The 226,088-nt window shown below is 37.4% G+C and overlaps 10 protein-coding genes across 16 annotated transcripts; 3 read left to right on the top strand and 7 right to left on the bottom strand.

Moving 5' to 3' along the window:
* Positions 1 to 6,742: 6,742 nt before the first annotated feature.
* LOC127165728 (ADP/ATP translocase 3) lies at positions 6,743 to 11,125 on the top strand. Its single transcript, XM_051110608.1, has 4 exons — positions 6,743 to 6,982; positions 8,559 to 9,045; positions 10,436 to 10,576; positions 10,697 to 11,125. The coding sequence occupies exons 1-4, from the start codon at positions 6,872 to 6,874 to the stop codon at positions 10,852 to 10,854; spliced, it is 897 nt and encodes a 298-aa protein (XP_050966565.1). The 5' UTR covers positions 6,743 to 6,871; the 3' UTR covers positions 10,855 to 11,125.
* Positions 11,126 to 19,970: 8,845 nt separating this feature from the next.
* On the top strand, positions 19,971 to 24,926 carry LOC127165729 (ADP/ATP translocase 3-like). Of its 2 annotated transcripts, none has more exons than XM_051110609.1 (4): positions 19,971 to 20,228; positions 22,124 to 22,610; positions 23,276 to 23,413; positions 24,261 to 24,926. In XM_051110609.1, the coding sequence occupies exons 1-4, from the start codon at positions 20,118 to 20,120 to the stop codon at positions 24,416 to 24,418; spliced, it is 894 nt and encodes a 297-aa protein (XP_050966566.1). In that variant the 5' UTR covers positions 19,971 to 20,117; the 3' UTR covers positions 24,419 to 24,926. The 2 variants fall into 2 exon arrangements, with proteins under 2 accessions (XP_050966566.1, XP_050966567.1); XM_051110610.1 differs by lacking the exon at positions 24,261 to 24,926 and adding an exon at positions 24,017 to 24,042 and having other exon boundaries at positions 19,975 to 20,228.
* Positions 24,927 to 26,478: 1,552 nt separating this feature from the next.
* si:dkey-251i10.2 (uncharacterized protein LOC562682 homolog) lies at positions 26,479 to 28,521 on the bottom strand. Its single transcript, XM_051110611.1, has 5 exons — positions 28,212 to 28,521; positions 27,713 to 27,825; positions 27,220 to 27,329; positions 26,973 to 27,037; positions 26,479 to 26,701 (listed from the first exon to the last, which is right to left on the bottom strand). Exons 1-5 carry the CDS (start codon positions 28,402 to 28,404, stop codon positions 26,589 to 26,591), a joined length of 594 nt encoding a protein of 197 aa, XP_050966568.1. The 5' UTR covers positions 28,405 to 28,521; the 3' UTR covers positions 26,479 to 26,588.
* A 6,933-nt stretch (positions 28,522 to 35,454) lies between these two features.
* si:dkey-251i10.3 (uncharacterized protein LOC553498 homolog) lies at positions 35,455 to 50,756 on the bottom strand. Its single transcript, XM_051110862.1, has 15 exons — positions 50,482 to 50,756; positions 50,118 to 50,217; positions 48,178 to 48,248; positions 47,530 to 47,594; positions 47,299 to 47,447; positions 46,103 to 46,258; positions 44,914 to 45,033; positions 41,409 to 41,503; positions 41,205 to 41,328; positions 41,017 to 41,094; positions 40,591 to 40,933; positions 40,066 to 40,469; positions 37,435 to 37,619; positions 36,161 to 36,260; positions 35,455 to 35,890 (listed from the first exon to the last, which is right to left on the bottom strand). Exons 1-15 carry the CDS (start codon positions 50,514 to 50,516, stop codon positions 35,591 to 35,593), a joined length of 2,325 nt encoding a protein of 774 aa, XP_050966819.1. The 5' UTR covers positions 50,517 to 50,756; the 3' UTR covers positions 35,455 to 35,590.
* Positions 50,757 to 60,982: 10,226 nt separating this feature from the next.
* Positions 60,983 to 126,969, bottom strand: zbtb20 (zinc finger and BTB domain containing 20). 2 transcript variants are annotated; one of them, XM_051110697.1, is made up of 4 exons: positions 126,326 to 126,969; positions 86,438 to 86,627; positions 74,855 to 76,420; positions 60,983 to 73,006 (listed from the first exon to the last, which is right to left on the bottom strand). In XM_051110697.1, exons 3-4 carry the CDS (start codon positions 76,398 to 76,400, stop codon positions 72,471 to 72,473), a joined length of 2,082 nt encoding a protein of 693 aa, XP_050966654.1. In that variant the 5' UTR covers positions 76,401 to 76,420; positions 86,438 to 86,627; positions 126,326 to 126,969; the 3' UTR covers positions 60,983 to 72,470. The 2 variants fall into 2 exon arrangements, with proteins under 2 accessions (XP_050966654.1, XP_050966655.1); XM_051110698.1 differs by lacking the exon at positions 126,326 to 126,969 and adding an exon at positions 112,920 to 113,989.
* On the top strand, positions 126,490 to 129,643 carry tex55 (testis expressed 55). 4 transcript variants are annotated; one of them, XM_051110702.1, is made up of 4 exons: positions 126,490 to 126,608; positions 128,531 to 128,696; positions 129,025 to 129,087; positions 129,437 to 129,643. In XM_051110702.1, exons 2-4 carry the CDS (start codon positions 128,559 to 128,561, stop codon positions 129,491 to 129,493), a joined length of 258 nt encoding a protein of 85 aa, XP_050966659.1. In that variant the 5' UTR covers positions 126,490 to 126,608; positions 128,531 to 128,558; the 3' UTR covers positions 129,494 to 129,643. The 4 variants fall into 4 exon arrangements, with proteins under 4 accessions (XP_050966659.1, XP_050966658.1, XP_050966657.1 ...); XM_051110701.1 differs by lacking the exon at positions 126,490 to 126,608 and adding an exon at positions 127,949 to 128,416 and having other exon boundaries at positions 128,534 to 128,696; XM_051110699.1 differs by lacking the exon at positions 126,490 to 126,608 and adding an exon at positions 127,953 to 128,416.
* Positions 129,644 to 131,412: 1,769 nt separating this feature from the next.
* Positions 131,413 to 163,720, bottom strand: arhgap31 (Rho GTPase activating protein 31). Its single transcript, XM_051110695.1, has 12 exons — positions 163,100 to 163,720; positions 153,991 to 154,093; positions 153,684 to 153,828; positions 150,411 to 150,493; positions 148,992 to 149,099; positions 147,426 to 147,568; positions 141,990 to 142,203; positions 141,678 to 141,802; positions 140,854 to 140,913; positions 138,254 to 139,060; positions 137,622 to 137,758; positions 131,413 to 134,581 (listed from the first exon to the last, which is right to left on the bottom strand). Exons 1-12 carry the CDS (start codon positions 163,197 to 163,199, stop codon positions 132,374 to 132,376), a joined length of 4,233 nt encoding a protein of 1,410 aa, XP_050966652.1. The 5' UTR covers positions 163,200 to 163,720; the 3' UTR covers positions 131,413 to 132,373.
* A 9,186-nt stretch (positions 163,721 to 172,906) lies between these two features.
* Positions 172,907 to 191,544, bottom strand: b4galt4 (UDP-Gal:betaGlcNAc beta 1,4- galactosyltransferase, polypeptide 4). Its single transcript, XM_051110984.1, has 7 exons — positions 191,427 to 191,544; positions 189,701 to 190,173; positions 186,475 to 186,707; positions 182,940 to 183,127; positions 180,132 to 180,254; positions 179,776 to 179,880; positions 172,907 to 174,566 (listed from the first exon to the last, which is right to left on the bottom strand). Exons 2-7 carry the CDS (start codon positions 189,969 to 189,971, stop codon positions 174,425 to 174,427), a joined length of 1,062 nt encoding a protein of 353 aa, XP_050966941.1. The 5' UTR covers positions 189,972 to 190,173; positions 191,427 to 191,544; the 3' UTR covers positions 172,907 to 174,424.
* A 4,019-nt stretch (positions 191,545 to 195,563) lies between these two features.
* On the bottom strand, positions 195,564 to 209,635 carry casr (calcium-sensing receptor). 2 transcript variants are annotated; one of them, XM_051110980.1, is made up of 6 exons: positions 209,298 to 209,635; positions 208,556 to 208,862; positions 207,226 to 208,065; positions 203,500 to 203,730; positions 201,531 to 201,654; positions 195,564 to 197,094 (listed from the first exon to the last, which is right to left on the bottom strand). In XM_051110980.1, exons 1-6 carry the CDS (start codon positions 209,492 to 209,494, stop codon positions 195,950 to 195,952), a joined length of 2,844 nt encoding a protein of 947 aa, XP_050966937.1. In that variant the 5' UTR covers positions 209,495 to 209,635; the 3' UTR covers positions 195,564 to 195,949. The 2 variants fall into 2 exon arrangements, with proteins under 2 accessions (XP_050966937.1, XP_050966936.1); XM_051110979.1 differs by having other exon boundaries at positions 201,531 to 201,684.
* Positions 209,636 to 218,398: 8,763 nt separating this feature from the next.
* Positions 218,399 to 223,052, bottom strand: eif4e1b (eukaryotic translation initiation factor 4E family member 1B). The gene is made up of 7 exons (XM_051110987.1): positions 222,995 to 223,052; positions 222,710 to 222,801; positions 222,526 to 222,621; positions 220,520 to 220,583; positions 220,150 to 220,263; positions 219,608 to 219,747; positions 218,399 to 218,775 (listed from the first exon to the last, which is right to left on the bottom strand). The coding sequence occupies exons 1-7, from the start codon at positions 223,016 to 223,018 to the stop codon at positions 218,661 to 218,663; spliced, it is 645 nt and encodes a 214-aa protein (XP_050966944.1). The 5' UTR covers positions 223,019 to 223,052; the 3' UTR covers positions 218,399 to 218,660.
* Positions 223,053 to 226,088: the final 3,036 nt, after the last annotated feature.

Genomic DNA, 226,088 nt, shown 5'->3' on the forward strand with positions numbered 1-226,088 from the left:
GAGTACTCAAGACAAAATGGCTCATACAGGCCTGACCCCCAGCAGGGGCATAGTTTAGATAGGTGGACAAGATACGTGCCTGTAGGGCAGGGATGTCCAGGTTCTAGAACTTAACAAAGGTAGACAGTGAAGAATAGCTGGCTTCCGCACAGATATCACAGATAGAAACTACGGGGGCTTATAACCGAAAAGTTGCGGGTTCGAGTCCCAGGTCTGGCAGGGATTGAAGGTGGGGGGAGTGAATAACCAGCGCTCTCTCCACCTTCAATACCACGACTGAGGCGAGTCCCTTGAACAAGGCACAGAACCCCCAACTGCTCCCCTGGCACCGCAGCGCTAGCAATATGGCTGCCCACTGCTCCGGGTGTGTGTTCACGGTGTGTGTGTGATTGTTCACTACTGTGTGTGTGTACTTGGATGGGTTAAATGCAGATCACAAATTCCAAGTATGGGTCACCATACTTGGCCACACGTCACGTCCTTTCTTTTCCTTTCCTATGCTGAACTGAGCCAGGAAGAGGTCATACCTCTGGTAAAGCGGGCCCTCACTCCATTGTGGCACTGTAAGCCCACTGAGAATGAACCAACTCCAGAGTAAGGCTAAAATTTTAAGCCTAATTTTTGTGTAATCTATTAACCACAATCATCATGAACCCATCTTTTTAAGCACGTACCAGATATGGATGTCATGTAGGCTCATAAAATATTTTTTAATAGGAATACAATAAATTGTATTTAATGTGATCACAATTTAATTAGAACATTGTAAGTTTCTAATTATAACATTTTCATATCCAAGGTTATTCATTCAAGCAAGCAAAGAACATTATCACTCTTTGATCTACCGCAAGTTTAAGCACTCTCAAAAAAAAAGGTAGCAAAACAACAAAACTATTGTTACAATCAATGAAGCTGTTCACGCTGTGAAATTAATTTTTTACTGTCAGGGTTCTGTCACTTCAGTCTAGTTTTCTTGTAGTTTTGTGACAGAGCCCTGGCACTCCCATCATGTCTTGTTTTCATGTTGTCTGCGTCCCTTGTTTCTTGTTGTAGGGTGGTGTTCGGATCCCGGCACTCATGTCTTGTTGAGGTTTCGTGTCGGGGACACTCGCGCTCCATGTTTTGTCTTGTTGTTGGAGCATGCGGTCTCGAGTTTGCTCGGGCTGTATGCTCTTCTGTCCATGTGGATTGTGTTTTGTGTAGCACACGCGGTTCATGTTCAGCCACGTGCTTTACTGCTGACTTGTGTTCATGTCATGTTATGTCTTGGGCTGTGTAGCACGCAGCTTGTTTTTTTCAATGGCTGCGTGCTTTCATGTTGTCATGTCTTGTGTGAACATGCGGCTTGTGAGTATTCTTGTTTGGTTTCTTGTGCCATGTGCTCTCATGTCTATTGTCATGACCCCACCCATCTTGCTTTCTGATTATTGGTTCATTTGTCCCACCTGTGTTTCTCTTGTTTCCTGCCTCATTTGTTCCCTATTTATTCTCCTTGTTTTTGCAGTCCTGCGCCAGTTCGTTGTCGAATGTTGCATGTTCCTGTCCTGCCAAGCCTGCTATGTTGCCAGCAGTGTTTTTCCCCACGGGGTGGTTTTTGTTGTTTTTATTGTTCTAATAAAATCTCATTCTCCTGCATATTTGAGCACTCGCCTCTTTCCTATACCCCAACCCTAAAACTGACTTACATTATACGTAGACTATATCTGCATTTTGTTGTTTTATTATGAGAGATTTGAGAGAGTGCAGAATTCAGTCAACCAGAGTGCGCTAAACAAAACTCAGGAATGACTAATCTGAATGCCTCTGATTGGTCATTGCATTCATAAGCTTAACAGAATCATGTGTGATTGGTTTTAATGCGCATTGCTGTAAAAACATGTAAAATGTAATATGGTGAAACATGAGCAGATCTTAATTTAATGCTTCAATTAACACAATTCATTCTTTTTCACTTTGTTTGCAACAGACATAATAGATTTCATTTAATTGTTCAGGGGCATTGTTGTTTTCAATTTGGTGGCATTTTTGCCCCAAGTCCCCATGGCCAAGCCTTCCCCAGCCTTACACATGCACCGCCTATGGTGATGACCGCCATGTAAACCTTGAGTGCAGACGGGGTATGATCCAGCAGCTCCTGTAGGAAGGACAATATAGATTTAATGTCACAGAACATAAGGACTTCATTCTGGACATTCCTCATTATTTCCAGTGGATATGTTGCCATTGCCCCAGGCTGGACCAGAAAGGGGGAACAGAGACCCCTACTTTAAATGACATTTGGTCTTCAACAGCAATAGTTTGTTTGAGCATGTGCATAGTGGACTCAGCATCTGCAGTAAACACAAAAACTCCAACAATCAGAGCTAAATGGGGGATTGGAAGGCTAGGGCGAGACTTCCTGCAGGGAGGTCCAGATACAGCAGGACCTAGAACTCTCCTGATACATCAGGATGGCTTCTGCAGCTCAGGGTCCAAAGTCACCTTGGGGCTGGGGCCCTGGCGCTTGTTCTGAGGAGGTGACGGTGTAGGGTTTGTGGAATGTTGAGTCAGCAGGGCCCTTTGGAAACAGCCTTGAAACAGTTGCTGAGCTTCAGTGCTTGGGCAGGAATTGCCACATAGCTTGCGACGACTTTTGGGGGTGGGGGAGACTGGGGAGTATTGTAAGGCAGCTTTGTCTGCGTCCTTGATCTGGGCTGAACTTATCCATGGATTGGAGGAGTTTGTCCCCCCAGAGGACCAACATGGCATTGAGTGCACTGTCGCTGACAGTGCTCTGACAGGAACCATTCTTCAAGGTAGCTGCTGGTGGGCTCTTTTGGGGCCGACCACTCTAACAGCCTTTGTGAGGATGCAGATGAGCCACAATGGAATGGTGTCACTTGGTTCTCTGGGTGGAAGGGGCTGGAGTCCTACATGGAGCACGACCATTCCTCCGCATCAGAAGCTGCCACTGACATGTCATCAGCAAAATCCTCTTTGGATCTTCCTGACTCTGCTGTATCTTCTTCCTATTCTCCTGGGAGGAAAAAAAATGGGAGAGCACAAGGGATGGGGCAGCTTTTGTGAAAGAAAGCAATCCACAAGCATAGTGAGGTGAGACTCATGCTCTCACAGTGAAAGCAGTCCATCTCTGTGAGTGCTGCTTCAGCATTGGGCGCAGCCAAGGCAAACCACTATGGTCACCCAAGGGATGCAGGGGTACCCTGCATATGTCACACTTGTAGTGCAACATTTTTCAAAAAAAACCCTGCTTAGGAAATGCTCTAATAGAGTGGATATTGCTGTTAAGCTTCGCTGGATGCCCGCGGGAAAGAAGCACTGCTCGCTTGAAGTGTCTTTCCACTGCTGGGACTCTTCTACAGCGAGGTAGTAGGTGTCTTCATTCTTCTTTCTTCCCATTACAAGAACATTATCAATTCAGGCTTAGATATTTTTAGAAAAGCAGAGTTTCCCCATAGTGTTAAGATTAATGCAACACGAGTGAGACATCTAAAATGTGCAGTTCTGGGAATGCTCCAGGAGCTGGATGGCCATCTAAGACCACTCTCCATCCTGAAAGAGAAGTGTCCGTTGTAACTGTCTTATAATTCACCACAGCGGAAGCACACTATTGAAGTGGGTGAGTGTTGAACTGAATCCTGTAACCTCTTTATATAGTCCAAAGCATTGGTTCTCAATTCCAGTCCTCGCGACCCCCCTCTCTGCACATTTTGTATACATCTCTTAGCACTTTAGACGTTTCAGAAGTTTGTCACTTCACACTTCTCTAGTAAGTTTTGTCTATGTGTGAAGACGCTGCAGGCCACGGCATAGCACAAACCATGAGAATAAATGTTCCGAAGTGAAGTAAACTTTAACGGAATTCCCGTTAGGGAGTAGGGAGCAATGAACACTGTGTAGGGCCCCGTCAATCGGAACACAGTTCATGCATGGAGCTCTCTTCTAACAAGTTGATGATCTAAATCAGGTGTGTTAAACAAGAGAAACATGCAAAGAATGCAGAGCGGGGGGTCAGGGGACTCGAATTGAGAACTGCTGGTCCAAAGGATCTTGAGAGTGACTTGATTTTGTCTTGCAGGAAATTCTCTAAGGAAGAATTACATGCAATAGAAAAACGAGGGAAATACAATGCTAGAGATCAACAACTGAGACTGCCAGGAAAGTGCAGAGGAGTATATCCAGTCTTCTGCATTAACATCCACCATGACCAGACAATGTGTATATGTGTGTGTGCTTGAATACATGGTTTATGAGGTGTATAATGACGTGGGTATTACAACATAAACATGGTTTATGAGGACACTTCCTGTGTCCTCATAAACCAAATGGCCTAAAAACCTACTAAACTGTGTTTTTTGAAATTCAAATGATGAATATCAAGTGTGAGTGATTATCAGTCCTTGAGCTAGAGCGGAGGAAAGGACGGTGACTCTGCTTTACATTAAATGAATAGAATCTATGCTAATGTTAGTCTTTTTTGCCTTTCTTCTTACCCTTGGGATACTTATTCAGTCCATACTAAAGCCTGCCAGATCCATCCACAGCCCAGCTTGATGTCCAGTGTCTTCAAAATGCAACCAGTGCCTTTCAATGGATCGACATCTGCATCTCTACAGTGTTTATAATTGACCTCACAGTGGGGGAATTGCTGCTTCTTTCAGATAGGCACTACATATACAGTACATGCTCCTTCCCTTCAATTCTATACCTTAAAGACACTTAATCTCTCAATAAACCAATATACAGGTAGTTACTTTGTTGTTGTTGTATTATAACTGTAAAGTCAGAGAACAACTTTTCCCCCACCACTCTTATTCAACATCAATTGGAGATTTTTATTTATTTATTTATTTTTTTTGCCAAGCTACAAACACAGTGTACTATATACAAGGACAAAGGCATAGGCTGCATCTTAAAGCTGAAAAATGCTGGAATCATATAGAGTTAGGAAGGCAACAAGGCACATCCGAATCCAATGAACGTGTCACATATTTCAAAGCATCATAGATCCAACAATCCTGTGTGTTCTAATCCATGACAACTGAGCTAAATAAATAAATAAGTTAGCATTTAAAATCTGCAAATGATGGTAGGTTTGTGTGTAAATATATGTTTTAAACCAACTTTTGCCACATTCCATGTCATGTCTAGTGAGAAATTAGTATGCAAATATAGGTGACTTTAACTTACTCACCAGTTATCACTATCTGGGTGACAGTCAGAAAAAAAGGCTCCAAAACACTTCTGATATGAAAAATGACACAATGATTAATGTTCATTGTTCAGAGGTGAAAACATCAGAAAATATCAGTTTTGCATAAAAAAAAATATATATATATAATAACTTTTTTTTTTAGGAGTTACTGGTACATTACTTCTCTTTAGTCCTTTTACCGCCACTTTCAAATGAAAAAGTGATATACTGTATACATCTACGGTATACATTCACAGTATTTTATGATTCATATTACAGTAAATTAGAATATTCATATTACTGTTTAGATTTTTTTTTTTTTTTTAAATGGTTATAATGCAGAACACAACCCGGACACTTCAGAAATAAGACCAGAATTATAAACCTTGACATGCGTGATTTTAATCATGGCAATAATGCACATCACTTAATAGTTATTTGCGCTACACCAAAAATGTTATAAACTGAAACCAAACTTTAAATAATTCATCAATTTCAAAATCACTGCAAAACAAATAACAGTTCACTATTATATGTATACCCAACTTTACCTGCATGTATACAGTATACCGTATATTTGCAATGTTCACTATGTAGCTCATCTGGTTGCAATTCATTTTTTATTAACTAATAATAATAATAATTATAGTAATAATAAGAAGAAGAATTCCAATTCATTCATCACACTAGAACCATGACTCCGTGGTTTAACTTGGCAAATGCTGTCTTGTTCTTATTTTAAGATAGGTAATTTTGCATTTTCTTAAATGTACCTTTGAGCGAAACACTGTAACTATTGACAGTCCAATCAAAATTGCTAATTTACATTATTAAACAGTCAAGTGATAGTTAAAATGTTACTTTTAGTGCATTCATTACATGGAAATATAAGTACATTAGTGTTACACACAATTTGCATGCACAACATATGTTTGTGATCCTGGACCACAAAACCAGTTGTAAGTAGCACAGGTATATTTAGCCAACAATACATCATGGGTCAAAATTATCGCTTTTCTTTTATGCCAAAAATCATTAGGATATTAAGTAAAGATCAGTAATCAGTTTCCAGATTTTTAAACTGTTGTATCTCGCCAAAATAAAATTTTAAAAAGGTTGCCCACGTGAAAAAAATAAAATAAAATAATAAATAAATGAGTAAATAAATAAATCAAATTAAATACAAGTGAACATACTGTGAAATAAAGTTTTAAAAATGAACTTTTATAGGGGAAGCCTATTTCCAACTAACAGATCAAAGAGGTTCTAGGGAAGAAGACCATAAAGATAAGATGCTGTGTTTCAATCCCAATAACAGTAAATGACAAGCCTTTTTTAGTGTGTTCAACTGTTAAGGGCAGACTGACAAGGACAAAATGCATGTTGTGCAGGGACTACACGCTTCCTGCTTCTACAAAAATATTAAAGAATGCAAAATATTCGCCCCCTGTCTACGTACAAACACATGCTCCAATAACATTAGGAGGTGTGGCGTGTATTGTTAGACGTGAAGGTTTTCTCCTCCCTAAAGTACAGATGGACCAATAACAAAAGAACGGACTTCCCGTTGTATCTCGCGATCGAGGCCTTGGAAAAGTCACAGAGCATCTATAAATTCGGTCATTTCGACGGGTTTGGCGAACAGCTTTTCTGTGCAGCGAGCAACATCACGCAACAATGAGCGAGACCGCAATTTCATTCGCCAAGGACTTTTTGGCCGGTGGAATCGCCGCTGCGATCTCCAAGACTGCTGTTGCGCCCATCGAAAGAGTCAAGCTGCTCCTTCAGGTATGTCTGGAACTGCTCTGGCGAGTGTGACATTACAAGGCCGTTAAACCTTACTATGCCTGCAATGACAGCGAGTGGCATCACACAACAGAACTAATTTATAATCAATACGACCAGTTTTTGTCGAAGCGCCATCGTTTCCATAGTGTAAGGTCATTTGAATGAATGAGACACTGAGCGCACGTCCTCGAAGCACTTCAGCTTTCGGTTTAATGTGGAACGTGGACTTGATATTATGATATTTGCTTGAAGTTTGACCTAAAATCCAGAAGTAGGAGATTCTAAAGTGCGTTTTTGCGCCCTCGAAGGGCACTGCGGGGAGGGGACGACACACAAAGGTCGTTCCAATCGAAAATGTGCAACTTAACTCCTTCCTGAAGCACGAAGTGCCCTTTCTCGACGCCTTTAGCGAAGGAGAGGTTCAAAGGTTTCGTAAAGGAAGTCATTTTACCTGACTCAGGCTGGCGAGTCCTCCGGATTCATTTTAAAGAGAGCTGGAGTTGAGGTGTAAATAGAATAATTGAGGCCGTTTTGATTTTATATTACACACGTTTTGTCGTGCATTCAAAATTTTACTTTGTAGTTTAAATGAGTTTCATTATCTAACCTTAACCCTGACGTTAATCATAAAATATATGACTGTTTGCAGCAACAGTATCAACAACAATTAAGAGATTCCTGTCATTAAAAACAGCTCATGGGGTGATTGATGGTGCACTGCGTTTTCATGGTGACATTCTGGGTGAAGAGGAAATGACGTTGCATTGCATTGCTACTGTTGCCAAGCGTATTCCAATGGGCCACACTGAAACATGATTACCTTGCTCTTGAAGTCCCCACTTCAAGTGTTTGGAACGATTCAATTTGGACTTTAATTTGGAATGTTCACGCATTCATTCATGCACATGTATGTATGGAAACCCTCACTACTGCATCACTGTTAAGTCTGTTAATATTAGGGTTATCTGTAATTTAATGACCTGACTTTTGTCTACAATGTTCGTACAATGTTAGCTTGGCTGCTATAGCTAGACAGTGTGACACTGGAGTGGTGTACAGAAGTTAGCATCAGTGCAACAGATATAATACAGAATTTGTCTGTCAGTTGTCTCACAGTCGTCTGAAGCTACTTGAGTATTTCAAGTTTTCTGTGGACATACGAAAGTTTTGATTGCTTAAGTTAATTAACCATTGCGTTAGCAATCAAACAAAATGGCAATAGTTGTAACCAAGGTTGTGGCAAGGAGAATCTATTTACAGGACGAGACCTAGTAGCCTCATGGAGGGTCACAACTAAGGCCACCACTGCTACTGAAAATGTTGCGACCTTGTCAGTGTCTGTTGGCTTTGCTTCCATACTAATGATGACAAATGTTAAACCGTTACATGCATTTAAAATTTAGTCTGTCTTCTGGAGAAACGGACTAAAATAAGTTTAGAAGATGTATTGAAATACTTCATGTCCAACTCGTGACACAAAGGTCATTCAGAAAGTCTGAAATGGTTGCATTCAGTGATGTTTTTTTTTCTTTTTAAATACACTAATTGTTTGTAAAATTGTGCCGTTTTCTTACAGGTCCAGCATGCCAGCAAGCAAATCACAGCAGACAAACAATACAAAGGTATTATTGACTGTGTAGTGCGTATTCCCAAGGAGCAGGGCTTCCTGTCCTTCTGGAGAGGCAACTTGGCCAACGTCATTAGGTACTTCCCAACACAAGCTCTCAACTTCGCCTTCAAGGATAAGTATAAGAAGATTTTCCTGGATGGCGTTGACAAGCGCACCCAGTTTTGGAGGTACTTCGCTGGTAACCTCGCCTCCGGTGGTGCCGCCGGAGCCACGTCTCTGTGCTTCGTTTACCCCCTTGACTTTGCCAGAACCCGTCTGGCGGCTGATGTGGGAAAAGCCGGTGCGGAGAGAGAATTCACAGGCCTTGGAAACTGTTTAGTAAAGATCTTCAGGTCTGATGGTCTGAGGGGCTTGTATCAGGGCTTCAACGTGTCTGTGCAAGGCATCATCATCTACAGGGCGGCGTACTTTGGCATCTACGACACCGCAAAAGGTGAGAGTTATTAGACATGAGGCAGATTGCAACATCACAGGCCGAGCTAGAGCTGTGTGTTTAAAGGTTGTTTAACATGTTAAGACTAACTCTTGATTTGCTTTTTTTTTTTTTTTTTTCTTTCGTTTACATTATGCACAACACAGTTAATGTCCAAAATCAAATATATGCTGGTTTTATAACTACTGTCACAGGTCCCTTGTTATTGCAACACTGTTCATAATATACAATTTCTTTTCATAATGTGGCATATCCATTATTGAGAATTACACTTCTTGTAGAAATATTCTAAAAATATTTACAACCTGCAGTTCAAATTAAATCCACATTAAATCTAAAATAGCCAGCTCCCGTTGAGCAGATCTGATTACTTTTTTAACATTTTGATGAGAACCAGGATTTGAAATTAACATCCACCAACCCACCAAATATAGGTGAAAATGAATTGTGGTAGGTAACTCATAGACGGGTTTCAGAGCTCCCAATAGGAAATTGCTCGGCTCTCTTTGTTTCTGTTCAGAAACAATTCACATATCATCAATTTACACTTGGGTTTACTTTAGTAACACTAACTGTAACACTAACTGGTGTTTTGCCAATAATGTTCCAACTCAGACGCAACATCAGAGTATTTTAATATTCTGTAATATTAATATTCTGTACCCTCATCTACCAATGATATTTATCATAACTAGTAATATTCTTGAGAATCTCATAAGTAGTACTACTTAAAATAAATAAAGGTTACACTTTATTTTATGGTGTCCTTGTTACAGTGTAATTATACATTTAAGTACTGCGTAATAATAGTTAACTACGTGGACTTACTATATGGTTAGGGTTAGGGTAAGGTTTTTATATAGGGTTAGTTGCATGAAATTATGCATAACTTATTACTATAATTAAATATTTGGTAACTATGTTTAGGTAAGACTGTATTTTACCGTGTCCTTGTTACGTGTTACATTTACTTAAAATGTAACGTGTAACAAGGACACATGGTAAAATAAAGTGTTACCTAAATAAATAAATCTACCATGTAAAATTAAGTTCGTCTGTCTGTCTTTAGCCAAAAAAAATAAAATAAAAAATATAATAATAATAATAATATTTTATATATATATATATATATATATATATATATTTTATATATATATGTGTGTATATTGACTTATTATTATTATTATTATTTTTTTTTTATTTATTTATTTTTAATGTTTTTTTTAATGTTTTTAAAAATAACGTTTGCAAGCTAAAATGTTCCATATGGGTAACGGCCAGTCAGAACTGTTATAGCTTAACTTGATCATACCACATCCAAAATTGTTAACCTGTAGTGGGCAATAGTACTAATTTTTTTGCATTTACCTGAAATATCTTTGTTGTACAGGCATGCTGCCCGACCCAAAGAACACTCATATTGTGGTCAGCTGGATGATTGCTCAGACAGTCACTGCCGTCGCTGGTCTTGCATCGTATCCCTTTGACACTGTACGTCGTCGTATGATGATGCAGTCTGGGCGTAAAGGAGGTAATATCCAACACCTCTTTCCTCCCATGTTCTTTCCAAAGCTCATAAGCCATTTTGTGTTTGGATCATCTTCAGTCTTGAACATCATGATGTTAATTTTTTGATTCCTTTTTATTGTAGCTGACATAATGTACAGCGGCACCATTGACTGCTGGAGGAAGATTGCACGTGATGAGGGTGGCAAGGCCTTCTTCAAGGGTGCCTGGTCCAACGTGCTCAGAGGCATGGGTGGAGCCTTCGTCCTGGTTCTGTACGACGAGCTCAAGAAGGTCATTTAAACACCACAGAATTCACTATTTGAAGGAAAAAAAGTTCACACCTGTCTGTTATGTGAATGGACTCCTGCTTTACTCACGAGGCCTGACTAGTGTTGTACTACTAGTTATATGAAAGATATATGTGAATGTATCTTGTTTTTTGTTTTTTTTTAATGTTTCCACTCTTCCCTGACTTACCACTGGTCACTGTTGTCATTCAGTTTTCATAGCGGTTTTCCTGTTAGTCTGTTTTTAATTGAGACTTGAATAAAGTCAACCCATTGAACCTTTACCTGTCTGTTGTAGTCTCATAAAGTTTTTAATATGATCTCCCATAAAACAGAAGCTGTTTGGAATAGTGTGCTTATAGTAAGAATAGTACTGTTGCAACATGAAGTATGCTTATGCAAATTGTTTGTATGGGTGAAGAATATGTGACCCTACTACATGTAAAGTGTTTTCCAACCCTACTCCTGGAGAGCTGTCTTTCTAAAGACCAGTTCAAACCCTGCTTTAAGACACTTTCAATTATTTTCAGTAGCCCTGAAGACCTTAAAGGTCCAAAACAAAGATTCACATATAATGTACTCACCCCCTTGTCATCCAATATGTTCAAGTTTTTTTGAGGAAAACATTTCAGCATTTTTCTCCATATAATGGACTGATATGGTGCCCTGATTTTGAACTTCCAAAATGTAGTTTAAATGCGGCTTCAAATGATCACAAATGCGATTGTAAACGATCCCAGCTGAGGAAGAAGGGTCTTATGTAGCAAAATGATCGGTTATTTTCATAAAAATAATACAATTTATATACTGTTTAATGTCAAACGCTCGTCTTGTCTTTCTCTTCCCGACCTCTGTTTTTGTTCCGGTTCATGACAGTTAGGGTATGTAGAAAAACTCCCATCTCATGTTCTCCCTCAACTTCAAAATCATCCTATATCGCTGTTTTACCTTTTTTGTTAAGGGTGTTTGATGTTCAGTTTGCAAAGACTGGGTCGGTATTTCTGCAGCGATGTAGGATGATTTTGAAATGATTTTTGAAGTTGAGGGAGAAAATATGATCAGAGTTTTCCGACATACCCTAACTGTCTTGAGTCAGAATACACAGAGTTCAGGGAGAGAAAGACAAGACGAGCGTTTGTGATTAAAAAGTATTTAAATTGTATTTTTTTTTTTAAATGAAAATAACTGATCGTTTCGCTAGATAAGACCCTTCTTCCTCAGCTGGGATCGTTTGAAGCTGCATTTAAACTGCATTTTGGAAGTTCAAAATCGGGGCACCATATCAGTGCATTATATGGAGAAAAATGCTGAAATGTTTTCCTCAAAAAACATAATTTCTTTACAAGTGAAGAAAGAAAGACATGAACATCTTGGATGACAAGGGGGTGAGTACATTATATGTGAATCTTTGTTTTGGAAGTGGACTTCTCCTTTAAATAGCTTGTTGGAGCTGGAGTTGGAACTCTGCAGGACAGTAGCTCTCCAGGAGCAGGGCTTCTTAAAGAGCAACCCCTGTTTTAAGATGTGCATTTAAAAAAAAAAGGACACACTGCATGGAATACACTTCTATGGATTAGGAAAACAGAAACATTCTTCATCTTACATAATCTGAACAAACTACAACTTGTATATCATTAGTACAGTCATGTAGTATGAGTTTAACATTTGTTATTATTCAGTCTTTCATGAAAATGACACCAAATCTATGGCATTTAAATATTCTGTAGGTATACCAAATAACATATTACTGAATGGTTGGTTATGCCACCAAAATGAAAACTAGGAGCAAAGAAAAGCTTACAAAAAAGTTAAATATGTGCAGTCCCAGGCAAGAATTTGCCATGCGTCATAATTTCCATAATTACTCCAGTTAGTGCTAATGGTAGTAACTGTAATAACATCAGATATGATAAAAACATTCAGTACAACAGAAGTGTAAATATTGACTCTATACAGTTCAATATCTTACCTCTAAGAATGTTGTCTTATTTGAAGGTGTCTGCCACGTTTCTGTTGCCTTTGAGCTGGATCTAAGAAGGCTCTCCAACTGTGCGCCTGGAAAGCTACGTCCAGCAGATTTCAGCTCCAACCCCAATCAAACATACCTGAACCAGTTAATTCAAGGTGTTCAGGTTACCTTGATGGATTACAGGTGGATTGGAACTCTCCAGGTGCAGGGTTGGGGATCCCTGATGTGGACCTTTGATTACAACTGACAACAAATGAGCAAACATTTTCAATCAGTGATGCTATCACCGCTTTATCCCCATTTCAGGTATTTCATAATTAAGCAGTAGTAACCCCATCACTCTTGATTTATCCAAATGTTCCCCTAACTGTGATGGGTTTGCCAGTCTAAAAAGTTGTGCTGCTGATGGGTGGTGTATAGAGCGGGGTTTGCTTGGGGACCCCCATGCTTCTGCATTATATCCACACTGTCACGGACTCACAGGCAGTGTGAGTTTAAAGAAAGTCAGCAATGCATGTGAGTAAACATAAGGACAATGAAACCAAAGAATGCACTCATGGACTGTGTACACTGACCTGACATCCAGGAGCAGAGGAGAAGGTTGACCTTCAGTCACACCAGACTCTGAGGAGGAAGGAGACAGAGAGGGATGGTGAGGCTTGAGGAGTGAGACATGGAACGTGGGAGCAATACAGTAGTGTGATGGTAAATTTAAACTAGTATGTCATAGCATATAACTGTCTCTAAGGGTGTGTTCACACTTGTCATGTTTGGTTTGATTAAAACAAACTCTGGTGCGATTGCTCTGTTAGTGCGGTTCATTTGGGCAAATGTGAACGCTGCCATCTGAACCCTGGTGCTCACCAAACAAGCGGGCCAAGACGACTAAAAAAGATGGGTCTCGGTCCACTTCCAAACAAACTCCGGTGCAGTTCAAATGATATATGAACGCAACACAGACCAAACACATATAAACAAACCAAAAACAGGAAATAATGCAAGATGCGATGCTATGCGACATGATTTCACAAAGCGAACAAAAGGTGTATCCAAAACTAAATGAGCAGAGGGCAAACGTGGAGCAACGAGAAGATATAGTGCCGTTTATAAGCACTTTGTGAGTTCACAGGTGGTGAAAATAAAGTCATATACACGCAACAATAAGCGCGCTTAGTCCAGCAGACGGCATTAGGTGTATTTGACTTAAAGTTGAACGCACCTTTTCCTTTTGTTTGAAGTTTTTGTTGTTATGTTGTGAACGTATTACTATGCCTTAAGGTTCGGTATCTTTAGAAAAATAAAAAATGCCAGTGTGACGCTAAATGAACCAGGACCAACTGTATCATTTTACTTTTTGGCCCAAACCAAACGAACTGAACTACAAGTGTGAACGCACCCTAAATGGGGAATGACCAACGTAGCAGAGACTCAACTTGAGACAGGGCAGACAGAGTCAAATGTTCCTAGTGGAGAGCCCAGGATGGTGATTAGGTGTTTATGCTCTCCTGACATCAGCCTGGAATCTTACTGCCCTTTGCAGATGGACATGAGCTGAGTCCCAGACCCTCTTGGTCTCTTAGAACCAGTGGCCCATAGCTGGAAACTTAGACTGCTCTCCTGACCAGAGATAAAGGGCTGGTTGGAAGCTGAATATGCACTGGAAAGGAGGTTAAGAGGGTGGGAGTTCTGGGTGTACTTGGCCCATCAGAGGAATTGTTCCAGCTGTGCTGTTGCTGTCGACAGACCTTAGAGCATGGGTCACCAGATTCAGTCCCGGACGCCCGGTGTCCTGCAGAACACCAGCCCTCCAGGAGCAAGTTTGGTGATCACCGCCGTAGAGAAACAACCTTGAACTTGAAGAATGGACAGACAAAGGAGCTGGAAGGTGGTGGCAGAGATTTAGAGATTGGTTAGTTGGGATGTCAAAGGGTAAATCTGTTCTCTGGGTAATGGTAACCTTGCATTAGATCAATGGCACATTCCCATGGCCAGTGAAGAGAAAGTTGTGAGGCACACTTGAAGCTGAATACATCCTGCAATGGTTAGTATTCTGAGGGAATGCCAAGATGGTCTGGAAGATAGAGGCATTGTTGGAAGCAAGGTTTCCCCCATGCTAGCACCTCCCGGTGGTCCAGGAGAGGTGATCAGTGTTGAAGCCAAGGACACCCCAAGATGATGTCAGCAGCAGGGCATTCCAGAACCAGGAAAAACATGAGCGTGGTGGAGCTGGTGGCAGAGGTGTTTAAAGATGAAATTCCCTGCCAATCCAGACATAAGGATGGCATTTTAACTAAGACAGAGATGTGGGAACTGGTTACTGACATCGTGGTATGCAGAGAAGATTGATTTAGAGAATGAGCATGACTCACTGGCAGACCAGGTCTTACAGGAACATTCGTCAAGGATATGCCACCACCTCTGCAGTACAGACAGAGGTGGTTTTGGAGTCTTATTTTGTCATTTGGTGGAGATTTATCTGAACGAGTCTCCTTGCATGGGTTCAATAACTGATTCTGGAGGATGGACAGTGTGGCTTGGAGGGCAGGATGGTAGTGAAGGTAGGACATCATCCCATGGGATACCATGATGGAGAGCTGGATGAAACACTCAAGGCCTATGATGTCGTGAGGCTGAGAGATGCAGCTGAGGAGATGGTTCAAAGCCCCGTTGATAATCCATGATGGTTTGTGAGTGCTCAATAAAGTTGGTTTACCAATTCCTCAACCGGATCCGGAGCACTGCTGAATGATAATCCCACAGAATTCACTGTCTATCTGGTCTTCTGTCATGGGACTCGAAAGCGGAGACAGAAGATGAACTCAAATGTGGGGTTTATTGAATGGTTTGATGAATGAGGAATTCAGGTGAGTAATCAGAAGAACCAAGTGAAACCAAGGAATGCACTTGTCTCAGAGTAACAGTCCTTCTTTATAGATGCAAATAGAAACACATGGAAACCACACACCATGTGGCACTTTACACTTGGCATTAAAGGGGTCACCGGATGCCCATTTTCCACAAGCTGATATGATTCTTTAGGGTCTTAATGAAAAGTCTATAATATACTTTGGTTAAAAATTCTCAACGGTAGTGTAAAACAACACCCTTTTTACCTTGCCAAAATCAGCTCTGCAAAGATCATCTCATTCTGGTCAAGGCTGCTTTAAATGCAAATGAGCTCTGCTCGCCCCGCCCCTCTCTTCTCTCTGTGGAGTGACGAGCCTGTTTACTTTAGTATGGGATTATTTTTGTGCCAATAAGAATGAACGTAACTTTGTAAAACTGAACGTAACTTTCCAAGAAACGATCAAAAATATGCCACTGCAAAAGAAGAAAAACACAATGAAAATGAAAAAATGAACTCAGTCGCACGAATTTAACATGCTCTTCAAATATGCTTCATTCTTTGTTAATGATTTTCAAAGAATCGTTCTCGCGAATCATGGATTCTGAATGCGTTGCCACAGCTTTCGCTTACGCTTCGCAAATTTTCGTTTGCTTTTTTGGCACAAACCTCTCGTGGGGGCGGGCTTAACAGCGATCTACTCTGATTGGCTAATGAGCTTTTGATGGACAGTTGCTCTCTGACCTGGAATCACAGACGGTGACGTCAGTGGCGCGCATATTGGAAAGTTGTTGCGGTGTGCAATACGTCGTGCTTTGTTTATATTAAGTATTAATGTTATTAGTATTTCACCTACGGTCGTCTCTTAGTTTCTAAAGATGAGCTCCCAGGAGAGACACGGAGCGGCATCATCTTCCACCTCAGCTTGTCCCTCAGGGCAGCTTGAAGTAAGTTCGTGTTGCTAAAGTAACGTTAATCAATAACATCGATAAAAGTTTTATTCATGTACAGTGTGCAACAGTTCTGATAGTTTCTATAAACAAAGCACGACGTATTGCACACCGCAACAACTTTCCAATATGCGCGCCGCTGACGTCACCGTCTGTGCTTCCAGGTCAGAGAGCAACTGTCCATCAAAAGCTCATTAGCCAATCAGAGTAGATCGCTGTTAAGCCCGCCTCCACGAGAGGTTTGTGCCAAAACAGCAAACGAAAATTTGCGAAGCGTAAGCGAAAGCTGTGGCAACGCATTCAGAATCCATGATTCGCGAAAACGATTCTTTGAAAATCATTAACAAACAATGAAGCATATTTGAAGAGCATGTTAATTTCGTGCGACTGAGTTCATTTTTTCATTTTCATTGTGTTTTTCTTCTTTTGCAGTGGCATATTTTTGATCGTTTCTTGGAAAGTTACGTTCAGTTTTATAAAGTTACGTTCATTCTTATTGGCACAAAAATAATCCCATACTTTAGCCGCATTTAGCCGCTAAACTTGCTAATTAGCACATTATTAGTAAAGACGATCGCAAAGATTCATAAAAAAACCCCTTATACTCACTTCTGCTGTCTTTCCCGTGTAATATTTAAATAATTTTGCAAAGAATGGCCCTGCTGCAAAGTCTACCCGAAGTGGTGGGTTTTCTTTTGAAAATCATTTTCAGTTGCGGGCAATTTAACCAATTAAAATAACTGTATGACTCTCACTAGCACTCCACGGGCTCTCTTTTCTGACAGTTCGGGAGAGAGGCGTTTTGCGTTATGTCGACCGGCAAATGCAGACGCGATGACTGGATTGCATCTACATTACACTGAGATCCAATCACAATGCGTCCTCGACTACCTCTGGACCAGGACACGCTGATCGGATAACATTCCCATCAGAGGCACGTTCGCAGTTGTCTTGTCAGTGTGTATGTGGACAACATCCGGATACAGGTCGCATGTTAATGCCAAGTATAAACGCAGCCACAGAGAATTGACAATAGAGAAAACTGGCAATGGAGTTAATATATAAAAGATAATGGCAGAGAACACATGATGGAGTTCAACAATGTCAACAGTGGAGATAAAGCTGGAGAACATGTGATGGAAAACAACAAGGAGAATGTCCAGGCAAGTAAATCTGCAGGTAAGGTAAATGGGTGTCTGACAGTTTTGTGGGGTAACATCAATGAAACCAGACAAAATGTATGTGAGTGCAATCTCAAACGTATAAGTGCAATCTTTAATGATTAGATTCATGAGATCCAGGTGTGTGTAATTAAAATGCAAGGGAACGTGAGCAGAGTGTGTTTGGAGAGGTGGAGCCTGGTGAGATACACAAACTGAAGTTGGTGCTCCTGTTGGATAGGACAGAGTAGATGTCATAACTTGTAGTAGGACAATCCCAAAAAATACAGTATTCCTGATCAGGACAATGCAACAAAGACATCCTTTGTTTCTAACAGAAAGAGTGAGTTTAAAGACACAACATGGGGCAATGCCAACAATTCAAACTGGGCAAACATGGGCAGAAGTTCCACCGGGACTTTTGTTGCGAGCTGCAAGCAAAGACAAGACAGGTCCCTCCACATTTGGAGTCATCTATGTTTTGGGAAAAAGATTCAAACAACAATTGTCTGTCCAGATTCCATGAGACACGTAGGTCCCTATTAACTTGTTTCCTGCCCATTAAATAACAGGAGGTGTATTCTAGCTGTTTTAACAGATGTAATCAAGAGATTATTTTCAAACAATCCACTGAAGGATTGTTCAGACTAAAATTTGAGCAGGTGCAAATAACAGTGTTAGGCCTACAGCACATAGGGAATCCTGTGGTCTGCTGCGGTTGCAGTTATTATTATTTTGTGTATTGTTTCTTTTGCTATACTCAGTCATTCAAATTATGCTATTTTAAAGAGGTCCCATTATGCTCTTTTACAAAGTCTTGATTTTGTTTTGGGGGTGTACTAGAACATACTATCATGCTTGGTGGTTCGAAAAAAACACATTATTTTTCACATAATTTACGTTATTACAATACCTTTCTCCCCAGCCTGGCACAAACGGCTCGATTAGTTCCGAGTTTAAAGAAGGCCCGCTTTCCGAAAAACGAAATGTGTTGTGATTGGTTAGCTCCCCCACTGCGTTGCTATTGGTGAACAGCTTAGACGGTGTTTCAGTACTGCCACGCCCCTTGTCAAAGCAGCAAGTTCTAGCAGTGTACAACTGTTAGCGCAAGCTAGATTAGAGTGATTGTTACATTTTAAATATGGATATTTTACAAAAACGCATCGATTCGCTACAGGAAGCCCCCCCTCTGCCCCCAGCCTGCGAGATCGCCAATACATGATATTATCATGCTAATTTAATTATTTACATAATTAATTTCATTGCCCGAAACCAGCTCCAGCATACGACTTAATTTGTATTTAACATGACAATTGAATAAAAATATTATAAGTTACTAATTATAATGCTAACATTTCCTTAGTTATTCAAAAAGCAGCTAGAAAATGAGCAAAGAACATTGTCACTGATTAGCCTAGCCTAGTCTAGTGCATTTTATGCATTTTATGCAACACTCGCGTTATAAGTGAAACTATCTACACTGTATGATCGATAAATCTCTTACCACACACTGCACACAGATCGCGGGCACTCTAGGCAATGCTTGTGTTTATACCAGCTGCGCTGCGGCTCATTGAAGCATCCCAGAAGCGGCTCTCCGCGCTGCATCACTAAAGTTAGGCTAATCCCCACCTTGTCCCTACACACCCCCCAACCATACGAATTTCAGTAGGCGGGATTTATTTTAATGATATTAATGATGGCTGCATTGTGACATCATAACATCCGGAAAACAAACGCTGTAGTCCAAAGGAGCTGTTCGTTGTAGTTCTTGAAAAGGGATTTTTTTAAAACAAAACAAATATCTCCCTTTGGAGTGGACTTTGAGATTTGTAACTTTGTAGATCTTTTTTATGCCCAAACATACACGCCACACACTGACTAAAATCTTGTTATATTCATATATAAAGAAACATATTGTTGTTGCTGCCCACTTGAGTTTCCTTTATTCCTTTTGGGATGATTCTATTTGCATGTTTGCTTCAATAATGTTAGTTTTCATGCTAGTTTTTTTCAGAAAATATTATTAGAGAGGTCCCGCATCTCAAGTAATTTTTGAATGGTTAAAATTAACGGAGAATATCCCATGTTTTTCCGTGCTTGCTCGGCCATTCCCCTGGGTTCGATGATGTTGGTTGACTAGCTGGTATAACTGGTTTTTCCAGGAAGGCAGTGCAACCGAATATCTCAGACACCGACTAGTTCAGAACAGAGGTCGGGTTTCCTCCTCTTTAAAGCACAGATGGACTAGTAACAAAAGAACCGTCTTCCCATTGTGTCTCCTGACCGGGGCCTTGTAAAAGTCATTGAACATCTATAAATCCTGCCATTATCCGACAGCATCACACAGCAATGAGCGAGACCACTATTTCATTCGCCAAGGACTTTTTGGCCGGTGGAATCGCCGCTGCGATCTCCGAGACTGCTGTTGCACCCATCGAAAGAGCCAAGCTGCTCCTTCAGGTACACTTTACAACACACTTTTATAGATTACTCTTTGCTCGTGTAACATGCTTTACATTCTAAATTAGCTATGCGTCTTGAAACCTGAATCCTTTTCACACATTTGTCTATTTTGGTTAATTCATGAATATATTTATGATCATGTTCTTAATGTTGCTACATAATTTTATAATAAAAATTATTTGGACAAATGATGATTCTTTAAAAAGTGTCTGAAGCTGTAATTGTTGCTATAGAAACGAACGCATCTTTCATAAGCATCTGCTACACATAAAGCGCACGCTCTTCAGTGTTGTTGTTAATGCTGCTGATATTTCAGCAGTTAGCTTCATATATCCAGTTAAAGAGCATTAAGCTAAAGCAAACGTTATCACTGTGTATTTTATACACTTGAGTCAGCGGGGTAATACAGTTTATTATGGTAATGGTGCTGAAAAAACCCCATCAACTTTTAACCATTAAAATCATTAAAAAATGGTTTTCTGTAGTGTGTTTTGGGACATATTCCATTAGGATTCATTGGTTTTAAGCCACCGATAGAAGGTGACCAATTACCAGTAGAGACCAACAGGGTCCATTACAGTTTCCATTAAAACAAATACAACTCCCACTATAACCAGTAAAACCATTACAAATTTTGTGATGGTGTCTATTGTTTTTTTCAGCAAGGTTACCTCTCAGGGGCGGCCAAAATTACAATTTAATATTAGTCATATCAATAGAAATGCAGATTCATATAATAATATCAACAAATATATCTTAATAACACATGAGGCTGTTTCTACCCTCAAACCGCACCTTTGCATAATGACTGCATCATACAGCAAAAGATTTTTGTCGACTCGCATTTTCCACTGGTGTAAGGTTATTTGCAAGGTTAGGTTTAGATTTAACAAGGGCAGTGAATACATGATATTTACAGAACAATATTCAAGGCTAACGGTTATGAAAACAACCTAAAAAGTCATAATTTATATTTCTGTAATTGTATTGTTTTTCAAGATTTTTCATTGAAACTTTTAGTTTATTTATTCATTTTGTTGTTGTTGTTTTCAGATAAAATTTAGCACCAATTTTGAGCAGTGTTTTTGCAGCCTTGAAGGACACTGCAAGAATGGGACGCCACACAATGGGCTGTTCCAAATGTGCAACTTAATGGCCTTTTTATGGCTTAACCCCTTACTTATGCATGAAATGGCCTTTCACAAGACCGTTGTGAGATGGTTTTCTTCTAAGAAGAAATTCAACAGTCTATGATCATGTGACCCAGGGTGGCGAGTCCTTCATTTTAAAGCTAGAAGGAGGAAGAGTTGGAGTTGTTTTGTTGTAATGTATTACACACATTTTTGTAATGCATGAAAAATATTTGATGTAGTTTACATACGTTTCATGGGCAATAAATGTTTAATACTGCATGAGTTGTAGTATGTCTTACAGTTCAAAGGGATTATAGTTGTCTAAAGCTACTTGAACATTTGAATGTTTCTAGGAATGTATGAAAGTTGTGATTGCTTGTGTTAATTAACTAGTGAGTTTATTTTATTGTTCTGGTTAGTGATCAACTTTACACAACTGGCAGTAGTTGTAATTAAGGTTGTGGCAAGGAGAATCTAGTTGCAGGGCAGCACTAAAAGCCTTATGAGGGGTCACAACCAAAACCACCACTGCTACTGAAGACGTTGTGGCCTTTAGTCTATGTCTGTTGACTTAAATTCCATGTGTATACTAATGCTGACAAAGGTAGTAGATCTAAGCTTTTAAAATAAATCTTTCATGTTGGCTGTCAACTTGGTGTCTTGCAACAAAGGTCATGAAATAAATTTGAATTTGCTAAATGATGTACTGATGTCTTATACAGTAATTGGTTGTAAAATTGTGCCCTTCTGCTCTTACAGGTCCAGCATGCCAGCAAGCAAATTAAAGTAGACAAACAATACAAAGGTATTATTGACTGTGTAGTGCGTATTCCCAAGGAGCAGGGCTTCCTGTCCTTCTGGAGAGGCAACTTGACCAACGTCATTAGGTACTTCCTAACACAAGCTCTCAACTTCGCCTTTAAGGATAAGTATAAGAAGATTTTCCTGGATGGCGTTGACAAGCGCACCCAGTTTTGGAGGTACTTTGCTGGTAACCTCGCCTCCGGTGGTGCCGCCGGAGCCACGTCTCTGTGCGTCGTTTACCCCCTTGACTTTGCCAGAACCCGTCTGGCGGCTGATGTGGGAAAAGGCGTTGCAGAGAGAGAATTCACAGGCCTTGGAAACTGTTTAGTAAAGATCTTCAGGTCTGATGGTCTGAGGGGCTTGTATCAGGGCTTCAACGTGTCTGTGCAAGGCATCATCATCTACAGGGCGGCGTACTTTGGCATCTACGACACCGCAAAAGGTAGGAGTTAGACATGAGGCAGATTGCCCCTTTATTGTGACTGCCAGGGCCATGGCTAGAATCTGCTATCATCAGGAGCTGAACAAGGGTTGCATGATAATTGTTACACGGAAAATCACAATTATTTTGCTCAAATTATCATAAATATTTTCATTTGAGTAATATAACTTAAAGGGGTCATCGGATGCCCATTTTCCACAAGTTAAAATGATTCTTTAGGGTCTTAATAAAAAGTCTATAATATACTTTGGTTAAAAATTCTCAATGGTTGTGTAAAACAACACCCTTTTTACCTTGTCAAAATCAACTCTACAAAAATCATCTCATTCTGGTCGAGGCTGCTTTAAATGCAAATGAGCTCTGCTCGCCCCGCCCCCTCTCTTCTCTCTGTGGAGTGACGAGCCTGTTTACTTTAGCCGCATTTAGCTGCATAATTGAATAATTTTGATCACAAAAGGAAAACACTGTGTGACAATAACAATTGATCAGAACTGCTATAGTTTAACACTTCATCACACCACATGTGTTTGGGACACTTCACTTTCATAACACCTTGAGAATGTAGCTCTCAAAATAGTTTGTTAAGCTACTAATCATAAATCATTAACCCTTACTGTGCAGTTGCATTTACTTTGGTTTTTCATTGAAAAATCTTTGTTGTACAGGCATGCTGCCCGACCCAAAGAACACTCATATGGTCAGCTGGATGATTGCTCAGACAGTCACTGTCGTCGCTGGTTTCATATCGTATCCCTTCGACACTGTACGCCGTCGTATGATGATGCAGTCTGGATGTAAAAGAGGTAATATCCAACCCCTCTTTCCTCCCATGCTCCCTACAAAATTCATACGCCTTTGGATGTTTGGTTGTGTTTAGTCTTAATATGATGTTAAAGGAAAAATTTGGCCAAAAATGCAAATTTGCTAAAAATTAGATTTGTAGAAATGTGCCACCTCTGCAGTGAATGGGTGCCGTCAGAATAAGAGCCAATAGACCACAATAAGAGATAATAAGAGACAATAATCCACAATTAATCCACACCACTCCAGTCCATCAGTTAACATCTTGAGAAGACAAAAGTTGAAACAAATCCATCAAGACATTTTTAACTTCAAACCATCGCTTTTTGCTAAAATACGAGTCCTCGATCCATAATATTGTTTTTCCATCTTTTCATCTCGTCTGAATCAGTAGGGAAATCTGCACAGATCAAGCACCATTTACCAGTGAAAACAGTCCAAAATAGCTCCAAACAAATATGTGGTAGGATTTTGATGGACTTTTTATTGGAGGAATCGTTATTATGATTTATGGACTCATATTATGGCCAGAAGTGACATTTTAAAGTTAAAATGTCTTAATAATAGACCTTTTCTTACAAACATGCATCTTTTGTCTTTTCAAGATGTTAACTGATGGACTTGAGTGGTGTGGATTACTTGTGATGTTTTGATCAGCTGTTTGGACTCTCATTCTGACGGCACCCATTCACTGCAGAAGATCCACTGGTGAGCAAGTGACGGAATGCTATATTTCTCCAAATCTGATGAAGAAATAAAACTCATCTTCGTATTTTTTTGACAATTTTTCATTTTTGGATGACAGATTGCTTTAAGTGTTTATTTTTTTTGTTTGTTTGTTTGTTTTAGGCGACATAATGTACAGCGGCACCGTTGACTGCTGGAGGAAGATTACACGTGATGAGGGTGGCAAGGCCTTCTTCAAGGGTGCCTGGTCCAACGTGCTCAGAAGCATGGGTGGAGCCTTCGTCCTGGTTCTGTACGACGAGTTCCAGAAAATCACTTGAACACTTTATAGATTTCACTGTGTGAAGAAAAAACTGTGTAGTGTATGTGTGGCTTTACTTGTGTGGGTAGTGTTGCATATAAGTTATAATAAAGATAATATATGCACTTTTCCCCTTTTTCTTTTCTAAAATGTTTCGTCTCTTCCCTGACTTATCACTGGTACTGGATTACTGTAAACCTCAGTGTGATTGGCTGGATTTAGTCTTTATTATATTTAGAATACAAAAGGCTAAGATGCATTTATACTGTAATGTTTTTATCAGTTTTACTTCCAAACCTGAGCTAAACTTGAACTGAACCAAATTTTGCTTCATACACAAATCTTTGATTTCTGTCAATACATTTTTCCCATAATTGTATTGGGGTGATTTGTTCTATAAGAACAGTCCAATATATGATCATTATTATTATTATTACCACAATAACTGGAAACTGTTTTCCACAGTGTGTTACGTTTTATTACTGGTTGTCGCTGTCATTGCTGTGTACACTGAGCTGTTATTTGGACACACAAAAGTGTTCATACTGGTTATGTTCTATTTACAGTTCTGTTTATTATGTGATTGCTCTTTGTTTTTTGTTTTTTGTCGAAAGGAAGAAAATCCATAATTTAATTACAAATGTAACTGTAATCTGTTACAGCTGTAACTGTACATGTGTAATTAAATTACAGTTACTTATGAAAATGTTAATGATAACCAAGGGAGGTTACATCTAAATATTTTCACACACATACAGATTTGATTGATTTCTTTCCAAAATTGCACTGACTGCTCTAAAATATGAGACACCAATGTTTCAAGAGTTTAGGACACAGAATAGGACACATGCCTGTTCGGTTTGTGTGTATGCTTTATTTGTTAAGATGAACTGTTTTTATCCAAGGTGTAGTTAGATGCCAGTGTTTCCTGTCATTGCTTTGCAAAGATTGGATTTCAGAAACAGTATCATAGCTATGAAACCATATTGTGTTAGAACAATCTCAAAGTAAAAAGAGGTGCCTAAGTCTGTTTTTGTGGTGGCTGTGCTTTAAAATGAATTAGTCTTATTTTAAGTGATGAAGGATTTTGGTCAGTGTTGAGTACTGCTGTAGGGTTAACCCTGCCTGCTTTATATGTTTCAAAATGATCAACACTTTAAATAATATAGAAATTTACATTTAGAAAAGTAATCAAATGTAATCAGTTACATTAATAAAGTAACTTAAATAGTTACTCTGCTTACTACATTTTAAACAGTGTAACTTGTAATCTGTAACTTATCACATTTCCAAATTAACCTTCCCAACACTAGCTGTGGTTTATTCATCGACTGGATCATCTGTCTAAAAGTGTATGGTGGTATGAATGTACTTTTCTGTGTCTTGAATAAGAATTTCCCATACAGTAACTGATTTTCAAATGACAAATCACTGTCAAAAATCACACCCAAATCTTTAGGAGATGGCCTATTTAAACCACTGATATATGTTTGCATTAGCCTACACCGGAAACCAATGTCATGGTAATGTTATTATTATTTTGATATGTATTATTCTGGTAATATGTTATTTTAAGGACCAGTTCTCAGTAGCATGCATATTACTTATAAAGCACACATTAATGCCTTATTGTGCATGACCATATTATAGATCTCAACCGTACCTCATATCTAAACTTAACAACTACCTTACTAGCAAAATAGGAGTTATTGAGGCAAAAGTCATTAATAGTAAATAGTGATAATTGGACCTTAAAATAACCATTATGGAATATAGTAATAAAAGGAGGTTGCAAAAAAATATTGAATAAAAAGGTACCATTAATTGTGGCCAACTTGTATTTAAGGAAATTGTATTTAATTGTATTTGATTTTTGTAAACTTTTAAAATAAATGATCAAAAGGATTAACAATGTGGATTTGTTTTCACTGGTTTCTTTGTTCATATTTACCAAGGTAACCGATAATTCTGACCACAACTGTACATTAAACCACAAATGAACCCAAAGTTCAAAAGAACAGTATGGTGCATTATATTTATTCATTTTTATTTTATTTTATTTTTGTTTGAATACTCATGCAACTGTCTGCTAAACATTAGGCAAATAAAATTGTGTGCCTAAATGTTTAATGCTGATTAAATATTTTATACAAAGTAACTGAGCCAGTATCATTTAGTCTGGATCATTCTTAAGCAAGTAGATACTGAACATTTGCCAGCAGGACAACAAGGAGTATCAGGTCAGGTGTGACAATCCTGTCAGCACTGTTGTGCACTTCAAGTGATGTTTCTCCGCCATTACCTGATATTTAAGAGACAAAAGTCAAATTATTTAATAAATGGTGCACTGATTTTTCCTTTTCCGTGTACAAATGATATATAAATAGTAGTCAACATTTGAAGTGGATCAAAAAAGTTCATCAAAGTTGTCCTAAGACAAGAACGGCTATTGTTTTAGGTTTTAGGACAACTTTGATGAAAGGTTTTGATCCACTTCAGATGTTGACTACTATATATATAGAGAGAGAGAGAGAATAAACAAAAAGGGATTCCAGATTTTGGTCATTACTCACCTGAAGTCAGAGTCGACGACATCACATGTACCCAGAACACAGTGCGCTGCTGGGCTACAGTGGCCCTAATGATGACATGGACAAATATTAATGTTTAAATAATTTCTCTGGATTATTTGAGAGAAAAACTAATCTAAGATAATCTAAAATGAACAACGTTAGCATACAAATGACATCATTATGCACAAACTTGCATCTTTAGGACAGTCGTGTAATATCAGTTTGAGATGGTTTTGTTCACTCTTACATGAAGACGATGTTTTTTGCTGTAGCTGGTGGAATCCAGGTGTAGACGGTGGAGTTGTTTTTTATGTTGGTGTTGGCATGAGTGATGGCACCTTGCTGGTTTCCGGAACACTATGGGAACACAAGTGTAGGACCTTCAGGAACTATAATTACCAGATTTATGATGCCTGTGATTTACTTATAGGTGTACCAAAAAAAAAATACATTTTTCTGAACATTTGGTTATGCACCAAAAGTAAAATAATAATAATAATAAATAAAAAAATAAAATTAAATAAAAAAAGGGAATGGAAAAAAAAAAAGACTAAATGACTAGTGTAGTCCGTGAGGAGAATTCACTATGCATTGCCATTTTTCATAATCACTCTGCTTAGTGTTAACTGTAGTAACAAGGGGTGCAGACTAGCATTCCTAAGTTATAAAATATTAGATATGATATCAACATTGCAGTACAATAGAAGTGTAATCGTAATCTTTACAGTCCATAGCCTTACCGCTAAGAACTTTGTGTCACTTGGAGGCATCTGCCAGGTTCCTATTGCTTTTGAGTCGGATCCAGAGCGAGCCTCAAGGAGCACGCCTCTATAGTCTGGACCTTTGATCACAACTGACAAACAAATGAACAAACATTACAACCAGTCATACTTCTGATTTACATGCAGTTCAAATAGTCCCAGAATTTGGCCTGAATGTGACAAACAAAAAACCAAACAAAACAAATAATCTTGCATAATTTTAGTTTAACTTTGTTTCCTAATAGATTTTTGGAGAACCCTTTTTTCCCTTGATTGAGGGGATTTTTTCATATTGCAACTTTTCTTTGGTATGTAAGATCTCTGTAAACTTTAGATTCAGACATGCAGATCTTGGAAAATCTTCATGCATGTAGAATTTCAAAAATTAATCGAAAGATTAATATTTGAAATTAAGAATCAAAATGTTTCTTCTAAAACAGCAGTGCTGTTTGTTTGCTTTATCCAAACTGTCCCCTACCTTTGATGGGTGTTCCAGTCTGGAAAGTTGTGCTGTTTGGATGGATGGTGTATGGAGCAGGGTTTGGCTGGGGCTTTATCCCTGCGTGCCTCGGCATCATATCCACGCAAGCTGACGTTGGTGCCCCGTTTGGATAGGACAGAACAGATGTAAAAACTTGTAGAATGACAATCCCAAAAAACCCAGCATCCATGTTTTCTGAAAGTGGTGTGTTTAACAGCTTTTGCAGTCGTACAGCGCAACACAAACCAATTTATACACACATTCCCAGATCTTGCCGTGGACAATCGGCTTTTGCAAAGGCACTTTTGCTGAGTCACAACTGCATAAGAAATGGCTATTTCATGCCAGCACATCGTCCTGCCCCTCCTCTGCATAGTATTCACATGGTGTCAGGTGAGATGAAAAAAAAAAAAAAAAAACTCTTTGGTTTCAGGAATCTGTCATTGATCTGGACAAAGAAACAAAGACATCCTCTGTTGAGAAGGAAATGAGCATGGAAAATGTCAATTTTCCTTGCCCAAATTATGTTCTATCCTACTGTTATAATGTTTGGGCATATAAGATCGGGTGTCGGAAACAGCCTTTTTTGCTTTGTGTATTGTAATTTATAAAATATTATCAATATTATAAATGCTGAAACTTATGTTAAACGTCTTTTTAATAAGACTATATATATATATATATATATGCACATGTTAGGGTTAGGGTTCTCTGGAGACATAATGTTCAGACAAGCCTGCCTGATCAATTACCAAAGAAGAATGTCAAAAATTATTTAGCAAAATAAGGTTTTCTTATCAATGTGATAAAATGTTGTGTTGCAAAATTACTAAATAAAATTAATAATTTACTTATTTTACAGAAAATATTGCCATATATTTGTTGTTTTTATTAAGTACATGTCTAATACATTTAAATTTTGCCATCTTTTCATGAATTATATTAGTGATAATTAAGAAAATATATATTTTTTATATTTATTCAGAGTGGGTGTACTCATTTATGCTGTGTACTGTATATATATATATATATATATATATATACGGCTGCTGTGATAGTTTTTATTTGGAGGCACAAAATGTTAAAAAATGTCAAAGAAATCGCAAATGAAAAGTTTTTGAATATTCCTTTAATTTTTAAAGAAATTATCTCTGCAATGACTTTAAAGCAGTTGGAGTTTTTCATGTAGTTCATCACAATAACTATTAAATGTTACTGGAAAATGATGCAGTACTTGTTTTCTTCATGTTGATCAATTTATCTGTTACATCATCATTTAAACCCTAACAAATGTATTTTTTGAGACCTTTTTGCTCAAAATGTGAACTCATGTCATTGTGAAGTGGTTCTTTCTAAGATATTTTAACGAATGTTGCTATTGTTTTTGTAGGGAGTACATGTGTTGCTTTGGTTGCCTTGTGTTCTTCCTTTCTCTCTCTTTCACAGGACTGGATCCGATCCAGGTGATCTCCAACTGTGATTGGTGTGAGTGGAACCAAAGAGCAGAAAAGAGTTTGCAGTGCCTGAAAGGGGGAGCTCTGCCCATCTTGTGGCTTCCCGTTGACCGTCTCTGTCGGGCTGAGAGTGTTTGCTTCTGCATTGTTGTTATGCTGCTGGCTTGGCTGCCCATTGTGTGTGGTGTTAGGGGTCCTTTTGTGCTTTTTTACATTTTTTACTTCCTTATGTGTATTGTTGCTGCATAAGCATGAAAAAGATCTGCATATCAGTCTCCATATCACTGCTGTTTCTGAACATACACATCACAGTATCCCCCAATTAAAAATAAATAAAAAAATAAAAAGAGTGAGGTCTGGTTGAGGTGCATTAGTAATGTGTCGTCACCATGTTCACGAGGCCCTTTTTCAGAGATCTGATATACTGATACATGCAGCTGTTTACTTTCACAGACATAACCGAATCTGTGTATGTGAACTTGTGTGTATCTGAAGGATCATACTGCAAGGTCACATGAGCCTGAGTGCGACACAGATGATAATCAAAAAAAGAAAAAAAGAAGAAAAAAAAAGGATGTTTGGCTCCAGCCTCCTCTGGACAGAGGATTGGGGAGCAGATGACATTCGCATTTAATGACACAATCTAACACAGCAAAGTTTTGCTTCCACCCAAAAAGGGGGCATTTCCAATGTGGAAAAATAAATTTGAGCTGAGACTTACTGCATATTGTAAAAATGGGAAAAATAGAACCGCTTTAATTGTTCTGACCTTGCTGTTATTCTAAGAGTGTGTACAATTCACTTGTTAAACCTGATGCCAAGCGTCACCTCTTCTGTGACTTTCGGGTCCAAATGAGATGACGTGAAAAACCAACAAACGGTACTAATTATACACTCACAATGTGATATAATACTACCAAAAAATTATAATCGTTCCCTTTAACTCCATACCGAAATCCCAGATAGCCATACAATGAAAACATAAATATAAATAAATAAATATAAAAATTATTTGTGTTTGGGGCGCTGTGAGCACGGAGACTGTAGTGTACATTGTAAATTTGAAGACGTTTAGCTTAAATGCTTAATATGAATAAACAGTGCTCATAAACGGCTGCTGTGATAGTATTCTCAAGTGAAATGAGTTGGGGTTTGGACCCAGAAACAGCGTTCGTTGCTACGTTCAATGGACACATTACATCATCACTTAACAAGCCCATAGTGTTCTGTTGTTGCTAGCTTGATTTTGCAAACTCTTTGCTTTTTGTTTATTGTTCTAAATTTGTTTTTCCACCCGTAGATACATCATGTAGTTTGCTAACTCTCAACACCTATGCTCTAAACAGCAAGGCAGCAGTAGAGGAGCTACTTAAAGGGAAACCCGGGTAGTAAGACTTGTATGGCTCAATATAACATAAATGATGTCTCTTACTAAAATACAGTTGAAGTCAAAAGTTTACATATACCTTGCAGAATATGCAGAAAAATGTACACAGCTTCATTCTGTTCAAAAGTTTAATGCATTAATTAATGTTTTTTCCTTCTGGAGCATCAGTGAGCATTTGAACCTGTAATATTCAGTTCAAGTCAAGTTTATTTGGATAGCGCTTTTCACGATACAAATCATTGCAAAGCAGTTTTACAGTAAATTAAAGTTTCTACAATATATTTAGTAGTGACTTACTAGTGGTGACTATGTCAAGTTGGTGTACATGTGGCAGAGATATATGGTATAAATCAATCATTAATGTAATCAAACAGACAATGAACACTACTAACAGTAATGAATTATATGTTGCAATCAAACTTATAGCAAATTTCAGTAGCGCTGTATGTTGTTTCAGGGTTGGCATCATCTGAGCTCCTTTGAGGGTTTGACATCATCTCTTCTCAAGTGTTCTGGATCCAGAGTAAGGCTTGTGTAATTCCTAGTTACCACGGGATGTCAATCAGAAACAGAGAAACAAATAGGGACATCATTAACGTAGCTGCTGTTCCAACCAAGCTAAAGAATAATAATGAGCATGTGATCAGATATAACTGCAGTACAAGATTATGAGATGCACTATTTGAATGCGTGGCTAAAAAGATGTGTCTTTAATCTAGATTTAAACAGAGAGAGTGTGTCTGATCTCCAAACGTTATCAGGAAAGTTATTCCAGAGTTTGGGAGCCAAATGCAAAAAAGCTCTACCTCCTTCAGTGGACTTTGCTATCCTACAAACTACCAAAAGTCCAGAGTTTTGCGACCTTAGGGAGCGTGATGGATTGTAGCGTGGTAGAAGACTAGTTAGGTATGCAGGAGCTAAACCGTTAAGTGCCTTATAGGTAAGAAGCACTATTTTATAGCTGATGTGGAACCTAATAGGTAACCAGTGCAGAGACTGTAAAATTGTAAAATATGATCATATTTTCTTGACCTGGTAAGGACTCTAGCAGCTGCATTTTGGACTATATACTAACTGACTGCACCATCTAGAGTTTTTTAACAGAATTCTGGATTAGAGGGAATCTTTACTGCCCTACATAAGTCTGTTCACCTTGCTCAACCCTGACTAGAGGAGGCAAGTGATGAGAGCTACACATGCAATCACTCAACAGCACCTCGTCAAATGCATAGACATGGCAACATTGTAACACTTTAACTCCCTTTAACCTACTCAATCCCTGTGACTCCAGTAAGGAATCTGAGTTAAAGTGAGCTTGATAAAAGGTGAAAACGAGAGGTTCATCAGACTGCCAGGCTCGCTTTCTTCAGTCTCAGAGTCAGATGTAAGTGGTTAACAAACTTTTTTTGTCCCCACAACTAGATTGAAGCAGTATATAGTAGTCAACATTTGAAGTGGATCAAAAAAGTTAATCAAAGTTGTCCTAAGACAAGAACAGGTATTGGTAGTCATTTTAAGACAACCTTGATGAAAGGTTTTAATCCACTTCAAATGTTGACTGCTGTATACCTCCTGAATGCTGTTAACTGTGTTCTCACTTCTTCCTCATCATGATCATCTCAATGGAAGTGCCAAAGCCTCTAGAAGGCATCAAGAAGGAAATTTTCTCGTTCCCCCCTAATGTCTGCCAGGTTCAGCCACAGCTGTCCCTCCATTATCACCATTGCTTGGTTTGGTGGTGTGAAGGGCCGAGTCCGCGGGGTGGTGCAGTTCAGCAACTGCTCCGATCCCTGGCTCTAATCCAAACTCTTGAGAAGCTTGTCTTGCTGTGTGTGCAAAACAGCTATCATGTGTAAGATACCCCCAGCCTGACTGCAAGGTGGTCTCTCACGTCTGGATGGCAATACTGGAGCCTTTAATGAGCGAGTGCTAAACTTATGTGCTCCACTCCCAAACAAACAATGCACATATTGTAGGTGTCCTCAGATATCAAATAATAAGGACATGGAGAATGGACACTTTCTGAAACACTTGCTGCTTAAAGGGGTCATCAGAAGCAAAGTTCAGTTTTACATATTATTTGAACATAAATGTGTGTTGGCAGTGTGTATATATACTGTTATACACACACTGTATACTGCCTATAATGTTAAAAATCCATCCAGTGGTTTTTAATTAATCTGTCAAAATAATTTCCCCTTTTTCAAATCAAGCCATTCTCAGCTTCTTGTCTATGTGACACCGTCACAATGACAGAGGCCACTCCCATGTCAATGTTGATTGACATGGCCGTCTTACCTTAGACCTGCCCTGAATGAGCAGTAAGAGTCAGATCACCATTGTTTCGATGCTGGAACAGGATCGTAGACAAGAATGGCTCTTAAGTAATTAAGGTGTTCTGTTATTGGATGTAATAATGAACATAGTGGTCGTCATTTACACCCGACATCTGAAGATAACATTGAAGATGCAGTGGATTACGTTTGTTTGTGAAGGGAATGCGCCTCCCAATCTACATATATCCGTCTATGTTCACGCAAATCATTCATGAAGCAGCTTCACTTACAGCAGAAGTGAGTATAAGGGTTTTTTATGAATCTTTGCGATCGCCTTTCCTAATAATGTGCTAGTTAGCAAGTTTAGCGTCACTCCACAGAGAGAAGTGAGGGGCGGGGCAAGCAGAGCTCATTAACATTTAAAGCAACATCGACCAGAATAGGTTGATTTTTGCAGAGCTGATTTTGGCAAGGTAAAACAGTTAAGTTTTTTACACTACCTTTGAAAAATTTGAACCAAAGCATGTTATAGACTTTTAACTAAAGGGGTCATCGGATGCCTATTTTCCACAAGTTGATAGGATTCTTTAGGGTCTTAATGAAAAGTGTATAACATGCTTTGGTTAAAAATTCTCAATGGTAGTGTTACATTCACAACACCTCAATCACTCAATCTGAGATATTCTTGTCTAATTTACATCCCTGCTCCGGCATCAAAACAATGGAGGTCGGACTGTTACTGATTTTGGGGCGGGACTGAGGTTAAGATGCTATCAATCAACTCAGTGAACTAACGTGGGAGCAGCGTCACACCGACAGACATCTGAGAATGGCTGGATTTGAAAAAGGGGATATTATTTTTACAGATTAATTAAAAACCACTGCATGGATTTTTATCATTATAGGGTAGATTTGTACATACACTGACAACACACATTAATGTTCAAACAACATGAAAAAGTGAACTTAGCATCCAATGACCCCTTTAAGATCCTAAAGAATCATGTCAATTTGTGGAAAATGGACATCCCTTTAAATTCGCCATCATTGATAACACGTGACGTTCCCCATAGCGTCAACCCCATGATGCAGCATTGAAGTTCCACTTCCAAAGGGAACCAAAAATTTTATTTTAAGATTGTTGGGACAGTCTTCAGCACTTTCTAAATATAAAGCCCACCTCTTTTAATGCAAAAAACATAAACTAAATAAAAGATTAACACTGTCCTTGCCTAAATTCTAATTAGGTAGGCCCAGCAGTAAATTATAAAAACAGATTATGGCACAAACTTTGCTGATATTAGATATATTATGCAACAATTGTATTACAGTATTACTTTACCCTGAGTGTGGGGTAACAGGCCCACATCTTCACCTCTTTGTAAACAAACCATCCTACTTTTGTGACTTCTCTTCCCACAAAAAGTACACTCTGGGAGAAATAAAAATCAAATTTCACTTGAGCCGTGCCTTCAGCTCCGTTGCGCTATTGCATTTTGTTGTCACGTGAAGGGTTTTGTCCTCTGTGTGCATCACAATGTGCACCATCTATATTTGAGTATTTATTATGGTTTATTGACAGTCCACTTCAAGAAGTGAACAAGCCAGTCAGGGTTGCCAGGTTTTCACAACAAAACCCACCCAATTGCTACTCAAAACTAGCCCAATTGTGCTTAGAGGGGGATCCCAGGTAAATGCGCATTTTGGGGCTAAATATGATGTTATTGTGGTCACTAGATCCCGCGGACATCAAAATCTACCTGCAGCAACAGTGTAAAAATAGCCCAATTCCAAGGGAAAACCGCAGACTTGGCAACACTGAGCTACCCCATAAAAGCCAAAACATGGTCGCTGTATTATTTTTGTAATGGCTATTTTCTGGCAACCACAGCTGACATTTTTTACTGGAAATTTAACAGAATATTTTTACAGTGCAACAAGCATGTAATAGCCTATAAACTCAGCTAAGCACAACACATTTCAGCGCAGCTTAGTCTGTGCAGATCAGACTCAACATGATCATTTTTGAACAACTCAACAAGTATTAAAACTATTTAATCAAGTTGGAACATTTAAAAGATATTCAAGCAGGAGACACTCACAAAAAACTACTCATTAGGATTTGTACCAAATTTATTTTCCACTCATCACTCATAATAGGTATTCTGTTAAATACAAACTGATTTCTGAGGACATGAAAAGAATTACAGTGAGATTTTCTTCTTATAACACTTTACCTCACAAATCAAATCTAGTATTTTAGTTTTTCTTCTTCTTTGATTTTGTTCTTCTTCGAGACTTTTCTGACCCTTCTGAGTCCCCTTTTGCTGTTTTGTTTCCTTCCAACACGATTGCTGGTTCTTTACCCGCTGGTGTCGTGCTCTTATTATTTTTCATGTCCTTGGCCATAGGCTCAATGATCGCACCCAATGTAGTGAGAACTTTGGGTTTTGTCATCTTCTTCACAACGCTTTGTGTGTTCCACGTCGACCCAATAGGTGTACGGATGGAAGACTCAAACTGTGCAGTGTTTTGAAAGGGGAATGGTATGTGGCTGACCTATGAAAAAAAACAACAGTAATAGTCAGAGACACGCAGTGTTGGGCTTCCTTTCCATTTACGAGATGGCATTTGAACAGGATTTCAATCCTGTCACGTTTTTCTATTCCAAATTTAATTGGTTCAACAAAATGGGCAAGGATATATAACGTCTTAAGTCTCAAAATCAGGAATTCAATGAATTCATGAGGGAATGAGATTCTTTTACTCAAACTCATATCAATTTTACAGAACTCCGCTACTTTTGAGTGTTGCCAGACGATCGTTTACCTGATGGGAAGCAACTGATGCACTTTCCTTTTCTGATATGATGACATCCGGCAGTTTCCTGTCTTGCCGTGGAGGTGGCGGGGCCATTTTTGTAGTAAATCTACAGAGACAAATGAACCATTAGAGCTATGACTTTAAACTGAGGATAGGTCGATATGATTTGAGAGGTTTCCCTGTATAATTGACAGTGTTAAGGCCTTTCCAAATGGAGCGCGAAAAAGCAAGACGAATGACGCGCTGGAACAAAACAACAGATTCCTATGGATGCTTCCACATAGACCAAGAACATTTGAGCACCGAAAAAGCAAACGATTGTTTCACAACCAGTTTGACGAATCTTTCTGAGCATTAATTACATCACGTGGCCACAGCAACTGCTGTTGATCAAAAAGGATAGAGTGGTAAAATAAACTAGCAAATAAAACAGTTAAAACGTTAAATAAAAAATAAAACAGATTTCATAGGGCCCTATTTATTGCAAGTGTGTCTTTATTGTAGTTGTACTTTAGTTTTTTACTTGCATCTAGGTCCTAAAAAGACAAAATATGACTATATCATGATATAAATTGTTATTGTGAAATAAGATTTGGCTTTATCCTCTTAGCTAACTTACCAATATAACAAAGATTATTACATTATTATTATTATTTTTTTTTTAAGGGGGATGAAATGCTTTGCTTTAATAGATTAAAAAAATAACTATGATCTCCATTTGGATCATCTATTATTCAGTTACTTTTCCCATTGTTTTATATTTTGTCAGTTAGTATAGGTTCAGTAGTATATTTGTGATATTTTAGTCAGGTATCGTATCAAACATTTTGACATGACAACACTAGCCCTAACTATGTGTAAGAAAAATTACAAGACTACATGATACATTTGCTCCACCTAAAGAAAATATTCACATTGCATGATTTAAATACTCTCCTCCCATAGATTTTACATCTCAAACAGAAACTCTTACAAATGCAAAAGCAATCGCTGATTTTTCACAGTGTGTTTTTAATAAATCCTAACAGCATTTTTAAAGGGTTTGCAGCGGTGCAAGCTGTTATACCGAGTCTTGCAAAACAGTCTTCATGTCAAGTTAGTACCACTTAAAAAAAAAATGTCATTTTCTTTATAACATTTTAATTAAAATGACCAAGTAGAACTTAGTATAGTAGAAATAAAAATGAAATGATTTTAAATAAAATGTAATTTTATTAAACAGCTGAAAGCTGGAAGACTTGTTTTGAAAGTTGAGGACAAAAACGATTTAACACTACTACCTTTTGCGTTTCCTTTGGGAGGGTTGGAGACCAACACCGCCCCACTCTCCCCAGCCTGGCAGCGTCAGGTCCACCACTTTGGGCATCCCATCAGCTTCCTGCTTCTTTTTGTCCTTTATGAAATCAGAAATGACATCATCCCCAGCAAACGCCTCCTTGATGAGGGAGATCTGCTCACCTTGCTCCTAACAAAAAAAGGGAAAGCATTTTAAATACAGGAAACTGCAGCATACACAACTCAAAAACGACATGTCAGTTAATGGCAGTGAAGCAACACTGACAATAACACCATACTAAAATGACACTCATACTACATAAAACACTTTTTTTTTATAGTTGTAAAGCAATTACTAATATAAAAAAACAACTACCTAAGACAGGGGTGTCCAAAGGGCCCGCAGCTTGTCTAATAAAATGTATTATGTGTGGCCCGCCGAACATAATTTACAAAATATGCAGTTCATAATGTCAACACAAGGTGACAGCACTAGATTTTTGACCAGATGTAGCAGTAAAACATAGTAACTGTGGCAGAACTGTAGGATATTCATACCAAATTTTATTATATTAATGTGGACATGTATACTAATAGCCAAAAATTTTAAACAGTACGATTTTTAATGTTTCTTAAAGTCTCTTCTGCTCACCAAGCCTGCATTTATTTGATCCAAAATACAGTAAAAGCAGTAAAATTGTGAAATGTGTTTACTATTTAAAATAACTGCTTAAACTGTAATTTATTCCTGTGAACAAAGCTTAATTTTTAGCATCATTACTCCAGTCCCATGATCCTTCACAAATCATTTTAACATGCTGATTTGCTGCTCAAGAAACATGATTTGTATTATTATTATTATCATCAATATTTAAAACAGTTGAGTACATTTTTCAGGATTTTTTTAAAGTAACATATTATACATTACACCATTCAAAAGCTTGGCGTCATGATCATTTTTTTTATTTTATTATTTAAATTACTTTAATTACATAAATTAATACTTCCATACTTTCATTTAGCAAAGATGCTTTAAATTGATCAAAAGTGATGATAAAGACATTAATAATGTTACAAAAGATTTCTATTTCAGATAAATGCTGTTTTTCTGAACTTTCTATTCATCAAAGAAACCTGAAAAAATTCTACTGTTTTCAGCATAATAATAATAATAAATGTTTCTTGAGCAGCAAATCAGCATATCAGAATGATTTTTGAAGGATCATGTGACACTGAAGACTGGAGTAATGATGCTGAAAATTCAGATTTCATCACAGCAATAAATTATATTTTAATACATATTCCAACAGAAAACTGTTATTTTAAATAGTAAAAATATTTCAGATTGTTACTGTTTTTTGTTGTACTTGGATAAAATAAATGCAGGCTTGGTGAGCATTAGAGACTTATTCATTAAAAATCTTACTGTTTAAAATCTTTTGACTGGCAGTGTACAGGCCATTTAAATGTAGTGTAAGGGAGTAATGAAATATAGGCCAAAGATATTTTTGTTATTCATTTTTGTGCATTTCTATTTATACAATAAATGTGTTAAAGGAGAAGTCCACTTCCAGAACAAAAATGTACAGATAATGTACTCATGTCTTTCTTTCTTCAGACGTAAAGAAATTATGCTTTTTGAGGAAAACATATCAGCATTTTTCTCCATATAATGGACTGATACGGTGCCCGATTTTGAACTTCCAAAATACAGTTTAAATGCGGCTTCAAATGATCCCAAATGCAGTTGTAAATGATCTCAGCCGAGGAAGAAGGGTCTTATCTAGCGAAACGATCTGTTATTTACATAAAAATAACACCATTTATATACTTTTTAATGTCAAACGCTCGTCTTGTCTTTCTCTGCCTGAACTGTTTTTTTCAGTTCATGTCAGTTAGTGTATGTGGAAAAACTCCCATCTCATGTTCTCCCTCAACTTCACAATCGCCCTATATCGCTGTTTTACCTTTTTTGTTAAGGGTGTTTGATGATCTTTGCATGTTCACTTTGCAAATACTAGGTCGGTACTTCTGCAGCGATGTAGGATGATTCTGAAATGATTTTTGAAGTTGAGGGAGAAAATACGAATGGAGTTTTTCAACATACACTAACTGTCTTGAGTCAGAATACACAGAGTTCAGGCAAAGTAAGACAAGACGAGCGTTTGAGATAAAAAAGTATTTAAATTGTATTATTTTTATGAAAATAACCGATCGTTTCGCTAGATAAGACCCTTCTTTCTTGGCTGGGATCATTTACAACCACATTTGTGATTGTTTGAAGCTGCATTTAAACTGCATTTTGGAAGTTCAAACTCGGGGCACCAGATCAGTCCATTATATGGAGACAAATCCTCAAAAAAACAATTTCTTTACGACTGAAGAAAGAAAGACATGAACATCTTGGATGACAAGGGGGTGAGTACATTATATGTGAATCTTTGTTTTGGAAGTGGACTTCTCCTTTAACAGGCTAAATAACACAAAGCTATTATAACTATAAAAATTCTACCCTTTAAAAACAAGGTTGTTAAAATATTTACAGATTATTACATCAACATAACTGAAGCCTCTGCTACTGTCAACTCAATATATATAGAGTTAAGAGTATATTGGCTACACATTATTTAACTCACTTCATCTTCAATTACTGTTGGCAAAAAGGGAACTCTGACGGCTTTGGCCTCTTTGGTGAGCACTTCTTGGAGGTCGATTTCCCGTTTCTTTTTATTAAGTGGCTCAGAAGTGTCCTCCTCAGCAGCTGTCTGTGGCAGAGACGCCTCCGCTGTGGGTTGGGGCTCGACATCCTCGCCTAAAAGCTCCAGGTCCTCCATATTCCTGACTTGAATCTCTCCTTCATTCAAAAGTTCCTCTTCAACTTCTTGCCCGGGCGTGTGTTTTGGACCCTCAACTGTCTTCTCACTCCTCATGAGCCTGAAAAGAGTGTTGAACTCAGAAACGTCCTCCTCCTCTTCTTCAGCTTCCTCCTCTGTGTCAGAAACCTCAACCACATCGTCTTCAACCACCTCGCTTGCAGGTTCTGTTGAAAGAATATCAGAAAATAGTTTGGATGAGAATCACCACATGCACTTAATCATGAAGAAACTGTTCCAGCTTAGTTCTTAAAAGCAGTAACAGAATTCTAAGAACTGTCTTTGTACCTTCTTTCTTACTCTCTTCCTCTGTGGTCATCAAGTCCTCTTCGTCAGCTTGCCGCAGCTTCCTCTTCCTCTCAAATTCTCCAAGGAGTTCCTCTTCCTCGTTCACCTCTTCTGCCGTTTGCGCTTCCTCAGTTGTGACACGGCTGACCTCGGGCTCTTCGCGTGTGAGTTGGCCTCTCATCCAGGGATTGACAGGGTCAAGGACCGGCTCGGGGTCGTTCGCAAAATCAGGGACCGTCTCCGACGCTTCCTCGTTAGATTCGTGTTCGTCATCAGAAGGGACGACAACCTTCTGGGTGAGATCTTTATTCATCTGTAACTGCTCCTGCATCGCTTTGCGTGCCTGAGGAGCATGAGAGACACCCAAATGTCACGATCGTGTTACGGTAACGATAACAAAGAAATGAATAAATCACTCGTTCTCACCGAATCATCATATTTTGCCATTATGGCCTTTGATTTTGCCCACTTGCCACTGTTCTGATGCTTCAGAGACATCCTCTCCTGTCATGAAAACAAGGAAATACACGTTTAAGCCCCAATAATTCACTTATTCGGAATCTTTCTTTCCACACGGTCTCTCTCAGTGTTTGCTCCCTCAGTTCACCACGCACCTTCATCCTGGCCAGTTCCATCTTTTTTAGCTCATCCAGAGCTTCTTCAGGATTCGTCTTTACCATTTCGTCAAACTGCTTCACAAACTTCTTAAGTTTGCCCTTCTTCTTAACCTTGTGGTACCTGAGAAAGACAGATTTTGCACTTAGAATAAAAGAAAGACTAACAAAAAGCTGATAGAAACATTCAGATGTAGAACCCACTTTTTACTCTTGATTTGCTTTTCTCTTCTGGCTTTGGCCTCAAAGTACGACTGGAGCGCTCTCGCCTTTTGAAGCTCAGCGCGGCGAATCTTAGCCTGCCGTGCAAAACAAATGTTACAAAGTGGAAGGTAAAGAAAATGACGTGTCATAGCAAAGACAGAATAATTACGTGCTGCTTGGTGACCAATCATAAACGTTCCTGTGGAATTATATACATACATGGGCCATTCTACAGAATTGGTGCAAACTGCTGTGCCACAAGCCAAAAAGCATTTAAGTATTCTAAAATCCTTCTATTATCCACTGAAACCCACAATCATTTTTAAAATATTAGTAAGCTTAATATATATATCTATAAAATAATCATTTATTGGATACTTTCAACTGGGAGGTGGCTGCCCAAACCCTCAACCCTAAATTTCAACTTATGAAAATGATTTTTTTATATTTTTGTTGTTGTTGTTGTTGTTTTTAAAAGTATCTTTTCGATTCTTTTAAAAAGTGAAGTTCAAAATCAGGGTTTCTGAAATTTAAGATTTTTAAAACCTATTTAATACCACCTTACATGAAAATTAAGACCTAAACCTGTAATGGAAATACACATTATGTTGCATACTTATATGTAATATTTAATGTGTTTAATGTAAAAAGAAAACTACATTTCATTGCTGTCATAAACTATATTTATTACTACGATACACAGTAAACTCTTCATAGCAGCAGATAAAATTTCACACAAAATATCCCCATAAAAGTACCACGTCACTGAGATTTTTGGTGGTGTAAACAATTTATTCTGAAGAAATATTTTCTTCAGTGTTCTATCAGCTTTTACATACTTTATATTTTTATTTACCTTTATAAAAGCCTATTTTTTTTTTTTTTTTTTTACTTTTGAAATGTATGCATCACCTTTCATGCCAAATTATTACAATTTATCAATAAATTCTCTAGGGCTGTCACCAGACAGATTAAATGTATTACACTGCAACATTACAACTGCAATGAATAATGTTATGAGATTAATGTTTTAAATACATTTATGAATATACAAATAAGAAATGTTGGGGGGGAAATGCACACATTTAAACATACTAAACTACCAGTAGGTGGCGGTAAAGTCACTTAATGAGTGAGTAAACTGATTCGTTCGAAACGCTGAATCGTTCAGTAGCAAAACACCAGTGTGTTTGTTTGTAGAATGTGCCATACTTCTGCTGTGATCCTTGTTTGGAAATATTTTCATTGGTGAAATAGAACAAAACAGCTAATATTGCATCTAAAATGTAAGTAACTACTTGACAACAGTCATTAGGTCCAGCAGACTGAAGATATGGTGGTGACAAAAGGGAAAACATAATCCTCATATTTGGGGAAAATAAACAAAATTTTAGTACAGTTCAGCCATTTTTTTGTCTTTTAGTTTGCTTTAGTAGTGTTTTAGTGTGCAAGTTAAAATTCAGCAATGTGATGTGGTCGCTATCAAAGCATTACTGTCACTACCGAAACATGGGATGTTTTGTCAAAAATAAAGTACACTGAATTATCAACTAAAATGTTAGGACAGTTTTTGGTTCAAAGTATGTTCAAACTAATGAATCCTTTGAAATTAGTATGATCAACTTTTTGCCTTTTACAAAGAAAAATTGGATTTAAAATACAACAAATCTCATACATTACACTTGAAATATTGCTGAAAATTTAACTGTTATGGATTTACCTCTGAAAAGTGTTTTAACCACAAAAGCAGTGTTAAGTAGCACGGCTATGTTTGAATCAATAGCCAAAAATACACTGAACGGGTCAAGATTTTTCATTGATGCCAAAAATCGTGAGGATATTAAGAAAAGATTGTGTTCCATTAAGATATTTGTAAATTTCCTACCTTACACAGATCAAAACTTACTTGTTAATTAGTAATATTACGATTGCTAAAATAGTTCTTGCTAAAAACTTCTTTTGGACAATTTTAAAGGTGATTTTCTCAATATTTTGATTTGTTTGCACTCTCAGATACCAGATTTTCAAATAGTTGTATCTCGGCCAAATATTGTCCCATCCTAACAAACCATACATCAATGGAAATCTTATTCATTCAGGTATCAGATGGTGTATAAACCTCAATTTCAAAAAAATTGACCCTTATGACTGGGTTTGTGGTCCAGGGTTACAAATAGCAAAACAAATGTATATATATATATATATATATATATAAAAATCTAAATGCAAGCAAAATCTTAATAGGTTAAATATAACCCTTATGATTAAATTATTATTACTGTGTTTCGGTAGTGACAAATTTGGGGAGAGGACAAACACAATATGAGAAAATACAATGAGAATTAACTGCACATTTACTAGAAATTTCTAAATTTCTAAATCTGACTTTGAACCAATTCTGTGGAACGGCCCATATATACAGACTGCAACAGTAGAATTGTGTCAACTGCTAGATTTTGACGATTAAAAACCTAAGGTATCCTGTCCTAAAATGATTCTACTTAGAATAACAGCATCATCCCAAAGGGCTTTATTATAGAACTGGACACCAATCAAAATACACTTCATTGCCACACCATGTGGGTGATCTCACTATGAGTAACATTCATTGATTATAGCGTGAGAATGGCAGTGGGCCACCGGGAACCGGCTTTGTGAAATCCCTGCCAGCACAAGAACATGCTGCCATTAAAGCAAACGCGAAACATACCACATACTAGGCACGTTACATTTGAACAAACTTGTCAGTCATATTATGCTGATAACGTTTCTAACGCTTCACAGTACAGTGGTGTTTGTCTTTGTGTTTTGTGCTCTTTTTATTTTTGTTATTCTCCATTAAAAACAGTACACAAATTCATATAATGAACATTCTTAGATTCATCCTGAACAGTTCTTAAAACGCAGTGCCTATTCGCAGTCTGTGTATGGAAGCTGTGGATTATTGTGTTTTTCAATTTATTTTTCCACATTTGTCTGCTAAAAAGCATACGCACAGACCCACGCCATCAGTCCTGACTATGCTGCTGATTCACACTCTATTATTATGATGCGTCTACAGCAGGGGTGGACAACCCCACTCCTGGAGGACTACCGTGATGCAGAATTCACTTCCAACATGCTCCAACACACTTGCTATTTTCAAGTAATCCTTAACACCTCGATTAGCTGATTCAGGTGTGTTTGATTAAGGCTGGAGCCTATAGGACCAGGGTTGGCCAGTAAGCATATTTATGCATTCTTTGATGTTCTGAAGCCTGACTGAAAATGTTATATAAAGCATTTGTTAGTAGTAGTAGTGCACCGAACTTTACACTGAATATCCACAACAAATCACAGCTACGCTCCTATCCTAATCAATGTGTACAATGAGTTTGAAGAGTAATCCATAGTATTTCACTTGCTGTTTTCTACACTGCTCAAACACTACAGCTACTAGAAGGGGTAATAATCTGATTTGAACGGCTATAAACCTTAATGAATAGATGCTTTATGAAAGTCATACCTCCTCTAAGCTCATGGCTTTAAGCGATGCCTCCTCTACAGGAGTCAAGACAGGGTCATTGGATGGCTGACTGTTTTTGTGCAAGAGCCCGAAAATCTCTTGTTCAAGAGGAGTTTGAACCTGTCAGAGAAGACACACACGGAGTTAGTTCAAGGAACATTTGCAAGTCAAGATCTGAAACAGTACTCCTCTGTTCGTTCTGATTTGAGGAAATAATTATACATAATTCCAGTAAACAGTAATTCTATGCATCGCAGAGTCTTCGTACAGTTAGAAACAATGAAGTGGACAAAAATATGAGTACATCTGATGCAACATGAGCGTTTGCAATTGGACTGCTTGATGGCCAAGTTAAATTCAACAAAAGGCCAGGGAATATTTTAGACATCTTTAGGCACTTTTCAATGTTTGCCATACAATTCAAAGTTTCAGAGCAGAACAATGTAGTATAAACACACCAACGAATAAGCAAAGGTGACAACACATTATGTTGTCATAAACCTGATATAAAACTAAAACGGTAATACATTATTTGTGGAATCATAGTTATAGTGGTAAAATCTGTCATTACAAACACTTCAAAGGAGTTTAAAGTCATACAAATGCACTGAAGATGGCTACAGATTCTTTTAAATGGGTATCTACAATGGTAATGATGTTTATTAAGGATAAAACGTATATTGAAGATGGAGTGAAGAAGGGTAAAGCGCAGTCTGACTTGTGCCTGAATGATCATTTTAGTGACTGAACTATCATTGTGTATCTATAGAATTCTATAGAATCTATAGAATGCAATCCAGCATCAAAATTCAGGTCCTGGAGCGTCAACAAATCATAGATACTAGTAACGATTTCTAATTGGTGTTTTGAGGCAAAAGCTGGACTGAATGTCTTTTGAAAGTGTGTGTGATGTTCGTATCTGCAACATAAAGCTTATTAAACGCAACAGTGTGGTACAGGGGCTTTGGTACAGGAAAATAATCAACCGTCCACAGTTATGAAATCTGATCATGCTCCAATAATAGCATGTTGTATTCATTAATAATAAATGTATTCCTTTACCAATCAAAAACAGGGACCACAGGGTAATGACAAACTGAAACACGACAAATTTTAGCCATTCAAATTTAACAAAATAAGTAAATACAAAAAAAAAAAAAAAAAAAAAAAAAAAAAAAAATTCACACACCTTCCAACTAGCCACAACCTGCTCCACCAGTTTAGGTGCGGACGACTCCTGGTTCAGAGGAAACACCATTTGTTCGGCCTTCTGGTTCTGCACTATGATGTTCTCCCAGGTTGACACCTCTTTAGTGGTCTTCTCATACGCTATGCTTCTCTGAATCTGTGGATGTTATAGAGAGAAAAAACTTCAGCAAAAAAAAGACACAAAATACCACAGGTTGAATTTAGAATAGTGGCTCTTCATATCATACTTTTTTAAGCGGAGACACTGCAGGCAAAAACATTGTTTTTTCATGTACCAGTCAAGTTTGAGATGTTGTGCTTTTTGTTTTTTCAAAAAGTGACTAGTGGAAAGAAAACATCCAAAAGACACTGCTGTAACACTTTATCTATTTGTGTCAATAGATTTAAAATTACAATATATATTTTTAAAAGCTGTTTTCTCAGAATGAGTTTTTTCTCCTACACTGAGCCATAAATCTCAAAACAAAAAAACAAAAAAAAAAATTAGATGCCTGAAATTCCCTCTGTAAAAACGTTTGACTATGTCAAAAAAACAAAAACAAGAATTTTGAAACTGACTTCTGAATGATCCAGTGTTTAGATTTTTGTACTAGAAATGTATGCAAATTAGCACATATTTCATTAAAATAATTTTAGAAAATGTTTTTAGATTTTAAATTAAATTTTAGAAAATGTTTCAATTATTACTGTAATCAATCAGCTGGGTAAGTATGGCGATAACTATTAGTCAATTTTTTTATACCAATTTTTGATGCCATACCAGCATTTACAGCTGCAATCGTTCATTGATATTCAAGGTAACAGAAATGGGTAAAACTAGTAAAATACGTTTTATTTTTAGTAAAAACTCAAACTGACTTTGATAAAACCCTTTCCTAACCCTAAGTGACTTTCAGAAGACTACTAAATAATATTAAAATTGTGTGAGCAACCAAACTTGGCGGCAAGAGTAAATGACTTTTTCACCAAGTGATTATTACAATTATATGTCACTTATCACTTTCTGATTGCTACTTGCTTTTGACATGAATTTAATGTTTATATGGACAATGTGTTGGCAATAATATCCCTCATGTCATTAACTGCTTCTAATTTAAAAGCACAGGTTTTTGGACAAGTGACAAGCGTCTCATCTTTATTATAGAGTGAGTGAGTAACTGAACATCAGCATTTCACCTTCTCTGTTTGCTGTTTGTTGAGAGGCAGCTCTAAAGTCTGTTTACTGTCTTGCAGGTTCTTCAGCTGTTTCTTGGTCTTGTTGGAGGCTACGGAGGTCTTCTCTATGGTTTTCAGGAGGTCAGAAAGGTTGACTTTCTCTCCTGTACCTATCAAACATAAAATAAAGAAAACTTACTACTGATATTCTATCTCAGTCAAGGATGTCATGTCAATGAATTCTGCATTTACCCTCTGCATTGACGAAGAACTCGGAGACCTGCACACTTGCTTCGGAGCGCTCCTTCTGCTTTTTCCTTGAAGAAAAAAAACACCAGTCGGTTAAAAAGCTGTTTCGGACAACATTTAATTGCATTTTTTTCCGACATTCATTCCAAAAGGGCCTTTTTTTTGGGAAACCAAGTCTAAACTTACCGAATTTTGGAGCTGCATGACACTAAAAAGAAAGTTATATACCAAAATTATGGGAACTGAACATTTTTGGCAGAATGAGAGCAACACACAATTGTACATTTTAACTTGCCAGCATGGTCACTGGTGTTTGCAGTGCAAAATCTGACTGCACAAAAAAAAATAACTGTCGTTATTTACAGGTAGTTAGATCTAGAATACTTTGGTAAATGAAGTCTCATTTCTTGAAACAAAAACAACAAGTATCCGTGTTACTAAATGTTTCTTTGTGTGTGAAGTCGTCTCAGTGAAGGCAGCACATTCAATTAGAAACTCAGCGGAACCTGTGCATTCAACGGTGTGAAGGCACTCAGTCTAGCCAATCAGAATCAAGATCTACCTATTTCATCTTCTAAGCATTCCAGTTTTCAGTCAAGCATTTTCATAGGCGGACCGGTACTAAAAAGATAAATCTCAAATGTCTCACACCTCTTTCGTCCACCCATAGCGCTGATGGCTTCCAGCAGCTTCTGGTGTTTCCTCTCATCATCACTGCCCTCCTGTAATAAAACAAAAGATTTTTTTGAATACATGCCTTCAAATGTCTAAGACCAGCTCATGTGAACAATTAGGTTATACAATTGCCACGCAACTGTCCAAATAGGAGTTTTCACTGCAAAATCAACAGTCTTCCATCTCCTTTTATTTAGTTAGGGTTTGATGAAACAGCTTACAAACATATATATATATATATATATATGATAGTTTCAAACGAGACAACAGAGGTATAATATTCCAGCAACAAAACTGACAGAGTAAGATTTGATGCAAAACAATGCATCATCCTCTTGTGGACAACTTTGGTATTACAGCCATTATTCACTGAATTTGATCATCAGAAATTCATGAAATTTGCCATATTTCCTCAGACTGTGCTGTTGTACTAACTTTTGTGAAGTTAGTATTTTGAGACGGTGCATAAAACCAATATTGTGAAAATCAGAAATACAGCCGAAGACAAGTTACTTAAAGTACAAAAAGTAGATTTGTTTAGTAAATTCAGAATGGTGGGTAAGTTTTATAAATAAAAATGAAGACAAGACATTTTGTTTGATGGAAGGATTCATAGAAAATAAGTATTCTACACATACTCATGTATTTGAACGTATTGTTTCACATAAAGTTTCGACAAAAAAAACAAGCATGAGTTTGAGAGGGAAAAAAGTTTGGAAAATTCCAAACAGCGTAAAGATGGAACGGAAATGAAATATGCATTTTGTAGGGCCTGACTTAAGGATTCAGAAGAATTTAGACTCCACTGAACAACACAAGATGTTCTTTGGATTCATGTGGGACACCATGGGCCATCAACAAAACCATCTGCGAATACTTGGGAGTCCATGCTAGCCTGGGTGCAGGCTTGTCATTTAGGCAAAAGGAAGATTCTCTTCAAGTTATGCTTGTTTAAAAAAACAAAAAAAAAACAAACAGAGAATAAAGTAAGTGCCCTTATACTAGCAGTCTCCGATTTTCGGACCCCGCTGTATATTGCATATAGTGGTGATAATGTTTATTGCTGTAGATCAGGGGTTGTCAAAACATTCCCAAAAAAGCCTCAAAACACAAAAGTTGAGTTATGTGTTGTGTATTTCCAATATTGAAAACACTCAACTCCGTTCATAATTACTCTGCTAATCAGTTCATATGTGATCCTGAACCACAAAACCAGTCACAAACAGCACGGGTATATTTGTAGCAATAGCCCAAAATACATTGTGTGGGTCAAAATTATCGTTTTTTCTTTTATGCCAAAAATCATTAGGATATTAAGATATTAAGATAAAGATATTTTGTAAATTTCCTACCATAAATATATCAAAACTTTATTTTTGATTAGTAATATGCACTGCTAAGAACGTCATTCGGACACCTTTTTCCAGTATTTTGTTTTTGCACAATCCAGATTTCAGATTTTCAAATAGTTGTATCTCTGCCAAATATTGTCCTGTCCTAACCAACCATACATCAATGGAAAGCTTATTTATTAATTCAGTCAGATGATGTATAAATCTCAATTTTAAAAAAATGCATCCTTATGACTGGTTTTCTGGTCCTGGGTCACAATTGATCTGGGATAAATAAAGGAACGTTTAAAACGTGCAGTTTTACACCTTGCATGCACATAACATAGTAACAACAGTATATTATAAATAAATAAATGCATTCAACTAACTCCACACTAAACCCTACTCCCAACCCTACAGTAAGCAGAGTATTTTTTATTACTCAGTACATAATTACACTGTGACGAGGACAACTTAGGATAAAGTGTAAATAAAATAATGAATAATACATTTACATATAACAGTAAACAACACGTATGTCAGGTACACTGGTCATAACATCCTCATCTAAAGCCGGTAACTTACCTCATCATCTTCACTGGCACTGATGGCTTGATCATTAACAGAGAGATCCTCTTCATCACTACTGTCAGCAGCCATAGCTGAGCTCAGCGTCACCCCTTGACTGTGGAGGAATACACACAAAAATAAATAAATGAAAATGCTAGAGATGTTGTTCACATTAAGGTCGATCACGGAAAGATAGGACTTTAACGATCGTACACTAATATTTTAGACTGCCACTAGTATTAGCTTCTTAATCTCAGAAAGTAATCTACACTAATATGTATGAATAATAATAATAATAATAATAATAATAGACGTTAGAGGACCAAAACCCCTGCTACTGTAAGATGCATAACTAGAGGAAAGATGACACTCAACAAACCTTAATGTTTTCTGAAGAGAGCTGGACTTGGCCATGCTGCGCAGTTTAACCACGTGTCCTGTCGAAGTGTGTAAACTGACCTCGCTCTGATCCCTGATGTGATTGGGAAAATCAGGGCTTTCGCAAGTCAATATGTCCGTCGACTTAGAAAGGCCAGCATGTTATCAGAACTGCTAAAAGATAAAATATCATTCGGTGAATTCAATTTCTCTATGTACGACGTCTCTAACATCTGATTCTTCTGTGTGTTGCAAATCAACAATTAGGTGCACAGCGCCACCTCCTGTGCTGGAGTGTGCAGAAACTTCTGTCTCTTCTTCTTTAACCACAATAACCAGTTAAAAGTGTACAACGCCACCATCTGGACTGTAGTTCGAAAAATCAATCATAATTTCTGTTAAATAAATTAATTTCTTAAAATATTTCAGTGTATGTAAATATGTAAAAACAAGCATCTTAATTTTTGTGTTCATTTTCCTTCACGTTCTAAATGGTGCACAGTTTTTGTGTGCAATTTGCCAATGTATAAGGTTATGGTCCTCTCTCTGATATGTCAGTGCAAATCAACTGGAAAAGAAGAAAGAAAGAAAGTGTAAAAGAAGGTAAGATACAGTAATTTGTCGAGGGGTGTATAATACTTGAGTAATATTACTTGATTGCTATACTTAAAGGAGTACACTTCCAGAACAATTTACAGATAATGTACTCACCCTCTTGTCATCCAAGATGTTCATTTCTTTCTTTCTTTAGACACACACAAAAAATGTTTTTTTGAGGAAAACATTTCAGGATTTTTCTCCATATAATGGATTGATATGGTGTCCCAATTTTGAACTTCCAAAATGCAGTTTAAATGCAGCTTGAAATGATCACAAATGCGATTGTAAACGATCCCAGCTGAGGAAGAACGGTCTTATCTAGCAAAATGATCGGCTATTTTCATAAAAAAACAAAAAAAAAACAAACAAAAAATAAACAATTGAAATACTTTTTAAAGGTCAAACACTCGTCTTGTCTTACTCTGCCTGAACTGTTTTTGTTCTGGTTCATGTCAGTTAGTGTATGTGGAAAAACTCCCATCTCATGTTCTCCCTCAACTTCACAATCGTCCTATATCACTGTTTTACCTTTTTTGTTAAGGGTGTTTGATGTTCTTTGCATGTTCACTTTGTAAACACTGTGGATGATTTTGAAATGATTTTTGAAGTTGAGCGAGAAAATACGATTGGAGTTTTTCGACATACACTAACTGTCTTGAGTCAGAATACACAGAGTTCAGGGAGAGCAAGACAAGATGAGCGTTTGAGATTAAAAAGTATTTAAATTGTATTTTTTTAATGAAAATAACCGATCATTTAGCTAGATAAGACCCTTCTTCCTCGGCTGGGATCGTTTACAACCTCATTTGTGATCGTTTGAAGCTGCATTTAAACTACATTTTGGAAGTTCAAAATCGGGGCACCATATCAGTCCATCATATGGAGAAAAATCCTGAAATGTTTTCCTCAAAAAAAATAATTTCTTTACGAATGAAGAAAGAAAGACATGAACATCTTGGATGACAAGGGGGTGAGTACATTATCTGTAAATTGTTGTTCTGGAAGTGACTTGAAAAGTGCTTGCTATACTTTTGCAGTGATGTTTTGAAGTTGGCAGTCATTATCCAATAGGGCTTTTTAGAATATTTAGCAATACATGTAAACAATATGGTTCTGGAAGTAAAAATACAATTAAAAAATCAAAATCGAAGAAACAAATTTAGAAGTACCTTGTATAAACCGTTCAAAACAAACCTTTTATTAGCTCCGAGGTTAAGAGAAATGTAAAAGTCAGTAGGCTATGATTTATTTTGTAACATCAAAATTGATTGGTCAGTGGTAACTGTGCACTACACTGCACAAATAAAAATAAAATCAGTGAGTTTTCTTAATCTGGAATTGATTTAAATAATTCATTTTTTCTTCTATCCTGTCTGTTCTATTCTATCTTCTTTTATTCTATCTGGAATACATTTATGGCCTCTGCATCACATCTCCGCATCCAATGTTTAGTCACTTACAGTGTGTTTTTGTGTTCCTCTGTTGTTCTTAACATGCACAGAGTGGATATTTTTGACCTCTGTGCCATTGTGTTTTGGATACTGTACGGATACAAAGAGCATCTTGCATATAAGGATAGATCCTTATATACAACACAACCGTCCTCCACCCTCAATACCACCGAACCCCCAACTGCTCCCCGGGCGCCGCAGCAATATGGCTGCCCACTGCTCCGGATGTGCGTTCACTACTGTGTGTGTGCACTTGGATGGGTTAAATGCAGGGCACAAATTCCGAGTATGGGTCACCATACTTGGCCACACGTCACATCCTTTCCTTTCCTCATAGCTGCTATCCATATTATGTATAAATAGAAGTGTTATGCTATTTGTAGTAAGGCTAAGTTGTCTGACTAATGGTGGGTGTTAGTGAAAGTGGGAGTTACATGAACTGTTCTCAACCAGGGGACCAGAGCACACTAGGGGACCTTAGAATGACTTATTTGAGATGAATAAGTACCTACTCAAAGTAATTTCAGATGCAGCACATGTGTTGCACTCTAGACCTGCACATATAGAATTATAATCAATGATGTAAATGGATAATTTATTTTGATTGACAACAAATATTTATTAAACACTTGTAGCATTTTCATACACTTTGAATTATAGTCTGAGTAAACTACTAGTTTAGTAGTTTTATACTGCAAGTATACTTGTAAGCTTTCTTACTTTAAGTATACTACTATGTCCCTATTTAGGTATTAAATAGCTCAAATTTATTTAGAATTTTTTCTAAGTGTAAGTCAAGTATACATAAATGTCATTTTAAGTATATTTCTGAGAAGTACATAAAATCACATTTCTGAGATGTAGATAAAAAGTAGACTTAAAGTATACTTTCCTGTTTTTACTTTAAAAGAAGCATACTAATAGCACACTTGAATAAACTTCTTTGGGACTGCTGGGTGAATCCACGTGTTCCTCCAGTTGCTCCACTCACACATGTCCTTCGGTAGAATTCTGGATGGCTTTGAAAGCGTGCCTCAGGCCGAACTCAATTTCTTATTCAGGGCTTGTAAGCCTTCCAGTGCTGGAGCCATCTGGTGCTGAGGACTCAGCTGAGACCTCACCTCCAGGTACAACGGCTCAGTCTGAGGCTGATGCTGAAATGGCAGTCATGCTTACCCAGGTGGCCAAGAGCTTCAGACTAGAATGGACTCCACCACCCTGTCCCAAGTGCTTGCAATGACTGGCTCTTGGGGTCTAAAGCATGAAATACAGCTGCACTCTGCCCCAGTCCTTTCTTCCCAGAGGTGCACAAAAAGCTGACAAAATCGTGGCAAGCCTTTTTTCGCTAGGACATGATACACTAGGTCTTTCTTCCTTACCACTCTCGATGGCGGTGTGGCGAAGGGATACCCAGAGATCCCTCAGGTGAAGGGAGTGACTGTGGTACATTTATGGCTACAAAAAGTTGACACCTGGCTGGGCCCCCCAAGTCTCTTATTCAGGGCACGTAAGTGTTCCTCATCTCTCGTGACCAAGTGTGCCGCACGAGTCCTGAAGTGAGTGAAGCCAAAGCGATTTGATCGCCCCCAGGTGGTTGGTCTCAGTATAGGTCATAAACCCCTCCCTCTCCATGTAATCTAATGGGTTGTGAGACTAAACTAAATAATCAAATTACACTTAAAATAAATTTTTCCCAAAGGTTTCCATCATTTGAGGTTGTTTTTTTATCATGCTGATGTATGTTCAAGTATTCGTTTTTCTAAAAGGTCTGACTTTAGGTAGGGATTTGATGCTATAAAAACGGGGTGTGGTGTCATGATTGTAATCTTGCGATTGGGTCTGCGGGAGTTTGGACGGGACACGGCGCTACTGTGCAGACTCCTCATTTACAGCAGGGGTAGGGAACCTTGATCCTGGAGGGCCGGTGTCTCTGCATAGTTTAGCTCCAACCCTGAAAAAAAAATACCAACCTGTATCCTGAAGACCTTGATTATCTTGTTCAGGTCCATTTGATTAGGGTTGGAGCTAAACTCTGCAGGGATACCAGCCCTTGAGGATCAATCTTCCCCACCCCTGATTTACAGCATACTGAGATGCTTTGGCTTCACTTTTCTATAGTGGAATAAAGTGGAGACGTGGAGACGCTCATGACAAGGGCTTACATGCCTTACAATGGACAAGCCACCATGCATGCTATGACCATCCTGCAGGTCTGCCAGGCCAAAGTGTTGAAAGAGCTGCAAAAGGGTGGTCACAACAGGAACCGCATTGAGTTCCTGAAGGCAAAAAAGGTTACAGGCTAAGAAAGTTACACGGCAGGGTTGGGCCGATGTCCAAGAGTGCCACCTATGGCTCAACCTGTTGGGAATGCGGGATAGCACCCCTATCTCCTGGGGTGGCCTATTCAGTGACACTGTTGCAGATTTTGCACAGAAGTTTTTGACAGTGATGAAGCAGACATAGGCTATCAAAAATATCCTGCCTCTGTGAGTCATGTCCCATCCCTGCTCCCCTGAAGCAGCAAGTGCCACCTGCTCATTGCCTAGGCTGACGCCTGCAAAGGCTGCCCACAAAAACCTGGGCTGGCAGTCGCATTAGAGGACCTATGCAAGGCTTCGAAGTGGACCTGAAAGGGAAGGAGGAGAGACCTACTCACCCCAAACTTGAGGTCGAGCATCACTCTTGGTGGCAAATGGGGGAAGAGCGGTTTCCAGTGGCCAAACTGATCGGATCTGACGGACGGCTACCAATGGTCAGCAACAGAACTATTTCCTTGTTCCCTGGGTCTTACACACACATGGCACTTATGACCCTTGTCACCACAACAGCCAGGTGTTGAACATTGGTACCAGAATTGGTATCAGGCAGACATGCTTCAACTTTCTTAGCCGTCACTGGCTTCCTTAACAGCAGACCAAAGGAACAAGGTAAGTGCATTGCACCCTACACCATGCATGACAAGGGAAACAAGATCTCCCAATGTGGGGAATCTTGTCTCAAAATACCACAGGAACCCTGGTCCAGGTACTCTGGGTGTGGTTCTGTCGAGGCCTCTGTTACTGAGCATGGTTAGCACTTCTCAGCAAGCTTCTCAGAATGATTTGGTTTGACTGTGCGATCCAATTCACTAGACACCTGCTCAAGTACAATGGCATTCATATTTACCTCAGTATAAGGAGAGAATGCCGCTGTTCTTGGGGCACTGAATGACACGATAGAGCCTGGCCCTCCAGCCAAAATGAAGAAGGTGTTTTACAGCTCTTACATTCATAGAGATGCTTCCTTGGCACAGACCATTTTTATGGTTTTCCTTTGAGGGGCAGTTCAAGGTTCCACCCCTTAGGGTTGTCCCTGTCTCCTCTGCCCATTTTCCCTTTAGAGAAGCTGGCATTCACATCCCTAACTACACGACATGTTGTGGCATGGTCCTCAAGCACCTTGGCCCATTGGTACTTCAGGTCAACTGGGAGAAGATCAAGCTCTTCCCTGAGGAGTGTGTTATTTTTCTCAGTGTGAAGCTGGACTTGGTTGCAAAGAAGACTGTGCTCGTTCAGTGCTGAACTGCTTGAAAACGTTTAATTACAAGAAAGCAGTCCCTCTATTTATCCATATTGTCATAACAACAGATCTTCCTAAGGCAGGCTGGGACACTTTATGCAATGGGTGTGCAACCTCAGATTTCTGGACAGGACCCCGGCTACACTGGCACATCAACTGCTTAGAGTTTCTGGCTGTGCTTTTGATATGCGCTTTCCTCACTGCACACATTGTGCAAGATCAGGGAGGATGCAGAACAGGTCTTAAAGGGGACCTATTATGCCCTTTTTACAAGATGTAATAAAAGTCTCAGGACTTCCTAGAATGTTTTTTTTTTTTTTTTTTTTTTTTTTTTTTTTTTGTGCTTGGTGCACTTCCTGGGGAGAAGACTAATGTAAATGTGGTATTGGATCTGTACTCTCCTTCCTCCAAGAGGGCCTAGAAAGGCTCCTATTTCCATCCACAAGTGTACATGGCTGCTGACCTGTATGTACCTAGTTCGGACTGGAAGCCTTTTACGTAGTCCTGAGATGCTGGCCTGGCTATGGGCTTAAGGTTCCCACTACCTCATTCAGGGATCAAGCAGTCCCTCTTGATGAGGGAGACCCAGCCTTGTCTCTGTTGTATCTAGTGCATGCTTTACTCTTATGTCTGGATTGCACAGAGTTTCAGGTTATCTGAACAACTCTTTGTCTGCTTGGATTGTGGATGCAATTCTCCTGGTGCATCAAGCCCTCCCTTAGTAGTGAGGGCACACTTAACCGGGGCATCACTGCCTCTCTGGATTTAGCAATTAATGCTTCATTAGCAGACATTGCATAGTTGTGAGCTGGGCTACACTCAATACCTTCAGCAGACTTTATAAATCTGCACATGGAAGTGGTTTCATCTTGAGTTGTAGGTACCGATAGGTGCTACAGGCAGGTTAGATCTGTTAGATCTGCTCAAGCAAATATGTTGGTGAGAAAATTTTTTATGTGTTTGGATGAGGTAAAAATAAACATTTTAGATCATACTGTACATCTGCGTATACTGCTCCATTTTGCATTTTAGTCCCACCAGTCCTCCAAGACTGAGTTTGGGAACCCCTGATCCAGATGGAGCTGCCTTCCCTTTTGTATGTTCCTTTAAAAGGCAGCTCCCTAAGAATGCAAAACTATATCATATTTACAAGATTGAAGCTGCCTCTCCCTGTAAGCAGTTCTGTAAGCAGTAAGCTCCCTTGTTTAAGCAACAAAGTAAAAACTGCCTCCCCAACTCTGGAAGTTTCCTTGTATGCTCTTGAGATCATTAGCCTGGTTGAGTTTGGGTTCTGTAGGGTTTCTGTAAGCAGGTCCTCTACTCCCATGAGAGAGCTCAGTATGACCCCCAGACTGCAGATTAATGTGGAGTTGTAGGCTTCCCGTTACTGGGATAACTTCTCTTTGGGTCTTCCGCACCCTGTTATGGCTCAGGAAGGCTTCTGAGACCCTGGCACGGCTGACACTAATGCAGCTGTTTGCCAGTGTTCTCTGGTGAATACAGCTTAATGGGGTTTCTTTTATTTGGGTCTATCGCCACTAGCTTGAGTGTAGTCTGTGTTAAGGATCACATAATTTTTAGGTCGTTCTGCTGAGTCCTCAGCTCCCCAGAGGGTCTGTCTCTGAGCTCTGATGAGATGGGGCTTTGCCTGTTAGAATCCCTTCTCATTGGTAAGTATAAGTAAACAAGGAATGATGGTTTTGAGACTCTGTCTGGATCAAATAGGGTTCTTACTAGGAGCTGAGCCAGATGCCAGATCCCCCTTGGTATAGTGACAGGCAAGGGAACAAATTTGCTTCCCTCTGCCAATATTCCCTTGAAGGTAATGTCTGGTGTAGAAGGCTGGCCAAACCTTGATCTACCCTTGAGCTCTTAGCAGACCTTGAGCTCTGTCCTTGGGACAGGGACTGGCACCCACCCCGGTAAGGAAGTGAAGAAGGATTAAATGCTAGAACTTTCCTTACATAGGGCTAGATACTTGGGTGGTGGCCTATAGGAAATAGATTCAATGATAGATCCATTGACCAACCTGAACTGGGAATTTGACTCCAGCACCCAAGTCTGCAGAGTCCTTATGTGTGCCTATTACAGCCAGTTTGGCAATCACTCCCTCAGCCTTATGGAGTGGGCATTTGTATTCCCATGGCATCCTAGGACACAGTATGCAGTTCCTATTCGAAAGGGATCTTGGGTCACGAATGTAAACATTGTTCCCTGAAAAGGGAAACAAGACACTGTGTCTCTTTGCCAGGCCTACTGCATCTCCTTCAAACAAAGAAGCTGATGATGTATCCTAAGGTGTCCTTTTGTAATTCACAAATTGTGCTCTAGTAGTGACGTCACAGACTGTCGACTGGCCAATGTCATTGTCATGTTTTAATCATTTATTTTAGACACCATTGGGCTGAAGGCATTCCCCATTGCGTCCTAGGACGCAGTGTCTCATTCCCCTCTTGGAACCACGGTTACATTCGTAACCTGAGATGTTTAGTGGAGAAATTTATTACCAGACCCATTACCGGTGTTGCCTCTTTCAGGTGAGCCTTTATATTGGGTTAGTGCTCCATATGTACTGAAGTACACTTGTTATTTGACACGCTCAGCTAGTTCAGTTAGTTGTGGCATTTACTATAGAGGCCCCAATTGTGGGGACTTCAAAACAATGATGAAAGTGACCGAGAGAACATCTTGGTTACTTTTGTAACCCTTGCTCACTGATAGAGGGAACTGATATGTATGCCACAACTCTGAACTGCTGCTGACAGAGTTGAGGCACTACCTTGGCTCGCAGGCCCTTATTCACCAGAATTTCCAGAGAGTGGCCATGCATGTGAATTTCACTGGCCTTTTCTAAATATGTCAGAGATATCTGGAACTTCACTAGGCCCAGAGCAAATTCCAAACAAGAAGGACTTAAAGCCCTTTTACACCCAGAAAGATAACTATAATGATAACTATATCAGAGTTCTGTTTATTAGAGGGTGCTGCAGATCTGCTGCTTTAAATGCTTGAGTTCTTTAAAGCAGGATGGGTTCTGATTGGTTGTCAATGTTTTTATTGTTCATCAGCTGGAAAAAAAAATAGTGTGAAAGTGATTCCAGCGTTATCGTTATAATTGTGGAATGAACTCTTATTTTACGTGTTGAATGATTTTTTTAAAACTGTATTTTTACCATTATTGATACAGTTATTGTCCTTGGTGTGAACCTTTACAAATAAAGCTTTCAAGTCCTCAATTTTCTTCAGAAAGGATACAGCCAATAACAATACCACTATCTGAGGCTGACTCTAATTCTTCTAAGGAAGAATCTATCAATCTCTGCAGGATGATAGACAAATTTCACAGAGGGAACATGTAAAGGGCAGAAAGGCCTTAGCTGCCTAGCCTCTCGCATGAAATGGAAGTTGGTTCTGATATGTTTATTTAGGGTTAGAACTAAGCTGTCTGGTTCATGGCCGTCCAGGAATGGAACTGAATAGTCCAGACTTACAGACTAGCTATCATCTTGCCCTTCCATTGTAATGAAGGATATCTGAATTTAAAATCATAACTTTGACTTTTTGCCCACAGATCTGGCCAGGGTGTTTCTATAGCTTACCTGAGTATGCGGGTGGGGTTTTGATAAATTGACAGTGTGCGCACCTCTGATTCACAAAGTGCTTGTCAGTGTCTGTGTGCATGTGAGATACTGTGAATACTTGAGCTCAGTAGCCCCTCACTGCAGAACACAAGATCCCGGGGGCGGGGTTAGATCCACATCTAGGGGGTGGAGATGGGTAGGTTTAGGTATACGTAAGGTGGGTGGAGTTGGATCTGGATCTTGTGTTCTGCAGTGAGGACCATCTCCTGTGGCTCTGATCAGTTCAGAAAGAGTTATTTCTCATTAGGCAATACACTTACATTGCCCAATCAAAGAAATTAAATGCAACATTCCTGTAATATCTGTAGGATTCAGAGCGTAATGAAATGGTGTGATATCTTCAATGTCAAATGCCAATTCTGAGTGTATGGTCAACATGTAAATGTATAAAGTACTTGCCCTTCAGTCATGAATGTGTACTTTAAAACTTGCTGCTCTTCTTCACAAAATGTTGTAAATGAACATATTTCTCAGATGACCTCTCTCTGATGGGTATCTGGACTGATTCTTTTCCATCGCAGTCTATTCTGCTTTGTGTTGATGCACTGATGAAAAGAAATGTATCAATACCTGTATAATAGTGATTCACATAATATGAAACGGTGCTTCATTACAGATTGTGACTTTACAATAACTATTTGACTTAGAAAATAGAGAATAAATATGTAGAAATATGCAAATGAACAATTTTACGTGTTAGCTGATTCCGTTGATATGGACATTGATATTTAAACACCAGAAACTTCTTAAGATTTGAAACAGTTCTAACATTCTAAAAAAAAAATAAAATAAGTGAAACATTCACAGTTTAGGATATTTCTGTAATACAGCCGCAGGTCCAGAAATAAAAACACGAATCATCGCGTTCTTTAATGTACAGGAAAGTACTATTTTTTTATTCCTTCATATTCAAACTTCACAAACAGAGTGAACTTACAATACCTCAGAGAGTGAAAATTACAAAAAAAGGTGCTGGTAACATTTACAAAAAAATCATCCTTACTTTGCAACAATCAGTTATTCTTCCACTCTTTTTTTTTTTTTTTTTTTTTTTTTTTTAGTCTTTTGCATTAAGGCTTAATACTTCTGTATAAAGTATATGCAAGTCTTCACAGTTTTTCGAAAAAAGTCACAATATTATGTAACATAATGAAGCTTTTACGGCTATTTTCTGTTTAATAACAAATACACATCACTGGTAAATATACGTGAAAATACAGGGCTTACTGTAAAATGGCAAGTAATGATACTGTTTGCTGAAATATTTTTTTTTTTTCTAAACACATTTGTAAGAAAGGTTACATGAGATACCACTGAAATAACTGAAGCAGAAGGAAAAGGAAAAAAAAAGTCATAATAAACATACAAACAAGGGAGATCGCCTCCAAACTTTGGCACATCCCTTTAAATATTTTCACAAAATATATAAGGTTTTATTTTTTTTCTTTCAAATCATATGCATGGAAGTATAGCAAAACTGGCATAAAGTGAAATCATGCTGTGTAGTAAGGTGCTAAATTAGAGATATTACAAGGCCCGTCTGTTGCAGACAGGTGAGAATAAGGTGCATTTGTAAGACTGAAAAGCATGTAGGCCTTTTTTAGGTTTTGAGAAACAAAACAGAAATAAATTACAAATGCAACACAAACTTACTTAGTTTTAAAAAAATAAGCACGAAAGAACCGATAACAACATGACCAATAGTCTTGAGGCGACCTCATGAACTCATGCACTCCCACTGATTCAGAGAAATGTGTGACAGTCTTTTCCACAGACACGTTAAATACTCTAATATCGTATGGTACGCGGTATCATATTTGTTTGTATGCGCGTTCGCCGTGTCTCTTTTTCAGCACGGAATATGCCACTGCAAGACACGATGACGTGGTTGGATGATTTGATCGAAACGAAACAGAACGAAGCAGAGATATTACTCCGGGGATTTCCTAAGCTGCACTAGTTTAGAAGTTAAAAGACACAAGCTCTATCCCTAGAACTCACCAAGGCTCACCCTCATGCATACTGCTAAAGTGACGCAACAAGCTTGCTCAAAGAACCAACATCACAAAAGCAATTTGGTTTTAGTGCAAACACAACTGGCTGGCTTCAGCTTCTTAATAAAAACAAGCTCACCAAGAAGATTACATGAAGGCACATACTTATGCTTCCTCTAACACGCAACATATTGAGACAAACCGCAACACCTTTCGACAACACCACGAAGCAGTTTTAACAGGAAAGCCACTATTTCCAGAAACCAAAAACCATCACTACGTAGAATTGCTAGAAGTTATTACTGATCGTAGGCATAGGAAACTTTCGACCGTCCGGTTTCGATCGCGCTTTCTACGGATACCGACGGACCGTTTCTGTTCGTAGCCTGAAACCGACCCGCCGCGTTTGATGGACGACAAAACGTCCCCATTGGAGTCCCAGAAACACGGCAGTACTGACAGAGATCGGCAACGACGACAAGCGATAAGCGTATGTTTGCACTCCACTGAAGGTCTCTGACTCTCCCGAGAGTCGAGCAAGTCGGCCCGTGTGAACGTTCCCCCGTTTCGTTAGTGTAGAAACACCACTGTTTCTGGGACAGCCTTCGTCTTTTCCTCAGAGCTCGTAAGAGTTGTTCAGGACAATCGCAAGAGGAAACAGGAAGCATATCATTTAATGTACCTAAAACTCGGACATCATATATATATGTCTTTTCAGCATCCGACTTTACAGCCTCGGCATCGCCACGCATCTCCAATGTTGAATCTGTGTAAACGAACAAAACAGCATCTTTGAAAAGCACAGAAAGCTTTCGTTGTTATACGTGGTTGGTTGGTGTTTATGTTAAGTGTTCTATTGCTATTTATCAAAGAAGACCAAGAATAACTTTAGTGCAAAATTCTTTTCTGGTTTGATAAGTGGTATTTGGGTTTAGGTCGATGAGGATTGCTACAGGGATCAACTGTGGTTTACGCCTAGTGGTTTCTCTCGGCCGTTGTATTCGCTCGAGTGGTTTGCTTTTGACATTTTAGCACGCGATCGCTTTGCCGAGGGGTACGATTCTTACGTTTTCCTCGATTTTGTGGATTGGAAAAAAAAAAAAAAAAACACAATTAGGGCGATTAAAAACTAGTGTTTTCCCTACAAACATTTGGGTCAATTTCATTTTAGAGACAGTTGAGTGTAGACAACCCTGCGTAGCTGAACAAAACTGAAAGCGCTGGTCGGAAACAAATCTGTGTGCTGAGCTGCTTTGTGTTCATGAAAGCCCTATACAAATCAAATTACAATTTGACTTGGCTTGACTGACGTCTCAAATCATTTCAAAATGTCTCACAAATTTTCAAAAATTACTCTAGTCCAGTGTTTGACATAGAAAAATAAAATAAAATGGCCTTGTACACACACTAAAAAACCTTATTCTATATCTCTAAACAGCAGGTTTTCTAAAGCAAACAGACTTTTTCACAACGATTATAGAAACTGGACAAACTAACTAACTGCAGATTTTCATTTTAAGGTTGTTTGAATACTGTAGGATGTTTAATACCTTTACTACAACAGCTCCACATTCGCTCAGTTTGAATGCTTCAATATGAAAAAAAAAAAAAAGATAATGAAATTTGTGAAAATAAATTATGTGCTAGTGCAAGAATAAAACAAGGCGTAAGATATGGCTTTAAATAGTGAAAAATACCAAATCTTTTTGAAAACTGATTTTAGCTAGGACACCTAAATGTTTTTATAGCACAAAACATAGCACAGAAAGAGGGATAAAGTCTTCCTAATGTGTATCTAAACCAACAAAGCTAAACACATCAGTGGAAATAAGCTAGTAAAGTATCCCATGGCATTTTTCTACATTGTCTATTTGTCAAGGGGTAAAATTCCACTATGATATGAGTGTTTCCGTCCAAATATTCACATGACACTTTGACTTTTTTTTTTTTTTTTTTTTTTTTTTTACAATGATTATATGATATCACAACATGTTACAAAGAAAAATGGGAATTTGGTCCTTAAAGATAAAACGGTGGTACTAATCTCTCATGTATCTCAAAAAGAACCCATTTTATTTTCCTATTTAATTTGATATTGGAAAAATCACTGTTGGAGAGCTGTTCTATAATGTCAACTTTTGGTAGATTAAATGGTTACGTGCAAACACGAGAAATAAAACGCTTGGTCCATGCTGACGAATAACATGTGTATCTTGACATTCACTGCAGAAGCAGAGCAGCTGAAATAATGAAGGAAGAAAAAACTATGAGGAAAAACAGAACATCCGTTTATCTTGCATCAGTGCAATTGGTTTCATGTTTGACGTTACTGAAGCAAATAATATTGACCAAAGAATGAACTTTTACAAATCAAAAACTGATTAAAGGAGTCGCTGTGGAATCAAAAAACAAGTGTTTTTTTCTTTTGCACATCAATTCAAATTTCAGGATGTTTTACGCATCGTGTTTCTTTTGACATTGACGTAATTCTTTGGTGTGAACATAAACTCTTCTTTTCTGAAAAACGTAAAAAAAAATCTTAATTTAATGAATTACGTTCAGATTACTTTAGGAGCTTTGGACTATTCAATTGGTTTGCTTTGTGTTGCTCAAGCAATAGCACATTTGGTACGACAAGAATGGTTAAAACAAAGGTTAGAACGTTAAAGGATAGAGTAAAAAAGCCAAAATTATTACGATATGATGCTACGTTTTCCAAAGCCTTTTTTAAATGCAAATTTTTTGTTGTAGACATACTGAATTGCGTGGCCCCAAACGTCTGTGTCCAAAGGAGGAGCTCAATCGCAGCATTTCCACATTCAATTCTGAAAAATGTTCAAATTTCAGCGGTGAGAGATCTATAAACGTGGCATCTTTTTCCTTACGTTACGCACATTTTGTCGTCACGTTTACATTTCTAAGCAGTAAAATGCTTGGTTATAGAAAACGCATTTTAGAGGAGTGTTTATATGTATGATGTTTCCTCAAATCGATATTAAATTCAGTTCAAAATTACAGACAAGAACGGTATTAGATTGTTTAGAAACGAGTGCTTACCGAACGAGCAGTTTCTAAGCAGTTAGTAAGAAGTCTTTTCTTGTGCGTTGAATAAATATGGGGACATCCACTGCGATTTGGGGTCAGTCTGATTGAACTAAAAACAAATAAGCACTAAATCAAAGTAGTAACCTTTGGAATGGACAGATCTGCTCTTCTGCTGGACTGAAATCCTGTTTTGTTTAATGGCGAACTACGTAAAGTACGAAAGATTTTGTCAAACAGGTCATTTTAAGAGATATTGTTATTAAAGAGGTACTTAGATTATCTAGCTCTACCTATCTGTTTGTTATGCTAAACTAACTACTGAATGTATATCAAAAGGCATCTGCCAAAGCAATACATGTAAATACGCCTAGAAATGGTACTTGTATATAGATGCACAATGATGTGTAAATCACATTCGAAAACGTAGCTGCAAGACGTTTCTACCAAACATAACGGTTTCTATATGGTAGGACTGGTTCGAATGGAAAGATGCCTAAATCTCAATAAAACAGCACGTCGGGTTAAATTCTCTCCTCTCCTGTTTCTGAACATCACTGTAGCAAACGACCCACACGTTTGTGTTACCTTCCACAAACACGGTCTGAAAGATGAAACCATAAAGCAGATCACCAGTAACAGTTCAGAACGGAATTTAGAATGTCTTTTAAACTGAAACTAATTTCCTCCAATAAAAATTCGAGGTGGCAAACTTGCCATTTTAACTTGGGGAAACAGCCTTCAAATGCTGGATAACACCCACAGAATTTGACATTTCATCTCTTTGCATTTCATGTTATGGACCGAAAAGGATCTGAAAACATGTGGTGGAAGTCTAGAAAAATGTGACATCAGGTTATTTTCCACAAGAAAAATGTATCGGTTTAGGAATTCTTCATTACGACTCTGGAACCGTAGTGGCAGAACAAAATCTGTCACATATATCGACTGTTTAGTTGATTAATTGTTTGATTAATTATACAAAAACACACTGTTACTGGAGAACTGAGGTGTCATGTATCAAACTTGACAGACAGGCAATTTTAACAGGACAGATTGATGCAGTACACAGTGGTTGTGGAAGATAGAGAAAGCACAAATCATGTAGCTCACAGATAAGAAAAAATGGCGTCACAGCACAAGCACCGGCATCTGTCGGCCTCTCGCTCGCCGGCCCTTAAATGCAATCCGCCGAGTGCTTTTGCCAGCGGGTGTGGGTGTCCCTAAATGCATGCAAACTATCCGCTTCCTTAATCCAAATCCCAACCAGGCTCAATTCGGGAGACGAGCGTCCAGGTTTCAGAGGCCGAGAAAAAGAGATCCTCCACATGCAAATGACACGAGCACGCTTGCACACCTGCGCTTTCGGGTAAAAAGTGGGAACCATGCACGTCACGTTTTAAAACTGCGTAGTCAGCATCGTTATTACAAGCGCGCCTCGTGTGATTAGTAAAGAAACTGCAGTCTCTGTATCTGAAACATCATATATATATACACACACACACACACACAAACATATATATATATATATATATATATATATATATATGATTCATCTAAAGATATTTTATGTTTGCTTGCTTCTCCTGTTAAAATCTGTATTGTACTTTGTCCTGTAAATATATGTATACTTTTCTATTGTTTCTGAAAACAAACGAACGAACGAACAAACTCTGTAGTCATAAATAGAGTAAATGCTTTGTCTTTGGATTTGAGCCTATGATACAAGCAGAAGAATATCATATAATCAATAGTGAATACTATTCAGAGCTGCTGTAACGCAGAAAGAGAAGTGTTAGAAAAAGTGTGTAATCACAAGCATGCTTACATAGCTAACCTCTGGCGGAAAAAACGAAACAAAAAATAAGATTAAATAAATTTGGTATTGAACGTATGATATGGTTGTCTACTGACTACAAAGATTAAAACGGTATTCATTTTCTCTGTTATATTCCTCAAAAAACCGCATCTCTATACTCTAGTTTACAGAGTAGTCTGCAAAATCGCAAATCTTATCACAGAACAACAATGACCTCTTTTCACACAAACCGTCGCAATATCGATTACGGTGCACACAATATCATGTCGATTATGTATTACAACAACTGCTCAAAAGCGTACAGCATCGGCGTCCTTGAAAGGAAGGACGTCGTCTCAAGCAAATTCAGCATCTATAGGAAAGAACCGAGACGAGAAGAAGAGAGGAAGAAGAGGAAATAGAATAGGAAGAACAATGTTTTTTTTGTTTTGTTTTTTTTTTTTTTTGTTTGTTAGGTTTTTTTTTTTAAAGTTTCGCTCACATACGTAAATGTCCAATAAAATGCATACTGAAAATGCAGACATTTCCAAGAGGGCATTTAAAATATGCGACGTATAAAATTCTAAAGGCAGGTTTGAAAAATATGAAAAGAAATGAAAACATACGCAAACAATTACTATTTTTTTTTAAATTATTATTATGAATAATTGTAACGGGGCACTTTGGACACAATATAACACTGTATATTGTAGTATAAAATAAGCTTCATTTTGGTGATTTCAGGGGTTAAAACACAATAAAACACCCTTACTTATTAGTGGTCCTTAAAAGAAGTCTTTTTGTGACATGTCAGATCTAGTTTGTAATTATTATTGCTGGTAGTCCTCACACTTGCCTCACAGAGGGATCTGTCGACAGTTGACAACTGTGTGTGTGTGTGTGTGTGTGTGTTTTTCGTTTTAGGCAGTGAATATTGTTTTGTTTTTACTGTTTTGTGAAGTATTATTATTATTACAGAATAAAAATAACAGTATTATTGTGAGCTTTATCAAGCTTGGATCTGTAAAAAGAGGCACTTCATCATTTTTTTTTTCTTCTACAAAGGAGAGGCATCGTAAAACTCCACATGTACAGTGTTAGGTGTTGTTTTGGTTACAGTACTATCTGTTGTAGATGCTGATGAAGACATGGATACTCTAGCTTGTTTTGAATTAGTTCGACCATTGTGTAGAGAGAAGCTTAAGTCTTTGTTTGTTCCGAGAAGAAAATGACTGCGAGATGAAAGCCTTCACCGCAGCGAGATCGAGTCTGACTGTTTCAATATGGAGATGGGCAAAATGGCCTGACTGAATCGGTGTTTCACTGGGGTTTTCTCGAACCGCTGTTACGGGATGCGCGATATAGTTTGTAAGTTACGAAAAAAGCGTAGTCTCTGAGCGTACAACGCAACCGATCACTCAGCTGAAACCTCTTCCGCTCCTACTGAAGTATTGGTGATGTTTCCCAAGGTCTTTTCTGTGCCCACAAGCCTATACTCTAGGAATAGATATTCTTTATAAATAGAGAGAGAGAGAGAGAGAGAAAAAAAGTACCTTTGTTAAAAAAAAAAAAAAAAAACAAGGAGAAAAGAAGGTGGTAGTCCTACAGCGAAAACTTACTGTAGTAGCAAAGAGAATGCTGTATCTATTCTGTACACTGAAGAAAAAAATGAATATGTATTTGTAAAATTACAATTTTAAGCAGAGAACAAAAATAAAAGCTAACTCTACATTTATGAACTGTAAATATATACTGTAAGTAATGTAAAAAGTCTATCTGAACTACCCATAGAAGTGATCGTCATAGTGCTTTTTAGAACCCACGAGAACGGCGTCCAGTCGAGATGCGACGGACTATGACATTTAAGCATCTGAATCGTGTCTAAACATCTTCGTGCAGATTTTTTACACTTTTACAAACTACACAATTTTGGCTAAACAAAGTCTCTGTGAAATAAAACGCCTTTTTTCCTTTTCTTTTCTTTTTTTTTTTTTTTGTTGTTGCTGTTGCTGTTGTTGTTTTTCCTTTTTACATATGAACAAACACAGAGAAACAGTAATATCGGACGATAAAACTTGGACACGAGCTGAAGCCTGACGCTAGGACCGGTGACGCTGCTGAGCGAATCCATACCGAAATGAGAAGAGAAGTCAGCGGTGTTTGCATGTCGCCATACGTCCTTCATAACCGTCGCTAGACAATTATCCGATACTGTATTGCAAGGTTGCTTTCTCTGCCCTTCTCTGAAATATAGTTTATCTCTTGTGTAAAAGAAATTGCAACAGCACCTTCACAAGCAAATAGTGCATTTGGTCGCTTGAGTCAAACACGATTAAGGCTATCTGTAAAGACACAGCTGATGGCCGATGTACAAACTGATGCCATTTGAACAATACACCTCATCTAGCAAACTATTTGGAAGTGATATCGATTTATCTGCTCTCTGGCAGCGCTCGTTAAGTGCTTTAAAGCGTAGAAGTGTTCACGTTTCGGCTGGCCCGACCCACGCGCACGTGTTGAAATTCACACGGACGGTTACTGAATTGGAAACGTGACATTTCTGATTCAAAAATAAACTTGATTATCTACGATGCACTACATCCACTCCGGCCACGGCGATTCATATGCTGTAAACGGATGAGACGGGACTCTTTCGGTTGTGCCGCCACAAACACCAACGATCCCGAAGCGACAGAACGTTCTTCCGCAACACGGCCGTCCGAAGCCGAACTGAAACGAGATCGAGGCCGGAAATGGCCGACAAACACGGACGCTAGTCTAAGGCAACACCTCAGCCTGTGGCCAAACTTTGCAGCGTAACTGAGTCGAAAAGCGTTTGGTCTGAAAGCGCTGGAGAGTACTCGTACGGGGTTAGGCCAGATCGCGTCGTTCCCGGTGTCGTTTATTGTAGGGAATATAGTCACGATTGTTCTCGAGAAAGTTACCAAATGCACTCCTAAGTATGTAAAATAACACGTTGTCGCTGTTGCCGTACCTGTACTGCATATTGCAAAGGAAGCCCTACAGTTCAGGCATCACAAATTGTACAGCACACACATAGAGACATACCAGAGGAATATACGCACACGCACACTCACACACACACGCACACGCACGTACGGAAATGTGCTCGATCCCTAGACAGCACTAAAAAGCTTTGCACGACGACCCTCTCGTAGAAACGTACTTGTTCTAAAAGACATTTATCGTATATTTAGGCACACACTACAAGTCTTTTTTTTTTTGTGGTTTTGTGGTTTTGATGTTTTTTTTTTTGTTGGTTTGTTTTGCTTTTTTTTCTTTTTCGTTTGGTATGAATGAGAAGAAAACCGAGCATTTGCTTCGATGAATTAACTGCGCTGTGGGATGGGGACGGGGATGGAAGTGGTGTAAGCGATTATTATCATTAGGATCTGACCGGGGAAAAAGCTCACGGCGGTTTAAATATAAATAAGGAGAAGAGAAACAAAAACGCTTGCATAAACAGCACAAAGTAAATACAATAGCAAGTAATGATAACAAAGCCGAGAAAAAAATTGAATCATCTAATCAAAAAGGAACAAAGCTACTCAAACACAAGTGAACTATAGAACCAAATATTTGATAAAAAAAATGATTTTCTCTAAAAACTAGAACATCTCTGGTAACAGTAGTGCACTTATTGGTTTAAGCAGTGCAACATATACGCAAGAAAACAATGCAGTCCTCTTATCAAGCTTTTAAGAAAAGATATTTCCTTTATAAACAATGAAAAACAAGAAAAGAAAATCATAGAATTTTATTTCTTAAGTAAAACAATTCAATGTTTAAGCACAGGATTTTGAAGTAAATGTGCAAAGTAGCACTGTTGTTTTTTTTTGTTGTTGTTGTTGTTTTCAAACCTACAACTTACGCGAGCAAATTCCAAAATGGAAAAAGTCCAAATAAATTGCGATTTTGTCATCACTTGAACTACACTTCCAAGGCGTGTATCTACTCGGAGAAGTGAGCAAAAAATTGCCAGATTGCAGTTGCACGGCAGACGAGTCTTCTTATATCCGTAAAACACGTGTAGAACAAAGCCAAATATGAACACAGAGCTTCTGAGTGACGTAACACCGAAAATACAACCTTCTCAACTCACTTCCGAAATACACACACAATGTCTAGATATATAGATATAGATATATATAGCGGTAAAACTGGGAATGTTTCTTATTGTTCGGAGAGTGTTCTCCCTGTGGTATATTAAAGAAGAATGACCGTGTTGGGTTTATTGTGGTTCAGTAGATGTGTCCTTTTTTTTTTTTTTTTTTTATCTGTTGCCTTGTGTCCCTATATCTCTCGCCCCGCCTGTATATCCCATCAGGCAGAAAACAAGGACGGCTGTTTGAGCCACTAGGTGGGGCTTTAGGAACAGGAGTAGTGCATTTTAGTCACCCCACCGGCCCAAACAACTGAGTCATAGTAGTCGCCGCTAACAGGAAATACATCATTTTTTTTTTTTTTTAGGAGGTTATTTCCGTCCAGTTCACTTTTGATCTAATCTAGCCCGTGGCTCCAAATAGCTTAACGTTTCCCATGTTCACTGAGAAATAGAATAATTAGAGAAACATCCACGTAACGTTGGATTCTACAGCTGATAACAGTCTCAAAGTGAGCACGTGAGGAGCAGCAATTAGCTTGGATTTTGGGCCTGTTTGCATACTGAAATCTGCCATTTTCCTTTTTCCTTTTTTTTCGAAAATAAAACCAAAAAAAAAAAAAAAAAACAGAACCATGGAGCAAATGAATAGAACAAATCAGTTGCCCGAAACTTTATATATATATATCACATTTTGTCGTTTTGAAGCGGAAGAGGTCAACTAACAGTCGTCTTCTTAGTGGCAGTGTATGCGAAACGAATTGGAAATTATTAACGCCATTCAAAGTTTTTGCTCGAATACTGTCATTGATAAACTCTCTCTTTTTTTTTGTAAACTTGACCTGAACCATAAAAAAACAAACAAAAAAAGTGTGGCGGGAGAAAAGGAAAATGTCATAATAATCATTCATTCATCAAGCCACTCAAAAATTCCCATTTTAGTACAGTTAGTAAAACTGGCTTGTACCTTGACAACATCATCAACATCATAATCCCTCAATGTCATAATAATAAATAAAAACCCAGTGTCAAATTGAACAACTCTCCTATTCTTATCGCACGTAAAAAGGCAAACATGTGACCATTGTTATTTTAGAGTGAATCTAGAGCCAAATCTTTTTTTTTTTCCTTTCAGTTTTTTTTTTGTTTTTTTGTTTAAATCTATACCACAGTAAGCTTGGACGCTTATAGTGTCCAATACGGTCTACATGGGAAAAGATCTACAAGTTTAAAAAAATTCACTGCAATGCTTATTTTTGTGCACACACACGCTCACATGCACAAATACACATACGTACAAAATACCTCTACCGTATAGAAGTGTGTATAAGTAGTTTGTGCGTGTGAGTGCATGCATGGGTATGTGTATTTGTGTTTGCGTGTATGTCTGAGTGCGTGTGTGCGCATGTGAATTTTTTTTTCTTGTGTGTTCTTTCGCAGGCCTTTCGGTAGTGTTCAACACATAAATCAGTATTTAAGGAAAGCATACATTTAGAGGCCAGTAGTATGGATCCAGCCAGTGGATCATTATCCAACTACACAGCCTTAAGGCCACCATCTTTTTTTATTCTTTAAGAATAGCAAGGACAAAAAAAAAAGAAAAAAAAAAAAAAAAAAGAAAAGAAATTAAACGCTTCTTTTTTTTTTTTTCCTAGAAAACTTAATGTGCCAGTGTCTATACTCATTACTCTTCATGCCCCAATATAAGAAAAAAAAATCTAGTGCCGTTTTCTTTATCATTTCATTCTTTTTCATGTTTACGCAAGTTTTTTTTCATTTGTACTTATCCGTCGGAGACATGCTTGCGCATGTGGTCATTGAAGTGCTCGATTTGGTCAAACTTGACAGGGCACACGGAGCACATGTAGGTGGTCCCCTCCTGGCAGCTGGCTTCCGCGGCGACGCCCACTCCGGTGCTTCCGACTCCGCCCCCGGCTCCGCCCGCTCCCACCGGCATGGCGAGAGCCACCACGCCCGCTCCCGGCTCGGGGACGGCCATCGGAACCGGGATGGACGCGGGGCCTCCGGCGCTCCCCGCCGCGCTGACCCCGGAGACCCCGGTTTCGGTGCTGTGCAGGGCCATGTGGCGCTCCAGCAGGGTCTTGTGGGAGAACTTTTTCTTGCAGATGTAGCACTCGTAGGACTTCTCTCCACGGTGCAAGCGCATGTGGACGTTGAGCGAGCTCTTCTGGGTGAAGCGTTTGTTGCAGATGCTGCACTGGTACGCTCGCACGCCTGTGTGTGTAACCATGTGTTTGATGAGATAATCCTTCAGCGAGAACGAACGCCAGCAGATGCTGCACTGGTGCGGCTTTTCACCTGAAAGAGCACAGAGCGCAAACTCGTGAGGAACAGTTCACCGAAGCCTCTCGCATAAAACACTCTCGTATCACAGGTCTATGCTATTGTAGATCAGCGGGTTCTTCTTCTGCTTTTTGTGACAGTATGCTGAAAGTTAGCGTATTTTGCACGCAGGTAATTTCTGTAATTTCGACAGCTACAGACCTGAAATTTGATCCGTACATGTTCCTTTTTCTTTAAGAACAAACGTGCCCCTTGAGCTCATAATGTCTGTGTTGTGGTTTTTTCGGAAACAGATTTTTTAAAAGACTGTTTCTGTCATTTTTGCTTTTATCTGTAACTTTTGCTGAAAAGTTGAACTTTGCATGCAGGTTACTAATGCTGCTAAATTTATTAATTTTAATTATGGAATTAATTAGTGCTCTGGTTGCCTAGCAACAGCAATGTTAAATTTTGAAATCTAAAAAGGCCAGCACAGCCAACATGCTTTAGCTACATTCAAATTTCATACACGTCCTCATCCAAAACACATTTGATTTCTGCACCAGTGACGTCTATTGAACTAATCTAAAGTTACATTAACAGTTTGTAGTCAATGTCAGGAAATGCATAAACGATCTTGGTGTGGTTTTACTGTATGCAATTTGGTGCACATTAAATAAATAAATAAACAATTACATTTCATTAAAAATCTGAAAACATTCATTCTGAATCTTCAAGGTTGGCTGTCCTTTCCAAACATATGTTTTGGGTTTAACTAGATGGATTTTGGAGAAGTGGACGATTGGACATTTTTTTAATGATCACTATTACAATCAGGAATCACACGTAAAGCTTGTGACGCAGTAATTTCTACAGTTTTTTTAATGAAACCAAATTGATTTAAATAGACATAATTAATTAGAAATAACTGCAACTGTGTTTTACTCTGTATGTATGTATGTCATTCACAGAACATATAAAATACATTAGTAGAAAACAATAAAAGTGAATTTTAAAATATTAGTAGAAAACAAGAGAACTAAAAAAAAATGAGCAAATCCTATGCCAATTCCACCAAATGAAGGTATGAATTATAGTAAAGAAAAAAATTCTGTAAATCATACATAGAAAGTGTACGTAAACGTAAGGTGAAAAATATTGTAAATCGTTTCCATTCTAAGGCCATACCTGGCCTGTTATTTACATATTTATTTTTTGTGCAGGCACAATCTTCTAAGTCAAAGGCAATAACATCTGTTGTTATTGTCATATATCTTTAATGCTATACTGCATAATAAAAGCTCCTCTGATTCAATTAAGGCAGCATGCTTGAAGGCATACCAAGGATCAAAGTCCGACTGTTTTCATAAACATATAAGATTGCACAGACTAGGTTTTTTGGCCTGTATACAAGTCATTATTGCATAGTAATCTACTTCAGGAGTTTGCAGTGTCAAACTGAGTTATCTTACTGAACTCAACATTGCCATAGCTGAATGTTTTTTGAAGGCAGTGCGCTTCAGAACTGTTTAGTCTCAAGACAAGGGTTCAGAATACGCTCTGCTAATAAATAGCTCGCAAAATCAGTCGACTCCAAAACAGTAACAGTTGCTACTGTAGATTCTCACGTCGGCTTCGAACAAGTGGACGTGCCACTGCCAAAGCCAGGTTGCTTAAGGATGTACTGAAAAGCACCTTGCTAAAACGGTTCTGTGGCACGTCAAAAAAATGGTGCAGGCGTTTTCAAAAACAAGGTCACACCTGCGTGTATGCAATGACAGAGCTGGAACTAGCCTGCATTTGGCAAACAGCTAAGACTTTGCTCATGAATAGATTCGGATGCAACCTAACTAGCTAGGCATGCAGAGACGAAAGGGAACTCACCTGTGTGCACGAACATGTGTTTCACGTAGTTCTGTTTGGCAGTAAAGGTCTTACAACAAAGAGTGCAAGCGTAGGGCTTCTTCTCCCCGTGCTGCCCCACGGCAGCACCGCCTTGCTGTTGACTTCCGCCCGGTGGCACCGTCAGTCCACTGGGGAACGGAGGCATGCTGGGAGAGGGCACTGCCACAAATTGGGGCTGCTGACTCCCAATGGACTGGGGCAGACTGAAGAGGAAAGGCTTGTTGTCGCTGGCTGACTGGGTTGCAAAGAGTGTAGGCAAGTACGTGTTGCCTGCGGTTCCCATTACCTGGGAGTTGCTGGTCAGGGTGAGGGGCATGCGCAGGTTGCTGGTGAGTGGCTCACCTGGCCGCAGGTACGGCCCACCGGGCATCGACTGGGGCGTCGCTAGGTTGGCTTGCGGCGGCTGATGGATCCCCAGCTCGCCGCTCTCTTGAGAAGGACCGTTTCTAGCGCCGTCTTCGACCGGCTCTTGGGTCTGCTCGGGAGAGGAGTCGTTGACCTCGATCTGCACGGGGGTGCCCCGCTCGCCTTGCTGGCCCTTGTTCGGACAGTTGTCTCGGGCGAACCCGGACAGGAAAGGCTGCTCGACGGAGTCGGTCTCCGTGCCGATGGAAGAGCTGACGCCTGAGTCGAAGCTCTCGCCTTTGGGCTCGCTCTCGACGCACTCCAGCTGTTCGCCGTCCTCGCGGCAGTCCTCCAGCCCGTAGCAGTTGTACTCGTCCCCCTGCTCCTGCTTGATGTGGATGTCACCCGTGTGGAGCCTCACGGGCCGGGGCTGTTTGCGGCAGTGCGTGGTCTCCGACGTGGCCAGGAAGCGCTCCATCTGCTGCGAGCGCTCGTGGATGCGCGTGATCCAGGCGGGGTCCTGCCCTCCCTCCTTCTGCTGGAGCGGAAGGGGCGAGTCGTAGCTGGCCGTCACGGCGGCGCCGGCGTAGTGCGAGCGGTTTCCGCGGGTGCCGTTTTGCAGGCCCAGCCCCGAGCAGCTGGAATAGAGCGAGGAATAAACGCGGTCGAGGCTCTGGTGAGACGTTTGCATGTAGCCCGACTCGGCGTCGCTGCTGGGACCGGACGTGCCGGACTCGGGGGTTCCCCGCGGCGTCTCCTGCCCCGAGTCGCCCGGGACGACGGAAAAGCTGCCGGCTCCGCCGATGCCGACATTCTGCGAAACGATGCGGGTGCACTCGTCGATGACGGTCTTGATCTGAAGTATGCTGGCAGCCGTGAGGATCTGCAGGGCCTCGGACTGGGAGACCCGCAGCACGCCGCTGTACATGAAGTCAATCAGTTTCTGGACGGACTGCACAGAAACCACAGAGGGGATCTCGATGTCACTGTAGCCCAGGAGCAGCTTGTCCTGAAAGAAGGGGCTGCCTGCAGCCAGCACACAGCGGTGAGCTCGCAGCATGCTACCGTGGATCCGAACAGTCACGTCACAGAAGTGCCCGCGGTTTCGCTGCTCATTGAGGGTCTCAAGTACAGAATTGCTAAAGTTGTGGAGATTAATGTGGTGAATGCGTTCGGTCATCCCCTTGCACCTGATGTCACCTGTGTGTCAGACACAAACACAGAAGAGCAGAAGAAGTCATTCACATGGTTGATGTGCTCTCCGAAACATTTCAGTATAGATAAAAACATTTTAACAAATGCTGCAAGCTACACTTACAACAACACACTTGTTTAACACACTTTAGGGTCACTTTTTGACGTGCAGGGCACTCCTTTAAATAAGAAACCTTTGGCGTCAATATGTAGACCCAAAGAGCATGGGAGGGGCACAACAGTTTTATATGCATTACACTATTTACACATTTTTGAGCATGCAACCCAACTCCTACTACTAAACCTAACCATTTGCTCATGTAAAACACAGGATATAAAAGGCAGATACAGGCAGATACTTTTAGTCAAAATTCATACAAAAATATTAAAGGAGAAGTCCACATCCAGAACAAAAGTATATAGATAATGTAGTCACCCCCTTGTCATCCAAGATGTTCATGTCTTTCTTTTCTCAGTCATAAAGAAATAATGTTTTTTTTGAGGAAAACATTTCTGCATTTTTCTCCATATAGTGTACGTCTATGTAGTTTAAATGCGGTTGTAAACGATCCCAGCCGAGGAAGAAGGGTCTTATCTAGCGAAACAATCCGTTATTTTCATAAAAATAATACAATTTATATACTTTTTAATCTCAGACGCTCATCTTGTCTTGCTCTTCCTGACCTCTGTTTTTTCCGGTTCATGTCAGTTTGGGTAAAAACTCCCATGTCATGTTCTCCCTCAACTTCAAAATCGTCCTATATCGCTGTTTTACCTTTTTTGTTAGGGGTGTTTGATCTTCTTTGCATGTTCACTTTGCAAAGACTGGGTCTGTACTTCTGCAGTGATGTAGGATGATTTTGAAATGATTTTTGAAGTTGAGGGAGAAAATACTATTGGAGTTTTTCGACATACCCTAATGTCGAGTTCAGGGAGAGCAAGACAAGACAAACGTTTGAGATTAAAAAGTATTTGTACTGTATTATTTTTTATGAAAATAACAGATCGTTTCGCTAGATAAGACCCTTCTTTCTCAGCTGGGATCGTTTACAACCACATTTGTGATCGTTTGAAGCCGCATTTAAACTGCATTTTGGAAGTTCAGAATCGGGGCACCAGATCAGTCCATTATATGGAGAAAAATGCTGATATGTTTCTTGAAAAAACAATTTCTTTATGACTGAAGAAAGAAAGACTTGAACATCTTGGATGACAAGGGGGTGAGTACAGCATCCGACAGCATCATGCTAAAGTTCGAGAGTATATTTTTAATGAGTAATGACTGTGTTAATGGAGCAGGTTCACATTTACTGATTAAAACCTTACAGTTTACTCTGTTCTTTGCGCAAAGATATTGTATGGCTTCGAAACAATTCAACAAGATTTGTTAACAGTTTTTGAACGAAATTTGTGGACTGTACTTTTATTTGGCTGTTACGTTTTTTATATTGTTCGAAAGTGGGTAGGTTTAGGGTAGGAGAGGAGATGACCCTGGACCACAAAACCGGTCATAAGTAGCACGGGTATATTTGTAGCAATAGAAAATAATACATTGCATGGGTCAAAATGATTGTTTTTTTAATGCCAAAAAATCTATGGACATTAAGTCAAGAAAGATCATATTCCATGAAGATATTTTGTAAATTTCCTACCGTAATTTTATCTAATTTAAATTTCTGATTAGTAACAGGCATTTCTAAGAACTTTATTTGCACAACTTTAAAGGTGATTTTCTCAATATTTTGATTTTTTTTTTCACCCTCAGTTTTCCAGATTTCCATCCAGATTTTCAAATAGTTGTATCTCGACCAAATGTTGTCCTATCCTAACAAACCACACATCAATGGATATGAATCTCAAATTGACCCTTTTGACCTGTTTTGTCATCCAGGGTCACAAATGCATATAAAATGATTTCTCTTTTTACAGATGCAGGCAAAGAATTTAAATGCATTAAATGCATCTAGATCTGACACAACTGAAAGCAACGGAGTACACTGCATGTCGAAAAGTGATACTAAAGGGGTACCCTGAGCATTAAAAGTGATGCCAAGGGGTCCTGACCAAGCGTCAATATGTGAAAAGTTGAGAGTGAGAACGTGTTGACATTTACAATGTAAACTGCACTGCTGCTGTGCGCTAAATGTAAGAATTTCACTGCAGCAGAAGTAGTAAAATGTGGCATCTGCAAATCATGCTAGAGCTTTTCTAGCAACTTTGCAAGCTATTTCAGATAAAAGGATGATTGGCTCACAGTATCTATATCAACGATTCTTCTAGGTATATACCTGAAGGATCTTTTCCAGAGCTTAAGCCTTGCTGTGGAAAAAATTCTGAATCTGTTATTAAATGTAAGACCGAGGGTGAAAAAATTTGTCTTTGGTCTTTTAATTCTTTCAAGAACGATCAATCCAACACACAGAAGGCAATGCAGCTTCTTTATACTGACAAAGACTGTCCAAGGATCGACTTTGACCTTCAACAAAATCTTCTCAGATTAGTTTTAACTGGTCATAGCTATTTCCCTGTTAGACGTTTTAGCCACATAAACAGAGAAAATGCTGAAGGCCAACACCTGCGCAAACAGAACATATGGAAAACAGAGAATATACAGTATGGAAAATAGAAACTAAAGATTAAAATAGAACTTTCCATCACATCATTTCAGTATGTACATTTGCTTTATTTTTCTTCAAGTATGTTAATTCGCTAGGATTTAAAACATACCATCAAAAATCTATTCGACATAATGATTTAAACAAGAGAAACTGTGATATAATAGCTAACATAAAGAGTGCATGCAGTGTCTGGGTGTCCCTGGAAATTGCCTCATGGGAGAATTACAATATTTCCTTCCTCAAAAATCAGTAAACAAAATATAGGCTTTGATATATATAGATTGTCATTGCTTTAGGCGTGCATGTCATTTACCTTGTGTTTATAGGTCGAGTATGACCAGTAAATAAAGCACAGATGACCACAGGCATGTGCTAAATCTTGCATTGTCTCATGGAATGTCTAAGGCTTTTTATTGCCTTTGTTTATTGACATTTTCTGTAGAATGTGTATTCATTTTCTGTCCCACCCTTATGAATTAAATGGTCACGGGATGCTGTTTGCCAGAATGTAGCCAACAGCAGTGAGTATCACTGTGAGTTCAGAAGAACAGAATATGTTCTCTTAACGCACTGTGAAGTATTTCAGAAATTGTAAGAATTTTTGAACAGCTAAATTACTGTACTACAGCAATAGTAAGAGAAGTCTGGTAGTTTATTTACATGTGATTACTTAACATAGGTTTGCAATGTTTTTGCTGGAGCAGGTCGGAGCAAATCTCTAGGATCAGGATTCAAACAGCACGGTAAACATTTTGTGTAAGATACAATGCCCAGACAAGTTTGTCAAAATATGAGCAATAACTAAGCTAACCGCATGAAATGATTCATTGCACACATATGGATTTCTAATGCAAAATGTTCAGGTAACTGAACACCACTTGCTAATGCGATGAGGTCATCTGTTAAATATAGCGAGGTCATGTGACGACCAAGTACAGTAGCGTACTACTGTTAAAACATTTAGTGAGGAATAACACGTACTGTTTTGTCTACTCTTTTTAAAAATCAGCAGGCAGTATATAGTGTATAGTGTACAGTATGCACTAAGTAGTAAGCTAGAGTTCTATTCCAAATACTCCACCAAACACTGACAGAATACTGTATCCCACAATGCAGTTCACTTCCAGCATGACAAATGAGATGGAAGTAATATAAGCTGTGATATTTAACTGTAATATCCCTCATCTCGAGACTATTTCATCAGACTTTTTTTTTTAACCATTCAAAACGCAAAATAACACTATTTCAGTTCATACTGGACTCTTCTTACTGAAATAGACATGTACACATGATCAGGTCAGCTGACATCAATGTAGCGTAGCCTACTACTCTTTACTTTCATATTCTATTTTTTAAAAATAGTAGGCCATATACTGTATCTAGAAAACCGGTGATCTCTTTACTGTCTACTGCCAGTCCACTCCCTTGGTAAACAACAAAATAAAATACATTTATTTCATGCTAAATCTATTAACATATTTACTGACATATCACTCAAGATGTCACTATTGATGAGGACTGTATGATCTTTAAGTAATATCTTTAAAATATGTGACCCTGAACCACAAAACTTAAGTATGGTCTTAAGTATCACATGTATATTTGTAGCAGTAGCCAAAAATACACTGTATGGGTCAAAATGATTGATTTTTCTTTTATGACAAAAATCATTAGGATATTAAATAAAGATCATGTTCCATGAAGATATTTAGATATTTTGTAAATTTCCTACCGTAAATAAATCAAAACTTAATTTTTGATTAGTAGTAGGCATTGCTAAGAACTTTATTTGGACAACTTTAAAGGTGATTTTATCAATATTTCGATTTTTTCAAATAGTTGTATAGCAGACTTTAAGTATACCACTTTAGTATACTAAAAGGGTATTTTTATTAACTACATAAACATGTAAATGTATTTATAGTTTGTATGCATGAAATAAATGTATATCAAACACATTTTAGTACATTTATTTTTCACTAGGATCCACAACTGGCCAAAACACTTGCTATATGGGTAACATGTTTACTGTCTGGTCTGTCTCTATATTCTGTAATTGTATATAACTATTTGAGGTATCGATTTAGAACGTAGCACTTACTGGTCTTTGAGAATAACACTGTGTCCCTATGGATCTGAAGAACAATCTGTGTGAATGTGTGTGTGTGTGTGTGTGTGTATATATATATATATATATATATGTATATATATATATATTTATATATGTATATGCCATTGTTTAGTTAAGGTCTAATTTCACAAAATGACTGGTCATTTAAAAATCTAAAAAAAACAATGTTGTTTTTTTAGGTTGTTAATCAACCCCCATCAGGAAGTAAATAAGACATTTAGGCTTAGAATTCGGGAAGTGGGAGTGTTTATCTCTTACTCTTAATTCAGTGTGCAATGTTTTTATGGAACCGTTTCATGTTCATTTATTCGGCCCAGTAATGTAACACCTGCACAACAAACAGAGATGTTTTCTGCATTAATATGCACAGAATAAGTAAAGGCATAATTCACCCAAAAATAAAAATTCTGTCTTCATTTACTCACCCTTATGTCATTACGAACCTGACTGACTTTCTTCTGCTGAACACAAATGAAGATATTTTGAAAAACAATGGGAACCAAACTGTTTCGGTGACCACTGGTTACATCAAAATGTCTTCTTTTATGTCGCACAGAAGAAAGAAAGCCACCGAAGTTTACTTGCCCAAAGACTAAACGTTCATTTTTGGGTGAACTATCCCTTTAAAGCTTTACTTATTTGCATGAACGGAGCATTTAAGAGGATAATTCTTCATATTAACTCAGTACACTGGGCTTATTTTAACTTACTTCTCTTACATTGTAAATACTGCATGGAATATCTGTACTTTTTGCGTTATCACACCACAAAACCATTTAAAGGAAGTAATGAATGCAAATGAAAGCAAGTGGTGCCCACTTACTGCATTAAATACACACCATGCCTTACATGATATAACCTAAAATGTAAAATATTTAACAAGGTAATGCCCATGTTATTTTTCAACTATCCAAATTTAAGGGGGAAAAACAAAACAAGAGAGGAATTTTAGGGCTGAAAACACCATAATCCAGCACCTAAGATCAGCACGTACATGCTGAAAACAGAATATCACGACAGGAAATAAAGCACATGACAAAGCTAATTCACATGTAGAATTGTACGATAAGTAATTTCTAAATCTCCGGTTCGGGGTAGCGTACATTAGATTTACAGCTATGCATTTTTTTTGTTCGTGCCATGAGATGATATTGAATTGAAATAAACATGTAGTGTAGCTTTTAGCCTAATAGCAACAATCTTGCAAAACACACTGAATAATCAATGTCGCTCTTTACAACTTAACAGGTGGCGTCGCCTGGGCCGTTTCAGCAAATCCGACCAAACAGCATTAAACTATCACAAATTAGCACACTGGAGACATTATTTATGAAAAGTGGAGTGGCTGGAAAGCAGTGACCTAAAAAAGCGTTTGCTTTCACAGACAGAGGGCAGCCTTGTGCAGGCCAGCACTAGTCTGCATATGCAGCATGTGTTTCGTTTTTGCGTTACATATGACATCGAAAAATGAGTAAATCAAATCAATCAAGCCACGATGGGTCCATGGGATCATATTCATGCAATAAATTATTTTCAGACCTCTCTGAAGCTCACCCTCGTGCTGCTCCGCATTTGCAAGAACGCGGCTGTCTATACAAACAGTTTTGGAGAGAACACAAAATGTCTACTTTCTGTAGAGGTGCTACACCCAGTTTCGACAAAAGGCTTTGAAACTCTTAAAAAATGTCCAGAAGGGTTCTGACACTTTTGAAAAGCAGTGGACGGCAGTAACGTCGGTTCCCTTCGCGAAACGTCGTCGAACAGAAAGTTGAAAGCAGCACACGCTGTTTGCTCCTTTTCATAGTTCTCTCTCCCCTTTCCACGTGCATTGCTCTCTGAGCACTTCTCCGTTTTATGCATTGTCATTTTGGTAGCACGTCTTACTCCCTCAGCTCATTAGAACGGCAAACTCTGAAAGAGCGAGTGTTTACTATTCCTAAGGAAGCATTCAAATGTCAGTTCTTCACTCATATGATTTCAAGAGCATTTAAAAGCTAGTTCTGAGTAAAAAGGAGGTGAAACGGCAGGTTAGCAGAGCGGGTCATTCATTTAGGATCCATAGCAAGCAGCAGATTTCAAGTATGCAACCTCTGAGACTTAAAGGATGACACTGCAAGGATGATACTGCAAAGAAATATGTATCATTTTGAAGGTTATCGAGGCAGAGTGCTGTACAAGAAGAAGAAGAAAAACCATGTACTTGTGTGTGTCTAGACATGTTTTTGTAAAACTTTAAAACCTCATGATGAACAAAACAAATCAGTTTTTTCTTTCTTTTTTTGTTTTTGTTGGTGTGAAACTATCTAGCCGAGTAGTCCTTATAAAGAGAGCTTCGCAGCAAGTAATAAAATCAAAAAAAATTCCATGCTTCGCTTCTAATGTCTGATTCCAGTTTTAATATATCTATTTATGTTTGTGAGGCACACAGTTTTTTACCGTGGCAGAGTGGTAACGTTTCCATTTAAATCGTTGAAGGGGCCACACACTGAGATGATCGACAAATAGACAAGATATTATTATATTACGTTCTCCCTAAAAGTCTTGCGCTTGATTTCCTGAAGGCGAGCTTAAAGACGGGTTTGCTTTTGATTCAGGATTGATAATGACATCAGACAGAAGAGTTTCAAGTGCCTCTAAAAAAGAAGGGACAAGTTTTAAGACAGTCTTGCTCTAAATTCCTAAAATAAACGTATTATTCAGTATTAGTCTGAACTGTAATGCAAAATTTGAAATGGTTTGCAAACTAATTAGTTTGATCGGGATTGGAAAATGTCTAAATGTAGCTTTTGTGGTGTATCTTTAGATCCGCAAAGTTAGTTAAGCGGCTGATGATGATTTTACAGCAGCGTGATTTATTGGATATTAATCAAAGTATCACATTGCAAGTATGTTGCTTCGAGTGCATGCGCTTGGTCACCAACAGGGCAAAAATATACACCGTCGGTAAACAGGTGGGGACGTCCTGAATTAATCGAAGGCGGTATTATACTAGCGTGGTACTGTACACAAGTACAGTATGACTAAAGAGACAGCTAAAGTCTTATTTCGGTGTGATCTGCCAAACGATACTGACTTGTGTAATGCCTGCACAGCACTCGACACTTTCAGTAAGGTAGTGTCATGCAAGACTTTATGCATGCAAAATGACTTTGGACCCTTTTTTTTTTAATAATAATAGGCCAACAATATTTTTTGTGTTCTGAGTGCTGTGAGGTTGCTGGGCTATTTTGCATACTTCATACGACAATGCTACATGATACCCCGTGAAAAAGTAGTGCACTTAAACGTACCGAACGTGCATAGTGTATATTTAATTTGCAGATCTCAAAATCTCAAAGAGAATACACTTTCATTACTAAGTTTCTCCTTATATTTTACATTCTAACGTTTGAATAATCTTCTGTGGTGCTTTAAAGAAGTTGACTTATTTTGATGTGTTGACTAACATACTAAAGCACAAGTTTTTACTGCAGTGTGTTATTTAGTATTACATTTAAAGCTAATATATTTACTAAACTGCAACCTATTTAAATATACTTTCAATAGAAGCTAAAGTGTATTTTAGGTTAGCATAAATGCAGTGCATTGGGCCGTACACTTTGTGTGCCATATGTGTCATAAGTAGCACGGGTATATTACATGGGCACATGGGTTTTTCTTTTATGCCAAAAATCATTAGGGTGTTAAGTAAAGATCATGTTTCATGAAGATATTTTGTAAAATTCCCACCGCAAGTATATCAATACTTAATTTGTATATAGTAATATGCTTTGCTAAAAACGTTAACATTTCGATTTTGCACCATCAGATTCCAGATTTTCAAATAGTTGTATCCCGGGCACATATTGTCCTGTCCTAACATTATAACAATGACTGTGGATCTATAGAATATTTACATTTTTGATATTCATGAATAATGATCACAGAGTGATTTCCCATATGAATGACAACCAATAAATGCAAGGCAGCTTAACAATTGATGGCAATTTAATTATTTCATTTTGACATCGTCACATCAGTGGAAGGCTTATTTATTCCGCTTTTGGACGATGTATGAATCTCAAATTCAAAAAATTGACCCTTATGACTGGTTTTGTGGTCCAGGGTCACATATTTCAAAGACAAACAGGAGTAACTGTAAAATTACATACAGAGATCCTACTAATTATCATTCAAATAAATGTCTAAAAAACATCCAAAATTACATGCAAGTACATATTCTTTGTAATTAGTACTCTTTTCAAAACTATGCTAAAGTTTAATTCCTTTTCACAGAGGTATCCCGTTAGGAACGAGAACTGGCAGACAATTTGACAGCACTTAGGCAAGTGTGAAAGTTAGTCTGCTGGGAGCACAACAATGCTGATGAGTGAATTTATTTAACCTATGTAACTCCAAAATCAATAGATCAAAACATAAGGATTTATTTTTTGCATAAAGCAAATGAGGCATATTTGAGGACCACAATCGTTTTTAAGTATTATGCCATTATTTTCATGACAATCAAGCGCATCCCCCACCCCCCAATTCTCATTACTGTAATGCATCCATTTGACTGTTGAGATTTTACGTAATTCTCATTATTTTCAGTGATGACTTTCATTACATTGTCATTACTGTAATAAACACAGGTGGAGTGTGTGTAAGCCTGGCGAAAGCTTAGCCTTCGTCTGACCACAGCGTGACGTGTGTATACATGACTACAGATGTCAGCGAATACAGCTCAGCAATAATACTGCTTGTAATTGCTGGTCTAGCCAATCAGAATCGAGAATTCAGACAGAACATGGTCAAATAAATTACAGACATCGCAATGTCAAATACAATGCAAGTTTTTCCATTAATGACACCTATATATATATATATTTTTTTTTTTTTCATTATAGTAATGGGAATTTGGAAGGGAAATGTGCTCAACTGTAAATAATGTCACAATGTAAAAAATATAATTTATTAATGACGTGCTTACTGAATGCTGAATTTTTTTATTTTGATTTGAAATATGACCCAGGCCTGAACAGAAATACAGGTACGTCTATATATGTGTCCATTTAACACACAAGTACATGGTGCGAACAGATAGGCTTCTCTTTTGGAAGTAGTGGATTTTTTTTTAAATCACAGAAAGAAAGAAAGAAAGAAAGAAAGAAAGAGGGAGGGAGAGGGTGTTCAAGTGATTGCTAAACAAGCACGACAACAGCCTGATATTACGCATTAATCAACCGGAGAGAAATTTTTGTACAAAGATGATAAATTGAAGCTGGGCAAACTTACAGTCTGATGGTGTTCTGTTAGGTAATTGTGTGTATGTGGGTGCGTTTGTGTATCAGGCTGGTGAAGAGGCACTGGTTAGATGCTACAGGTTGCTGGTGGTGGTGGTGCAGCGGAAGAGGTCGGTCGTTAGCCACTCATTTCATTTCGGTCCGGCCACAATCTAACCTCATGCAGAATCTTCAATGTCGCCCTGCAAAAAGCAGCAGAGAGAACAATTATTGCATGCGACAATGTGCTCAACATGGGAGATTTACCCTTTTCTGACTAATAAAGTTACATTTATATACAATCAACAAACAACAAGTACCCAAATATCAAAGCAGGAATAGGAATCAAAATAGGAATGCACAAAAAGGCCTAGTTTAATTATTCATCAGTAAAGACTGCTAAAAGTAAGTAAAGAAAAGTATGGGTTTCAAGTGGCAGTCTATGGAGTTAATTTGATTTTATATTTTAAAATTCTGACTTTATTCTTTATTCTGAGATTATATCTCACAATTCTAATAAGGAAAAACAACTCGTCATTCTCTCTTTTCCCCTCGGCTCAAAATAGGAGTTTATATCCCACACTTCTGCCTTTTTTTCCCTCAGAATTGTCAAACTCACTATAAACTCACTAAACTCACTAAATCCGAATTAGGAGATGCAGACTTGCATTTGCGAGAAAAAAAGTCAGAACTGTCAGATAAAATAAATAAATGTTATGTAAAATGTTAATAGTAATAGGTTTAAATAATATGTCATGCTGTAACTGTAGGGCTAATACAGTATGTCCTCTATGAACAGCGTATGTGAATATTATGTAGACCTATTGTTTAAATCAAATTTATGCTTTAAAAGTAGAGTAATCATAGCAGTTTTCATCCATAGTATTAGCATCAAATGGCATCTGTGAAGACAGTAATCTATAAAAATAATTTGCATTCCAATTTTGTCATCAAATTTTTTATTTTTTTTTCCATAGATTTTACCCGTTACCTTCACTTGTTACCAGTGTTTTTCTGCAACCACTATGCGCACGCAGCTGCAAGTGACGTAACTGTGACGCCTACTCCAGATTGGTCTATACAACAGTGAAGTTCCAGACGAAAGGCTTCCAAGAGTGCGGATATTCCACCAGTATCAGCACTGGGGTTCTTCACAGTTTGTATCACTCCGCGTTCTAGACAGGCCGTCAGTCTGTGTAGTTTACAGCGACTTCAGTGCAGTTTACATGTCTTACTGTCTTACTGACTGAGAGTGAGTTATCAGACCGTTCATTCATAAACTAGGCTCAACCGACACTGAAACACTTCACAGAGATTAAAGCAGCGCCAACGCGATTCATTACAAATCCCGTTGACCGTTAAAAGGATACTACAACAAAGATATCGCCTTCCTCAGTGGATGAGGCTTGCCGTTTTGTCACAAATTTATGACTGGACTTGGAGAATGAAAACACACACATACACACACAAAATACAGTGTATTCAATATATTACTCTATTTCCTGTCCTTGCTTTCGCCTGGTGAATAGCCGTGTTTTTTTTTTTTTTTTACAATAAAACAAAGTCATTTTCAAGGACTGTAAAGCGGAACTTATTGATGTAACTGAGGCTTTGCTGCATACCAACGGTTACAGATTTGAATCTTTCAGACAGAAGGGTACAGAATAACCTCATTCTATCCACCTTATTTTTTGCCTTATTTTTACCTTTTTATGGGTGTGTCTACCGGTCTCATCCACTTCCAGCTATTTTTTAGCTGTACAAAACAGCTCGTTTTGGTAGAAATTGGTGTCTTATATTATTTGAATGTACTGTAATCTACTGGTTTGTAGCGCGAACAGTTTTACCGTTACCTGCACTGGTTACTCTTCGTGTTATTTCCTTACAGTGGCTAATGAACCAGAAGTCTCATCCATAGGCTTACTTCTGCGTTGAAGAATAAGGTGGATATTTCAAACTGACCATGAACAAACTTCATTGATTCCCGCAGAAGCGCTCGTATGACAAGAAAGAACTAACCTCACTGATTCTTGCGTGTCAAGCAAGCTTTCGCTGACCATGGGTGCTTCTTAATTAAAAAGGCACCCTTAAAAAGTCCAGTCCATTTGAGGCTGCTAGGTTAGACTCCTTCTGCACGTGGCTACATAAATGTTTCCAAAACACCTTTTGTTGGTCTTGAATTACAGAATGAATTTGGACGAGCTCAGTGCTGATTCATTTTCCGCCAAATCTTTTTTGTTTTTTGTAAACCGGAATGATTCGTGCCTAGAGAATGTGAAGGTTACACTTGACGACTTCAAAATATGCTGAATAAAGGACGTGAAACGAAGGCTGCATCGCAAGGATCCCTAAAATCGAGACAGCCTTCAACGGTGCTTAATGTGCTCATATTTAGTGCACGTTATACACGCGTATTGATCAAAGTTTATAGGTGAATAGAAAACTTAAATTTAAATCTGTTCATCATATAAAGTGATTGTGTCCCTTCAGAAGAAATATTAAACTGCTCAATATGGATTTCTTTTACATTCTCTTCATGAACTTTTCTTTTAGTGTTAAGGTTATGGGTGAACGGATGATCTACATCTTTAAGCAATTATTAAGTTATAAATAATCAATGTACAAACAAGAGATCTGAGTTCACTTTCAGGTCCAAATACAATGTGAATGCTAAGAGTTTTTTTTTTTTTTTTTTTCTAGATCAGTTTACATTAGCCGAAAAGAAGCTGACCATATTTTAGAGAGAGAAAGTGTAAACACACTTAAAGAGTAACTATTTCTACTAGCAGCTGACTATAGCAAAACGTGACTTAACTTGGAGACCAAAGGCGTCGCTTGCAAGCTTTCTCAGACCCTGCTCAACATAAGAGCCACTGTTTCAGTGTGATTTTATTGACATTGAAACAGTGGCTCTTTGTAATTTGATTTCTTATCCTTGATATTCAAGAAACAATATAGCAATATAGCACTAAGAAAACAACAGTAAACATTCTTATTTGTAGCAGTTTCTTGCGATATTTGATTTATCATATATTTATGTATTTGGTCTGAATTTTAATTTTTACAAATTATAATTTTCCAACAGCCATTTTAGGATTATCCAAACTTGTTAAACTGGACTGATCAAATTGTAATGGGACACACACTTTCACCCCTTAAACGTAAAGCTTTGGCCTGTAATTGGTCCAGAATTACGCCATCTGAAATCCTCTTACAGGTTAGTGTCAAACTTTTTAGAAAAAGGTTTCTAGATATAGTAGGTAAGGTTTCATAAAATAAGGATGTAGAAATAAAACTGTTATAACTATGTGGTTGCACGGATGAAATGAGGTCACAGGTGTGTGTTTATAGAGTATTTTACAATCACATCGAACACTGCTCAGCCAGTCATAATCAAGCCCTGAAACTATCCATTTTATAATGGTCATTGTCATTTTTATGATTTTTTTAAAAACTAAAATCAGCATAAATTTAAGGCAATGCAAAAAGTACCACCATGATTTATAAATACAACATATGCACATGTATATCATGTAAAAGTACATCTAGTTTTCTACTAAATCATTATTTATATGCCCCAAAGTAAAATTACAAAGTAATAATAAACAATATTTAGCTATTTATTTTAATAATGAAAATGCAAACTCGGTAATGCAAACTTTACAGCTGCATAATCATTTTTGCTATGAAATCAGTCTAATACAGCATCTATATTACAGCACACAGTATAACACTATCATGATCACAAAAAAAAAACAGGACAAGGAAATTATTCATATCAATTTATCACCTGGCGCTGTTCGCAGTTGAAATCCCAATCGCAATATTTGTCAAAAATAATTACAAATGGATTTTATTTTTTTTTTTTTGAGCAGAATTAATGCAGCACTAAATCAAAACCAGTGACTCAGAAAAGCCTCGGTGTAAACCCAAAATAAGACACCTCACAAATGCAATCTTTCTATCGTGCCTCCATATATCACATATGAAAAAGACCGGTTCTCCATCTTTTGCCCTTTGTGAACGTGCAGTATAAAGAGATGGTTGTGACACTCTAACTTCCTGTCTATTGCCATAGAGGCAGGAAGCAGTTCCCTCTGGGTTATCACAAAGACACATTTGTGACAGACTTGTGGACACACTTCACCACCAATTACAGGGTCAAACTCTGCCGAAGGAGAAATCATATGCTCACTGGGCCAGGTGTTATTATGCAAGAGAGAGATGAAAGAATGGTCAGCCTGCCACACCCATCCTTTCCACACCACAGCCGATCACATTCCCATTCCACACACACACACACACACACACACACGCACACACACGCTCTCTCCGAGGTAAAGAAAAGTGAGCCTGTTGAATTATTTCATCGGTGAAACTAAAGAAGTGGGCGCTATTTTATGTCACATAAACTCTGATCGTGCATGGCTAGCAACTAATATTCAATCTCTAGGCATGGTATGAATTCATATGACTCATACAATTATTGCAGTATGAGTTATTCTTACAATGCAAATACTGTAAATTATGGAAGTGTTCTCTATAGACTACATGGAATAATCAGTACAATATCTTCCAGCATATGCATTCTGTATTGAAATATTGTATCCCACAGCATAACATTCTTAACCCTTCTGGGAGGAATATAAATCCTAAGTTGTACAGACCATGATCATTAGGGGTAAGAGATATAAAAATATATATAAAATAGCGTTATTAATGTAAAATAACACACCTTTTTTTTTTTATTACCCCAAGGGTGTAATTTTATCTTTTCATGTCAAAATAAAAACAATATCTTTTCAGTCCACAAAACAAATCTAAAAACGAGCAGTCCACAAATAGCTCATTAACAACTAGACACAAAAAAGCAGATTTTAAACATAATACAGTGTCACAGATAACTACTTTACACAGATGCAAAATTAGATCAGTTAACCTCAAAACTCTTTTGACTGACTAAAAATTATACATTTTGATATTGAGATGAAATGACAAAAATAAGAGCATAGCAGCTAATCAAATGTGTCGAGATGAGATTTTGTGCCATCTGTGATCATAAAAATGGTGAAAAAATTAAGGGGAGGTGGTCATCTTGATCTCCAAAATATTAAGACATTTTTACACACAGTAGGATTGCAATTGTAGAATTCATTTCCGAGAAGATACGTGAGCACCGCTTCAGCTGAATTAAACAAGCAATACAGTTAGGTCATTTGACATAGCACACCAGGCACACCAGTGTCGAAATGAGCATATTTACAAGACGACCAATTAAAGAAATCATGACAGCATGAGCTACACTAGCATTCTCATCTGAATGCAGCGCTCTTCCCTTCTCCACAGCTAACAGTATGCACCTTTACCATAGTCTATTTTAAAGGATTGCTTCACCCCAAAATGAAGATTCTCTCAATATTTACTAACCCTCATGTTCCAAATCAGCTGTTCCTTTGCACCTCAGAGATCATAAGAGGATCCATAAAAGTATCACAAAAGTGGTCTATAGTTTCGGGTGCTATATTCCAAGCAGGGCTTAAAACAAACATTTGCCACACCTGCCAATAGCCAGAGACTTTTTTTTTACCAGCCATAACTATTTTTTACCAAAAATGAAAAAGTATGTGCAACATTTAATTAAAAGCAGCAAACTAAGGTAACACATCTAATTGCAGTTTTTAAATTAATATTAATATTTAATTTATATTATGCTTAGTGTTGTTAAACGATTAATCGTGATTAATTGCATCGGAAATAAGTTTTGTTTACATAATATATATATGTGTGTACTGTGTAGATTTATTGTGTATAAATATACACACATGCATGTATATATTAAAAATATATATATATATATGATTATACTAACAATATCAATTATACGAATATAAATATATACATGTACATATATTTTCTACATATATACTGTAAATAAATATACACACACATAGCGATCAAAACGAAAGTATCTTAACACTTGTATGTATTGTAACGCTTATCCTCTTCCGCCAGGAGGTGGCGACAACTGCCCGTTTTAAAAAAGTGTGTCATTGAATCATTCATTCAGATTTCAATAACAAGTCAAACAAGTCTTAATGAAGTGAGACACTGACTCCTTCATTGTTCATTCATTTTTATTATTATTATTTTGTTTAAATAAATACAGTTTTTTAAAAGACTTAAGCAATGAACAGTTTGTCAGAACCACTAGTAAATTATGTTATTTTGTTTAGTTTTCTAATCTTTTTTCTCCAGAATCGTGAGAGAATCGTGGTCTCCAATTTATTAAAAATAACTGGGATTCTCAATTTATCCAGAATCGTGAAGCTCTTGTTCAAATGTTGTTTATTACTGCATATAATTCATTGAAATGGAAGTTTAATTTCATAAAGTTCAAAATGCAACTACATTTTTTTGCATTTTGTCTTTTTCGGTTGAATAAAAGACTATTTTCCCTATATATTTGCTCACTGAGAATTTCTTCAAAAAAAGTTTAAAAATCTCGTCTCGTCTCGTCTCGTTCTCGTGAACCCAGTCTCGTGTCTCGTCTCGTCTCGTGGGATAAGTGTCTCGTCACACCCCTAGTTTTATTGTTATCAAATTCTGTGTTTTATCATGTCTAATTATTTGAATGCATACTTAATTTATTCAAATGTATTCTTAAAATAGCCTTATGAAAGTTTGTTTGTGTATTTAAAATGTTCTGGTTATCAAATGAAGGCATAAAACATTCATTTCATTTATCTTTTAATTATTGAAAATTAAGCTAACTTTTTTTGGCAAACAAAGGGGAACTTACTATTAGAATTAAAACATGGAAGAAATGTTGTGTGATTATACCCTAAAAAATAATGTTTACTTCATTTTAGTAGTAGTAATAGCAGTAATATATATCTGGCACAATGTCTTCAAGTTAAACCGGACTTTTATTTTGACGGGTTGCCGTGTCTACCTTCACATTTCTGTGTGTATATGATATAACGCTAGTTTTCCTAAAATGGAAGGGTCAAATGCTCATGCAGTGACTCTCAGCAGATATTGTTGATGTATTTATGTCCTCATTTAGTGAGACGACAGACGCTGAAATCACGGCGAGCGTCACGTGCGCTTCAGTGTGTGTAGTAAACAAAAGCGCTCGTAGCTCCATTCATTAAAACAGAGACACGCAGAACATGCAGGATTCACATTTCGTATTTTTGCGGCGTAATATTTACAGATACTAGTCCATATTGCGGTTTATAATCTACTCACTAGACTTGCACGGAGGAAGTTTGTGTGGAGCAGCATTTACGGCGAGCCGCTCCGAGATGCTGAAAACACAGTTCCCGTGAGCCACTCGTGTGAAAAGATCACAGTGCAGCGCATCGGATTACATGTTTATATAATGACAACACTGTCTTTGCTATTTGATAACCATGCTTAACCATATTGTGTCGTCAGACATTGTAAGAATTAACAAAAATAGTTGGCGGCCAGAAATACTGTCTCATTCCAACAGACCGAATGTGAAGTTGTTATTCACAGAGAAACACTGTTGCTGCCTAACCGTCGTGCACAGACCTGAAGCACTTTACAGGCCGTGCTCTTCCACGAGAAGAGCTTGGTATACATTTGGATTTATTTTGAAAGCCTAACCTGCATTCAAAACAAGGAAAAGGACAGGCACAGTGTGACACTGTCAGATCGCAGCATTTCAAATGTGACTAAAAGCCCTAAAAAAGACACAGTCCTTAGAGATTTGATGACCCTTTACATTTCCTCTAACTCCACTGCTTTTCCCTTCCCTCTCTCGCGCTCCTTTACGCGTTGAAGTGCTCGGGCTGAGATTCGATTTGGTCTTTGTCTAGACCGGTGTGTCATTCCCGTGTTCTGGCCCTGTGAATGGATCCAGCATCAGTAGGTCACAGTCACCATCCATCGAGTCAAAACAGCAGCTGTGGCGCTATCCTCGCAAAACCTCGTCCCGCTCGCTCTTTCTTATTCTTTCTGTATCCTCAGCGTTTCTTCTACACGATGACAAAAGACAATAATTTTGTCATTGAAGGCAAAAAACATGTTAGATTCTGACATAGTGCGGAACGTGTGATTAAACTGATCCGACTCGGGATGAGCCGCGCTCCAAAGACGCTGTTAAATTCGCACGGCGATATTCGCGCACCTGTGACCACACATCAGTCAAATTCTATATTAATGCGGCAAGTCGCCTTGTTGCTTGGCAACCACAAACAGCCTACTTTATTGCATTCCACCTGCACATTTTTTTTAATTGATAAACAACTCACTTTAATTAAAATAATAAGATTTTTTTTTTTCCTGGACAGTTTTACACAAAATGCTAAAGGACTAAATTAAACATGCACAAGTACTCAGGTCACATGACAAGCAGCATAGTATATGATGACCATTTCAGTTAATATAACCATAAAATATCTGAAAAAAAAGAAGTTTATACTGTAGTAAACAACACGCAAGTGTTTATTTCTAAACAAGCTTTGGGCTATTTACATGCATCTTTCATGTTTTTTTTTTTGTTTTGTTTTTTTTTTGCATCTCATGTCATTTTTTCTGTTTCAATTTTACTGGATTCACTTTTTTCTGTTTTATTTTTTCTAGACTCCGGTTTAATTATTAAATTAAAAAATATATATTAAACAAAAAGCATGTCTAGTTAATTGAAATCATGAAACGTTTACAATTTATCAGTAATTTATTATGATTATTATTAAAAGTTGAACAAAAATTACATTTTTAAGGCCCTATGAAATACATTTTTTCCCTCTTAAATTTAGTTTTATTTATTTATTTTTTAACCCAATTCTGTTTTTTCCATTCATTCCATTTTAATGGTTTCATTACATGTTAATAATCAAAAACATCTCTAATTTATTGGTTTTATTAAAAAAATAAATAAATAATAATAATTTTACTTTATTTATTTATTTATTTTTTCCAGAAATACTGCGTTTTTGCATTTTTCTGGAAAATACATGTTGGTAAATATTTTCTTCTAATACTTATTCCTTAAAAAGTAATGTCACCATTTCTTTAACTTAAACCAAACTTTTATTTTGATGGGTTGCTGTAAAGACCTTTAAGTTTCTGTTTAGACATGATATGACAATTGTTTTTGTTTTCAGAAGAAATGATAAAATGCTCATGAAGAGACTAGCAGTTCTAGAGATTATATCATGTGTTCATGTATTTTAAGGCGGCAGAGGTTAAAAACACAGCGAGCGTCATGCGCACTTCATTCACACCAAACATGCAAGATTTATATTTAAATTGTATTTTTGCAGCTTAATATTCACAGACACTAATCCATATTGCATTTTGATTCAAGACTACTGACCTACTTTTGATTTATCCATCCAAAATTTGTTAAATACCATGATCTTCCACATTATACAATAAATTCCATTTTTATTAGTGGATTCTGTGACTCGGCATCGCAGAAATCACAGGGCCTTATATGTATATAAAGGAATTATACTTTTTTGAGTCATCATATGCACTAAATCAAACTAATAGACATCATAATTGTGATTTAATGGAGTGAACACTTCACATATCAGGTGCATTTGTATTTTTTCCCCCCCCTTTTTCATGGAACCCACAAGAAGAAATTTTAATGTCACACTGCTTTTTTCCATATAATGACAGTTGGAATGTTTTGACAGCAACAGTTTTAGCAGAGCTGGTTACAGTAGTTTTATTAAGTTTGGTCTGTACACAAACATATAAAAGCTATATGACTAATTTATGACACACCCTGTGTTTTTACACAGTCATGATATAGAAGACTCTTCAATAATTCTCCACAGCAAATTCTCCACACCACTGAGTAAATAATTTCATTTTTATTTATGGATGATCTATTTTTTAATGCCCAGTAACACCCCCTAAACACATGGCCTTGAATGGCTGGGTCCCACTCGCACACAGGTGTCTTTAACTACTACTGTATGCACTCAGCGAGGCTATGGATAAAGATACGGTTATGTTTAGGGACAGGTTTGGTGGCATGGTTAGGTTTAAGGGTGGGTTAAAAGGTAAGGATATGGTAAACGGTTTAATTACAGCAATTCGATTTTATTGCAGTAATTTATTTATTTATGATTTAACGCCATGTCAGCAGCAACGGCTACATTCATGCCAAAAACAACTGCATCATTAAAACGATTCTATCAATATCCTTTCAGTAGAATATTTACAATAATTTCACAAATTTGTCTTAAAAAAATACACATGAACTCAAATAACAATACAAACTTAAATATATCATATAGAGTCTTTCAACGTACTTCTCTTAATTAAAAATTGTAACATTATTTCCGGAGAAACCTTTTGAAAAATTTCTGAATAAAAACATCATTTAAAAATGGACATTCTGTTAAAATATGTTTTATACTCAAAAGATTCTTATGTAAATCACAAACTGTTTTTTCTTCCCCTTTGAGTAAATATGAATGAGTGAGTCTTGTGTGATCTATTCGACATCTCATATACACATTCATTCATTTTATTCCATTTGCCATTTATCATAAATGTGCGTATTTAAAATAGGCTAACTACAGGGGTTAATTGCACGTGCAGGTATTTTAAAAATGTAAGTAGAATGTAAAATAAGTATGCACGCAATAGGTACACTGTATAGAAAGATGCACTGAAATAGTAGTTAAAGACACTTCATGTACAGTGGGTCCATGTATTGCTTTAATTGATCTTTTAAAAAGCTCCTCATGTTATTCTAACGGACAGCTTATAATCGAACTGTGACAAACCGCTCAGGAAAACATCATTTCCAACAACATACAAATTACAAGATGAATTTGTTGCCAGGGAGAAATCAGACATGACACATGACAAGTCATTTTAGATATCTATGTTTTCTTTTAATAATTCACAGCGTCCTTAGAAAAGGTTGATATTTGTTGAAAAGGTAGATGTTTGTTTCTTCAAATACTGGTTTTATTTACCCATGCATATTTTCCATTGTATTTGCACGCCTCTAGCAGACAGCACAGATGCATGCAATTAAAAAATGTTTTTTTTTTTTTTTCCTTCAGAGATGCAACACTGAATTTCACAGATAACCTTTCCACAAACAATGCAGTCTTTGAATTCTCAAAATCTCATCAATTTTTCATGTGCCCATAAGACAAGACTTTTTTCTACAACTTTTTATTAGTCTCTTTCATATATATATGAGCAAGAATACAAAAAGTAGATGATTAAAATGTAAAAGAAAAAAAAAAAATCAAGATGGACGGCTTTACAATGTCATAAGCCTTGTCTGTGATAACCATTCAAGCTGTAATGTACAAGTCGTTCCCTTTGCCAGACCACACCATATTTGCCTGATAGCTGAGTGTGTCTGTGTGGAGAGTAACCAGTAACCGTCAACACATGCCAGGTGCCAAACCTCCCCCTTACTCACCAAACTCGCTCGCTAATCAGCCCTACCGACAACTAGAATTTATTATACACTCGTGTGAAGAGTGAAAAAACATGATTATGATCAATTATGCTCTGCACCAACACCAGAGAAATCTCAGACAATGTTTTTTTTTTATTTTCCTTACTAGAGTTCTGAAGAATTCAAAACCTGTAGAACTTGTTTGTTTTTAATCTATTTTTAAAATGATGGGTTATGTTTGTCATAACTCTGCCTTCCTTTTCATTGTGCTTGTGCCATTTACAGTATGCAAATTTTCTGTATATGCAGTATAATGCCTAGTACATTTGTCAAAATGAGCAGTAAACAAAAGCACGTACTCCATATTCCACAACTTGTATCAACTTGACCTTGCGTTTTCAGTGTGAGACATGAATCACAAGTAATATTAGTCACTATTTTTACACTTTTTTTGTAGGATACAGTTATGTGATAAGCAGTGCTGCATATGACACTTTCAAATGTATTTTTGCGTAAGGCCATATATTGTGCAAGCACACGCATGCAAACAGTTGCTGCATTTCGAAATGTGTCAGACCACACTTCAAAATGCAACGCAGGTATGTGTTGCATTTTCTATAGGTGACATTATCGCGCGCTTGTCACTATCAAAACAATGTAAGAGCGCACAGTATGCAACAAAAACATATGCATTCGCTCTCATTCTGCTCTACTCAACTTCGGTGCTTCGTCAACAGTCGCCGCCGCTCGTGTCACCTGGAAATCGCCAGTTCTCGTTGAAAATAAATGATGTTGGGTTACTCGGTGAATCACTGATGGCACGAACCCCCTTAAGACCTGTTTAACTTGAGTGCCTGCATGCTAAAATTACAATGACACGTCTCACGGCAGCAAAGTCATTCACAATCAGCACGAACTATAGTATATTATATCCTCCTGCAACACTGGACTAAAGATACATTAATAAACATGACCGCTAAAAAAGTCCTCAACAGATCAAAGTTCCTTGGACCTTGCTCTTTGTCTTATCGCTTTATCGCAGCTCACAGATTTATCCTACTACAGTGCATTCGTTTATTAATGTGATGTTCAATACATACTCCGACATACAGTATTCTCCTGCGCTCTCATCATCAACAAGGTTGTCATTTCTGTGAAGTAGCGGCCTGTGCTTTATTGGAGTTTGTGCCCTCGCATTACAACCGCAGAAGTAACCCTCCCCATACTGGCACAGGCATTGTGTAAGATATCATTACAAAATGCCCTTAACCCAGTTATGCCTCGCTTTAACTCTTCACGCACTCTTTGGACTCAAGCTTAATATCCTACCAGAAATCAAGATAAATAAATAAATGAGGGTTAATTCGTCATCCATTATACTGTCGTGCAGCGCTGCGCTATGAATGGACTGTTGTATATGTCAAGACGGTGCATTTTGCCTGAGCCACTCTACAGCGCTGGCTAAATTTTGGTGCGACGGATGGCCATGACTTGTTATGACTAGACATTTAATACAAGTTACAACACTGCAGAACCTAAAAAAAATGTCTCAACGTATAAAAATAAGCAGATGACTAATTTTATGGTATGCAGTGGCAGTGCTTTTCGGTTGTTGGTTCATGACCCAAAAATGTGTTGACGGTTAATTCCCATAGGTAAAAAAAAACAATGCTTTACAACAGTGGTTTTAAAATGCAACGAACCTTAGTACTAAGCGTAGTTAGGATAGTAAAATAAGCGACGTTTACAACACACCTTGTTGTTGGTGTTAACGGCTACCCATTTTGACTGTGGCGCAAATTTTCGTGCCAATTTGAACTTCTACCAGAAAGAAGCTAGACATTCGAGGCAGGTGCCAACACAGGGTGATTGTGCAAAACGTAAATGAAACGATGCAAGCTAAATGAAAATACGCCCAAGATTAAAGGATTTTGCACTTCAATACAAGTTCAGTATTTGTAACATAATGTTGATCGTCACAAAACAAAGTCACTTAAGAAAAAATGAGAATGGGACCACATGTTGTAGCATTTAAAAGCAGAAACATGCAGGTGTGATTTAATGACAGGAATCAAATTTGTTGATTGAGCTGAACTTGCAGTAAACCCAGAATATTTCTTTAAATATGGGTTCGCTCGAAGCAAACCATAAAAACGGTCATATTATTTTGTACGGTGCACCGCTTACTGCTGGGAGCACGAAGCCATAAAAATGCAGACCATTAGAAACCAAAACTGCCAAATTTACTATTTGGTCTGTGTCAGATGAACACTTCTGCAAATTGTTGGCCAGAGCAGTTCATTGTAATTTTAATACATTTTTTTTAACAACATTTTTGATACTGTATTTGACGTTGAATTGCCACCTGATGTTTCACTGTAAAATATCAGTTGATAAATACGCTAAAGCTGGCTACTTTATAAATACATTAGACGATCTATTCAGCAGACGACACATCAAGTACTCATGACAGTGACCCCAATCCGTCCACCATCATTCCAGCCAGATGCTGATGTTAAAAGACACTCATCTGACAGACGCTAATTTTGATCGGCTGTCGCAGGTAAATGAGGTTTTGTTTGCACGAGGCTTTTTAGCGAAGCCCTGAGAGGTCACGCGTTATTGTTTTTCTTTGTCTCGTGATCACAAGTTTTAGATGAAAAGTTTCTAGATTAAAAAAGGGTTTTCTTCCGATCATCTCACTATTCTTGTGATTGCAACAAAATAATTACTCCGTCGTGAAATCTTCAAATTAAAGTTGTTTTCGTGTGATCGTGACTTTAATTTTTCGGTGTACTCAGCGTTGTTTTTATTGTTCTGGAGGTCGGACGAACAAGTTTGGTTTGACTTTGATCAGAGATTCACAGCTCCGTGTCTGTCAGTGATTGACAACTTCCACATTAGTGTCCGACACTTGAGAAAAAGCCTGTCAGATCTATCGTCGAAGCCAAGATAGCGACCCTGAACCTGTAATCAGTTTTATTGCCAGCCAACTTCATCTCTACACGGGGCAAATATTAAGTTTATGACACCGATGGCAAAGACGCCAACGTGCGTGCGACACCGGCCCCATTCACAAATCACGAGACTTTCTTGCAATGAAATTACTTTGTGAGAAAACAGCTTTTTGTTCCATAGCTTTTATCAAAAGAGTCTAAAAATAGCTCACTTGTCAGCTTACTGTATATTTTTATATTTTATGAAGACATCTGTAAGAGGTGCTTTCTTGTGCAAACTAGTTTTTAGCATGTTGCTAGGGTGTTCTGGGTAGTTGTTTACTGCCAGACGAGCTCAGCCACGTCTCAGTGATGTTCTGTCTAGATAAGGCTCAGATCTTTCTTCATAAGAGTCTCCAAGAAGTACCCTTCAGCATAAAAAGACTACTTGTGTACTTATTACAGAAATTTTACACTTGGAAAGTATACACTTAAGTGCAAATCGAATCGTTTCAGACACTTTACTGCATGTTAAATGAAATCAAATAGAAATTATTTTAGTTTAAAAGTGCACTAAATGCAATTATCTGCACTTTTTTTGACCCACTTAAGTAGCACTTAAGTCGATCTTTATATGTGATTTCATGATTACTTCTGATGAAGTGACATGCATTTATAATAAACTAAAATATACTTTAATCTTATTCCAGTTGAAACTTGCATGTATTTAAACATACCTGTAATTATGAAGTTACAATTTAAAACGATCACTTTTACATAATACTGAAGAACACACTACAGTTAAAATTTAATTCAGTTCTTTACATGTGTATTATTTAAAGCATGACAGCAATTTAAATGAAAACATTTCATTTAATTACAAAGTGCACTTTTCAAACGTGTATTAAAGTGTGTTAAGAAACACAGTCCCTCTTTAAGTACATGTAAATCTACGCTTTGTAACTTCTGGCCCATTAGCATTTGAGGCATAAAAATACTGGCGGAGGAACATCGTTTGGTTCTTCTGGTTATTGCGTCTTGAGGCGCTGTGCCCGTGGTTACAGATGATCGTCTTATCAGTGCAAATCTCACTAACAACATCAAAACTCCCCCAATAATGACAAAAGACAGATATCCCAAAAATATGAGCAGGTGAGTAGCTAATATGCCGCTGTTGTTTTGACTTGTTTTAAAATAACACTACAAAAGTTTGGCCACACTGACATTACACATAATGACAGCTATTCATATCATATAACGTAAAATGGTAGAAAACGACTCTAACTTGCCAAGTTTATTTATGAACAAACACACCAAAGCACTAACCGGTTTAGAAACTGCCACTCTTACCAACATGATCCTGTTTTGTCAACCTCGTCAATGCACAGCACATGTGAAGCAATGCGAGCTATGTTGATTTGTGTTTTATTACAGGTACTGTCAACTAGATTTACAGTAGTCCACATCTGAAGTGGTTAAAAACCTTTCATCAAAGTTGTCCAAAGCAATACCTGTTCTTTAGATTAATAACCCGTTTATGATTAATAATAATACGCTTTTGTTTACATAATATATGTGTGTATATTGTGTATAGTTATGTATATGTTTATATATACACAGTACAAACATGTAAGCAAAAACTTTTATTTTGGATGCAATTAATCGCTATTAATATATAGGGATGTAATGGTATCATCTATATCGTGGTATCGCGATAGCAAAACTCTCTCGATATTATTGTGGTCACATGACGATATGAAACGCAAAAAGTGTAGTTTTTAAAATATATTTAAACTTCTTATTCTAACATAAAAGGTCTTTAAAGTTGTGTTTTGGGTCACTATGCTTTGACACAATATCTGTCAAACTAACTAAAACCGAAAGTGCAATATTGCTTAAACGCTTCATTAAGTCTGTTTTCGCTGCATGTTTCAAAGTGAAGCGCACACATTTAAGGCAATCAGTTCATTGTGAACTCGTTTATCGCATATGCTGCGAGTTTAGTGCGCGTTTGGAACGCAACGGCCACCAGCTATGCTTTATTTTGGTGGCAGGTGATTACAGAATTTCACTAGATTTGTAGTGAGATGCGTTTTTGTAGGCCTGTGTTCACTGAAGCTGGAGTTTTTTCCGTCAAAATAAAAGTGCTGTATGAATTGCTGACAGCTAGCTAGCGGAGGTTTAAATGGGTAACGTTACAGCAATTCAAATTCAGAAAAATCTCTTTCAAGTGTAGAGCAAAAAAAATAAAATATTTATTTTCATTTATTTTACAGTGCAGTTGTTTAACAATATATGGCTATCACTGTCATTGTTGTTGTTATTATTATATTTTAATTTGCTTGGCTTCCTAAAACAGCAGTGTGAATGTAATTTAGACTGAGACAGTATATCACAAATAAAAAGAGTCCCCTTTAAAGTTCAGGTACAAGTCAATTCTGACTTACGTTTTCTTAGTTAAGAACATGGGTTGGAGCTCTTAATTTTGAACTTTCAAAATGCATTAGACTGAATAATTTCACTTTAAAATGTACAAAATCTTTCATCTATATCCATAGTATCATGGACTTCATATCACAGTATTACCATATAGTGAGATTTTGATATTGTTACGTGCCTAATATATATATACATGGTTTGAATTTAACTTTAAAAATAAATATATATTAAAATGCATTTAAAATACATTTTTTTCATGCTAAGTATACTACAAATACATTTACATATTACGTTGTCACATCGAGCCGCATCCAGTGTAGACAGCATCACCGATTATAATGGGTTCTATTGTGTTTTGTTGCGCCACTCACGTCCGGTTTAGACTTGGTGTGAGTCTTCAGTTGTTTTCGACTTTTTGTTATTGCTTCAATGCAATAGTTATTTGTCAGGTATGTTTAAGTAAGCTAGATATGCACAGATGTATTTAATATATCATGATGACTCACAAGTTCAGTATTTGCGCTAAATCTGCACAGATTTGGCTTAAACAAACTTAAATGAGTTAACATAATTTATGAAAAGTAACCTGCCAAATTGGCTAGTGATTTGACAGCGTTACCCACCACCAGTGTTGCCACTATCTGGCTCCTTTAACACTGGTGAACCCCGCCAAAAAAACATGATTTTTAACGGGGTACTCCCCTCTAAATGCAATTGGGCTAGTTTTGGGCTAGTTTTGAGTAGCAATTGGGCAACCCCACAAAAGCTGAATCGTGAATCGTTGGGTGTTCATTTCAAACCCTATATATATATATATATATATATATATATTTACACACATAGGCAGAGCATGTGTAAGGCTGGGGAAGGCCTCTGCACAAACAAATTAAATATATTACGTCTGATGCCAACAAAGTGAAAATGAACAGAAAGGGTCGATTTCAGCATCTGCTCATGTTGCACCGTAATTTTTTCCAGGTTTTTTTTTTTTTACAGTGCATTATAACCAATCACACATGATTCTGTTCTGATTCTGGAATGCAATGGCCAATCAGAGAGGTTCAGATAAGTCATTGCTGCTCATCAGTTTTGTTGAATGCACGTGACTCTTCAATTGTCTCATCATAAACAATCAAGCGCAGACGTATGTACAATGTAAGTAAGAGGTTCATTTCACAGTGTAAACAGCTTTAGTGATTATAACGATAAATTTGTTTTTGTTTTTTTGAGAGTGCTTAAACTTGCGATAGATCACAGTTAGTGATAATGCTGCTTTCTCTATATAATTTATTCGCTATTTGAATAACCATGGCAAAGAAATGTTATAATTATCAGTTTCTATTGTTTTTTTATTAAATTGCATACGTTAAATACAAATTTAGTCCCATTAAAATATTTTATAAGCCTACATAACACACATGTCTGGTTCTTTCCTAATTAGATGATTTTATGATGTTTGTAGTTAATGGATTAGGCTGCTCCATGTATATATCAGGTCGCATTAACCAAAAATTGTCCGTCATTGACAGAATTTTTTTTATCAGTGACCCTGTCCAGTTGGCGGCGAGTGCTGGCAGTCTGGCAGCAGAGCACGGGATCCAAAACAAAAACGAAACTGTCACGAATGTTTTCCTGTGTGTTTGATTACGCACAGGCGAGTACCTACAAGCTACAAAGACCTATCAAGCCACATTAAAGAGTGCCAAAACGGTATTTATTGCTTGAATTAAAAGAATCTGAAATCTGAGACTTTGTTTTGTATCAAAAGTAACACAAAGCCTAGCCTATTGCTGTTTATTTGAAGGAAGACGCACTATGTACTGTTCATTCATCAGCTGAAAACAAACAGCAAAGACCAAGAATCGATATTGGTTAATCAAAATGAGAATCTATTAAAATCGAGAATTCGTTTTGTTGTTTTTACTGTTTTCTTGTTTACTCAGCCCTAGCGTATTTTGTTGCACTGTCGTCCTGTAGGTTTATGATTGAAAATGTGAATAAAAATAAAAGCAATTAAATGTGTTATTATTATTAAAATATGAAAATTAAAATGACGGGTAATAATAGATTATGACGGAAATTTTACCACCCTGTCCGTCAGTACAATGCCGACGGACAATGTCAAAGTCTAGTGCAACCTCTGATATATACATATATATATATTCCTTAAAGCTACTGTAACACCTTCCCCTAGTAGCCTAACCTTTTTACTTTAGTTACAGATAAAAACAAGCACGGACAAATGACACAAGTATGCAACTGGCTTAACATAGTGAAACACGGCCTGGAAGATGGTTTTACTCATTATTTAAATTTTGTTAATTGCGAATGTAAGAAGTTACACGATGCAGCATTACGTGGCCTTTTATTTCATTAATATATGCAAGTACTTTTTTTGAAAAAGTATACTTTTAAGAGTTAAAGTGCACTACAAGTGCACATTTAATACAGTTAAGCACACTTCTTTTTCACATGAAATCAACCATCCAATATCATTCCTGTGGTTAACAAGCCTCACAATCTTTCATGTATATGCTACATTTATGCACAAGTTTTACACAGCGTTCATATTTGGCTTTCCCTAGCAAGCAGTCCAACACCGCCTTGTGCTGTTTAGCAGACGCCGTAGCTGTAATGTTGTTATTCGTATCATCATCACCATCAGAATACTCATTAATTAACAACAGCATGGTAACAAGACCCCAAAAGGTGACGAATTAACGCTAATGTAGTCGGAGATACATACCGTACCGCATATATTGCGCGCTCATCCTTTTGATCAGCATCCACGCTGCCTGAATATATGCATATGAATATAAATGGCAGAGAACAGAGGCCATGATCAAAGCCACGTTCTCGGTATAAACAAAAAGAAAAGGTGCTTTGTCTATACCATGCAGCATGACAAACAGCGCAGACAATGAATACTTCATGCATATTGATACGGGTACAGGAGGTAAACGTTTCCTGATAAACACGCTCGCACCCGCGTGCGGCGAGACTTTAATAAAAGGAGCTCATTAGGGCGCGTAGTATGAAGATCTTTCAAAAGCTTTTTAGGGGTACATTAGATGTAACAGACATAAAAGCTTCACAAAACACTCCATTAGCCTCTCGAATATTTCATATATTTCGTGAAGCGTAACATTACATACTAAGTGGCCGCCCACTTTTTCGGTGGCCTTGATTTTGCAAGTATTTTTCTGGATCGCAAAAAATTCTTCAGAAACGAGTCCTAGGCCTTGAACCAAAGCATCCAGCTCTGAAATGAATCGCAACATGACCAACTATGATTTGAAGCAGAAAAGTATGAAAATCTGAACAAAAGACGTAACTGCATATTTTATTTTATAAGGGCATTAACTACTTATTCCACGAAGCACTGTGAATGACATGCTTTAAGATGACGCTACAGTATAAATGATTGATTTATAGTCCTTATATGAATAGAAAAACTATATTAGTTAATTAATATTTCTATAAGTATACCCCATGAAAAAAGGGCACTTAATTGTATTGAATGTGCACTTGTAGTGTACTTCAAATCTTAAAAGCATGTTGAAAAAAATATATAATGCACATAATATAATATTAATGAAATAAAAAGCCACTTAAGTGCACTTAAAGAGAATTAACTTTTCATGACTGTTTCTTTTAAAAAGTGCACATTGTATTAAGGTCAGATTTAAAGTTTTACTAACTGTTTGCCATGCTTTAAAAGACAACACTTATATAATTATGATCACATGTAAAGTATTTGACTTGTTTTCAACTGAAATGTGCTCTTTCGATATTACATTAGAAGTTCATTTTAAAATGTACTGAATTGCAACTTCATCATTACGAATGTGTAATTACAAATAGATTTATGCAAGTTTCAACAGAATGAAAGTCTCTTGAGAGAGTCTGCATATTTCTACCTCACACAAGGACACATGCAGAAATGGCACTATAAAACACACACAATCCTGTACAGCTTCTGAATACATTGTATAATTATTCACAATTTCCTTCTCTCTACTATATTCCATCTTATCTGAATAATTTTTATTATTTATGACATATTTATTGACATATCATATATTCTTGTTTTATTATGCACGTGTATGCCCTTCATTTATTGTTGGTCCTGTTTGTTGTTGCACTGTGGGACGAAAACCTACGGTAAACATTTCACCGTGTTACATCACATGCATGTCACATGTATGTGACAGAAAAAGAATATGTGACCCTGGACCACATTTTTCTTGTATGCCAAAAATCATTAGGATATTAAGTAAAGGTCATGTTCCATGGAGATATTTTGTAAATTTCCTACCGTAAATATATCAAAACTTCATTTTTGATTAGTAATATGCATTGCTAAGAACTTCATTTTGACAACTTTGGTTGATTTTCTCAATATTTTTTTGGACCATACATACATCAATGGGAAGCTTGTTTATGATCCTTTTTGTGATCCAGGATCACATATTTTAGTTTAACATAAATGCTTGTCGATGCATTCAGCAGTACACTTTAAGCATATTTCAGTAGCACACAATAGAAGTAATTATTACTTTATATATGACGGTGTACTTATTATGTAATTGGGTCAGAAAAACACTCTAAAGTTCAACTGTACTTGATATAAATTTAATCTACGGTGCATTTTATTTAATTGCAACTAGGTGTCAGAAAAGATTGCATTCAGTTTGCACTTAAGTATATTGTTTTAAAGCACATTAGTAACACAGTAATAAGTACTCTTTTTAAAAGTAAGCTAGAGTGTTTCACAAGGGTACAGCAGAAGACTCAGTTACATATATTACATAAGGTTTAGGTGCTCTTGTATAATTTCTGTGCCACATAACGTAACTTCAACAATAATGATTGTTTTCTTACAGGTTTCCCCACATCCGCCGGCAGAGAGTCCAGCCATAAAGGAGAAGTTCACTTCCAGAATAACTCACCCCATTGTCATCCAAGATGTTTATGTCTTTCTTTCTTCAGTCGTAAAGAAATTATGTTTTTTGAGGAAAACATTTCAGCATTTTTCTCCATGTAATGGACTGATATGGTGCCCCGATTTCGAACTTCCAAAATGTAGTTTAAATGCGACTTCAAATTATCCCAAATGCGGTTGTAAACGATCCCAGCTGAGAAAGAAAGGTCTTATCTAGCGAAACGATCGGTTATTTTCATAAAAATAATAGAATTTATATACTTTTTAATGTCAAACACTCGTCTTGTCTTGCTCTGAATGGACTGTTTTTGTTCTGGTTCATGTCAGTTAGTGTATGTGGAAAAACTCCCATCTCATGTTCTCCCTCAACTTCAAAATCATCCTATATCACTGTTTTACCTTTTTTGTTAAGGGTGTTTGATCTTTTTTGCATGTTCCGTTTGCAAAGACTGTGTCGGTACTTCTGCAGTGATGTAGGATGATTCTGAAATGATTTTTGAAGTTGAGGTCTGGAGTTTTTCGACATACCCTAACTGTCTTGAGCCAGAATACACAGAGTTTAGGGAGAGAAAGACAAGACAAGCGTTTGAGATTAAAAATTGTGTTTTTTTAATAAAATAACCGATCGTTCGCTAGATAAGACTCTTCTTTTCTCGGCTGGGATCGTTTACAGCCGCATTTGGGATCATTTGAAGCTGCCTTTAAACTGCATTTTGGAAGTTCAAAATTGTTGCACCATATCAGTCCATTATATGGAGAAAAATGCTGAAATGTTTTCCTCAAAAAACATAATTTCTTTGCGACTGAAGAAAGAAAAGACATGAACATCTTGGATGACAAGGGGGTGAGTACATTATATGCGAATCTTTGTTTTGGAAGTGGACTTCACCTTTAAACTCATGCCAGTGGATGTGCCACGCTGCTATGCCAGACAGGTAGGGCGAGTCGAACAAACTAGACAAGGTTTTAAAAGCATCACAGAGCCACAGCATTTGTAGTTGTCTCTGCGTATTAAGCACGGATAGAAGAAAGTATTTTAAAGACATTCTAAAACGAATGGGACTTTACTTTGGGATGCCACTGTTGTGCTGTATTGATGCGGTGACACCATTTCTATAATTCTGGGACACGCGGGAGATCTGAGTTTTGTAGTTCCTCGCATAAACACTGAGAAAATATAAGAGCGATCGCAGGTGAAATTAGGTAACAAAAGTGCAAGGAACCTGAACGTCAAGAATTGCTCCCAGAGATCACCCCACACACACACACACACACACACACATGGGCAGGCGGGCGGGCAGCCATTCCCCTCCTTTCTGCCTGGCCCACAGTGGGTGCACAGCAGCCGCCTGCTACCTGCCCAGAATTCTAATCAGTCCAGGGGTCTGTCTGTCCCCCCCGCCTTCCCCCGTCTCACTTATTCTCTCGCTCAGACTCGCTCCACCCACTCGCTCGCCCCTCCGTCTCCCGCCCTGCCTCTTTCTCTGCCTTGGACGAAAGGGGCCGATGATCCTTCAAAATTAATTAGATCCCTCCCCACCCCCTTTTTCCGGAAAAAAAAAAAAAAACTCCACACAAGCACCCCCCTCCAACCCCTCGCCAGCCTTGTTTTCCCTCTCCCAAAATTCTCTAATCTTAGAAGGGAATCTTCTGAGTTTATGACACAGAAAAAAAACGAAGCGGCTGCCGGGAGACGGCCGGTTTTGCGCGCGCCGCTCCGTCACCGTGGCTCTGTGGCTCTGCACGTCTGTCACTCAGTAACACACACTGTCAATACGTCCCTAGAGGTCAGTTTGTCTGGAAGACGCTCAGACGGCCGTGCCCCGCCGCAGCGACAAAGAGCACGGGCCGAGCGAGACGAAAGAAAAGAATAATAACGCGGATGACGGACAGGCAGAGAGGAAAAGTAAGAAAGGAGCCGAAATTCAGGTTAATCAGAGACGCTTTTTAATGAGGCGGCCATCTCATACAGCATGCCGTGCGGTGACTGGAAATCATTTTTATCAGGGATGGGGGGAGAAGGGGGGAAAACAAAGACAGAGAGGCAAGGCAAGAAAAAGGTGAGGGTGGGGTGTCGGGCAGAGACAAGGAGGGAGGGAGAGGGGGGGGCTTTCTGGGAAAGGATGTCAAGCATCTGAATAATATAAATCTCAAATATGCAAATGTGACTTACAATGCTCGGCATTCACACATTGTCCTTTGCCTCTGAGCCTGCTCTTTAATGGCACACAGCAGAAACAATAAGAGAGAGAGAGAGAGAGAACTGGTGCCGAGAATTTATTCATAACGCTACCAAACTATATCCGTACAAAACCTACATAAATATATTTATGACGCCGAACGCGTCGTTGACCTGCTTTCCTGGGCAAATACTAAGTGCTTTTTGATGTCGGGGCGTCCGTGCCGTTTGTTCATAGGTGTTAATAGCCGGCAACACGAGTGTCCCGACGTCACGTCGCTCGTGGTGAAAGTGTGTCTAAAACCACAAAAAAATAACTTAAAGGAAGCAAGAAAGGAACAGTGCAAGAAACGAAACTGACAGTGTCTGTCTTGTCTAGATTTTGGCAGCACTCGTGGACAAGAATAATTCAGACCCAATGAATCACTGATACTCGCTGTGACATACTTTTCCTTGCTCGTAGGTTTTAGCCAAGGTCAAAATGACAAAATGTCCTCACTACACACATGCACGCATGCAGCAAACTAACACATGCAACGCAGACGTCCATATTTTCTCAAACAGGAATCAAACATGCTATTACCAGACGGAGCGCTCGGACGACTCCTGTCAGTTCAAGAGCCTTTTCTATTCATTTTCTTATATTTTTGGTGAGTTAAAAATGATGTTTTTATTTTGTGTCCATCTTAATTGCTCCAAATAAACTGAACTACACGCAGTGGGGTTCAAAAATTAGGAACTACGCAGAAAAATTCTAGAAAATAAACAGTAATAAAAGTTTTAGAATCGTCGTGACGTTAAATGATTCTGCACCATTATAGGTCACTAAGCGCTGATGACGACTCGTCAGATTTTGCCTCAAATGAATGAACTTCAAATGTATGTTAGGCTGTATAAGTTGTCATGAAAACATCTGTAGTAAACTACAAATAAAATAAAATCCATTAATAGAAGCAATTTCACTGGTGACATTTGCAGTGTAAATAAGGGCGTCCTACTGGTCATCTCCCACCCTGCTCTCCAATTACCAGCATTTGCCTTTAAAAACCCTCATAGTTCAGACACTGCTTGATTGACAGGGTTGATGCAAACACCTGTAAGTGAAACCATTCTGACAACCATGCACACAATTTCAACCAGTCTTCCCATTCATTCTCCATCCTCCATTCATACCATTAGTCAACTCTCAGAAAAAAAAAAAAAGGTGCAAAAATTGTACCTTTAGGCCTACAACACCTTGTCACTGGGAAATTACCCTTAAAGGCACATCTTTGTATCTTATTTACCCGTAAAAGGTGCATATCAGTACCTTAAGGGTAAATATTACTACTATAAGGTACTAATATGCACCTTTCAGGAGTAAATAGGGTACAAAGGTGTTGCTTTAAAGGTATTTTCCCAGTGACAAGATGTCGTAGCCCTACAGGTACAATTTTTGCACAGCTTATAAGTACTCATATCACTAAACAGCCCTGTGAAATTTGACTTGCTTGCAAAGTTTAAAATGAGATGAAAATATGGCATCAAAACATCCTTGATGAAAGAATAACTAAATGATCAATCAGTCTCAGGATTTAATTACGCTGGGTCCAACCGCGTGAACCCTACAGTCAGGTTTGCATTAAAAACACCTACACAATGCATCAGTTGTAAAAAAAAAAAAAAAAAAAAAAGCAAAATGCTCGTGCCATTTGCGGAAAAAAAACAACTACATACATTAAGAAACTCAGTTTTGTGTCATTTTTTATATTTATTGTTAAGAAGAGGTGACATTTAAATCAAGAGAAAGATTTATAGCCCAACAACAGGCAGAGAAATGTCTCTACATTTTGAAACGGCTCCCTGTGTTCCTTAGTGAATCTGAAATCAACACACACACACACACATTCATCATGAGATATTAGTAACACTGGCTGCACACACACACACACACACACACTGTCGAGGTCTGTCGAGGTGATGGTAAACTCTGCCTTAGGTTAGAGGAGTAAATTATGTTAGCATATAAATGCAGACCAGACTGCATGAGAATACACAAAGACAGACAGTCCTAATGAATAAAATATCACTTTTGTCTTTTCTTTTCTTTCTTTCTTTCTTTTTTTTTTGGTCATGATTTTGTACAATACAAACATTCCTTAGCAAGCTAAAACAACGGACTGTTACCGGTCGCCGAAAGAGATGGCAAAATATGTGCCGTCCTCCTGACGGCATTCATCATTCATTTATTTATTCATTTATTTAGCCAGCGTTCATTTGGAGTTGAATAGGCGGCTTCACTAAATGTAGAGCAACTGCTTTTGGGAACCCTTTTAACGGGCACAAATGCACAAATTGAGTACAGGATGCACATTAATGGAGCTTAAAAAAAACAAAAAAAAAACTAAAAGAGTTTGTGATTGTTTGCAGAGAAAGTCTTTTGCTTTTACGCCAAGCTGAAAGTATTTAAAGCATTCAATGCTTTAAAATTCCTACATAAATAGACCTTCAAAACAAGAATATCATTCGTTTCTAAAGCACACAAATAATGGCATAAACAAATGCGGGGAAAAAACAACAAGCCATGTTAAACATCCTGACCTGTTCAGACTGATCCCCAGCGAGCGTGCACGGCGACTCCTTGTGCATTTTAGATGCATGAAACATGTCTGCCGATTTACATGAAAGCCTACAAATATTTTCTGGACGTACTCTTCAAGCTTCCAGCGCTTTGCCGTCTTCTCACTGTCTGATTTCTCAAATGTGATTCCGGCACGTGAAAAACAAGGAAGTGAAATACAGCGAGTCGAATGCTCTGCACTTCCTTTACAACAACACGCCAGGCCTGACCTGAAACGACCCCGCGCTCTTTAGGCAAAGCGCCAAGAAAGTCTTCCGGAGAAAGGCTTAAATTGTGTGTTTATGGCCTTTTGCCATCTAATCATAAAGTTATGCGTGTTCCTGCTCTATGTGAAGCTCTCGTTCTTGTTTTGCTCTCAAATTAGTCCTGCCACGCTGCATTATAATATAGTTTACCATTTGTCACTGTGCAAACTTTCAGGCTCGGTCTGGGACGCTTCTGATTCCACCAAACCATCGATTGCTGAAACACAGTATGGATGGTTTGTATTTTTCTCTATTTCGTTTTTGGCTCATTTTGTTCATTGACATTTTTGCAAGCGCTAAATGGCACTTCTGAGTCACCGCTTATTAACAATCGCATTTCTCCTGCTTTTGTGCATATTACTGCTAATTGGCTTACCAGCTACTGCTATTCAATCAAATGCCATAAACACATGTTAGCAGCTTATAGGCACAGGCCCATACGATTACCACCCGTAGAGCGTCTCTAAAGGTCCAGCCAGCGTAGGTTTTGTGTCAGCAATACATTTATTTTGCTTTGTTTAAAAAAAAAAGAGTCTACTGTGAACATAGATATCACACAGCCCTGTTGATGTGTTTTGTGTGATGTGTTTACCGCGCCTCCTCTCAAATGCAACTCAGCATATACGAGAATTTGTTTTACTGAAATCCCACAAACGCATAAGCTCGTATGTTTTGCTTCTCTTTATTTGCCGGTGCACGGTGAAAAGGCCTCAATTGTGCACAGGTTGTGCATAATGTTTCCATTTTTGTAAACGACATCGTACAATTGATTCAAAAGGTCCTTCGTACATATTAGTGATACTGGCATCTTGAGATCGCGCTTCTTGACGTGCTTTAGTGAAATACGACGCGTATTTTCCAAGTAACACATTAAGTACACTTGAAAACATCCATTTGAAAAAATATCTCAAGCATCACGCACTTGGGAAATGACTAATTCCATACCATTTGCCCCCTTCATTAAAGTGTAAATCCCTATGTTAATTTATATTACTCATTATGCACATTTTCCCATTCTAATGCAACTCTTCAGTCACTGTAATCATATTGCATTATATTTGGTGTAAAATTGTAAAAGGAAAAAAAAGGGAGGGAAAAAGAGCCCTGTGACAGCCGTTTTTCTATGCCGATTTAACCGAATACATCACAAAGATATTTTCAAGATGGACCATTTGACTGTTCATGTGACCGTCTTCAAATTTATTTGAACCCTGGAGCAGATATTGGTACAATTACAGTCTTATCATGTTGGTACAGATGTCCATGGCAACTGCCAAATTAAAAAAAAAGAAAAAAAAAAAACTGCATGAGCAAAAGAGGGATAGCCGGTAGAAACAGGAAAGTCATGAGAATCCCTAAAAGGATCAGATAGCTGTACACCGACTAGTGCTTCAGGTCTTCCTCCACACATCGCATCTGCAGCATCGGTCCCTCTCTGCATGCCGTCGATAGAAAGTGAAGGTTTAGATTAAAAATGATGCATGTTGTGTATTGTCTGTCTTTGTTGGTCAAAGCAAACACACTTTCCATTACGACGGGCTCACTGTAGCTCTATACGGACACCGTATTTCTCAGTCTTCTGGATGTCATTACAGACCCGTTGTAACAACAGCAATCAACATGTTCTAATCAACGTATGGCGATCCTAAATAGGTAAAAAGCCTGATTTATAACATCACACACACATGCGATCAAAACTGACCCGTTCGCTTTCTCAGCAGACGTTCCTGGTGTTTTCTGAACAATCAGTGCAAAAACGTTTCAAAAAAGTTGAAACCCGTTCTGCCTTTAACGTGATTTTCTTTGCCGTCTGATTTCACCCAGGCTACACCAGGCAGAGAAAATAATGCTGGCCATTTAGACTTCGTACTAGACTACTCCTGAACGTAACGCAGCCTTTCAAAAATAATGCCAATCATGTAGTAAAATGATTGGGGTTTTTTGAGGCCACCCTTGTACCTGACTGGAGATGGCCAACCACTAATCGTTCACGTGTGAGAGGCACTAGACGTCCTTTCTTGATCCCCTTAATATTCACATGTGCTATGCAAATAATGACAAATAATCAGCCTGAATAAAAAACACTAAGAAGGTAATATAAGGTTCAAAAGGAATAACACAATAGTAAAACACAAAAAACACAAAAGGAAAAAAAAAAAGAAACCGTCATAGCGTCAGACATAATCAGATGTATTACAGATGGTGAAATAAAAAAAAAACCCTTTGATGCAAAGCTTAATGTGATTAAATGAAATCAAGCTAGAATCCCGAAATGACAGCAAACAGGAACACCCTTGAAAACTGTGTACATATTTATTGACATTATATTTACATACAAGAAAATGGATACGCTGTCGGTACACTGGCCTGTAAACAGGAAACATTCCTTTCTTTCTTTCTTTCTTTCTTTCTTAAACAATGGTATTGTTTTTCCAATAAAATTTCCCCAGTCTGCCAAATCTCCAGTGTCAGAATGTAAGGCCTTTAGAAACCTTACGTCGTCAGATTAATAACCATGTTGCAATTTCGACGTGTTAAAACAGCCAACCATTTCACAAGACTTGCAAAGAAACTGCCGAAATCTCATTAATGGTTTTCACCTTATCAATGAAAATGAGAATGTGACTTAATTGCAAGTGTGAATTTAAAAAAAAAACAAAAAAAAAAAAAAAAAAAACTGAAGAGTCTTTTGATAGGGGGTCATCACGCTGCACAGTATTATTTAAGGGAGCATACGTTGGAAAATCCAAATGAATAAAGAGAGAAAGTTTTGCAAAAGATGCTTTTCTTAATCCAATAAAAGAACATTTTCAAACGTGTCAATAATGAGGACCGTATCGGCAGACAAAAATCACAAAAGTATTCGTTAAAATATTTTCAAAATATTATAAATGCTTCCACTAAAGTGTTGCTTGTATTACTTCACACATTGGTGCACAACTTGATTTCTCCTAAGTGCTTATGAAAAATAATGCTATAGAACTATTAGCATCGATATAAACAGCAGCATGGACAGTGTTAAAACAGGGCTGCAAATAACTATTATTTTGATGATAAATATGATAAGTAACATATATACAAACTGCTTTTGCTAATCAGTGAAAAAGTATAGATTAAAACGTCTAATTGTGTCAGACTGGCTAAACAATTCACTCGTGTTAAGAGTGGGTCACTGACATGGCACTTTTTTTCCCTCCAGATCTATTCATTTATATGAAAATTCATTAAAAATGAAATGCATACATACAGTGACTTGAATGGAGCGAATTTCAAGCCATCTTTTATAATGAACATGTTCTTAATTTCTCAATTTAAATTCATTTAGATATTTTTCGGGGCATAAAGTAGAAAGTCCTGATGTCAGAGTAAAAACGCCTCAATTTTAAATAATTAATTTCTTGAAAGTAAATTATTGTCAAGTAGCTATTAAGTATGTTTTATTATTATTTCATAGATAGAAGCGAAGCAGTTTTGTGTGACCAACAATGTCATGAGGTTCAACAAACATGCAGAAAAAATGCAGGAAAACAACATAAAAACAGGAAAAGATCTGAGCGAGCGGACCCTCAACAACAGCCTCATGACTGTGTATCAAGGTCAGAAAGAATATTTCCATTTCTTTATGTTGGACACTCCTGGACCATTTATCATTAGATGCTTTTACACAACTAACCTGCTAAACTGCAGTAAAATTGCTGGGTTGCATTTATTTTCCCCCTAAATGTACCACATCTGCTGTTCACATAAGGATCTGTCTTTTTACCGTAAAGATACTGTTCATGCATCAGCACCACAGACCGGTAAAATCTGTGAATTCAATCATCGAAAATGATCTTTAAACACTGCGCTGGATTCTTCGTTCACCTGGAAAAACTTGTTTTTTTTTTTTTTTAATATCTGCCCAGTTTTTCACTGCCAAAGTGACAGGCGTTAATGAAAACAGCGCAGAGTAATTGCGTCATTGCGTCAGTGCGTACATGCTCATACCAGTAGTCATATGGCTTTGTTCACACAAGCATCAAAACAGTAATATTTTACAACTGTACAGTTACAGCGTCTCTTTTAACAGTATTTCTCAACAGGTCCTGATCAAACATGAAAGCTGAACTGTAAAATGTCAACAATTTTACAAAAAAGCCAGTATGCGTGAAAGCGCCTACTGATCGAGCTACATTCACCTAGAGTAGGAAAAAAATACATAAATACAAAATACTGTAAATGCTATTCTCATACACATACTGGTACACACTACCTGCTCCTAAATAACACAGTTCTATTGAACTGCAATCACTAATATCAGGGGCTATTTTGATAAGTGAGTATTCTGGTCATTATTTCTATGATGAATCCGATAAAAAGAACAGATCATATTTAGAACATGTGCTATGCCACATCCAAATCAAGCCCAATAGCCTGTGCAAAGAAGACTATAAAATGCAAGTACACTTTTTATACAATATAAAGATAAAAGTGCAAAGACAACCAAAAGACTAAAAAAAAAACAATAAATATAAAACAAACGTACAGCTTATGTTTTTTGGGACATGCTCTAGTGCAAAATGGAAATACTTGCATTATAAGAACAGTCAAGCACATGGGTTGGTGAAAAACCTTGCATGTGCTTTGAACAATACAAGCACTCTGTCAAGGCACTTGACACAGCGACCTTCTTTCAAAAAAATGATTGCAGATTGCTCTCATAGTTGTGCTGTACACTTTTTCCTGTCGTACCTTGCTCTGTGACCCCTTCAACTATCGATTACAATCAATTCCTTGTTGCAGTCCTAATCAAAAAGGTAACCACCCAACAAAATGTTTCACAAGTAGGCAATATAAATATCACTCTTTGTTCTCTGCTTTTTGTAGACTGCAGATTGTGTTTGACTGGCTAGAAAACAATTCAGTCACACTTTCAACTCTTGTTCCTCTGTCAGACTGTCTTAGTGAAAACAACTGTCCTGGACACTGGTACGTACACCTAACATTAGTGAGAAAAAAAAAAAAATGTCCATATGACTCAACACGACAGCACACACACTGTATACCTTGCATTTGTCCGGGTGGTTAAAAATATTTAATGCTATAGAATTACAGTTGGCAAAATTAGCAACAGCGCTGACAGTAACTGCGCTATGAAATGATTCACGGTATAGAACAACTACGATTCCATATTCTCTGCTTTGGCCAATTAGTGAGAAAACCGTAGATTAAAAAAATGTGAAAAACTGCGTTAGACCGACCAGTGAACAGTTCACACGCTTGCCCCTCTGCCAAATTGCCTTGGCAACAATAGCCATCCTGGCAACAGGTACGTACACCTATGCACACAGTTTTCAAGGCCATTCCTACTTGAAAACGTTCGAAACGTTTCCTCAGTTCTGCAGCTGTCCTCTTTAAGCTGGCCCAGTTCATACATACCCATAAAAACGTCAAGTGCTCTTTCCAAAATGGCCACATAATACAGAGTAGGATAAACAACACCTGGATAGAGACACTGCAATAACGTGAGGCTCGTTCCCTCCCCTCTGAACCAGACACAAGTCACAGACGAATGTCCTCAAACTATAGCAACACACACACACACACACACAGAGTGATCCTGTTTAAAGCCAGGGTCTCAGGGGAAAGAATACGCCTTTAAAATATTTACATAAAGACACACAGTCGTGACCTTGCAGGTCTTGAAGTTCCTTTTCAGCAGCTGGAAAACAAAATGTATGCATTGTTTTTGTAACTTTTACATTTCTGGAGCGAATTAAGCATCGCTAGCGCTCGCTCGTGTGCGTGCGATGACAGTTGTTGTCTTCCCAGAAACGTGATACGTTATATATTTGTCCCGCCAGATCCTGCGCCGTTTTGCGCGGCGCACCGGCGAGCGATCGTCTTCAAAAGCCGGTCCTCGCCAGGAACAATAAAGACTTGTTAACAACCTGGAGTGGTAATGTGTTAAACAGCCTTTGTTGTTACAGCCTTTACTCGATCGGGCTAATACTTCTCCTGTTGGAGCGGTGAACACGTTCGGAGCTGCCCTTTTCTCCAAAATGGAGGACATTCTATCTCGGAGTGCTCTGCTGTGCTCCGAAGCAGCTCCCTCCCTCGCGTTCGTCAGGCCCGTTTTATACAGCCCGGTTGTAAACAAATAAGAAGTAAACTTGGCCAAACTCTGAGAGAGAGAGAGAGAGAGAAAGAGAGAGAACTCTTTGACTACCTCTGTTTTATTTTTTCATCTCTCTTTTACAAACCATTTCCAGATATTTTCCTTTAGAAATGGCAGTGATCTCACTAGGACTTGTAGAAAACCATATGAGCGCCGGGGTTAGCTGAGGACACGAAAGCACCTTGGCAAACATACAACTTCCCTATTAGAATCCAAGATACATTTTTCACATCAGTGAAATGCCTGTGCACTCGTTTATGCATTTAAAGAGACAAGCTGCAAAGATCCTCGCGACGTGCCTGCCTTTGCCGAACTTAAATATAAGAGAAAAGCACGAGAGGGCTTTTATTTGCATGCAGCACAAAAACAAACTGCACGTTTGATAGGGACAGACCTTGGGAAAGCGTGCAGCCGAACAAAAGTGTTTACGTTGTGACAAAGTCGTACGGAAAACATACTCCTGCTCGTTTCGCAAGCCTCTCTGTGCAGCAAACTTTGGGAGCCAAAAGGATTCAGAGAAAAAGATTCACCGAGTTAATGCTGCAACACATGACTGACAATTATGTATGCAAAAGGGCGGGAAAGAGTTGCTGGCACGCTCGCTGTGGAAAATCCCCATTGTACCAAAGCCACTCTTCGTTCTGAGGTAAATGTTACCAGTCTGCCAGGTGAGGTCTAAACCTCGCTGCTAAAACTGGTTTTCCTGATCTATGTGGGTGTGTGAATAAGATAAGGTGACGCTGCCTCTCGCTCGGGTCATCTGAGGTGAGCGCCGTACAGTTCACAGTACAACCTGCGATGCGTTACAACCGGGAAAAAATGCATCACGCCGAGCGAATCGGGAGGGCGAGGCGAACGACGCGAGGACCGACCCAGCTGCCGTTCCGAGGGAACACAATTGCGCTTGCACGAAAGACAAAGGGGTCTCAACTTTGACCTGGATTTAGCATACAGTCCAGGCCTATATTAAGAATTCCCTTTTAAACCCGCAAGCTGTTGCGTGCGGCGTTCCCGCCGACAACTACGACGCCGTCTGCGCAAAAAAACCCACAAATCTGACACGAATCGAAGATCCAGTGAGTCCGAACACATTCTTAAAAACTGCGTGAAAGTTAGGAAATCACCCATCCAGACTAGCCTCGTATTCAGGAAAAAAAGAATAGATTTTATTCCTAAGGGTAAGGGAATGTTCAGCTCAATTAGGAAAAGTGGATAGCTCACTAATTCTGATAGATCTCTCAGATTAAACTGTCAAGTAATTACATTGCGAGCATTCACTAAAAGCAAAAAAAAAAAAAAAAACACACAACTTCACAGCCCAATTACAACCCAATTCTAGACGTTTTCTCAAGGGCTAACATAAGCATCATCAACAGAAGCCCACATCTCAGAGACTGTTCCTGGTTCAGTGTGAAAAGCAAACGGCTACTGTACTTCTGAGTGTACTTTCTGGCTTTCAATGGAACATAACAGTCTCAAGCCGCTTTTACATTATATACACAAGCAAACTGACATACTGATCAATTCCACGTATGCATTTCTGTCATAGTCATATTTTTATTGTTGAAGACCCTTGAATTCTCAAACATATCAATAAACACATTACTGTTTAGTGCAAACAAATAAGTTGAAAAAAGAAATTAAAGATAAGCCACATAAAAATACAGACAAACGTATCCCGTGCATATTTCCAAGCACCACTGTACTTCTGAATGTACTTTCTGGCTTTGAATGGAACATAATGGGATTAATGACAGTCTCAAGCCTTTTTTACATTATATACAGAAGCAAACTGAAACACTGATCAATTCCACGTATGCATTTGTGTCATAGTCATATTTTTATTGTTGTAGACCCTTGAAGGAGAGCAGAGAAAATCAAAGTGTGAACAAATTGCCTGCGTCTGTGTCTGACCATTGTTACCATGGTTTCCCCTCTGGCTATGTCATGAGATTTGATGCAAAACTCTTCTTCTACGTAAGAGAAACATCATCACCCACTAAAATTCTCAATGGATCTGCATAAGCCATAATTCTCAACTCATCTAGACTTTCAGCTCCAGAGCTTTATTTTCTTTTTAAATTGCATATTAATGCCATTTTGCCATATTTACATGTTGCCAGTAAATAGTGTAATCTGTTTTGGAAAATCAAGAGAGGCCAATATAAACAGCCCTAAAGTAAAATGACTCCTCCTACTGGTTAGGCCCAGAACATCAGAATAAATAAAGAACTGTTGTCATGCATGCTCGCACAATTAAAACCCCACAATCCGCATTGTGTAAAAATAATAGGCAACACAATATCAACTCAGGAGGGAGTGCCGTTGACCATCCCATGGTCAAGGATTTCCTCAAGCCGTGTGAAGGCCTCCAGATGCGAGATACCAAGCAATAAAAAACGGAATAATCAAACTGATAATTGTTATGATAGGAAATATGGAATGTAGGTGTTGTACCTACATCATAAAGAAAGCAAAGCCAAAAGGTCAAATGCCTATAATATATAAAATATGGATACCCTTCCTCCCCTGCTGTCAATGCTGCATTCCATAAGAATGGGGATTTGGACATTTGTGTGATATTTTCAGTTCCTGCATGTGTTTGCCTCAAACTGTATGCGTGTTCACCCTTGCGCTACTTGCTGGCCAATGCTCGTATCTAGGTTTGTACATACGTGTACATACTTTCTACGTAATGCACTTAATCTGTGCATTTGGCTTTGTTTTACTTTCCCATTCTCCTGCGTGGACTACGGTTGGAATACAACGTGTGATGCTACATCAAAATGCAACATGTGTTACAGTGAAATAAACACTGGCATTGTCTGATAACACGATTCCTTAAAGACAAATTAACTGACTTTGACCTTGCCATTTAATTACATTAGTGTGGGTCACCATCCAAACTGGGGAGATGGTTAAGATATCCCTGTAATCTGACTTAGTTACCTCTGGTCTGACGGTACAGCAAACAGCATAACAGTAAACAATGCTATCAAGTACTGAATAATTAGAACGGCCCTTCTCACTGTCACAAACCATCTTGCAAAAAAGCACTGTACATTTGTAGACCTGTAATTGTTTAATTGTAATTTAGCATTTTTCTAAAGCGGCATTCTGTCGAATAATCAATTGCAAACCAACTGACAAACTCCTTAAAAGTCTCTCGCAGTGGCATGTGAGCATTACGTTTGAAGCACTAAGAGGGTTTGATGTTTCCAAAATAAACAGCACACAATGCCTCCTTTTGATCTACGAATCCCAATATTCCTAAGATCATGATTCATTTGTTGTCTTTTGGTCACGATTATCAGTTCCATCTCACCAAAAATAGACAAAAGAATATGTTTAACATTTTTTAAAAACTTTAGTAAACATTAAGAATAGGAATAAAAAGTAAACTTATAGAAGCTGCCACTGCCACGTGAGTTTATAAGTATTAATGCCGCATCTATCACATGCAAATAAATTAAGAAATAATCATGCACAGAAATGAAACCACTTTGCTGTATCATTAAACGTCCACAAATAATATTCAAAGGTCATGGAGTATGAATGTTTAAAAAAATGTTTGAAGTCAAACATATTATGATTAGACATATTATGATCATGACCTGTTATATTGCCACAATAATGGTTAAACTCAATGAGCTGATCATTATATAAGCAACAATCAATATACACATCAGATTAATAAACATATCAATAAACACATTGCTATTTAGTGCAAACAAATAAGTTGAAAAAAAAAAAAAAGATAAGCCACATAAAAATACAGGCTTACATGCTAATATTAACGTTGGGAAAAGCTCCTACAGAAACAATACATTTTGTTATAAAACTAGAGTTGTCTTACGTAATGTTCATATGATATCACTTACTAACAATACCTTATTGTAGTACTTTAAAACTTATATATATATAAAAAAAAAAAAAAACACACACAAGAATGAGCACTCACAGGTACATAACGTCTTAAAAAGTTTAACGTCTTTACAGACAAACGTGTCCCGTGCATATTTCCAAGCACCACATAACTTACATAGCATCAAGCTAATCTCAGTACTCAAAAGTAATAAGAAAAAATCTCGTTTAATAAACTACAGTGCATTAACACGTATAAAACAACTGCAGAATATACGGGCATAGGGATACAGAGCGACTCTTTCTGACTCCCAGAACGTGTATTTGTACTTGCAACACATTCAAGTACAACTAAAAAGTTTATTTTCGGTTTTGGTATACACAGTCGTAAACTAACATAAAACATACATCTCAAGGTCTTGTTCACATGTACAGCAACTTAAAAGTCGGTAAAGCTGACAGACAAACACCCTGCATGCAGCCAAGGCCCTCCTCCCTATTCTATCTACTGTACAAATCAGACATCAAACTACACACGTTTTTAATTGATACACATACAGTCCGCGACTAAAAACAGACTTCAACTGTAAAACAGGTGCACAAGAATGAGTTCCTAACGTGTTAAAATGTAAGCGGAGCAGTCGTGCACATGTGGGGAAAAAGCTTGGTTCATAAACTAACACATAACTAAGTATTTTCGTTAAATGTGCTAACTAAAATGAAAACCTATTTGCCATGAATATAGAAAGAGTTAATTTATCCGTCGTTGCACTACCTGCAGGCCCACGAACAATTTTACAAAACAGTTCTGTGAAAAGGAGGCCGGTATCACCTTAAAAAAAAAAAAGTCCAGTGAAAAAATAAAAACACACAAAAATTTGTTTCTGGCATAGGCTATATATTTGTGAGTGAAAAAAAAAAAAAACGACTGGAGAATGCTATCATATTTTACGATGATTTATAGTAAGACTGCCTTACGCTAATGTATGCCGAGTCTATACATCGTATCTTATAGCCACGTAAAAAGTGTCTGAAACACAAAGAAATGCATAGGGACAGATTAAGATTTTCATCCTGACGCGTTTAACAAGGATTGCTAAAGCCAAAAGTGGTTATTTAGACATCCACAGACGGAAGACTAGCTAACAGTTCTAGGCTAGCAACAAATATATTAACGCAGAGCCGCACACAGGGTTAATACAACAGAGGTCATGATTTATAACTACCAACTCTTAAAATCGTCTTAATAATCGTTGCTTGTATTCTATTTGCGCCAGCACTTGGCTTAAAAAAATGCTTGACGTTTAATGAAGTACAATTTGACCGTCAACATATGGATAATGCGTGTTTTTTTACTAATAAGTAAAGAGGTACAGTCAAACTTCCAAGGCCGCACTGCCAAGCGTCTGAGAGCGGGCAGCAAATCCAAAAAGCCCCAAGGTGCTAACAAACGTACACACTGCTAATATTGCTAAATAAAATGAGAGTATCGCATTTTGTTTATATGGTAAAATAACAAGGCTTTCCTTGTTTCAGCTCATTCGTTTAGATAAAACATTCCAATCATCAAAGTAGCCAACATCGAATAGAATCTCCCCACATGAATGACAAGCTTTTCATGTCATTTGCTATAAATAAACAGATTATATAAGCCAGACATTTTATAATACAGCGTCGGGAAACAGAGGGCATATGCTAAATTAATAAATTGGGGGGAAAAAAAAGCGTCTGGGCTGTTTTTTCACTACGGGCCAATGCCATGGCTCTCATAGCCGCCGTCTCGTACTACACAGAGATAACAATACATTCAGCGCTGTGATCGGACCGCTGCTTGAAGGCCCCGTTACCTCCAAAAACTAAAGACGAGCTCCCCTACGTTTTGCCATATTAAGTTTTTTTGTGTGTGTTAAAATGGCCGAGTGATTTATTGTTTGCCTAGCCTACAAACGCGTGCGTTATAGGCAACAAGCTGGCACTTCACAACACGGAGTCAAAAAGAGGTCATTCAGTAAGTACAGGCATTAGAACACGGAACAGATGGCCATTTATCTTTTGTAACTAAAACTACATTTGGGCTCCTTTGCGTACTTGGAGCGAGGGCTAAAATTCCGGTCACTTCGTTCAGGCTGCGTATCCCGATTTAATGATGACAAATAACGGACGTGGTAAAGCGCCAGATACACTCCCTACAAACTCCACAGTTTCGTATAGAATTTGTCCGAGCCGCGAAGAACGTCCAGGCACAACAGCAACATACGTAACAATTCTGTTTGTCTCAGATATCCCGAGACCGGAGAGGCTAGCGCGCAAATCTGCCGGGGTCAATAAAATATTAGCAATAGCCCGGAAAATGCGAGGATTCCAGATAAGCGGCTGAAATGTTTAAATCATCCGTTCTATCTCGCCCGTTGCTCCGGTTAAACAGAGCATTTTGTACCGTAGCGCTGACGGCTTTTAATCGGCGATACTTGACACTTAACACACGGTTAGAGCGGTGTTATTCTATCAAATATTTTGGTGGTACGTAGGGAAGTCCCTAGCGGCTCTGTGGAGTCGTATTGTGCTTTTCGTGTCACGGTTCGGTGTCGCTCTGAGCACTTCGCAGAATATTTCGAACACCCGGTAAAATAATTGCAACTTATTTAAACTACCAACAAAGTCCTCGTAGCCTGACAACTGTTCAGCTGCTAGAAAACGAGCGATCAAGCAGGGAATTATATGGTCATTTTACCTGAGACGTCACTTCGGGCAACCACGGGTCTTTTTTGTTTAATTTCAGACTGTTTTGAGAGAACTCTGCCTACAGGTCCTGTAACGCGGAGTGGCAATTCTTTCACAACTAAATGTAATTTCACAAGTTTTCTCTAGCTATCTTCTTCAAGGCTGCCTCGTGCATGAAATATTGACGAAGCAGCACGAAAGTCTTGCGTTTGAGCTATTGGTATATGCTTCAAGCTGAAGTTTTCTTGTCTTTTTTTTTGTTTTTTGTTTTTTTCTTCTTCACCTCTTATCGAGGGAATGACTGCTATTACTCTTATAAATAGCCTAACATAAATAGTATAAGTGCCCTCCCCCTCCCTTCCCTCTCCCTATTTCTTACCTGCTGCTTTAAGGGTCTTTCCTCTCCAGTGGCTACAGCGCTTCACAGCTTCCCCGGTTTTCCCCAGGCAAGGACTGAGTTTATTAATATTGTCCCTTACTTTGTTTCATTTCTCACTTCCATCTTCTTTCATCTCATCAATAAACACACGCTGCAGCCTACCTTCGGAGAGGACATCACGCAGCTCACTCGTGCCCTCCCATTTTTTCACTATTCGTCGAAGATTTTGGGCAGCCACGCCTTTCTACTGGCGATTGGAACAGAATGGACTTTCTTGAAGCACGTAGGTTGTGATATAAATCGTTCAGCATGACTTTACCCCAATCGGTGAGCCGCACGCCCTCCCTTCCGCGCGGCGAGGAACGCTGAAACTGGCTCCATTGTGGCTCTGAAAGTGAAACTGTTCTGCCTGATCGCAATTGTTGTGCTTGAACCGGCATGGACACTGTGCATCCTCAGTTTCTTAATTATCGCTCACTGTACAAGTGCACCGTTTTCCGCTGAGTGTGTTCGGTGCGCTTGTCGTGCTCCCCCTTTGAGGAGTTTCTGCTTTTACGCGTTGCTCCTTGAGCATGAACAAACGCACGCATGACCACCACACCAGTCTTATTTGGTGTTTTGTGGGCGCGCATTAAACCCCCCGAAAACCCATGTCCCATCCCCGATCGAAAGGCCAGTCATCCGAGAATCCTGCATGTTGATCATTTGTAGATAGCCCACTTCAGATTGGTCAGGGACCGCGTCAGTAAATTTCTCCCAATTACATCTGGCCCCACATTGGATGAGGACGGTGCCCGTCAGACCGGGGCACCAACAAGCTAGATTGTTCACCGTGCCTTTTACTTTCTACGCATTTCTATTTTCTCATTTATTTATTTTTTAACGTCCCTAGCTGACCTCAAGGAAACGTAAGGAGAGTTGCTGACGGTATTGCTGGCCAATCAGATCGTGTAAAGTGACACCGAACTTTTTTGTTCACCAATGCGTTCACAGAGCCGTAGTGACTGACACGAAATAATGCAATAGTGGCTCCCGAGTCCCCAGCTACACTGAGCACCCCCTCCCCCGACTCCCCCCAGTCTAGACAATGACAGGTGTGTGTGTGTGTGTGCGCGCGCGCGCGGTCGTCTGTAGTCTAGACGAGGAATAATCAACCTTCGAGCCTAAGTGATTTTTTTTGACGCGCTGCTTTTGTTAAGGTGTGTGTGCACTATATATATATATATATATATATATATATATATGAATGAATGAATGAATGAATGAATGAATGAATGAAGACTACAATCCCGTTCGTAGCAGTGAGCAATAATTAGCATAGATCTTGTGTCGGGATATTGGCAGCGACACAATTATAATTTACGACCTCCCACTACGATTTCGTGATGTCTAAAGTCCAACGAGGCATGTTTACAAACAACAAGCCCTTTATTTGCGTATCTACCCTCTATATTATTTTGCTAAAGGCCGTTCGACCTTGGCTCACGTAAATATTTCGTCACATGTAACAATCCCTCTCCTCCATAATATCATTCCTCTTAGTATGAGGTTTCCGGTTTGCTTGCGCGCTCTTCTTGACAGTGAGTTCCCCCTTTCGGTTATCAACGTGAACAGCAACGTTTTACCGAGAGGTTCACCGGGGGACACGCACACCGTCTGCCCTACATAAAATGCACCCATTGTAGGCCGAGGTGTCAGCTGAGGACGACTTGCAACCTAGAAACGGCGGTTTGGCCCCTCCTTCTCTTTGTCAGTCGTATTGTAAACGTTAGCCCGAGGTCTTCTGAGGTATTCTTTTTTCCGAAAATAGATCGTAAAACTGACACGGGCTGCAGAAGCGCTGTTTCAACCGTGCGAGCACGGTTTTCTCCATTTTCAACAGCCCTTGTCGAGACCCCTCGCGAGTCTTTATCAAAGGCGCTGTCCCGGGGAACTGTGCCCAATGACATCATCCAAGCCTTTTGTATACAGTTGCTAGGGGTTACGGGGTGACATTTCAAACAGTCCTGCTCTCGACGTGTTCGAGATACGCGCTCCCATTTCTGTCTGAACACAAAACGGACTAAAGTTCGGTGTTTGTGTAGAGCTGAGGTAATGCACTCGATGGGCTTTCATAAAGAGCGAACGAAGCCTTAACTGTGTGAGTAAGAATGCTTCGCGGAAGTATACTTCTCGCAACTTACTTTGTGTGTACATCGTTTTTAGTAGCCTGCAACAACATAAACTTTGTGAGATGGCAGATTCTGGTCTAGCAGAAAAAGTGCTGATCACCGAGAGTGCGGAGACCAGGCGTGCTACCTCGGTGTTCACGGACCCTTACGAACGCTCTGTTAGCTATATGGAGACTCACAGTATTCTTCAGATTTTCCAGGTGAGAAAGAACAAAGCTGCAGCTACTGATATGTTTTCTTACGAAGAAAATGGTAGACAGTGATGAATTGCTCAGCACAAAATGGCGAAGGACAATTCAGAGCACTAATAGAAGTTCCCCAAAAAAAAAAAAAAAAAAAAAAAGGCTGAGCATGTTAATATTGCATTACCCCGGTTTATTTAATAAAGCTGCATACTGTTTCGTGAGTATTACAAAAAGAAGACAAAAGAGCTCTGACTAACCACCAATGTCATTTTAGCAGCAGAAGAAACATTTTGGTGATGGTTCATTGTATTTTTCACTCACAGTCTCATTTGTGCTATTTCAGGACATCACAGAGAAACTGGTGTTTGATAGACCAGATGATCCACTTCAGTTCATGTTAGAACAGGTATTTTTAATCACATTTTTTTTGTACTTTTCATCAGAAATATATCATCTATCAAATGTAGTTTATATAGATTTGTTTCAGACAAACATGAACTATATTTAAAATCGTGACTGAATTGAGAAATTGAGTTTTTCTCAAATATTTCTTGATGATAGTACATTAAAGAAGGACACAACCAGATCCACTGGTGAGCAGTGCACTGATTTAAGAGAAAGAGCATATTGCATACTGTAGTCACTGTCATTTCACTTGGCCCTATTTTATTACTATTATATATTTTTATATATATATAATAAGCAGCCATTTTTTAATAGTTGTAAACCATTCTAATCACAACTGACTTTTGCAGGTACAAATGAAGATCAAAATCCGTGATGAGTCAAGAAACACATTTGTGAAATCATAATGAATTCTAAAGCAACAAGCTTTGCGATGAATTGAATCCAAGTTTATACTATTATTTATATATTTCTGTAAATGAGGTGTATCGGTTGCTGCAGGTCATTCCGTGACTCTGCATTGTTGTTTCCAAGCAACTGTCTTCAGATTTTTTTTTTTGTACATCGTCTCCAAATTTATCACGTTTTGCCACAATTTTTAGAAGACAGCATTTGCATTCATTTTCAGTCAAACAGCGCTGAAATCTTCATAATGCAGTTTGCGAGTGTCTTTAACCTAAATATCTCGATGAACACACTCAAGTGGCAAGTTAAATTTAAATGTGAAAAAAAAAGAATTATTGAACTTAAGAAGAATTACTGAGAGGCTTTCTCTGGATTTCGGAGACACAGAATGCATGGATTTGCACTCACAATTCTCAGATTGTTATTGTTTAATGAATTAACTGTGTTTTGTAGGATAAAGCTACTTCTGGCTTATGCGATATGCAAGTGTTCTCCATAAAATACATAAATAGGATGCTAGCTTTTGCTCTGTACTCGAATATCCATGGTGGATTTTGGCTGCATAAGTAAAGGAAGTCTTTGTTTACAATAGGCTCTTCTTACAGTGCATTTCTATAGTTATCTAGTGTACATTTATACTCTAGAGCAACATCCGGTGTTTTAGTACCGGTGTATCGCATGCAGTCATTTCATTTGTAAATTAAAGCAAGTTCAAAATATGTTTACACTCATGTTGTCTATTTGCATTTATTGTGTATTTTTAACTCCCATTTGAATGTAATCCGTAAAGGAGAGTAGATTAAAATCAATGGGAAAGCCACATTTTTTGAAAATCACATGAACGTTAGAAAGGACCCATCTTGTACAGTAAAACACTGCAGATAATTATCAGGCTTCATCTCAAACTCATCTAGGCCTAAAAATATAATCACACATGTTGGTAAATGCATATTTTAAACCATGTTTTAAAAATGGCATGATTTTTTAAATCTCTTTTTATCTGTATTTTTAAGAACAGTAGCTTTACATGTACACATTTGACAACAGTTACTCTGACATTAAATGTGTTCAAGGTATATATATACATTTTGTCTTTTAACTTTGGGGTAAAAGTGTTTCAGTGGCTTATCTAATAGTAATATCTGAGCAGTGCCTCCAACTCCAGGAAATACTATAACTACAGAACATGCTGAGAATTGTTTCACTTCATTCAAATATGATGAATATTAAAGGATTTCCTGGCTGGTTTATGAAAATGTGAATATTGTCCTGCAACATTATTTATACTTTAGAATGTGATTCTTATTCTCATATACAGTATGGCCATTGTTTTATATGTTCTATATTGATTCAACTTACCCTGAACATGACACAACCTACAGCATAAGGCAAGTTGTGTCCCACTTATATAGGGTCACATTTCTGTAGCCCTATAGCAAATGTTTGTCAAATTTATATTTGGTTACAAGACAACTGTAAGTGGCACAACCGTGTGTGTGTGTGTGTGTGTGTGTGTAAAAGTTCAGATGCAAAAGCTTCCGAATCCATCTGACATATTTCTTTAAAAATTAGCATTTCTTTCTGGCTACTTTGTATAGGTTTCTATGTAAGTACTGGTACTTCTGATTGAGCTGAGGCTGGAATTTAGCGAGTTTGAAGTAAAAGTATTTGATGGACGTATAATGTGTGTCAGGAGCATTCACTCAGTACCATTATCTCAATTTTGACCGAGATGGCTTTTAGAGCTGGTTTTGCATCTAAACTCTTAATTTATATATATATATATGAAGAGAGAATAACTACTTTATTCATATCTTACCTGTATTACAGACACTTCCAAATAGAAATATGGCATTATAATTTTATAACAATTCCATACTAAAATAACTTAAATGCTTAAGTGTATGTCACAGTGTACACATTACATGTGAAATACTTTTTATTTTGTTTAGAATAGAATACATACAATAAATCCAATTTGATTGAATACAAAAAGAGCATATTACAAAGTGTTATTTGATTACAATAACTGACAATGTCATCATCTTTGTCTCTGCCTTGCTTCAGTATACATTGTCAAAACGTCTCTGCTTTATGGTTTATATAAAACATTGACAGTTTTTTATATATATTCTTATTTTTGAGACCTCAGCATAACATCATTTTTTTCATACATTTTTGTTAACCAAGTAATCAGGAGATTTGAAACCGTTTCTACTAAAGAACAACACAGCTTGAAACATTGTTTGAATTATTCAAGAACATTGACCTTTAAACTATCTTCAGACCGCTGGACTTTTACTCTAAACATTTGTACAAATTGATTTTTACTATTTATGGACTTGGAAGTACAGATGTGTATAACAATGACAAAACAAGACAATATGGAATAAATAAATGTTTGTTTTTTTGCCATTTTTGGAACTGCTTTAATGGTTTTATTTTTTATCTCATTGCTGGCACGCAATACCTGATTTTATCATGCAGATTTGTAGATAATTTTTAAAGGCCTCCAATTGTAAACTTAATATTCCAATCGTGATAAAGTAACAACAGACGCTAAAACCTTAATTTCCACATGACATGCTTTTACAGTCTGTATTTACAAAGACAGTAGGAGCCTGCTGAGTTTCCCAGGTTTATCCTAAGGCATGTTTCAGTTTTCCTTGTAAAGATAGAAAAAAAATCTCTGATATAAATCCTTAGCAGCAGCATCTTACACAAAGCTTAATACTTACAATTCTGTTTTATCAGGATTAAAGCCACCATGATTTCCAAGCATCACTGTGTGTTTCTATAAAGTATACTGACACTCGGTCACATTTAATAAGCAAGAAGTTTGCTAGTTATCGCATGACGGCCAGTAACGGGTCAGTGTCATCTCATTCAATTTGCCTGTTACTTCTGTTGTCAAATATCATTGACCTCCGTTGTGGCTGGTAAAAGCAACTGGTTGAGGTCTCAAGCCTTTGTCCGCTCTTTGGCAAAGTCATTTTGTTACGCAACGTCACTCCCTCGGGAGTTTTGAGGTTTTCGGCTAGTTCATTTGCGTAGACGTCAAATGGTGACGCTTCGGCTTTAATAGGAGATAGGACTAGTTTACCGTCATCCCCTACCGGAGGGTAGTCCATGATTGGAAACGGAGGGCTGAACAGGATGAGACTTTGAGGTCTTGGGCGATTTCTGAAGGACGATCTCTGAAGAAGCGATGAGCGCTCAGGTCTAGGACGATCCATAAAGGTGTCTCCATTCGCAGATCGCTTCCTCCTCAACACCGGAAGATCTGGAATGGAGGTCGGATTGTAATTCTCGTTCATGGAAAGCTGTCGTTGGAGCGCTGACGGTGGATCGCTGCTTGGCAGCTCCTCCCTGTGGTCCTTAACCTTCTGGAGAGGAGGCGCAGAACCTGTTTTTCCCAGCTTGCTCTTAGCAGGTTTCTTCTCAGGTGTGCTTTTATTGGCTTGATCGGTGCTCCCTTCCGGTAGAGCGTGAGGTATGTGGCTGTACTGAATTTTTGGTGGAATAACAGGAACAGCTTTAGCTTTGCACGTTTTGATCATGAACGCCGTGCGAACTGACGACACGCTGACCGGCGCCGAGTTGCGTCGCACAGGTGCCTTGGAGCCACTCAGGAACAGCTCCAACTCCAGAGATGAGCTACCGAGCTTGGCTTCAGGTGTCGCACATTCGCGCGTCACCGGATGTTTTGCACTTTTCAGATAGTGACTATTTGAAATGTCTCTGACACCTTGGTGTCCTAAATCAAGGTTTAGGGAGCACGGCCTGAGCTTGGGTTTACAGTTTTCATGACTTCTCTCCACGGTGCCGGACTCGTGGGATGTTTGTCGATGAAATCTCTGAGATGCAGAAGAGCGTTTCTGTTTTGCTTTGCTCGTGTTTTGCGGTCCAGCGGTCTCATCTGGATCGCTGTACGTCTTCAATATCTTAACCTGTGGACTCTCCAGTTTGCTGTCATCTTTGTCTCCCATCCACTTGAGGTTATCGCTCTCCAAATGCTCTGTTATCTGTGCAAAACAAGCTACATCTGTGTCTGCATTTTTGTTTCCTGTTGGGAAGTCAGAGTTTCCAAGTTCACAGGCAGCTGTCACAGCAGCCTCAGTCTGAGATGATGCAATGTCACTAAGCACAGCTGGTTCTTTAGCTTCAACCTTCTTGCTGCTGGCCAAGTCGTCCACTTTTGGTTTGTCAAGAATTTGGCTGGCTGTTGCTTGACATGGCACGGCCTCTCTTGCCGTAGGTAAGAGATCCTCAAGTTTTGGTGAGTGCAGAGGGCTGGTTACCCACTGCTTGGCAGAGCACAAGTCCTCCCATGGTTCAACCTGATCCAAACCACCCAAATTACTTCCCCATGTGTCCAAATCATCTTGATAAAAACTTTCCAACGTGCGACGTTGTTCGTTCAGACAAGTCGAGAGCCTTTCCAAACTTCCCTTGATTCTTTCTGCTAAGTCAAGTTTCTTTGGTTCGTCACTAACCTCCTTGCTTTCATTTTTACAGATATCTTTTGTTATTAATGGTTCTTTTGTGTCAGAGTGAACTTCTGATTTTACAGAGCTGCTTGGATTATCTGACAAGTCACGTTTGGAAGTGTTGTCTTTCCTAACAGCATCTGTTCTTGGCTCCTCTTCACTGCATGGCTCTGCATCTTGGAGAATATCTGTTTCCTTCAGGTGGAGAAATGGGGAAAGCTCTAGATTGGTTGTTATTATGGTTTGCGACTCTAGGCGCTTGTGCTCTGTCCTGTCAGCTTCATTATCCAAGTAATTCCAGCCTCCATCACATGACAGCAATCTTTCGGGGAAATGCTTTATGACAGAGTTAAACGTAGTAGCACCAGAATGATCAAACGTAACGTTTTTGCCAAGGTCTATAAAGAGTCCCTTTGATGTTACAGTGTTTGTAGGCAAACTACTTCTTCTCTGTGCTTGGGCACTTAGCTTGCAAGTGTCCTGATTTCCAGTCATCTTGGTGAAGCTGGGCTTCACCTGTTCATCTGACATGCTTGTTTTAGCCTCGCTGACTGAAACTTTCTGATGCCTGCCAGACGATGGCACATTTTTGTTTACATCCTGTGAAACACGAAGAAAGAACATAAAAAAAAAAAGGTGAGGGCTGGTTACAGACATTTGTTCCAATGACATTTCAGAGGTCAAAATGATGTCTTTTTAAGACAGTAGCTAAAACAGGTTTATAAATTATGACTTGATTACACTTAGTGCTAAGTAGTAACGGATTACATGTAATCTGGATTACGTAATCAGATTTCAATATTCCAATTTTTTTAATTACATTTTAAAGTGCTCATAGTCAGATTACAGTTATTTTTTTATATCTTACACGATTACATATTATTCACGCAATGGCTGTAATTTATTCATAGTTTATTGATTCTCCCTAATTCTTTTATTTGGATAAAAAAGTAATCTAAAAGTAATCTAAAAAGTAGTCAGAAAACAATACCTAAAATGAGTAACCTAGATTATGTTACTAACTACAGTTATCATGTAATCTGTAATCAGTAACGGACAGTGTTGGGGAAAGCTACTTTTAAAAAGTAATGCATTACAATATTGCGTTACTTCCTAAAAAGTAACTAATGTAATGTGTTGCTTTTGCGTTACTTTTTAAATCTGGGCAGGGCTTGCTTGTTTGTTTTTAATATAAAAAGTTATATTTTTTGCAAATGTAAAATGCCCTTTCACACCAAAAAGTGAAATGAATAAGCTTCAGGCTAAAGGAAAGGTGAATTCACATCTGTACAGTAGAACACAGGAGAAGAAGGTTCAATACTCTTCAGCAATAAAAACAAACAAACAAACAAACAAAAACAATCAAGCACAAATGTTAGTTTATCAAATGTCATGGTTACTTATTAGCACAGTTAAACTGGATCATCAAAGGTCAGCAGGGTTTAAATGGGTTTAAATACATAAAGGATATTTGTGTTATTGAAAGTATTTAATTATTGCAGGTTCACGTCATATTCTGAGTTTGCGCTTCACTCTTTTAATTCATTTTGATGAAGACTGAATCTGTTGTTTTTGTTTTTTGGCGAGTGAGATGAGTGAATGCATGTTCACATTTAGTCTAGAACTACAATAACGTTCACACTGCGCACAACTTCTGTCAACATGGGGACATGAGAGCTGTCAGTCAACAAATGGGAAAACAAAGTAAATTTTCTTGTAAATTAAAAATAATGCGTTACTTGAAAAAAGTAATTTGATTATGTAACTTGCCTTACTACTAATGCGTTACCCCCAACTAGTGTTAATTTTGTCAGCTATTTTCAATTTTAGTCTTAGTCTTAGTCCTATGTTAAATGTCCTTTTTAGTTTTAATCATATCCTATTTAGTTTAAGTCTCAACATTTTAGTCTAGTTTTAGCAATTTTATTAATTTTGGCAGCCATTTTTAATTTAGTCTATACTCTAATGTACATTTTAGTTATCATATTTAGTCAACCTTTTCCTGTTTTTGTTTAGTCAAGTTTAAGTCAACAAAATGTATGACCATTTTCGTCATGCTGTATAATGGTTGAATTGATAAAAATTATTTTTGCTCAAAATTATAATCGTAATGATTGTTGTTATTTGAGCATTTCAGGTATTGCACTTTCAAGCACAAAGCAATAGAATGTGAACCCTTACACATGGTTTATTTTACCTCATCTAGTGTTCTGTTTTATTATAAGCTTTTTACTATATAAAATAAAACCAAAGGCTTATGCTTCTGTCTACATTATGAAGACTGGCAAAACATAGAAAAATATTATAATTAATTCCTAATAGTAGTTCCACTAATTCCAAATTGCAATAGCCTGTGTCAGCGGTTGAGTAAGTGCATTTATTCAGCCACCACAATCGCAAACAATATGGTCAAGATCTCATGACAGAACACAGACCGACTGAATGACGCTTTCATTTAGTTTGCTAAACTCCAGCTTGTTTGTCTGTGTTTTCAGATCATCGTCGGCGTTGCAATGAGGAGCGAGCACATGGTTGCCAGATTGCTTAAAACCCCCTTAGCTGTTATAAATTCACTGTAAACCACGGCTTCACGGGGCTTACTGCTTTTATAAAAAGGTTATTTTATATACATTTATTTCACAAAATAAAACAGAGCAAATAAATTGCAATGATATTAATAAAAACAGTATTCTTTCACCAAACAATGTAGTTCCTCGGAAACAGTTGTGATTGCAACAAAGTGGTTGCCGAGCAACACAGAGGTAAACAAAGCTGTATGTTTCTAGAGTAATTTACAACAGCTTTAAAGGCAGCTCAACCAATCAGAATCAAGGACCGGAACTATCTGTTTTATAAAATAAGCAAAACACTGGGCAGAAAATGTGTCCTTGTAACGGCAAAGCTCTGATTTGGAGATTTGAACTCCTGATACCTGACAGCTGCACACATGAAAGCTTGCAGTCTGCAATAACATTTTGTCTCCTTGGCGAAAATAAAAAGGGCTTTTTTTTTTTTATATTTTTTTTGAATTTTTTTTTTGAGTTTATATTTTTTTGAATACGTTTTAGTCTCATCTTTTTTCGTCAACAAAATTGCATGTTAATATAAGTTATTGTTTATTGACCGTATCGTCTTAGTCATGGGAAAAAAGCTTGTCAAACATTTTTAGTAATAGTTCTCGTTGAAATTTTAATGAAATTTAATGAATATGTATGTGTACTGTATAATGTGTTAATGAAATTAACACTATAGCACTGGTACACTTGTTCGTTCTGAACACTGGTTTACGTTATGGGGGCCCTAAGAAAATCTCTGGGAGGGGGCCGCAGCTCTAATTTCAATTAGGGATTAATGGGCTTGAATAGATTAGAAATCTCAGGACTTAGTACTAGTACAGTGCTTCGTGACTTTTTGGACTCAAAGGCCCCCATTGTCCATTGTGCTCCCTCACCCCCTTCTTTTAAAGTAATATACTTTAATATATTCAATTTTAAGTCATCCCGTGGCCCCCTTGGACATTTTCTGAGGCTTCCTAGCAGGTCCCGGTCCCCTGGTTGAGAACCATTGTAATATGTAATATGTCAATCCTGTTAAAAAGACAAGAGTACAGTTCCATGTGTTTTAGCCATTCATATCATACCAGTTTGTCCAATTTTGCCATTTCTTGTTGTGTTGATGTGGTTTCCAGTTCCTCCCCTGTTTCTTTAGTCTCAGACGACACCTGAGGTTCAAAATTCTCCACGCTGGCTATCAGCTCTCTCACTTCGGCATCCTTGCCTGAGAAAATTCATAGAAATCAATATAATGTTATCAGTGAAGGTAGTCGAGTTAACGGCGCAGTGTGTAATTTCTGCAGCACTAGCATCAGCAAACAGAACTGCAAAAATAATGTGATTCCTGAACACTTCCCCCATCTGCCATTACTGAGATATCTGACAGTCCCAGCTCAAACACACACAACCATTGGTTGAGGCGATGTTGCCGTGCTGGTTCGGTTTTAAAACAAAGCAGTGTCTGAAAGCCCCACAGTATTTACGGCCTACAGATGTTTTACTTATAGTTGTCTCTGCATATTAAACTACGATAGAGTTTTTTAGATCTCAATTATTTTCTACTTTACGTGACTGCTCACTAAATTGTTTTTTCTTTTTTTTTTTAAATGTATCATTGACATTTAATGATCAACTTATAAATGCAGATTAAAATAATTCTCAATAAATGAAAATATACTTTCACATTCACACACACACACACACACTACAATCATCATACTCTTTGTTGTCCCCAGAGTGAGCGTGTCTGTAACATCTCTTTCCCCAGCCTGATCCTCATTTTCCACGGGGTAAGAGCTGCTGTTGCTATAGATACTGCATCCGCTGCCTCCGCTGCTGTCGTTGAGCGGGTGCTCTCTGTACCCAGTAGTGCTGGTGTGACCTGCCAGTCCAGTCTCCCAGTCTGTGAACGTAAAGTTCCCGCTGCTGCTACCGCTGGGGGCGCGCAATCCAGCAGTGCCGATACTTTCGCCGCGATGGGCTTCCAGAGGTCCAGCCTCCTTAGCGGGCTTGAAGAGTGCCCCCAAACCCCTGTCCCGCTCTTTCCCAGGCGCCCTGCAGGGGGTGCTGTTCGAGTTAATAACCGCAGACACGCGCAAAGGCACGGACACCGCAAAGGGTTCGGAGATGTTGAGGGCCTTCCGTTGGTGGCGTGGCGACGACTCCAGCGGAAACAGACTTCCCGGAAAAGACGGTCTAGACGATCCGTTACCGGAAGACCCAGAATACAACATCCGGCGGTTTTTGGGAGATGTGGGCTGGCAGCCGCTGCGGTCGTCGCCTTTGAAAACTTTCAGCTGTTCTGGAAGAGTTTTCTGCAGTGGGGATAAAGATGGAGATGAGGAGGAGGCATTTGATGCTCCTTCTGTTTTCTCATTCAGACATCCTCCTGAAGCAGCGTGAGGATCTAAGTCCCATTTTGGATCCCTCTTGTTCAGATCGTAGTCGATATCCGAGCCCAGGGTTCGGGATTTGAGAATTGGGACAAAGATGCCGTTGCTTCCTTCTGTTGGCGCTTTGTCCTCATCTGAATGGGAGTGAAAAAGAGAAAACTGGTGGTGACACATAAATGTACACTCTTAAAAATAAAGGTTCTTTATTGGCATCAGCGGTTCCATGAAGAACCATGAACATACATTTAACCTTTCAAAGGTTCTTCACAGTGGGAAAAAGGTTCTTTAGATTTTTAAAATGTTCTTTAAAATGGTTCTTTAGGCAACCAAAAATGGTTCTTCTATGGCATCACCACAAAAACAACTCTTTGGAGTCTTTATTTTTAAGAGTGTACAGCGGTTCCAAAAATAGTAGCAATATTTATTCGAATTAATCAAATAATTCATTAAATGTTCTGTTTGAGAAATGAAGCATGACATTAGTTAATGATAGTGTTAAAAACACATCTTCCATGAATTTGATGGGAACGGAGTTGATACACTCAACTTGAAACCATTTTGAGTAAGGATTATTGTGACTTTTTTTTTTTTTAACTAACAAACAGATAAAACCTTTCTTCTTTGAGAAATAAACCTGACATGAACCTTTTCTGTAATACTATGCATTTTTACCCAAAGGCCATGTGTCACACTGACATCTCAATTACCCAATGTAACCTTTTTTCTTTTATATGAAATAATGACTTACATTTAATATGTAATGTACTTGTATATACAGTTGAAGTCAAAAGTTTACATACAGAATCTGCAAAATGTTAAGAATTTTACCAAAATAAGAGGGATAATACAAAATGCATGTTATTTTTTTTAGTACTGACCTGAATAGGATATTTCACATAAAAGATGTTTACATAAAGTCCACAAGAGAAAATAATAGTTGAATTTATAAAAATGACCCTGTTCAAAAGTTTACATACACTTGATTCTTAATACTGTGTTGTTCCCTGAATGATCCACAGCTGTGTTTTTTGTTTAGTGATAGTTGTTCACGAGTCCCTTGTTTGTCCTGAACAGTTAAACTGCTGCTGTTCTTCTGAAAAATCCAGGAGTGTAAACGTCTGAACAGAACGAAGATGTGTATATTTTTCTTATTTTGCTTAAATATCTTTTTTTTTGTTTGTTTGTTTTTTAGTACTGCCCTTCAGAAGCTACAGAAAATACTTGCATGTTTCCCCGAAGACAAAATAAGTTCAAATTCAAAAAGTTTTCACCCCCCCGGCTCTTAATGCATGTTTTTTTCTTCTGGAGCATCAGTGAGTGTTTGAACCTTCTGTAATAGTTGCATATGAGTCCCTCAGTTGTCCTTAGTGTGAAAAGATGGATCTCAAAATCATACAGCCATCACTGGAAAGGGTTCAAATACACAAAAATGCTGAAAAACCAAAGAATTTGTGGGACCTAAAGGATTTTTCTGAAGAACAGCGGACAGTTTAACTGTTCAGGACAAACAAGGGACTCATGAACAACTATCACTAAACAAAAAACACAGCTGTGGATCATTCAGGTCACAACACAGTATTGAGAATCAAATGTATGTAAACTTTTAAACAGGGTCATTTTTATAAATTCAACTATTATATTTTCTCTTGTGGACTATACGTCTTTTATGTGAAATATCTTATTCAGGTCAGTACTAAATAAAAATAACATGCATTTTGTATGATCCCTCTTATTTTGGGACAATAAGTAACATTTTGCAGATTCTGCAAGGTGCATGTAAACTTTTGTCCTCAGCTGTACATGTGTACTTGCACACATTTACTATATATAATTATTCTTTAAAAACATGCCTAAATGTTTTCAGGAAAAACTTCAACTCTAAAATGTCAGAGTTATAAAGTAGGTATATTTGGAGATCTAGCCCCACCTGCTGCCTGAAAGGAACAGAGAGAGTCCATGCTTTTGGACGGCCGTATAGCAGGTTTTTCTGTTTAAGAGAGGAAAAAAACATTAAACATAAATCTTGTCATACTTTCTGTTCTTCTTTACTCTGCACTGATTAAAAAAAGATACTTTGGACCAAATTAAAAGAGAAATACTGTAATGTGTTACAGTAAAATGTATGAGATTTTCTCAAATTGTACTTATTGTTTTGGGTCAAACTTTAAATTTGATTTAATATTAATAAACGATACTTCTTTTCCCAAAGGCAAAAGCATTCATACAGAGTACAATTTATTATTTATTATAAATACCATATTTAATCAATATATTTTCTTTCAGACATAATACATATATTGCCTTTTTTAACTAAATTCACCATTATTTTAAAGTATGTATAATATTTTCTAACATTGGTGTCAAGGACTTTGTTTCTTTTTCATTGTATTTTCCCTTTTAGGAGGGGTACCTGCTTTTGCGGAAACCATTTAGACCAATATGAAAATGCATTTTATTAAATGACACCCTCATTTCAGTTTTTCCAGTGTTTTACCTTCTGCAACACTCATACTATAGGCAAAAATAGGGTTTGAACTTCATGATTCTTTGACTAGCTATACGCTTTTCATCAGACGTCAAGAGCGTCGTCATGCTCTTATTGTTGTTGTGATGTCTGATGTACAGTAGGTGCTCGAAATGTCATTAATCTCTGGCTGCACCCTCCTCTTTTGTGTTTTCCCTTTTTGGAAACTTTGTTTTCTAAACACTAGACACTTTCTTTCTTGCTCTCTCTGTGTCTTTCTTTCTTACCTGAGGGATTTTGGGCTCTCATAAACACACTCCCATTGCGACTCAGCTTCCCTTTAGAGTCGATGACGGATCGTCCAAGACTGAAGATGGACTTCCACTTCTTAGATTTTCCTGAGAATTTTCTTCTGCGTTGTGAAACGTTTTAAAAAGAAAAATGTTTATGAAATGTTCTGTAGGTCAAGCACCTTGATTACTGTAAATATTGACAGTTTATGTGTATGCTGTACAGTTTCAGTATTGTTCAAGTCAAAAGTACACATGCTAAGGAGTGTGTCTAGGTTTGCATAAATATATATGGTAAGTATATCATACCTGCTGTCAGACAGGTCTATTACTGTGTGATACATTGCAGCAGTGCTGGTATCTGGAAGGCTGTTCTCTCTCTGCCTCTCTCTCATTACTGGGTGGTTGGGACTGAGAGAGCGAGCCTGCGCCTCTTCCAGACTCATGAGCTTCATGGGGCCACACGAGTGCTGAGTGCTGGCAGGCAGGGTGGCGTACTTCTCCCCACAGGCCATGCTGGGGCCTACAAAACCATAAAAACCGGCTCGATGTAGCATGTCTTGAGAATAACATACAGTGCATCGCTCAAAAGAGGCTGAAGCCTTATTCTGTCAGTATATAGGCTGCCGCTCAAAAGTTTGGGATCAGTAGGACTTGTAATGTTTTTTTTCAAAGAAGTCTCTTATGCTCACCAAGGCTGCATTTATTGGATCAAACATCCAGAAAAAACAGTAATATTGCAAAATGTTATTACAATATAAAATAATGGTTTTAATTTAAATGTACTTTAAAGTATAATTTATTTATGTTCAAAAGCTGAATTTTTATCGACTGTTACTCCAGTCTTAGTGTCACATGATCCTTCAGAAATCATTTTAACATGCTGATTTATTATCAGCTGATTTATATATATATATATATATATATATATATATATATATATATTGGAATCTGTAATACTTTTTTGGGATTCTATGTCTGCTAGGTTAGGTTTAGGGTTAGTAGAATAAGTTGACATATACTTGCAAAGTTTAGAAGAGTGTTAGAAGATATTAAGCAGGCAGTCTACTAATACTCTAATGACTAGTTGACATGCAGAGCTGCAAAGTTACTTACTGTTAGTAGAATGTCTAAAGTGGACTATCAAAATAAAGTGTTACCAATGTTAAAAAGAACAGCATTTATTTAAAATAGAAAGGTTTTCTAAAAATATACACTACTGTTTATTAAGTTTGGGGTCAGTACATTTTTATTCTTTCTTTTTTTTTTTTTTTTTAAGAATACTTTTATTCACCAAGGCTGTGTTAAATTAATAATAAAAAAAGTGATAGCATAGATTTACATTGTTAGAAAAGATTTATATTTTGAATAAATGCTGTCCTTTTTAACTTATTCATCAAAGAATCCTGAGAAAAAAAAAGAAAAAAAAATCACAGGTTCCAAAAAAATATTTGTCAGCACAACTGTTTCCAACATTGATCATTCTAATAATAAATCAGCATATTAGAATGATTTCTGAAGGATCATGTGACACTGAAGACTGGAGTAACAGCTGAGGAAAATTCAGCTTTGCGTTACAGGAATAAATTATATTTTAAAGTATGTTAAAATGAAAACCATTATTTTATATTCTAATAACATTTTGCAATATTACTGTTTTTTTCTTAAATTTTGATCAAATAAATGCATCCTTGATGAGCATAAGAGACTTCTTTAAGAACATTACAAGTCTTACTGACCCCAAACTTTCGAGCAGCAGTGTACATGATGAAACAAGTAATGGCTGAACATGTAGTAAAAACTAGAATCTGTGATGACCAAAATTCAAAGAAAATCTGGTCAGTTTTCACTGACTAATTGTATTTTGTAAATATAAACACATTTTGATTTTGTTGGCTATAACACACTCTAAAATAGTTGGGACAGAGGCATGTTTACCACTGTTTTCATCACCTTTCCTTTGAATTACACTTTTTAATCTATTATAAACTGAGGAGACTAATTGCTACATTTTTGTGAGTGGAAATGTTGTCCAATCTTGCTTGATATAAGACTTCAGCTGCTCAACAGTCTGATTCTGATTCTCCTCTTCATGATGCACCATTCATTTTCAGTAGGAAACAGATCTGAACTGCAGGCCAGTCAAGCACATCTACTCATCTATGAAAGCACACTGTCGTTGCATGTGCAGAATGAGGCCTGGCATTGTCTCGCTCTAATAACCATGGACTTCCTGGGAAAAGATGTCATCTTGATGGCAGCATATGCCACTGTACAATCCCAATATATGCCTCAGCGTCAATGGTACCTTCAGACATATGCACGTCATGCTGTGGACAGATGTACCCCATATCATGACAGATGTTGGCTTGTTCAAATCAGGATGGTCTCTTTTGTCTTTGGCATGTAGAACTCAATGTCTGTTTTTCCCAAAATCGAACTGAAATGTGGACTCTTCTGACCACAGCACACATGTCTTTATTCGGACCATCTAAGATGAGCTCGACAGCTTCTCTGAATCGATGTATGGCTTCTCGTTGCATAACAAATAATCAAGTTGCATTTCTTCATGTGGCGACAGACCCTGCTAAGAGACAACGGCTTCCCGAAGCATTCCTGAGCCCGTGTGGCTATATTTAACACATATATGAAGGTTTGAAGGTTACACACTTTCAGCAGAGGTTTCCTGCATTTCCCTGTATGGTCTGAGATTTCGCCAGATTCCCTACGGTACAGTAGATGGTGAAAGACATCAATTCTTTGCAATCATGCATTGAGAAATGCTATTTTTGAATGTTTTGACAATTCTCTCATTACGTTTGGCACAAAGTTCTAAGCCACGACCCATTTTTGGTGGATGCTTGTGCTTTTTTTACCCAATCATGATGATACCCTCACCTATTACCAGTGCAGCTGCTTAATGCTGGATGTTTCAAAACAGTTAACTTGAATATTGGGTGACACTTTATTTTGATAGTCCACTTTAGACATTCTACTAACTACAAGTAACGTTGCAACTACATGTCAACTAGTTCTCATTAATTTGCAACTACTGTACATGTCTACTAACTCTCAGAGTAGACTGTTAGGTTTAGGGTTAGTAGAATAAGTTGACATATACTTGCAAAGTTTAGACGAGTGTTAGAAGATATTAAGCAGGCAGTCTACTAATACTCTAATGACTAGTTGACATGCAGTTGCAAAGTTACTTACTGTTAGTAGAATGTGGACTACACTAAAAAGATTTCACCAGTTTCAACTTAAAAACTTGTGAAAAAAACTTAAAAACTAGCAGCTGCCTTAAAATTTGAAGTTAAATCAACTTTAAAGTACAAGTCATTTTAACTCATTTTATTGTAATTGTAGTTTTAAGTTGATTTAACTTCAAATTTTAAGGCAGCTGCTAAACTTAAGTTTTTAAGTTGAAACTGGTGAAAACTTTTTACAGTGTATCAAAATAAAGTGTTATTGAATATTGTATAATCTTTTCATTTTTATTTTGCCTCTATCCCACGTTTTTTGGAAATATTTGTAGTTTTTATAATTCTTGTTCTTACAAAAATGTCCCAACCTTTTTTGAAAGGAGGCAGTTTTATTTCAGTTTAAGCTTATATTTATTTACATTTAGTAATTTTAGTGTTTTAACATCAGTTCTAATTTGCAGGGGTTTTTTTTTAGTTTTATTTCAATGACCAAAGTAGTTTTAAATAGTTTTAGTTTTAGCTAATGTCAATAACCCTGTTTTCATCATGCAGTATGTGCTCAGAATTTTGAACACACATTGAGTAGCTCTGCACTGTAGTTAATGCACCTTTAACACCATGATAAACAAGTTACCACACAATTGCATGCATGCGGCCATTAGCTGTGTGCTTTTTTTGTATGTAACTTGCCCATTGTTTTGTTGTTACATTTTTGGCTACAGATCTCATGCTATTGTATACAACCCACTCCAATTCTAAGCCCCATTTCCTGACTTTATCATCACAGCTGTCACGAATAGCACAGTCAAACTCATTTAGTTTCGTTATTATTATTAATTTCTGCAAAAACCCAGAAGAAAATGTGTAGTGGTTCAGGAATTGTACTTGCATTCATACTAATATCACATACAGTGTTGGGGAAAGTTACTAGTAATACATTACAATATTGAGATCAATACTCAATAAAAAAGTAATTGTGTATCAAAAGTAATGCTTTATGTCACTTCTGTGTTACTGTTTGTCACCTTGGTTGAGCTTGATTGTTTGTTTTTTAATAACAAAAACCTTTATTATTACTATTTTTGGCAACTGTAAGAGCCCTTTCACACCAAAAGTGAATGGAATAAGCCTCAGGCTGAAGGAAACACCTTTGTTTCTGCACTTACTCCTGATTTCTCTCAACACAGGGGCAGGAGAGACATCAGTGGATAAATGAGAAAAACAAAGTAACGTGTTATTTATTTGAAAAAGTACCTCAGATATTTTGTTGTACATTTAAGTAATGTTACTGTACTAGTTACTTGAAAAAATTAATCTGATTACGTAACTTGTGTTACTTGTGATGTGTTACTCCCACCACTGATCACAACAGTTCTGATGCACTAAACACTATGCACTTATACACTATGTACTTGTGCCCTATGCATTTAATCGGGAATTAAAAGGTTAATTTTTCATTCAGCATCAGAGCCTGATAACTCCTCTCACTTTGCTATGTAATTAAAAGGAGAAGTCCACTTCCAGAACAAAAATTGAGATATTTTTTCATTAAAAAATACAATTTAAATACTTTTTAATCTCAAACGCTCGTCTTGTCTTGTTCTCCCTGAACTCTGTTTATTCTGGCTCTAAAAAGCATTTAGAGTAATTGTATTATTTTTATGAAAATAACCTATCTTTTCGCTAGATAAGATCCTTTTTCCTTGGCTGGGATCGTTTACAACTGCATTTGTGATTGTTTGAAGCCGCATTTAAACTGCATTTTGGAAGTTCAAACTCGGGGCACCATATCAGTCCATTATATGGAGAAAAATGCTGAAATGTTTTCCTCAAAAAAACATAATTTCTTTGCGACTGAAGAAAGAAAGACATGAACATCTTGGATGACAAGGGGGTGAGTACATTATATGTGAATTTTTGTTCTGGAAGTGGCTTCTCCTTTAAAGCTGTGACAGTGCATGATCATTCCACACTTTGTTTTTTTGTTTATTTAAGTGTGTTATATCTGGGTATTTATAGTGCACTTTTTCTTTTTTAATTTTCCGTGCAAACACACTACTCGCACTATTTATACTATGAAACGTCAAAGACTAGTGCATAAGTACACAAATTGGGATGCAACTATACTTCATTTGTTGTCAGTACACTCATAGGCAGGTTTCTAAATAGGAATATGAGTGTAAAAGCAGGGCCTGATGCAGGAGCTTCTAATGTAGGAGGCCGGGCTAAACAAATCATCACAAGCCATGTAAGGCAGGATGACTTTCTACTGAGCATCGGCTACACTCTGCACAACTGTATGCTAATTCCCCTTTATGAGCTCTAATTTCCAATTACTCTATATCCTGTTTTGAGTTGTACAACATGGTTGCAGAATACGCCCAGATGGCATACATTTACAATAAAACCTCTTCTTACTATTACTTAAATTACAGACATCAGTTAGCATAGTCGTAAACGTTTTTAAGAGATATTTAGAGATGCAGTGCATTGTCCATTCTCCGTGACTGCACTGCTCCAGTTACTTTAATGTGAGCTGTACCTTCTCTGGACTTGGATGACTGAACTCCCTGGTTGAAGATTTGCTCAGTGTGGTTGAGAATGAACTCCACCACTGACTGCTGGACCCGCACCTCCAGAAATGCTATATCACCATTGCAGGAGGGCACCTCTACCTCCTTGGAGCTGCACCAAAACCAAAAGAGAGCACTTAGTCAATGGTTTATGGTGGTGGATTGCAATGCAGATGTTGCATGAATGCCTTTGAAGAAAATATCCCATTTATCATCAACAGATAAGTATACTAATAACATGAGTGTTAAAAAATTCGGTAACACTTTGTAATAACTACACACTATGAATCATCAGTTAATCATTAGTAAATAGTTAATTAATCATTTGTAAAGCATTGTTTCTACATTAATAGACATTAGTAAGCAGTTTATAAATACAGTGTGTTAATAAATGCATTATTGGCACATATTACTACTGTAACTCGTGATTAATTCAGTAGTCAGGTACTAGCTGTCAGTTAACTGTTTTTGTGAGCTCATCTAAACTGAGGACTATTTATGAAAAATAAACCTCTGCAAAAATGAAACTACACAAATATACACTTGATGAATGTTTAAAAGAAATATAATTTAGAATATACCTCTGCAATGTCATAGATATAGAATAGAAAAATGAACTAAACAGCAAAAGTAACATCATTCATATCAATTTATTTTGTTTTCAATTATATGATCAGTTGTACAGTCTTTATTTTTGCAGAGATTTATTTTTCATTGTATATAAAATTATTTTATATTCATTTATATGTACAGTTGTACAGTTTTCTTTTGCATCTCGAAATAAATATTTCTATGTTCTGTTTCCCTCTGTGTTGTGTTTTCCTTTTTCTGTTTAAAAAATAACTGAGCCTTTAAATCTCATTTGTAAACGCTTTACAAGGCAGAAATAGCCCTCACATTAGATGAGCTCACAAAAACAGTTAATTGACAGCTAGTAAATGTTTTATAACTACCTGAATTAATCATGAGCTACAGTAGGAATATGTGTTAGTAAAGCATTTATTAACACACTGAGCAACTGTTAATATATGTCTGAATAATAAGATGTATAAATGTGCATTCAAATAGTTTATGAATCATTTACTAACACTTTCAAAATTATCTCATGAACCACTTACAACTACTAACCAACTGGTTTGTAAATAATGCAATGCTTAATTTAGAAATTATTAACTGATCGTTAATAAAGTATGAAAATACAATTATTAAGCATATTATATAGATGCTTATAAAACAAGAATAAAGCATTTATAGCTGTATTTATAAACTGATGTCTATTAATGTAGGAACAATGCTTTGCAAATAATTAATTAACTATTTACTAATGTTTAACTAATGATTCATAGCGTGTAGTTATTATAAAGTGTTACTAAAAATTCTATAATTACATAATTATTCCTTTTGCAAGTTTACTGTAGACTTCACATATTTGTGGTATAACCACGTATATGGCTAAAATGATCTTTGAGAACAGAATTATGAAGACAATGGATAATTGGTGTATAAAATGAAAGTAAAACCTCTGCAAGACTCACCGGAGTAGATTTGGAGCCCACACCAGGGCGAGATTGCGAGTGTGCATGTTGGTTTGGTGACTGAGAGTGGCTAAATGTGCCAGATGTTTGGTGAGGTATTCCAGAGTTCTAGAGAAAAGTAAATAAATAAATAAATTCACTAAATTAACATCATCACTTTTTTCAGGTAAGATTAATTTAAAATTCATACTATGTAAGCTTAGGTTTACATTCTTTGACTTACTATTTTTACAACAAAAAATTTCAACCATTTCTGGCAGAAATTAAGATCGTCACTTACTCAATCAAAACACTTTCCAGTAAGGCCTCATTTGTTAATATTAGTTATTGCATTAACTAACAATGAGCAATATATTTTGCAGCATTTATTAGCCTTTGTTAATGTTAGTTAATAAAAAAGTTCATGTTCATGTTAGTTCACAGTGATTTAAGGATGTTAACTGATACACCTTTGATTTGAAAATTGGATAAACATTAACTAAGACAGATAGATGCAGTAGTAGTAGTATTGTTTATTGTTAATTCATGTTTAAACTTTATTGTAGCCTCTAAACCTGTATGACTTTTTCTGAGGAAAACTGAAAGAGAAAATTGAAGACTGGTGTACTGGTCTTGCTGCTCTTGTCATAGCACTTTCATGTTATTACTCTTTTGTTGATTTTGATCGCTTCCGTTGTCCTCTTTTGTAAGTCGCTTTGGATAAAAGCATCTGCTAAATGTCTAAACGTAATGTAAACGTAAATGATTCATTCAGAGGTTCATTTCCTTACAGCATCACCAGCCAACTATGAACTATTGATATCAACATTTTCCTCAAATCAGAGTTCCAACGAACATTTGCAAACAGCACGTGTTTATAATATGTTTATATATAATTGAGCAACACATCATACGACAATTTCAGGAACAAAACAAATATAAAGGATTCACGCGTGTTTTCTGCTACCGGAGTATGATGTGGTTCATGGTTCGAATGTCAGATGTGTGACAAATTACTACAGTTTTGAGAAACAGTAGTAACTAACTAAGTAATTTCTCCAGTATTGCATTGTATAGAAGTTAAGCAGTTAGATTGTTGTATGGGAAACGCATCCCAGATCAGTTTTGGAAGCTATAGATCAAATGATTCCATTTGAATTCAAAAGACTGATTGGTTCATGAATAAGACTTCTGTCATCTGGGTGGATGTCAAGATTTTCAGTTGGTAACAAATTATATTATATTTTGTCATTTTGACAGCACCAGTTCTTATTAACTTCCAAAATACTGAAAACTCACCAGGAAATTCTTTAAACTTTTATCATTTGTGTTGCACAATGGAAACAAAGTCATACAGGTTTGGAATGACATGGGAGTAAAACAAGACAGATAAAGTTAAGAAAATAAAGCCACAGATTAATTCGGAAATGTCAGCTCTACCTGAAGTGTGGAACAGGAAGTTCTTTGATGACACTCCTGATCTTTCGGAGCTGCTCCTGCTCCTCTTTAAATGACACTGCATCCTTCACACAAAAATACAGATGGAGGAGCGTTAATTCCCAGATCCATAAGTACATGTGGTCATCGGATGCCCACACTGTAAAATCTAATTAGTTGGGCTTACTTAAAAAAAGCATGCAAACCGATTGCCTTAAAAAAACTAAGTAAAGTGAAATAAGAATAGTATGTTGTAGTGACAAATGCTTAGTTAGTATAGTTTACTTACACGGGAGCTCTAGTAACTAAATAAGAACTGTAGAGGGTACTTGATCATTTACTTTAGGCTTACACTTGACTTAGTATAGCTACTCACTGACTCCCAGAGTGCATTGCGGCATGAATAAATTATGCAATTGCTTTGTTTTACTGTTGTTGTTTTTATTTGCTAATTTTATTTACTGACTTGTGTCAGCAGTAACACAACAAAAAGAGAAAATAAAATAATATAATGGTTATTGTCACAATTAATACAAATAAATAAAATTGAATTGTTACCATCGTTGTGATTCACATGCTGAATGTTGAAGTTTGTGACTTGAGCACATTATCACAAATATTAAAGGACTGTCTCAACCCAATAAAGTTTCTCAAGGTGTTTATGAAGAACAATAAAATTGTAAAAGATTATTAATAAATATAAAAAATACATTAGCTAAAGAATTGGAAAGATTTAGCTAATCGAAATATCAGAACTCGAAGGTTACCTTCTAAAAGCAACCTCCTTATTACTTTTCTTCCCTTGAAATCAAAAATTATGACTTCATGTTGCACTGCTGCAACAATAGGAACAAAATTACAATAAGAAAAGCGAAGTTCCAAGTGCCCAACCAAACGGAACATTAATCACTATAATGGTAAGTAAAAAAAAATAAAATAATAATAATAATAAAAAATAAATAAATAAAATAAGACACACCAACAACATTTTATGAAAATCAACATCAATTTATGAAGTCAGCTTATGTGATGTTCTCTCAAATATATAGTTGTATTGAAACAACATTCAAGATGACTTTGGGAAATGAGTGAAGGTAACTAGTGAAAAATAACTGCAGATTAACAATTGCCACCTCAAAAAAAATTGCTTTTCTTCTTCTTCTGTTGTTATTTTGCAAATTAGCAACATATTAGTGCACTGCTGCCTCTCACTGGTTTATTGATGTCATTGGTTTCTTTGTGGCTACTTGAATATTTTAAGTAAGCGTCACTCAAAGTAGTAAGTAAACTGTTTTACTTGCTTGAAAGTAGCTGTAACTTAATAAAACCTAGTAAGTATAGCAACTAAGTAAAGATAACTAATTATATCTAAGTAAGGTAAACTATTGGATTTTACAGTGCATTTTCCATAAGCTGATATGAATCTTTAGGGTCTTAATGAAAATCTATAATATAATTTGGTTAAAAATTATCAATGGTTGTGTAAAACAACACCCTTTTTACGTTGTCAAAATCAGCTCTGTAAAAATCAACCCATTCTGAGGGATTGTTCCCTTAAATGCAAATGAGCTCTGCTCGCCCCGCCCCTCTCTTCTCTCTGCTGCTCTGAGAGATTGTTCACTGTAGCCGCATTTAGCCGCTAAACTTCCTAACTAGCACCTTATTGGGAAAGGTGATTGCAAAGATTCATAAAAAAACCCCTTATACTCATTTCTGCTGTAAGTGAAGCTGGATCACGAATGATTTGCGCGAACATAGACGGATATATGTAGATGCAGAGATGTAGAGGCGCATTCCCTTCACAAACAAACATAATCCACTGCATCTTCAGCGGCTCAGATGTCGGGAGTAAATGACGACCACTATGTTCATTATTACATCCAGCAACACAACACCTCAATCGCTCAATTCTTGTCTAACTTACATCCCTGCTCCGGCATCGAAACAGTGGAGGTCGGACTGTTACAACTGATTTAAGGCGGGTCTGAGGTAAGACGCTCATGTCAATCAACTATGGTGGGAGCGGCCTCTGTGGGTGTGACGCCACAACGACAGGCATCTGAGAACGACTCAATTTGAAAAAGGGGATATTATTTTTACAGATTAATTAAAAACTACTGTATGGATTTTTATCATTATAGGGTAGATTTGTACATACACTGACAACACACATTAATGTTCAAACAACATGAAAAAGTGAAGTTTGCATCTGATGACCCCTTTAATGTTTTAATGTGTATCTATGGATCACCTGGAAGCTAATAACCATCTAAAACATGGAAGTCGGTGGTTGTAGCGCTCCAGATGAAACTAATATTAAACTTGTTATTTGTATAACTACAGGAAACATTTACATTGTGTGAGAACAAACATAGACTTGTAAAGCCTGAAATATGAAAGTTGATAAAATGATATATGATAGCTTGTAGTGTAAATCCATGAGATCTTTATAACAGTATAATAAACAAAATAAATATTAGTTGTCACTCTTTATCTCACAATAATATGTCTCAGTAAGATGATATTTAAATGCTTAGTTGTGTGATCAAAGCTCTGTAGTTTTTACTGTGTGGTGAAAAATATCAATGATGATTGAGAAATAAACAGTCATGACAGGTCATATTTGATACTCACATTTTTACATGATTTTGCCTATAAATGATGTAGGAATAATCAAGCAAACATACGTCTACTATTTATTTTGAAATGTTAATAACAATATAAACATTATTCTTATGTTTACTTCAACAATCAGACGACAGAAGGCATGTATTAGATTGTGTACAACAGGTTTTTCAGCAAGTTTTGATCGTGTTGACAAATTAGAGGCCATAGAAATGTGTGTATGAAATATGATACAGCAGGCTTGATATGGTTAAGGCTTTACATTTTTAACCTCTCGTTTACATCATTGAACATTAAAGTATCTGTAATCAACCTATATGTTTGTCTGCTTTTTCCTTTCCTTTTTGTACTGTAGTACAATAAAAAATCAGTCAATCAATAAAAAGTGTCCTGTGTTACTGCTAAAACAAATATCACTTGTACTTATTTTGTCTAATGCAATGACATTCAGATACTTTTGGGCATCTAAATACTGTATTAAAAATAATTTAAAGATTTTTAAAAAAGTATCTGAGGGGGAAACACTGAAAAGAGCTTTTTTTAAAAAAATAACATTTTATTCAAAACTCTAGCCTATTGTTCTCTTAGCAATCTGTTTTTCTGCTATTCAAATCTTGTCTAGCCCATCCCTTTTTTATCTGACAAACTTACTGTAAATTTCTTGTAGAGTTCATAGGTGAGGAGCGGGTTGGGCAGCTCTCTGAAGTACAGCTTACATAGAGATCCCACGCAGTGGATATCCTGAAGATACACTTCTTTAGTGAGGTCAGGACAGGTTTCAGAGCAAAACTCCTGTCTGTATGCACAAACACACACACAGATACACACATAAACTACAAAGAAAGGATTGTATAAATGATTCAAGCAAGCATTTAGACAAGTTCAGTATTACAGGAAACATTTCCCATCATGTAACACACTTGTGTGCTTGATATGGCGAGTCTAAAAATTGGCCCACCTGAGTTTCTGAATGTTAGATGTGATTCCTGAGAGTCTGTAGATTCCGTCCACAATGCCATGTTTCTCTATGAACTCTGCACAAGTCTTCAGAACATAAGGAACTAGACAAAAAACAAACAAACAAACAAACAAAAAAAAACGGGACAAATTCATGACTGGTCATTCAGAAACTTAAATGTAGCTTCATTTATGAAAAAAATAGAAAATAAAAATAAACAAAACAAAACAAAATGAAACCCAAAATGAAACTTCAGTCATCATCATATCACCTAAAGACACCTTTTTTCTTTTATGGAAGACAGAATAAAATATTTTAAGAAATGTTCACACTAATCTCCTCCACACAATAAAAACATGCAGTGGACAAAGAAAAAATGCCATAAGTAATAGTATGAAAATTATTTAGCAGCTTATATATGCATTTGCATATACAGCAAATATAGCATATTTGTCTTGTGTGCTACGAGTTTTGTGAGGCCACATGGCAGGTTTATAGGATAAACAGATCAAAATTTACGCTTTAAATGTACTAAAAATTATTCCTTTCACCTCTCACATCTCACTTTTTCAGTGAACAAATGAATCAATTAATTAATCAATCAAATCAAATAAAGAATAACAGCACCGACAATAAAATGACTGCATGTCATGATCGGTCAAGAGACCTGAGAATCAGTAATGTTTTGTTGACTCCTCTACATGCACCAAGTCTGAATATATGGAGCATGAGATTTAAGTGCTCTTTTTCAGTTTTTTTAGTGAATAACTGCTTACATTTTAGTCACCTCAGACAAAGCTGTATTTAACTTCAGAAGACTTGTAATATAGCACACAGGTGGTATGACATTTTTGAGGATGCTGTTTGATGTTTGTTTGCTTTACATGTACTGTAAGTTCTCTGTAAAAAAATTGACTGTAATTTTAACGGTAAAAGACCGTAAAATTGGTTAATGGTAAGTTCCTCTACCATACACAGTGGAAAACTGTATGTATGTAATTTTATGGTAGTATACAGTTTTTGGAAGAGCGTATAATTTACAGTGAATAACTTGCATTGCATTTCACATTTGATGTTTTTTTGTTAAAATAACTATGTTTCTTCTTAGTTTTTTCTTATCAGTTGTGTATATCAGTGTAGGGTGACCACCTGTCCCACTTTGCGTTGTACTGCACAGCATTTTCACCCCTTGTCCCGCACGTCGCATACTGAGAAAATGTCCTGCATTTTCATCAGTCTGTTGGTTTTTAACAATCATATTAAGAAAAATATCCATGCATTCTTTTGCCTCTATTCTTCATTAATTTTAACCAGTTAAAAAAAACAAAACAATGCAGCTTTCTCAGACGCAACTTTCTTCTTATTTTAATAGTTTGTTTGAGGCGGTTTCTATGGTGTTATTTTAATGACAAATGTCTAGAGCACATTATTGTAATTGCGCTTTCTCTCGCTTGCATGTGCACACTCAGAAACACAGATTAACGCATATGACAATGGATGTAATCAGTATTTACGAAGCATAACAGTAGAAAATGTATCAGTCTTACACGTGTCCTGCATTGTCCCACAAAATCACATCTGTGTCCCACAACAGCCCTTTTGCCAGGTGGTTACATTACATTAGAATAATGTAAAATAATGTTTACTGCATTATTTCAGATTGATGTGTGTTAGCATGATGGTGTTTAGTGTTTGTGTGAATGACACTCTGCGCCTTCTATATATGTTAGTATTTAAAAACTGCTACTTTCTCATCACCACTTGCTTTTGGTGTTTTTTTTTTACAGTATGAAAAAAAGCAGCATGAAAGTTCTTCAAAACATCTTTTGTGTTCCTCAGATGAAACTCATGAGTTTAGAACGACTTGAGGCTGAGTAAATGATAAACTATTCTTTGGAATGATTGTTTAATGACTGTGTAAAATAATGATAAATATCTACATTTGTAAAAGTACAACTGCAACATATTAATTGTGAAAATGCAAGATGTAATGCATTTGTTATTACTGTAGCACTAAGTGTACTGCAGCTTTTCTGAGTCTAAGAAAAATGTGTATGGTTTAGTTGTGAGCACTTTGATGGCAGTGAAAGGAAAGGTCCATTATTTTTTTCAGACATCTTGTCATCAAATAGTGGCCACGTATCTCAAGATACACAACTGTCATCAAGTACTCAGACAAAAGAACTGCAGGCCAATATTGAAGTCAACTGGAACAACTGTACTGTCAAATGCAGCCATTTTCATGTTTTAGCCTGACCCTGACATTTTTTCTACGTGTGCTCAGACTGAGGTAGTCATATCCACATTTGGCAGCGTTCCTCCGGTACGCAGAAACAAAAATGTCATAATTTTTCCCTACAATAGAAATCAGCCTTCCAGGCATGCATTCCTCAAAAGCATCATTAGTTCTGTCATTTGCAAAGCATTTTGGTGATTTCTGAAACCATATTTCCAGCATACATTTGCCAACACCATCGCAAAGTTGTGTAGTTGGAACTACAGATCTCAACCTGTGGTTAGAAGCATATTTTCTTGTTAGTATGGGATGTGGACTTAAATAGTCCATGTTCTTGAGCAAATTAAGCAAGCTGGCATGCAGTGCTTTCTAAATCATTCCTAAACTCCACCGAAATATAAATGCATTTGTGAGCCTGGACCACAAACCCAGTGCACGTAGCAAGTAGCACCGGAATATTTATAGCAATAACCAAAAACACATTGCATGGGCCAAAATGATGATGATTATTATTATTATTTTTAATATCATTAGGATATTAAGTAAATATCATGTTCCATGAAGATATTTTGTAAATTTCCTACTGTAAATATACCAAAACTTACATTTCCAAAAAGACTGGAACCTTAAAACTGGATTTGTGTTAACATTTAATGTTATATATATTTATCTCTTAGCAATCAGCCCTGTTTTTAACAAGTGAGCATGAAGGACCCTTAGATTATGACTTAAGAGAGAACAACTCTGAAAACATCTGATGAGGAGCCTCCGTGCTCAAAACGTCACCTGTGTGACAGTCTGTTATTACATTTTTGTATTTTTTGGAGTCTAGGTGTTCGACTTTTTTCATTTCATTTTTTTTGTCGAGCACCCTGTTTGACAGTTTTACCAGTGACGTGTGTGCTTTTGTGTTGATTTTGTTTAGGAGAGAACCTGCAATTAATCAGATATCAAAAAAGTTAAATGACGGGCAACGGAAAAAGTGCAGTATAGGCCTCAGATGCCGTGCAGCAGCGTCTCAGAGACATTATGCTGCGGACTGAAATGAACCACATGTTTAAGGGAGTAAAGTGTACATGATTGTTAACGTGATTAAAAACAATGAACGGCTTTCTGTTGTTTGTGTAAAAGAGCTATAATGATCCGACATTATGTGGTAGTACAGGAAACACACCCCAGGTTTTTATTTTAGTGGTTTTGTTATGATCTGACAAATGACCTATAAGCAACTGGCTAAAATAGTTCATGTTTAGTATTGTTGTATTCTGCAAGTCCCAACAAATGTAAGGAAATTACTGGCTGATGCACAGTATGTAAAATGGGCCAATTTTTGGTAAAGATGAATTAGAAATTTTTTTGTTTGTTTGTTTGTTTTTCAAAAATTTAAAAGGCTGTTCTCTGTCTGTTTGCAAAATGTCACAACTTTTATCATCTAGTTATATCCACAAGTTTCCGGGGGGCGCTACTGTACAACTTCCGGTGAGGCGGTGGATGTAGTATACTGATGGAATTTTGTGTGCTAATTAGCAAAGAGGCTAAGTGTTTTTTGACCATTGTTTACTTTGTAAAGTTGCAAGCCTTTATAAGATATGTCACTACGGTTCTTAGGGACAATATATGCTGTTCGAACACTCATCGTTAGCAAGTTTGGATCGCTAAATCTTGAATGATGGTCAACTAGTGAAATGACATTTGAACTGAGACATCAGAGCTTGTGTTAAAGGTCATGCCAGATGAAGCTTTGATTTGAGGCTTGTTAATGTAGAAATCACTTTCGTAGAAGCCTCACTTTCTGTCCATTCATGTGCGCGATTCACTTTGCGTGTCCTAATGTTCGACCCCCAGATCTTTGCCAGTACATTTTCACTGGGACTTATTTAATAATTACATTTTTAAATACCCAGTCATACAAGTAATATGAAGAATACAAATTAGTTCAGGAAAATTAAATATTTGCCATACGCAATTAATATGTGTACATTATTCTTCTACTACATCATATTGATATTTGTACTGGCATTTAATGGCATTGCTTAATGGGTAAATTAATTTATCAGAGTCAGAAATTCAACAAACAAACACACATGGTTAGGTTTTCATTTGTGCATATAATGAGTCGATCTATGGAAATTGTGGTGAATGCTTCTTCCGACGGAGCTTCACAGGCTTTTGGCTGCTTTATTTTCTACTAACCACCAGATCGTGCTGTTTTCGACACTTTCGAAGCTTTGAATCTTTTCCCGAAACAGTCCGAGGAAAGTCTCGGCGCTTCACGAGGCTTCATTTGCCAGTCAGTCCTGTCAACTGTTGAATGAATGAGTGTCACGTCCCGCTTGTTTTTTGGAAGACGCTCCCACTTTTGACACAAGGCCTCATGGGGCGTAGGAAACTTGTGGATAGGTGCTTTAACAATTACTAGAGTAACAGTTATTGACATACAAGACTATAGAGCTATATACAATCAGTGTGTTTAAGTGTTCAGTGAAGAGTGGAGCTCATAGTGAAATCTCCAACTGTTGAATGTAGACTTTGAGCACAGAGACATTACTGAGAAACTCCTGAGGAGACACATTCAAGAATATTGGGGCATGTAGTTGACCACTGACAAAGCTTTGTGTGACAAAACACTGGAAAAATTTAGACAATAAAACCAAAACTCTTTAACCTATAGGTAATACTTTGATATCAGAAAGCAATCTTCAGTTTTAGACAATAGAAAGGCCATACAAATACAAAAAAAAAAAAAAATAGTCTACTGTATGATGTTTATCACAATTTAGTAATATACAGAAAGTCATAGTCATCAACTATTATATATCATTGCAAAATATATAAGAAGCATATTTTCTCAAGTCTGCGTTCCTTGTGTGTTAGCCTTTTACATAATCTGTATGTACATGTCTGTTCTGCCTCTTTTCATGTAGACTACAGTACTATTACACCGTCCTTCCTTTATCCTGTCGCTTATTGTGGAGAAGGTGGACCAGGGCAGGAAGTTAAAAATGGTTTGTTTGTTTCAGAGGAAACCTGACACACCCAGGCCTTGCAGCTGGTATTACTTATGACACTTCCTCTTATTCTAAAAGGCCTTTGGAAAGTTCCCACCCAGCTTCATCACTTCCTAACCATACCTTCAGCCATGATATCTTTAAACGTTAGATTTATTTATAAATATCATGTTTAAGTCTCCAAATAGACATCGTCACAATGAGCTACAATTTATAAGGCATTTCACAGCAGCTTATACTGACGTTTATTGCTTTAATTGACTGTGCTTCTTTCTACCATAGAAAACAAATGGAGAAATGACAATCCATACCATGAATCTGAAGGAAACGAAGGAAAACAGACTATTTGAGATCAGGACCTCTCCATTCCTACCACTTCCATATACGTATCCGTTCTTTCATCCATCCATTTTCTAATTGTCTTATTTCCCACGTCATTTCCAAAAATGTCACTAGCGCCACACTGACTTGGTACTTGTGTCATGACGTCACAACATGCAAAAACCAGGTTTGATGTTATCAATGCATCGTCATGTGACATGTGACATTTGGTCTGTTCATCATACACAGTCATCTTTTTACTGATTCAGAAACCAGCTGTATGGAGTACTTTAATGCTACGCTTGTGTCCTTTTTGGACCTTGAAATTTTAAACCCTATTGACTTTCACTGTATGGACAAACACAGACTTTGCTGAGTAAAATATTTACAATTTTTACTTTTCCAGTTTGTGTGGAAGTCTGTCGGAAGAGTATGGAACGTTAATTCGGAGCCACTATGAATTCAGTTTAACCTATTTGTATTATTATTATCTTAATATTACTATTTTCAAATGATTTGTTGCCCTTTTTCTGCAGTAACCACTAGGCCACAGTTTATACTTAATGTCATCTTTTTATTGGAGATTATCAACAGAGTTTTGTTCTTATAACAGGTGAGGATTCTCTAGTTTTCTCAGACTGGATTTCGGGAAATAAGAGCTTATTGTGCCTGGTAGATGTGGAGAAGTAAATAAAGTTGTAGACTCAATAACTTGTTGATGCAATAAAATACCAGGCACTTCACTGAGTCGTAATCCATTTGCAAAAGAATTGAAAGTAGCCTTACACAATGCTTCACTATAAGAAATGTATTCCTAATAATTTACAGTAATGAAAAAGACATTGGTAGCACTTTATTTTACAGTCCTGTTCCGCATGTACATATGTGACCCTGGACCACAAAACCAGTCTTAAGTAGCACTGGTATATTTCTAGCAATAGCCAACAATACATTGTATGGGTCAAAATGATCAATTTTTTTTTTATGCCAAAAATCATTAGGATAATAAGTGAAGATCATGTTCCATTAAGATATTTTGAAAATTTCCAACTGTAAATATATCAAAACTTAATTTTTGATTAGTAATATGCATTGCTACGAGCTTCAATTGGACAACTTTAAAGGTGATTTTCTCAATATTTTGATTTTTTTACACCCTCAGATTCAAGATTTTCAAATAGTTGTATTTTGGCCAAATATTGTCCTATCCTAACAAACCATACATTAATGCAAAGCTTATTTATTTAGCTTTTGAGATCATGTAGAAATCTCAATTTCAAAAATTGACCCTTATGACTGGTTTTGTTGTCCAGGGTCACATATTATGTATTTATTACAATAATTACAATAACTGGGTTATAACTAAATACTAATCCTGAACCTTCCCCTAAACCCAACCTTAACCCATGTCGTTGCCTTATACTACCAGTATTTTCTTGGGTGAGTACACTTTAAGTACATATACTATAAAATAAAGTGCAACCAGAACATTAGCAGTCTGAAACCAAATAAACCAGTAAACCATCTAAAAAAAACCCCACAATTTGTTGAGTCAGCTTAAAATAATTTGTTACCCTGCTGCCTTAAAATTTTAAGTTCAGTCAACTCAAATAGGTTTCGTCAGCTTGAAATGTTAAGTTGTACTAAGTGACAACTTAGAAATGTGAGTTGACTAAACTAAAAATTTGGTTCGTTAAACTTAACAGCGTGGTTTGTTACCCAGCTGCCTTAAAATTTTAAGTTGAATCAACTCAAATGTCTAAATTGTCACTTAGTACAACTTAATATTTCAAGCTGACGAAACCTATTTGAGTTGACTGAACTTAAAATTTTAAGGCAGCAGGGTAACAAACACACACAGAGTACACACAACACCACACATCCCTGAGCAAAAGCAAACATTTTTAAAAGAAAATTAAAGAAAGCAAAAAAGAAACATTAAAGAACGTACAAGAAAAATATGGAATTCAGGGAAAACCAGATCATTTACTATTCAGAAATTCTGCTTGAGACGCAGTGGAGACCTCCAACAGGATGGATGAATGAATGATTGTTCTCTGACAGGAAGATGACTGCGAAAAGCTCTCATTTTGACCTGCCAGCAGAGACGTTTTCCAGTGTTTTCCAGTTAGTTCAGTAAGGAGATGCTGACATCTGACATAGATGTCTTGTTGAAAACACTGTCCTCAAATGTTATTATACATAGTCCTCAAGGCTCCTCTATTTGCAATACCTGCAGATCTGTCTGGGAAATGCACGGAACAAACAGGCCTTTCAGGAAGTTGAATTCATCCAAAATGTATTCTGACTTTACAGTTCGACTCCTGAAAGTCATTTTGGAATTATTATTTGATATCACACAATGGGGTAATGGATATTGCTTACCACCTGTGTCTATCCAGAAAGTATAAACCTATTTAATGCTCAAATAAAAGTTAAACTTCCTAAAAAACTTCACAAGACGTTTAAGTAATGAAGGAAAATCAATGGCTTAACTGATAACTGATTTGTCATGATAAAGAATTAAATAAGAATTAATAAATAAAAAAAAGAACGATTGTTATGATTTCTTCATTTGAAAAAAAATAAAAAAAATAAAATATTTAAAAAATACAACACAGAAAATGAATCAAATTCTTCCAGATGAATATCTTAAGCGCATTTATGGTTATTCTCTCTGTCGCAGTGATCAAAACATGTGAGCAGACAGGATGTAAAACAAAAGACACAGTCACAGGCTTCTGAACTCTGTTAAGTCACACGGATCTGTCAAACTACCGCTGGCATCACACTGCTCCCAGATCAGTTCATTGTGTTGTCTCTGGTAATGTTAGAGCTTAGAACATGGCGAGGTAAAGCTGCTTCTGGATCAGCGTGAGGATGCAAATCATATGCTGTTATGGCTGATGTCAATCAAAATTCATAATCATAACACACCTTTGAATTTATGTTAAGGATATGAGCAAAACGACTTTGAATAAACAAATGAAGAAAGCCCAAGGGCATGTTGTAAAATTGATTCAACTGCGATAACACACACACATTGATATTTCATAAACAGCATGTCGGCATTTAACGCGAACAGTATATCTTTAAAATCTAGTCGTCCCTTTTTCTCCTCCTCTTCTCCCCCTTCCTCTTCCTCTGAACATTTCCTTTGCTCTTTATTTTCTTTCAGTGTGTGTTTGGTAAATCAAAGCGCTACACAACTAGTCGGGCTAAGATTACATTCAGATTTATTTTATGCCCATTAAAGTAGTTTTAGGCACGAGGAAAGTGTCGACCGCAAGGACTCAAAAGTTTGTAGCTGGACTCTGAATAAAGTATCTTCTGTTTCAAAAGCTCAGAAACATAGACACATCCAGCAGTGGAAATGGGTGTTGGTTTATTACACGTAGCTAATGTTTACGCAGAGGCCCAGGCTGCTGCTCCGGTGTGGGTCGGTAATAAAGTAAACTTATTATGACGGCCGGGGCTCTGAAAGGAGAGGCAGCCGTTATATGAATGACGAGAGGAGGCGTGAGTACATAAAAGAGGAATTTACCGTCTTGTCCTGAATTCTGCAGATGTTCAGTCAAGTCACAGCCGAATGCATTTTCAGTTCCTTTCCTTTTGGACTTCAGCTTGGCAGCCTTGTTCTTCATCAGGCTTCGGTAACTAATCCAGATCAGAGTAAATACACCTTCAGATCAACCATTGGCCCCACGACACATGGGATGGGAAGGGGCAAATCTGGTCAAAGTGAAAGAAGAAAAGCCCTAAATCAGGAAGTCCACGGTGTTAAACAAAAGAAATCATCCGCTCACATCTTGACCGAGCCACCAAAGAGCTGGTGTGGGCGAAGAATTCTGGAGCGCGGTACACGCCCAACGTCACTTCATCATCAGGCTCTCTCCTCCCTCGAGCCCTTCTCCAGACCGTGAGGTGAGGGGCAGAAGTTATGACTAGAAGCCTCCGTCCCACCAAGACGCTTAGCAGAAAACACGGTTTCCTGTTCTTTCTACTCCGGCTATCTATCTATGCTTTTGGTTCCACGTTGTTCAGGAGGTCATGGAGCTGCTCTTGAGTGGAGGCTTGAAATGTCAGAAGTTTTTGCGAAGGGGAGGGCAGAGGAGCGAGGGGAGGGGAGAGAAATAGCTGCCTGCTTTTTCTTCAGCGCTTCGGACATTACTGAACCCCTTTCACCCAACCCCCCCACCCCGCTTTCTCTCTTCCTCCCTCCTTTTTTTTTTTTTTTTTTTGTGACCATGGCTCCAACAGGAAACCTGCTCTCTGCCTTCCTGAATGCTTCCAGAATACACAATTTCCTGTAAAGGGAACCTTGTTTGGAAAACAAAAACAGACAGAGAAGGACGTCGGGGAGAGAGGCGGCAAGATGGGGAGAGAGAAAGGCAGAAAGAGATAGAGAGGACGTGGAAAAAAAAAAATGGGAGAACAGAGCAGATGAGAGAGGGGAACACACAAGGTTCCCGTTAACCACGGCTTGTTAGCCATTTTGCCTGTTTCTTCATCTGCAGGCACTTCTGTGTCCCAGACACTAACAGAATCCATTTTGCAGATTTCCAGCTTTTTGATAAATGAATGTCACATTAAAACTTTTATACCGTTTACCAGATTTTATTTCTGTTCCTTTGTCCCAGACCTTAAAATGTAGAACCCATCAAGACCGGTTTTTACAATTTTTGACTTCCCCCCCTAAGCAGGATGCCATCACAGTCAACATTTTTTGCCACTTAAAAGATACTTTCAAAAAAAAGTTAGTGTACTTGGTGTTAGTGTACAATGAGTCTAACATACTTGAGATCAGTGTTGGGAAAAGTTACTTTTAAAAGTAATGCATTACACTTTTGTGTTACATTTTATACAAAGTATTGTGTTACGTTACTTTTGCGTTACTTTTTAAAATCTGGGCAAGACTTGCTTGTTTGTTTTTAATATAAAAATTCTGTTTTTGGCAAACGTAAAAGCCCTTTTACAACAAAAGCCTCAGGCTGAAATAAAAAGTAAATTCATGTCTGTACTGTATGCAGAAGAAGAAAGTTCAACACTCTTCAGCCAAAAAAATAAATAAATAAATAAAAAGCTTATTAGTAAGGTTGATTTGGATCATCAAAGGTCAGCAGCAGACACTGGTTCATAAAATGGGATTAAATACATAAAGGATATTTGTATTATTTAACATATTTAATTATTGCAGGTTTGCATCATATTCCGATTTGCATCTTACTATCTTTATTCTTTTTTTTTTCTTTGTGAGTGAGATGAATTCACGCATGTTCACATTTACTCTAGAACTAAAGTAACACCTTGCTCCAGATTTCTTTCTCAACATCACTGTAAATAAAAACACAATTTGTTGAGTCAACTTAAAATAATTTGTTACCTTGCTGCCTTAAAATTTTAAGTTCAACTCAAGGTCAACTCAAATAAGTTTAGTCAGATTGAAATGTTAAGTTGTACTAAGTCACAACTTAGATTTTTGAGTTGTCTAAACTAAAAATTTGGGTTGTTAAACTTAAAAGCTGGGCTTTCTACCCAGCTGTCTTAAAATTTTAAGTTGAATCAACTCAATTATATAAGTAGTTGTCACTTAGTACAACTTAACATTTCAAGCCGACCAAACTTTTTTTGAGTTGACTGAACTTAAAATTTCAAAGGCAGCCAGGTAACAAATTATTTTAAGTTGACTCAACTTGTTTTTTTTACAGTGATGGGGACAGGAGAGCTTTTAATCAATAAATGGGGAAAAATGTACTTATTTGAAAAAGTAACTCAGATATTTTCTTGTAGATTAAAAAGTAATGCGTTACTTTACTAGTTACTTGAAAAAAAAAGTAATCTGATTATATAACTCATGTTACTTGTAATGCATTACCCCCAACACTGCTTGAGATTGAAGAGGAGAGGTGATGTTTGAAGAAAACAATGACAGAACCTTATATTTGTGAAAAGAAAACTTTTTTATTGTGCATTGTAACCAAGCTGCCTAATATTTAAAAAATTGTGAAAATATTATTTGTGTATTTAGAATACATGAAATGCTAGCTGCTCAGAAAAACACATAAAAACATAATTGAGACAGCTTGCAAGGAGTCATTTTGCTGTGATCTGAGAGGAAGGAAGTATGAAGGATCGAGGACAGTATATGCTGACAAACTTGGCCATGGAAGCAGAAGCCGTAACCTTGACAAAATCAACACAAAAGTGTCACCAAGCGAGCATCTGTCTTCTACAATTTTAAGACAGTTTGCACATCCAAAAGGCTTAATCCATTTGTGCAATAAAACTTCAGGAGGTCTGTTCATTTAATTTCTAAATGTTGTTGGTAAACTTTTATGGTGCAAAGTACCAGGGCACATTCTAACCTTTTCAAATCCCAATATTTAGATCACTGTATTTATGAAGACTGTTTATTGAATCAAAATGCAGTACACATGTTAATTTTGTGAAATATTATTTCAATTTTAAATGTCTGTTCTTTATTTTAAAATATTTAAAAATGTAATTCATTTCTGTAATGTAAAGCTGAATTTTCAGCATCATTACTCCAGTCTTCAGGGTCACACGATCCTTCAGAAATCATTCTAATACGCTGTTTTGCTGATTAAGAAACCTTTTGTTTCTTAATTACTGTTATTATTACAGTTAAAAACAGCTGTGCTGCTTCATATTTTGTGGAAACCTTTTTAATGCATAGAAAGTTCAAAAGAGCAGCATTTAGAAATAGTTGAAACTGATTTTTTTTTTTTTTTTTTTGTAACATTCTAAAGTATTTACTGTTACCTTTGATCAAATGAATGTATCATTGCTGAATAAAATAAATATTTCTTTAATAAATCTCACTTGATCATTAATAAATAATCAGACAATGTAAATGATGGGAAATATGCTTCTGTTTTCTCCCTGATACATGACAAATGGCCTTCTATCAGTAATCCACATTTCTTCTAACAGCTTTTCCTAGCAGACACTGAAATTATTAGTATCAACAGACAGAAAATGGATCCTTTCAAATATGACATAAAAAAGTCATTAAAGCGTTTCGAGGATAAGAACAGACTCTTTTTTGTGTGTAGTCACCATGTGCCAAAGGTTGTTCTTCTTTCTATAGGGGAATCCTGCATCATGTGACAGAAGCCAACAAAGAGCGAATTCAATGGGATGCCTGTCAGACAATCTCAGTCCATGATGTAATAGAGCTCAAAACTGCCCACTTTTTCAGCGGCCTTGGTTCCATAAGCGTTTTCCCATTCATTTTCTCCATGGGAATTCAACAACAAACTCCTAAGTGAAAGAGACTGGAGAGCTTTATGTTAGCAGACAGTCACAGCTACAGTATGCTCTTTTGCTGACACTCAGTTCCAGTAATCAAAAGCAAATTCAGAGGATGAATGAAATCACCTCAGTGTGCTTTCATACTGAGGATGCATCGGCTTGTGCTGTGTCTCAAATCACTCCATATCCCCTACACAGTGCACTGTATAGAGTGTCATATATAGGTATAATTTTGTAGTGGTGTCTGAATTTGTGTGAAAATGTGTTCAAAAGAACAGCATTTATCTGAAATAGAAAGCTTTAAAAGAAATTTAAAAGAAGACATTAAATAAATTATTCATTTGATCAAAAGTGATAGTAAAGACATTTATGTTTCAAAAGATTTCTGTTCTTTTGAACTTTCTGTTCATCAAACAATCCTGAAAAAAATTGTACACAACTATTTTCAACACTGATAATAATCAGAAATGTTTCTTTGAGCAGAAAATCAGCATATTAGAACCATTTCTGAACACTGAAGATTGGGGTGATGATGCTGAAAATTCAGCTTCGATCACAGAAATCAATTACATTTGAACAGATATTCACATACAAAACATCTCTTAAACTGTAATATATATATATATATATATAATATTTATTTAATTATTATTTTTTTTTTTTGCTGTATTTTGGATCAAATAAATGCAGGCTTGGTGAGCAGAAAAGACTTCTTTCAATACACATAAGCAATACTGTGTTTGCGCAAATATTTTTCTCATGTTACTCAAATAAAATAAATAAATAAATAAATAAAATAAAATAAAATAAAATAATGTATTTTCTGAAAATGGTGTATTTTCTGAACATTTCAATTCATGAAAAAATCTGATCTTTGGTCATCAAAATAAAATATTTGTTAAGTGTTTTTTTTTTTTTTAAAAATTTTTTCTCATGCCTTAAAACAGCTTGTATGTACTCTAGCCCCCCTCCACCCCTTTGCCTCATTTACTATACGTGAATCTATGAATATCCAATTTAGCCCGGGAGAGGTGCGTCTGACTCCGAGCTACTTTTACACTGTTGCTGCGGGTTATTTTTCAAGTTAGCGCTTAGTGCCTAGCAGTTGTGCTCTATTTAATGCTCTATAGGCTCTATTAAATGCCCTATTTAATATTTGGTTTTGTGCTGATAATCCTATTGGTATATTTTGCATACTAATGATAGGAATCTCTCCTTTGACGTGATTGGTTACTGAAGTTTGTTACGTAGCAAAAAAAAAAAAAAAAAAAAAGGCTGTTTCAAACCTCATTTCTGGGACAGTCTTTGGGAAACTAGTTTTAAGGAGAAAATACTCAGCAACGGTGTTGATTAATGGACTGGCACATTTGTCTAAAAGCATATTAAAAACACCACACAGACAAATAAACAACATAAAAATCTTGATTTTCACTACAGGGGGACTTTAAGAATTTTTTAACAAGGTTACAGTTAAAAAACAGATGGGTTAATGATTCTGATTCATTGTTACAGAATACACATTCATTATTTCTTTCAATTCGACATATTTTGATAATATAATACCTAACATAGTATGTTATATGAACTATTTTGAAAGTTACCTCTTCAAATGTGTTAGTTAATAAGTGTTTGTTACATTGATTTCATACATGGGTAGATTGCATGTTAACATTCCAGTAACTGACACTAGGGGGAGTATTTTTGCTTCTGCAAGAAGATCTAATGTGATTTTGCTAGAGTTCGGGGTGATGTGATGAGCTCCAGCATCACTGGACCATATAGAGGATAAGCAGTTTGAAAAACAGATGGACGTTTTTGTTACATTTTCTAATAATTCAAAATGATCAGTCTTAACCCATAGCATGTCCTTTTAAAATTGAGCAAAATTTTTAATTAGCATTGTCTTTCTAGTCGTTATTTTTCATTCTTCATTCCTAACAGAAATATCAAATACTGAGTGCATTTTTAGTGGTAAGAATTCAACTGATTATTATTATGACAGTTTGTGTTGTCTGTGAGATAACGTTGTCTTAAATTTGACTTATTTTATACAATTTTTGTAAATATAATGTTAGCATTTGTAAAACTAATAGAAAGACAAGGGGTGAGAATGGACATCCTTGTCTAATTCCTTGATTAATATTAAACGGTTGTGCTTTCTCTGTGGAGTTTGCATGTTGTCCCCGTGTCTCTGGTTTGCCCCACAATCCAAACGTTGTAGAATTAATTTGTCTGTCCACCATTAACAGGGGATTTGTTCTCTTTTAATGTTGCATAATCTGATCTCATCTAATGCCATTTCTGCTTTATATAAGCTCCAGGAATTCATCAGCAATGATTTTATGTTCCTTAATTAATTTTTAAAGCTAGCAATTTCTGTTAGATGGCAGGTATGACTGGTATACAGGGTCCCACAGAATTTAGTGTAAAACATACAGTTATTCAATATTTTCATTAATTTGCATATTTTAAGTTTTGCTTAGATTATTTTCCTTCCCTTATTATCCTTCCTCATTAAGACTTCCTTTGTAGTATATGTAACTTCACAGATTCTTGGTCAGAGTACGTAGAAGATAGTTGGGTAATTCCATGATTCTCTCCACCCTTATTATTATTATTATTATAGTCATGAATTTCCTTATCATTTTTATAGCTATAAATCTCAACTCATATTTCATTAGCTCCCAGTATCTTCCACAGGCTTTTTCTAAATGGGCCTTACTCCACAATGTCCATACTGTTCTGTTCAGTGATAATTTTGACAGGCATTTTTAATTTAGTCTCAGTCTTTATCTTGTCATCAAAGTCATTGCATTTTTGTCAACTTTTAGTCATTACTTTTAGTCAAACTGCAGTTACCAACATTTATTTTGGTAGCTATTTTATAGTAATAAAATATTAAATAATAGTTAATAACTAAAATAGTTATTAATTATTCTCTCTTTAGACCAATCAATTAAGCTTATGAAAAATTTGAATTAAGGATTGAAAACAAATATTTTTCGTCGTCGTCTTCGTTGATGGAATTAACACTGTTCTGTTATATGCCAAGGACTCTTATTTTGATAGTATTTAGTTCCATTGTGTCTGTGTTCATTTCCTGTTGATTAAATAGGGTTGGGGCATGATCCAGTAGTGACTGCATCAAATGTTTCTATTTCCAACATGTTTTCACAACATTGGGTAATGTTGCCCTTTACAACAGCTGTTAATTAATCTGTAGAAATCTGTTGATTTCTTTAAAAATGGTCAGTCAGAGTTAGAATACACTGACCACTCTGAGTTTTTGTATGAGTAGATGCTCACAAATCCTCTCACAAACAAAGTGCAGACATTATGTAAATACGAGACTTATTGTGTGGTCAGCTTCAATGATTATAATGAAACTTTGTGCGATTTTGATGAATGGAGCTGAGTGAGTTTTTAATGATTATAAATGGAGCACTCTTTGCACGCTGTCTAGGTAATATATTTTATATCACATGTATTCAGAATTTATCTGACTCATTTATGCTGGGACTTGTAGGTTGTTGCAGGACAGCTAACTTGAAACTATTTCTTAGAAATCTATCAGGGCAGTTGCTGCCCCCTGAGAAATAAAAATGAAATGAATATGAAGAAAGATAAATTATCCTAGGCATGGAAGCCAACTACCTTCATCCTCCGCCAGTTTCATATAGTTTTATTTACTCCCTGCTTCTGTCCACTTCTCTGATCCTTCCTCTTATGCTGGTTATATCCAGCAAAATGACTCTCTGGTTCCATCCAGATCCCTGGCCCTCCTCCTCCACTGGTTCCATCCAGAATGGATTACTCCCTGGTTGACTCTTCCTGCTCCATCAGTCTTCAATGGCTCCCCTGAATTCTCACCCTTCTGCTCCTCCAGTCCTCTAGCTTCACCAGGGCGACCACTGCCTCCTGACCCACTAGATCCACTGAGTCAAGGCCCAAGCCTGGAACTTCTAAGCCTTCAGCTCCACTATGGTCCTCCATCCTTTCGGCTCCACCAGGGTTCCTTGTCCTTCAGGCCTCACCATGAGCGCCCTTCGTTTCATTAATTCATAGTCCGATCTTGTTTTGTTCATATATTTCTACATTGCATTTCCTCATTCCAGAGCGACGCAGATTAACAAGATTAGTTCAAAATAGTTCATTCGTTTGTGATCGGTGAAGGCTGAAGAATCTGTAATAAGGCCCTAAGAGCAGAAACGTTCAATGCAGAAGACAACAATCAGAAGTTGGTGAGCCACCAAGTCCCAGACTACTTCCAGGACTGTCAGACAGAGGATGAGGGGATGCTTAGAGCAGGCAGAAGGGTGACACAAGCAGTGGACCAAGCTTGGTCACGATCAGGAACGGGCCAAGGTCGTCTGCTCAAGGTCCTGATTCTTACGCTCAGTGTTCATTGTTGGACTGTGAAAGACTAGCAGTAGCACTGATCTTCCAACAGTACTCCAAGACAAACTGGGATCCCCTGTCAGAGACCATAGCATGTCCTCTGTAAGACCATGTCCTCTGAAGATGTAGTCCACGACCATCCGTGCTGTCTTCCAAGCAGACGGGAGTTCGGGGACATTAAGTGGTTCACTTAAGAAATTAAGTGAACCACTGTGGAAAAATGGTCTACCACAGCACAATAAAAAAATCACAGTATTGCCACTGGATGGAGGAAAACTGGTGAATGAAATCCAAGGCAATATATGACCAGAGGAACGAGGAGATGGGAAGCTGTCCAACAGGAGAACTGGATGACGTGTTTTGAGCATAGACTGAACGGTGGATGTCTTCCATCATAAAAGTGAAAATAAACAACTGCTGGTGACCTGCTCACTCCTAGATGGCAAGTTGACACTGGTTTGTCCAAGGTACACTAACAGATAAGGCTTATGTTCTGACATTCATGTATTAAAGACCCATACAGTTGCACTTTTCACCCTTTTCATTTGCTTCATTTCCCGCTTGCACCTAAGCCACGAAACATAGTTTCATCTATTCAATAGCACTCGTGACTGGCACTCCCACAAAAGTAATGACTATCAGCTAAACAATCAGCTCTCTCACTGATATTATCTGACAATGTTGTTTTGAATCTCAAGAAGTAGTCTCCTTTTTTTGCCTGGGTCTTGGGCTTTTTTTAATGCCATGCCAGGTAGAAGAGTCAACTTCGGCCTCTATCCTTGGCACAGCTCCATTTGAAATGATAGCTGCTCATGAGAAATGCTGCTCTTTGTTTTGGAAGAGGAATCCTACTTGTCTAAGATTTTTTTGTTGCTATTACTAGTCAGATAGAAAACGGTGTAACACAGCGTGCTCTGCAATGCAGTAGCTTCATATGAACTTGCAGTTTCCAAACAATGCAAAAATTAACGTATATGACTTGAAGTGTTGTACAAGTTAACACACAGTAATGAGTATATCAGATATTTCTCCCAAAACAGCTCTGATGGATCAAGGCATGGACTCCACCAGACCTCCGAATGTGTTCTGTATTATCTGACACCAAGACATTAGCAGTAGATCGTTTAAATCCTGCAAGCTGCAAGGTGGGGTCTCAATGGATTGGAAATGTTCGTCCAGCACATCCCATAGATGCTCAATTGGATTGAGATCTGGGGAGTTTGGAGGCCAAGGCAACACCTTGAACTCTTTGCCATGTTCTTCAAACCATTCCTGAACAATTTTGGCAGTGTGTCAAAGTGCATTGTCCTGCTGAAAGAGACTGCTGCAATCAGGGAACATCATTGCCATAAAGGGATGTACATGGTCAGCTCATATTTTAGGTTGGAAGTACGTGTCAAAGTAACATTCGTGTGAATGCCAGGACTCAAGGTTTCCCAGCAGAACATTGTCCAGGCAACCTTCTTCCATTCCTCCATGTTCCAGTTCTGATGCTCACATGCCCATTGTAGGCAATTTCAGCAGTGAACAGGGGGTCATAATGGGCTCTCTGACCAACTGCAGCTATGCAACCCCATACATAGGGAAACCTAAGCATGCTAATCAATACTAATCAGCACTAGATCACATATTACAGCCATACCTGTATACAACATATCTGACCAAAGGAAAAAAGCAACTGTGTATGTTTAATATCATTCTTTATTGCAGTATTAACATCAGTAAACTGGCTTTTTATCAATAGCCAACACACACAGGTTCAACACTGCATCAGTGGTAGGCACTTTCCATGAAAAGGGTACAAAACCAGACTTTAAATTCTTGCAAAAAGTTTCAATCCATTTTCAACAAAGATTCATCAAAATGGAGTGCTTCATCTTCAAAGAAACCTCAAGAGGTCAAACAAAACATACTTAAAAAAAAAATAAAATCACAACATTACGAGAGTCAGCTGGAGTAGAGAGTTTTTAGAGTGTTTTTAAAAGTAAATACTCATGTGGTAATTTTATGTTAGATAGTTTTTATCTAATAGTTTCTATTTCACAGAACATGGGATTTCTGCCCTTTTGACTGCTTTACAAGAAGTAATAAAAGTAATTTGTACCCTATTCGTGGAAAGTTCTCATTAATATTCACAAACCTTTGCCCATGATTTCTGCACAGTATAAAATTCTTAAAATGTTCAGTTACAACACCCAAATCATTTTAAATGTGTGCCACAGAATGTAAAATTTGAGGAAAAACTGTGGAAAGTCACTTTTTAATTATGATACCAGGTTTTCAGGACTAGCAAAAACAAAACAATTAAATTAAACCAATAATGTCCACAGAAAATACGATGTTACTTAAAAGATCCTCATGCACTTTTTAGTCTTTAAGTGTAATTGCTTAAAAAACTGTTTAAAGTCTGATTGTGACACAGTATTTGATCTTTAAAAAAAAGAAGAGGACACGCCCTAAGATGATATTATCCTAAGCAGACAAAATCTCTTTTTCTCTGATCATAAATTCAGTAAGGTAACACCAGCCAGTGTTACGAATTAACATCCATTCTGTCTGAACAATGTAAAAATGTAAAATAATTAACCCATCTACAGCTACATTTCACTGAAATGAAACTGAACTGATTAAACCATATCATTGGACCCGAACACCTACTACAAAATCTACAAATTTCCACCAGACAGATATTATAAGCACGTTCAGCTGGAATCATCATCACAGAACATGCAGATTTGTTGTAAAGACTCAAGTACACCTCCTCTGCCCATTTACATTCATGTCTATATCAGTATTGAAGTCTACATATTATATACCTATTAGCCTGTCAGGTACAGCTCCTCTGTTTTCCATTACCTCCAGATGTCATGCCATATTCTGTAATGACCTAAACGAACACAAGTCATACAGAATACATTATATAAACCTATGACTTCATAACTAGAATATTATAGCTGAATATTAAATTCATTTCAACCCCGAAAGGTTTACCTGATCAGACTAATTTGATTCTACTTGATTATTGTAATACTTAGAAAGTAGTGTTTGATCAGAATTCTGCCCATTTTATCTTGCAGGGCTTAAAGAGTAATGTTGGACAGATCCAAAGTGCAACCTGGTGCAACCTGATCTGCCAGGCACTGGTGAATGCTGGGTTTCAATGCAAACCGTCTCTTGAATGTCAGTCTCCAAATGCTCAGTGAGCACGCTCCGGCCGGCCAATGTCCACGGTGATGTTGATGAAGAGCGGTGCTCTGTGGACAGACAGAACTTTGTAGGAACAGGAGTTCAAACCATCCGTCTTCCACGCCTGATGAGTGCGGCGTAACAGACGCATCCTGTGTTGGGCAAAGTGAAAAGAAAGCATGAATAAATGCCACAGTGAAATCTATTGCATATCTAAGGTCTCTCTCTTGAAAACATTTACATTTTAAGTGTAACATTATTCTATTCCTGAGTTTTTTAAAGAGTCATTCACTGCATTTTTGTTTATTCTACAATATTTTCACTTATAATTAAGATTTGGCCATCTGACTAAAGCACTCAGTTTTGGGGTTATTTCCCCTTTAAGGCTTCACTATGCTTGCCCTTTGCATGTTTTCAAAATCTGTATGCTAAAAAAGTAGAAGAAAATGAACCCCTAAACTCTGAAAAAGTGAACTACATTTTCTGACAGGTATTTGTGTTGTACATATATAGAATATGTTAGCATGTCAAATTTAATTTGTTAATTTTGAGCTTACTGATTTAAAATCTTCATTGTGTCAATGTCGGTGTTTTGTCACACCTTTAGTACACTGATGACTGCTCTGTGTCGCATAATTATTCATAAAACTGCATTTACTTATTCTATAAGACACTTAGTGATCTAATTATTCATGACAGCAAGTGCTAATTTCCTGCGACATACACTTCAAAATGCGAGATCACATGCTGTACGTGAGAGACGTGTTCGTGGATTGCAAGCAGGTGTTTTAACTTTGTATAATTTTGTATAAAATATAAACAGAAATTGTTATCAATATATACCACAGAGTCTCTGACACAAATGTGATTCTTCTGTATCGCGAGTGTAACCGGTTCTTTGATATAATCAACTGAATGCTGTAAAATGCCAACGTTAATAAAGACATTTTTAATGCAAACAGCTGTGCATTTACTTATGTTCAATACAGTTTTTCTAAATCATTTTGGCTAATTCTTGAATGAGAGTTTTTGTTTGTTTGTTTTTTTTCTCTCAAAACAATAAGTTGACATGTCTGAACAATTAGTTTCTCGTTCAAATCAGATTTGAATTTTTTTTTTATTTAAACAAATTGCTTGTGTTTTGCCACATCAGACATTTATGGCCCTTTTGCAACCCTGCTTGCCATCATAATGAAAGAGGAATCACAAACTTGTCAATCAATAATTTTTGGAAGCATGTATATGGAGTTTGTCAAGCACAATCACTACCATTTTAGAATAAGGAGGAACATCACAACCCTAAACAGCAGCGGCTATAGCAGTACTGTTGAAATACATCTGTATTTATCTTTGCAAATATGTTACATGTGGACTAAACATTCACAGTTGATTGTTGCGGAAGAAAAATAAATAAGCAATGTGGGAATCGAACCATTGAAATTTCAATATGATTTGAAATAAAATGAAATTTGCATATAACAAATAAAATATATGAAATATAAACTGTGTTTTGAAGCATAAATTAAATGTTTTGGATCAGTTACTACATTTTGCAGACATACAATTCTGTCTGCCAAAAGCAGTGACTCGTGCAACTGCACTTTCAGTTTAGAGAATCTTAAAACTGTGCCAAAGCAATTAAGAAAAATTGTAATTTATAGCAGCTACTGGATATGTATTTGTGTACTGTATAAAACCACATACAATATGTTCATTTTGATGCATGCAGTGGCGAATTGCAGTGTGCATTTGTGGAAGTCTCTGATGCTTTTAAACTCAATAAGCCTGAAATAAACCTGCCAGCATCGGAGCAGTAGTGTCACAACTTGCTTACGTGTTGTGACATTACTGTCGAGTCCAATCATGCACAATGACTGGTTTAGAAATTAATCCACAGTGAAATGTTCTGAACAAACAAATGATGCTCTACCGATGCAATTAGGCGCATAACCATCAGCCACTTTTTCCTAATGTTCAGACGATAATGAAAGAGATTGAAACTGCATAACAGCAGTCTCAATCATCATCCACAGACCAGCTGGTGATCCGAAGAAGCGATGGTGGATAAGCAGATCTGTCACTGTGGAAGTAATCTTGAACTGATTTATTCAATCACGTGAAGTCATGTTGGCCAAGCAGATAAAACAGATTTTTTAAAGCTTGGTCTTTTTGTACTAAGGGGGAAGTTTTGAGTTCTGAAAATTACAGTATGTTTTATAGTACACATATGACTATAATATATGACCACCACATGAGCCCTTCAAAAGTGCATTCAATAGTTGGTGCTAATTTAAAAAAGGTTAGCACCCCCTTTGGAAAAAAATAACTGAAATCAATCGCTTCCTGTAACCATGAATGAGTTTCTTACACCTCTCTACTGGTATTTTGGACCACTCTTCTTTTGCAAACTGCTCCAGGTCATTCAGTTTGAAGGATGTCTTCTCCCAACTGCTGTTTTGAGATCTCTCCACAGGTTTCTATGGGATTCAGGTCTGGACTCATTGCTGGCCATTTCAGAACTCTCCAGCGCTTTGAGTGCTTTTTGAAGTGTGTTTCGGGTCGTTGTCCTGCTGGAAGACCCATGACCTCTGGTGGAGACGCAGCTTTCTGACACTGGACACTACGTTGCGCCCCAACATTCTTTAGTAATCATCAGATTTCATGATACCGTTCACACAGTCAAGGCATCCAGTGCCAGAAGCAGCAAAGCAACCCCAAAACATCTTTGACCCTCCACCATGTTTGACTGTAGGGACTGTGTTCTTTATTTTTGAAGGCCCCATTTCTTTTTCTGTAAACAGTGCCATGATGTCCTTTACTAGAAAGCTCTACTTTTGTCTCATCTGTCCACAGTATGTTCTCCCAGAAGGAATGTGGTTGTGTCACATAAGTTTTGGCAAACTCCAGTCTTGCTTTTTATGCCTTTGTGTCAGCAGTGGTGTCCTCATGGGTCTCCTACCATAGCGTCCCTTTTCGAGGGATAATGCGAGCTGACACTGTTGTACCCTGTGTCTGCAGATCAGCTTGAATTTGTTTGGAAGTTAATCAGGGTTTTTTATCCACCATTCAAACAATCCTTTCTTGTAATTTTTCATTAATTTTGCTCTTCCGTCCACGTCCAGGGAGGTTGGCTACAGTGCCATGGGCTGTAAACCTCTTGATGATATTAAGCACAGTGGACACAGGAACATTAAGATCTCTGGAGATGGACTTCGAGATTGTCCATGTTTTTCCACAATTTTTTCTCTCAAATCCACAGACAACTCTTTACAGACAACTGCTTATGAATAGCTAGTAAGGTAGTTGTTAAGTTTAGGTATTGGGTTTAAGGATTAAGGAATCAAGAATACTTTTTTCTCTCAAATCCACAGACAACTCTTTACACTTCTTTCTTTTCTCCATGCTCAGTGTGACACACTTTTCTTCATTTTAACTGGTTGCAAGTGAGATTACTATATTGCCCACACCTGTTACGTGCCACAGGTGTGTCTAAATACAAATTACAGGAGCACCACATGCTTGAAAAGCAATTTTTTTTTTATTTTTACAATTTTGACAAGGTGCCAGTAATTTTGTCCAGTTCATTTTTGAGTTCTGTGTGAAATTTTATCAAGTTTGACTTTTCTTCTCTGTTTTTTTGTTGCAGTGCAAACAAAAACAATAAGCATGTGAATACCAAAACATTTGCAACTAGATCAATTTTCTGAGAGAAGTGTTGCATTTTCAGACAGAATTGCAAGGGCGCTGATATTTTTGGCCATGACTGTATAGAATATAGACATTGTAAATAAAATTGGCAACATTTTATTTTTAAGGCCCAATTTTTACTATTAACTATTACTATCGACTCCTAATTTGCTGCTTATGAATAGCTAGTAAGGTAGTTGTTAAGTTTAGGTATTGGGTTTAAGGATTAAGGAATCAAGAATACGGTCATTCAGAATAAGGCTTTAATATGTGCTTTAAAAGTACTAACAAACAGCCAATATGCTAATAATATGCAAGCTAATAAGCAACTAGTTAACAGTGAAAATTGGTCCTTAAAATAAAGTGTTACCAAAATCAAGGGGAAACAAAAGAAAGATTTAATGACTAATGATTGCTTCATTTTGGGTTTGACAGGTAAACCACTCTCCAAAAAAATATGCTCATTAGTAGATCAGTTTATATGTTTTTAGACAGGCAAATCAGCAAATCAGAGACTACTGTTTAAATTTAAAGGACTTTCCTATGTCCTAAATATCACTTTTTTGCTTCTTTTGTAAAATTATTTTTTTACACTTACAGTGTCTGTGGGAAAACACCACAATCAGTAAGTATTAATAAAGAATTTACAAATTCAGTCATGCTTTGTTCCATCCTGTTTGACAAATTTACAGAAACTGGTTTGAGACATTTTACAAATTGTAAAGCTAAAAAAATATGAAAATGAAGTAAGATGGCAGTCACGTAAGCCAACAATAATTTAGTATTTACTGATATAGTGACTGAGCTTGAAGGACACATGACAGACACAGACAAACCCCACAAAGTATGATAAACAAACACATCAAGGTTAAAAAATAACGCCTGCTAAACTACCAAGTGTGTGCAAAATTCACTAGCCAATTTAGTGGGTTATGATTCATAAATTCACTTTAAATACCACTGCTCTGTAGCGCACTAGATTAGAGACGAGAGGCCAATTTTCAACCTGCTCCCACTGCCTAGGTATCCGTGAAATGCTGCATATCCAATATTTTTGCACATCACTACACAGACACCAAACGCGCCCTCATTTGGGGCATGACTTTCACTAACATCAATTTGTCTTGAGAGTGAAAACAGGCTGGAGTTTTCTGAATTCATGTCAATGAAAGAAAACATTCAATACAAGTGTAGTAAACTGACTTTTGTGAGGAAACAGCTGATCACTAAATTAACTGACTAACATTTTTGCCATTCAACATTCATTTTGGAGTGATCTATTCATTATATAAATGCTGTCATAGAGAATTCTGTGACAGGTAGTATTAAGTTTATGGCGCTACTCTACATTTTTATGGTGCAAACCATAAAAAACTTCAATTATTCAGAATAATTTTTTTGAAAAGTTGATAATCTGGTTAATTTCTGATATTTTTGTTTTGGCTTGTAGTTCTCAATGGCTGGTGACTTAAGTTTAGCAGAAATTTAAAAAGACAGTTTTTTTTTTTTTTTGTATTACTATAAAAACTTATCACTGGATGTACCGAACTCATTTCCCTAAATTAGTTTTAATTTAACTCTTCTTGTAACCATGCTATTCTTGTAATTTATTCAAGAATATCACCCTAACATCACAACATTTTACATTTATTTCTCAGTCACACTTAAACTGACCTGTCTTTATTGATTTGATTGCCGCTGTCCCTTTTGTGAAAGACCATGGTGTAGCGCGCCACTTGTGAGGATGGACGGATTATTGACATTTTCTGTAGTGTCACCCTGAAAAAGATGGTTTCGTTAAAATCCTTAATAATGAGATAGCAATGTTCAGACATGGATTGTACCATAACAGGAACTGACATTTCCCTTCACTGAGACACACATTACCTTTCATATGAAGAGTAAAGCGGCTTTGCATTTTTATGCCCTTTTTTGATGTTGTAAAGATTACAAAAAGCCCTTTTGTGAAGTCACCTACTGTTTGAGTACCTGTGCACATCCTAATACATATCATCCTAAATTTCTATTACCTTATTCTCAGGTCATCGTCCTCTCCACCCCAGCCCCAGTAGGAGTTTGGGAAGCCATTGACCTTGAGGAACTGCTCTTTCGTCATGGCCGAAACTCCCCCAAAGTAACCTTTGTATCGGAGTCTGGGAAGTCACAGGCAAAAAGTAATGAGTGTCTTTCTCATACTTAACAAGAACTATAGCATATCATTTAACAACATAATTAATTAAATTATGCAATTAAGAAATTACTTGGGGCACATCATATTCAGTGTAGCTGAATACCATTGGAAAATGGAGAAGTTACTGTAAAACTGTAGAATGCCAAGGTACAAGCTACTAATAGACAGATGGAGTTTTGGTTCCTTGCCGCTGTCGCCTCTGGCTTGCTTAGTTGGGGACACTTCATTTCCAGCGATATCGTATTCTATTTGAACTGAACTGAGCTGAATGATGACATCATTGAATTTAATGATGAACTGCCCTTAACTGAAAATTGAGTGTTTACTGTTTTACTGTTTACCTTTAGCATTATTGACACACTATTTTAATATTTAATACTGTAAATCTGCTTTGACACAATCTGTATTGTTAAAAGCGCTATATAAATAAAGGTGACTTGACTTGACTGTAGAAGTTTAACTGTTGCATTTCACAAAGCATATTTCTATCATGACCACTCTCAGAGGGATTGGCATGGTAATGTACATGACAATGTAAATGTATTTGATCTTGGCAGAATAGATCTGCTACGCTGCTGCTGCTGTGGCAGAGCATGTAAGAAATACTGCTGCTGCACATATAACCTATATGAATAACCCCCATAGCATACATGAATCGCCTCGTAGCAGATCTATACAGGTGGAGCTGAGGAAGGTGGAGGGTTTATGAAGCACGCTGCAAGACCGCTACAGCAAGCACTAGTCATATATTTGAGTGCTGAGCAGTGAGCTCATTGGCTACTGATACAGGAGAGAACCAATCAGGTTCTCGCCATGTGATAATGATGTCATCAGGTCAGATTGAGTTAGATCTATCGGAACTGCGCCATCTAGAGTTTCATGCCAGAACTCTGTATATAATGAAAGCTGTTAGATATGGGGGGAAGAGCATCTCTATAATACTTGATACAACCCACCTACAAACTACCTTATAAACTCTATTCAAAAGTTTACAAAAACAATTAGCTTTTTGATTTCATATATATATATATATATAAAAACAATAAAATAAAATCATTTACAAATTGATTAATTTTATTTGTTAATGCTTTAAATAATTCAATTTAGTAATTGCCTGCAATAGTTCAGGGGTAGCATTTGTTAACATAGTCTGGAAGTGCAGCTCCTACTTGCAGACTAAAACAAAATAATTGTCTTAAAACATGTCAGTCCCTCCAGGACTTTGTGATTTTGTAATTGCAGAATTTAATGCAAAAGTAAACTTTTGTCTTATTATTTGCAAATTTAACGCAAAAATGTTAACTTTGCTACAAGCAAAAACAGCTTATCAAAAGCTATAAAATCCATCAAAGGAGAAGGTAGTATTTAACATTTAAAGTGATTTGTATCTGACAAATCACTCATTCACGACCTACACTTGTCTACTGTCTTTTCAACCTGGTCACTTCCAAAAGCTGTGAAATATGCAAGGCTGCACAAGAGATACAACCCTCTGTTTACTTTTACTTGTGAAGTCTTTGAATGTTTTTATAGGTGTAATGATGCTATTAAATTACTATACATAATACTAAACACTTGCTTCATGCCTGCTTTCACCAGCAGATTGTATCAAAAAATGCTACAAATTTCGCCATCTTTTTTTTTTTTTTTTTTTTTAGAAAAGTTGCTGCAATATCTGACATTTTAGTTGCAGAAATCAGAAAAAATTCAGGATTGAAATCCTGGTGAAACTGAGATGTTTTTGTGATGAAACGTGCTAAGTACCTTTGATTAGTATTGCAGATTAAAAACCCGTATCAGTAAACTGAACAACTGTTGTCAATGCAGAGATGTCACTCTTTTGGACACTGACAGCTGATTACAAAGGGGACATGATTTAACCCAGGGGTGCTCAACCCTGGTCCTGGAAATCGACTTTCCTGCAGAGTTCAGCTCCAGCCCTGACCAAACACACCTGACCCAGCTAATTAGGATCTCAAGGAGCACTTGATAATTACAGACAGGTGTGTTTGATTAGGGTTGGAACTAAATTCTGCAGGAAAGTCGATCTCCAGGAACAGGGTTGGGCACCCCTGATTTAACCCATTCTGAAACACTAGTCTGCCTCTCTGTGTAGTTTTGTCCCCCACAAACCCTGCAGTCTGTAATGTACATTTACATTCCACATGATTCAATAATTTAGGGGACTCACAACCACACTTGAATGCTGTCATCACACAACTGCGCAGGTTATGCCTTTATGCTGCACAGCTGCAGAAACTCAAATGTATTGAATTCTTTTTACGATTAATTGAACAGTGGTCTCCAAACACGCCCATTAATTAAAATAAATGGGATTCATGTGAGAGAATGGATCATTTAGGAGGGCGTGTTTGATCATTACCTGTTGTGATACAAAAGGAAATATTTGGTCACAGCTTTGTTAAATACCTGAACGACTTATCACTACTGCAAAATGAAGTTAAACTAGTAGTGTCACTGCTTTTAGTTACTCCCGACACTTCTGTGGCTTTTGTATTTTAGAGAGAAATAGTACTGCTAATTGATTTCAGTGTTGCCCGTCTAAGTCAAATCTTGTATGTCTAAATCCAAGAGCGTATTGTAAGTTGCTCAGTGTTTGTTAAATGAAGGAGACAGCATTACTCACTTGTACCCAGTGGAATTCCTCCCCACGACTAAGTGCTTAGGCTGTTCCTCACACATGTATAAATTATGATCATTCTCAGGAACTAGATCAACATCATGGAAGATGAAACAGTCCCAGCTCTGGTCGTTCAAAGCCTCGAGGTAGCCCACATTTAACAACTTTGCCCTGTTAAATGTGGCATCTCCAGCCTACAAGACAAACAGACACATACATCAAAAACACGCTGCTTATAAATGCTTGCGAATCTTCTGTTGTGATTTCCTGTAGATTACCAGGTCTTTTCCATCACTCTCATTTCATGACTTCAAAAATCAAATAAGTCTTAGGAATAAATTAATTTTTTTGAAGACATGAAGTGACATGAAGAGCTGGAAAGGTGTTTTTTAATGGTTTTATAATGTTTCTTTTCTAAAGCAAGAACAGAATTGTTGTTTTTACTAACAAAACAACTAGCAAAACTTAAGGGGAAACAGCACAACACTGTTTCATGACATGCTGTAAAAAAAAAAAAAAAACTATAAAATTTACGGTAAAAAAAAACAACAAAAAAAACGGCAGCTGTGGTTGCTGGAATTTTACCGTAAAAAATATGGTAGCAACGTTTTCACTTAAATTTACAGGTAAATACTGTAATTTCATTAACTGATATAACGTTAATGTACAAACCTATTGAAGCACTGAAATCGGTTTTGTACCTTTGTAATACTCTGATAACCACCAAAATCAGATGGTGATGAGAAAGTCATATGATCAACCAAAGACCATCACACAGCAGCTTTTAAATACTAACATATAGGACTGGGCAATATGGGCAAAACAATTATCACAATATTTTTTTTCATATAAGTCGATATCGATAATTATCGCGATAAATGTCAAATCTTTATTTGAAGTTTAAAAGTCAGATTTCTGCTTCAAAGTAAAAGTTGTATAAACCAGACCATTAATTTTCCTTAACAAAATAAATAACTAAATAGAAACATCAATTTCTGCATGTTCTAATGAGTTATATTGTTTCAAATCAAGAAACAGGTTTGGGTTGTCTGAAAATAATAAAAATAATAATAATAATAATAATAATAATAATAATAATATCATATTACTTTTTTGTTACAAGTTTGTTATTTCACTTCGAGACAATAAATGCATCTTCTCTTGTGAGCTCGCACAGCGCGGCAGTTTGAACTTTAGTCCGAGTGGATAAACGGTCATGTGTGGCGAGAATCAAATGAGTCGCGCTGTTTCGTTCCGCTTTTGGCACATAAAATTATATCGAACACTTATCGAACTCCTCATATTGTTTTACCGAGGAAAACTGTAACGCGATAATTATCGTTACTGAATTATCGCCCAGCCCTACTAACATATATAGAAGGCGCACAGTGTCATTCACACAAACACTAAACACCATCATGGTAACACACATCCAACTAAAATAATGCAATAAACATTCATTTACAGTGTGGATTAGATGTAGCATACAATGTAAAAAATGTAACACGGATTTCTGGGAATGTCAATTTACAGTTATTCACTGTAAATTTATTAAACATTTAACAGGTTTTTACTGTAGCATTTTTACAGCTTTTTACTGTTAAATTTACGGTCATTTTTCACAGTGCACAACAAGAAAAAAAGCACCCATACTTTTCATAACACCTTGAGCCTCAGCGTCTATCATTTTTACTTCCCTAACTGAACATTTTCTCAAAATGAAAATTTAAAATAACTTAAAATATTCACATTACCAACATCAGCTGGTGGCATTTATCTCTATTGTTGTTAAAAATGTCATGGGAAGAAAAAAAAATTATTAGCAATATGAAAACAATTGAGAACTAAAGTTGAAGGCTAAACACTATAAACAACAAAAACTGCGAAAACAGACAACTGCCCACATTTACTTGTCAAAAATGGTAATTCGGGAGTCAGAAACTTGGCCTTGCTTTGCTCACTGTAATAATGAAAAGGAAGTAACACACTATTGTTGAAGACAACAATACTATCATTAAATTTTTTCTATGTAACTAACAAACAAAGAGTGTCCTTCCACATTGACTCAATGTTAGGAAAGTGGGTTTTAATATTTGCAAGGTCTTACCACTTTTTGCAGAATGGATTGTTTGGTGAACGTGTAACAATGTATTTCATTCTTTGCAAACAGGCTGTTATTTGAAGATGGGGCAGTGCAAACTATAATGGCCCTGGGAGCAAAGCCATAAGTAAACACTCTTATGCATTTCAAATATGAAGAGGGCGTTTACGTTTAAGTCTCAAATGTATTTTGACTCCAGTCTTCAGTGTGACGTGATCCTTCAGAAACCATTCTAATATGATGATTTGTTGCTCAAAAAAATGTATTACTATTATTATGGTGAAAAAAAAATAGATTTTTTCAGGTTTCTTTGATGAATAGAAAGTTAAAAAATAATCTGAAATAAAAATCTTTTATAACATAAATGTCTTTATCATCACTTTTGATGAATTTAAAGCATCCTTGCTAAATAAAAGATACAAAAAAATAAAAAAATCAAAAAGATACTGAATCCAAGCATGGTATAGTGTATAATGTCACAAAAGCTTTTTATTTCAGATAAACGCAGATCTTTGGATCTTGGATCCCTGAAAAAAATGCACTCAACTGTTTTAAATATTTAAAATAATGACTGATTTCTGAAGGATCATGTGACACTGAAGACTGGAGCAATGATGCTAAAAATGTAGCTTTTATCAGAGGAATAAATTACATTTTAAAATATATTCAAACAGAAAGCAGTTATTTGAAATTAAAGCAAAAGAGCCGCAAGGTTTATAGTTTATAGCTTCGCGTCATGCCTAACAACACTGCTTTGCTGTTATAAATTTACTATTAACCATGGCTTTACAGGGCCACCTATGTAGTAAGGTTTCACAAAATAAAACAGAGCAAATAAAGTGCAATGATTTTAATAAAAACATTATTTTTCCACCAAACAATGTAGTTCTTTAGAAACGATTGTGGCTGCAACAAAGCGGTTGCCGAGCAACACACAGATGTAAAACAAGGTGTATGCTTGTAGAGTAATTTACACATGCGTCTCATTTCGGAGGCTGCGTCCTGTGGAGATCACATCTGAGGACTGCACATGTCATTAAGGATGTCTCATTTAAGAAAAAGTAAGCATAATAAAATTGACTGTTATTCCTTGTGAGGTGTAAAATACTATCATTTATTTTTTACTTTGCAATTTAACAGTTACTTTTCTTAAATGATTTTTCCCCGATGACGTACGCAGCCTTCAAGTGTGACCTCTGGAGGACGCAGCCTTTCAAATGAGACGCAGCTTACGACAGCTTCGAACGCGGCTCAAACAATCAGAATCAAGGACCGGAACTATCCGTTTTATAAAGAAAAAAAATCTCTCAATATTATTGTTTCTGCTGTCCTTCGGATCAAATAAATGCAGGCTTAGTGAGCAGAAGAGACTTCTTACTGCTCAAAAACTTCTGTACATCTACAAAAACTCCTGCCATGGCTAATGGGAGTTTGGCGCACCTGGTGAATGACGTAGATGGCGTAGTGAAGCTGCTGCCTCTGTAAGAACGGGTGAAGGTGGTGCAGGAGGTAGAGCAGGTGCTTCTCTCTGTTTCTGTGAGGGATCAGGATGGCCACGCTCTGTCTGGCCGTACAGTCAGAGGGGTTGTACTGACCCTCCACCACCTCCCCGTTTTCACTCTCTACCTGCCCTATCGTCAGCGAGGGATCAAATGACAGCTTGATAGCACCTCCTGTGGAGAAAAACAATCAGAAATAAATAAACACACATGGACACAGGCCCACAAGTAAGTGAAAGGCCCACGGACCAGGTGCAGTCCTTTAATACTGCACCAGCTGGGGCCCACATTAATTACAGGGCCCCATCTTTGGAAACGAGCCCGAATTAGCAAGCAGCTGTGGAAGGAAAAAACAGTGATGTGTAAACATTGACATTCACATAGAGGTGGTTCCCACATGTTTCTCTGTGTTGCAGTTCCATGGTTCAGATCTTTTGCCAGTATTATCAGCTCAGTTTTAAAGGTTACTGGTATACGCAAAAAAAATTAGTTAATCTGTGACATTCACCAAATTTTTAATATTAAGAATAGTAAACAAAAGTCAAAAGTCATGGTGAGCTGTTTAAACTTCTATAAACCTATGAAATGCTACATCATGAATATGTCGCATGCCGTCTGTACAGGTTAGGACATATAATAAATAAACCTATAAATTAAGCAAATTATCATCCATAAATCCTCCCTGCTGCTGTGGCACTTTCCAATGATATAAAACTGGTATGCTTAAAATGTTTTGCCCTGTGTGACGTCTATTTTTATGTCACCACACATTTACACATTTTGTTTTTCTTCAATTGTCAATGAATTTCATGGTATATTTTGTTGGTTCCACTTGTTCGCCAACTTAAATTATCAACAACTTAAATACAGTAGATAACACTTTAGATTAGGGAACACTATTCAGTTTTAACTAGTTGCTTATTAGCATGCACATTACTTGCATATTGGCTGTTTATTAGTATTATAGGCTAAAGCATTTATTAATGCCTTATTTTGCATGACCATATTTTAGACCCTTTAATCCTTAAACCTCATATGAAAACTATTAATAAGCAGCAAACTAGGAGTTGATTGAGGGAAAACTCTTCATAGTGAATGTGTGTTCACTAAAAAGTAAATAAACATAGAACATCAATCTTTACTTTTAATACTTAAGCACATTAAAAATCAAGCACTTTTGATAATGATTTCACAAGGTAATTTTTGATTTTACTATTCCGATAAAGGAAAAAAAAACACATAATGTTTCAGTCTAAAATTAACAAACAATAATGAGTACTTTAACTAGTGTAATATTTTTGAGTATCTATACTCAAAAACTTGAATTGTGTGTTTTATTCCCCACTGATGAGATACTGATGGTGATTTACGCTGCCAAGTTCCAAAAAGAACAAAAATGCACTACAAAAGCAACAAAGTAGTCCATAAGACTACAGTCTTATAAAGCCATTCGACAGGCTTGTGTGAGGAGCACATCACAATTTAAGTCATAATTCTATGATAATCTTCCCCTTCTATGGACCTCATTTGTGACACTGGACCACAAAACCAGGTATATTTGTAGCAATAGCCAACGATACATAGTATGGGTCAAAATTACTGATTTTTCTTTTATGCCAAAAATCATTAGGATATTAAGATCATGTTCTAATAAAGGGGTCATCGGATGCCCATTTTCCACAAGTTAATATGATTCTTTAGGGTCTCAATGAAAAGTCTATAATATACTTTGGTTAAAAATTCTCAATGGTAGTTTTAACCTTGCCAAAATCAACTCTGCAAAAATCATCCCATTCTGGTCGAGGCTGCTTTAAATGTTAATAAGCTCTGCTCGCCCCGCCCCTCTCTTCTCTCTGTGGAGTGACGAGCCTGTTTACTTTAGCCGCATTTAGCCGCTGAACTTGCTAACTAGCACATTATAAGGAAAGGCGATCGTAAAGATTCATAAAAAACCCCTTATACTCACTTCTGCTGTAAGCGAAGCTGGATCATGAATGATTCGTGCGAACATAGACAGATATATGTAGATCGGGAGGCGCATTCCCTTCACAAACAAATGTAATCTACTACATCTTCAGCGGCTCAGATGTCGGGAGTAAATGACGACCACTATGTTCATTATTACATCCAGCAACACAACACCTCAATCGCTCAATTCTTGTCTAACTTACATCCCTGCTCCGGCATCAAAACATGGAGGTTGGACTGTTACAACTAATCTGAGGTAAGACGCTCATGTCAATCAACTATCGTGGGAGTGTCCTCTGTGGGTGTGACGTCACAACGACAGGCATCTGAGAACGGCTCGATTTGAAAAAGGGAATATTATTTTTACAGATTAATTAAAAACCACTGCATGGATTTTTATCATTATAGGGTAGATTTGTACATACACTGACAACACAAATTAATGTTCAAACAACATGAAAAGGTAAACTTAGCATCTGATGAATATTTTGTAAATTTCGAACTGCAAATATACCAAAACTTAATTTGTGATTAGCAATATGCATTGCTGAGAACTTCATTTGGAAAACTTAAAGGCGATTTTCTCAATATTTTTGAAAAAAAAAAAGTTTAAATAGTTGTATCTCTGCCAAATACTGTCCTATCCTAACAAACCATACATCAATGGAAAGCTTATTTATTCAACTTTCAGATGATGAAAATTTGTCCTTATTACTGGTTGTGTTTTCCAGTGTCACATTTGTGTTTTCAAAATGACAATGTGGCCGACTGCTAAGGGGCACACAGCAGCTTTATTTTTGTCAATTATATGGCTTGTGTAAAAAAAGAGAACAAGTTATATTTCGCAGTATAAATCATCATGCATTTGCCCTAGATAGATAACAGGCTGGAACATTCTGCCTCTTGCATTTTACACTCTTAGAAATAAAGGTACGAAAGCTGTCACTGAGGTAGTATTTTTTCTGAAGGTACACCTTTGGACCTAAAGGGTCCACACTGGTACCTTGAAGGCACATATTAGTACGTAAAAGGTACTTCCCCAGTGACAGATTTTCTATCTTTATTTCTGAGAACAAACAGAAGAAACAAACAATGGAGGGTTGAAATGACAAGAGAATGACTTCAGTTTGCGTAGACCATTCCCTGAACTTGAAGCATAACATTTAATCCACAAAAAGATAAACTCAGACGACACTTACGGAGCAGGGGTGACTGCTCTGGACAGCTCTCTTTGGCAGCCTGCTCCTCGACACGCTCCTCGACGCTCTGCATCATCTCTGATTCCAGCTCCATCTGAGCAAACCCTCCGACACCCTTATCGTCGGGAGAATTCGATCCGTCCTGGACAGCCTTATCTGTGTCGTCATTTGAGAACGTTGCGATCCACGCGACAACGCAAAGACACAACAGTAGAAGAAACAGACACTTCCCCTTCCTTATGATCTTGAACAAGGATGGAAAGAGGCTCATGACTGAAGTTTAGTTTGAGGCGAAGTCCAGAGAACAGCAAGCAAGACACACCTGAGCATCTGCTCGAAGATAAACAATCCCTCCTAAAGCTGACAAGAGTTCCTCCAAAAGTCTCTTTCATCAGTTTTTTCGTTCATGTTTTCACTTGAAGGGGAATAATACTTCAGCTGAAGTAACTTGTGAGAACTCTTTTATGAAGAAGCTGAAACACACACAAAAAAAACATGTGTATTAGGTTGAATTTTGTCTTGAACACATTTTGATTCAAATGAGTACATGGATTGGTATTTTAAACACGCATGTGTCACACTGCAGTGTGATTTAAGTGAACAGCAAAAATGCTAAATAACTGCTAAAAACCACAGGAATGTAATTCTAGAACATTTAATAGTCATAACACAGTAAAGTTGTTTCAAAACTGACATAAATGGAAGTTTAGGAATTAGGTAGTGAGCAAAATGTAAAATAAATCAAAACTTTATTTTATCATTACAATTACAACATCACACACATGCCACACTACTTCCTTTACTGGCAAGTGTTACCTGTTAGTCACATTCTTCAGGTTTTTTTTTCATCCTGAACAATCCTGTTCTTTTTCTTTCTTACATAGTCTGCCACCTCTACGCCCCTCTTCTCATGTTTCATGTTGACACACTTCACTGCTTTGTTGTGTGCATTTCATCATTTATTTCCTTAGTAACAGGACCTTCTCCTGTCCTTGCCACGTCAAACAATCTCTAAAGTTTACAGTTTACGGTTTTCGGCTAGAGCTTCCGAATGCACCGCTTACAGTTCCTCCTGTATTCTCAAGATGTTTAATCAGTCACTTTCGTTTGTTTTCTTTTACTTTATAGTCGACAGAAATAACACTGTATATCATGGCTAGTTGGGGGTCAAAACGATGACAACCCCGCGTCTGTGGTATTAGATAAGAAATTATTGCAATAATGTTTCTTATCCCTTGATGACTGTCACTTGAAGTGTCATTGCTTCATCATCATGCGATGAAATTAGGATTTAAATCAAGTGCTTTATTACGACGTCTTGAGATCATGCTGAATTATATGACATATGAATTATTTTGTCCTGAAGCATCTACAATCATTAAAAATGAACAGAAAATTAGGAAGAGTGATATGCGTATAACAGTGCCTGTTTCTAATTTATCAACTACAGATTCAGCACTGAGAGACGTATAGAGGAAAGCAGTTACAGTACTGTATTTAATTAGTAATGTTTACAGATTGTACATACGACTATTTGACAGCGTGATTTAGGTATACGCTCGCGCATTCGATAAAATAAACAAAGCCGCGATTCAACTAAACGTCCACAAGCTAGTTTGCTGTACTAGGTGCGCACTTCTAAACTGCTATTTTTATTCTGCTAAGGGAGCACAGGCATTCTGGAAAAGAATAAATGAGAAAGTAAATAAGGGTTAAAACGACTTACGGCTGTGAAAGCAGCTGCACTCAGCTCAAGCCCACCACTGTACTGAAACACAGCATTTCCGCAAATACAGACGCTGGAGAGACGTCATTGGCTGGAGTCATCCCACTAAAGGAGGCTGGTTAGCTGGTTAAGCATCGCAACACCTGCCGGCAGATGCGGTAACTACACCACTCCGCCCGCAAACAACAGCTTTTTTACACGACATATTGGGCCTGTCCCATACACTTCTAGGGCTTGTCCAGATACCCGCACTTGCGGTCTTTGCATTTGGCCACTTGTCTACATACATGACGCATTTCCTGTATTTGTCTTACAAAAATGATCCATGGTTTTACTACAAATAAAACCCAAAGTGGTTTCTATTGTTAAATCGTGGTAACCACAAATTAACCATGGCCATGTTACACTAACCATAGTTTAACCATGGTAATCAAAACGCCATAAATAAATAAACAAATAAATAAATGTTACTACACTGTTACTATATAAAAGTATATACTATATATTTTAACAAAACCATGGTTAATTTTCGTAAGGGCTGGCCAAAGTGTTAAAGTGGGCATGAAGACCACAAATGTGACCCTGGATCACAAAACCAGTCATTAAGGGTCATTTTTTTTTTTCAAAATCGAGCTTCATACATCATATGAAAGCTGAATAAATAAGCTTTCCATTGATGTATGGTTTGTTAGGATAGGACAATTTGGCTGAGATACAACTATTTAAATATCAGGAATCTGGAGGTGCAAAAAAATCAAAATATTGAGAAAACTGCCTTTAAAGTTCTTTAAATAATGTTCTTGACAATGTATATGACTAATCAAAACTTAGGTTTTCATACATTTACAGTAGGAATTTTACCAAATATCTTTATGGAACATGATCTTTACTTAATTTCCTAATGATTTTTGCCATAAAAAAAAAAAAAAAAAAATCAATAATTTTGACCCATACAATGTATTTTTGGCTATTGCTACAAATAAACCCCAGCGACTTAAGACTGGTTTTGTGGTCCAGGGTCACAAATGTGTGTAGAACTTTTCATTACCTGATGGGACAAATTTGTCCCATGTCTTGATTTTTTTTTTTTTTTTGTAAACCTTGCATTTATAAATAAACAAGATTTTTAGTAGTCCATAACAGAAAACACAATTTAATTGGTGCTTCTATTTAAGTGATAAAAAGCAGTTGCAGATGTTTCACAAAATACGGTTTTACTACCAAATTTTATGTAATATCAAATTAGTATTACTATTTAAATTACACTGTAAAGGTTTCCACAACATCGTGCAAGGTCCTGGCAAAAAAGTCTCATGATTTTATTTCCAGAAAATGGTGTATGATAGGATAATCTTAGCCTCAGTAGTGCTCCGAATAGCGTGGATTTAGTGTGCATTAAGGGCACTGAGTTTTGCAGTCCTGGAACAGTCTTATGCACACACTTTAGCAGCTGACTGTCCAAAAACAGTTTTCTTAAATTTAGTCAAACAGCCACCTTCAACTGATGACCTAGTCTCCCTCTAATATTGTCCAAGATCATGAATTAGTTTATACATCAAACACACATCAGCAAAAAAAAAAAAAAAAAAAAAAAAAAAAAAAAAAGTAAATAAATAAAAATTGTCAAACGTCAATAATTTATAATTTTTTAATAATAGTGCAATGGTGATAACTCCTTAGCCTTTTAGCTAAAATTTTCACAGCTTGTTTATAAGTAATGGTTTTAACTTGGTTATACTTTTTGGGACCAACTTGTAGAACAATAGGATAAATGTGGGAGAATCATTGTATGTATTAAAGGAGAAGTCCACTTCCCAGTCCATTCACATATAATGTACTCACCCCCTTGTTATCGAAGATGTTTATGTCTTTCTTTCTTCAGCCGTAAAGAAATTATGCTTTTTGAGGAAAACATTTTAGCATTTTTCTCCATATAATGGACTGATATGGTGCCCTGATTTTGAACTTCCAAAATGCAGTTTAAATGCGGCTTCAAATGATCACAAATGCGGTTGTAAACGATCCCAGCCGAGAAAGAAGGGTCTTATCTAGCAAAATGATCGGTTATTTTCATAAAAATAATACAATGTATATACTTTTTAATGTCAAACGCTCGTCTTGCTCTCCTTGAACTCCGTGTATTCTAGCTCATGTCAGTTAGGGTATGTCGAAAAACTCCCATCTCATGTTCTCCCTCAACTTCAAAATCACCCTATATCGCTGTTTTACATTTTTTGTTAAGGGTGTTTGATCTTCTTTACATGTTCACGTTGTAAATACTGTGTCGGTACTTCTGCTGCAATGCAGGATCGTTTTGAAATGATTTTTGAAGTTGAGGGAGAAAATACGATTGGAGTTTTTCGACATACCCTAACTGTCTTGAGCCAGAATACACAGAGCAAGGCAAGACGAGCGTTTGAGATTAAAAAAGTATTTAAATTGTATTATTTTTATGAAAATAACTGATAATTTCACTAGATAAGACCCTTCTTCCTCAGCTGGGATCGTTTACAACCACATTTGGGATCGTATTTAAACTGCATTTTGGAAGTTTAAAATCGGGGCACCATATCAGTCCATTATATGGAGAAAAATGTTTTCCTCAAAAAAACGTAATTTCTTTACAACTGAAGAAAGACATGAACATCTTGGATGACAAGGCGATGAGTACATTATATGTGAATCTTTGTTATGGAAGTGGACTTCTCCTTTAAGAGTTTAGGTAATTTAATATTATTATTAATATTATTTATTATTATTATTGCTACTACTATTTCTATTATGATTACCATCCACACCCTCCATCCTCCAATTGTTGTTATTATTAATACTATTGTATTATTATTATTATTATTATTATTGTGTTCTATTATTGTCATGTCTGATCTTTTGTTCTTTTGTTTATATACTTCCAACCTCGACACTCAGTTACACCACTTACACACACATACACACGCTCACACAAATCATGTTGGCTGTCATGTATGCTTTGTTGACCTTGGTTATCTTGTATTTGATTTATCACCTGTAAATAGTATATTTGTTGGCAATAAGAAAAAAAAAAAAAAAAAATAAACAGTTTAGGTAATTAGCCCTAGGTAATTGGTCCCTAAGGTCATCAAGCTTGATCTAGCACTTCTAGAGACCTTGTTTTTTTTCAGTTTAAGTTTTTTAAGTTAGAATCCATAATCATACCCAAATATTTAAAATGTCACATGCACATACTCTGCACATACTCAATACTGGGTGTTGGGACAGGCCCACTGTCGTAAGCAATCAACCCCTCCTCCCCCTTCTCATTTCAACGCATACATTGAATGGTTATACATTTATTAATCTTGACTTTACATCTGAAAATTTGTGTCTGTGAGATTTATGGCATCTGAAGAGATTTTTAGTCAACTGATCTACTCGATTAAACAGCGCAAACATACATCTGTTATGTACACTTTCTCTGTTGCGAAGTAGTAATTTTCCATTCCTTGTGCTTTAGTATAACCCTTGTCGAACTTGCGCTGATCACATGAAATCAGACTGAGTAACAACAAAGTTATTTGCTCATTTTACCACCTCTTTGTTTCCTGTTTCGTTTGCCTCTTGGACTGAAAGAAGAATTTACTTTCTGTTGACTAGTATTTGGATATCAAGACCAAAAATGTGACACAGGCAAGAGTGTCTAGTAAAACACAATCATCTCTTTATATGTAACAGATTAGTAACAAATGAACTAGCTATTGTTTTATATGATATATTATATAAATAGTATTTTTTTTATATGAAAATGAAACCTATTATTTATAAGGTTACAATTACAGTTGTGCAGTGAGAGGTGTGTTAGTTCTGACAGCGTGTAGCCATTACTTATGAGCAATATTGTTAACACAATGGATCATTCAAAACGGCAACCACGTGAGGAGTCATCTGTTCTTAAATCAAAGAAACCTTGTTCAAAGAAGAGATTACAGTCAAATAGAGCCTGTGATCAACAGCTATCTTACCTGCTTGTTGAGTAATAAAAAGCCATCTCTGGACCCGTTTCAAATCCTTTGAAATCCTTTGAAGTCTGATGTAGATACAAGTTGGATTGTAGGCTTTGTCACTTTCCCATTTTTACTTGTAAGCTCTTCTTTGAACTAGTAAAACTATTATCAAGGAACTAGAAATCACATTGGACATAAATCAGGTGTTTTTGTTTTATTTATCTGCTTCTGTGTTACATTTAAGGCATTTAGCAGATGCCTTAAACAGAGTGACCTAATAAGTGTCTATGAAAGAATGCTGTGCTAAACGCAAATGACTCTTTTGTGTCCATAAGTTATGGCAAGTCTGTGTGTTGTTGACAGAGATTAGTCCGTGCCTGAAGACTGGGAGGGGTTCTGGCTGTTCTCCTATTTAGCGGAGCTTGCTTTGGAGAAAATAACGGAAACAGCCACCACTGATTACAAAACCAACCATATCCTTAAACCAAAAACGAGGTTTGCATTACAGTGGAAGTACAATCATTCGCAAACCAGTCTGTGTCCTCATTTGACTGAGTTCTTTCGAGCTTCCTCAAAGCTTAAGGAGAGACTGACTGTTCCGCTTCCGAAGCTCACCCTTGGTTTGTGACTATGTCTCCGTGTGGAGGGGGACTCCGTTTCGTTCCCATTGGTCTTCAGGCTGATAGACGAAGAGGGCGAGGAGGCAGAGGAGCCACCCACACTGCTTGACCTCTTCCTGGAGGCAGAGCTGTGCCGTAGCGTTGCCTTCGCGGCCGCTTTGAAGGCGTGAGCTGCTGTGCTACAACGAACCTCCTCAATCGTGTTCCTGGATGGTTTTAAGAGAATGATGTAGACCTTGTTGAAAAAGATACAGGCTAGCAAACTAAAGCTGGAAGCCAGAATGGCGATGACCTCAACCGCCGAGACAAATTTGCCATACGTGCTGAAGTATGCAGGGATGAAGGAGATCCAAACGATGAAGAAAATGAGCATGCTAAATGTTATGAACTTGGCCTCGGTGAAGTTTTCGGGAAGTTTCCGAGACTTGAACGCAAAGAAGAAACAAACGGCCGCCAGCAGGCACGTGTAACCGATGAGAAACCCCAACGCCATCATGGATCCCTCGTTACAGGTGATAATGATGATCTCGTCAATGTTATAGTTCTTGTAACTCCCCGGTGGAGCGTTGTACAACCAAACGACGCAGATCATCACCTGCACAAATGTGAACAGGAACACCAGTAGGAACTGCAGGTTCAGTCCCCACCATTTACGGTGGAGGCTGGTGGGGATTTTGGCTTCAAACACCAGCAGGACCCGATTGGTTTTAACTAGAATGCAAGAGATGCATAACACAAAGCTGATTCCAAAAGCTGGTTGCCGTAAGCGGCACATCCAGTCCTGCGGCTCACCGATGAATATAAGAGAGCTGGAGAAACAACAGATGAGTGAGAAAAGCAGAAGAAACGACAGCTCTCGGTTTGACGCTTTCACGATTGGAGTGTCATGGAATTGCACAAAAACTCCCAACACAAAAGCTGTTAACAGAACCCCGAGAACTGCAAATAAGGCCAAAGCGATCCCGAATGGTTCAGTCCAAGACAGAAACTCAATCTCCTTTAGAAAGCAGGATGTGTGATTGCCGTTAGACCAGGAGTTGTTTGGGCATTTAGAGCAAACACTGGCATCTGTGGAGAGAAGACAAGAAACAGGAAAGAATAAGAATATATAAACACTCAGTTCTACAATAAGAACTCAAATCTCAACATTAGTCATTGTTTCTGTTACATCCCTTGTATGTTGGATAAACAGATTAGGGGTGGTCTAAATGTATTTATATAATCTGTGGAAGGTGTAGGACCATAAAATGTTTGTCCAATCATATTCCTCAGTCTGAGGGCTACGATTGGCTGTCCTACCTGCCTGTCAACATATGTATTTGCATACCACTGCATACCCACTGCAAAAAAATAAAAAGGCTTATCTTACTTAGTGTTCTGTCTTGTTTATAAATATCTAAACGTGCTTAAATTAAGATACATTTTGGCCATAGTTAAATTAGGATGTTTAAGTCATTTTCATAAATGTGCCTTAGAAAAACACATTACTGGTGTCCACCTTGAGACAAAACAACAGCACTGACATATTTTAAAGATCAGTCAGTGAAAGTTTCTTTCAGTTTTCAGGCTTAAGTCTTGTCTGTGAAACCAGGGGTTAGTCTTGTTTCCAAAAAATAAAATAAAAATAAAAATAAAAAAGTAAATTACTAAATTAAGTGAAATTATCTGCCAGTGGGGTAAGTAAAATATTCTTAAACAAGAGTATTATACTTTTCCCACTGGCAGATAATTTTACTTTTTTTGGGCAAAATGCACTTTTTACCCCTGGAAACAAGACTAAATATCTTATGTCATTTAGCTTATCTAGTAATTGCATCTTAATTTATGAATTTTTAGAAATTTTGACTAGAAACAAGACAAAAATACAAAGTAAGATAAGCCTTTTTTTTTTTTTTTTTTTTTTTTTTTTTTTGCGCAGACATGATACGTCACCAGTGTGTTCCATTACACTATTGCGAACAGAGCGAGAATGGAAGGCGTTATTATTGTAATATTATGTGCTTTGTACTGCGTTGTATTGTTGTATTGCGTTGCATACAACTCTCCATCAACGCCGTCTCTCATCATGTTGCTGGTAAGCCTCTGGTCTGCCTGTGCGGGTTCATGTGTTTTGGAGGAGGCGTGGCTTTGGAAAATGATTTTGGGTGGGATCTTATGCTTTCAAAGCTAGTTTGTTATTGCTAACCTCTCCGAAATTACATACCCTACCTTTAACAGTGAGGAATACAGTCTTTACATTAATTAACTCTTTTCTCATCAGCATTTTTTGCCTGCTGCTACCAGCATGTTAACGTAATTTTCACAAAACTTTCTAGCTTTATGCATTTTTATCAACACTTGAATGTGGATTAGTTTCATTAAAAAAAAAAAAACAACAACTGCATTTTGCAGAAAAAGCTGAGAAAATCACATTTTTGTCCCAGTCTACATCTGGATCAGATTCAGAATGCTGGTCAAAACGTAGACTGAGCAGATGTCTTCCATCAGCACCCTTGCACAGTCCTGTACCATTTCCTGGATCCTCATTTCATTTGTTATGTAGTTCTGATTTATATGCTGTTTAATGTTTGATGATCACATTATTTTACATCTGCATCTGCTTACATATGCTATCATGTGTTTCTGCTTCTTCCCGTTGTTTTGATTCAGACAGTCTGTACTCTTTCAAAAGATGCGTAATAAAAACACATGAAAATGGAAAATTCCATCAATGGCAGGAGAAGAGTCAATCCGTGTCAAAGCTGGTTAATAAAATGCAGTTATTCATCGTTTTTATGTTAGTTCAAAGTGCACTAACTAATGTTAACAGATAAAACTAAGATTTAAAAAATGGTGTAGAACAGGAGGGCTACCTTGCTGCAGACTTAAGTAAAGCCGGGCTCACACTACAGGACTTTTAGCCCAATTTTGCCCCGATTTTCCCCTCCCGAGAATCGGAACAAAAATCTTGTCGAGCACCTTGATCGGTCCCGATGTTTGGTGCGGATTATCTGGTAATGTGAGGCGTTCACAGATCGAATCTTGCACGTCCCGATCACAAATCGGGGCCACAAAAACATGTTTGATATCTAGGATTTTAAATCTTCATGATGACGACTATGTGAAGTAGCCTACTTTCACAACAGCCAGTATGCGACCGTAAAACAGCTGCTGTACGGTCTGCTGGATAGTGGAGATGGAGAAAACTGCTTTTTTTGCATTAAAACGACTGTCTGTATGATGTTTCGAAAACGTCGTATCACAACTGTATATGTGAAAGAGAAGTGCTGGGTTGGAATCGCCTCAGCTTTGAACGTACTGGGTGAGTACAGAACGCTGCTAGCACACTAGCTAAAATTTGTAAACATTGCTAAAATGTCAATGATTATCTGCTGTGTGTGACCATGTGAGGCGCTCCCTCCGGCATGATAATCTTAATATTATCTTGTAGTGTGTGATGTGCCACGATTTTCAAATCTTGTAGTGTGTGCATGTTCAAGATTTGAGGGAAGATAATCTACAAAGATACTCCCTATGTGTGCGCTGCCACCAGATTTCATAATCGGTTAGGATTTTAAAACTCCTGTAGTGTGAACCCGGCTTTACAAGCCTGCTCCAACACCTGCCTGTCATTTTCTAGCAATCCTGAACACCTTGATTAGCTGGTTCAGGCGTGTGATTAGTGTTGGAGCTGAACTCCACAAGATGGTAATCATTCACCCAAGGGCAACCAACCCTACTCCTGGAGGGCTTTCATCCCACAGAGTTCAGCTTCAACACACCAGCCCAGAAGTTTCTAGTGATCATTATAGCAGGGGTGTCCAAACCTTTTCCTTAAGGGTCACTGTCCTGCAGAGTTTAGCTTCACCCACAATTAAATGCATCTGAAGCAGCTAGTCAGGTTTTCAGACTCACTAGAAATGTCCAGGCAGGTGGAACTGGTTGGAGCTAGAGTCTGCAGGATGCCGGCCTGCATTATAGTCCTGACATCACTGAAATGCTGTTATGACAGGATACCACAGAAATGAATGAGAAGTGCAGTAAACAGAATCCTGTTTAATTGGCCATATGGACTGAGCATTCTTTAGAACTTCCGCATAATGATAAGCCAGCTCGTAAACCTCCGGTGAATGGCTCATTTTATATGTGCTATATATAGATAGAGACTCTTGAGACTCTCACAGAACCCTCTCCTGCATTATTCTTATCAGAAACTGAGAAAAAATAATCATTTCAACATCGTAAATAATGATAGCAGCATTAACAGTCAGTTTCATGTTATTTAACAACATGTAATTTAAATGCCGAGCCTGGTAATCCCAGGAGAGTACCTAGACAAGTAGTTGTACATTTTAATGCTGACAGCTAAACACTATCATAACTGTTAAGGCTAACGTTAGCTAGCTTGCAATGCTAGCTCTTTGACGACATCATAATAGTACTCTTGATAATCAATACCTTGCCTTCATAGTCATGAACACATTTGTAATATCTTATAATATTTTTAAACCTTTATTATTTTTCAACTCTACAGCTGTGCAGTAAAATTCACTTTCTCTTTTCATTCATAAAGATGATATGAAAAAATGTCTTCTCATGGAAAACAAAGACTTTTTAAGATGAAAACTACATGAAATTACCAGAATATGGCAGTAGAGGATCACTCATTGCCTGCAGCTGCCATTTCAACTCCCTAGTTCTTTCAAGTCTTGCTTTTCGATTTATTATAAAATTACTATTATAACAAATTTTAGTACTTTTACCACACTAAAGTATATAGTGTAGAAAGTCATTAAAATAAATAAATAAATAAATAAGCCCAGACACCGACGGCCTACAAGGGTGAATTATGTAAATACATATATAGTTTGCTACAATTTCAATAAGGTATTAAATTAATGCATTCAATATGAATTTGAAAGATTTAATTTAATAACTACATTTTTAAAGTTTTATCTTGAACTGTTAACGCTATTAAATAGCCTATATTCAGCCATTACAAACTTGTTACTGCTGTAGTTTTGTTACTCTGAAATGAGTCTGATTGATTTAATGCACAGCTCTATTTTTGACATCGGCTTGTCAGGTGTTTAGTGCTGTTATTACTGTCAATCATAACAATGACTTGCAGCATATTTAGCTGATTAACTCGCATAATTTTTTGCCACTTGCATTTGTCATTCTTGAAACGGTCCTCTTAGACAAACAAATTTTTCCTTTGAATTGTCAATGGATTATGTAGAAAAAAACGAGCAAAGGGCACTCTTCTCATGGCACAGTACTGTTGACTGGAAATGACTGAGCTGGCTTGTCTAAAACAAGGAAGTAATTATGCATATGGTCTATTAGGACTAGAGAAGAACTCTGCTTAAAAAGTGGTCCTCCAGGAGCAGGATCGGACACCTCTGCTCTAAATCTTGACTTAAGTATTTTTGATACCGTCTCTTGCCAGCATTGTCTACCAGCAACAAAGGGTTGACAGGCTTCTTATAGATATTAAGCTGCTAATTCATACATTTGCTAACCTTTATGATCACTGTACTCCCCGTCCGAGCACTCTGTACACTCGAAGCAGCATGTGGGTTTGCCATCAATAATTCCTTTTCTGGTTCCAGGTTCACACTCCTCACTGCAGTTGGAAAATGGTACCTGGAAAAGAAAAGGGAAACAATGTATTGTCTCATGCTATACAAGTTGTTATATTTGATGTTGCAATTTGGCTGTAACTGACTGGATTAGGATGTGATCCTCATTAGTTAAAGGGGTCCTATTATTATTATTATTTTTATTTTTTTTACTTAAGTTGGTGTGTAATGTTCCTGTTTGAAAAAAAGATTTGTAAGGTTACAACATGCACTCCAAAGTAAGATATTCAGAAAACCCTTTTCAAGAACTATGACAAATGGCTTGTTTGGACTATAATGTGCATTTATAGCTGAGCAGATGAAATTCACAGTTATGGCAAGGGGCTAGACAATTCCAGAACACACTCTAACAAAGTCCCTTTAAGGCAAGTCATTTCACTCGGTGGCCATCTTTGAAACGCCTCTGCAGGCAAGTGCAGCTACAATTTGTTCGAATGGGGAAACATCAAATTCTCCAAAACTGTCAAGCTTTCGATTAAATTTCATATTTGAAATCACTAGTGAAATCTGACAAGGACTGCCTCATTAATATTGTTCCTTATGCTCCAATAGCATTAAAAAAAAATTTTTTTATTATTTTTCAGGTCAGATCAGCCAGTGCGCATGCGCAGTACTGAGTGCACATCTCAGAACGCTGACTGTTTCTAGAGCAGCCGGGACTTTTAACAGCAGCTGCAGTGACATGCTGACTTTACTAATCAATGATTGCCTCTTTAATTAAGAAGGCGGGGCTTTGCGGCCATAATGAGCATTGGATCTTTCCCCATTCAAACCTATACAAGTGACAAGTCTTGGGTATTCTATAGTCTTTGACCAATCACAACACACAGGGCCAGTTAACCAATCAGAGCACATTTCATATTTCAGAAGGAAAGGCTTCATCGAAACAAGGCTGTATGAGACAGATTGGGAAGAGAAGTACTGCAATTATGTAAAATGTGTGAAAATAATGAATTTTTGAAACAATCAAGCATGAAAACCTATTCTAGAACACCCCATTAAACAAATCAAGTCTTTCTTAGAGCATAATAGGATCTCTTTAATGATCGTTAGGCTATGCCAAAGAACTAGTGCTGACTGTACATTCACATATAGGGCGTTAACGCTCGACGGAGGGCGTACCTGAAACTTGGTGCTGACACAACTGTCATAGTGACAACAGCCAATCACTTTACTTTTTCGGTGTTGCACAAAAGCAGCTGGCAAGCATCTGCATAAGTTGACATTTTTTCCATTTCTGCTGCAAATAATGGCAGTGGTGTGATGCAATGGACTGACAATTTAGTTCAGCAACGCATGATGTCAAATTAAATGAGAAGCGGTAATGCTGACGCCCTGTGTGAATGAACCATGAGCAAAGTCGACTGTGGCATCACCATCGCCTGCGTTCTCAACTCCAGTCTACTGCTTTGCATATTTTGTATGTTTCTGAATTTGACACACTCCATTCAGTTCATTGATCTTTTCCTAATGAGCTGATGATCTGAATCAGGTGCATTAAATAAGTGAGACATACAAAATATGCAGAGCAGTCGGCTTTGAGGACTGGAGTTGAGAACCACTGCACTAGGACACACCGGACAGACTACAGCTGATGCACTTGCATGGGGGAATGTAACTTTCTCATAGCAGCAGGTGGCAGTTGTCTGTATTCGGCATTCAAACAGGGAATCCAGAAGAGCTAGAACTGTGGCTTTTTTAATCATGTCAGCTAAGTTGCAAATGGCACTGGCGTTGTCAGCCCTAGGTCTTTTTTTGTGGATGAAGAAAGAACGGCCAACTGTTGGCTTGGTGTGTCCCAGGCTTAAAAGCCAAGAATCTGGATACCGTATGTTCTATTCTTACTCACCTCAGTTAGACGACCATTCCACAGCATTTTTGTCTTGTCGATGGAAAGTTTGGCTCCGTTCTTGTTATGTACGCTGTAATAACCAACCTCCTTAAATACGACAGAACCATCCTCAGGTGATCGATGCCAGTTTATGATGGTATAATTTGCTGAGAGCTCACTGCCATTGTCAAAGCGCACCCTCTCCCCTATGCTGTTTATGAAATTGAGGTGTCTCAGTTGTTTCAGAACCTTTTAAAATAAAAAGAGGCATGTGAATGTCATTTCACTAACATTATAGACATTTAAGAAGATCAGAAGGGAACCTTCTGGAATACTGCAGCAGGACATTCTTGTGTAGCTTACAAATATATATACAAAAACATATGTTATTCCCTGCTGATATTGTACATTTGACCACTGACAAAGAAATGGTCAGTCTATAACTATAATGGTAGGTTTATTTGAACAGTGAGAGACAGAATAACAACAAAAATATCCAGAAAAACGCATTTAAAAAAAGTTATAAATTGATTTGCATTTTAGTAAGTGAAATACGAATTTGATCCCCTATCAATCAGCAAGATTTCTGGCTTCTAGGTGCCAACAACATGCCTATTAGATCCTGTACCCACTAAATTACTGAAAGAACTGTTACCTGTAGTGGAAGAACCGCTTCTCAGTATTATTAACTCATCGTTATCTTTAGGTCACATCCCAAAACCATTCAAGCTGCCAGTTATAAAGCCTCTTATTAAGAAACCACAACTAGACCCTAGTCAACTGGCAAATTACAGACCCATTTCTAACCTTCCGTTTATGTCTAAAATTTTAGAAAAAGTTGTATCTGCTCAACTGTGCTCCTTCTTGCAAAAACATGATATCTATGAAGAATTTCAGTCAGGTTTCAGGCCCCATCATAGCACAGAAACCGCACTTGTTAAAATCACTAATGACTTGCTTCTTGCATCTGACCAAGGCTGCATCTCATTGCTAGTTTTACTTGATCTTAGTGCTGCGTTTGACACTATGGATCATGAGCCCTTGGGTATCCAAGGGCAGGCTTTAAGATGGTTTAGATCCTACCTGTCCAATCGCAACCACTTTGTTCATCTAACTGGGGAGTCTCTATTATCACCAGTAAAGTATGGAGTGCCACAAGGATCTGTCCTAGGTCTTCTGCTATTTTCAATATACATGCTGCCCCTTGGTAATATTATTAGAATATACGGGATTAGTTTCCATTGTTATGCTGGTGATACTCAACTATATATCTCAACACAACCAGATGAAACTTCTAAATTATCGAAGTTAACAGAGTGCACTAAAAATGTAAAAGATTGGATGACCAATAATTTTCGCCTATTTAATTCAGATAAGACAGAGATTTTACTTATTGGACCTAAAAAAACAGTACACAGAATGTCTTGACTTACAATCTACAACTAGACAGATGTACTGTTACTTCCACAACAGTCAAAAGCCTGGGTGTTATATTAGACAGCAACTTATCTTATGAAAATCATATTACTCATGTTACAAAAACAACATACTTCCATCTAAGAAACATTGCCAAGCTACGAAACGTTACCTGTTTCTGATGCAGAAAAGCTAGTTCACGCATTCATGACCTCTAGACTGGACTATTGTAATGCACTACTAGGTGTTTGTCCTGCATCTTCAATAAACAAGCTACAGATAGTCCAAAATGCAACTGCTAGAGTCCTTACCAGGTCAAGAAAATATGATCATATTACCCCAATTTTAAAGTCTCTGCACTGGCTACCTATTAGGTTCCGCATCAGCTAAAAAAATATTACTTCTTACCTATAAGGCCCTTAACGGTTTAGCTCCTGTGTACCTAGCTATTCTTCTACCACGCTACAATCCATCACGCTCTCTAAGGTCACAAAATTCTGGACTTTTGGTAGTTCCTAGGATAGCAAAGTCCACTAAAAGACGTAGAGCTTTTTTGCATTTGGCTCCCAAATCTGGAACAGCCTTCCAGATAACGTTTGGGGTTCAGACACACTCTCTCTGTTTAAATCTAGATTAAAGACACATCTTTTTAGCCAAGCATTCAAATAATGCATCTCATAAACTTTTCCTGCAGTTATATCTGATCAAATGTTCATTATTAATCTTTTAGCTCTGGTTGAACAAATCTTTCTTTGCTTGGTTTGAACAGCAGCTACACTAATTATGTTCCTATTTGTTGTCTGTTTCTGCCATGGGATTGACATCCCGTGGTAACTAGGGATTCACAAGCTTAATTCTGGATCCAGAACACTTAAGAAGAGATGATGTCAACCCCTCAGAGGACTTCAGATGATGCCAACCTTTAAACAACATACAGCACTACCGAATTTTGCTACTAATTTATAGTGTTCTTTGTATGTTTGATAATGTCATTAATTGATCTTTACCATACATCTCTGCCATATGTACATCAACTTGACATAGTCACCACTAGTAAGCTACAACTAAATATATTGTAAAAACTTTAATTTGCTGTAAAGTTGCTTTGCAACGATATGTATCGTGAAAGGCGCTATACAAATACATTTAAATAGAACTGAATTTTATACAGGTAACAAACTCTCCACCTTGGCCAAGACCAAAGAGCTGTCCAAGGATATCAGGGACAAGATTGCAGACCTACACAAGGCTGGAATAGGCTACAAAACCATCGCCAAACAACTTGGTGAGAAGTTGACAACAATTGGTGTGATTATTCACAAATAGAAGAAACAAAAATTAACTGTCAGTCTCTCTTGGTCTGGGGCTTCATGCAAGATCTCACTTCGTGGCGTTTCAGTGATCATGAGAACGGTAGGGAATCAGCCTAGAACTACACGGGAGGATCTTGTCAATGATCTCAAGGAAGCTGGGACCATAGTCACCAAGAAAACAATTGGTAACACACTACGCCGTGAAGGACGGCGTAGTCTGCAGCACCCACAAAGTTCCCATCTGAAGTTTGCCAATGAACATCTGAATGATTCAGAGGAGAACTGGGTCAAGTGTTGTGGTCAGATGAGACCAAAATCAAGCTCTTTGGCATCAACTCACCATGTTTGGAGGAGAAGGAGGAATGCTGCCTATGACCCCAAGAACACCATCCCCACCGTCAAACATGGAAGTGGAAACATAATGCTTTGGGGGTGTTTTTCAGCTAAGGGGACAGGACAACTGCACCACATTAAGCAGGCCTTTGGACAAGGCCATGTACCATCAAATCTTGGGTGAGAACCTCCTTCCCTCATTGAAAATGGGTCGTGGATGGGTATTCCAGCATGACACTGACTCAAAACACATGGCCAAGGCAACAAAGGAGTGGCTCAAGAAGAAGCACATTAAGGTCCTGGAGTGGCCTAGCCAGTCTCCAGACACTAATCCCATAGAAAATCTGTGGAAGGAGCTGAAGGTTTGAGTTGCCAAACATCAGCCTAGAAATCTTGAATGACAGGGAGAGGATCTGCAAAGAGGAGTGGGACAAAATCCCTCCTGAGATGTGTGCAAACCTGGTGGCCAACTACAAGAAACGTCTGATCTCTGTGATTGCCAATAAGGGTTTTGCAAAGGGGTCAAACACATATTTCACTCATTAAGATGCAAATCAATTTATAACTTTTTTGAAATGCATTTTTCTGGATTTTTTCTGTCTCTCACTGTTCAAATAACCCCACCATTAAAATTATAGACTATTTTTTTCCATCACTGTATGTAGCATGATAAGTAACCCACCTGCCATGCTTCAACTTTCCTAATGTCTGCACAAGAGCCATTAGCAAACAGTCCTTTTCCAGGTGTGCAGGTAAGTATGTCCTGAAGTGCTTGTGCTATGGCATAAACAGCTACATACACGTTGTAAGAAATCCTTAGGTGCGTGTAGTCCAGGTACGGCGTCTCCACACTTGCAATGTCTTCTTCACCAGTACACAGAGGTCTGAAACTTGTACTGCCATTTTCACTGTCCTCATTCCTTGGACTATCTTCTAGGTAACAGTTAAAAGTCTCCTCCCAAAATTCCCTCACAAATTCATTATGGCTGGACTTTTTTGGATGCACTTGCTGTAAGAATTCTTTAAAGCCGGGTATATGACCAGCCCTCAGCGCAAAGCCGATCGTTCCTCCCATGACATCAAGGTACTCTGGCTTGGCAACCAGGCTAGAGCTGGCCCACGCCTCACTCGCCAACCAGACACGGTCTGTGACGTTTCGCCTCACCATCTCTTTAATGAGTGGCTCGACGTCCGGTCCACTAGCAAACACGGCGATGACTTTAGCGGTCGAGTTTTCGATACGGTCTGCCAGGCTGCGAATCTCAGCTTCGTCGATGTATTGTGAAATTAAAATATTAAGATCAATGCAGATGTCCCTGTGAAACATTTCGTTCTCAAACTTTTCAATACCTGGACGGCCATACTCGTCATCAGAGGCGATGGCAATCACCCAGTTCCACTGGAAGTGGTCAATGATGGCAGCCATGGCAATAGCCTGATACTCATCTGTGGGGATAGTCCTCATGAATGATTTGTACTGATTCTTGTTGCTCAAAAGTCGACTGGATGAAGCATAGCTGATCTGAAAAACAGTGGAGGAGAGCAACAACTTTAAGAATTTTTTTCATGCAGCACTTAAAATGACAGCTCACAGTGACTATGTCTGTCAAGCTACAAAGAGGACAAAACAAACAAACAAACAAAAGCAAGTAGCATAGGTGAAAGTATTGTTATTATTATTATTATTAGAATGATTATTAGAAGTTTTATCCAAAATCCCCTTTGTAAATTTAAATTAAGCAAGAACTTTGAACCAGGCTTTATCCAGTGTTCAGACTTTTGTTCTGAAAATGTATGCAAAAATGTTTAAATTTAAAAATCTCATTTGCATATGTAACTATAACATTTCAACAAACTTGTAAAACAAAACAATACTGTGATTGCAATACAAAACAACAGTACTGTGATTGATCACATTGGGAAGTATGGTAAAATGATTGGAATACAAAATTTGCCTTTAAAAAAATTGTTTTTGTATACATTTAGAGATGATTTTGAAATTGCAAAACAACCTGAGGAATGTAGAAGAGGCCCAGAAGATCAGCCACGGCTGTAGATACTGCAGATCCAGAAGCCCCAACCACTGCAATGGTTGATGGGATGTTCCCTGTGCAGTTACAGAACTCGTCCAAGTTGAGTGAATCAATCTTATTCTGTGCAACAAAGCTCAGCGATGCCTCCAGGGCTTTCGAGACAGTGTTACATGTGTCAAATATACGGTAGCCAAGCGTGATGTTTGGAAGTAGAGTAGAGCTGTTGTTGATTTCTTCTATAGCAAAGATCATAGACTGTAGCCAACGGAATCCACGAAAGTTATATCTGAAAAAGAAAGTGTAGAAAAGAAATGGTCTGTTAGGACTCACACTTTGTTTAGGTCATGTTCATAATTTAGTCAATTTAAACAAAAGGACTAGTGCTACAACATATTTAATTTGACACAACAAAAACATGGCTTTTAGAAAAAGACACACACTGCAAAACAAAGATTGTTGTTTATTTACAATAAAATACTATTTCTTACTACTAATTTCTTGTTTAATTCATTGCATTACTTGATCATTGTTTGTCTTTAAGAGTGGCTGGAGAAAAAAAAAATCCCCCAAATACAAAATAAATATACACACACAACTGTGTGACAAGCTAAATTTACACACATTTACTAAATTTACCAAACACTAACCAAGTATAAAAAAGTATATCTATATCTAAAAGTTTAAACCACATTTAGAGAATTTGACCATGTTGTGTTTATACCTGACACACTCAGTTGACTCTGGCCTCGCTGCAAGATCTTGGTCTTTGGATGCCACTCCAAAGTGTATTGGGAAAAGCCCCCCTAGCAGTATGTCACCTGTCTTCTGGGCCCTCTGGTTTGGGCCATAAATCGAAATTACACCGCTGAAACCCAGCAGAACCAGGTAATGCAGGTAAAACCTCAGATGAAACCTCATTGCTTCAGTTGGTTTCTAATGTGGTCTTCATGGGGCAAGGTAGATGTTGGCAGAGTAGTAGTTTTAGAATTTCCACTAGTTTTGTCAGTTGCCTCCCCTGTCAAAAAAAATACTTCCAAAATGCTCCTCCTTCAATTAATGGAATCAACAGACAATATGCAAAGAGTGTCAGATGGACCAACACATTCTTGAGCGGTGAAGGAGCCAGGAAGTCCACCCATATCGCTGATCATATACAGGTCTATTTGCAGAGATGTTGATTCTTTCGTTCCTCTCTTCTGTAAATTCCTCTCCTGTTCATTATGTGGTAGATCGCGGTAAACACGGCCCATGAAAGTAATTTACAATAGATAGTGTTTTATTTTTGATTCACCACACAGTGTTTGGTTGAACGCTGAATATTGCTGAAAAAAAAAAAAAAAAAAATAAAAGAGACACTTAGCTATATGAACAAACAGTAAAAACAAGAAATGTTAATATTTATACATAAATGTAAATGTACAAAAGCTGTCACTGGTGCAGTACCCTTTCAAAAGGAACTTATATATACTATTTAGGTACTAATATGTACACTTTAGGTACTGTAGAATAAAAAATAGAATAGAAAGTTTGTGGTGTGGAAAATGAAAATGTGGGGCCAGTGAATGCATCTTCTAGGTCGACCCATCAATTAGATAGGTGCAGTTAATAGGTGTGATATAAGGACAGAGAGAAAAATTGATAGTTCTAGATAGAACTGTGGTAAGAGTGAGGCTTGTTGGGAGTGCAGATGTACTCGACATCTTAAAAAATATTGTCCATGTGTCAGGAAACTGCATCTGTACTTAGAGAGATAAATCAGCCTCAGCTGGAAACAGTTGGGGTCTATATGCTTGGTGCTAAAACTGGGGTGGGGTGGGGTGGGAGGTGATTTAGTAGAGTATTATAGTAGTTTGTCAGCGGCAAATGGAGATCAGATGGAAGTCGTAAGTCAATGGACAACTACTTTTTCTTTGACTGTAGTAGCTTATTTTGTAGTAGCAGACATTAGCCCGGAGAAGTGTTACTGGGGAGTGACTTTTTAGTTTGGTGCATAATTTTTATAAATTATGCTGCTCTCCAGTTCTTTACATGCCTGTGGTAGTCTATGGAGACACCTAGATACCCCATACAGTGAAGTGTTAATTCTGATTCTTCTCTATCCTGTCTTTGTGATGTATTAGTAGCATGTGTGGTGTGTTCATTGACAGCTGGCGCTATGCCAGTTCGTATTTTTATTATATATAAGGAAGCCTATACTCTTCATGATGGAATGAACATTGGGGTTCTGTCTACAAATATAGACAAGGATGAAGGGGCAGAAGTAGAACAGGAGGGGGACGTTAAGATTTTGTGGTCTGGTGATGCCCTGATTTCCCATCATGGATTGAACTCCTTGTTGGGTCCCAGGTCATTTACAACAGGAAGTGACAGATCACATAAATGCTGGGCAATGGCATCATTCATGTTTCTTGTAGTCCCTGGGCAGCTCCAGTGGTCAGAAAAAAGGCGGTAGTCTATGTTTTGGTATTGACTATAGGAAGTTAAATGAGGTTACACAGAAAGACATTTTGAGGATGGATGATGTATTGTATAATCTAGCCAATTTTTGGTGGTTTTCTTTTCTGGATCTGGTCAGTGGTTACTGGCAGGTGGAGGTTAATCCCAAAGATAAACCTAAAGCTGATTTTATAACATGACAAGGCTTTTTTGAATCTAATGTTTTGTTATGGCCTGTGTAACTCCCCTTCTACTTTCCATAGGTTGATGGATCTGGTTTTGGCGGATCTTCAGGGCACTACATGTCTAGTGTATCTTGATGATATAATTGGTTTTGGTGGAAAAGTGTTTCAGGAATACCTGGGAGTTTAGAGCAAATTTTTAGGAAGTTGCATGAGGTTAACTTGAAGGTGAAGCCTTCCAAATGTAATTTGCAAAATAAGTGTCTTACTTGTAGCACATCTTTTCAGCAGAGGGTTTAAAGGCTGATCCTTCCAAGGTGGAAGCAGTAAGGGGGTGGCCTGTTCCTAGGAAGGTTTACCAGGTGTGTAATTTTTTGGGACTAGCATCCTATTATAATCGTATTATCATAATCATCACCTATTATAAAGGTTTTTTTTTTTCTGAAATCACTTCGGCTCTAGATCTACTGGCCAAAAAAGGCAGAACATTTCACTGGGAAGATGACTGTCAAAATACATTTTTAACACTCAAGTCATGTCTTATATCAGCCCCAGTTTTGGCATACCCTGACCCTATGTAACTATTTATTTTAGATACTGATGCCTCAGACATTGGAATCGGTGCTCTATTATCCCAAGTGGAGGGAGGGATGGAAGATTCTCTCAGTCTCTCACAAAGCAAGAGCGTAAGTATGCAGCCACCAGTCTCATGTTTTCGGTGTAAGATTGTTCATAGATCAGGTAAACATCTTGCTAATAGAGACAGGAGACCATCCAGATTTACGGAAATTTGCAGTAGTGTAGGATCAGCTTCAGGTACAGGACCAGTTACCAGTACAGGTCCCTCCTTAGCTGATAAAGTGCAGGTGGTACTCCCAAAGTGCCCGATATCAATAAAATGTCTATGTCCCCTTACCATCCTCAGATGGGCTCACTGAACTTTTCAATAGGACTTAGCTGGCCATGGATGAGGATGGGTTTGTTTTTAATTACAGAAAAATTCTAAGGATCCTTTTAAAGTGATTGAGTTATTGTCTGATGTGCTGTATCAGATACAGTCAATAAAGGGGGTGCAATGGTAGCTATCCACTGCTATTGTTTAAAACCATGTGTTTCTCAATCTGTTTTTAGGGAGGTTGCCATTACAGCAACTGGTGGACCAGCCAACCCTTTAATGGGAGCCTCTGGGGGTATCTGAGAGACTACATCTTAGAAAAGGGACATCCCAGCTCCATAGGGGAAAAGGACACACTTCATCAACTTGGTTCATTGGTGCCTTTAGTGCAGCAGCTAAAGTCATCATTGGAGTTGGCAACTGAACCAGTGGATGACGGTGGACATACTATAAAGGATGCTATGGCCACTTCTGCAGAGATGTCTCAACCTATATGACAAAGGAAGCTACTGGCCTATTATTTTGACTCAAGGATGAGTTCTCCTGAATTAGAGTGGGAATAGTGTAGAACACATTTGTCAAACTTCATGTCCTGAAAGGCTGGTGTCCAGCAGAGTGTGGCTCCAACCAGCTCCAAAACACCTGCCTGGATGTTTCTAGTAATCCTGAAGACCTTGATTAGGTGGTTCAGGTGTGTTTACTTAGGGTTGGAAGCAAATTCTGCAGGACGGCCCTGTTCTACATGGCACCCTAAACCCTCGTGGTCTTCCTCTGAGTCCGCACTTTCGTGATGTAATGCCACTTTGACTGTCAGGTAGAAGTCTGCTCGGAGCTCGCACCAGTATGGGCTCGGCAGAAATGCTTAGTGAGGGCGCATAACAGCCGCGAAGGGGGTGCTTGCGGGCACCCTTCTGAACACTAAAAAGATGAATGGGACACCCTACCGTCTCGTAGGCTTAACGCACACGCAGCGGCCATTGTAAGTCCGTAAGACAACAAATGCATATGAAGTGTTCCATTTGGGGCAGAGCCAACGGTGGCCCTCCAGAAACTGAATTTACACCCCTGGTGTAGAGTGTTGCTACTGGGTGATCATGTGATTGCTCTGATTTAATTAATCTATGAGACATAGATTAAGAGACATGTGACACAGAGGAGAAAGCTCCAAGATGGTGACTTGTGGGGTTAAGTTTTGCTGTCTCTCAGGGGCAATAGGCCCTCCAGAGATGAAGACAGTCACTTAGATATCTGTGTGTGAGAGATTTGAGTTGGGGGGTTAAATGTAATGTTGCCTCTTAACATTGCTTGTTTGGCTTCATGCCAGATTGTTCACTCTATAAATCAAAGCAGTGCATGTGATGGAAACGGCTTTTTTTTTTTTGTTTTTTTTTTTTTTTTTGCATTTACAGGTCACCTTGTGTACATACAAGTCACATGATCATTCTTTAATATACTACAGTGGTTTTCAAATCTGTCCATAAAGGAACCTCCAGCACTGCACATTTTGTATGTCTCCGCATGTCTGACACAACCACTTCAGGTCTTGTAGTCTCCACCAATGAGCTTTTGAGTCAATTCAGGTGTGAAAGATGAGGGAGCCATACAAAATGTGCAGGGTTGGGGGTACTCCGGGACAGGTTTGAGAACCACTGATGTACTATAACCTAAAAAATAAATAAATAAATAAATTCTAATGTGACTGCTTACATCTCCTGTGATTAAAATGAATGTGTGGTGGCTGTGGCATACGTAAACCTACCAAAATCCATTGCCCTGACTTATCACAAGAGGAAAAAAGTTTTAGCATCGGTTAATTAAAACGGCATCATTTCGCAACATTTTTTTTTTTTTGCAACAGTGCCCACCAACTTCTCCAGCTGCCTCATTGTTTAGGAGTTAAACCATGCACCAAACCAGTTATGAGATGAATCACAACATAACAAACTTTGTCTTAAAGCAAAAGAAGTGTCTGAAAACTATTGCAAAATATGCTTATATACACAGTGCATAGTTTCACAGCATAGGGGAGACTATATCATTTATGGAGCTTTTCCATATGAGTGGGTGGCCACTAATGCACTCTTTTGTTGTGTTTTGTCATGACTTTCTGATTAGAGGATACGTCTGCATGGGTACATTAACAACATTTAGTATGTTGGCTTTCTTTTTAGTACTACAGATATTCTCACTGGAACTTTTCACCATTTGCACTGTATCACACCATTCATCTGTGTTTGCACGTTCTAGACAGGCTGTCAGTTTGTGCAACATTCGTGTGGATTTTCAGTGACTTTCTGCAGTCTTGCTTGTGTGATATTCCTAAAATCTCACTAAATATATCAACAAGAATGCATTAAATTGAGAGCTGCTGTTTGCCAGGTTTTGTTTTTTTTTTAATACTAAAAATAATACACATACAACATACAATGATGTGCACTTCTTCTTATGCTTATTCTTGCTTTTTTATTTTTAATAATTTGATATATTATGAACAAATTAGGGATAATGTGAAATGCAGTTACCAGTACAACAACAGGTTTTGATTTCATATTGACATAATATTTTTTCTCTCACACATGTTCTTCCATCACCATGTCCCTTCAGGGACTCCATGGTGCTGGGCCCTGTAACCCATGATGTAACGAGCTCAACTTGACCTTCCATAATGAATTAAACAGAAGTAATGAATTTAGCACACTTTTTAATATTTTACTTGTCTTCACTTGTTTGGACTGTCAAGAGTTAAAACACTTTACACTAAATTGAAGTGATGATCCAATACAGTCATTTTACTTCAAAGATGTCAACTTGACACCAGCTGAAATTAAATATGAACTGCGACACTTTGTTTTAAACTCAAGCTCAGTTCCACAATGGTGGTGGGAATCACACTTTTGTTCATATCTGAAACTCTCCCAAAGGATTCTCTTAAGCTGTGAGTTATTGAGACAAATCCACATGGAGTTCCACATGGCTAACCTTCCCACTGCTGGATCTCTTTGTGTGATACTATGGCCACTTTAGACTCACTTCCCAGGTGTAGTGTTTTACAATCCAGCTCATTAACTCTGGAAATATGCTTCAGCAGGTCCTGGCTATTCCACAAAACACTGCTCAAGTCCTTGGAAAAAAGGTTCAGGGCACTTTATGTGAGAGAATGGGGTGCATGAGCTACGCATTCAGACAGTGCTGATGAATAAAGGTTTAAAAGAAGTCTGAATTTTGTACTCAATGCGTTCACGTGGTGTTTCTTAGAATGTAATTATATATTAAATAAAAATACAAAGGGCATTTATAAAACACGAGTACCGCAGCAAGCCGTTTGTCTGTAAATCGTAAGTTGACGGTTTACGGATCTCGAAATAAAAGACATGCCAAGCTTCATGTTACGGATCAAACACAATATAAGCTATATCTTAAAAACAAAACAAAACAAAAACAACTTGTCTCCGAAACTCTGGGATCAGTACTTTGCATTTTCTTGTCTTCTCCCCACACAAAGGCAGAAATCAATTTTTATTTATAAATAAATAAAACAAATAAATAATAAACAAACCATACACACACACACACACACACAAATACACTACATTTTAAAAGGTTATTAAAGCATTGAAAACAGAGATGTGCAAAACAAAGGTACTTACCTTATTAAAAGCATCAAGTCATGAATTCCATACAAAGAGATTAAAGCCAGATCACTATTCATGACTCCCAGTGAATATCACGACAAACAATTTACAATGGAAGCAACCAACTGTTCGGTTGATACCAAACCATAGTTCTGATGTTAGATCATTTCTGAGTTCCTCCATTAATTCTGAGTGCTGTGATCGTGTGTGCTGTTCCTATGAGAAGGGTGAAACATTAACCAGAGAGACCAGTCCATTTCCTCTGGCTGGTTATGGTCATCCTGTGGTCACTCCTATTTCAGTCACCTCCAACAACATGGCTGAAATGATGTTAAAATGGTCACCATATTTCCAGCCCAAACAAATACGGAGCATTTTTTTTAATGAAGCAAATTTGCACGTCTAAAGTAGAAATGGGAAAAAAAAAAAAAAAAAAAAAAAAAAAAAAAAAACGTGCGGTTTTGCTCAGTCAGTGAATGTGCCTTTCCACCAATTCTATACCAATCCGAGCTCATCAACATATTAATTGTGGTGAATCAGAGCAATAACCAATCTTAAGTCACTACAATCATGCTTTAAAAAAAAAATATATATATATATATATATATATCATAAGAAATAATTTTTCATAATACTAATATAAATACTGTTTCACAGAACCTTAAAGTCTGTGTAAAGGCAATTCAGAGAATTGATTCTAAATACATAATAAATGTTAGAAACGCATAGCTGAAAATACATCACAAAGACTGCAAACTATGTAGTACTGAATTAAGTTAGAAAGTTAAATAGTTTTTCACCATTTTTGTTTTCAGACATTTTTTAGGCCTTACTGTCATTACCATTAGTTCTATAGCCTACAGTTTGCTAGTTAGGTATGCCTTCACGTTAATGCATATTACCTGTCTGCGATAATTTACAATACACCTCCGTCTCCTTAGTTAAATTTATTTGTATTCAGCAGCTGAGAGAAAGCAGACGTTCTCCTGTGAGTGGGTGTGGTTTCAGCACAATGACAATGACAATGACCACACCCCCAGCAATTGAGAAATACAGCTTATTTTCTCCAGACTTTCATAAAATATTTTATTTACTTGGTGGTTTTATCATTAAGCTTTACCTTTTTTAGGGGTGTATCCCAGAAAGGAGATTCAACACACTCTGAAGTTGACTTACCCTGAGATTGGAAACTTATGGAAGCGCGTGCACCACGACTACAAAAGCCATGATCAGTGGAGCTCTGAAATTCACCATGGCAATAGCACCTGACAAAAAGACTTCCCCATACTGCAGAACATGCGTCACTTTAATTTGTAATTACGGTTATAACGTCAAAGATGAAACTGGCAGGACGGTTTTTGAACTAATAGGTATTCATTTTCATGGTAACAAAAAAAAAAAAAAAAAAAAAACCATGGCAAGACATGTCAGCAGAAAAAAATAAAAACATAATTCAATCAGGTAAAGCTTCAGGTGTAAAAGGTTCAAGGATGTAGGCTACATGACTTTACAAATATTTGACATTCAATAATATTCAGGGTAATGAAATAAAATAGCAGAAACTCGTAAAATGAGGGGAGAACCTTCACCAGCACCACTGACAGATGAAGAGAAGATTGCCACAATACCAATATCAAAATCCAACAGGTAAAAGAATAACTTTTGTTTTCATAGGCTACTTGTAGAAAAAAAAAGAAAAACCAAAACAAAACAAAAAAACAAAAAACAAAAAATAAACAAATTATTGACAAGGTTAACAGCTGTGGTGGTGGTTACGGCACACATCTCACTCTACCCTTCCATCTGGCATCCCTCCATTTCATACAGTAATCGGTTTCAATTTCGGAAGGTGCCATGTTGGGAATCTGCGTGTCAATGCATCCAACCACACTGGAAGTCCTAAAGGAAATTCTAATTATTAGGTTACTTCAAGAGGTTGCAGCAAGATGTTATCAAGTGGACATTTAAAAATGGTACCGCTCAAATAAATATGCATGTGGATATGGCAAATTAAATTACATATAAAATCCTCTCCTGATGTAAATGTAACTCCCCACAAATTAATGTAGCCTCCCCATCTACAGGATCCCGTGTAAAATGACATGCCATTTTTGTCACATTTACAGTGTCTGCAAGATAAAAATAAAAGTGGCATGGTCAGAAAAAATAATCTTGTTTCCATTTGCACTAAGATTATTTTTCTTACCCCACTGGCAGATAATTTTAATTATTTCCCTCTGGAAATAATGTACATGATTTATAATAGTGTATAATCTTACATATAAAACCTTAAGAATTTTTAGATATTTTTGAGAGAAAGTCTCAGCAATAAAACCGAGAGTTTCCCTTTCCTGGGATTAACAGACTCCACGTTTTTTTTTTTTTTTTTTTTAATTAAACAAAGAAGGTAACAAATACTGAAGATACCAAAGGAGAGATTTCAGTTCTCAATAAAATCACATGTGATCCTTTCTGGAACATTCTGAAATTATGCTGGAAAACATGCCATGAATCAAGTTTTTGCAGTAATCTTTGTTGTCCAACTCAACAGATCTACCCCTATCCATTTACCCATCTATTCAAGTGAATTCTTTTGAGAATGTCTTTTAGGACTCATTGAACTTCAATTTAAAGGAAAGCCAAAGCATTTTCTCATCACACATGCATGCAGCCAAAGAAACATTTGCAAAAGTAGCTCAAGTTTTAATTTTCAAAGAAAACAGGTCATAGCATTTTAGAGACACCCCATCAATAGCACAAAAAGTACAACTCAAGTTCAACGTTTACAAAGTCTTGCATATTATTAAGGTGAATTTAAATGCCACAAGTTACAGCCACGCATGTCAAGTAACAAAAAAAAAATATGAATACAAAGTTATTAATCTTTTATCAATAGAAACATCCAAGCCTCTGCAACAGCATCAAACTAAAGCCCACTTTTAAACAACAAACTTGTTTTTGGTTATGGAGTTGCTCTTAGTTGCAGTGTCTGCATGGGCTTGATATCCAATGACAAGTTTCTGCGGGAGCCCGAGACTCTCTTTATACTTCTTACTGAAAGGGAAGTAATATGAGAGAAGTGAACAACACGTTTCCAAAAAGGTTTTGGAAAATCACCAAAAAACCCAGAGTGTTTCTTGTCAAACTCATACAAAATATCACAAAAATCTCACCCCTTTTGTCTGAGTGCACTGGCTGCCCACATTAAGTTCAATGCATTGATGCTTTGGTAAGAAAAAAACAAAACAAAAAACTGCACTCTTCTACCTACACTGGCAAAAGTTATCTCCTGATTTCTCTGATCTGAATGTGCGTGCCCCAGCCCTTATCTGCTCTGTTAAACAACTTCAGGATAAAACTTTCATATTCAGTAGAAAACAACTGTTCACTGCATAGATTCGTGCATTGGGAATCTCGCAGATGCACAATATATCCTAGCAGCAGAGGACTGCAGACTGTTCCCCATCCATCCGATATGATGGATAATTAGCCTCATTAGGTTGCTAGGCACAAATTCCTTTTCCACGATCATTAATGTTTACAGCACCACGAGTGGTCAAACGCTTACATCTGGCTCTACCTGACATCACTCAAAAGATGTTCAAATTTATAAAATCAAAAACCACACACAACCGTGTAATACAATACTGCATAACCAAACATCTTTTGAACAAACTCAGAGCCAGATTTAAGCAAGCATAGAACACGCAGCTCAGCAAAGCATTAAAATAAATATATATATATATATATATATATATATATATATATATATATGTGTGTGTGTGTGTATGTATAGCTTAAAGTTACCTTAATTTGCAAAAAAATGAGCATGTTGGCCAGTTAAAAGCTAAAGTTCGTGTTTATATAAAACTCAAAGCATGCTTACCCAATGTATGTCACTGTATCACAGTTCTCAGCATTGGAGGTCCAGATGGCAATTTTGTCCCCTTTGGCACGGATATTGATTACACTTCCACAGATATCCCGACTGAAGGAGCCAAAGCCCTCTCCAATAAGACACAACAGCTGCCACGAGAACAAACATGTATTCAGCAGTCTTTCTTTTGCTGTACCTTAAACAACTCCCTTTACATGACGAAGTAAATATTTTAAAGTGCATTCATACACTTAAAAACGTCTTACAGAAAGATGAGAATGAAGTAAATTCACAACAGACAAACAAAAGGCAAATCCAAAAGATTTAAAAAAACAACTTCTCTCCGAGAAGACTTCAAATTCCACTTCAAATGCTGACTACTGTATATTTACTTTATTTACTAATATAATACATAAATATAACTTTATATTTATTTAATGTAAATAAAATAATAATAATAATAATAATAATAATAATAATAATAACAACAATAATAATAAATATATTTTTATTTCTTATATTTATATTATATATATATTTTTTTCCCTGACCGTTTCCAGCCAAAAATGGTCAAGTTCTGTGTGTCTATGCTGCTTGGCTAGAGTAATCAACCAGCGGCCACCACATTTGTTACTCCGGTCTTCCCACATCGGCTCGATGCCATCCTGTAAAAAAGCACAGAAAATGCTTTACAAAGTCACTATATCAGTGCAATATGAATTATTCATAGGCTAATGACAGTGTCTTGGTGTTTAATTTATTTTAATACATCCCTAGCACATTAGCAGAACAATACTGGAGTCATTAACAGAACAGTTATATGCGAAAGAAAGAAAGAAAGAAAGAAAGAAAGAAAGAAAGAAAGAAAGAAAGAAAGGGAAAAAAGGCAAAAAGAAAGGCAGAAAGTTATGCTTCGTTCACCTTGAACATAGAGTAATCACAGCCAGAGGAGAGTTTGCTTGGTGGCTGTATGTTGTTGTACAATCTGAAATAGTCAAAAATGAACCAGTAAATCATATTCTGAAAATAAATAATAAAAAAAAGGTCTGTCAAATGTAAAGTTTATCAAGCCTTCGGGTAAAGAAACCAGTGAGTTGGTCCCCAGAGTCTTCGGACTATAGTCACAATTATATTTAAGATTTGAGAAAATACGTAATTGTGATAACAACTGTGATTTAAACTCTGCTTTTTAAGACATCCAGACAACACACATTAAAAATAAAATATGGTATACTAAATAATACTGTTAAAATGCATGAGGTAACAGTATAAAATATCAGTTATATATATATATATATATATATAGAAAAAAATAAAATAAAGCTTATTCATCACAGAAATAAGAAGAAGTAAAAAAAAAAAAAAAGTCAGTGTAATAATTATTGTGGATTAACCCGTTAACCTGTAGAGGGCGATAATGGTCTAGCTATTGAATTTTACCACAGGATATTCAACTCAAATATTTTTTTTAAAATTTGCCTAAATTCAGCACTTGCAATGCTGTGTCTGTCAGCAGGTTTGTGAAAGCAGAAGGCTTACTTCAAAAAATTGGTAGTTGACTTAATGTGTAAATCGTAATTGAACACACTTTCAACTGAACACAATTGTAAATAAACACACTTCTGTGCTTAACTCCGCAATGCCTATTTTTTATATAAATATTTAAATAACATTTAACAAAATCACAGCCTTCAGCACCAAGCTGTATCATGATTTAGATTTTACTGAAACTGTTCATCCCTAATATCTACAAATAATAACAATGATTATTTTAAATGACATTAATTAAAATAACACTTTCCTGTTAATATACATTAAAATATCATTTATTCCTGTGAAGCAACGTTGAATTTTGATCAGCTAGTCTTCAGTGCTACATTCTTCAGAAATCACTTTAGTATGCTAACTTATCATCAATGTCGGAAATAGTAATATTTAGATGAATAAAAAGTTTCAAAGAACAGCATTTATTCAGAACATAAATCTTTTGTAACAATGTAAGTGCTTACTCTCAGTTAATTTTTATCAGTTTAACTTATTGCTGAACAGAAGTAATAGTTTCTTTAATAAAAATAATAATGCTAATAATAAGTAAAGTAAAACTCAAATAACATACTGACCCCCAACTTTTAAACAGTGCATATTGTTACAAAAGTTCGGTTTTAAATAAAGGCTGTTCTTAACGTTTTATGCATCCATCCATCTCTGGTCTATAAAGAAACCTTACATGCTCCCAAACTTTTGAATGGTGGTGCATGGCAATTACAATCAATCTAGATAACTATAGCCTGAACAACTTACAAAACACATTTTTATAGATGTACTAGCAAAAGTTGTAAACACTGCATTCAGAGATTAACACAACACAAGTTACGTGATCCGTTTACTTTTTTCCACAATGACTATTAAAGTAGAGCATTACTTTTAAATTTTAAAAGAAAATTACCAAGTTACTTTTTCAAATAAGTAACGTGGCAACATTGTTTTTCCATTTATTCGCGGACAGCTCTCCTGTCCACATATTGAGAGAAATCTGGAGTAAGTGCAGAAGTACTTACTTCAGCTAGAGGCATATTCATTTCACATTTGGTATAAAAGGGCCTTTACTGCTGCCAAAAACATAACTTTTGGGTTTTATATTATTACAAAACAAATCAGCAAGCCCAGCCCAGACCACAAAAAGTAGCACAAAAGTAACACCTCATTACTTTCCATTATTCCATAAACAGTAACCAAGTATGATGTTTCATGGAGTAACACAATATTTTAATGCATTACTTTTAAAGGTAACTTTCCCCAACACCGATTGCAATAAAAACAAACAAACGATATGTAGTGTGCATTTTAATATGGCTATTGAATTGTTGCTCTAAAGCAACCGATACAATCTTTTATTTTCCATTTGCTTAAGATAACGATGAACTTACGCCCAGAAGTCCTCAACTGTATCAAACTTGGTGATAAGCCTCAGATTGTCTTGCCACATTTTGCTCTTATCATTCTTGTAGAACCAAAGACCCCATCTACACACAAACCAGACAACAATAACAGGAGAGAATGAGGGAGCGCTCAGGTCTCATCGATTTTCAAACGTTAGCATACTGCACACACCTGTTTTGTAAAGGATGCTTCATACAAGGGCCCTTCAAAATGTGCGTTTCAAACTTGTGTTTTTCAACCTTCTTTCTGGTCACTTTGTCGATCTAGTAAAAGGTAAACAAATGATTGGCGGGGCACAACCGCACTACTGAAACGCACGTGGCATCTTCGACGCAGTTAAACTTTTGGCCTGGAATCCCTTCAGTAAGTAAAACTTTTTTGTTTTTTTAGGTTAAAAATGTTATTCGACTGACACGTGTACGTACGGTGAAGTGAATGCTCTAATTACATGCTCACCAGCTGTACAGCACACGACGCCATGTCGATCCTGAAGCTCGCGAGAGTGACCAATCCCGCCCGGCGCGCGCATTTATAAGTTCAGAGCAATGTTTTAAAATTATGATTTGGGAAGGAAATAACTATTTTGACTATTACAAACCCAACTACCAAACCTTCAAAATAACATAAAAACGAATAATTTAATTACAAATTAAAAATAAAAATGAATATTTATTTATTCACTCATTCATTCATTCATTTGTTCATTCATTCATTCATTCATTCATTCGTTCGTTCATTCATTAATCATCGTTTGTTTGCATTTAGTGCTTCCAACCCTGACGGTTAAAAATGCACTGTTGCTGAGAGCAGAATTTTGGCACATTCTAGTCAAGAGCAAAAGCAGATATCACCAGGTTTAAGCAGTGTGTTAGACCATTGCACAGGCTAACAGAAAAGAGGGACAATTTAGTCTGACATTAAATTAGATTTATATAATCTCTTATGGAGCTTGGATGAATTTTCATGATCAACTTGTGCCTTGACATGATTACCCTACTGATATTTTGTCCTAAAACAAAGTATTTTATCCTATTGTTTCCAAGTTCTCAAAGCCACTTATCAGAAAGAATTCATGAACATTCATTAAATTGTTATAAATCAGGAGGCATTGGGTTAGTGAGTGATAATGTAATTTGTGTATAAAATCGAAAGAAATTCATGTGAAATAATTTGAGTAAAGTGATGATCTGATTAAGTTTTCTTAAGTCAAAAAGGGCATTTAAAAGTGACATGTTTTGTATCATGTCTTAAGAATCAGTGACGGCATGGTTTGGTAATTTGGCAAGTCAAATCATTTTTGTGACGTCCAGTGCAGTATTTTCATCTGACCACCAGAGGGCTCTGTCTCCTCTGTCTCTTATTGAAACAGACTCTAAAATGCCACACAATTCAATATTCACACAATAATGATTCAAAAGACGTTAATGACTTTATGCTTAGATCAGGCCTTTATTTCTGAATTTCTGTACATTGTTATAATGATATATATAGATATAGATAGATAGATAGATAGATACATACATAATATATAAAAATGTAAATGTTTTATACAAATATATAACAAATAGCAAATGAAAATTGCATTTCAATGGTGTAGTGATTTTGTTTTCACCAACCCAGGGAGATGGGTACTCACGTTAACGTTGTGTTTTTTGGATCACATGTCACTTAAGGTGCAGTTATGAGTACATCAGATAAGAAAGATTGGTGGGATATCAAACTTGTACCTCTTACTGTATTATCAACACAAGGAAGACACAAGTGTAATAAAATCTAATTTATTAGCAAAAGATAGACAAGAGTAATCACTACTAAATGAATACCATAAACGAAAGAGGAATAAAGTGCATGAGATGCAAGTGATTAAGTTGGGTGTTGCTATGGCAGAGCTACGTTATCTAATGAAAAGATAAACTGAAACTAACAAGGTGAAGAACCTTATTATGCCTCAAACAAATATACTGAGAGATTATTTGTTCTTAAATGACCAGCTATATAACATCTAATGTAAATTAGAAAATCAAATACTGATAATGCCCGCCCCCTCGTTTCATTTTAGTCGATGTGCCTCACCTGTCATTGCTCGTTATCATGCTCATTGATTACTCTACTTATTCCTTTTGTGTGTATTGTTCTGTGCCAGGACGTTAGGATGTCGATTCCCAGGGTGGCTGGCAACAGCTGGACTGTGAATGGACAGGAGCGTGTGGAAGGAAGTGACGGATCAGGAAATGAACCAGGAGAGATGGAAGTAGGTGGCGGGATATATGAAAGCTGGGAGTCGGTTAGGAATAATAAACGGAAAAAGAAAAGGAAAAATAAAACCGATGAAAGTGACTCAGACAGTGGATCAAATACGGAGGAGAAGCGGAGGGAGGAGTACGTAATTTTTGCCAAACTTGTGGATGAAGGGGACTCGTTTGGAGGTATGAATCCAATTCAACTAACAAAATCGCTAAATAAGGAAATTGGTGAGATAAAGAGTGCTAAAGTACTAAGAAATGGAGCCTTGATGATTGTGTGTAAGGATGAGAAACAGCAAGGGAAAGCAATCAAAATGAACATAATAAATGGGAAGAAAGTGGAATGTTCCAAGACTTACAAGAAATTTACCAAAGGAGTCATTACAGGGATTCTGGTAAATGTATCAGTTGATGATGTGAAGAGAAACATAACAAATGCCAGAGTAAATGAAGTCAGACGTCTAAAAGTGAACAGAAATGGTAATATGCAGGATAGTCTCTCGGTCATGATCAATTTTGATCAGGAAAAACTTCCAGAAAAAGTGTACATTGGCTTTATGTGCTATGATGTAAGGTTGTATATTCCCCCTCCAATCAGATGCTTTAAATGTCAGAGATATGGGCATGTAGCGGTGGTGTGCAAGGGAAAGCAGAGATGTGGGAAATGTAGTGGAGAACATGAGTATGGAAAATGCCAGGAGGGTACAAAGCTGAAGTGTTGTAATTGTGGGGGGGGAACACAGTTCCGCTTACAGAGGATGTGAGGTTAGTAAGAGGCAGGCCGAAGTGCAACGAATCAAGGTTGTTCAGGGAATCAGTTATGCAGGAGCTGCAAAGAAGGTTTCAGGGAATGTGACAGTGGATAAGCAATCAGAAACTAGCAGAAAAGAAATGAATCAAGGAATGAAATGTCAAAGATGTAATAAATTGAAGAAGGAAACTTTGATAGTGAAAAAGAATGATTTTGTAATGTTCATGGCAGAAATAATAAATTGTTCTGCACAGACAAAAAGCAGAAATGAAAGGATTACAATAATTGTTAAATCTGCAGAGAAATATCTAGATGTTAAAGGGCTGCAATGGGAGACCATAAGAGACTCCCTTACTGAAGAGACACAGTCTTCTCAGGCATGTGCTGGATCTTGTTAATGTTATTGACCATACTACAGTGGAATGCAAGGAGTCTAATTGCAAATGGCCAAGAGCTTAAGAAATATATTGATATGTTAACAGAGAAACCTAATGTAATATGTATTCAGGAAACATGGTTAAAACCACAATTGGATTTTATAATAAATGGTTATAAT

This window comes from Labeo rohita, chromosome 5, assembly GCF_022985175.1.
Source record: "Labeo rohita strain BAU-BD-2019 chromosome 5, IGBB_LRoh.1.0, whole genome shotgun sequence".
NCBI classification, from domain to species: domain Eukaryota; kingdom Metazoa; phylum Chordata; class Actinopteri; order Cypriniformes; family Cyprinidae; genus Labeo; species Labeo rohita.

Coding starts and splice junctions, on each gene's coding strand:
- si:dkey-251i10.3 (XM_051110862.1), bottom strand. CDS start 50,516: ATGGCCAAGTCCAGCTCTCTTCAGAAAACATTAAG. Junction 40,470..40,590: donor GGAAGAGAGTAAGAAAGAAG/GTACAAAGACAG, acceptor TTCTTTCAACAG/AACCTGCAAGCGAGGTGGTT. Junction 35,891..36,160: donor CATCAGTTGCTTCCCATCAG/GTAAACGATCGT, acceptor TTTTTTTCATAG/GTCAGCCACATACCATTCCC.
- LOC127165729 (XM_051110609.1), top strand. CDS start 20,118: ATGAGCGAGACCACTATTTCATTCGCCAAGGACTTTTTGGCCGGTGGA. Junction 20,229..22,123: donor GAGCCAAGCTGCTCCTTCAG/GTACACTTTACA, acceptor CTGCTCTTACAG/GTCCAGCATGCCAGCAAGCA. Junction 22,611..23,275: donor CATCTACGACACCGCAAAAG/GTAGGAGTTAGA, acceptor TTTGTTGTACAG/GCATGCTGCCCGACCCAAAG.
- si:dkey-251i10.2 (XM_051110611.1), bottom strand. CDS start 28,404: ATGGATGCTGGGTTTTTTGGGATTGTCATTCTACAAGTTTTTACATCT. Junction 27,330..27,712: donor GTGACACAAAGTTCTTAGCG/GTAAGGCTATGG, acceptor GTGTTCCCATAG/TGTTCCGGAAACCAGCAAGG. Junction 27,038..27,219: donor GCAAAAAACATCGTCTTCAT/GTAAGAGTGAAC, acceptor TGTCATCATTAG/GGCCACTGTAGCCCAGCAGC.
- casr (XM_051110979.1), bottom strand. CDS start 209,494: ATGAGGTTTCATCTGAGGTTTTACCTGCATTACCTGGTTCTGCTGGGT. Junction 208,863..209,297: donor GAGTCAACTGAGTGTGTCAG/GTATAAACACAA, acceptor TTTCTTTTTCAG/ATATAACTTTCGTGGATTCC. Junction 201,685..203,499: donor GGAATGGTCGTCTAACTGAG/GTGAGTAAGAAT, acceptor GTATAGCATGAG/ACAATACATTGTTTCCCTTT.
- b4galt4 (XM_051110984.1), bottom strand. CDS start 189,971: ATGAGCCTCTTTCCATCCTTGTTCAAGATCATAAGGAAGGGGAAGTGT. Junction 183,128..186,474: donor CCATCTACGTCATTCACCAG/GTGCGCCAAACT, acceptor TTTGTCTTGTAG/GCTGGAGATGCCACATTTAA. Junction 179,881..180,131: donor GACGATGACCTGAGAATAAG/GTAATAGAAATT, acceptor CATCTTTTTCAG/GGTGACACTACAGAAAATGT.
- tex55 (XM_051110702.1), top strand. CDS start 128,559: ATGGCAGATTCTGGTCTAGCAGAAAAAGTGCTGATCACCGAGAGTGCG. Junction 128,697..129,024: donor GTATTCTTCAGATTTTCCAG/GTGAGAAAGAAC, acceptor GTGCTATTTCAG/GACATCACAGAGAAACTGGT. Junction 129,088..129,436: donor TTCAGTTCATGTTAGAACAG/GTATTTTTAATC, acceptor TGACTTTTGCAG/GTACAAATGAAGATCAAAAT.
- zbtb20 (XM_051110697.1), bottom strand. CDS start 76,400: ATGACCGAACGCATTCACCACATTAATCTCCACAACTTTAGCAATTCT. Junction 73,007..74,854: donor ACACATGTTCGTGCACACAG/GTGAGTTCCCTT, acceptor GTGCTCTTTCAG/GTGAAAAGCCGCACCAGTGC.
- arhgap31 (XM_051110695.1), bottom strand. CDS start 163,199: ATGAAGAACAAGGCTGCCAAGCTGAAGTCCAAAAGGAAAGGAACTGAA. Junction 154,094..163,099: donor GCAGAATTCAGGACAAGACG/GTAAATTCCTCT, acceptor TTTTTTGTCTAG/TTCCTTATGTTCTGAAGACT. Junction 153,829..153,990: donor TCTAACATTCAGAAACTCAG/GTGGGCCAATTT, acceptor TTGTGCATACAG/ACAGGAGTTTTGCTCTGAAA.
- eif4e1b (XM_051110987.1), bottom strand. CDS start 223,018: ATGGCGTCGTGTGCTGTACAGCTG. Junction 222,622..222,709: donor AAGCATCCTTTACAAAACAG/GTGTGTGCAGTA, acceptor GTTTGTGTGTAG/ATGGGGTCTTTGGTTCTACA. Junction 220,264..220,519: donor GTGATTACTCTATGTTCAAG/GTGAACGAAGCA, acceptor GCTTTTTTACAG/GATGGCATCGAGCCGATGTG.
- LOC127165728 (XM_051110608.1), top strand. CDS start 6,872: ATGAGCGAGACCGCAATTTCATTCGCCAAGGACTTTTTGGCCGGTGGA. Junction 6,983..8,558: donor GAGTCAAGCTGCTCCTTCAG/GTATGTCTGGAA, acceptor GTTTTCTTACAG/GTCCAGCATGCCAGCAAGCA. Junction 10,577..10,696: donor GCAGTCTGGGCGTAAAGGAG/GTAATATCCAAC, acceptor TTTTTATTGTAG/CTGACATAATGTACAGCGGC.